This window comes from Falco peregrinus, chromosome 2, assembly GCF_023634155.1.
Source record: "Falco peregrinus isolate bFalPer1 chromosome 2, bFalPer1.pri, whole genome shotgun sequence".
Lineage (NCBI taxonomy): Eukaryota > Metazoa > Chordata > Aves > Falconiformes > Falconidae > Falco > Falco peregrinus.
Window position 1 is genome coordinate 82,655,978 of NC_073722.1, and position 288,358 is coordinate 82,944,335.

Here is a 288,358-nt window from a genome sequence, read left to right on the forward strand (position 1 = left end):
ACTTCAGACACCCAGACTGTAACATCCTGAGCATGAAATACATTGCTCTCCCACCTTTCTGTAGAACTAAATGTGATGAAATCAACCATTAGACCCTTTCAAAGTTTTCAAGTCAAAGTTTTTTAAATAAGAAATTAATCAGACTATCTGGCTTAGGGAATTTAAATTACTTCCCTCTCACATTTGGTATTTACCTCTAACTAGATCAATACAGCTGAAACTTCACTAGATCGACAAAAATACCATTACCCCCTTTGTCCTGCATTTCTGTCCTTGCATACTACTGTGCAGTCCCAAAAGTATAGCTCTGCCATTCCCTTGTTGTCCATAGTATATTTTCACAAGAAGTTGGAAATCTGGAAAGATAAGTATTTTCTAAACCTGCTATTGGCTCCAAAGAGAAGACGGATCAAGCTTCCCATGCAGTGCAGCCCCATCTCCCTGCAGAAGAGTAGCATATAAGAAGCCTACGGGACAGCTGAGCGCACAGCTGTGGGGACACATGCTGCCCACGGACTCCAGAAGTGGCATGTAATCAGAAATGTGGATCATTTTTTTATTTGATTTTACAGCTCAGCTACCTTGCCACTGCAGGAATGAATATGACCCTCCTGTAATGGATATTCATTGCTTCTCTGTGTATATAGATTTTAGACACCGCACAGACTTGTTTGCCAGTAACTTCATGACAGGGCATTTCCAAATTAACAGAGACTAAGTGATTTTTTAAGCTCTTTTTAGGCCCCTTCCCACATATTTTACAGCAATTCAGGTGTAAAAATGTGAGAACTTTCTAATTATTAGGTGTTTACTGGATTAGCTAGACTTCTTTTTCTTACATTTGACAGGCAAATCAGCTTATCAAGGCTGCGAAGTCTCCAGTGATAAAATGCTCCTCTTTGTGTTGTCATTAATTTGTCATTCTCTTGACTGCAAAGCAAATGGAAGTTCCTTAGACCCATCAGTGTTTGTGGTTTTTTTTTCCCAGGATGGTAAAAAATTAAGAAATTTGGTCTTAATATGAGTCCAATGGCAACTCATCAACCATGGGGGAGACTAAGCTCAAGACTGGCATTAAAAAATCCCACGGTGAAGGAATCTGACCTTAGAGCAAACACAACCTGCAGCACTTACAAGGAACTTTGTCTGGTACAGCCTGCAATGTTTAGGTAATAAAGCAAGACTAAATTTTCCTCAGGACAGATTCTTCAGTTCTTTCTCAAACAAAAATACTGCTTACCAGGTGACAAGGAATTATTTGCAAATTGTGTAAAGGCTTCTGCATTTTGCTTCTGAACCACAAAAATTTACAGAGAATAGGTAAAAAAATCTGGCATCCCATAAATCATTCTTTTCATTGGAAATAATACAAACAGAGTTTCTTTTATCCTTAAGCTGCCACATCACATTGTAACTACAGGCTTAATCAGAGCTCTCGCAGCGTGCTGCCAGTCTGTCTCAGTCCCTGCTGTCACCAACAAACACGGCTGTTTCTGTCAGGAGTGTGGAGCTACTCAAACCCTGCTTCTCTTTATTGCTTAGCCACAATAACCTTTCTTTCCTGACAGCTAACATACAATAAATATGTAAGGTACGTAATAAAGACAGATGGCACACACATCAAACAAACAAAAAAGTGAAGATTTCTCTAGTGTTTTCCTTCACATTGGCTAAGAACATGCTATAGAGAGTTCCCGTGTCAAAGAAACAGGGAGAGGATTGCTCCCTCCTGTCACTGGGCTTCCCAGTGACATCTGCTTCCATATTGCCAGGTGAAATCCGAAATTCTTTTCTAAGTAGCCCAATGGACCTACAGCTATCTGTTCCTGAATAGTGAAAGAATATGAAGCTTTTAATCCCAAATTCATTTTAAGGTCAGATCTGTAGTTAAATAAACCAAGTAGCAGGAGAAAGAAGCAGACAGCTAAAACCATTAGGAGGCAGGATGCGCAGACACAAAACACAGTGACATGGAACACTTTGCAGTGAGTTTCAGATATGGAAATGGTATAAAACCCCAACCACTTTCTAAAAGAAGAAAAAGCCACATCAACAAGAAGTATCAACATAGTAACAATTATGATTTTGAATAAAGTTTTATTGGACAGTAGTGATGCAGGGATTGTAGTAACCCTTGACACGTGCAGCAGTTTGCTTGTATTTTTGAGTTAAGAATCGTAAATGTCATGTGCTATACAGAACAGTTCTGGGTTTGGGGGAGGGAAGTCTTGTGAGTTTCCGTATACCAACTTTTGGCCTACTAATTCTCTCAAACTTCCTTCTGGGACTCCCCTATCTCCCCTGTATCCCCTGTTTCTACCAAAAAAAAAAAAAAAAAAAAAAAGTCCCCCAAATGTAATGAAAACAATGCAACTCGTACTGATGTCTCCTCATCCAGGTCTTATACATTACTCAGGAGCACAGTCAGTATACGCTCACAGCATTTAGAACACGTCTTCTCTTTTAATGACATTGTGTAAAAGCCACAGCAGTCCTGAGCTGACAATCCCATCCACATGAACTACTTAGTAGGCTATTTGCCAACTTCCATTTTTCTTGTTACACCATTCTTCTTTTAAAAAATATAAACCCATTGAATTATAATCCATAGCTCAGCCTTCAAAAACTTGTGTCTATCTAGCTGTTGGCATTTCCTAATTGGAAGAATCTGTTTATTAATTCCTAATAGATGTTACTCTCTGGAATTCACCAAGGGCAGGGCAGAAGTTCACAGCAAATAGCAACACACGTCTGCTTTACATATGAAACAGTTGGTTATTCTCATTTGTGTCACAGCCACACATAGATTCCCCACAAAGATCTCGGCTACATTTCTGTAAGTGGTAATTAAATAATGTGGTCCCTGAATAATGCATGCTGTCTTCTAGTACTCTCTAAGAGGAAACAGACGAGGAAGAAGGGTTGGCGTGTGCTAAACCCTATCTAAGATCAATGATGGACAGTGGATAGGAAATGGCTTTGTGATTCCTGTTTCACAGAATCACAGGATGGCTGAGGTTGGAAGAGACCTCTGGAGGTCATCTGGTCCAACGCTCTGCTCAAGCAGTATCACCTAGAACAGGGTGCCCAGGACCATGTCCAGCTGGCGTCTGAATGTCTCCAAGGATGGAGATATTACCACCTCTCTGGGTTCATTTCAGAGCTCTATTCTCCAGCTACATTATGAAACTCACTTTAAAAAAAAATGAAAAAGGAAAATTAATCCCGATTTTTAAAATTTCTAACAAAAACTAAACCTAAAAAAATTCCCAAATAGTTTTGCTGTGATTTTAAAACTGCTTTTAGGGCATTCACTAATTGTCAAGGTTTTAACAAGAGTAGTGTTCTCTATGATCAGCAGCAGAACTCAAATACAAATAGAACATTGATAAGTTCTTCCAAGCTATTGCACAGCACATGTTTAGTATTTAATACAGAAACACTTAGGCAGTATTTTGCACATGTTAAAAGCAAAATGGGCAATTACACAACTATGACATTTTACCATATTCCAGAACATATGCTACATAATAAAAAACTTTAATTACCACAATTATTGCTTTCTATGTATTTCTTTGTGTAGAAACAAGGCCTTCCTCCTTGTGTATTGCAAAGGAGAATTTACAATCACTTTTTTTTCCTGAGGAAAAGAAGCTAAAATTTATCTTCTGGGCAGTAAACACATGCATGTAATATTCTGCCTGTTCTGTCATCTAGTACTTATCCAAGAGTAGACATGACCACTGCCTTTCTGGAATCACCTCCTCATAGAATAAATCCCATTCTGAAGTTAGTAATCATGGCGTTACCCTTGTCTACTGAAAATGTTCATTAGACACTGCCTTCACAGATAGTATTATTCATAAACCCGGTCCTACCCCCACAAACTCAAATAAAATTTAAAAATGAATGGAATTACCTTTTAATTACATTGAAAAGTTTCATACTTTGCCCTCAAAAATGAATATGATAAATTTTGGTGTCCCAGAAATACTACAATCAATATACCTAAATCTTCAGAGTGCATTTTTAAAAATGGAAGTATGAGATATAAATTTTTCTATGTATATATTTTGACCTCTAGGAAAAAAAAAAAGTGGGAGAAAGAAAAAGTAATAAAATCTCTTGGAATTGCTTTAGTTAAAAAGGCATTAATTACTTTTTTTCCCAGTAATAAAAAAGCCAAAAGCATTTATCTCAAAGAAACTTTTAGCATTTAACCAAGACTGAAATAAAAATCCAGGTTGTAACTGGAGCGGGGTATTAAATAATTTCTCATGAAAAAATAACATTACATTTGAACTGCTATAAAGGTCTTTTTCCTCACAAGAATGTTAAAGTAAATTATCAGTGACTCCTTTATGCCAGTCAAATACTATTAATATCAAAAAGCTTGGTGAAAAGAAAGCTTACTATTTCTACATACATTGTTTAATACTACCGGATGAGATCCTTAAGCAAGATGTTACACGTACCAATTCCAGCCAATAGGTCATGCAATATTTTTTTTCCTGAGGATCCAGATGTGGCTTTCCCAGTATACTATTCAACCAATAAAAGTGAAGGGCAATAGGCCCCACAGGAACACTTGCCTTAACACTAGGTCTCCCTTTCAAGAATTTACAATGAAAGTCAACAATGGCAAGGTGTATGTCCCGATTATTTGGACTTTTTATAAAGCATTTGACAAATTTCCACTAGGCAAGCCTTCTTTCAAGGAACAAACATGAGAGAGAGGAAAGGGTGGTGTAAGAAGGAAAATAATAGAGCGTGAAGTGCTTGTAAAAACATTTATTTTCTGAGTCAACTGCTAGTTCCCAAGGAGTATGAAGTTGGCCATCTGCTGCTGCTCAAATCGTATGTGAAGGGTCTTTGCTGAAAGAGATCTGAAAGACTGAGACCAAGAGCAACCTTGGAGCTCCCTGGCTGCTCTAGTAATTCTTAGAAGACTGGAATTATTTAGTGGCAAAATAGATGCAATGAAGGTGGAAAATATATCCAGATGCATGGAGAACTGACTTGGGCAGCAGCCAGACATTAGCTGTGATCATTTTCAATAGTTAACAGCCTAAGAGAGCAGAAGGACAGTGAACAGGCTTTTATAATGAAAAAGTCTGCCCACTGAAGTCATGTTTGAAAAAGGAAACAATATATTACAGTTTGGCATAGTTAAAGCAGGTGTAATTGAAAGTCATACCTGTTCCCTCTGTAGTCAAGATCATGCCTTCAGAGGATGTGTTGATTTCTTCATGAGCCTGTTGAGAAGACACCACTTGAAGAGTGACTCCTAGGACAGGAAGGATGTGTAGAAGTTCTGTTTTGGTTCTCTCCAACAGCTTCAGGGAGGAAAGGCAGGATCTGCTATATACTTCCATAGCTCGAAGAACACTGGAAGCCATTTTCTGGAGAAAGACACTTGAGCAATGGCTAGAAGGCTAACTAGGAATTTATTTTCTGCAAAAAGAGGCACTTATTAATGTCCTTAATGGCTGTCGTTTTGCGCATGTGTAGTCCACATATTGACCTTTTGAATTTACTTCAGTGAAGAAATGATAGAATCTCATCTAAAAATAGTATCTGGTCTAATAGGATTTGGAGGGAAGGGCTCAGATTACCACTACAATTAGATCATACGCTGAAGAACATATTGTTGCACTGCACAAACAGAGGAAGTAACTATTCTCACAACCATTCATTTTCATCCATTTCCTTCTTTATCATATGTCAGGTAGCGTCTGCTAGACAGCACTGCTTAGGCATAGTGCTTTTTACTAAATGGCAGCTGTTATGGTCTTCCACGAGGTCAAGGTAAAGCCCAGTGGACACTGGTGCTTTTGGTTCAGTGTGTCCCATCTTAGGTGATTTGGTATTCTTAATACTGAGTTGATGAATATCTTTAGTAGCACATGAAATTGCTCCTCCCGAACTCAAGGGGATTTGAAAAACTGGTATTTGCTTCCTCTAAGGTACCTATAATTTTATCATAGCCTATCATATCCCCAAGTTATCATCTTTACTCCAGGACTCAGCATCCCAAACTGTTTATCTTCTTCATATGAACCAGTCTTAACTTTGATGATCCTCATCATCCTTTCCTTTTATGGCCTTTGGAAACAGGAAAGACACAGAGATCAGGACAGAGAAGGAGCAGCAAGGGTTTATACAATGACATAAATTATGTTGTTTGGGTTTTGCTCTCTATTTCTTTCCATTCACAACAAAATAATTCCTGATATAATTGGCTTTCTTTGACTGCCATTGAGCATCCAAGTGATATTTTTTTTAAAAACTTTGTGCATAAATCTATTCTAAGTCACTATCCATTTCTGAACTGGTAATATTTAATTTGGACCTTCCCATGTGCCAGTGCCTAAACACTGTTTTGTATTTCCAATATGGGAAAAAAAATAATTCAGCTCACACCTTCCAAACATGTATTGTTGAGTGGAAAATTGTAAAGCTACAAGCAGCCTGTGAGGTGGACTATGAATACCTGGAAAGGACTCCAGCTCTGACAAATAACTTAAGCCAGGATGAAACATAATATTGGATAACGTATCTGCCTATCTGTAGCTGATATTCTTACTTAAGTTTGGTAGAAAAACTTAGAAAATTTTCTTAACTTTCAGTTGGTATGATTTCAAATTTAAGGATGCCTGGAAACTGCATAATTTAGCTCATTTCTTAGCAACATAGCTTTAAAAAAGAAGTCAGGGAGCTCTAGAAATTTCACTGAAGCATTCTGATGCAGTAATCATTTGATGACACCAAGGTGAGTGGTGTAGTTGACATGGCCAAGGGACAGGATGCCATTCAGAAGGGCCTGGACAAGCTTGAGAAGGGACCCCACGTGAACCTCATGAGGTCCAACAAGGCCGAGTGCAAGGCCCTGCACCTGGGTCAGGGCATCCCTGGTATCTATACAGGCTGGCGGTCAATGAACTGAGCAGCCCTGTGGAGGACTTGGGGGTGCTGGTGGATGAAAAGCTGGGTGTTAGCTGGCAATGTGTGCTTGCTGCCCGGAAGGCTAACTGTATCCTGGGCTACATCAAAAGAAGTGTGGCTAGCAGGTGATGCTGCCCCTTCTACTCCTCTCTGGTGAGACCACACCTGAAGCACTGCACCCGGCTCCGAGGTCCTCAGTATAAGGTGGTCATGGACCTGCTGGAGTCCAGAGGAGGCCACAAAGCTGACCAGACGGCCAGAGCACACTCTCCTACGAGGCCAGGCTGAGAGAGCTGGCTTTCCAGCCTGGAGAAGAGAAGGCTCTGGGCAGACCTGGCTTCAGCCTTTCAGTACTTAAAGGGGGCTTCTAAGAAAGATGGAGACAGACTTTTTAGTAGGGCGTGTTGTGATAGGAGAAGGGGTAATGGTTTTAAACTGAAAGAGGGTAGATTCAGGCTAAATATAAGGAAGAAATTTTTCACAATAAGGGTGGTGAAGCACTGGAACAGGTTGCCCTGAGAGGTGTTGAATGCCCCATCTCTGGAAACATTCATGGCCAAGCTGGATGGGGCTCTAAGAAGCCTAATCTAGTTGAAGATGTCTCTGCTCATTGCAAGGGGCTTGGATAGATGGCCTGATGACCTTTAAAGGCCCCTTCCAACCCAAACCATTCCACGATTCTATGATTATTTCAAAAATCAATGTTTTTGGTTCCTGGATTCAACTAAAGGAAATTATTGGAAGCCATTGCTTTCTAGGTGAAGTACCTGACCTGCTGTAATGTCAGCATTCTTAATAGGAAAAAAAAAAAAAAAGTTATAATTAGGTTTAAGAGAGTAATTACAATGCGTAACTTTCAATGTGGTTTTTTAAAGTGTTTTTATTACAAACATGCTATGCTGAAGGAAAACTGCAACTTCTGGCTTTTTTTCTGTAGATAGGCTACAGTATCATTTCTTCCATCCCAAAGGAGAGGGATTGGAATCTCTCCCCGTGTGAAAAACATAGGCTTGACAATTTAAAGATGTTTGCTCCATGAGCAGGTATAATCCCAGAAGGATGGGATAAAGTGTTGGCTACAGACTGAGACATAACGATCACAAGACTAACAGCCTTTAGAAAAAGCGGTGGGGACCAAGATCATTGTGGGGCTTTCTCACTAGGTTACTATTCTGAACTCTGCCTTAGTAGTGTACTATTTTTTAGACTTCTGCCTTGTTTTTTCTCCCCTTTGCTATAATTTCTCTTTTTTTTCTAACAATAGTTGGACCAAGAACACTTTAAGAAAGTGAAGTTAAGAAGAAAAATTGGGAACAAACCTCAGAAGCACAATACCTGTTTCTTTTTGAGATAGATAAAATGGTAGGGAGAAGCAGCTAGCTATTCTGTTCTCATAGTCCAGCCTGGAGAAATGGTAAGTTGACACACCTGACTGAGCAAATGTCTTTTATGAAGTACAGAGCCCAGAGAGGCCACTGTTGTGGGACTATCCAGTTTGCATAACCTCACTATGCAAAAAGAGAAAAATCTTTCCCTTTCTTCCATCACGCTCAGGCAAACAGCAGCACTACCATAAAGCCCTTAGGCTTTCCCCTTCAACAGATCATTACTCTGTGGCAGAGCTGATCCCTCTGTGCTCAGGTCTCAAAGTAACTACACCAGCTGCAGAGGAGCATGGAGAAGGGTAACACAGAGATGAGATGTGCCAGGCAGGAGAGGCTTCCGAACCCCTGCGCTGCTCGCCATAGCTACATTCCTCTGCTGCGTCAAAGGAGATGGGGGCTGCATGGCAAGGTTCCTGCCGGAATGTAGGAAGGAAAAGACCTGTCCCTGTAGAGTAGCAAATAATGGGAATTTTATTCCTGCTGTTGAAGATTAAAAGGCTTTTTTTCCTATTGTCATGTAGTGGCATTCAAGGAGCAGTGGAGTGGCAGATAATTTAAAACAAATTGACCTCTAATTAACAGTAAAAGATGACATGTATTACAGATTTGAAAGGGGAGGGGGGGGGGGGGAAGACCTTTTTTTCACTCAGGTTCTCATAATAATTGAAATCTAAATATGGCCAGAGAACAGTTAACCAGGCACCTAGTGCTTAAGGTGTAAGTCAGATCTATGAATCATAGAAGTGAACTGTAAATTAGAGGATCTACTTATTACCTGTTTGGCCTTAAGAGGTACCTTGTGCCAGCACTGTCCTTTCTTTTATCTTTGCAAAACAGATATAGGAAATTTGCTTAGATGGCAATGCTTTTTCTGCTGATATTGCCAATTCAAATAAAAGTTAATATGCAGAGAGATAAAATAGCAATGCAATTTCTACTACCTAAGAATCGAGCTACCTTAATGGACAAGATAATACAATTTTCGATAGCATAATTCCCCTTTTATATCAGAATCTAAGTAAATTAACGTTTACATAAACATACAACTCTGGACAATTCCCTGCACTGAGTCAGGCAAGCATTTGTAGTGGATGTACTAGATTACATCTGGGCAAACACCTGCTATAAACTACTACTTCTGAGGAACTCCTTAATGTGCCAGTAACACGTCCTCAGCTCCTAGGCTGGTCAATGGTGCAATTCCTACAGATGCTCTGTGCCATGATGCCACTATGGGAGCAGAAATTGTCTCAGCACTCGTGTAATTTCTGATGTGAATAATATCCTCTAAAGCTACATAGTCTAACAAAAACATGTGTGTGTGTGGAAATTATGAGGGGAAAGAGCAACATGAGCAATGAACTTAGAAGCCTCAGTCTTTTATTCAGTGAGAAGATCAGTCAGCTACTCAAATACATAAATGCCCCAACACTGTCTTATTCTAATTTTTCTCCTGCCTTCCTTTCCTTTGAGCTGGCTTTAATTACAGTCTTACTTCTTTTTTTTATTATTATTATTTTTCTTTAGCTAATAAAATTGTATTCCCATGAGTAATGATTATACTGAGGTACATTTTCAAGGCATAAATTAAATCTGTTGGTAGGTTTTCTTTACAAAAAGAGTAAAAGTAATCAGTTTTAGACCATGCATTTTAAGCTGTTGTGCCTTCAAAGAAGCATCCTTCCTATGTTCTGGCAAGATTTCCCAGGAGAGATCCTAGAGCTCTTGCTGCTGAAGGAAGCTGCCCTACTCAACATTTGATTTCCTCCTTTAATTGGAAACTATGCTTCCAAGCATATGGGGGAATTAAGGGAAGCGAGATCACTTGCACATGAAGAAACATGGACTGGTATCATCAACCCATGATGTTATAGTGTGATTTCACATGGTGTATCCTCTCATTCGAATTACACTAACATATAAACTTGTCATCCACTTGGTCACAATTAATTACAACAAAGACAGTCTAGTGATGTTAGCTTTGCACAAATATTTTTATCACGTTGAGCAAACATGAAAACTTCCCAACACAAAACAAATACATAAACCTCCATATAGATAATAACTGTACTTTTCAGGTAGCTGTGACAGATGTTAGAACGGTAAGAATTCTTAAGACAGTTTTAACCACTTCAACCTCAATTTCAAAATGTATGCCTCATATGAACCAAGCACATTTTTATATTAATTTTTCACTTTGGGGGATTTGGCTTGCATTTATACTGGTAACATCTTTAAAATACTCTCTAGATTTTGTTTTCTTCATAAATGAATATTTACACTATAAAACAGATAAGCAACTTCACTCAACAGATTTTGAATTAGTGTGTTTTTCATTCAGTTCCTTAACACTAATGCAGCATAATGGAATACACAGAAGTGTGGTAAAACTGAGCAAGCACTGAAGAAGTTTTGCATAATGCTCAAAATCAATTGATTCTGAATTACAGTATGCTTTTAAATAACTGCATTACTCTTGAGAAGTAAGGAAAAAGAATCACAGCATTAAGGCTGCAAATTTGGACTCTTACTATAGATTGCTATTGCTGGGTTGCTGTATTTTATTTTTTTTTGAAAGAGGAAACCTCTGTAATATTTGCTAGCTTTCAAACAAAACCAACAAAGTATTTTGTTAATCACCACTCTGTTCTAACACCTCAGACTTTCAGACTTTGTAAAACCTGGTGTGGCTTTCCAGCCCCCTCAGGCACATGGAAATCAATCAGAAGCATTACAGTTACAGTAGAAAAGATCCAAACCCCCTTCTTCACAGGGACTGAAGTCCATCAGAGAACAATCTCCCCAAAACATGTTGGTATGTAACCCTGTGAAGTAAATAAATATGAAAAGGGAAAGGAATTTGAGAGTATTCCTCCAAAACGGGTACCTGATATTAATACCAAGATCTATAGAGCACACGCTCGGTGCCCTGTGTTGGGTATAGCCAGCTCTTTCACCACTGCACTTGCCTGATGAGCAGTACAATGACCCAAGTTGGATGAATGTGTATTCATAATATATATTTTTACTTATTTATTAATTCACCAGACTGCAGAATGTTCTAGGAGTTTACAAAGCAGCTGTGAATGCTATGGACAGACAGGGACAACAGGCCACCTCTGTCCATCTTGATTTTAGCTGATAAATTTCAACCATCTTGGCAAACATGGTAACACACATGAGCAGGGAGTTTGTGGATACCCTCGTCTGAAGTTTCAATCAAATTTTTCTGTGGGATCATGTGGAACACTGGTAAAGAGATGTACAATTTTCTATGTTATTATTAACATTATTTATATGTATATATAAACATTAACAGAATTACTAACCTTATAGCATGGAAACTCTTTTTTAAAATAGGCATGTACATTTCACTTGTAAAACTCACCTTCAAGCAGACAGACAGATATTGTGCAGTAGTCTCTTGTTTTCAGGATTGGGTTCAATTAGCATCTGAAACACAACAAAAAATGCAAAGCGATGTCATCTTTCAGGCTAGGCAACTCTTTCCCATGGTTACTCTGGCTCCTTAACTTCCAAGAATAATTTCTACTAGCACGTCACATGAATTAACAAATTAGTAAACTGCACCCACCTTGTATTAGGAGTACAATGACACTGTGTTAGTAGAGATCTACTCACGACAAAGGGTTACCGTATTGCATCAGCATGTCCAATATGGTACTTGCCGTCAGGAGTGGGTTGGTTTTTAAAAAAACTTTTGATATTTTAATTACTTACCTAGTGATAACTGGTGAAGTTGGAGACCTTCCAATCCATTATATTGTTCTTCATGTTTATCCCAATCTGTTTCATCAAATAGAAACTTGGTGACAAACTACTTCGTGTCCACTCAACTAGCTGAAATAAAATTGTGGATGATTTGCTACTATATATTTAGATTAGTAGAAAAACTAAAAAGGATTACTGTGTTTCAAATAAATTTGTGCTGCCATGGCTTTATTTCAATCAAGTTCTTAAAAGCTTTTAGCAATTAGAAATATATATGCTGTTCTAATGAAGAAACCCTGTAAATACAGGTATTTTAAAATTTCCTATAGATCACAGAATCTACTTACTGTTAAACGTTACTTATTCTACCTGGGCACTGTATTCTTTAATAATAATGAAAGAAAACCAGTTACTGTCCATGTGCACAAAAGAAGTAAAAAAAAAAAGTAAATCATTACAGTCGACCCATTCTCAATCTTGTACAATAATCCAATTTTTGCCCAAGCAAACTAATGTTGCTAATTGACTTGCTTTTAAACTAAGTGTATCTATCTGTGTGGCTTGACCTGAAATACTCTGTTGAAAGACTATACAATAATCTATTTCACTGAACTCGGTATTCCTTACTTTTCAATGAATCAGAATTATAATTCCACACATTCTCAGAAGAGAACAAGGATTAATCAATCACTGTTTCTGAAAACCTCCACAATTTTATCAGTATTCTTTGCATATTTATAAGCACATATATATGTGCACAATTATAAGATACAGAAAAATCAACAATAACACTGTAAAAATAATGAAGTTTTAAAATCAAGGGATCCCTACAGTTTTCTGCTTGACTGTACTCATGAGGACATACCTCTGTGCAGATTTATGGATATGATGGAAAGAAGGAAAAAGATTCTGAATGGTTTAGTTATTTAGTGATTTTATATTACCAACCTTTGCCTTTATTTGTTCTACCTGCTCCTGATTTCATGTGTTTCTTCAATACTGCAGTGGCTTCCAGTTCATTTGGTGTCATGAAAGCAAATCAGCACCATAATATTAATCCACACACAAACGATCCTTTAATTTTTAAAGGGATGTTTTCAAAGAAGTCTCACACTATCAGCCTCTTTGACTTTTCCTCATGAATGAGAAACAAGTAAACTGTTTGTTATTGCTGGTTTAGTTTTGGATGAAAAAAAATCTGCAAAATTACCCTGAATCTCCACTGTCACAGTTCTTTAGTAAATTTAGCTATCTTGTCTTATTTCTGACTTTACGATAGGTAGCTTTGATACTCAGGAACTAACATCCATGCATATTCCCTCCTTTTCCAGTTCAGTAGGGAGTTTTCAGGGAAGAAATATAACCTCCTTTTGTGCTCTTCTGCATGACAGTTCATTTTAGAATGGTCTTCATATTGTAATCCCATTAGGCTAAACACATTATGAATGATCTTTCCACACTAATTCTTCTAATATCACAAGTTCTAATGAAACCTACTTTTAGTTTGTCATCTAATGACCATTTGTCACATCAGAAAAAAAAAAAACAAACGCAACAGTACTTGCTACATCAGCCAATAATGACAACATTTTTTCTTTAGCTTCTTTATTTAAAATCAATTTATATATCAGTTAATTTCAGCCATAAGAAATTGTTCGCTGATAAAATCCCACTAAATTGGAATGGTACACTCTTAACTACTTTTATTTAAGAAAATAATACAACTATGCCCCACAAATTATGACAGTTTGAAAAGAAACCTCTTTCTTTACTATGCAATGAAGACAATGTCATAAAAGTACATAAGAAAGCTCTTGAAATTTCAGGGAAAAATACAGAATATTAAAAGCTCCCTATGGGTTTTGCCTTAGTCAAAAATTCTTTACTGGAAATAAAACATTAATAAATGGCTTTATACAAATAAATACATATTTTAATAGGTGAAATGTATCTGAAACATGAATTCTTCTTGTTTCACCATTTCAAACTATGCAAAAAGTCAAAATGATGGGCTATACTGGCCAAAGGTTGGTTACAAGAATCTTTATTTTGCAAACTATACAGAAACGGTAAAAAGAAAATGCATTATACTTTTCAATACCACATAGGATAAACACTAAATTTAGTATTTAATGTGTAGAAATTAATTCAAATTAGAAACTGATTTTACTTGTAATTAATGATGGGAAACTAGTGATCCAATTTTGAAATTATACAACCTGTAGTATTACAGTATACAGGTCACGTCAATTCTATTGTGGGCAAAAAGAAATAGATATGATATGAACGAAGATGGTGGAGTCCCAAAATGTCTACACAATTAATTAACATGCTAACATAAATACAGTGATTAAAGTAATTTTCTCTACAGTCAAATCTTAAGTGCTACTCTACACAATAATTATAATCTAGTCCACATGGTAATTACATAACAATAGGAAAAAAATTGAAATAACCCATTTTCTTCATTCCAGCAGCAGTACCTATACTGGTATTAATTTGGTAATTGGGTGTGCTTAGCTATTGCCTAACATCCTATACTGGTATGCATGCTAAAACCTCTCTATTTTGCTATTTTGCAAGGCACCTTTACAAAACATTCTCTAAGTTTCTGCACTAGTAACAGAAAACAACATGAATTAAGATGAAGATGCAAAACTATTTTCTGAATTGAGAAAATAAAAAGTATCATTATACATTTATTAAAATCTACCTTGGGGCAAGTGGCAATACTCTGAAATACAGTCATGTATAAAGGTAATATAATTTTAAGCATTTTTTCCCCCATGTAAAATATTTTACGCTAATCTGATTAGAGAGAAATACAGGGAAGCAACGAAGGGTAAAGCAATGTTTGAGTAAATAATGATAAAGCCTATATGATCTTGACATGAAATTAAAAAAAATAAGGACAAGAAAACTTTAGATTACAGAACTGGTGCTTGTCCATGCTACTGCTTTTAAAAAATCCTTTCAATAACCTAGCCATTTCCTAATAAAAAATGTAACTACAAATGCAAACACAAAGGAGGATTTTGCTTTATTTTTCCCTCCTGATAAATTTTCTCCATACCTTTGGTTAATTAAAGGCTGGCGAGATGCTACTCATGCACCAATGTTTTTCTACTGTAATACATTTTTGATTTATTAAATGGACAATTTGCAAAGCCCGCAGGGCCTAAAACACTGACAGAACTAAAGTTAAGTTACAGTATGTGTTCTGAAGAGGACATGCACATTTCCAAGTAAGGGCAAATATATTTTCACCGGAGTTTTAAAAAGACTGTTTGTCTTTATAGTGTGTTTTGCACATTTATATTTTCAGTAGCACATAACATCTCTTTCTTCAGGCTAGACTTCCAATGTGTTTTCTTCAGCGCAAAGGCATTTAAAAACTCAAAAGCACATAATATAATTATTCTTATTTAAACAAAAGAAGTCTATGACTCCAGCTGCAACTTTTGAAATAATTATACAAAATATACATGTTATTTAGAATCCTTTTGATCTCGGAGAGCAAAGGGATTTTATGAAATGTTGTCTTGTGAATTTTAGAAAGGTATGATTCATGGACCCCTTAACATCATCAGATATATCCATCATGATCATCATCATCATCGACATCATCATCTCCTTCATCTTCATCATCATCTTCAATTTCGTCTTCATCATTCATTATTTCATCTTCATCATCTTCATCATCTGTCCATTCATGGAAATCACCAGAGGCAAAATCACCTGAAGTCTCTAAATCGATAGCTAAAAAGGTATCATAGTTATAGAAAAGATACACAAGATACACTACATATTTATAGTATAACATACATACGCATACAAAAGGCACACCAGTATATCTTGTTTCAGGACCATTACTCATTTTAAACTACCTAGTGTGACACAGAAATAAAACATAAACAATAGGAAAATTCTTTTGTCTTAGAAGAAAACCACTTCAACAGGGTTAAGTTTCTCAACGTTGACAAAAGGAGACAAATTTTATGGATCTGTAGAACTGTAATAAGTGCCAGAACAACTTAAAGGGATTTAAGTCCAACTTACAGATTACAATAAATACTGCTGATAACATACACTGTCTATTGTTCAGTTCTTACATATTGCCCTGAACTGCCCATCCATCTAGAAAGGATTCTGGATTAGATGGACAATAGGATTGAGGTTGTACTTCACATACTGTGTTACATTTACCCTTTGTTTCAGGCTGTGTTCTTTTGTTGCAAAAGAAGTGGAAAGGAGTAATGTAAAACGTTTGTTTGGTTTTTTTAAAAAGGAAAATATTTTTTTGCCATTTTTTCTATCTATGACATCAAATGAAGGTGACATGGGAATTCTTGGAAGAAGTTGCACAGTGCTGCAGGGAAGGGAAAAATAAGGGAAGATTTAGTGCGCTAGGAACTTCTGGCAATTCCCTCAAACAAAATGAAAAGAATGTCAAATTGAATTCACTAGCATGCTGATTACCCAAAGGGATTTCATCAAGCACTTTGGGGCTTGTGTAATGCTGCTTTAGATAATTAACTTTCCCTAGGTTTATATATACCATGCCAAGCACATAGAAAAGGTCTACCAATAGCTGACACAGTGATAGGAGTTGCAAAAACTAATGAAGTAATAATAATAACAACAAATTATAATTTGTTATTTTTTGTTTCAAAATCCATGCAGTTAGGTCCCATGTCTGTTCTCACTGATGAAATTTAATCTGGTTGGTAATCAAAGGGAACAACACCTCTAAACTAAATTCCACAAACGGTTCTTAACTTACCGCATTCTGCGGCACCATTTGTCCTGGATCCTGTTACCTCATTGCCGTATCTGTCAACACACCAGCACTGCCCTACACTTCCATGGCACTGGCTTGGTTTGTAATATCCATCTTCATCACATAAGGGGATGTACTGCCCTGTGATATATAAATATTGAGTAAGAATATTAAAAACTGCCTGTTGGCCAATGTAACAATTATAGCAGAAAGTAAAACCTTTTGCTGTTTCCTCCCTGTTCCAGACTCTACACTGAAGAGTTTACTGTTACTAAATTCAGGTCAGCTGAAAGTGACTGGATGAATCAAATGTCGGAGGGAAAATAACATGTATCGGTCTTGGCAGTGATTTCAAGAAATAAAATGACCAGTCTTCCTTTAAATTTTTCACTGATCCTGTGATACATCTTCCCTACTCCCTGAACATCTTGGTCAAGATCTTTGCTGTATTCTGGAGAACAGGCTCAAAGGTAATACCCAAGCCTGAATGGGATTTTCTATGATCTGTGGAGTAGAAGCGAGTCAGAATAAGAACGGCCAAGCTTCATGGACTAACAAACTATCTGCTATAAGGCTTTGGAGCTATTTTTATTTAATATACATTTTACAATCCATTGAGTTACATAGTATTTAATTATCCCACAGAAGACAAATGCAGTGTAACAAACCAATTTTATCAACTACAAATGTAAAAAAAAGAATGTTACATTTGCACTTACATGCAGATTACCTATGCAAATTAGGTTCTAAGCCAAAAGGGTTCCCCACCAAAAGTACAAGAAACACAGTCAGGGACTTATTTTGTGAGGCAGTGACTTCCTTAAAGCTGAATAATCCACTGTTTTTAATTTGGAATGAACAGAGACTTTTTGAAAGAAACACAAAATGTAGACAAACCACAATGAACAAAACACTCATATGAAAGCATTTCGAAGCGTATAGTTGTTGTTAGAGACCATCCTTTAGCAGAAATAAAGTGTTGACTACTTTGGGCCAAGCCTTTTATTGCAGCTTTTATAGAGTGGCTAACAGTAAAATGAAGATTTTACATTTCAGTAATATTGATACAGTATAAACTGATTCACAACAAAGATTTCAATTACTTAATATTACAGGTAAAGGATCAGCAGAGATACTAATTTAGGAGTGCCTTAGACTGTCCCCTCTATAATGGTAAAAACGTACCTTATATTAGGGTAATAAAACAGATGTAATATCTTTTGGTAGGTAAGGTAATAAAACTAAGTTTAATAGCTTTCAAAAATTTCATAAATTTTGTTGCTGGAATTTACTGCAGTCTATCTTTGTTGGATTAATATTGATTTTATGTTTCTGTTTCACTAGGGTTATTTATGTAAGCAATAAAACCTTCAAAAGAATGATCTGTGGCTCACCTAGGAGCTTCTTTCCTCCTTGCTGCTTCTGAATGTTGCTGACTTCTGTCTGGCAAGGTGGGTCTAAAACGACATTACAAAAGTTAAATAGATTATACCGTATATTTGAAAAAACCCATATGACTAAGTTTTCACAGTTTGCTACATTCTAAGATCACTTTAATTACTGATCTTAAGAAATACATCCATCCTGCATTAGTAGTCAAGTTCTAAGCTCTGAAATAAAAGAATTACTGCACCTTGCCACAGCTCCAGAATGATGAATTAGAGCATCATCATGGATTTGTGCAGAAGGCCACTCCCAGTTAACCCAGCTGTAAATGAGCACCTAGTCACTAATCTGGAGGATTGAGGAATGCTAGACCAAACTACTAACTCTATCACACCCTGTTTTATTGGTCTATAGAAATCAAGAGTGTGATGATGAAGCTTGCCTCATGTATTGGTTAAAAACATTATGGCTCTTTTAATTCTTTCCCTTTTGTCCTTGTTAGAAATCATGTTCAAGATTTGTATTTCACATACTACACTAAGAAAATAAGAATTTTCTCCACTGAAGTCTGCAAGATTGTGATTCCATTGCAACAATTTAAGACTGAATCCCATAGGTACAAAGCCCCATGTTCAGCAAACTAAGTTAAAAACAGCGGTAAACTTTAGATGGCTTGAAGAGGCAGAATAGGTATTAACAATCAGTCTTCCATTTTTCAGCTATAGCTTACTCCAGTTCTGAATCACTTAATTTTCTACTGTCTACAAAAGCAAGTCACAGTACGCTGCATGAATGGGAAGGAAATAAGACATGAATGTGTATGCATCAGTTGTGAATAGTGAAAGGATCAAGGACGGCAAAGTACTAATCTCTTAACGCTGATACTGCATACTACATTAGACTGTGAGCACAAAGCCATTTCTCATTCTGAATTAGTAGTAATATTACTGAGTTTACTCACATGTTTAGCTTATACTGTTCTCAGACAATATTCTGGTAACACCTCACTAAAGTCTCCAATTCTATGACTATTAAATGCATTTGCCATTTTAGCAGACTAATTATTTAGAATACATCTTTGCCATGCAAACAATTCAAGGCTCCCTTCTGAAATATAGTGAAACTACTTTTTTTTCAATGCAAACGGAAAAAAATCTGAGCTAGTTTAAAGATGAGTGAGATTGTCCTAGCTTATTGATGAAGCACACACTTTGACCAGAATCCAGCCACTGTGTAAGGCAACAGGTAGGCAAAAATCACTTGAGTGGTGATAGTCCAAAGCAGCCTTTCCTAAATCGCTCCTAAAGGAAAACAAGAGTGCTCACCTTTAGCCAGCTGAGAGTAGCACAGGATGCACAAAGGAGTGCAGGAATGGTAAGAATACATTATAATACACGGACGTGCCTTTTTTGTGGAAATGCTCAAACTCTGGTGACAAATGCCTAGATGAACTGGGGATCAAAAATGTATTTCTGGTGAACACAGAACCTCTTGGCTGGCACAGCCTAGATGTACCAACAGGCCTTTGGTATTATTCATGAGCTCTTCTCTAACAGAGTAGATACTGGAAAACAATAATAACTCCTTAATGACAGCAGGCTGTTAATCTCTCTTGGGTTTACATTTTAAATACTATTTGCATATCCCATACGTTTAAAGCAGTTTATAAACATTTAGAATGGCCTCGACTCTGGTAGACCAGGTTTTCACACTAAGTCTGTAATGACTCTTTTAGAGTGAAGGCCTTAAAAGTAGGCTCTGCTTTTAAAACACTGTTCACAGGAGTCTTAGCGCCAGAACAAATTTTCAAGATACGCGTTTCCAGACAACCAAGCAATTTTCTGTGTGTGCTCTTGAAAACCACTGGGACTTGACATCTTTGGGTAGGTACTAGGTTTTAAGTATTTAGTCTTTTGAATATTTGCTAAGGCTATTTAAAGTTATTTTTGTGTTGTAAGAAGTGCTTTGATGATGATCATGCTCACTATTATGCCAGGCAAGTTAATTACCTTTCAAAACTAAGGCTTCTGTCTTTCCCGATACGTAAAGTGTTAAGCTCTTAATTGTACAATATTCTGAGCACTGATTATTTCTTAAATCAAAGGTATTTTCAATTAATTATTAATTTAAAAATTATAGTGATTTATGCACACAAGTACCACAGGCTAGAAGAATCTAGGATTGTCGTGGACTTGACAGTATTAGGTTAAAGATTGGGCTCCGTGATCTTAAAGGTCCTTTGCAATCTAAATGACTCTATTCCATTCTATCTTTCAAAGAACATGGGAAATATGCTGAAGAAGAACTAGTCAAATAGGAAAAATACATGTATTTTGTTCTATGGAAAAAAAAAAAATCCTAAATTAGAAACAGAGTTGCACACATGAGCACTAACGTGGAAATGTAAAAACGATGGACAATGCCTAAATCAAAAATAATCTTCATTTACAACTATAAAGCTTAGGTGGTATAATTACAAAAGGAATACCACTAACCAAAATGTAACAAGGCAATATGAGAAAGTTACTTACCCAAAACTCTCATCTTCTCAGAAGCTAAGTCTTCAAGATTCACACTTAAGCTCTGCTTCTCAGGACAAAAGCAGCAAAAACTCTTAACTAAATCACTCTGGTACTTAAAACTCTCAAAAAGAATGGCAGGCTAGAAGTTCAACCAATTCCTATTGGTCCACAGCATATCCTTTTTCCTCTCTTTCCAAATTATAATGCTTTCCTCTTTATTTTCCAGTTAGTTCCTGAGACTGGAAAAGCTTTCTTTTGCATTTCTAAACTTCTATAAAAAAGCAGTGTCATTTGACAATTTTTGGGATTCTCGAGCCAAGGAGAAAAAATTCCTTTACAAAAATCAGTATGGAGGCTTCCTTTGAAATAGAAATTAATCTGACATGAGTCTTTCTAATAATCTGAATACAAATAAGAGATCTAATCATCGTCATCCTTAATCTACTTGCACAGATGTGGCAGGAACTTCCTTTCTGACAATATCACTGCATTGTTATGAGCGATTCATGAACCACTTAACAGCATCCATCCACAGTTCTTCAGTGCTTGAAGTACTGATGTACACCTGAGTATCCCACGTTATTAATACTGGCCCTTGAGACATCAGTATCCCGTTGCGTCAAGAAATGCTGCAAGGCTAGTATAATTAAGCTTTGATTTACCAAAAGAAGGCACGTTTAACAGAGCAATGGGAGTGAAAGTAGTAGATTTGACAAAGAATGTCTAGGATTTTTAACAGACATGTCTCAAGCAGCTGCTACCCACACGGTAAGCCTCCAGCTTTCACAGGTTCTCCATCTTATTTAATTACAAAACAGTGATATTACATCTATTTGGTCAATAATATCTGGCAGAGCCCATAGCTTCTGGCACATGGACCACTGCAGATTAGGCTGCCAGGCTGTGCCTTGACTGTGCTTGGGGTCAATTATTATAATTGTTCTTGAACAAGGACAACATCTGACAAACATGAACTTTAAGGATTTAAAGCATCAACACTGCAGTTCAAGAAATCTTTCTGGGGACTGCAGTTATGTGTTAAGGCATGTTACATCCTTCCTTTAGAACCATCTGTAAACATATCTGAAGTCCTGTAATTTGAAAAGACTGATGTAACGAATATGAATCAAGATAATTATAATTTTTCTGTAAGATGGACTAATTTTAAAGTCATAAAGATGTCTTCCAACACTGACAGACAGAAAAGCCTGTAAAAGGCATCTATAGAAGTGCTGGACTAATAGATCCATACAGAGCCCTGTGGTAACGAAATACTTGGCTGCTAAGCATTAATATTCCCAGCAAAATCAGGTAATCTCCCACTCGGAAGCAGTGATGCAACAAAAACAAGGCCGTAATAATGATAAAGTACTGGCAGAAAGAAATTTAGCCTATAAAAAGGCCAACACTGCCAGTGCCTCAGCATTTCGATAAGGACTAAATTGTTAAGCTACTGTCAAACAACTAAGAAAATAAGTTCTGAAGATGGACACTGAAGCACTTGCATGAACTGCAGTTGAAACTACAGGGCAACAGCAACCAAAGCATACAGAAAGACTTGCAAAGAGCACTGGCAAAATGCAGATTTCAAAGTCTTGCAGAAACACATTATAGTGTCTTGGAGGTATCTCAGAAATACTAAACTACACTTAAAACAGAATAAGGCCAAGAAAAAAATGCAATAAACACCACTGAGCCATACATAAGTGTTCAAGCATTAGTCAAGGCAGGACAGCTACTACAAGAAGATCTTTTCCTGAGGAAGAAAGATCTGACTTAAGTATTCATAAGAAGTTGCTTATATCAACTAGAAGTTGTGAGTAACGTGCAGTAATGGGTCTAGTGTACTGTAATGCGTCATGAAAGACCTCAAGCAGAAAGAAAGAATGAAAAAGAGTTGCAAGTGCTTGTCTGATCCTGACAGTCTTGAATTGTGAAGCTAAGATCAAAGGGCAAGAGGGCTTCTCAGATAATGACTCAAGCAAATACTATTTATTTTTAAAAAGCACAATGCAATTTCTATCTCAGTGTGATACATACTGTTGACTTAATTTTGTATTCACTTTGAACATTATTAATCAAAAGTGGTGCTGTAAAACTGCAGATCTGCCCAGAAAGCACCTACTAAGCTCAATGAATACAGGGAACTGTCTACATGGCTTGAAGCATTCTGTGAATATCAACTTAGTTTAGTAAACATCAGAAGAAGCCAATGAATTCCTCTACCTAGCTATCTCTCTCCTATTAATAGCACAGGTCTAGGTAAAGGTCTTATTTAGATTGTTCAATCAAGTAAAATATAACCAAACATGAACATACTACAAGGTTTAGCATTAACAATGTAAATTATGAATAGAGAATTCAGTGGGTCACTAATACAGTAGATAGGACTGAAATAGTTGTGCAAGAGCTAATAGTAAGATGTGACAAAAGATTACTATAAGCTTTTTCTTCTCCTTATACCTTCAAGAATACAGGTTTTGTTGACAGTGTTAACTTGGAAAGATGAAGTGCATGTTTAATGTGCAAGGATTGCCAAAACTGAGATTCCATCTCATTTACAATGTTGAGGATACATCTTTTTTACCGTATGCTCAAACACACTGTGGTATCAAAAGCTATCTAATCTGTTTTAAACCAGCACCTTATCACCTTAATACCATGGTCGAGACAGTGAGGAAACTGGTAAAAAGGGAAGAAAATCTTGATAATGTTAGATTTTGAAATGGGGAGAATCAGTGTAATCGAAAGTCAGATCCCAGATGTTTAGCCTTTGGGGTACCATTAATATAATTCAGGAGTGTCCAGATCAGTCTTTATGATACCATCCTTGGGTTTCCGCAGTATACTGAACAAATGTTTTAGATAATAAGTATTTATAGGCTATAGAATGCAAAACTACTTGAAACTAATCTGTGGGAGTGCTTTCTTAATGCCCTGGCTATGCTGTACATGAAAAGCCAAGTGGTAGAAAAGCCTTGGACCATACTAGGCCACACGTCATGGCTGTACTTCCTCTGACAACTGAAAAGTATTACATTGCCCTTCAAAAAATAAGGGTATTTACAGATTAACCTGAAATGGTTGTGATGGTGGGGTTTTTTTTATTTATTTTAAAGACAACTAACAAAAATGTGTTATGTTCTTTACTTTAAGAACAACTTTACTTCTGGGATGGGTTATTTTTAATTTAGTAATATTGTTAGCGACACATAGATGCTTATAAAAGAAAAATATTGTTCTACTACAAAACAATCAGGGTATTTTGAAAGACTGAATGTTAAATTTTTAACTACAAAGTTACCAAAGTTAACCAAAGCAGACCAAAGTCTGCTATTTAGTACTTATCAGCAGAAGTGCAGCTTTATTTTTGTTCAGATTTACAACTGGCAGATGTGCATGATAAAAATCTTTATTTCCACAGAAATCAGAGTCAAACCACAGATGCTGAGTGCTAATGGGAATTTATTGCAAGAGTTTTAAGGGCACAAGTGAGATTTAAAACCTGATATTAAAATTTTCAAGATCGATGAACTGACTTTGAAAATTTCCCACCAAATCAATCTTATCTTCTCTGCTGGCAGTAGAAATTTGGACCCTTGCTGCTATTTACCTCTTTGAAAATCTCCCTCATGTTCCTAAGAAAAATGAAGGGGCAATTCTGTCCAGTTTCAGCCAATATTTAATGAGTAAATTATTTGATTCATTACAAGTAGTTTGATTATACAATCTGTGTGATGTCTCATCTTGATCTAAAATTCTTATATGATTCTCAGGAAACTAATGCTCATAGGTTGTGTTTATTTGTTTAATGAAATCACATCAGGACATTAATAAGAGATTCATCTAGGCAGTAAAAATCAATTGGGTTTACGTCCAAATGACTGGAAAGAATGTTATCCGTAATGTTCATTCAGTTATTTTAATAGGCTCACAAAATAGAACATTAAGAATCCCTACTTTAGCAATAAAAAAGTTTATTTTATAATGTAGGCAAAGTAGATTGGGAAAGAAATAATTGAAGTAATTTTGTTCTTTATTTTGATGTCTTCCCTCTGCATACTTACTGGAATTTGGCATGACAACCAATATTGCTCTAAAAGCACTAGCTGCTGTTCTGCACTTTATTTAGAACCCTTGAATTTCTGGCAAGCCTCTCCATTTAGTTGGGTTGGATGGTTGGGTTTTGTTACTTCGCTTTAGGTATTCAAAGCAGGTCAAAAACCTTAACACAAATTATGGTACAGGATTTAAGAGCTTGTAGTTCACTGTAATCTTCTTAATACATTAAAAAAAGATAAAGCACTACAAATAGGTCAATCATATACATACGCAGATTGTTCTCATCTTTTACCTTGCTGTCTTTGGAAGCAGTAGCACCACTCATTGTTAGATATCAAACTGTCCTTGTATGTGTCACAAGAATTGAAGAACGCCCTGGTACATGGCTCATTCTTGTCAAGGTAAATGCTTCCAAGTTCTGACTGGTCCAACAATAGGTCATAGTTCGTATCAAGCCTGTTAAACATCCAGCCAAGGGAGTCTTTACAAATTGGCAAAATGCTGGTATCAAATCCTAAGAGGCAAAAAAAAATTTAAAAAATAAAATCATACAGCAGGAAAGATACAGCAGCTGCTGAGCTCAGCACCACAAAAGAATACTGCATCACGGAAACTGCTCCAGTGGTACATAGATACAGGACATAAGCAGTGTATGCAATTGAAATACTACGTATAAATTATATGTCAGCTTCGCATTAAAAATCATTAATCTGCTAAAAAAAATAATCTCACCATCAGTCTCAAAGCATTCAGAAATATGAGTTTTCTTGTAAAACATTATATATATAGCACACACATAATGTATAATTATAAATGATCTATAGTGATTTCCTGGAAAATAATTCTGCTGAGGAATTTCAGTGATATTATAAATCAGAAGAGTGAAGCTTAATTGGTTTGCAATGTTTACAGAACTAAGAGAATAAATAACAGGTAAGTTGTTGGAGTCCATCTTTTTCTTCATATAACTTATATTCAAATATATGAAAAAGGAACATGACACTCAGCCTCAACTATGCCTTGAAAGTTATTATATTTTACCTTTATCTGATATGCTTTACATCCTGGAGGAGGCAATGGAAAAGATGATTGCCAAGAGCAGCTGGCTGCCAGTATCAGACCTACTAAAATGGCTTGCATCTTCCTAAAAATTATTGCTTGGAAAAAGGGCCATCAGGACCAGGCTAAGTTAATTATTCCTGTAGCCAGAGCTCAGACCTCATGTTTGTTTTTCCTGCACCACCAGTAAAGTACATACAAGACTTCCATATGGACATGGATGAGAAATTCAGAAACTACCAGGCTTCTTGCCTATGTAGGTGTGGGTTGCATGGGATATACACACACTCGTTTTCCTGTTCATGCGCTATGGGTTGTACCACAGGCTTATTGTGCAAGTGGCCAGGCAGTTGAGTATACATCTTAATATAGAACGAGATTTAATGCTACTAAATACTATTCTTCTGAAAGGTTTTCAGCTAAAACTAAGCACTGAAAAACTGAGATTGGTGAATATGGCCATAGAAAAGTTGACATGAGAGCACACAGGAATTCCCAGTTTCTACTGCTGTTATAATCAAACCTGCCTCCCTTAGTTGTTGTTCTGAAAACAATGAAAAATATCTGAAAAGTGTTTCTAAACTGCTAAAACAGGTCAACTTGGATAACTCTATCATCAGATTTAGAAATCAATAGATTTTCTGTCAGACATATATGTATATGTAGAAATGTCCCTACTGTGGTAGAAGAACCATTTCAGAAAGGAAAAGAAGAAAGGTGAAAGCACCAAAAACTCCCTGGGGAAGTCAGACAACCACATAAACTTCCTTCCCCAGAAATTCTAAGTTAACTATGACTTTTTTTCAGGGCAGCCTCACTTTTTCTTCCTCCCTGTTGATCTGTCGTATTCATTATTATTTCTGCTTGAACAGAAGGAAAAGAAGAAAGAAAAAAAATATGGCAAGCCATTTTATATTTATGACGTATTTAACACAATTTAAAAACATAGCAAAGCATTCAGCCAGTGGTCTCTCCCTTCCTTCCTCTCCAGCTCGTGATAAAAAAACAAGACAAAACAACTTATTTTTTGTGGATTTGGAAGAACAGAGAGAGACAGAACCTGAATGAATGAATAAGGATATACAGTTGAAGCGTTATTCAACTTTACCTGTAAAAGTTATCAAAATTATTTAACAGATGTTTCTGATTTGAAAAATTCTGGAAGGTTCCTCCATCTTAAAACATTTTGTCTAAGGATGAATGTTCAGTATAACATATTTACATCTAAGGCTCTCTTCATGAAGGCCTCTTAACACTTCCCAAATATTTCTCTTTTCTCTGCTAGTCCTACTTTAGCTAGAGATCCTCCTCAAGACCCTGGATTCACAAAGGGCTCGATGTAAAACCTACCATTTCCTATCCTGCCTTTTGTGTACTTGCATGAAGGAAGGAATTATTGTGCTCACAAAATTTTTCTGCATTTGGCATTCTGGCCAGCTCACCAAAATGTAAGAGAAGTTGCAGGAAAAGAGCAACCATGAGGAGATAGATTTTAATGAATAAGATGCCAGCCAGAAGTGAATATTAGATAAAAGCCAGTTTTAAGGTGTATTCAAGAATGAATCTTGTGGGCCAAATGAGATAATTGTAGAAAATACATCTGCATGTAGAATTATAAGTGTAAGTTTATTGAAAGAGGTATCACTTTCAAGCTCCAGAAAAAGTATTTTTAAATTAGCATTTATGCTCCATGCTAGAAAAGCTCACATCATTAAGTACTTTGTATTTTAGGACACTAGAACCTAGTGCTATGTATTTAATAAACTCTACTAAGGGGGAAAAACCCCAAACACTTGCTTATTTTATTTCTCTCAGTCAGTTTCCAATTTTACTCTAAAAAGAAACAGATTTGTCTGAAGAATAATGAAAGACCACTGAACATTTCAAAGGTTTTACACATCACTAAATTAAGGTTGGAATGATACTATATATCTGCAGAATATTTTATCCCTACTTTTTTCCTGATTCCCTTAACTAGCAGTAGCCTGTAAATAGAGTTAATCCTCTATTCCCATTCCTCATTTTTTTCTCACTTCTTTCTATATAGCTTTTAAACTTTTTTAAAAGTGTGTCTAACAGTGATGTCCTACTGGATGTTTATCTATCATATTTATCATAGCTGACAGAGCTTGTAATTAAAACATTTGCACTGGAGTCATAATTAAAAACCAGATGATTTTGTTAAAATCACTGATATCAACAGTAAAGCACCACCAAAATGTCATTATGTTCTAATAATTTCTATAAATCTAGCTAAAATTCAACTTAACTACAGTTCAATATTTAAATATAGAGTCTGAAGTCTGATATTGGCGATATACACTCCCTAACAAACACAAATATATTACAACTGGCACTTCAGAATTAATAAAACTACTTCAAACAATAATATTTCATATTGGAAACTTATTTTGCTATTGTCAAGCCTGAAAAATAAACTTTACACATATTAAAGCTGTCATAAACTATCTATTAAATAGAATCATATACTAGAGAAAAAACACTATGGGTCATGGGGCCTCCACTGAATAACTGCTTGATATAATAATTTCAAAAACTAATCATGCTTTACCTTGAAAGTAGCTTATGTTTCTTTTTTTCAGAACTTGATTATAAAGTGATTTGCATTATTATTTATAGCCCCAGTATATTTTTTGTTGATGTTACTACTTTTTTTAATTCTTTCTCTTCTCTGGTACTTTTAAACAGAGAAAATCACATCCCTTCTTAGCTTTCATTTGGCTTGTTTCACCAAGCCAAACTTTCACGACCATCAGTCCCTGCACTACAGCATAGAAATGTCTGAAATCTAGGTCAAATAAAAAAAAATGGCTAATGTATTTCAGAGGTAAGCCAGGCACATGTTGACAGAGACAGAAGCAGCTTTGTTTGATCTAAAACAGAGTAGTGCTCCTCCTCCAGAACTGCTGCACCACGTAAAGATCATCACCTCAGTTCCATGTTCACGTTATAAACCTTTAAGAAACTGCTGTGGTAAAGTAAAACGCTTGGTTCAATTTTGAAGAACCTTTAAGGAACTGTCTCAGTTTAAGATTATCAAAAGTGCTTTTTCTCTGCAATTACCTTCTTCCTCTACTATAATGTTGGTAAAATAATACAGCTGTCACTCCTGAAGGTGATATACTTGAGAAAAAGTGTACAGGAAAGCACTTAAGGACATACCTAGCGTTTAACATCTGCTAACATGGTTTGACACAAGGGGGTCAGGTGATACAGAACTAAGAATCACAAAATCGCCAGGTGACCTTGAACTAGGAAATTAATTGCCCAAATCACAGTCTACATATATTATCACTCTGAGCACCAACCAGAATGCCGTTCTGACACATTATTCACAGTTGTGACATAAAACAAAAAGCAGAAACTGAAGGGGAAAAAATTAGTATAGTGAAGAACAGTAATTTATTCTTGATGATTAAGTACCAGGACATTACACTGAGGAGAACAGAAATGGCTGCCTAGAAGTCTAGATTATGAAAGAAGATTTTCTCTCATTTGAACCACTTATTTGAAATCTATTTCTATATACCATAACGAAATGAGCTTTAATGCAGCTATTTCTGAACACTGCCTAGAAAAATGTGAAGTACTAGCTTAGGCTTTTTTCCTCAGCTAAGACAATCCCAAGGGAAATATTCTTGAGAAATATACCTCTCCTCCATGGCTTACACACTTGCATTCAAAACATTTCCTCAAAAGGAACCAACAGAAAGGCTCCTGTGCTTCTGATTATTTCTCAGGGGAGAATTTAAACTTTTAGTAAATATAATCTACTTTTCAAGGTAAAACTATTGTTTGCCTGCTTATTAAGCTCATAAGCAATAAATTCTTGTGTACAATGAAGAAGATAGCTTTTGACATTCTGTGGAAATCAAACCAGCATACATACATACGGCTCACGTATTGAATTACAGAAAAACTGTTTATCTAATATACCAAAAAAAGTAAACTCTGTGATTCTTTTCAATACCAGTACTGTCTGGTACAATAAAAGACAGTGATAAATCATACATGTGAATAAACACACATGCACTCCGCTAGAGTCCTGACTGCCATCTAGGCCACATCTTTGTGCATCTAGGCCATAGCTTTGACTTTTTCAGTGTACAAGCTGCATAGCAAGAAGGTTTTCACTTGTGATGGATTTGTCTAATATTTTGACTACCAGAAAATCTTCAGTTAGCAGCATCTCACAGCTGAGACCTACTACGCACAATCTGGGAACAAGTTTTCCTTCCTAATGTAGTTTTATCAGGACAGATCTGAGCAGGAAAGACTACACTGAAGAAAGAACTAAGCAGACATGAATGCTTTCTGTTGCATTTGCTGTTCACAAAAGTGCTGATGTAGCTGAGACTCATCTGGCTCCATACTAGGCCAGAAAGGAGGTTGCATTAAGCACGACATTCCCTGTCACATATCTAAAGCTGTAATGTATTCCTGCACACGGTGATTACACAGCTGGGAGCAGAACCTGGCTTAGGGCAAGACGTGGGTCAAGTACTAAGGGTCTTACAATAAACCCATGATAACTGACACTTGTCGTACAAAAAAAAACAGATAGAAGGGAAAGAAATAAAGCACAGCTGCAATGTACCTTAAACACCCGTGAAAGTTTGCGTCCTGAAGCCTCTCCTTCGCCAGAAAGTGTTTTAGAGAATTTTATGGCTGGGGGGGGGGTGCGATGTGGGAGGGGGAAGCAGAATCAAGATGAATCCTATTGCTGGAGGCTACCAGTTTGCTAATAGATCAATAGTTCAGATGAAATGTATTCTGTGGGACACCAGACTTAGCATTTTATTAATAGGAGTGACTGTTAAGGAAGAGAGAGAAATAAAATAAAATGCTACAATAAACATCTACATTTGTTTCATTGTGTGTAAGGATAATTCTTTACAAAAGATTGAGTCAAAACAAGCTTCAGTCAATAATACTGATTTAGTTAATTGAAAATATTAATTTTACGTAAAGATGAATTAATTTAAAATTCATGCTCAGAATTACTTCTAGGTTGATTCTTCTTCTAGACTGTTGCTCTAAGGGTGCCTGGGCCTATGCTAACCCAACACATGCAGAAAATCATTAGAAGAACCTTTTCTTTCTAGGAAATTAGAACCATGGTTCAGGTTGCCAGCCTGTACAACTTCGCAGTACAGCTTATGGGACATTTTCTGAGATAAACTCAGGAAGTAGCCAAATTATCAGGTAGTTAGCATATTCAAGATGTCAAAAATGATGTTTAAAACTGCAGTTCTTTTTATCTCTTCTAACTCTAGAATAACTGAATGTAAGAGTACTGACAGAAGTAAGCAAAAACGTATTGTTCTGCTTACAAGTTCTGTCTGTACATCAGGCTTTTGACGTATTATTCAGCGATAAAGATCAGGGAAATTTAATTATCTCTGCATAATGTCAGCTGTGTCACTTCATCAATAAGGAATTAGGATAGTCAGAATGAAGTAAAAACCTCCAATCAAAGAACTTAAGTTGTTAATTTTATTTACACTTTTCTGTATGAAATTGGTCTTTTCTTGATGCAAGCTTGTAAGGGTAATTGGCAATTTTATTCTAATAATACCTGACTATGTTTGTTCTAGACAAGCCAATTACAGGTAATTTTTTTCAGACTTCTCATATTTTCCTGTTATTTTCAAAATTGTTAGTGTATTAGACTCCAAAGAATCATATATTCCCGAGCCATAAGTAGATTCTCTTTTACCTTTGGGCTCTGGTCTTTCATATTCTAACATGACAAGGCACACAAGTATTCTTCAGAAACAGACTGCCTGCTAGCAGAAATATTTGTGGGACTATGATAATTTCTGTGCTTTGCATTTGATGCATTAATTCCCTAGAATTTTATCACACAAAGTTAATACAGAAACAATACAAATTATTTCTAAAGACTTTAAATTGGTACGTAAAATCACAATTTTTCAACTTGTTATTTCCCCATCCACAAGGGAATAATAGTGGGGGTTTTACTGTAGTATGGTGGTAAAGTACCCTTTTCCCCTTTGTGTCATCTATTTAGACCACAAATGACCTGAGGACGTGATTTAAGTGTTTATATAGCATACATAGTAATGATACTTATAGTTACATGCAATCTGAATACATCTGGACACAAAAGGGATTTTGGAAATAAACCCCTATCAATTATTTGAAATATTCTAGTGCGCGTTGCTAAGAAGAGTCAGCTTTGGGAAAAAATAAGTGTCAGTTAAAGAAAATTATGTAAGTCCTGTAAAAACACAACCATGTAGGCACTTTACAATTTTTAACTTGTCAGCACATTGATGGCTGTAGCAGAACAACTTAAAACACTGTTGTTTGGTTTGTTTACAAATAATATTAATGATTGTACAGATCAATGTGGACTATTTAAAGCTGGAAAAAACCTCTGAAAAGCACCAGCAAGGCACTATAAACTTGCACCACATCTACCTTGGTCAGAAGGACTGTGCACAAGCCTTTTAATAAATTTGGTCCCAAGGGCCACCTGAGAGAATGAGATGTGAAAAATCCGAAATGCAAACAGAGAACCAGAAAGGATGTCACAAATTACTTTTTTAAATACAGGATCGTTTACTATCCAAAAGTAATGAACAACTCCAGGGATCTACTAGAATAATCAGGACTCTGAAAGAGGGAGTTGTGTTCCGGTGGCTTTTTGTCATAGCCGTTGTTCTGTACAGATTACTGCACCTCGTGTGCTAAGTAAAAGGTCATTACACATAAGTTATTTCCAAGATCTATTTCCATGCGTAGCTCTCAAATATCCCCAAAATAAGGGCTGGACTCCCTGGCATATTTAAAAACTAATGCTCCTGATGTCTTGGACCTACAATGGCTTTGGAGACCAACTTTGAGGAATTTCATTAATACTTGAAAGCTTAGCTCTTGAAGACAGTTTTAAGAATTTCTTAATGGTATTAGAAAGAAAATTACTGTGTTGCATGGTTATCATTATTTTTGTTTCTTTGTGTTTATAGTGACATAGTGACCTAGTATTTTCTTCTAAACCACAGACATGTTAATTTCTCATAAGATGCAATATCTTTTGCTGCCTCAAATGAGGAATTTTGAAGATCAGAAATGTACATACCAGAAAAATCATATAGTTGCATTAATGAAATCAGTTTTTAAACAATTTTTACATCCCCAAATCCACAAATGAAAGAAAACTACTACTGACTGTGCGTTCATTCGATCACTTTCAGTCTACAGACGGACTGCCTTTTTGCGGTACCCTGTCAAATTAAATCAATCAGGTAAATATTGGCTATTTATAAAACCTAGTAAATAAGATCTTTTATAATTGAAAGCATTTTTTTTTGCACAAATAGATATATGCAATTTGAGTAACTAACCACAGTACTGCACCACTAGCCTCTAAGCAGTTATTGTTCAAATGTTTTTGTGAAACCCTGTGGGTTTTGTCGAAAAAACTCTATTTGAAAGAAGAAAAGAAGAAAAGATAGGACAAACTCAATGTTTTACATGTAACCAGTTTCTAAAATTTGATTGGCTTTAGTAAAGAGAAAATAAACATGCCAGGGCCTTGTTTACATCTTAGCATTCCTACAAGAAATAGCAAACTCTTCAAGACTCTTGTAACAACACCACCTCTGTTGTTAAGATTAATGAGTTACAACTCTTTGAAGCAGAAAAAACTAATTTTAAATCAGTATAGTAATCAATTAATATTTTGCACAACATTCTAGCTGTTTAGGATTAATTTCAGGTACCAAGTTACAAGTGTAAATCAAATATTTCTGACAGCACCACATTTAAAGGGAATTTAAAGTCACAATGAAAACAATGGTTTTTTTCCACACAGATTATATTTCCTTACCTCTTGAAGAAAAAGAGACCTGAAGAGACTATTCTTAGCCGTCTAAATCAACACTTGATTCTGTCGCTTGAAAAACTGGTAGGGTAGGATCCAGTCTGACTTATGCCTAAAATTTCAGATGCCTCCTAAAGTACATGTTAATACTTCATACTGTCAAAGGAAAGAACTTCATGACTTCGAAGGCTTCCAAAAGGAAATTCTGAAAACTGGGCCAGAAACTCTTTTTTTACCCCTCAATTGGAACAATTGTATGTTTGAGGCAAATATATCTCTCTACCTGCCTTAGAATGAGTCCTCCACTAGCTCAGCTTAGGTGGAAAAGATCCCACAGACCCTAAACCTTTGGAAGAAGCTAATCAGAATGGGACCACAACCTTTTCTGCAGAAGAGCTCGTCATGCTCACAGACCAAAGTGCTTCATGCAATTGAACAATCTGTTCTAAAAATACCCATGTAACTCACAACTGCTTTGGTCTACATAATCTAAGCAGATGGTCATTATGTTCTGCATTGAACATGAAGTGCCATAACATGAACGCTTAGGATGTACTAGATGTAAAATCAACATTAGGTAGACACCACTCAATCTTATGCTGATTGAAGTCAGAAACCAACCAAGCAGTTTGGATCACATAACATATTTCTAGGTCCAAAAATTGACAAGATCCAAAAATCCCCAAGACTTGCATTTTCAGTCACATATATTAAAATCTTAGATCTTAAGTCTAAATACAGTCTTTGATTGCTATTATTGAGTAAAAATTTGCAAACATACAAGTGATAAAATATATGCGAGTAAAATATATTCACATACACACCGTGATACAAATACCTGTTTCAAGTACAGATACTAGGTCTTACCAATGCAACCTATGTGTCTAAGGAAAAAAGACCAAGGAAAATGTCTATGGGAAAAATCTCACACTCTTAAGAATTTTGTGCTTGCACTACATTTCAGTATATTCAAAGTATTGATTATGAACTTCACATTCCTATATTACATAGGACCCAATTACTTGAAACAGTGACTTTTTATTTATGTATGCTGTAGTACTTAATAGCTGTACAGTCATTTCTTTTATCATTGCCTGAATTTTATTGAACTTTTACTGCATTATCAGGTTTCTAAACAGCTGTGCTGCATTTCTGACCTTACCTATTCAGTGTTACCCCCAACAAAGTGAGTATTCAGCAAGAAACAGGACCCTATGCAATGGTTCAGCTGACCTTTAACTGAGTGATGTGCTAACACAAGCTGTATTATTAGATACATTTTATTTATTACTATCCAATAAATGCTTACGTAGGAGGTGCAAACTTTGTATTTCTGTTGTTTTCATTACTGGATGAGAAGCAGATCATGTGCCAGTTATGGGCACCAACCAGAATGTAAATTGGAAATACATATTTTTAAATGTGTTTTTTTCAATACTGATAAAAAGTGGCATGATGGTATTACTACCTTACCTCAGAGACATTTTTTCTCAATATTAAGAGAAGTATTCCCAGATAACACAGAATCATCTTTAAATCATTGTTTTACCAAATTATTTGTATTTCTTTTAGCATGAAAAATCACACAAAGAAATGACATTTCCAATTAAATTAAATAAATGGATTTCTTAAAAAAAGTAATGCTACAAATAGCAATCAAAGAAAAGGCAAAAAAAAAAAAAAAAAAAAAGAAAGAAATCCCAAATACTTAAAACGTTAATAATGAATGACTAAGTAAGCAGCCAGTGCTGGCCAAGTTCTGTGAAACATACTTTGGAGGAATTCATAGTTTGCTTTTCATATCAATGAAAGGTAGAGTTTTATGGCCTATGAAATCTAATTTGACCCTCCTTCACAGTAGGACATCAGTCTTGAAACTATTATTGCACATTTATAAGCCCTTTGATAATTCCATTTTAAAACTTTACTACTTTCCACAAGGAAACACCTATTTAAATATCTGAGGAAGTTAAAAACAAATTACGCTCCCTACTGTTTCCACTTCATTAGTACGCCTGAGTCCTCCCATTTGAAGTACATCCTTGAAAGTTCGTTTTTGCTTACAAGCTTCTTTTCCTTATGTTCTTCTGTACCAGTACCTACAGTGGCATCAACTAGTAGTGATGGGTCACAGGTAATTATATCTCCTGTACATTATTTCTTAGGGCTAGCCATTTCACAACTCACTTTTCTCTATGGAAAAGCTGCTCAAAAATCCCTACTTGTTTCTTCTGTTTAGTCTCCTTATACAGCAGCTAATTATCAATCAAATAGACAATTTAATAACATTCACAAATGAAAGCATTGTGAATTGTAGCTGCCATACATTCTTACCAGAGTCCTGCAAAACAACACTGAAAGTTTGAAATGAATATTTTATATCAGTACTAAACCATAAATAAGAAATTAACTTTAGTAAAGCACAAAGTTATGGTTTGTACGCACGCCTATTTAAAGCACATAAGAATAAGGCTAGTCTTAGCAATGGAGATATAGAAGTACAAAAAACTATCAAAGAGAACATGAAATAAGACAAGCAGAAATCTCTTACGGGTTCTTTCAGGCCTTTGAACAATCCTAGTCTTCTTATTGTGAATTCCACTTTCATGAAGTGCCTTAAACCAGTCTCTCAATCTGTTTGCAACCTCCCTGAATTCCAGGTCACTGCACACTGAAAAACAAAACATAGACTTGTTTAATGTTTTTCTCCTGAGTGCTAAATAGAACTTTTCAAACTATGCAAAAAAACCCCCACAAAACACAAAAAACCATAAAATATAAACGTATATGTTCCACAGCTTTCTTTAATTCATAAACTTCAGTTTCATTACTTCATGCCTTCAAAACCCAATTAAGATCCTCAGAAATAAATGACTGATGTATGAAGCAATTATGAAAATATATATAACTAGAAATTAAAATTATCCTATGCAAACTACCGCCAACTGCAAACAGTTCTAGCACAGGTATTATCCCATCTTACTGTAGATGAGGCTGTATGGCAGAGACACCCATGACGGTCTTTTGGAGTTTCATTTTTATGTTCATTAAGGCAATAGTAATGGAAGCCCTACCAGAACAGGCGGGGGATGTGATTTAGGCAGATAATGCAGGAACACCCAACTTGCTTTCCTATGCTGAAATGTGAAAAGAGGAAGTAGGGTTGGCAGAGAAACTGCTTCAGGGAGTGTCCTGGAAGCTTATCTGATTGAATGTGGTTTTACAAGCCAACATTCATGAGCACGTAACTGCAAACAGGCAGCCATACAGCTGCTTGGTGATGGAAAGGATGGTTTCTTTGACTAGAAACAGCAAGGGTAGAAAAAGCATGCAGGACCAAGGACAGCATCTGTAGCATCAAGAACAGCTGATTAGGAGCAGACTGGCTGAAGTGTTGTACAGTACTGGTAGTACTGAAACCAGCAGCAGAAGCAGATAATAGATAGCAGCGAGGAGACCTATCCACTATTGAGCTGCTGGAGAAGACGAAGAAAAGGTGTGCTTGGAGCAAGCAGATATCCCTTCCAGAACTCTGCTTTCATGTATTGGAGAGAAGCTGGGAGAAGACAAGAAATAATAGGATCTGGAAGATGACAAAAGCAGGAAAGGCACTGAAGATATGCTTCCCTAGGTAACAGAATACCTTCCAGTGCCCTTATCAACAGTTACCACTTCCAAATCACGTTTTCCAGGTCTACCAGTAAATGACTAAGCTACAATCTGAAGAGCTCACACCTAAGTTAGCAGAGCTTCACAGTGACACTCTTGCAAATAATTCTCCAGTTCAGCTTACTTTTCCTTTATTATGTAGCAAACCATAATATTTGGAGACCTAGCCTTCAGCACACCTTATTAAATTGAACAACACTGTGAAACACCTATTTGTACTTCACAGTTGGACTGAAACATGTCAATACATCAACAACTATCAATGCCTGTACAACTGCAGGCATCGAAGCTTTTGTTTATTCATTCTTTGCTGAAGTCTCTCCTGAGACTTTGTTTTTTTCCTTGAAAGAGTTAGGTTCAAACTATACATACATTTGCACATATTATGAATTGACATTTTTATAAAACTTGTATTCTGCTTTTCTGTTGTGTAATGGATTTTTTTTTCCCCTGATAATTTGATAGCGAACTGGGGAAAGAAATTTTTATGATATGCAGGCATGCATGCTCAAAACCATATCGCAACAACTAGATGGAAATATTCCCCTGAGCCAAGACTACACATCAGATTTAAAACTTGTGGGATTTCTATGTTTGCTATGATGACGCCTTCCATTACCAACCTTTGCACCACCTGACAGGTCAGTATAAGAAATCAGACATGAACTTTGGACACCTTGCTCATCTTTAATTTCACCTCCCGTTACAGGTGAAATAGATTACAGGTGAAATAGATTACAGGTGAAATGGAATAATATTGTTCCCTCCTCCAACTACCTTCCCTTGGTTTAAGAGAAAGACTTCTAGAATGGAATCAAAGGGCATGGAGCACAGCACAATCATTAGGGGTACCTGACCTGCAATCTAACCACTTTGATTTATCTACCCTGCACAATACTGTGTACTGTTGCCACAGGTCCCAGAAATAACATAGCTACATTAATATATACATACACTGACCTGGCTATTTTCATCTACCTCTAATTTGCCTATTTGCAGCTCAACACCAATTAACCTCTGATGCTGAGCTGACCTACTCAGAGCCAGTATATAAACTCATTTACAGGCACAGACACACACGTATATCCATATATATTTATTTATTACATATATAAAACTGAGAGCATGAGGAAGTGTCAGTTTCAAGTAAAAGCTTAGCTTTAATAACATGAACAAAGAGATGCACATGACAGATGCATGACAGAGAATGTAGGAATTCCTCCTTTCTGTAGAAGCAGTGAAATAGATACACTGAAGCTAATCATCTATTAAACTCATTAAGGTGTAAAATCAAAGCATTAAGAAAAAGAGATAGTGCCTCTTTGATTATTAGGTATAAGAATAAAATAGATTTTGCTGTTTCAGCATGTGGTACTAGCCACTGTCATGCATGATATGACATAAAATGGCATTTTCTGTGCTCCTGTGAATTGCATTCCTTTCAAAATGGAGCGTATATATGGCACATTTGGGGAATCTGACGCATCCCCTAAGAGATCGCAGATTAGGGGCATTCTTCCAAATTCAACTTCTTACAATCCTTTTCCCAAGCTTTACTTGACAATTTAAGTTACGGGTTTTTATCTCAAAACCAAGAATTAGAAAATTGTCATAATTTTTGGTTCATTGTAATGATTTTGATAAGTTTTGATAATATCTATAACCAATGCAAAACAAACTGATTAAAACTGTCATTTGCTTATTTTCCACCAGCTAGCTATTCAAGTGCTGGAGTCAGCTCTCAAACATGGCATGTAATGACATTTACTGTATTACTGATTTAAATGCACAGTGAAATTCTGGTTCATGACATTTCTAACATGTCAAGTAAAAGTAGATGTCTTCTATATATGAAATATACACGAGAGATGCAAAACTATACTACTCTACACATTTAATAATTTACATGGCTAAACTGTGTTCTCCATAAGTATTTAAAGCATGGGTTTATAACAAAGTCTCGCATTTCAGTATTTCAATATCACAGAATATTTAGTTTATATACCAGCACCTCAGGAAAAGATTTAAAAGGTAGAACCAGACAGCAAATTAGAATTATTGCCATAAACCTTTCTATCAATTATGTCATTTCCACAGGATGCCTAAAATTTGTTAAAATTATGAGTTGGTTAAATAACAAGTAATAATGCACTTCATTTTGACTGCTGGAAACTAAAATACACTGGGGTCTTCTTTTTGTTTCTGTTTCCCACTCCCCCACCCCTCCACTTTTAAATTTCTCAATGGAAAATTCCAACATAGAGAAGAAATTTCAGGTTTTAGTATACTTACTATTTTCCAGAGTGCTTTTCCAGATCTAGCTATCCTAACATTAAACCAGCAGAATAAGAAGCATTGCACCTTAATTCACATGGATTAACATGAATAAATATTGTATTCTTTAACAGAGAGAGTATCAGCCTAACACTCCATTCACTAGAATGCTACTTGCCATTAAAACGTGCTTGCTCAGGTTTATGCTATATGATGAAAAATTATATTAATTAATGGTTTGGTGCATTCTAGAATATGTTTAGGGACTTCTCATCCTGGTGATCAGCTTCTAAAGATACACGTTGGTGAAATTATTGTACGCATTGGTCTGTACTGATTTAAAATAGGTCAAGATGAGGTAATTCAGATCTATTCAGACTATTATTTCATCTGATAGACTGGGAGATGAATCTTTAATGGCAAAAGACAGACAGTAAAGGTTGTAGAAGGTTAGACAGTAATAAAAAAATGCATATTAAATGACATGAATCCACTCGGGAACCTGCCAAAAAGTACTTCTGTTTTTGTCTAATGCCAATGCAAGGCATTCCTGCTATTACAATCAATTCTAGTAGCCATTAAAAGCATTAGTATGGGGTAAAGTGAAGTCACTAGCTCAAAGGTTACTGGAGTCTCCTGTCATTAGATGTAATAAAAACTGACTATCTTTTAAAACCAATGTATATGAATATGCAAAAAATGAAGGGATCTGAAAACTTAATAGGTACTCAATCCAGAAATATTTTTATGGAAGTATTATTTAAATGTTAGGTGGAACTAAGTGTTCAATTTGTTTTCACATGCAGTAAATGTTACAATTTGTGTTGGTATTTGAATAGAATTTACTGATTGGAAGTAGAATATTTGAAAATGCTAATCAATATGTGTTCGTTCAGTGACTTTCAACTCAATCTAATTGATGAAGTAAAACCAGTGCTATTGAAAGCTATAAAGACATGCAGAACATATTTGGAACTAGCATAATGGATTGAATTCCCTATTATATGTAAATAAGTCTTGGCTTTCTTACATAACAGAAAATAAGTTAACAATATATACTTTTTATATAAACACAGCGACATATATACATATAATTATGTGTAGTTTAAAAAATGTAAATCATTACCATATTGACATAGTAAGCACACTGAAATACTGTTGTTTTAAGGAGTAGCTTTCATTACATGAAGGGTCAAAAAGTGATTTAGGAAAAAAAAAAACCAAACCACACTCACATTGTGGAGCATCACACACAATAACATACGGGATCACAAGGCTGTAGATAGAAACTGTGTCTCTGTTTACTTCAGGAGAAGATAGTTTCATCTACTTTTTCAGCAGCAGACCTCAGTTAAATATTCACTTCTAAGAGTAAAGGCCTGACAATTGTGAAAGAAGCTCTACAGACCTAAAGAAATTATCAACACAGTTTAACAGTAATTTAAGTGTAGAACTCACCAATTCATCTGTTTTCTTTTCTGCCCTGCAGCCAGAATATTCCTAAAGTCTTTTTATAATTTAACAACATGACACTTCCATTTCTAAATCCACTAACAGCCAGTTCCCCTGAAAACTATGATTTACTGACGATATGGCCCGTGGGATTAAGTTGTAGGAGAAAGATTAAGGCTTTGTTTCAGAGTCAGATATGAAGTACCTTGCCCTGCCAGAAGGGACACATCCAAGTCACGATGTGGTCTGCACTATCCCATTGTGTGGTTGTGCTTGCTGCACAACTCTATCCTGTTTCAAGACACACAGTCCTTATAACCAGAACTTCAGAAGATCATCCCCAGCAGACAATCTCAAGCAATAATGTAGAACTATATTCATAAATTCATGTGTATAATAAAACAATAAGTAAATATACAGACAGCATATGGACAATATGAAGACCATAGAATCATAGAATCATTTAGGTTGGAAAAGACCTTTAAGATCATCAAGTCCAAACGTCCACCCGGGACTGCCAAGTCATAAACTTGCCACTAAACCATGTCCCTAAGCAGCACATGTAAGTGTTTTTTTAAACACTTCCAGGGATGGTGATTCCACCACCTCCCTGGGCAGCCTGTTCCAATGACTGACCACCCTTGCAGTGAAGAAATTCTTCCTAACGTCCACTATAAACCTCTCCTGGCAAAACTTGAAGACATTTCCTCCTCTCTTATTGCTGGTTACCTGGGAGAAGAGAGCAACCCCCACCTGTATACAACCTTCTCTCAGGCAGTTGTGGAGAGCAATAAATTCTCCTGAGTCTCCTTTTCTCCAGGCTGAACACCCCGGTTCCCTCAGCCGCCCCTGACAAGACTTGTGCTCCAGACCCCCCACCAGCCTCGCTGCCCGTCCCTGGACACGCTCCAGCACCTCCCTGTCCCTCTTGCAGCGAGGGGCCCAAACCTGAACTCGGTACCTGAGGTGCGGCCTCACCAGTGCCGAGCGCAGGGGGACGGTCACTGCCCTTGCCCCACTGGCCACACCGTTTCAGCCACCAGCCAGGACGCTGCCGGCCTTCCTGGCCACCTGGGCACCCTGCTGGCTCCTGCCCAGCCGGCTGCCAGCCAGCACCCCCAGGCCCTTTCCCCCCAGGCCCTGCCCAGCCGCTCTCCCCCAGCCTGGAGCGCTGCGGGGGGTTGCTGTGACCCAAGGGCAGGGCCCGGCACTGAGCCTGGTGGAACCTCGTACAGTGGCCTCGGCCCAGCCTGCCCAGACCCTCTGCAGAGCCTCCTGCCCTCAGGCCGACCAACACTCCCGCCCAGCTGGGGGCCATCTGCAAACTGGCTGAGGGTGCGCTCCATCCCCTCAGCCAGGCCCTCCATAAAGACTGAACGGGCCCCAGCATGGAGCCCTGGGGACACCGCGTGTGACCGGCCACCAGCTGGGTGTAACCCCACTCACCACCACTCTGGGCTCAGCCATCCAGCCAGCTTTTTACCCAGCACAGAGCCCACCTGCCCCAGCCGCGAGCAGCCAGTTTCTCCAGGACAATGCTGTGGGAAATGGTGTAAAAGGTTTTACTTAGTCCAGGTGGACAATACCCACAGCCTTTCCATTCATCCACTAGGTGGGTCATCTTCTAGAAGGAGACCAGGTTCATCCAGCAGGACCTGCCTTTCATCAGCCCAGGCTGGCTGGGCCCGATCCCCCAGCTGTGCTGCACGTGCTGTGTGATGGCGCTCGGGGTGACCTGCTCCATCGCCTTCCCTGCATTGAGGTCAGGCTGACAGCCCTGGAGTTCCCTGGATCCTCCTTCTTGCCCTTCTTGTAGATGGGCATCACACTGGCTAACTTCCAGTCTTCTGGGACCTTCCGGGTTAGCCAGGACTGCTGATAAACGATGGAGAACGGCTTGGGAAGCCACATCAACCACCTCCTACAGAAAACTAGGAATTACTTCATGTGAGATGGATAACTTAAACAATCAGTTTGTGCTAAAGCAATACTTCTAATCATCCTAATGTTTTCTATGTGGTGGAATCACTGTATGTGTTCACAAAGTCACAGAATAATTTATGTTTGAAAGGATGTCCAGAAATCATTCAGCCTTACCCTCTGTAAAAAACAGGTCTAATTACATCTGGTTGCTCAGGACAGTGTCCAGTCATACATGTCCTGTGATCATCCTGCCATTCACATGAAGGTTCCTCACTATGTGAAAGACCAGTCTTCCTTAAGAGGAACAATATACTACTATCTACTGTCTTGAACTCTACTGTTTACCCTGGAAAGCACAAGAGCATTTTCTCATGCTGTAACTTGAGGATTGAACCCATGTCTCCAGGATTCCTAAGTATCCAGAAACTTGATTACAGCAGCAATTCCAGCTCAGTTGTGAGAAGGATTATTTAGAGCAGTTCACACTGATGCTTATGTAGTCCAACACCCTTTCAATGCATTGCCTACCTTTCATGTACTACTGTATGGCTGTACAGTTAATCTTACGCATCTGAGCTGCACTGATTAACTGGCATATCCATGTGTGCATTTAAACATATTATTTTTCAGAGGGCCCTATGTAAAATTACTGTAGCCCTAATGTCGCCATTACAATTCAATGCTGCCTTTAAAGACAGCATCTATTAAAGTAAACGGGAACATTATATGAACCGTACCTACTCAATGTCAGTATTCTGCAAGGTTGCCATTCCGCACACCTTTATGAATTTAGCCCAGAGGAACTGATTGCTTGAACTGAAAATTCCTGGCCCCAGACTAAGGGCTAGGTCCCCATTTGGCTAAATCTATATGTCTAAGAAAACCAGAAGCAAAACTGTATGGAAATGGCATGATTCCTGCAATATACATCAGCATTTCTAGGTCTGTATCATATCTGTCACAAATGGGAATAACAACATACGGCAAAAAGTAATGTGGTCACAAAGCCCAATAAATTTGGCAGAAGGACAAAAAGCCTTTCAAAATTGTAAATAAAGGATGGGACAGTCATTTCAGTCATCTTTTTACAGTCCCACACAACTTTTTTTTTTATATAAAAAAGTTTGTAAATTGGAAAACATAATATGTATATTTCTAGTTATATAAGCTTATGAAGTTTATTAGCCATCTGTTACCTCTATGGCCAATGATTTTAGGAAGATACCTGGAAATTAACAAATAAAAGCATTCTGATCTTACTATTTCACTAAACATAATGAATTTTCTACTTCAGTTAGTCTATGTTACGAGATAATTAATATAAATGCTGCAGACACCATATCAGGGAACTGCAGCTGCTTATTCTTACTGCCTCAAATTAATGTTCCATACAAACATTCTGCTCATGATTAATGTTTCATAAAATCTAAAATTATTTCAATTAAATTCTATTTTCATAAAATAAATCTCATCTTTTTGTGTCCTCACAGTTTTAAAGACTTCACATTTAAATATAATGACCATTTCTGAGTGCAGGAAAAATAGCAGTAACCACAACATACAGAATTTGTGTCCAAAAATATTATCTTCAACTTAAAATACATAAACTTACTAAAACATTGCAACCTGCAATTAAATAAGACAAAAGTAATTCTTTAATCTGTCAGAAGTATCACAGACCTGTTGTGTTATTTGTTAATTTTCTGGAGGACAGTCAATATATATGGCTTCCTTTTCTAACTGCTGCTAGCCTTTAGTGTCAGTTATTTCCTATCACGCTCTGTTATTCTGAACTACTAATTACTGAGGATGAAAATGATGTCATTAATGTGTACATTGCACACTTATGAAGCTAGGTAATCGGCAAAAAATGTTAGCTAGCAAGGAAATGCTCTACTGTAACATGGTATAGTCCAAGATCTTTTCATTCCCAAATATTTTTATATATTCAATTGAATACGGTATTTCACATAATAGAATATATGAAAACTATCAAATGGGGACAGAACAGCAATTTTCTTAGTGGTGAAAGCTTTCCAGACAAATAAAGGTGAGGTAGTTTTCTGAATTTAGTTTCAAGGATTCCTGAAAGCAGTACACAGCTCTGGTACAAAGTCAGGATATTTCCCTCCTTTCAAGGACAAGATCAACAGGGTCCTGCAAAGACTTTTTTGCATTTGACATAAAATCCCGTGAAACCTAGACAAGGTTAAGGACAAGACTGAGACAAGGAAAAGTAGAAAAGGATAAAAAGACCACTGAACAATGCTCTTTATAAAGAGAAATAATAATAATAATAATTTCCAGTATTTTAAATTAGACATTTTTTGAAAACAGAAATGTTTTTGTGCTGATAAGAGGCTTCAAAGGTCTACCACACCAGGTAATTCTGTGCACAGAACCTGGAAGGGACTAATGGAGTTTCTTTCTATTGTGAGAGAAAATTATCATTGTGCCTAGGTAGGACTGTCCACTGTTTTGCACCTTTTCCCTTGCAGAGAAGGACAGCAGAATTGAACATTGGGCTGAACAATCACCAACGTATAGAAATCAACTAAATGCTGTTCTGCAAGTGGCTGGCGTAAAGGTATTTTATATCACATCTGGATCCCACTAAAGCCTGACAGATTTAAGGCTGGCATTGCAGCAGTTTCCTCCTTTTTGTATTTAGATTGTGATCTGATGCTTTAAAACACATTGTACTTCCCTAACCATTTCCTTGTGTGTCCTTCTTGAATGCTTAATCCCTAACATTGCTCTTAATCACCTAGAAATGTGCATTAAAGAGCCTGTACACCTCTCAGTGAGGACTGAGAGGCCGGAATCTCTCTAATTTAGCTAATTATTTGTGGTTTTCCTAAAGTGAGGCCATCAGAGGTAGTAAAGCTCTTCCTCCAATACTGAAGAAAACTATAGCAGCCGATCCATTATATCAGTAATATAACTGCAGGACCCTCTCCCCCTGGCACAAATCACATGCACTGAGATGCAAACTCTGCTACACTGTACCACCACCTGATTGAAATCAGAACTCTAGTTAAGTAAATGTAATCTGCAGCTGTGTCTCCACACAAACTCATTAATCAAAAGCTGAAGGAGAAATGAAGAAAGTAATGATTTTTAAAAGATATGATTAGGGTACAAATCTGAAATGTTTACACATGCATATATGAAGTATGTTATCAAAGTGCAATTATGTTTTGCTAGTCTACGCACTGAACACCGAATGGATTGTTCATGAATGTATGACGTAGATCAGACAATTTTTATGAGATGTATATGAATATTCATAGGGATAAGAATTTATTTAGCATTGGTAATTCCTAATACATCTTTTAAATCCAAAACTGCTGTGTTACCAACAGTGACCCAACTGAATTACAATTACTATTTTTGGAGAGGAAGGGGAAACTTGTTCAAAGTGCTGTTTTATAAATAAGTAAGAAGGATACAAGAAGCATATACTGGTGAAGCATGTGGGGGTAAATGAAAATGTTGGAGGGTACAGTGTCCAACAGGATACCATTTGCAAGTTAAAGGACTATAAATCTGTTGTTTTTTCATTCATAAAGTCTGCAGGAAGTTGTCCATGGAGAAAACTATTCCCAGAGGTACATCTGAAAAGGGAACCACTACTTTACCTGAGCAGAGAGTCTGGCAGTGATATGTGTGGATAACCACGGACAAGAGCCAAGGAGCAAACCAAGAAGCTACATTATTTGACAGTGCAAATATACCCTTATGTATTCTCCCATATTTCTTCACCCCAAGTTTGCGGCTCAGAAACGGAGACCATGTCATGATCAACACAAGAAGAAATGGCTGCAGAGCAAGTTCATGGTCACTGAACTACTCCACAAGGCACAACAACATTCAGAAAAGGGATACATTTTAGGTGCTCTCTTAGTGTAAGGGACAGCTTTTAACACCTTTCTTCAGGGGAAATACTGCACTGCAATGCTGAAGACTAACTGAGTATCCTAATAAACTGCTTCATCATAAAGCAGTTATTAAATAAATATGGCTAAGTTAGCAAAGCTTTCAACTTTCTACAGAAGAGAAAATAAGACTTCCAGAGGTTAGCACCCTTCTTTCAAAATAAAATTGTTAAGACAGAATTAATGAAAAAGGGAAAAGTTTCCACCAAGAAAACTTCCTTTTTTCATCAAAATAATTCAATCTTTTCAACTTGTTATACCGACTGATGTACTCAGATAATACAGGTTTTGTCTGAGCAGACTGTATTCTAACCCCAGGGTTGCCGTTTTCCCATTACAGATAAGGGTCCATGCATGTAGACACAATACAGATACCCAGTTAAACCTAGCAACAGCATGTGCTTTTTGGAAAGCTTAAACTATGCTTTTCTGCCCTAACATATCATGTCAGTGAGCAACAAAACAGAAAGTTCCTCATCTATATAACCTTTCCATTTAAACTGAACAAAGACTACAAAGGAAGAAATAGAAGACATTTGCCATTTAACCAGCTGTATTGAATGACTCTCCTGAACTCTTTAAAAAAACTCGCCTTAAACACAGTGATAAAAAACTGTCACCTGAGACATTAAAACTAGAAACTAAGTTATCTGAATTGGCAGCTGAAGACCCTGTATAACTTTAACAAAATCAAAGCACTCCATGAATTTAATGTGCAAGGCCATCAGAGACTTTGTAGCTTTTGTCACTCACAGTAATACCAAATACAATGCTGAGGAAATCCACAGTTATACCACTGCCATCTAAGATTTCTGAAATCTATAAACTTTCTCCAGAAGAATTGATGGCATTTCTTTTGTTAAGATGAACACTTGGTCTCCAAATGTCTCCGTGCATTCTTTTGTTATATATATAACTTATGGCAACTAGGAAATGCAGTGTTTCTTGGGAACAGCGGTGGCTGCACAAGATCTATGGTATGTGTTACAATTCAAGCCCATCACAGAGGAAAAGCAGGCTTCAGTCAGAAAATCTGCCAGAGGAAGAAAAACTAAGGAAAGGACTGTAAAACTGCCAGTGATGGTACTCCATTAACTTCCTCTGCAGGGGGAATAAGCTTGCTAGGCAAGAAAAGGAGATGGAATACAATTTTGACTACAGCAAATGCAGGAAAATGGTAACATCCCATCATTAAGAATGACAATTCAGTGGCTGCAGAGCCATGCCTAAGAATGGCTGCTTATGGTCAGCCCAAACTCTATCAAGCCTCATGTCTTGTCTCCAAGAGCAGCTATTCATACAGAGATGCTGTGGAAAAAAAAGTGATATTTTCATGGTATGCCTTCTCCCCTTGATCCATGGCTCAGAGGTGTCTTGCGTTCACATAATTTAAATGGGTAATGCACAATCTCATAGTTTCTGACTATCTACATATTTCACATTCCAAGGAAACACAGACTTTATTTTTATGGAAGAAGGAGAGAAAATCTACTTGATCAAGATCCTCCTGAAATCTATTCACAATTTCTTTGTTATCCATAAGGGTAAACTTGCAAAGCACCAATTGCAAACCCTATTAAGAAATCTCTCTGCAGCAAACACAACAGGATAGTGATATAATTCTGTATCGCCATTTATGAGACTCTCCTGCTTACTTAGCCAGCTAAACAGCCAGTGTCTCCAATCATTTTCTTTTTGTAAAATGGGTATGGCCTACAAATACTGGAAGCAACTTCTCAAAACAGCCCTTGACAAGACGTCATCTGTGTGGGTCATGGAAGAACGAAAGTGTGACAACAGTATGTCAGATCGAAGGCTCGTCTAGCCCAGTACTCAGGTCTCCAAGAATGGGAAAAAGTGGATGCATAGTGAGGTACAGAAACACTGAAAAAGCATTTGCCTGGTCTCCAACCACCTATGCACAAAAGATTTCTAAAGACAGATATGAACCTATAAGAGTAATCTGGCTTCTCTCTTGGTAGCCTCAACCCAAAGCACATGTAATAAAAAACTCCACAAATTTTAAAATAAAATTTCAGGTCATGCTTTCAGATATAAAACTAGGAAAAGAAGAGTACAAATACACCGAGTACAAAATACAATGCTAGTTTAACATTAACCAGCTGTTCTTAAGTCCTGAAAATGCATCCAAGTCTTCACTGAGACGCCCAACTCTCTTTCTCTCAGCTGAGAGATGTCAGTGTTACCTGTACAGCCATTAACTCATCTGGAGCAAACCACAGAAAAGAAATGGTCATTGTCAGAGGGACTCAGCTCCACCATCAAAGAAAACCATCAAGTCATCTTCATATGTGTGCAATTCTCATATAAGATGGGTGTGTTACAGACAATCTTTAATACACAAGTGTTCTGTGACATCAAACAACTCCAGATTCAAACCAAGCACCATGAGGGATCAGTCTTGGTATCATGATGTATTTTAGGAAACCTTTTCAAGCTGTAGTCTATGCGCATGGGACTGCTGTCTACCTGCATGCAGTTTATCTGCATGGCTATGTTGCAAGTACCAAAGTTTTTGAAAGGAGCTACTTAGAGCAGGCACAGATCAGCACCATTTGTACGCAGAACAGAGCAAAGCCAATACTGATAACAAAGACCACTGTCTCTTTAAGCAAACTTCTTATAACATTAGATTCTATCAAGGATCCTGGCATATTTTCTGACATTTAGAGAAATTCTCATCATATTGAACTCAGTAGTAAAATGCTTGCTGATTTCAGAACAGCCAGAATTTCACCCCCCCCTTTGCTGCTGTCTAGAGCAGCTACTTGGCCCTTTGAAGAGGAAAGGAAATCTAACACTGATCAAGAGACATCTTGGCTATCGATTAAAAAATTTTTTTGACACTTTATAAGTTACAAATGAAAGAAAATAAAAAATATAAACTTTTTGCTTAAAGAAATATGATGTTCTTTTTTTGAAAAAATATATCTACGCAATAAAATGTATTGTATTATAGACAAAATGTATACAATAAGAAAGTACATTGCTTTTCTATATGGTAATTAAGGACCTTTCAAGACAAAAAGACTATGGACAATTAGAGATGCCAGGCAGTAATCTATTCAGTTATAATTCTGCTTGTTAATCATAAAGCATGAAAGGTATTTCAACTAACTGGATGTGCTGATTATCAGCACCGTTGCCTACAGCTAAAAAGAACTGTCAAATGTCATCAACTGTGAATCTTCACCACTGCATCTGTGACTTTGAAACAACTATTACCCCTAAAAACAGCATCATGGTTCTGTACTGCTTGTAAAATTCATGAAAATGTTTAAACTGCCAGTGACATCAAGACAACGAAAATAATGCAACAGTAGCTGAGGCTTTAAAAGTAAAAACCAAAAGTGGCATGTAATTATTTTAAGAAATAATCAAATGCCTACTGATAATAGTTTTGAAAATCTAGTAAGAGCAGTAAGAAATAGTTATAGTGTGAAATTATGTCAATTTTTAACAGACTCTTCTGTTCTCTGTCAAAAGATTTTTAACACAATTTTTTAGTTATTATTCAGATAGCGCTATATTTTATGTTATTGAACTTCAATTTCATACATGTTTTTCTTTTGCCCTTTGTAGGCTATGCTCTTAAAGTTCTGAACACGCATCATTAACTACAGAGAAACTTGCAGAAATATATGAGTGATATCTGAATTTTGGTGGCCACACAAAAGTAGTACAAATGATACTCAGGTCTTCCTTCAACAGTGATCACTGTTAAGATCAACACGGCATTACGGTGTCCTGAGAAACTATTATATCCTACCAGGCCAGGTGGATCACGAGGCTATTCAGGTAATTTTTAAAGACACAGGCAATGTGGTCAAAAAACCATGTGGTTTTATCATCACTGCGCTGAGCTCAGAATACCATTGCTTTCCTGCTGCATGGATCATTGCCTCGGTTTCAAGATGCTGATATCGCACCTCAATGACTTGCAGACTACAGCAGGCTCCTCTTCAGCAAGGTGAAGCTGAGGCAAGGTGCAAGGGTGCAGACAAATTAGAGGATTCAATAGCAGGTGCCACCACCATGAAAATTTACTTGCAGAGTAGCAGCTCCAAGTTTAAGACTTTCTCCCCTTACAGCTCTTATGTCATCAAACCCCAGAAATCCTGGTTCAGTGCAGTGGGAGTTTTGTCCCTGATTTTGGTAAGGCTAGTCTTCCCTCCTGTGAATATGAACCACCTCATCACTCTATTGCACAAAGCCCACCCTTCGTCCTCGTTTCACAGCTGTAATTTGAAGTCAATACTGTGCCTATTGCTTGAATATCTGACTGGACTCGACATTTTATTCAGTTGCTGTCTGTATGTATTACAAACGGACATCATCAACATATGTTTCTACTTTAACAGACAAGATTGCTATTATTTCTTAATAGGAAAGCTACTTACATTTAAAAATGCTGATTTAGTCCCATTTTATATTGAATCCCTGTTTTAGCAACAGAATAATTTCTATGGCTGCTTGTGGATTAATATGAGTTGGTAGCTGTGAGGAAGAATAAATATAGCATCATACTGTACACAACACAGAGTACTTTTGTTATAATGTAAAGTCAATCCTGGAAGACTAATTTGTGGGTTTATTGTTTTAAGTAGGACTGGATGTAGTTATGTTGAAAAGGTCATTTTAAATAAAATTATTCTCTATACTTAATAATAATATACAGTAATTACTGAATTACACCATTAGGTCAGCAGGAAATTGCTAGAAGCAATATTTGACAACTAAAATGTGACCACTGTGGAGCTTTTTTTGATTTAACTTGATTTAACATCTCCGCAAACTTGACTTATAAGCTTCACTGTTTCCTATAATGTTAAGACACTTGCAGGTTTGGTTTTCAGATGTTGTGATGTGTTTTTTTAACAGTTCCTACTGCAGCCCCTAGAATACAAATCCAAAATGGATTAAGGATTTAATTTTTATCACAGACAGGGACAGAGAACAGCAGGTTCTACACCTGCTCTTTTGCCACAGTGCCACAGACCAGCACCTCAGCACACCTGACAAAACAGGCTATGAGTGTTCCCAATCATCTTCAATGGAAAACCTAGTTAGTTTGATTTATTGATAATTTATGTTTAAATCTTGTTAAATTAAAGGATGTGACTTTGTGCAGAACCAGTTGAAAAGCACAGCATTCATTCTGTTGGCTTAGTCCTGACAGCAGCATCAGAGAGCAGACACATTCAAAGCATCACCACTAATTCTGCAGTGTATGCCGAAAGGTTATAATCACTTTTAAGCTTTTGCCATAGTTGACTAAAAACCTGTTAAAAAGTCAGACAGCTGAGAGTGTTGTCTACTGATAATCACACATAAGCAAGTGAAAAATGAGAATGTAAGAAGACTAAATAAATTCTTTTGCAAGACATAATGTAGCATGGCCAGGAGCTGCCATTATGGTAATCTCATTTAACTTTTCATGTCAAAAAATTCAGCACAACTTCAACTAGTATTTTCTAAAGTTAGCCAGTAACTTGAGCTGTGGAAAGAATTCTTTAAAAAAAAAATAATACAATGAACCCCATCATTTCCACTTTGATACAAGAAGTTACAATCTGAACAGACATCCCACCAAACCCAAAGGCACTTATTTTGCAATTTAAAATTGTAAACATCATTGTTTAAGGAAGATGCATATTTTTCCTTTACTATATTTACTCAATATTGACTGCTAAATTCCTGCCAATGTTGACAACCTTCTTCAACAAGCTAAAAGAAATCAGTCCCATAGCATCACTCACGTTAATGAATTCCCATCAATCCCCCATGCTATATGTTAAGAACGTCCTGACAGTCTGGCTGAATAGGTAAGAGTGATCACTGCACCCTACATGACAACATTGCTTCCCCACAAATGAACACAACAGAGGTGCTTGCTGTAACCGGTGCAGACTGCTAATCCTTACAGTCAGCGACAGCTCTCGCTAATAAGTAAATGACTATCTGGATCCAGTATGGACCTGGTAAGTCAGTGCTTGCATTACAAAATCTACCCTTGACCCTAGAGAATGAAATTCTAGAGATGTGAAGAAATAAACACATCTACACAATAAGCAACTGAATTGCTGACTTTTTTTTTTTTTTTTATAATAGCAAACTCATAGATGCTGATCTCTGACAACTGCCTGCATTCTTTAGCCTTGACACACTTCATACTTTCAGCTTTTGACTCAGAAAAAGTATTTCTATATGATCTCTCAGTAGACTTTAGAACTGGTGGATAGCTCTTCTGAATTCAAGGAAGCCAAATGATACCAATCTATAATAATTTTCTTTTTAACTTGCTTTCCTAATATTATGTATCCTTTTTTCTATAAAGTCTAGTTCTGATCCAATGACCAATTAAACTGTCAGCAGCATCCCAAATGCCTTGGATATACTTGTACTAACTCTGTTTTCTTCTCTTGGATAGATTCAAATAGGGTGCAAGACAGTAACTAAGATCCTAATGTTATTATCCTTTTTCCTATTACTTGATTTGAGAGGTGGTAAGAGCAATGTCCATTGGTCCTTCTTGAATTAACCATGAACAAAATTTTATTATCAACAAGTTGTCCCTGTTTCATATTATTGAAACATCACACTCTCGCATTTTTCCATTGCTTTATTCATCTCAAAAGAAAAGAGCAGAAAAACTAATTGCATTTTCCTTGTTTTTCTGGGCTGCAGAAGTACTCCATTCACTTTAAAACAAGATGCTTTTTGTACTCCAGCTTCTGAAGTTAAACCTTCAGAAAGGAGATAACTAAATAATACAGTGCATTAGTGGCCTCTGAGGTATCTTTTAATCCTATTAAACTGTGCATACAGAAATACTACAGAGGGTGATCAACTTAAAATACTGACCTTAAAAGAAAACTAGACAAAAATAATCAGATTCCTATGAGACACAGTAAACTGTGTTATAAACCTGCTTAAAACTTTCATCTACACCTAAACTCAGATGAGACAATTCTGCTGAAAAGACAAACAAAACCATCTTAATTACTTAGTTTCCCCTAAAGCTGGGTTTGTAACTCTCTTTTTAAATGTTTCATGCTCTCCTGCTATGAAGAATCTCTGGAATTTATAGCAGACCTCTATTATAAACAGGATAAATAATGTGAACAGTTTTGACAAGAATTATTATTCAATATATATCAATCCATGATTTCTTCTGACTCACCTGGCACTCTTATAAATGGCAAAGATAAGATTATTTTTTCTTTCTACAAAACCACCATTTTAGTACTAGTAAATCACAATACAAACCTGTTTTTCAAAGCCATTTAATTTTAGCGGGTAGTTATGTTTTAACGCTGAATGCTTTTCACTTAGCATTCAGACTATTATAAAGGTGCCACCATGCTAATGAGCCAACGCTTACAATTTGATACAACTGAACAACTGCTGATGCTTGCATGCAAGGTGACTATAGCACTTGATCTTGCAGTATCAGCAGGAACAACAGTTAAAACAGATGCCACAGTTAATTTCATAGATCTTGGTGCCTTCAGGGAAGAAGCTGCAGTTTTCATTTTCCATGAAGACTTTAATGTTTTATTTAGAGGATTTCTGACATGTCAAGTAGCCTGCATCTGGGATATAAAATTAAGATAACAAGAAAAAAAAAAAATTAATATCGTATTTTGTGAAGCAGATAAAAAGCAACACATTTGGGTAATTACGATAATTGGAGCCACAGAATATCTATCTAATCATTTTACTAATATGTATTTTCATAATGCAGATTCATCAAGAGTACACCAAAAAAATCTATGTTTTTTATTTACAAATAGAAAATCTGCCTTCTTGGTAGCTAAATATCTTGGTAGTGGAGATACAAAAATGTATCAGCTAAAACAGATTTAGAACATGCTGATACTCTGCATATTTGTTTAATTTTTCTTATCAAGACTCTGGGTAAAGCTATAGTAAACTGCATGAAGACTCAAAGCTATCAGAACTTGGAGAAAATTGCAAAATGACACTTAGACATAAGAAAGACTTATTTTCAAAGACTTACACTCAGAAGCACGTAAGGGTTGCCCAGGAGAGGAGGCACATTGTTAAATCTCTTTTTAGCATTGCATCATCTTTTCAAACTCTTTGCAATATTCACAGCTTGAAATTAGTGAGATAATCAGATGATATGAACATGGCATAAGTGCCATCATACTTTCACTGCACTGATAACAATTTTCAGTGCATCAGTGAATATACACTAGCCACAAAAACTGTTCCGTTAATGCCTCAAAACATAACACCACCCAAAAGAACAGTGGCTCTCAACTGTGAAAGAGTTTAAGTATTTGTGCAAAGAAAATAAAAATTAAACAGTAAATCAATATTGCTCTCTCTGTATGCTCAGGAGAGGTGAGCAAGTCTTTTTAGTGAAAATTTTTACTTTTGTGTGTGAGAACTGGTTATATTTTAATTGTTGGAAAAAGAGGAAATTATGTAACCAAGTAAGGACATGCTGATATCAAGTGAAATTATTTTCTTGCATAGTAAGTTATTCACATTTTTTTAAAGTTAACTTAAGTAGCAATAAATTTTCATGACAGAGGTCAGCTTCAAAAAATAGATGTTTAAACTTTTGCCTGAGTTCCAACATACAACTTTTTAGAAAAAAATTACCAAAAAAAATTCAGAAAGTGACATGATATCACTAGGATATTAACTTGGTAATTAGTGCGTTTTATTTCTGTCATTTTCAGTGCATGAACTATAGAAACATTAAAAAGTGTGTCTTTGGCAGCTATTATTAATCTCTGGCTTTTAAAGGACTTTGATACTTCAAAGAAAATATCAAAATTCTACCAGCTATTAAAATTCACTTCAGAAAAGTGGTACTGCAACTATTCAATAGGGAACACAGCATAGTTGAAGCTGTGAAGTAAACAAAAAATTAAACTACTGAAGATTCAACTAGTGTTTGTAATTGAGAACTGGTCGCAAAAGGGTATCACAGTTTCCTTAAATACCACTGGGTTTACATCCTACTAGAAGATAACACAGTGAAAGTCACTGATCCAACATTCCTTCAGAACACTGCTGAGCCACCACGAGTCCATTCCCGAGTTTCTTAAGGATCTCAAGTCGCTTCACTATCCAATAAGCTCCAACATAATTACAGGTCAAAATAACTTGGCCATATATTATGCAATTGAGGTCGTACGTTTTACCTTCCAAAAATAAGCAGGATGGGCAAATAAACTAGTTTAAAATCATTGCCTGATATACAAAGTATTTTTCTAGCGGTTAGCTCCCATTGATGAGCAATTAAACACTTTTAAATTTAACTGCATATTGATGGTACAAAAATAGTATCAGTAAAAAATATTACCATCACATCTGTAATTGAGACACAAACATAGCAGCATCCTGTTAGCTTATGCATACATTGCATGAACAGAAAGATAATGCTGATCCAGATACTTTGCATATGATCTGCATCTCTTTGGCTATTTATTCTCAATACAACTACTGTGACACACTTCTAAAGGCTTCTAAAGCCTTTAATGTCTCCTAAGATTGGCAAGGTCCCTTCATTTACATAATTAAGGCAATTATAGCCATTATAATCGAATGCAACACCATTTTAATGGTCTGGGCTACATTTAAGCTTCCAGCTTTAGAATCCATAAAATCTGGTTGACAGAGAGCAAAAGAAGATAATGAACATATCCTAAAAAAAGCATGCTCTCACGACTACCTAAAATAGTTTAATAGAGTTTGTTGTGCTACACAGATTAAACTTTCCTAACAATTTGGATGTTTTGGGGACTCTAGGACTGAACTTGTTCATGAATTATTTAACCACTTAGGTTAAAATGAATGATTATCAAACATAAAATTTAACAGCATTAATGATCTTCTTTCATCATAATGGATCGTCTAACTGTTAAAATTGCAGCAGCACACACAAAACCACAGAAGGTAACCATTTTGCCTGTGAAGACATATTTGCCATGAGATTTTGGTGGGGTTTTTTCCCCTACTAAAAAAACAAGGGAAAAGGGAAATGTAATCAACCAGCCCTATGAATGCTTTAAACTGATTCATTATGAGAATTATCTCTTCAAGAGAAGTCTTTTCCTTTGTGAAAAGTAACACTTTAGAGTAGTAAGAAAAAAACTCCAAATGAGTAATTAATCATTTTGTGTATATTGAGTCTTTACCTAAAAGAACTAGAGTGTCTAAATAGCCCTGAGTGTCACGAACAGTCCCACAGAAATCATCCTAAGTCTGAAGCGTCCATCCCTGGTACGTAACCTCACCCCCAGGTACTGGTCTGTAGCTAACCAGCCAGTTCTGCCTGAGATGACGTTGGGCAAGTTCACCCCGAAACTGCTCCCTACACACAGGATGGATGAGGCCATGGTGGAACCCGGCTGTGCTTGTGTCCTCAAGCAGGCACGCCTGCTTTCAAAGTCGCAGGGGACACAGGGGACACATGCCCTTGGTGTCCTGTGGTAGAAATAGTCACACAATGTGCAGAGATGCAGCACTCACATTATTTTAGATACTTAGAAATTAAAAACTGTATCATCCAAACACCTTAGATGCCCATTTGCTGGTAACAGAACAAACATGAGAAGCAACTTCTCAAAGCGCGGCCCACCACAGCAGGCTAGAACTGCATTCCACAGCCTTGACACTTGAGGATTTTCCCATTTAAATGTATGTTTGGGGATCTAATACACCTGGATTTGACAAAGCTGTGTAGATTTGAGTAGCCAAGGCTGCCAAAAGCAGCCATAAAAGTGGAAAGACTTGGAAGTGACAAAGCGGCCCAAAAGAAAACCAAAGCCGAGTAGGTTCTGGAGAAGACCGCTGTCGCAAAGATGCTTGGAACTGCGAGCAAGGAGCCGTTTCCAGTGGCAGGTGTGTAATACTCCAGCTTTCCCTTTAGTGTTACAGGGCTCTGCAACATTGACGAGCACTTAGCTAACAATCCTGTCTAAAGATTTCACTTAATCCTGGCAACAATAAAATAGGTTTTTTTACAGCATTATAACACATATCTTCTGCAGTGTTATAAGGGTTATTTTTCATAAACACAGCATAAACATTTTCTTGCATTCTAGCCTTTTTCATATAAACCACAATATTATGGAATGGACAGTCTCTCCTTAATCCTTCACTTCTTCCTTCTAACATTCAAGTTCAATGGAATTTTAATCTGTTCTGCAATTATGACTTCATTGTAGAGAATTAAAAAAATATAAATCACTGCTCAAACACACACTACCTTCTTCCCCCACCCCCATCAGCTCCATTCTGTTTCCAACTCATAGTTTTTACTACAATGTCTCTGCCTTGTTGCTTTACTCGCATTTGTGGTATCGCCTCTCTTCTGTGAGACATATTTCTATCCCTTGTTCCCAAATATTTTAACCCCTGTAAGAGCAGAAAGCAACAGCAAAAATTTATTTTTAGCCAAAACGATCACCTATTAATGACTAACCAATTTTGTTCTCCTTCATCAATTGTAAAGGTGTTAAAAACAAATGAACACACCCTGTTCCATGCAAGAGAAGAGAAATTACAGGAGAAACTCATGCATTTGTAGCAAAAATGACGAATGGAGTCACCTCTACAGCCTAACAACAGGTAACACAGCTACATCTCCATTTCCCCCGTCTTTCAAACACAGCCACAGGCCCTTCATCTTTCTCACACATTTTACCGTTCAGTCTCAGCCATCTGACTGAACTTTGGGGTCTTCAAATCTTCTCATCTGCCAAGTTCGGGCGTGCTTTTCTGGCAAGCAGCATACCCCCCTCCTCTTCAACCTTCCCCTGGGTGCCGGGCGAAGGAAGCCCAAGCACTTGGTGTGCTTTGGCTAAGCCCCAGGCTAAATGGCAAGGGGACCCGGGGACTGTGGGCACACAGGTCACAGACACCTTCTCATTCCAAACACACTCTCTGTCATTCTACATCCTGTTAGATTGCTACTAATCACGCTACATTAGATTACTATTAATGATGATGGAGCAGTCTCTTTTTGGAAAGTCTTAACATGGAGTTTGATTAATGAAAGAAGATACTGCTGACAATTTTACTTGGTTCAGCATCACTCAAGCAAAAAAACATACTCCACTTAAGAATCTAAAAAAGATTAATGCAGAAAATTTATCTTAATATTGAAGGAATAAACACTAAAATTGGCTCCATTAAGTTTCTGTTATTACACAAACACAGTAATTAATATTAAATAAATGTCTTCTACAAGTAAAGTAATACAGAATTTTTGTGCTAGAAAATTCCCTTTTCATCATATCAGATATGAAAATCATTTACAGATACTAATGAATTCTTGCTAAGATTACTAGTCTGCTATCTTAGAAAAAATCTAACATTTATAAATATGAAACTACTAAAGTAATACATCTGATTGAACAATAGTACTTCCTATTAAAGACTGAGTAAAAAATGGTCTATAATCTACCTTATATCCAACAGAGAGAAAAAAATATATTCTTAATCAGCCTGACCAAATTTCAAAGCATCAATATCTACAATGTATCAGTTTTCACTTTAACTTCAAAAAGCTTCTATTTATACATAATATATCCTTACAGCTCAACATCACTGTAAATGCATATAATGAAGTAAAAGTGAAACCCAGCATTTTAGATTGCATGCCTGGACAAATATAGGTCTAAGATGAACAGGTTTGAGATTTAAATGTGAATACCATGTATTATACTATAAAAAGCAATAAAAGCAAAATGGACATTTACTGGTAAGTCAATACCATCTAAAGAACTAAAATGGATATACAACAACACATTTTAGTTTTGTAACGTCTTTAAAATCACAAAAGGTTTGTAGAGTTCAGAAACATTTAGTAGAGTGAGAAAGCTTACTTACAGATAATTTCTTTTCTTCTAACAAGGAAACTGAGTCAGTGTGTTACAACTGATTTATATGGAAATCAATGGCAAGATTCATGCTGATGCCAGTAATACATGCAAGAGCAGAAATACTAGCCCAGATCTGATTTTTCTGGTCAGCCCAAAGTGACATTAATCTCAAACAGTACAAGCCAAAAGAGATGAGACAAATGCCTGGTTTTGAGTGCTTCCACTGATAGTTGTGCACAAGCACTTCAGGATTTGTCTAAAGACTATTTTGAGAAAAACCAGCAACATTTGCTAATGAAAATTAAGCCACTGGAAAAGCACAGAGGTTTTCCTTTAATGTTGCACTCTATAGAATTGCAGTAACACTTATGTAAGAAAAATATTTTATTTAATCATAAATATAAGGCTAAGAAAAGCAGTAGACTAGAAAGCTGACAATTACCTAATGCAATTTTAACTCGCATGTATAAAATGTTGCTACCGTCTACACTCCCAAACTACTGAGACTGTCTCCTTCCTTTTACTATGCATGTTCTTCAGAGAAAGTTAACAACAGAGTAGTTTCTCCGTGATGAAAATCAGCATGCTTTTCTTTGTACTTGTTTTTATAGGCAAGTCACTTATTTTCTGCAACAAGCATGGCAGCGTAAAATCAGATGCTATAATTAGATCTTTTGGGAAATATTTTAAAACATACTAAAATATTTGTAAATAAACTCTGAACAGCACTATAACAGTCATTTTCTTTGGTGAGTTAATTTTGTCTTATTTGAGGTTTGAAAGTTAAATTTTATCCTTGATCACTGAGCATGAACTTCTTCATCTTATAGATGGGAAATTTGTTTATTCCTCTATAAATGGCTTCTCCTGGCTACCCCATAACTGATCACTGATAACATCAGGCCTAATTGCTCTAGTATACATTGTTTTGCATACAGATTTTATTCTGCTGATGTCCTGGGGTTAATCTTGCAGAAGAGAAGAGAATTGCAAAATAGTACTATCTGTCCTTGAAAGGTAATAATACAAAGTAGAGATTAAGGAGTTAGCAGAAATGTTATTTTTGGCCCTAAATCTCTTTATTTGTGAAGCCTGGAAACCATTCAGTGCTCCCTTTGAACACAAACAAAAGAAAATCTGGGGTTTGGCATCTATACCTGTACTGTATGAAGAGTGGCTGAGGTCATGTGTTGAGAAGATACTGCTATGTAAATAAAATAAGAGGATTTGGGAGAGTGCTATTTCGCTGTTTGTTTAAAAAGAGTCCCTTTATTTGTTTTTCAAGTACTGATGCACACAGAGCGAAACAGAATCCCTAGTCTTTAATCCTGCTGTTACTTATCCTCATCTCTCCACAGCAATTAACAGTTAGGCAGTACTCAGTATAAAATAGGATGCAGCTGAGAGCAGCTATATTCTGTGATTAAATTTGTCAGGTATGCTCACTGAAAATACTTTCAGCATGCAATGTTGCCTTTTCACTTCCTTCTGGCAAAAGCTTAGACTCAAAAGAGTATGCCCTTTACAGCAGCTTCCTATGTTACCTATATAGCCCTCCTCAGATGATCAGATGAAAAGCCCTGTGGTTTTTTTTCATGAATGTAAGTTTATCTCTGTTATTTTAGTGAAAATGTCAAGTGAGCTCTTACTACAGGATTTATTAGAAATTAACTCAAAAATTGTTGAAAGCAAATTCTTCTATTTCAGTGCTAATGAAAATGAGTATTTAATGTTTCACCCACACTGTCACAGCATTTTCCATCTCAGCTGCAGAACCTTCCACTGATTCTGAGCTTTGGGGTGTGACTGCATGTCCCAGCTGCATCCTATCTTTGTATCAGAGCAATATTCCAACCTTGTTTCCATGAAGAACATATCCAAAGACATCATCTGGGAGGATGCTGTAGCACACATCACCCAAATCTTTGAAATAGACTGGGAGACCAGGCTTCTGGGCACATCACAGCACACATTGATCACAGTGTTAGCACAGCTTGACAGAGATATAAAACACAGGCACTTTGTCAAGCTTTTTGGATTTAAGAACAGTTAAATTTCCCCAATGTATGAACTCTAGAGTACAGCAAATTAAGCCAACTGACAACGGATGCTTTTCTTAAATATCTCTAGAAGGTATTTGACCAAGTTAAGAGTTGTCAGCCATACAATCGCCCGCTGTCCTAGCATTCAAATCATGTTTAATGAGGATCTTCCTGTAAATGCAGAAATGCCACATATGTCTTCATTAAGCATATTCCTTTGACCGACATACCCAGTGGGATGTTATCTGCATTTTGTCTCCTATTAGGGTGCTGTGATAATGAAGAGAGTCATACCCCGGGTATTTGGTCCAGGCAACAAAAAGCCCAACTAAAACAGTCCAGCAACACCATTTTGTGTCTTGAAGGTTTTAATTGGTATTAATATCTTATACTTTTTTCATTTATACTTTTTCATTTTTTTTCATTATTTAGTCAATAAATTTCTCTGTATAACCTACACAACAAGTAAAGGAGAAACAGAAGGAAATGTTTGCAATGATGCAATAAATGTGGTATCATTTCAGGCATAATGAATGATGTCTTTATATCTCAGTTTCTGAATGGATGTGAAACAATTTTATTTCAGAGACTGATATATTCCTTCCTCTACATCATTCTGTGGCTTTTGAGAGATGTTAAATGCACAGAGAAGGCTGTTATCTGTCAGTTCTGATTTTATTTTCTGGAAGGTGGGGTGTGAAAAGTCCATCAACCCCGACTTTCCTAAGAAATACTTACCAATCTAGAATCACTAGTTTTCTGTATCTCGACTAGTAATAGAAGTACGATGCTAGTAAAAAAGAAATCCAACGAAATATTTAGACTGGAAACAAAGTAAACTTCATACAGAAGGAGATTATAGATTAATCCAGATCCTGGCTTATGACAGTCCTACCCTGACTCCTCAACCAGTATCCAATGTAAGCCAGAACTGCTCTTTCAGTCAGCTAGAAAATGTAAGGTATTATACCATAAATATATATATATATATAAGTTCATATACACTATATTAAATGATACATAAGAAATAAACAGTTAAAATTTTATGTCCTTATTTCTAAGATGTGTATTCCACAGACCTCTGTAATCCTTTTTGTAGAAAAAACAGACAACATGAGTCTTGAGCTACACCATGAGAACTAAACAACCGCACAAAATGACTTTCACTTGTCCATCTTTTTTTTTTGGTAATGTCTTGAACTAATATTTTTTGGTTATTAAAGACTGAAGATTTTGCTATTGGCATTCATTCCTCTTTCTGAATTAACAAAACCTTTTATTTTAAGTTAATTATTAATCTTTTGTAGAATTTAACAGAAGACTACAGTTAGTAGTACTGACAGGTTAACAGGGTGCAAGACTATACAGTGGGTCAGACACGTTTTCAGAATCATTTCATTACAATTAGAATAGCCAAAGTCACCGAACAAAGTTAAACTATCCCCAAAGTAGACAGGTTATTGTAACTTTTACAATAGCTTTTATTTTTGCCTGCTGTTTTCATTCATACTGAAAGAGCAAGAAGAAAAAGTGAACTTTCCATTATACAGCTACAGGTTTTTGTTAAAACCATATTGATAAGCATATCCTTATTCATTAAAGGTTTTCATCACAACTTTTGCGTCACATCACATTTGCATCTCCTGAATGAGGACCATTTCAATATATATTTTAAAAAGATAAAATGTAACAGGTTTCAAGTCAATCTGTCATGTTCAATAAATGGACTGTAAACACTTACTTGAGAATATGAGTAGTCTGCTATAGAAAGATACATTTAACATTTTGTTAAAAATTCAAAATAGAAAAAGCAACACTAAATACACTAAAAAGCAGATGATATTTTTGGGATCATGTCAAGGTATCACTGAGTTTGTCAGGCAATTGCAACGTCATTACTGATATTAACATCAAAAGAAGCTAATGCACCTGAGAAAAGTACTTTGAAGATAACAACCTGCAAAATAAAACATTATTGTGAAGTAGAAAGTTCAGTTGTGACTACATTTTGTCCAACTTCTTATTGATGTTTTCCACCCATTATTAACTATTAAGATTACAAAATGAAATATTTCTTTTTTCTAACAGGATAGTAAAATTCCTGTACCAAAGCCTTGAAATCAGTTAAGAACTTGAAAGAACTCTGCCACAACCTCACTCTTTCAGATTTTAAAACTTAATTTTTTTATTTTCTTAAGGAATGTCAGCAATATGTACTTATGTTACACACATTTGTCCATTTGAGCTTCTATTCATCAGTTTCAAATCGATTCAGTACAAATCAAACATGAATCAGTACTGGACTAGAAAACTGGAAAAACTGAAATAAAATTTCCTGTTACTTAAATACATACTGAGAAAAGACACAACTGAAAAAAAAGAGTAAGTTAAAATTCGAAAAAAAGTGACAAATGACAGAAGAGCACTCAATAAAACTATTTTCTTCTAAAACCCACACTTTTTAAAGGAAAAACTACATGAAGAAAAATGAAAATCTGTTAATGAGACAAGAAAACATTCTGCTAGAAAAGCCTTATCTTCATCACCTCTACTTCTCTATTATCGTCACCTAATTTCTCCCAAAGAAATTCTGCTGTTAATGTTTTAATCTCAAGCTGGCTGAAAGGAAACATGATTTAAATAAAGTCACAATCGCTAACTGCCGAAAGCTTTGTAATACACTTTAAATTACTGAAAGAGTACGTTGGTGAATTGTACATTACTAAATTAATGTAACAAACTTCAAATAAATGTGCTAGTGCAGTAGGTGAAAAAATAGTTTAAAACGTGAACACTAAAACATAGCAAGTAAGTCTGTATGTCTGTGAAGGTCTAAAACTGAACTTTTGAACACTTCAAGCACAAGACTGCTACTTGCTAGCTGTGATTGGTATGGGCTGCTGTAAATTTTGATAAAACAGAAGTGGCATTTCCCAAATCCTCCATTAAATTATGAGACATGGGACAGAACTAATTAAGAGGCTGGTTACACATCGTGCCTCTGCACATAGGTGATTTAGTCTGGAAAAACTGGGGCAGGGGTGGTGGGGTGATAGCAACTGAAAAAGCAGGTCCTGGAAAAATTGCTTTCTGGAGAGAAGGCGTCCCTGAAAGACGACAGTTAAGATCCTGGCTGGTGGAAAGACGCTGGAAACAAGGAGAGATCCTGGAGATGAGCGAGACACATTGAGGACGAACACTGGGGGAGTCCCAGGGAGCACGGCCAGCAACACCCGAAGGTTTCTGCATGCAGCGGCACAGCAGAGGCCAAGGTAATTCTCTGCCTCACTGTCCCAGGTCAGCTGTGCCCTCCTGCCTGGAAGGCAGCTGGGTGGGAGGGTGAATGGAGTGTGAGAGATGAAGTCAGGTTGAGTAAAAGCTCTAATCTCACCAGTGCTTAAACAAATCCCACTATCCAGATGCACTACAGGTTCTCCTTTACTCTGTGATCGTAACGGAACAGACTAAACTTCATTACAGACGGTAGGCCTACAAGTTCCGACTGATTCTTTTTAGATAGCTAAATATGGAAGATAAGGATGCTTCAGACCAAAAGGGAATGAAAAAAGGATTGATCTAGTGCTTGTTTTCTGGGCACTTGGGGATGGGTGGGAGGATGGGTGATCTGAATTGCCAGAAGGGAAAGCAGACAAGGTGTGCAGAGGGAAGTGTTAAAGGTGAACAGGGCTTTGTACATCCCTAAAAATGAGTGCAGCTTCTGCATCTAACCCATCGACTGGTCTCATCTTCTTATCCCAGTGATGCAGTTGGTAAGCCTACACTTCACATCATGCATATTTGTTATCCATCAGACTAAAGAGCAGGACTATCAAAAACATTATCCTCTAAGACAGGCAAGGGACAGGGCTCAGTATGTCTCACTGCAAAAGGATCATAGAGTAGAGGGATTTTTAAAGGACCGAGGACATACGTTACCATTGTCTGGGTTGGACACCCAGGCCTGTTAGTTGAAGCTGCAGAGCAGTTTTAATTAGTCCTGGGAACAAGCAGTGGGAGAAGGAAAACAGGCTACGCACAAACAAGAAGCCAGGTGAGAGCAAGTCCTGGGAACCGCGAAATCAGCACACTCTCATCGGCACACTCCGATAAGGCACCTGCAGCATGCCCACCAATCAGAGACACGGACCCCCACGTGGCCCAGAAACTTTTATCCAGTCACCTGTGTGTAAAGTCAAGTGAGCGGTCGGTTTAAGTTATAAATATAACCTGTTTGTTTAATAAAGTGAGCACGGCATGTAGCCATATTGGTGTGATTGTCGTGACTTGGCCGACTCTCCATGGGGGACCCTCTTCGTCATAACTACTCTTTGGAGCAAAAAATGATGCCCAGACAGTGCCAAGAACAGAAGTCTCCCCAAGCTTGTAAAATGTGCAGTGCACAGAAGCCTTCCTCATTACTGGTTCCACATAACCACTGGAAAAAAAGACTCAGAAAAGCTTACGAAAATAAAGACCTGCAAACTCCAGCTCAGTGAAATCCCTACATTCACAACTGTGCAAGCCAGTATGACCTGGATATCCCAAATCCTGGCACATACTTGAAAAGCAGATTAGGGCGAAAATAGGATACAAGGCAATGGGTATGCCTGGAAAATAAGATAGGGTCCTAGAAGTGCTTCCTCACTTGTCTCTTTATTAGCACCTGTCACTAGTGGTGGTGCCCCCCATTCACTCAGGTTTACCCTTCTTTCTCATTCCGCTTCTAAACAACTCCCTAAGCCACTCTTCTCTTCCATACTGCCCATCTTCATTTACTTCTAACTTTGTGTGATCCTTCCCTCTGACACTGCCTGCAGTGTTTTTCAGATCTTTCCTCTCTTTTATGGCAGTACACCAAGTTTTCTTTTGTTTTCTTCTTAAAAATTATTGGAACACCTGATGTAAGTTCATAGTTTATATGACACCCACTGCTTTCACTAAACTGAAACCAAGATATGAAAGACCTTTATTTTATTATGCCTTTTTTTGCTTGTTTTGTTAGCAGTTTATAAATCTTAGTTCTAGATCAACTTCTTAGCCCTTTCATTTTTGGATTCGAGCTAACAGACTATACGCATAGGTCAGGTTCAATGTTATTAAATGTATCACTAAAATGAGCCAGCTTTCAAAAAACACAGAGATGGATTAGATTAACTTCAGAGTTTATTTTCAACTAAGAGTTTCCTATGATTTTATGATTAGGTTCACATCCGTTTTAAGAGGCAATTATGTTTCTCTAAATACTTCTTTAATTTTGCTTCCCAAAGGAGTATGGAGTTCCACACAAAGACTATTTTGGGAAAGTTCCAGGCATACTTTGCTCCCTAGATATACCAAAAATTCACAAGAGTTTTGTCTTAGATAGGGGATGCATTTTAGGAAACCTTCATTTAAGTTATCTCTGAAACTGGAGCACTAATCTTACTTTGCCTCTTTAGTTTTGTCAATTTCTAAGCAACTGACGTGTGCGTATACAGCTTACAACATTTAATGGAGTTACATTTAAAGAAAATAATTGATTGCATTTTTACAACAAAATTGTAACGAATTTCATATTCTGCTACAAGAATGGCTGAAATTTCAGCAGTGATACTCAGCTCACTTTCACATTTCTCATGTCTCCTGGTCTTTGGCCTTGTAAAGAAATTATATTCAGATTTCAATGTTGCAGTAAAATGTACCAGTTAGAAAAGCCCTGTATTTTGCTTGCCCTGACAATCTGTCAGGACAGGATTAGTGTTAAGTCCCATACTCGTATAGGATCTTTTTTCTTTCTCTTTTACATAACTAAGCGCAAGTAATCTTGATCTCTTGGCAGTATAAATCTTCAAGAAGAATTTAATCCTAGGAGTTAATTCCTAATTAAAAACAATTCCATTTTGTTGAAGCCAATAAAATTTGTCTATAGATTGTTTTCAGTGTTTAAGTACAGCAGTTCCAAAAATAGAATATGCTTGAAAGAACACACAGAAAGACAAAAATCACCACACCAGGTGAAACAGCTTCCAGCAAAGAAAATGCTAATTTTATTTTGGTAAAAACTGAGGGCAATGTTACCATATTAAAAAAAAAATTATCACTGGAGAATGGTAGATCTACTACGCACAGAGAGTTGCTTCTTGGCTCATAATCTTGATTTCACTTCATGCCCACTGCTAAAGAAATATCCCCATATCTATGCTGGGGTTGCAGACTGTGCTGCTAGTGAGAACTGCGTCAGACTGCACTGCACGTCTTACCCACGTAAGGCTGCCTCTGCCAGTGGTTCCCATTCAGGCTGGCAATGTGAGCAGATGACAGGTTTATCTATTTATTTACAGTTACCACATGAAATTGTAAATTAATGCTTTATAAAACCTCAAGGCTGTATTGCTTTGCAGAGGTTTTATAGCATAGGGAGCATTTAATTACACATATTCGATTAATATGTAATTCCAAAATCAATGACAATGCCAAAGACCAAAAAAACAGCCTTCAGGAGTGCTTCAGAGCAGTTTTTAAATTGAATTGTAATCCTGCCCAAAGCTCGGTGTTTGCAGCGGTCATCTATATTCACTGTTAAAAGAACATTAATTCATTTTTTAAACTAAGAAAAAACCCCAAAGTTTTGGCAGTACTACAGCTTATCACACAAATGATAAGATTCTCTTGCAAAATAAATTTGGAATAGCATATTAAACCATAACGAAATACCAGTATTAACAAAATCCAGGAATGTAACGCTGGTTTATTCTTGCAAGGGTGCTACACAAAAAACCCTATGATCTTCAAAAACTAATTTTGGTGTATTTCCAATGAGGATACAGGATATTTGTGCACAAAGATTTTAGCTTACTCATAAAAATTGTGACTAGACAGAAAGAAGAAAAATTAAATCTAACAGAGATCAGTCTGAAGAAATACAAAAATGCAGACCTCCAGTCAAGCTGTTCTTGGATTTCAGGTCCATGGTGGCCTAAAACTTTACACTACCAAGGCTCTCCATTCAGGAATTATATCCTCTTTTGTATAACAACCGCCTTTCAAAGTCAGCTGGGAATCACTGAAATACAAATACACTTAGCCACATTTTTTTTTCTCCAGTTTCACCGATGGTTAAGAAGCAGTGCAAAGCAACTGCATTTTCCAGCAGCCTAATGTCATGCATGGTCCAAAAGGAGGCAGATTTATTCCTATCAAACACTTTTCAAACAAAGAACCCACTTTTAAATGACAGCCTTTAGTAATAGTTCCACAGTTTAAGTGCAACTGCTTGCTCCCATGACAGTAATAAGGACTTTTAATTTTTCCTTTTTTCTATTAAACTTCATTTTCTTGAATAGTCAGTTGAAAACAGTGATGAACAAGGAACGAATTTTTCTTTGTCTTAAGTACAGCCATAAGCATTTTGAGGAATATTAAAGAGTGAAAAAAGAACAACAACTCATAGTACAATAGCTTCATTTGAAAAATACAGCGGTATTTTACTGTAGGCACAATTTCAAAAACTACAGCAAAGAAAAAAAACCTTGAATAAAATAAAGCTGGTTTTATTCAATAATAATCATTGTCTGTGATCACTGTACTCTTCAGTGAACAAAATATTATTTCCTTCTAGAAACAAGCTGTTAAAAATATCACACAAATTACTATCACTCACCTCTCCTATCATTTTTGCCTGCATTTGTGGATTTGTCAGAAGGGCAAGGGCAACGTCCTTCGCATTTCACTGAGATTTGTTTTCCTGAGACACAGGCTTGATAGTCTAATTTGCACTGTAAGGAGAGAGAATGACTGTCATTAATATAAACATCTTTTATAATAAAAATTATAGCTCTAAGTATTTTGAAGCAATCTTTCATGAAGTGCTTAAATCTCTGCAGACATAGGTGCTAGGAAAAAACTTCTGCAGTATATGCTACCTTTGTACTAAGAATTAGATTAGATGGGAGGTAGAAAGTTTTTGTTCTTGTTCCCTAACCTGGCTACAGTTTCAGGCTCAATTCAAGCATAAATGCACTCATGGTGTTAGACTGATTTGTATATGCATACTAAATGGCAGTAGACTTCATTGATTTTGTTTGTATTATATGAACAAATAAACAATGTAACAATATTAATTATTGATAGGAAGTGATTAATAAATTCTGTAATAATTCACTGTTAATTTTCTACCTTTAAGGTGACAGTATTCTAGTAAAAAGCAATAAAAAATGAAACTGAAAGCTGTGCCTGATGCAATTCTGCACAATGAGTCTTTCCCAATATAGAAACAGTTTGTGTGGTTCTGATCTGTAGACTTAGATCTCCAATCCAGAAACCATACAAAAATTAACTAAATCTAACCAAGAAATGGTGTTTCAAGCATATAAAAGTAACATAGTTAAAGACCATATACATAGTAAATACCATTATTGTAAACATTGTCATTCTTACTGAAAAGCTGAACTTGTATTCCAACAGAAAAGTTCTTGACCTACAGATCTTTCTGCAGGATATTTTGCCAACGTAGTATCAGAAAAAAACAAACCAAAACAAAGGAAAAAAAAAAAAGCAGTTAAGAGCTTTTTCAGAAAAGGAAAGGAAAGGAGTAAGACTGTTACGGAGAACACTTCATCCTTGAGCAAAGGATGGACGATATCTCATTGGTCAGGTAAGAGAAATATAACTTAAAAGTGTAGGAGTCAGAAAACCAGTTCAAGTAACAAAAATATGAAGGGTTTTCTATGTATCACAACACTTCAGAAGTACAGTCTCACCAGAAATTGTGCCTTATATTCCTTGATTGTCTTCTGTTTGGGTATCTAACTTCAGTTTAATGCAATTCCATTATACAATTACCAGGATTTCTGACAAACCCTGAAGTTGACGTCTCTCACACACCCAAAAATGGATAAGGGGTGGGAGCCCTGTAGCTGTGTAAGAATAAAGGAGCCTCCCGAAAAACTGCACTCGAGGTTTTCACTAGTATGCAGATGTAAGTACTGTGAATTTACAGAACTTTATCTACGTTTTATGCAGGCTTCTAACCCTGTCACACTCCCATGCATTTCCCTACCTAGCACAAGATGAACTGCATCACTGTATTGAAATAATATCTTTTTGCACCACTGCCAATACCAAAAAGACAGAAGAGAGGAAATAATACATCAAAATTGCGTATTTAAGTAAAATCATCATCATAGTTCAGTTTTGAATGTGCTACCTTTGGCCAAAAAGGCATGGTTAAAGGACACTGGGGCTAAAAGAATCTTTTAATTCTAATGAAAAAGAACAACAGATCTGCTCCAGCTGAAAGCTATACAAATAGCATTAGTGTCTCACAAAGGACCATAAAAGCACAGCAAAGCAAACTGCTCTGTGCACGTTGACTATGAAACAACTGAATAGCTTTTTTATCCTTGCACAATTATCCTGGCTGCATAGCAAGGGTGCTTGCATTAGCCACGATGCCTGCCAGACCTCCTTTCAGACAGTGTGTGAACTAATTCATATTTTAATACTTGAAACAATCTTCAGAGCTAGTAGAACGGATCATAGCCCAAATATAATACATGTTTCTATTGAAAAGAGATACCTTCCTTTACTTAAGATCTGAGAATTGTTATTGTTCATTCTTAGTAGCTTAAGGAATCAAAGCTACACGTATCTGTGCTTTAGGCTTTCATTACTCATGCTGGTGACTGAACGTAATCAGACGACCACTTAAAATTGGACATATAATCCCATTTCAGGTTTGTTTTATGGAGAATCACAATACGATGAGTGCAAAATAAATACTTTTTTTGAATATTTCTTTAATTCTGTTCTTGAGATATTATTTTTTACAAACTCCAATGCTTCTATATTGTTCCACTTGAAGGTTGCTGAAGGAATGAGTAAATACTTCAAAGCTGCTCCAGCTAACATAGTATGTTGAGTTTAATCCTTTTGATTCATTTTTATTTAAAGTTGTCTATCTGGTCCTATTTGCAAACAATACTGTTCTTTTAAATGTGAAGAAAAACTTAATGCCCAACCCCTGCCACAGTCACTGCCACCTGTGTCAGTGAGTGCAAGGTCACTAACACTTCCCAAGCAGTACTCCCATTCACAGGCATGCCAACCCTTACACTCACTGAACTAATTTTATGGACAGGCAGGCAGCAGAGACAGGTATCTTGTCTCCAGAAACAAAACAAAATCATGGTGCTTGTGTAAGTCAGAAATGAATCAATAGGCTGTTCCGACAATATTCTGTGAGCTAATGACAGCAGGAACATAATTGGTTAAAACCTCTTGTCCTTGTTCCCTAAACAAACAGTGCACTGGGATACTGCCAAGGCAGCTCAGCTAAATAACGGCGGGTCAGGCTCCCCTCAGCGTCACTTTCAAACTCATAAAAAAAAGCAAGCAACATACCTGGGATAAAAACTATAGAAAAAGAAACGTGGCATAAAGAATATGCGGACACAAATGAGAAGCAGTGGTACAAAGGAAAGGTAGTGCTGGAAAGAGTGATGAATTTTATTATTTTTTTTTTGTGGGGAAAATATCTGAATAGTTTAAACAGCAGAAAAATACATGAACTATAATGTTATAGTACTAAAATGATTCCCGTGTATTTGGCTTTATTAGTGACTTTTCTATATGGAGAAAATATGTCATGCTGCTTGTTCTGCTTTCATCACAATCCCTCATATGCATGAAAAAATATCATTTTACTTCTGAATATATCTAGCATTTTACTTCTGATCTAGATTCCCCTTTCCTCTTAGCATATCAGTTTTCTACACTGGAGTTTCACTTTGTCTCATTTGTATGTTTGATTCTAAATATGCTTCCACTGTTTGAATTTTCACACATTTTGCTTCAAGACAAAAGAACAGGTATTTCTGACTTCAGAGCAATATGCTGCATAGTGCTAAAAAAAAAAAAAAAACCAAAACAAAACCAAAACAAAACACAACCCCCTTTCAATACAAAAAATATGTACCATGTCAAGGTCTCTTGGCAACATATTTCATAATGAAAAATTCCTAATTTCTGTACTGTCAAGTGCCCCACAGAAAAACACAATTTGTTTACTCATATTCTGCTTGTTTAAAAACCTGTTCAGTCTTAAATGGACTCAACATTCTTCAACATTTGCTCACAGCAGTTGTTTAGTGAACTACAGACAAGCAATTAAAATCTGTGGGAAGAACATCAAAGAATATATGTCATATTTAGACATGACTCAGGCAGCTTTACTGTTACTACAGTAAAGATGAGAACAGTTATATTTCTGGAACAACTACTACAGTGTACGTTGTTTTGATATACCTGAGCTCTGCTCTTAGAACTACTGTCACAGAGTTAGGAAGATTAAATGACAGTAATATATTTCATTAAGTTCTGCCACTTTCCATTCCAAAGCAGCTACCTGCCAAAGACTGCGAAACAGACTTCTGTATACTGTACATAAAAAGAGTCTAGTTTTGCCCCAAAATGCAAAAAAAACCCCAAACAATCTACTTTTCCATGGCAAAATAATGAAAAAATGAAAATACAAGGGAAAAACCCTATTATTTGTATGTGCATTTGACTGGCGTAAATACAAGGACAGGATACACTTACTACAGTAAGTTCCAAAGAAGCCCAAATTCCCTTGTACTTGTAAACCAAGTTCAAGGTAAATATCATACGTTTCTATATATACACATTTGTCTTTAGAAACCCCCCAAACCATCCTCCTGTGCCCAACTGACCTAATTTTTCAAGTGTGAATGACAGTATGCAATTCATTAATATACGGGGAGGCCACTGATAAAACCTGTGACTTTGGAAAACGTGGTAAACTTCAAATACATAGGAAACCTCCAGGGAAAGCACTAACACGTCAGCACAAATGTCACGTATACACAGGTAAAATCTCTATGTGACGTGAAAAAGAGTATTTGGATAATAATTATACAGTCTAGAAGTTTTCAAATTAGTTGAATTTGATAGTTGCACCTGAACACTTGAACTGGCTGAGCAATCTTGTAGCCATTGAGAAACCGTGAAGGAAAGAAAATGTACTATTAGACTGTAAATGAATGAAAGATGAAGAAAATAAATAATGAGGGGAAATATTACCTCAGAAATCCTAGAAAAAAAAGCAGATTTGAAGCTTGGTTTCTGGGCAACTAGAAGAAAGGAGATGGACCATGCTATAGGGTTTTATCAGGCAAATAGTTTCATTCGATGGAGGAATGTCTAGAAAACAGAGATATAGCAGATTGCAAGTACCCTGATTTTACTAAGGCTTGTCACACTTTTTTGTATTGCAACATGGTAAGCCATACTGGGAAGTATGCTATTTGTGTGCTTATGTTGTAAGATGAGTACAAAACTAGTGGGAAGCGGCCCTCAGAGAGCAGGGATCAATGGCTCACTTAAAAGGGAAGGCTGCACTGAGTGGACTTTTGCAAGGCTGAGTCACAACCCTGGAATTATTCCGCCTTATCATTAATGGCTTGGAAGATAAAATAAAAGATATCCTATTAAATATGCAAGACTCTGGAATAACTGTTAAAGATAGTAAGATAATAACTATACTCATATTATTGAAATAGGCTATAAATATAACGCTATTCAATATAGAAAACTGCTATATTGTACTCAGGTAGACATAATAATCATGTTTAAAATAAAACCTATGAAACAACTGGCTAGACATCCATTCCAAAGGAAAAATAAAAATTAGTGATCATTATGAACAATTGAATGGTATTTAACACCATTACTGTAACAGGATATATAAAGAGGATTGCAACCTACAAAATATGTAAAATAATCCCGCACAGCTCTGGCATTGCTTACAATAGAGCACCCTGCTCAGCTTTGTGACAAGGTTTCAAACAAGATAGGAATTAATTGGAAAATGTAAACAAACAAAAAAAAGTAACAGAAATTATCAAAAGCCTAGCAAACAGTCACTAAGAAACCAAGGAAGAGACTCAAGCAGTGGGGAAGTTCAATGTTGAGAAATGAGGATTCACGTAAAAGCTGTCAAACAGGTAAAAGGCATCTGAAAGATCCCTGAAAAGAATCCCATGACAAATGTTACAAGAAATAATTGGCTTAAATGGCTACAGAAAAGTTTCAGATTAGATACTAAGAAGACTTGCTAATAATAAGGGTGGTGAAGTATTAAAATAAATTGCTGGAGAAGTTTATTGAATCTTAATCACTGTCTTTAGAATCAGGATTAGCTAAACCTGTCAGGAATGACACCTGTGTGGTTTATCTTGCTTTGAGGAAATGAGTGGGCAGGATGGCATCAGGCCTACTCAGCGGGGAAGTACAGGGCAGCCCTGCTCTGGGCACGAACCAGCGTCAAGAGACTATTACTTGCATGAATCTTGTTTATTTGCTGGGGAGATTGAAAGACGTGTAATGAATGAACTAGAGAAAATGCACGAAAGAAAAGGAAAATAACACTTATGCTGGTCGATGGATCTTAGATAACTCCAGCAAAATTCTGTTTGATACTGAGTGTATTTGTGCTCTCCTGAGCTCCTGACACCTGAGATTTGATTTGGGAACATGTTAAGTATTTTTCAATAAACTAAAATAAAATTGAGTTGAACATATAAATCCTTTGTCATGTGAAATACGAAAATAGAAGTCTTTCAATTGGATACCAAAATCTCAGAAATAACTGGTTTTGCTTCCATTTATCTGCAGAACCATCTTCGATTTGTAAAACAAGACACTCATATCACACAGAGGGACTGTGTGTGAGACTGTAAATTAGTTACTATTTGCAGACTTCTCAGAATATACAGGGAATAAAGACATATTAAAGCAGATGAGGAATTTAGTTTAACTGTGTGGCTACTGTATAATAAAAGACATAAGACTGTACTGAACAGTGCAGAGAAAATAAATTACTGATTAGATACAAGAGAGGAATGTCTGTTTTGTGTGTTAAGTGAATCGAGAGCCCTGTGGAAGAAATGACAACAGAGTTAAGACTGCATCGCACGTCTACCCAAAAAGACAGACAAACAGCGCTTGTGCAATGTTAACTTGGCATTTCCCAGTATTTTATCAATTAGCTTTTTCTCACAGGCTAATTTCCGTTCCTTTTTGAGAATGCTACTACCTCAGAGGTAAGATAACATTTCTCCACCATATTTTTGTCTTGTCAGGACTATCTAGCAGCTTTTAAAATAACTACCTAAAGCTAAGTAATTCTCTCATCTAAGCTAAGCAATTTCTCTGGCAAGCAAGGAACAGAAGCTCACGCACTAGTGCCTTCAGATGCCATCTCAGATGCTCCCTCCAGCTCCTCCTTGCCTTCCCCCCATACAGACCATGCAGCTGGAAGCAGAGCTGGTACACCCTACAGATAAAGATGGAGGTCGGCTGCCAGGGCGATCACCTGGCCTCCCAACGCGTACCCCATCCATCACGTGCTTCAAGCCCTTAATATTGAAAGACTGAAGTTTGGAGAGATACATCAACACACACTTTTCTACCATATAACTTTGCAGCATCAATGAAGTGCAAATTCGATGTGAATTACAGTCTTTTAGAAATTTTCACCTGGTGAGGTATATGACACTTACAGAAATGCTTTCTAGAACACCATCATATTTAATGCTGAGCATTTAGTAAATGACTTTTTAGACAACCAATAACTACTACTTATGCAACTGTAGAAAGTGTTTAATCTTTGAAAGGTAACTGTCACTTTTAATTGTACCTTGTCTCAATAATGACAGCTCTGTAAATGTCCAGGACTTTCCTGTGCATTTAAAATTAAATAGGGGATGCCATCTAATTCTAAGAAAAAAATGAGCTGATGGATAATTAACTTCAGAGTCACCTAATAATTATTAGGTCATATGCTACAAATACTTAATTTGAACACATACTTCCATATAGGGACAAAGTTAATAGGTTTTTTTTCTTATTGTTACCAACTGTGGTCATGACAATGGTTCTGACACCAACCAGTGAGAGGGGAGAGAGTAAGAGGCCCTACTTCTGACTCCTCAGCTCTTCCACACCCTTGTTCACCCGGCTCCAACCAACCTTCCAGGGTATGGAAGAGGAGAATAAGTGATCTAGTGGAGGTGAAAATGGGGATATCGGTAAGCATTGGAGAATTCCAAAATCTTACCACCGTATTTGAAAAGTTGTCCACCACAGCCTTCTGCACTGCTACCTACCAACTGAATGTTCACAGGTCAAGCAGAGAAACCTAGCTGTTATAGTATAAATAAATAAACTGAATGGCTGAGAGAATTTGGAATATCCTCTCAAATTTACATGTTCCTACCAAAAATGCTCACAATTCTTCCCTGTTTTCTAGATGATCAACAATGGGTGGTTAGAAGACTTTTGTAGGATAAGAAAAGAGCTCTTTGCTAGAGTACCACAAAGATAAATGCTGAAGAAGAGAATGAAGTGCTTCTTCCAGCATAATCATGTGTCTTATTGGTAGAAATCTCTCCTGTAGAGCTCCCCATTCATGCATCAATACACATCCCTGCTTTCTCTCCGTTTTTAGAACCTGGTATATGACACTGAAAAGATAAACTCTGATTACCAGTACTCAGTACCGTGTGCTTTCAGCTTCATTTCATGCTATTTTGCTTAACCATGTTCCCCATTTTCTCACTTTATACCTGTTTCACAAAGCTTACATACGGTCCCCTGGTCCAAATTTGCTTCTGCTGTTTTTTGTGCAAATTGCTATGTGAAATAATGGCCTCAGATTTGAGCCCTCTAAAGTAAAATATGTAAGAAATTCTGATATGTTTTAACTGGGTTGGTGATTCTTGTCACTAATTATGGGGGCAAGGTGGGCAGAGTGAATGCTGCTCAGGTGATGTTCCAGGTGGAAATCCTTTCAAGGATCCACCTGATTTTCAAATCAGCCATCTGAATTTTCAGGCACCCAACCACTCTGGTAAATATATACATCACCATCTTATTCTATACATTTTGCAAACAGGTAAACTAATATTTTATACCATCAAATCAGCACGTAAAGCTTAATAAATGCGAAGTGACAAAACCCTGAACTACTTGAAAAATACTATTTCCAGTGAATTAAGAAGTATTAATAATAATGCTTCTAGTAATTTTTGTGTAAAAAAACCTTACTATATTACCTCATATCTGAATTAATGTTTCAATATTCCTTAGAGAAAATAAATTCTATAAAAAACAAAGTATTTCAAATATATATTAAAAAAAACCCAAAAAATATTTACGAGTGTGTTTTAAAAAAACGGATTAACAAAAGGGATGAAAATATATAACCATATTACTCTTACTATATTATTCCTTCTGATCTTGGCTTATTCAAACATTATAAACACTAACACAGTTTTAAAATATACTAATAGCTTCTTGTAAGTGTGCTTAATAAAAAATATCCTTCTGACATACACACACATATATTTCAAGTCTATAAATTCTGGCTCTTATTCAGAGCTCTTGTCCATATAGTCTAAATTTCAGCACTTCATCAGGCTCCTTGTTTCAAATTTCAACATATTTAGCAGACCAAAGCTACAGATGCACCGAATGTTCCCTCAACACCATATGTACATGAGATCCTTGGTGTATCTCATTCCTGGCATTCACAATTTTGTAGTTTGGAGAAAATTTCTAGAGAGATAGAAAAAGGAATACTGCTCAGACAAAACCAACAACATTTTTCAATTTCCCACTTCAAATTTAAAAATTAATATTCAAAGAAAAATTTAAAATGTGAGCAAAACCATTGAATTCTGCTAAAACATCATCTTCATAACACTATATTGGCTCAAAATCAGCCAAAAAAGTTCTTCACTGATTTTCATCTGACACGCAAATTTCTGAGTAATGGCAATGGAAAATGAAAGTAATGGCAAAACTACAAAGCCTTATAAAATATGACACAAATAGCTTGCAAAAGCACGGAATTTTTTGTTAAAAGAATCTGCTTATTGCTTATTAACATGCATTATCACTGTATTTTTAATGTGATAAGGCTTCCTAAGCCATGCTCGCTGATTGCATTAGTAAGTAAACAAGTTCAATTTATGTAATTATCTCTAAGTTGAAATATTTATAAAGTGATATGTGAGCTAAAATAGCATCTAAAGGGCGTGCTCATTAGTCCTCAATTACAGGAAAAATAATGAAAGTAATGAAAGTTATGTGCATGGACATATAGCTAGTCCATGCTGGGTTATCCCATCCAAGATTCTAAGATATTTAAACTATACTATGTCAATTGCGGGGGAAAAAGGGGAAAACAAAAAAATTAATTCTGTATAGCTACTTACATTTAAGTGAAACCTTCATCTGTTTGGCTTGGAAATTTGACATACCACACCTAAGCCCTCAGTGTTCTTACCACCACATTGCCTCTACAGCTCTTAACTCTGTTTTTTCACCCACCTAAGAATGAGTTAAAATAAATTTTAGCATACAAAGAACCGAATTTTATTTATTAAACAGACCCAGACAGAAGGCTCCATGTGCTATCAAGTGAAGGAAATGTTTATGAAATTCCACATTCATAACGGTTTTCACCCTGTGAGGCAATAAACGTGTTGTTGCACAAGTGGGAGTTAATATTCCAAAGTACGGCTGGTTTTCCCTGGATTACATGTATCTCTTCTTGAACTTAAAAGAGATATATCTTGTGTAGAGATGCTCAAAACTTTCTTAGGTTCTTAAGTTCTTAAGCCTAAATCTTCCTACTTTTTGCTGTTAGTACTTAATTTCTAAAATGTACAAAAGATTTCCCTGTTCTGTCGCAAACATACGTGGATTAAAAACTGGACAAAACAAAGCCAAGGCTCCACATGTAATTTTCTGAATGAAGAGCTAGAGCGGCAAATGTTGCCACAAACCCTAATTTTTATCTTCCACTTAGCCCATGGTGGCCTATGATGTTCTTTTTTTTTTTTTTTCCTCTGAAACTTTGCTATGATTCAGAGGACCCACCTCTGATACTCAGTCATATTTTTCAGTTCGCTGTCTGTCTCTCTCAATTCTCATCACTGTCTAGATCTGTTCTTTCAGGACTTAAGTTATTCCTTCAGACTTTTTTTTCTTGTTTACTCAAGATCTCATGGAAGAGTACATCTGTTTGTTCAGAAATACTCAGTTTCACTTTGATCTCATGATTGATGTAAAAACCCAAGCAAGCAGAGCATGCAGCATTGTCTTAACTTGTGGAAGAGAGGTCTATTGTTACTTGCTTCTTGCAAATTTAGCAGAGGTCAGACAGCTCAGAAGTCATCGGGCATGTAAATAAACACTTCAGACAAGAAATGACCGCAGCTGGGATAGATCACAACCACACCCCTGAAGAAAACTGATGAAGGTAGAATAAAGGCATATTTCCTGAAGGACTCCGTATTCTCAGGAGAACCTTAAGAATTTAGTTGAGGCTAAAACATTCTGAACATCAACAATTCGTTTCTTCAAGGTTTCTTCTTCTTCTTTGGGTTTTCTTAGGGTTTTTCCCCCCAAGAGGGAGGATGGCACGTGTACATTAACATTTCAAAGGCTCCTGAAGTGAAGAGGAACTTCACAGCAACAGCCAGTGTTGTGAAATTCACAAAACCCAGAAACTTCTGGATGTGTGTTTCCATATGTGGCTTTGGATATTTTAAAGTGAAATCATTTTGGGAGGGAAGTGAATGCAGTTACCAGGCAGCCCATGAGAAAACCTGAATCCCAGACAGCTTTCTGTGGTCTGATTGAAGAACTGTTTTATTTGAGAGCCATAAACGTAATATGCCTGAGCTCTGATAACATGTATTTGTCTAGTATCACAATGTTGAATGCCAAGTATGTCTTATTAAAGCCCACTAAATAAGATCAATATGCATATAACTGAACACCACACAAACATCATCCCCCTTTCGATAATAATTTTAGAATTCTAAATTACAGATGTATTATAAGCAGAAAATCTTAATTATATAAAATCATAGTATACCGGCATCAGAACGTCAGAAATACTGAAAATGTGAAGGAATATTCAAACAATCCTGATATGTCTGAATTTGTTTTCAGTCAAGTATCTACACGGTAATTGGTTCATGTTACAATATTTCATTGTGAGCTTCTCAAAACTGGAAATAATTAGAAAAAAAAAGGCTTAGTCTTGGAAGATGATTCTTTAATGTTACAGATGTTATACCTCACTGACATCTGCTAAATTACTAGAACTGAACATTTTTGTTTTCTCTGGGAGAGTATTAGCTTATAGCACTGCTGGTCTAAATTTCCATTACGGTGTCTGATGTTACTACTTGAAATTTCACAGTATTTCAGTTTCTTGCTAAGTGCAAGCATGACCTACATCGACAGTGTGTAAAAATATCTGTTTAGAAGCTGAACACTTTGTCCTGTTTGATTAAGAAATTTAATTGCAAGTTCTAAAAAAAATTAATTTGAATAATTACATTTTTTTCTAGTAATTTTCATTTCATTTGCTGTTCTGTAGCTGTTCAAATGCTTCCTGTTCTGTTAATTGCTGAAGAAACTGAAAAGGCTAAGTAATGTTAAGGACATCTTTTCTGCCTGCTACATCTAAGTTGTTCCAAAACCCTTCTTAAAAAGAAAAATAGAACTGATTTTTAAGTAAATTAAAGATGCAGAAAACGGGAACAGGCTCTGTTTTAAAGCAACAAAATGATCCATGGGTTCACTGCTACTTGATAAGCATACATTTACATTCCACTGTGATTAAGAGGAGACAAGGAGACATATTCAAGGAAAAAAACCCTCAAGGTTCCAAGGTTTAGTGCACTGGATGTCTGATTTAAATATGCTGTAAAAACAAATGGTGCATTGGAATTCAGAAAAAAATATAGAAGAAAAAAAGACAGCCAGCATTTAAGTTAAATTTTTGGGTGGGTTTTTGGTTTTTTTTTTTGTTGTTGTTCTTTGTTTGTTTTAAGGTACCATTGTGTAGCTACATGTTTTATCCTACAGGATATTTAGGAAAATGGCCCCCTTTAAGGATCCAAACTTACTGACTTCCATGGCACACTGGTGATAGGGAGAGAGAGGGAAACTGCTTTCTGGGGGGGGGGGGGGGGGGGGGGGGGAGTATAATCCTCCCATTCATACACCTATAGTAAAATGAGAAATGTCTTTTTGGTATATTTTCTTCCATTTCCTCACATATCTGGAGTGCCGCCTTGAGTACAAGGACAATGTAGATGGCCATGGCTCTCCCTTGCCCTTGGGACAGGAAAAAGAACATTCCAAGGAGAACAGGATGAGATGTCCGGGGTGGGATATAAGGCTTTCAGAGACACGAGAACAGAAATACACCACGCACCACTAAACTTCCTCCTTTACAGGAAGTGCTTACATGCGTTTTCCATACTACCTCCTACATCAGCACACTTTAGTGTCTTCTTTCAGAGCATTATTACTGTAATATTTTAATATTTTCGCTGGGCCAAGACCTGAGCCAGTTTTCTTGTTTGCCATTTGCCACTTTCAATCTCATCTTCTTTAATCCCGTTCTTATAATAGATTGTCTGCTACAAACTCTCAAAATTTGTTTTGAAACATCTCAAAATAGGTTGACATCATCTTGTTTCATGCCCACCATCTTTAACTGCTCTCATTCTTCCCTTACAAAAAAGTTCTTTTAGATTTGTTTTGGAAAAAATGCCCAAACAAAAGCCTCCAAGATCATAAAAACCCTCTTACTCCACAATTTCTACCCTCTTTATCCTCCTCTCCACCGAAATCATGCTCACTAATGAGCTTCTGCTTGGTAAAAGTGAGATAATCTTCTCTTTTCGGCCCCTGCCTGCAACCAGCACAGCTCACCAACATCTTCTCCACTGTTTTCTCAGGTGCCTTAATGTTTCAGACAGGTACACCAACTTAAGAACATTATTTATTGTCTCCTAATGCTGCAGAGACACCTTTCTATTTGTTTCTTTTCAGAACTGCTTTCTGCTCCCCACTACCACCCCACAAGCATATACGCCCGTGTTCAGCTCCTATGTATTTCTGCCTGTATACGATGTGGATACATTCTCCTGGAAAAGAATTCTTGTGCCAAAATTATTCTGATTACTTTAACTGTTAGTTCTAGTTACATTTTGAATACTATTTTCAAAAGATTAACATTTGCTGGTTAACGTTACCATTCAGGGAAAGACCGTTCTCCAGGTAAGTATGGGTGTCTCTAATGCAACCCAAAAGTTTAAGAAATCTGAATCCTTATCCTCCCAACTTCACTCCAAGCAATTTGATTTTTCTTGTTTTACTGGTTGTCCTGTTTGACAGTGAAGACACAAATTTAGATTTTCATGAACAGGTTCTGAATGTGAGCTCTTTCTACATACATTATTTTGTACCAGTATACTGCTGCTGTGATATGAGAGTTATTTAATGAACAGTGACACTTGTTCACTTTCCCCTACTTGTCCTATTCTTTTATTGGTTTGTCCTTCTAGCCTAGATTGTTTGTATTCTAGAGAAAACTCAATACTGTCTTAAAAATCAACGTGAAGGCATTACATACATGAAGGCTTAAGAAAATGTTTTATAGATCATAAAGCAGTGATTTTTAACTTTTATTGAAGTATTAAAGTTTATGTATATTTTAATGTAAATCCAATATATAATTCCATATTAAACAAACACAGCATTCTGAAAAAGAAAAAAGGGAACCAAATTCAATTCTTGCTAGTATAAATACGTCATCCTAGTCTAGGAAATACTGAGCTGCTCAGAATTTCAAAATATTGAAGATTCCATAAAGTAATTTGTCATCTAAAGTACCATCTCCATTCTCTACAGCTTTAGCAGCTATTTTGAATGCAGTTGATAAAAAAAGATATCAGTTACATATCATTTGGAATTTTTAGTACATCAGCCTATTTGGAAAACTGGATTAATTAAAGTGAGTCACTGTTCTGACATTTCTCTGCCTGCTTTTGAGTCCCACATCGTATCAATTTACAGGTTCCAGACAAAATTTCAGGCATTGCTGGCAAAACCCATTGATGGCAGATGCTGGAAAACCAATCTTTATTTCCTGATTTTTGTTATTGTTAACCTTTTTTTAAGCATTTAAACAATAAACAAGGAGTCTCCACCACTTCTGTAAAGATCCGTTTATCCTGATCATGCACACTCCATGAATCACTAAGACAGACACATTTTATCTCACTGACTACTGGTCAGTCTCAGTCAAGAAAGTTTGCTGCCAGGTTGGGGGGTTTTGGTGGGGGGTTTTTGGGTGGTGGTGGAAGGAGGGCTGGTTGTGGATTTTTGGTTGATGGTTTTTTTTTTTTTTTTATTATTTGGTAAATAAACCTGTTTTTTGGCAATGTACCTCAGCCATAAGCCCTTCGTCATAACAGTCCAATGCAGATTTGGTCTGTAGAAGGCTTTAAAGTTATCCACTTGAACAGGGTGATGTTGGCTGGGGGTTGTGCTTGGGAACTGGACAGAGACATGAATCTTTATACAGAGACCCATTTTAACAAAAGCTGCTTTTATGAGAAAAACAGATCCGTGCTGGCAGAGCACCTGGAAAAAGCTGCTGCTTCCAGCTGCAAAAATATGGACCAGCATGCTGTCAAATAATTTGTTTCAGAGAGATTACATTATTTTATTACTAAAGATGGCAGGCAATGATTTAACCTTATTATTTTTGGCTACATTTCAACTGACAGTAAAGTCTACAGCAGATTGCTTAGTAACAAGGCAGATAAACACTGAAAGGCATAATGGAGTAGCCCAATTTAAAAAGTAAGACTGACATACATTGGATCAGGTTTGTGAAAATTACTTTCATTTCCTATTAGTAAATAGTAGATATATTTCTATAAATCTTTTCTGAAGTAGAAAGGAGATGTCAACAGCTCAGGCATGTGGCCTGAAAACTCACAATAACCTAATAAATAATTTTAAATCAATTAAAATTTCATAACAGGACCACATTTAAAATAACAAAGATTAAAAATGTTGATGCTTATTTTTTATGCTTCCTCCACACAAGCTGTCTTATGCCAAACACACTGCTAAGAGATACAAATTATCAAGTAAAAGTCTTAAGAATACCTAAAAGGCATAAAGGCAGCAATACTTTTAAAAAGAAAAATGTTAAAATAAGGATAACCTGAGAACAAAAAACTAGGAATTTAGGTTCATGTAAAATTATAAACAGAATTTGGATAAACAACCAGTACCAAACTTCCTCCTTCACACAGTGATTCTATGTACTGCCTCTCTTTTCACCCTTTAATGAGAAAGAAATCATAACTTGGGAGATTGAAGAAAACATTTGAATATTGAAGAAATCTAAATCCACATATCTATCTTTAAATATCTGACTGTTTGCTTTTCTGTACCTTTTCCATCTTTGAGAAACTAGTTTAGAAAAATCCATTATTTTTGCTATTTACACCTAATAGGGATGCCATGAATCACATGAAGTTTTCATAGGTAGGAGAAAAAATATTTCATAAAAAAAATCAGTGTCAATATGAAACCAAATCGAGCAAATTGTTGCTAACAATAGAACTGATCTAGGACTTACTGCCAAGATGATTCTGGAACAAGATCATGAGGCAATGAGCATATTCTAAAGATTAATTGATTTCTGTGGTACTTTCCATTCAAAATACTCAAAACATTGCTCATTGATTGTATTTAAGGTTAGATTTTGTTACAGCGGGACTACTTGTTGACCATGTTCAGCCTAAGAAAACTTCAGCCTATGATACCAGACAGCAGAGCTGTAATGAAAATATGCAAAAACCACTCAAAAGACAATTTATCTGATGCATGACCATACATTTTTTCCCTTGAGGCCATCTTTCAGAAGGCCCAGTTATAAAAAAAGTACAATATGTGAGAACTGTTCCAGCAGAAGCATCCAAGCCTGAGCAGCAGCATCTCATCCACAGTTACACCAGCTTTACTGTATGCATGCTGGAGAGCAGAGAGTTGCATCCCTAGGTAAAGTAACAGCAGGAGGTGTGTTGCTGCCACAAAACACCCCATCCAAGCTGCACTCTGTGTCCTTTTCCCCCCACCTACTAATCCCAGGAAAGACGAAGCTAAACACAGGGTGCAAAAGCTGTCCTGGTATCAGAGGCCACGTTTTTCCTGGAGAATGGATGGGGTGCAAAATATATAGGGGTACCAAAGCCCTATGCTACAGCACTGTTTGAGAATTCCTAGGGTTAAAATGAATAACCTTCAAGGTATAACTTTCAAGTGCCAAAGTTTAGAGAAGCGCAGAAGGTAAAACTAGGATAATGAAGTGTAACACACACGCAGTATTATTTAAAGGCTATTAGATAAAAGTTGTTTGTAACACCACCCTGGTAAAGAAATGGCAGGATCTCTTTATACTGAATTTCTTCTCGCATAATAATTAATGTTCACTTTGATTACTCAACATCTCAGCACGTCATATTTTTACTTCAATATTCTTGCAATGCTAATAATGAATATCTTTTCCTGTACACCGCATGTGACCAATTGTGGGCTGAGATCACAGTAAACCTGACCTGGCTTCCTAGAACGAATAGGAAACAAAACATCCTTACCTGACTGTGGATAAACTTAATTTAGAAGTTAACCTTTCTTTCTACACTGTGTACCTGTTGTATCTTTTTTTTTTCCCAAAAAAGCAAAAAAAATGTATGCAATATTTATAGCTACATAATTTAATACACACATTTGCATGGGCTTGGCCTGAAAATGGAGGGCATTCTCCCAAAGTAGTATCCATCCTGTAACTGCCAGCTGCCTGGCTTTGTCCTATAATACCATTACTATTTACAGAGTTTTCAGAAAATTTATTCTACAATTTCCCATAGTCATTGACAAATGCATTCTAAATACAAGAAAATTGCTATATAAACTCCAACTGGAGCTTGACGATACAAAGAAACTAAACTTGCCTGGAGTAAAGGAACACAAATATTCATCTTTATGTCAATTTTTAAAACGACTGTTCCTGAAATAACCTTGCAAATACTTTCCTTAAAATGCTATATGGAATTTTGTTATATATATATATAAGCAACAAACACAGAACTTATCCATCTCTATCAATTTAATCTAGAAGAATCTGCATCATTAGTATTATTACTGTATTTGTCTTGAAGATACTATCTACTATTAGAAACACTTCCTTAGGGGAACGACATGATGTCAGAATGACAGAATACAGCAGCTCCTCTTGCGCTACTGAACTGCATGCTATTTCTGACAAAAACAGGTTCATCAAGAGTACACATTTGTTTCTCCTAGAGAGGATTCCATTGTTAATATTGGCCGAACATTCTTCCACTGCAAGTTTTAAGACATTGCTAAACAATTTCATTTGTTTTCAGCATTATGAAGTCTCCCCTACCTCGTAAGTTTCACCTGAGCGCTGTACTAATGCAGTCCCACGTTTTTTGGGCTTCAGCACATTATCTTTTCTTCAAAAAAGGTTAGGTAAACCAACAGTAACATTTTTTTAATTACTATTCTGTCTCCAAATAAGTATGACAGAAAAGACAGGAGGGTTCAGGAATACAGAAAGATTTGATTACGATCTCAAAATACACAAAATGCTGCTCAAGAAGGAAAGATATGAAACAATTACTTACACGACTACATTTTTCACCTGGGTCTGTTGCATCTATACCTAGGTGCTTGGAATGTGAAGTATCCCCTCAACAGTTAACTGGAAAATATGATTTAACGTGTTTATCCTACCCCTAACTGGCCACATGCAACACGTCTTCTTTACCCAACACCCTGTCTTGGTTTCTGTGGCAGACGGTCTTAACCTGGAACTCCTCCGACTGGGGAGCACTCGTACGCTGGCAGTCTTTGGGTGCTACTCTTTCAAGCTGCTTAGGATTTGCTACCATTCTACTTTTTTTGTCTTATGATATACTAGAATTGCTGTAAGTTGCAGTCTGTAATATATTTTTTTAGTCAAAACAAATAAATGGTGATTCGTGTTACAATACAGTATTTTACTTTCCAAGAGCTGGAATTGACTGGTACAATGAAATAATAATTTAGTTCTTTATTTAATTCTTACCTGAGAAGAATATGTGTGACCATCTGATCCACAAACAGGATTGGTATAAACTACTGGACACTGCTTGCAGTTTGATGAAATGGGACCACCCCTCCACTGTTTATGGCCTAAACCAGCCTCTTTCATACTGTAAGTAAACAAAAAGTATGTAATTCTGATAAGCAGTAGTAAAAATAGAACATATTCAGGGTATTTTAAAGAGCTTTTATAAACAGTAAGCCATACATAATTTCAGCTGTAAAGTTTTCTTCTAAGTAAAGAGCTCCCAGTCTTTGGTATGCACTCGCTCACCTTTGTACGTTACGCACTACCGTGATACTTGATACCTGTGTATTATTTCACTTTCTAAGACATCCTGGTAGAAAAAGACGATTAAGATGATGCTCTGGTGACTGTTAAACTGAAATATGTCTGATTTGTATGATATTTAGGTTTTGTTTTGTTGTTATTAAATATTATTAATGGAGCTGTTGTATTGATACTGGTGTTTAAGGAAGTAACATTTAGGTATCAGAAAATTGTATCGTAAATACTTACATTGGAACAGGTATGTGGTCATTCAGAATACTGTTTGCCCACCTTTGATCACTGCCTTTCACAGCTTACATTTCATAAAATTCAGACTCTAGCACCCAATGTAAAATTCAAGAGAAAAAAAAAAGCCAATCCACAGCAGCACAGAATTGATCTGCAAAAGCATGTGTATATGCTTATGCAAACAGACAGATATAGCTAGATGGATCAGTTTAACCCAGGAAAAAAGCTACGCTGGGTCAGATTAAAAGTCTAAAATAAGTTACTGACACTTCCTCAGACTGCTCTGAGTCCTCAGACTAGTACCACCAGCATTCAGTCATTTGTGATACATGGCCATTCTCAGATAAACATGTTTCCTCTCTGTAGCTTTGAATTAATGTTTATTCATGATTTTTTCCAATAGCTTTTTGCAACTATGAAAGCATTTAGCAGCCACTATATCCTGAAACAGATGTTTTATGAAAGCCGCCTGATCCATAGGCTGACCTGCAATATGTTTTATATATTAACAACTTCCATATAAATAGGAAAATAGAACAATAATGCATGATTTTTATATTGTGTTTTCTGCTTGGGATCTTATGGAGAAATCTACAAATTATTATGCTCAGAATACAGCAATGATTTATCAGGACACACTCAAGTAGTGAAACAAAATCAAACAATGAGGCAGAACTCTTTCAGCTTGGCTCACGTACCGATAATCAAGAACTGTTTTGCTAATTAACCATGAATCACTGTTTGAGAAGAATTTGTCTGGAGTAATAACAAGAAATGAAACCAGAGAAAATAAACTCCTCATCCTCTGCTTTTACGATGTGCAGAGTAAAAGGCCCAAAGCATACACCTAACAGTAAACCGAAGATGATCAGAACCAAAACCCCACTTCTCAGCAATACTAATGCTTTAATGCTCTTCGTAATTTTGGGTGTAAAATTGTTTTTTAAGAAGAAAAAAAACACAAACATGTAAGTTATAGAAATTTACATTCAGATTGTGTTTTATGGTGAAATTTTGAACTGCGCAGATATTTTCACAGTGTAAACAGGAACCTGGAATATGTTGTACACAGAAATTATCAGTTATTGCTGAAAAAGCCAGTAATAGCTTTAATTACATGTAGCATAATGAGCAGTAAAATATTTGTACAGGAAGTTTTCACATCCATCAGGAAGTATAAAAAGAGGAGACAATTCAGACATAACCACACTAATTCATAACAAATAACAATCCCTTCTGTCGAGTTGTATCATTTGAAGACTAAAGTATAAACCCTTTAACTTCTATTAAAGAAAAGCAAATTTGAACTGTATCTTTGCTTATGTATAATATATAGCAATAATTTGACTATTATTGCTCCTCTCACTTGAGAGATTTCCCATCATCCACATGAGCTCCAGCGTAATTCGATTATTTAGATGGCTGCATCTTTCTCTTACTTCTTGTTACTTTTATAGCTCACAATTTTCCAGAAGTGCCCTAGTAGCCTGAGTTTACCTACAGGATCAGAGTCCTAACTACCAACCCAATGCAATTTCTATTTATCTGAGATACAGTAACTTTAAAACACTGCATAAATCAATTGCAAAAGTTCCAGACATCAACAGGGAGAGCCCTACTGATATCAGGGGGAAAATAAAATAAATAAATAAATAAATAAAATTGGAAGCAGGATTTGTGAGACATGCAGGGGCTGTTGGGTGAAAGACAGGCTAGTGGTGATTACTGGGGTTTAGCATCCTGCACCCTTGTACTTGCTCTCAATGAAGTTTAAAGACAAGAAAAGAGAGGGACCTGGGGGTGGCGTGTGGGTGATGATGAAGAAAAAAGCCCTTTAAATTGAGGAAAACAGGTAAGTACAATCACCTAAAGGAAGGAAAAGAGAACAGTATGTTTCAGGAAGGACCACAAGGCAGGTGGACGCTAGAACAAGTTCAGGACAGGGAAACTGCAGGTCTGTGACAGCCAGTGGAGACGTATAAAAAAAATGGAAAATATTTTAGTAGGTCAGAGAGCTTCCCTTCTCTCAACTAACCTCTGCTTTGCTAGGCTCTTCAGTGCAGGCCTTCCCAGGGCACCCACTTAGGGTGAAGAGAGTCAGGTTTCCTGTTACATACAGAACCCACCTGAGACCTTCAGCAGATCACTTCTCAAAATCTTGGTTTCTATATAACGAATAATAATTTTTGACAAAACAGAAATATCTGTATTTTTCCAAATTCAGAATGGAAGTTGTAATGATAAATAAATGATAAATAATATTACTTTGAAGGCAGCAATACAGAAATACATGGTCATGGAAACGCTTTGTATGGACATATGTCCAGAAGCTTAAGTACAATAATGCAGAAACTAGATTTCTGTATTACCAGAGCTGCCAAACAGCTAATTATTGATTGTCAGTCACTGAAGTGACAGGCAAATATGAAAAGTCAATTAAAAACATTTTTAATACTAATTATGGTAGATGCACGTACTTCATAAACTATATTAATAATGCCTTTTACTTCTATATCCAAAAATTTCCTTTCACCGTTATTATCTAATTGCATTCGACTTGTTCCTGTTGACTAGTTCTTTGTTACCAGGCAGTGTGGGTGCTTTTTTTTTTTGGAAACTAGGCGATGAGGATACATAGAAACTATTGACATGGAAGTGAGAAACTATTTTGGTGATATAAATCACCTTGAACTAACATCATTGCTGTATGTCCACAATGTCATGAAATAAGATACAGAAAGACTGCTTAACTACAAAATAAATAATTGGTTACTGTTTGTTTAAGATATCCATATAAAGAAATATATTTTTATATTTTTAAATGATAGGAAAAGAAATAGTAAACAAAGAAATCTGTTACTTTACTGGAAAAATCACTTTCCCTTTTCTTTTCCTTTTATTTATTATTTTTCAATACAATAATCAAGAAAAAAACTCAGATCACTGCAACTTGCAATTACTAAAATTCTGCTATTTAGTTTTGTGATTTGTGATTATTTTGCCAAAATAAATATACGATGTCATGTAAAAGCCAACCTCTTCCACTGACAAATTTTATACTTCTAAATTTCCTGAAAAAGGCTTTGGAAACCATGTAATAATAAAATACCTACTACTGAATACACAGGCTCTGCCTTAACTTACACCTAAAGGGTAAAATCAAATATATGGGTTTAATTTAACAGGAAAGTTGTGATTGCATTAATTTGCATACACCAAATTGTGCATATGCTTTTATACTGCGTATGCAACAGCATGCCTAGAAACATAATTAGCCAATCTGCCCAATTACCCTAGCCTATGTACCTGTTTGCATACATAAACTTACCTTTCTGTATACAGAGTGATTGGGCCTGCAAATACTTTGAGAATGCTTAATGTAACCCAAGGAAAATTTAGCTGCAAGCAACTCTTTGGCAACGTGACTTATTTAATGATACCTATAAATGCACAAGTGCCCAATTCACTTGAAAAATATTAAATTATATACCAGATTTGAGAATATTCAAAGACAGGTCTACAAATACAGACTGACAGAAACAAATCTGACTTATTTAAACCCTAATCTTTCAAAGAACTCTTGTAACTCTTCTCTGATAACTACATTTGCACTTTTTAGAGCTTTTAGAATTATCCCAACTTAGAGACTGACTGATTATGTTTTACCATGGCCTTTGAGGGACACAATCAGACTTTGTCAGAATAACTTAGTAAGGAAATACACTTCTAGCACAAAGTCTAATTTGCTTTCATTAGAGAAACCTGGATTACCTTCAAAGTTCCCTTTTCATATGGAAGCATCCTGGAAGAAAACTACAGCTGTCAATACATTGTGGAGATGTTTCTTTCAAATGTCAAAGGAAACCAAGATCATAGTGCCAATCTCTGTGTGTCTATGTTTATATTATTTTGACATGCTTCCTTATTTTGCACTATTCCTAACAAATACAAGAAAAATCTGTATTAAGAAACTAAAAATAATGAGAAGATGAGACAAAAAGTTAACAAAGTTAATATGGGAATCAAAATACATTGTAGCAACTTTAAATTAACAGTGTTGGCAAGATGTTTGTGTTTATTGATGGACCATCATAATGTATACCAGGTAGATGTAGGATTATAGAAATTCAGCTATTATTTATCCCCAGCATCTGCACTGAATACATTAGATTAGAAAATTATGCATGATCTGTCATTTTTGTAAGGATCATAAAGCATACATACTCAGTATGTAATACAGAATTTAGAAAAATATTTCTTTCTGTGCATGTAGAGAGAAAGTACTATTTACTTATTTGCACCAGAGAAGAAAAAGAAATAGATATCTTAAAGATATCTAATTCTTACTACCCCCCTTCCCCTACTACATGTATTATTAAAAAAGATATAAACTTTTTAAAAAAAATTATGGTACTTTCTTACCTTACTGTCACACAGCTCTAATATTTTCAGTAAAATTCTGCTTAATTTTGCCAAGTAAAAAACCAGTATTTCATTCCAAATGTGCACATAATAAACTAAAATCAAAACAAAACAGCCTTATGTATTTTAAAGGAAAACGGTTTTAAGTAATGCTGCTGGAATTTCCTGGAATAGTATTTGCTTCATTTTGACTGAGTGAATGAGGTGCTATAGTATTTTAATGAAACAGAAAAAACAAAGAATGCACAACATCAATCACAGTATCATTGAATGGTTTGGGTTGAAAGGGAGCTTGAAAATCATCTCCTTCCAACCCCCCCACCACAGGCAGGGACCCCTCCCTCCAGCCCAGGCTGCCCCCAGCCATGTCCAGCCTGGCCCTGAGCCCTGCCAGGGATGGGGCACCCACAGCTGCTCTGGGCAGCCTGGGCCAGCGCCTCACCACCCTCACGGGGAAGGATTTCTTCCTAGTAAGTAACCAAAATCCACCATCTTACCATCTGTCAGCTGAAAGCCATTCCCCCTTGTCCTATCACTGCAGGCCCCTGTAAAAAGTCCCTCTCCAGCTTCCTTACTACCCTCCTTTTTGGTACTGGGAGGCTGCTGTAAGGTCTCCCCGGAGCCTTCTCTTCTCCAGGCTGAACACCCCCAACTCTCTCAGCCCGTCTTCACAGGAGAGGTGTTCCAGCCTCTGATCAGCTTCCCGGACCTCCTCTGGGCTTGCTCCAACAGGTCCATGTCCCTCTTTTGTCGGGGGTTCCAGAGCTGAATGCAGTACTCCAGAGGTGGGGTCTCACGAGAGTCAAGTAGAGGGGGAGAATCACCTCCTTTGACCTGCAGACAACGCGTCTTCTGATGCAGCTCAGGATACGATTGGCTTTCTGGGCTGCAAGTGCACATTGCTGGGTCACACTGAGTTTCTTGTCCACAAGCACTCCTAAGCCTTTCTCCTCAGGGCTGCTCTCAATCCATTCTCCAGCCAGCCTGTATCTGTGCAGGGACTGCCCCGCCCCAACCCACGGGCAGGATCCTTGGACTTGGCCTTGATCAAATTCCTGAAGTTCACATGGACCTACCTCTCAAGCCTGTCAAGGTCCCTCTGGATGGCATCCCTTCCCTCCAGCATGTTGGCTGTCCCACACAGCTTGGTGCCGTTGGCAGACTTGATGAGGGTGCACTCAATCCCACTGGTCCATGTTGCCAACAAAGATGTCAAACAGCGCTGGTCCCAATATTGACCCCCGAGGAATGCCACTCGTCAATGGTCTCCACTTGGACATCGAGCAGCTCTTTGGGTGTGACCATGCAGCCATTTCCTCACCCACCGACCAGTGCCCCTGTCAAATCCCTGTCTCTCCAGTTTAGGGACAAGGACGTCATACAGGACAGTATCAAATGCTTTGCACAAGTCCTAGTAGATGACATCACTCACCCCGCAGCCTACAACACGGAAACTCCATGACAGAATGTGACCAGATTTGTCAGGCACGATTTGGCCTTAGTGAAGCCATATTGGCTATCACCAATTACCTCCTTGTTTTCCATGTGCCTTAGCATTGTTCCCAGAAATATCTGCTCCATGATCTTGCCAGGCACAGAGGTGAAACTCTCTGGCCTGCAGCTACCCAGATATTCCTTATTTCCCTTTTTACAAACAAGGCTTACCTCTCCCCTTTTCCAGTCAGCGGGAACTTCACTCGACTGCCACAGCTTCTCAAATAGGATGGACAGTGCCTTAGCAACTTCATCCACCAGCACCCTCAGGACCTGCAGATGCACCTCATCAAGTCCCATGGGCTTCTACATCTTCATGTTCCTTAGATGGTCTCAAACCTGATCTTCTCCTACGCTAGGTGATTCTTCATTCTCCCAGCCCCTGTCTCTGCCTTCTGAGGCTTGGGCTGGAGCACTTTGCCAGTAACGACTGAGGCAATAATAGTATCACTGAGTACCTCAGCCTTTTCCGCATGCTGGGCAACCAGGTTTCCTGTTTCCTTCCAGAGAGGGTCCACGTTTTCCCCAGTCTTCCTTTTATCACTGACATACCTATGGAAGCTTTTCTTGCTGCCCTTGACATCCCTGGCCAGGTTTAATTCTATCAGGGCTTTAGCTTTCCTAACCTCATCCCTGGCCGCTCAGACAATTTCTCTGTGTTCTTCCCAGGCTACCTGGTCTTGCTTCCACCCTGTCGGTTTCCTTTTTGTGTTTGAGTTTCTCCAGGAGCTCTCTGTTCATCCATGCAGGATTCCTGGTGGTTTTGCCTGACATCTGCTTTGTTGCAACGCATCGCTCCTGAGCTTGGAGGAGGTGATCCTTGAGTATTAACTGGCTTTCTTGGGAATATCTTCCCTCCAGGGCTTTATCCCATAGTACTCATTTCTCATCATTTAACTCTTCTGGAGTTGCCCGAGAGGTGAAAGGAAGGTAATATATGAACAGTTGAATGCAGTGCTCACTGCAACCTTTTTTTCCGTTAGGCTGGCAAATGATGGAGGCTTTTCAAGGACTAATTTTTCAGAAATGACTGTGTAAATCACTAGAGGAGGGTGTGTGTGTGAAGATTTGAGATGTAAAAGTATAAAAAGTGCCTATTAGAGATATCAATATTCTATGATTATATTTTTTTAAGAAAAGTTATCAGCATAAAGTAGATTGGAGTTTTTTCTTAGGACCTGTCAAATTGCTACACTTGTAATTTACATAGGCTCTGTTTAGCACACATTTTTCTAACAAACTTAAAATACAACTCACAAAGAAGGAACAACAGTAAAAAAAGCTTGCATAAAATCATTACATGTTATCATAGTTTTCTGGTCGTAATTGCTACATGATAAGTCAAATCTTTAGGAGGCCTACAGCTACAAAAAAATTATAAAGAAAATCCAAGTTACCTAAATGAAGAAGAAAAATTAAAAAAAAAAAAATGGGTAGGTAATTGGCAGATAATGGGAAAATAAAGGGCAAGAAAACCTGGCTTAGAGACTTTGACTTAAAAAAACAAAAACAACAACAACAAAAAAAAAACAAACACCAAAACCCCAAAACCACCTAAAAATATATTCAGAGATGTTTTTACCAAGGTCCCTAACTTCCAGATGGTAGTCAATTATGTCTATGTGGTGTTAAAAAAAAACCAAACAAAACAAACTAGTCCATGGTAAGAGAACTCTATTGAAATATGAAGGAAAAGTAGAAAAAAAATCCCAAATATCCTTTCAAAATTGTAAAAGACAGTAGCTCTTTTGAGTTCAACACCTCAGAGTCACCCCTCCCAGTTGTCACTATTCCTTAAAAAGTTCTGATGAAAGTCTTTTGTTTTAGTTAACAAAGACAGAAGGATGTTCAAGTATTGTCTGAGACAATGACAGAACATAGACATGTTAAAGGATGAAGATGGTTGTACTAGCAGAGATAGCAAAGAACTTCATCAACATCCTTCTCTCTTTCCTCCATAAATACAAATTTCCTTCCTTCCTAGTTAACACTATTCCTAAACACCTGAAGAAAATGAGTGAAATATAGATGGCAAAAATGAGCACATTCTTCACACTCCTTCCAGTATAGACCCGAGACTACTGAGATAGCACTCTCTTCAGTCTCAGTTCTACAGAGCACAATTTTGTCCGTTATTATCTAACACAGGTGTCTATATACTTCATAAAGTGAGAAATGTAATACATTCCCACTGAAGTCCAACATTATTTATGGATATGCCTACTGCATTCCTATGAAATGATCTGACAGTTCCATGCATTTCCTAGATATTTGCCTAGATGTGGTCACACACACATATCTGAAGTGGAGTTTGCTTGGCAAATACTGGAGACGTGGAAAGCATTCACATGGATCACAGACTTCATTGTCTGTCCATGATCACTGCACTCAGACTGTTCTAAAGACAGAGATCTAAGTTGATCCTTAATAGGAGTAACTAATAACACTATTACATTCTCTGTTTAAACTAGCAGATATGTAACATCAATAAAAAAGACTGAGGCACTTGAACACAAACAATATTTAAATTATGAGACTATTAAACAAATGAGTATTTACCATTTTGAACACTTCATACTTTGAATATAATGAACAAATGTTTGGGGGTTTCGGGTTTTTTTTATTTGTACGAATTGGTATAAAGTACTGTTGAACGTAAGAAACAAAACTGCATCTTCCCATAGAATATCAGCATTATTAGATGTTACAATATTTCAATACCAGAAATGTTGAATTCCTTGAAATCTGTATAAGATCAAAACCATATTCTCACCCCAGGATACTGCTGACATCCTTGATCCTTATTTTTATTGCTTCACATTATATACTTAAATTCTTAGTGGATAATCAGGTCAGATGAGAGCAGAGTCCAGGGGTTTGTTTCTTTTAATAAGAAAGCCACAGACTGAAGTAATTTTCTGTATGACTTCTGTAAACTTTTGATAACTCTTCACCTTTTACTCCTGCCTACTCTACAAATCCCCTTAGAGGTCCTGAGCCACAGAAGCTGTCAAAATCTTAGATTTACCCACTAAGGGTGACAGTTGCACATAAACCATCTTCTCACTGTCTCTAAGAAGGAAATCTGGACATGCAGGTCAATGGAGCACCAAGCACACATCATCACTCCATCAGTATCTGCAGTTCGGACCATCAGAATAAGGGAGAACAGCACCTATTTCACACAGTTAACTCACAGCTAACTTCCCTCCTAAGGACTGAGGTTTTGATATGGCATAGCTGAATAACCTTGGCTTAAACTTCTGAAGGAACTACTAAATTGTGGGAAAGTTATGGGAAATTACGTAGAGTTGAACCATGCAATACAAGCATAGCAAAACTGCAGAAAGATCTAAGATTGTTGAGATAAGCTCAGTCAGGAGTTGGGGGAAAACAAGCCCAGAGTATGAAAGTTGTAAAATCATTAAAGGAAAAAACAGAGTCAGAAATTTAATCTGATCCTCAGTTTAAACAACCCTGAGTATCAGCATTTTCAAGGAGCGACGGAAGGCAATCTTTGATATACTTGCTTGAACTGCCTGGCCAGCAAGGACTCATTGGGTATCTTGCAAGAGGTGGAGAGCATCCTCACGTTTAGTCTGACAGCAAATTAGTCCTAGCTATATACTGTGTGTATCTGGCAATAAAAAGTCTTCTACTTTCAGGTAGTACATACCCTGCTTACAGAGCCTTTGTGCACTGTAGAAATTGCTTGAACAAAGCAGTCCAGAGAGAAAAGATTGTAACTATAGGTTCAGAAGTAAAGAACACAGTGGAAGAAAAACTTGGACAAAGCAGGCATTTGCACATGGCAGAGCTATTCAGCTGTCACAGAAAATCTCATTTGGCTCTTCAACATAGTTACTTTGGGCTCCAACATGAAATATGACAAATTCTGCTTTAATGTATAGAAACAACCCTACCTCTAGAAGACAAGTTAAATTATATATTGGTTGATCTCTAGTATATTAATGTATTTTCCAGTTATTTTAGTTTTGTTTTATCTGTAATATTTCTCAACAAAACCATATGAAACACCAGATTATTTCATTTAACTGCTTTTACAGTAAAGGATCTCATTTCCCTAGAGTGTTTTCTATGCAGGCATTCATTTGACATCATATCAATGTACAGGATGTCCAAATCACTGTACCATCTGGAGGCCACACTGAGAAATCCTCATTAGTTAGCAAAGTTCATTACTTAATAGATATATGCAATATAATAAGGTAAAAAAAACAATATAGCCTGTGAGACAAGCTAATTTCCTACATCCTTCAAAGCTGGTATCATCAAATACAAACCTCACATTTTATAACTTCTACAATACATTGATCAGTGAATTCTCATTGAGCAAAGCTAAGATGTAACATGTTTAATTTTTATCAGTTGTGCATAGGTTAGGATTTAAAGATCATAAATTAAATCCTGGTCCTGTCAAATTCAATAAGGAAACTCCCACTGACTTCCACTGGGCAATAGTTGTTGTCTGTTGCATCAGGCTCTACACTGGGCAATAGTTGTTGTCTGTTGCATCAGGCTCTACACTGGGCAATAGTTGTTGTCTGTTGCATCAGGCTCTACACTGGGCAATAGTTGTTGTCTGTTGCATCAGGCTCTACACTGGGCAATAGTTGTTGTCTGTTGCATCAGGCTCTACACTGGGCAATAGTTGTTGTCTGTTGCATCAGGCTCTACACTGGGCAATAGTTGTTGTCTGTTGCATCAGGCTCTACACTGGGCAATAGTTGTTGTCTGTTGCATCAGGCTCTACACTGGGCAATAGTTGTTGTCTGTTGCATCAGGCTCTACACTGGGCAATAGTTGTTGTCTGTTGCATCAGGCTCTACACTGGGCAATAGTTGTTGTCTGTTGCATCAGGCTCTACACTGGGCAATAGTTGTTGTCTGTTGCATCAGGCTCTACACTGGGCAATAGTTGTTGTCTGTTGCATCAGGCTCTACACTGGGCAATAGTTGTTGTCTGTTGCATCAGGCTCTACACTGGGCAATAGTTGTTGTCTGTTGCATCAGGCTCTACACTGGGCAATAGTTGTTGTCTGTTGCATCAGGCTCTACACTGGGCAATAGTTGTTGTCTGTTGCATCAGGCTCTACACTGGGCAATAGTTGTTGTCTGTTGCATCAGGCTCTACACTGGGCAATAGTTGTTGTCTGTTGCATCAGGCTCTACACTGGGCAATAGTTGTTGTCTGTTGCATCAGGCTCTACACTGGGCAATAGTTGTTGTCTGTTGCATCAGGCTCTACACTGGGCAATAGTTGTTGTCTGTTGCATCAGGCTCTACACTGGGCAATAGTTGTTGTCTGTTGCATCAGGCTCTACACTGGGCAATAGTTGTTGTCTGTTGCATCAGGCTCTACACTGGGCAATAGTTGTTGTCTGTTGCATCAGGCTCTACACATCACAACTACAGCTCAGGATGCTATATAGGTCTCTATAGCAGCAACAGAATGCTTCCCGAAGACTATAAAGGTCTTTGGGGCCAATTCAACAGTGTTAGACAGAGACCTTGGATGACAGAGTAACACAGAACTCTGCCAATGAACACAGCCAGTGCATCAACATTAGCAAACAGGTACCACAGAATTATACATACAGAGTGAAACACCTGGTGCTAAGAACCTAGTGCCCATGCTTCTGGAGGAAAGGGGGCGATGGGCTGGTTTTCTCTGTAGGTTTGTTTTTTTTTTTTAACTCTGATCTTGCTCTAGTTTGGCATGCATTAGGTATGACCCTGGAGCACATCTCTGTTATTTTCATGGGAAGTTAATCCATTTCATACACTCTGAGAGCCACTCCACCGTTAAAACCAAAACAAGTTAAGTGAGATGATCGGATTTTCACACAGTAGCACACTCCCAACTGAATCAAAACAGTAATGTAGACATACAGGGGGGTTTGCTGCCTTGGTTTTAAGCTTCAGTTTTTTCCTTCTCCTCTTCCTTTTTTAAGTATATGTTTTTTGAGGAAGAAAAACATTTCCTTCCAAAAGAACATTACGTTACCCTTTTTATTAGCTTCATCACACCCAAAATCAAAGAAGAGCTCACTGAAATACAGAAGACCAGGAAAATTATGCCCTTTTTTCCTTCACACACACACACACACACACCCCCCAAGTACAACAATTTGTCAAGTTTCTGTCTTTGCAAATTACAGCATCACTGTCAGAACTCTGTTTCTTCTAAGGACCAAATTGCCCTCCCCACAACACGAAAGATACCACCAGCTAATTTGCGCCAGCGTGTCCTACACTCTCTTGTCCCTCCCTTTTTCTCCAGGCTCCATGGAGACTGAAGAAGTGTCCATGAAACTACAAAGGAAGCAAGAGCTGCATGGCAGACACACAGAAACCTACTAAGACCCAACACACACACATCCACCCATACTCAACAGCAACTCCTACAGGTTATGCAGACAAAGAGGGGTCCTCACTTCTGCTTCCACCCTTTTCACAACGAAAATTATTTCTTCACCGAATTCCCAGGTGCAGACGGAGCCAAAAGGGCTATGCTAATACAATTCTCCAAAAAAACAAGGCATTGACAAGTAAAATCAAACTGAAGGAATACAAATTGCTACAGAATCCCAGGCTTTGAATCCAGACTCTGCAATATCCACATAGTTTGAGGAAAATTCTTTTTCTCTTTCAGATATCTTAAACAACAATGCAGAACGCAATCTCTCTAACAATTACTTGCTCAACCTAAATTGTTAGTTCTGTGCAGAACAGAACTAAAACCAATACAATGATCTGAGTTGACCTCTAGTGTTGCAATCGTGATTAAAATCTGCTGGGTCTAATACAGATAAATTACCACAGGAAATAATTTCTGACAAAATACATCACAAAATGATACAGCAAAGCTGAGGCCAAAAGAGTTACTAATGATTCATATAATAGTAGGAGCAACTAATGTTAGAAATTTTCAAGGATTACTGTTTTCAGAAACAGTACAAAACATAAAAAGACCCTTGCATATGAAAGAAATTTAATATAATCAAAGCTCTGTGTATATTCAGTATGCAAAGCAAAATGTCACTCAAGGGCTGATTTTTTTCTTCTCTAATGCCACATTTTGAAGGATATATTTTCTAGAGATATAAAGGTAAAAGAAAATCAGATCAGGTGGGAAAAGAACAGTGAAGTTACAGAAGAAGGTATTTCAATTGTTTTGAAATTATATGAAACCATTTTGTCATTTAAATGAGAAAGATGCTTCCTTTGCTAGATATTATTTTCACACATGGTGTAAAATTACCTTGGTAATACTGACTTCACAATTTTTAAGCTTACCAACTCACCTACTATTTGTCCTAATTCATGTTGTTTACAGAGTTTCTTCCATTTCATAAAAATATTGAATTAAAAATTACTTATATCCTTTCAATGAACAGATGTGTTTTTACTCCCCTGAACAGACAGTGAGAAACTCAGGATCTCCAACTTACACATAGTCATTTCAGTGGTATTTAAAAAAATGGCTTTATAACTCTTTTAAACTGTACAATATTAGGAATTCCATGGTCTCTCTCAGTAATAATCAATGGTTAAATCTTTCCCAAGCACTGCAGAAATTGACAGTAATAGAAGTTGAGCAGGTTTAAATAGCTCCAGTGACTACACAGGATGCTCACAATTTTAACTGATTCCAGAACTGAGGCCTCAAATAATTTTATATTTCCCACTTTGATAAAGCAAAGCCATATTATTTTAGAAAGCTCTTTAATAGTGTACATTAACTTATGAACTTATAACTCACCCTTTGATCCCTCGCCAAGATATGCAAATGTCTTTCATAAGTGCTTTATATGCTAATCTAAGTGTTTGACCTTGTCATAATGCAATTTTTTAATCATTTCTCTTAGAGTTATCACCTTTTCTCAAAACTGTTTTCATTTTATAAAGCTGAAAGAATTATTAAACAGCTCCCAAACCCATCATTTTCTATTTTACAAAGACAGAGCATTACATAGATTTTGTGTCAGCCTTGCAGTTTACCTCTTTGAATATAAATATACTCATTATCTATTAGTGTTATTGGAAAAAACTTAACATAGACATCAATTTTTATTTCAAAAGAAAGCAGAGATTCTTCAACATGTTTTCCAACACAGATAACACAGAAAGTGAAATAATTTTATTTTACTTTTATACATTGTTTAGTAAAGCAGAATACTTTTTTTTTAAAGACAGAAGCCAGTTCTTTTCAGTAAATGAAAATAATGTTAAAAACTAGGTATAATAACCAGAAGATCCTGTCAAGTCTTACATTCTTGTAGTTGTTAAACAGAAATCTAATAAGTCCCTAATAATAAGCAAAGTGCAATAATCAGATTTGGTTACTGTCACTTAAATGTAGGTCCTATTTATCAGTGTGTTTTGTATTTGCAAAATTGCAAGGTTGGATATTGGTTTAACTTTTTTAATGATTACAGCTTCTCGCTACACAACAGACACAAAGTTATTAATTCAGAGCCTATTTTGTTTAATTTGATGTTTTTTGTTACCTGCATTTGATAGTCCAATTACAGACTATAGTTCTCATCACAAAGCATGTTGGGTCCTATGATTTATAAAAAAAATTACTGAGTGGAGAAAAATAACTGAAACATAAAAAAGAAATTAAAAAATAAGTGAAAATAAATGAAACAAATAGCTAATAATCACTTCTACAGCCCAAAGAGGACAAATAGTGACAATATTTTGAGTAATATTACTATCAGAAACGCTGCTCCTACAAGATTTACTATTTTATGTTGAGTATAATTACAGAACAGTTTTCACTTGACAATAGCTGATTTTCCTATTGGCTCAAAAGACTGTCTGCCACGAAAAATGTTCTTTTGCCATTAAAAAAGTAGATTGATATTCCACTCATCACATTCAGAACCCTGCAGACAAAGCAATTCTCACGCAATCTATCAGTCTCATTGCTCTGCAAGCGCAAGTTGCACTGCTGCTGCCCATGCTCCCAGCTTTCTTCCTTCACATGGGATCAGTCACAGTGTCTGCTTGAAAATGAAGACAGGAAACAAGGAAGACAAGCCCATTTATTGGTATCACAGTAATCGATACCTGAAAGAAAGATTTCCATTTTCTCCCTTTAATATCATCATCATACATGTCTGCTGTGTCAATCACTTGACTTCAAGAGCCAGCAGGCAGCCTAAAACATTTATTTGAGTACTTAAAATGTTAATTTGCACTCTTCAAAACTTTATATTCAACTCTTTAGGTAGGCTTATAGTAGAAGATATCAATTAATAATCAAATCAAAAAGAACATGCCTTTTTCCCTTCTGAATATTAAGTATATAAGATAATTAAAGAAACGCTATTTCTGCAAAGCAACTGATATAGTGTAGGAGTTAAAATAATGTACAGCTCGACCATTTAAGCTTTTCATTCTTTCTGTATTTGCTCATTTTGCCAGAAAAACTCATCCATTTGTTTACTTTTTTAAAAAGATCCGTTTCATGTAGTAAATTAATACCTTATCTACTGGAAGACATTCTCATATTCATATACCAATGCTGAAATTACTGCATGGTGATGGTACACTCATGAGCAGCATTCCTAACATTCTGGAAAACACATCATCCTAGATGGTGCAACTCCCTTCAGGAGAAGAAACAAACCGACTCCAAAAAACCACCAAACACCACCCAACAACAAAAAAAATCCTTTTACATTGTTTTTTATATAGTCATATGATGTATCTGATCAACCCTTCCTTTTTACTCTAGAAATCCAGTACTATCCTCTATTCATCTTCCTCCAAAGATTTTAGTACTGCTTTTAATACCTTTTTGTTTTTTCTTACGAGTTAAATAAAGGGATTTGGCCTTTTTTTTGCCAGAAAGGTTATTCCCCACCCCCACCCCCCCCAACCCAAGGAAACATCTTTGGATTTGTCTTCACTTATCTTGTTATCCTAAGGCAGATGTTTCCAAATCTGCCTCCTCTGTTCTGTGAGAAATCAGAATACACAATACAGCTACAAGATTCAAATTACATTTAAATAAAGTGACAAACAGTGATAAAATTTGTACAAGTTCTGCATGATTGAAGATTCCTTTTTCCAGTGCTTTATGTACGCTACAAATGAACTGTATATTCAAAAATCAACGCAAGATATTCTCCTAAGTCTTTTTCCTATGAATTTTTATGGAATTATTAACACAAATTATTCTTTTTATTATTATTTTCTCCCCCACAAACACCAATGATTGAAAAATTCTCAATCAACTTTCAAGTTGTTATGAATATTTATATGCTTTTACCATATATTACATATTATAACACTAATCACATCTTTAACTTAAGCTTAAAACTGAGATTGTGTAGCCAGAGCAGGTAATATTTGGAAGTGCCTACTGACTGCAGCATGATCTTAGATCTGCTTTATTTTCAGGTCATGGAATAAGAGTCCAAGATCATCTTATTTAAACTCTGTAGTAAATTCAGCTTTTTACAACAAGAAAGAGGGTTTTAAGTGTTGAGTGTTATACATTATTATGACACAGCAGTCAGTGAAAGAATAAAATGGTAAACACTAAACCCCTGAGGAAATAACGTTTTAGCCTCCTCTTAGGATTTTTATTTCACATTTGTTAATTCTCTTAGACAAATATATTTGCCATTCTTGACTTTATAAGGTCAGCCCAATCTGTTTTAAAAAAAAACTTCCAATTTCTTTAAAATCTGCTTCACTTGTCAGCACTAGAAGTCGTCAAATGTATTCTGGTATGACCAGGACACTTATCAGTGAAGATGTGTAAAGAAGTAAGTCTTTACAAAATCAAACTAATGCTTTTCAGACTGAAGTGGACTGGAGTAGGGAGAAGAAAAATAAGCTGCTTTTTTTTTTTTTTTTTAAACTTAAAATGAGCAAATATAGTTCAGAAATAGTACCATTACATATCAGAATGGTTACTCATACTTTCCTACAATGTTGTGATACCAAGGCAGACAAATGAGACAACGATGTCATAAATTTTAATAAGATCATCTTTTGTTATTTTGAATAACATTGATAATTTCTGTATCCTCACTGTTCATCAGGAATATGAAATGTATGTACTAATATTGTCTCAGTCCTGTAATACCACTTCCCACACAGAAGCACTTGTAAGAATAAAGGCTGCTGGCGAGGACTGTGAACATATATTTTCCATTTACACAAAACTTATATGAAGCTGTCTTCACATCTCACAATTTATATTCAGTAACTAATTTACCACCCCACTCATTTCCAAATTGTGTATTTAAAAATGCCTCTACAGCTTTTGCAAGAGCTGACCTACAACAACTACAAAACAAAGAACGTTTTTTCCCCACTTTCATAATACAAACATTGGTACATGCACTTTTTGCAAACAAGATTTAATATTAATAATAAATTCTAGTTTTTGAACTTGGTTATTTCTGGACTTGCTAAAGGAACTGAAATTCTTTTCTTGAATCTTTTACCCCTTCTTAAGAAAGGCTTAAAACAATAATAGAGGCCTAATGGTCTGGTCAGCATTGCTGCTAAATTCATGTATATGTTATTGAACTTACTTTTACTACACAGCTTTGTGTGAAAAGAATATCAACAGCACCAAAGATGTAAGAATCACCATCACACTCACAGACCAAAGCTTAGCTCTCAATGAAAAATGCTACAGTTAATGATAATTAAATAAATCACAGCAATGTATCATCACAAGGAGCTTGCTGACCACATTCAAAGAGTTTGGCTGACCATCCTCCTGCACAGTAGACCTTGTGGTCATGAATTTATTGCAAACCTCAAAGCACACTTGGACACTTCTCAAGCATTTGGACTTGAGATATCACCATCACCGATGAAAATCAGGTGTAAACAACTGAATACAATATACAAATAAATCCGCACATCTAGTGATGAAGGATAAGGCCCTTTAAGTACTTTTATGATCTTGACTTCCATTTCACTGGGTTCATTCTAGAAAAAATTTATTATGGTCACAGACATTATTTTTTTGGTTGCTGGCTTTTTTTTTTTTTCCTATTTGCAAGGCTTTTCAGGAGGGTTTGGGGTCATTTGCAGTTGTGTTCAGTTCTATTAAAAAGAAGACCAAACCACATGTGTCTTGCTCAGCCAAATCTACATAAGCAGGTATGATTGCATGTTTCTTCTGATTTTACTGTTATCAACATGTGCTGTCCACATGGTATTTGAGCTACATACACACCTGTCCAAAAGAAAGCTTAAAATAAATATATACTGAATAAACAATCATATGGCATTATTTTTTTATAGTTCATGATTAATGTATGTATGTCTCATACGATATATAAAAACTTGTTGATAAGTATAGCAACATACACTGTTCAAAGAAAGTACAGGGAAAAAAATGGTACAACACTATTTACAGAAGACTACGTCATGTCTGACTGAACTGATACCAATTCTGCTGTCATCACTTCCTTTGTAACAAGAACAGGCTTTGCATACGACACGAGGAAACGGGTATATTATGAAGTTAGAAGGTACCCTTAGACTTTTTAATTTGGATTCTTCTGTGAAATCCTAACACATCTTTGGTACTTTGGGAAGCCTGTTAAAAAACTTCTGTCTCCAAATAAGTATTCGGACAGAAACCGCACTGCCACCTTCTTCAGTTCCATTGCAAACAAGTAGAGGTGATGTCCCTGTTGTCTTTCACGATCGGATGTTTTCGGCTATTCTTGTGGCTCTTTTCTGAATACCATCTAACTCTCAATATTCTTCCTGAATTATGGGCATTCAAATGGCACAGTACTGTGGGAGCAGTTCCACAAGAATAGCTAGAGATATTACAACTGTTCTACACCTAACTCAAGGTTACATTGGTTGTATTTACGAGTATGTTCCACAGACCCTGCAAGATTGTTCAAAGGAGCTTTGGACATTGCATTCCAAATGCCTTAAAAGATCCAGCCCAGTGCCTGCTCCATACTATCAACATTACTCCCATGCTGTCTAGTGACTGTAAAGCATGGAGGAATAGAAAGCACAACATTTGCATGTGCCTCCTAAGCCACATTTTATCATCCAGGGCTGGAGGCTGACTACTGCATCCGCCCACTACCTAGTAGTCTTTAAGGTCATAGCCAACTCAATGCCACCTGTAGCACTTTAAGCACTGTTTCACATATAACAAGGTTATTATGCTGGTCCTAAAGTCCTTCACGGAGTGTTGGGGTGGGGATGGAATCAAATGCACAGCTGCTTTCCCTTGAGTAGGAGCTCTAAAGCACCCAGGTGCTACAACACTACAACATGACACATTAGTGTAGCAATTTATTACTATAGATTTTTACTAGTGTTCACAAATCCCTAACTCATTCCAATAATGTATTTGACACTATCATTTCAGATCCAAATGGCATACTACAGGTTTATTTCAGTAGTTTTTCAACATGGTGGTTTGTCACTGATATAGCATGCTTATTTTCACATTTTGATACATAAAATGTATATTGAGATATACAACATTCTGATATAGCATGCTTCTTTCTTATCTTCATATTTTGATACATAAAATGTATATTGAGGTATACACACATGGATGCACATGTATTGCATATCCACTTCAGTTCTGTGGTCTTGATTCCTGACTGCACAGCTCATGATAATTTTTGCAATTAGAAGCAGTACACACACTATCTCTGTTCATCTACCTTGCTTAAATTAGCAAGTCAGTCACTTAGAATGAGCAAAGCAAAAGTTGACTCTTCTCCATCACATCCCATGTTTAACTGAGAAAATCATGAAAACTACACATGAAAGCACATTAGAACAAATACAGTATAGTTGATCTTAATGCATGCAGCTTGTACAAACTTTCTCTTTCTGTTCCCTTGCCAGAAACTACCAAAAAAAATCCTGTTGCCTTTTTCTTTCCCTTCATTCATGAAGAGAAGATGAAGCATGTATTTTAATAATTGTTCAACTGGCAAACTGATTTGCTGCACCACTTATCTTTGAATGTTTTACTGCATTGATATATTTGCATATGTTTTATTGTTTTTAATTATATAAGCTTTCATTTTAGCACTTCAACAGAAAAAAGGGTACGGAACAATATAACTTCCAGAAGTATCCTAAAATCAGCATGTTCCAATTTGAGTCTCTTGCCTCCGAATTAAAAAAAAACCAACAAATTCTATTGCATTCACTACAGTTGCTATTTGTTTCTGCTCTTCCACCTTATTTATAATGATGACATTTCCACCATCATCATGTCTTTGCTCACACCAACTAAATAAGACATGGGGTGAAGAACAGACACTAGTCCATTTTTTAGAGGGCAAAATTTACCTAACGCTGTCCTCTAACACTACATACAGCAGTGTCTTTCAAGCTTAGTAGCTTGTTTTCCTATTATATGTATGTAACATGGAACTATTTTGAGTCAAAATTGTGAAATTCAAGGAGAGACATAAGGAAAATATTTGCCTTTCCAGATTGTATTTAGCAAATCCAAGCTCCTCATTATACCTGTGAGGAGAAATAAGGCACTTTTACAAAGAATACAGACTATTCATGTTCAGGTATCTGAGTAACCCTTAATTGCATAAGTGAACCAGGGTTCCTTCAGAGTCTTTTTATGGCACACAGCTTTGCAGCCATACATTTTAATAAATGTTCTTTGCTCTGTATCACAGCTTTACAGCGAGCATCGCTTCCCCACACGCCTTGCCATTTTGGCTTTCATTCTACAGTACTTAACTCCATCTATCAGCGTGTTCCTCTACATGGCTGATGCTGCTCCCACCACAGCTTAACTTCCTAAACCTGCCAGTTTTAATTTACTGTTGTCCCCAACTCCTGAAGTACTGTTTCGCTTAAACAGTAAAATATTATTTTTACATCAATCTTTTATATTACAGGTACTGTGCAATATAATTCTATTTACCCTGGACACCTGTTTTAGTTAAACAGTTTTGAACAAGTCTAGATCAAGAATAATTCTGCTAAAGAAGAAAACCATGTAAAAGATGGAAACAAGCCTCTATCTACTGTCTAGTGCTGAAGAGCAATAGGGCTTGAAATGGGCCAGCTGTCTTGATAATTCTAGTGCCAGTATTACTTGCTCTTTATTCTATAGCCAAAACATATTATCTTCCTAAAATCATCTCAAAAGCATCACAGTACCAAGTCTGTAGTTACAGAATCTAAGGCACAGCACATACTTGGACAGATAACTGTCTTATGCTGTGGTGCTAAGGATTACAAGTAATCTCTATACTGTATGTAAATTAAAAATGACACAGTATTAACTTGAACTGGTTTTGCTGCTGTGATGACGCTAATTCACTTGTGACAAAGGCCGCAATGCTTTTAGATGATGGCGCTAATCAGGTGTTAGAAGAGCATGTGCAAGCTGCAAACAATATTGCTTTAAGGCTCATGAGTTTTTGAGAGAATGAAGTATACATGTATCAGTGCCGCACAGAAGTACAGTTCTGTATTCTGGCACTGCTTAACAGCTATGGCATTTCTAGGAAAACAGAATCCCTTTAGATCACTGAGCCAGCTGTCAGCTTACCATACTGCAATCCTCCAAGTGCTCTTTAGATAGATGGACGAGCACATGTCAGCACCACTTCTCACACTCCCAGAGGGAGGGGTCAAAAAGAAAGAAAGAAACAAACGAGACAGAAAAGATTTCAACTTGGTATTATCTTTTCTGTCAGTATCATACCTTCTGAATTTATGAATGGTGTCTGATAACATGAGAAAATGGGAAGATAAAACTGGTAAGCTGACACCCAGGTCTGCTGATAAAAAAATACATAGCAACAAGTGTATTGTAAGATGACAGACAAGCAAAAATGGGTGGTTAAACTATTCATGGAGTTTCATCTGCTGGGTTATACTACATTATTCTCTTGATGTTCTTGTACAGTAAAAAAATCCTCAAGATTTTTTTTTCCTTCTGTTTATTACTAAAGACAGGCTAAATTTCTCAGAGGTCAGGAAAGTTTCTCCTTAAATCTCAGATATCTAATTCATCTCAGTCTGCCCGCACAACGAAATCCAGGCACATGCAGAGCAAGCCCCAAGCATCATAAAGTACCACTTCTGTCACACATTCGCTGTCCAACAGGCTTGCACACTGTGGTCAGCCATATTGCCAAACATGCAGTCCCTGAACAAATATCAAAATTTATGCTGACAAACTTCAGAGGAGAGGGGAAAAGTGATAAATATCAAACCCAATTCAAAACACTGCAACAACTAAACTTACTGAAAGAAACTAACACTTGCATAGAATTCATTTTGGCCCTATACTGCTTGTGTTTGTCCTTATTCTTTGAAATGTAATCCTATTTTGCAACAACACTGATGTTCTCCAAAAGCTAGTTTTAATTTATAATACTCTTTTTTCCTCTCTGATCAAATCCAAGGATCTTCAACAGTAAGGCTCATATAAGGGGGAAAAAAAAATATTCCATTCATACTCAGGAAATAAATTAGCACTTTTTATGTACTGTACATGTTGAATTTTACAGCTTGAGAAGGTTACAATTAAAATTAATTCATAGTTAGTTTTATTTATTGGCCTGCTTTTCTCACAGATACATTAAACCCACAGAGACAGATAGGAATATTGTATTGGAATAAATCAAACAGTTTAAAAAAAAAAACCTTGCTATTTTCATTAGCATCTATAAACGAAGCTATTTTTAAAACAAAGTATTATTTGTGCTGTTTCATGAGGCAAGAAAATTAAATAATATTAAAAGTGTGAGGTTTTCTTGGCTGCTAATTCACACATATAAATAAAATAGATCATTTTAAAGATAAAAATTTGATATAAAACTGAGATATCCATGATAATATATCTGTGCCAGGATATGAAAGAGACGAAATTGTAAATAAGACTGTCAAAAAAAGTTTTACTAACTTCTGTAATGTTGTCTCACGTTATTTAGGCTAGAATGATGGAAGTTCTCTTTTGTATGTCATCATTATATTCCCCTTTAGGTCTCAAAAAAAAAAAAAAAGACGTCAACTTGATTCTACAAAATAACTTGGTAGCCAAAAAGCTAGATACAACTTGTTCTTCTGTCATTAGGGAAGTCACTAAGGTTCCTATTTTAATTTGATCTTTTTTTCTATTAATGTACATAAGCATCCTCAGCCTAGCCTCTTCCCTCCTTTTTCCTTCTTCCTAATTACCCTAACGTGGGTTCCATAAAATGGTACCTACAGGATAATACATAATCTATCCCTTCTCCATTCAAGCTCTCATAAAGTGTCTCTTTCCAGGGTTTACTTCAGGTTTGCAGGCACGACTGCATAAACATTAAGCCACACTGAGTGAAAACATCAAGTACTTTGAAAGAGCAAAGTAGTACATAAAAATGGAGAAGAGTCATTTGATGAGAGAGAACAGTAAAAAAAAAAAAAAACTACAAGAAAAATGTCAAGGGATCAAATCCTAAAGAAACAAAAAGATACTATAAAAGGTAAAATAGCAATAATAAATATGTATATGATGGTAACACAGAATTGTGGTCCAGCTTTTAGGGTTTTGTTTAAACACTTAAAAAATTATTTCCAACTGTTCAGAAAAACTGAAAAATAAGATACTTGAGGCCTTAGCTTTTGCTCTGCTCTGTTGCTCCTAGAAAGACTCCATCTTCATACAACAGGGGCGCTTCCTGTGCCCCAGCTAGGCACCCCTGGTATCTGCACACCAAAATGTAACATTTATCATAATCTCAAGTCATGCCTCTGCAAAACGACAAATTCATCACTCTTAGCCTCAGAGTTGAACATATTCCCAAATAATTTGCTTTAAAAGACCAACCACAAATCCAGCTTTTAAAGTCCCAAAATTGTAATGTAGTTGAGTAACAAAAGGGACATGGTTTCACGGGGGACAGAAAAAAGTAATCTATTGAGAGATAACATAAATGGAAACAGATATTTTCTGCCCCTACCGTGGGGCACAAAAAGCATTTCACAATTTGCTTCGGAAGCATGTGTTTGCACAAAAGCATGATTTTTTTTGCTTTTAAAATTCCTAAGAGTAGACAGTGTTACTTCTTCCAGTGGTATTTTTCCCTCTGTAGTTCACAATTTAGTTCAATATTTTTTATTTTTTTTTATTGCAGTCTTTACAGGTCCAAGTACATATAAACAACTGTATCTTTTGGTATCTGAGTCGCTTTGTTAAGAAAATTGTGGTGTCTAATTGGACTAGTCCCAGTGTGCTGGCCAAATACAGCACCTCCTTTTAAGCAGTAGTTGTGCTAAAAACTTAACAAGAAAGTGACCACAGGCAAAACTTAGACCTCTGACAAGAACAGGTTTTGCCACATGTCAGAAAAACTAGTTATCCTACCTATATGCTAGCTTAGAGGATGCTTCTAGCTCTCCACACACATTTCTAAACCTTCCTTTTAACCACAGTGCTGACCAAAAGCTCTGTTGCAGTAGTGTCATGTCAAAACGAAACAGGTTCCTGAAATACCATTTGGATTTGCTGCCTTGTACTCTCCCTGTTCCTTCATTATTAGAGGGTAAATGAAATTCAGCAATGACTTCAGAAATACAATCCTGTCATATCTTCCTTACTAAGTTAGCTTTAATCTAAGTGCCCATTTTTCAGTGTCTTTTTACCCAGAAGACTCTGTAGTTCTTTGATAATATTTTTAACAGCTCTGCAGTGTTTCTGTTTCTGCCATGTTGTTTATCATGGTGGCCAGAGATAACAGGGCTAACACAAATAAATTGTGATACTTCACTCATGAAAATATTTCTTAACACAGGCTATTCTCTTTACAAATCTCAATGTTTTGTTTGCTTTTGTAACTACTGCATCTGCATACCTTTTCCAAGTTCTTCATAATGGCACTTTGTGCTCACTTCTCAGTAGAACATACAGACAATATTCAATCTAACATGCATTACCTTATTTTACATTTTGAGTATAGGAGAGGGGAATTGGAGCATGACAAAAGTCTTGCAGTGTAGGTAAAACAAACCCTCCAGCATTTGTACTTCGAAGTACGTGGCTGCATTATGCCAGCATACTTCTAGAATATGAAAGGAAATTCCGTTTTACAGAAGCCTCAAATCTGTGAGATACAGGGCTGAAGTCACCCTCGAAGCGTTGTTATTGTTAGTAACCTACAAAAGAGAATTTTATGGACAGAAGGGTGGAAAGTACATGGGTCTCTGTCTCCAGACAGAGTAATGAACAAGGGCACAGCAAGCCTTCAGATCCTACTTCATAACATGGAAGTTTGCTTTATGACATTTACAAGCAAGGGATTTAATTCTGATCCAGATCATCTTGGCTGTGCATTCACACCTTGTACAGGCTCCAGCAGCATGCCCCAAAGATGAAAAATCAATAATTCATATCCTCAGGACATGTTTCCTGTAGCCGTGTGTTTATTGTGCTACTCCCCAGCTTAAATGTCCTCTCAGATAATCTTTCCCCTTACTTGCCTCTTCCTCGCACAAATTACTTTGGGATTGGAGAGGAGACGTTTGGTGTTGTCTTTAAAAAGAAAGCCCAACAGCAAAAGCTTAGAACATGACTAGTGTTGAATTTAGAGATCCAAACATCAAATTATCTTTCACAAGTATGCAAATCTTGGTACTACAAACACTCATTGGAAAAGAATGCGCAAGTGGTGAAAGCAAAGTCAAGGGGAACTCATTCCTCAAAACTTTCAAATTTTTCATAAATATTTATATGCCCAGATCTTCAGTTGATCCAGAAATTAAGTAAACCCTGAATTACAATAAAGTTAACTATTTTCAATTCTGACATATATGACACTGACAAGAAAAAGCCCAGCTAGGTATATTCCTCAGTGAAACATCTTTTTCAGTGGCATTACTTCTAAAATTCCAATGGTTGTATTTTACAACTTTTTTTTACTTTAGTCTCTGCATTAAAATAATCTAAAATAAAAAAGTTAAGGTAGAAAGAATAATAATTAGAAAGCAGAATACACAAATGATGTCACCGTGTATAGTCATGCTTGAAAACATGAAGAATTAAATTACCTTAAATCACAGGAAAAAAATTAAGTGTTCATTACTGTATATTCTCTAAGATGGTAACTTCGGATGGCTTGATCCATAGATGCTACAAGCTAGTTCAGCAGTCAGTTACTCTCTGTTCCTATAGACAGTGGAGAAAAGTTGCCCTGACGAGAGGACAGAATTGAGACTTTTTTCTGTATTGCTTTATGGAACAGGCTTGGAATTGAAAGTCTATGTCTATTGGTAAAGTATTTATAGCATAACTATTAACCTACTGCTATTATAACTGCAACATCAGGTAACAGTCAATCTCTAAAATTATGATATATTCTGTATTCTGTGCACTTTACAGTCCTATAAAAACAACACCCTACTACTATAAAATGCTTATATAAATGTTACCCCCAAAATTTTACCTGCCCTTGGACATTCAAACAGATCACTGAAGGTCTTTAACTTAAAGAAATCTCCCTCAAAGGAACTGAACCAGAGCATGCTGGAGTCATGGCTACTGTGAGTGCAGGTTTCCTTGGGTACAACTTCTTTTCCTCACGCAGAAATTTTGTCTAGACAGAACCTGAGCATTTGCCTGAGATTTCCGGACACAGAATCTACAGTGCCGTGCATCTTGCAAATAGTCTGCCAATAAACCCAAAGCATTCCTGAAACAACTGCACAAATATTGCCTGAATTAAGGTAGTGGATCCCAGATTCAGGAAACTTTAAATTCAGCCTTAACAGTACTCTTGTTATAAAAATTATTATTATTGTCATCATCATTATTATTACTACTACTACTACCACCACCACTACTAATACAGAAGTTGCAGATGGCTTTAGGAAAAGTATTTGTATGGCATAAGTGTTCTAATATTTAGGTTAAACCATAAAATAGCAAAAAAAAGTATTATTTGTTTTAGGAAACAAGGATCTGATATAGAATATATAGTAGTCTGTGGAAGAAGCCATACCTGTAATTAAAATATTACTGTTCTCGTGTGGCAGACTACAGCATTTTATATAGTGAACTTGCTTTTGACAATCTGGACACATAAAAATGGATTTGGTGTTTGATTTTAAATGAAAAAGAAATACAAAAATACTACCAGACACAAAAACCCCTTCTATAACTGACCATGTAACAAAGATGAACATTTAATGATTCCTGACATGCCTTTACTGTCACACAAGTATGCTATTTGCTTGCCAATAGCAGTAGCACAGTTTACTGTAAAGTACCAATATATGTGCATACTTCACTCTACGATAACAAACTTCTCCAGCTGCTACAATTTATGTACTTTTCACCATTGGAGACCTCAAATGTATTGTCTTACACAAATGGAAATTACTAGACTGATTTCTGTTCCCTGAACACTACTCCTACTCAACTTCACACACTTAACAGTTTTCTCACCACTGGTACATAAGCAAAACAACAGATGTATTTAAGCCTATAAACACAACCTATGAAGCAAGACCTTCATATAAAAAGAAATGCATTAAAATTGATGCTAGCTAGTAATAAAAACATCTAATTATAATGAGATCCAAATTTTAAAACCTGTAAAAGAACCCCTCACATACAAGTTTTGTTATTTCAGTAACACTGAAAGACACACACAAAAAAAACCCCAAAACATACAACCCACCAACAAATTCCAAATTAAGCACTAATTGATTACAAATGTTTGCATCACCTATTTTACAATTGATAACATATTCCAATAAAGTATGCTGAAAACTGATACTGACAACTAATTTTTAAAGCACTACAAAAAAAACCCTGCAAGGTTTACTTTAGACAGGTATTTGTAAGAAGGGGTATTGAACTGTTCCTGAACACATTTTGCATAATTTTTCTGGTAAAGGAATATTCAAAGATTTTAGTCTTATTATTTTGGATTATTTCAATGCTTATATAATAGTCCACAGTTAATTTTATTGCTATGGACTAAAAACATAACTTTATAGTTAAGGACAGATAATTCATTTATAAAGCACCATCTTCATCATTCTTAATTTTGTTATCAAAAAGGAAATCTTTTTAAGTAGCAGATTCTAAAGAATACTGTGAGAGAAAATACTGTTTTAAAACAACAACAACAAAATAAAAGCTCACAAATCATGTTTTATTAATGGGACCGTACATTAACACCCTCCAGGGTTAGTCAAAAGTTGTACACTCTAATAGGAACGCTTTCCTAGATCAGACGCTGCATTTCTTAATTCTTTCCTTTATTCTAGTTTTGAACAGAAGTGTCCTAACTTACTGCCTTTGGGGAGGTCGTACAACTGAGTGTGCCTTCAATCTCTGTCAGCAAGACTGACAGAAATATAGCAAGCGGAGATCCATGTTCCTAGGGGGAAAAAAAAAAATTAAAAAAAAAAATCCCAGTCCTAATTTATAATTTCATTGCAGAAGTGGAAAGTAGGACACTCATGATCACTGAAAAACCCATCATGCCAACCAATTATCCAGTGTACTCTTTTCCTCTACAGGCCACTCAGAATCAGAACAAGATTACTGGAGCCAGTAAAACATGAATGAGACCAGAAGTTACTAAATTAACTGAAGTACATCTGCATTAGTCTAGAGTAGGACTCCATATTTTCCTTTAAACATAGGTGTATCATGGATTTTGAATGGGAAAAATATAGTGGAAAATACCTGTTCTACTAATAAATAGAATACGGAAGTTCTGTTTAGGTCCTCTTTAAGGTTGCTTTGATCTCCTACAAAACATATATTACATGCCAAGGGAAAAAAAAACAACACACACACACAAAACAAAACACACCACACCCGAAAAAAACCCCGTAATATATTTTCAATTCCTACAGACACAGTTGCAGGTAGGGGTGGTGTTCATTTTTTTTTTCTCTAAGCATGGTAATTTTTGAGTTTTGAAGTTTGGCTGCAAAACCTATAAATGTTGTATAGCTAAGTCACAACCTTAATAAATAGTAAGGCTGACATGGACAACATTGGTAACTGCAACATACATTGTTGCAGCCTACGTATGTATCTTCTGCTAGTGCTACCATTCCATTAGAGGATCCTGCTTCCCTCTTGCTGTGTATCTGTAAATCCCACTAAAACAAACGCAACAAGCACATGCACACCAAGGAAAGCATAAGCCTTGACAACATATGCAAATGTATGATTCATGGTGTAGGTCACCTTTTTTCCTTCCTAATGCAATGAAACAGCCAGTAAAAAAGAAGCTTCACTTTTTCCCTTTAATAAATTAAATTACACAGCATATAAATATCTCCAAAATTTTCATATTTTCACCTCTTTTAAGCACATAACATTTTAAATCATTTTCTCAGCAAGTTCAATGAAACTATGGCTAAGCAAATTTCTTTTTCAGTGCTTTGTAGAGTGTAAGTACGATCACAATGGCATAGTTATACAATAATTGGACTAATCAAAGCTATATAATGTTAGTATTGTGGATGAAGTGAAGTTGCTCATTAGCCTATTACAAAAGAATTACTGTAAATTCAGCCTACGTGCAGCATCACTTCCTGTGCAAACACACACAGACAATACAACAAGCTTGAAACACTGCCAGGCTGGCAGACTGGCAGCACAAATTATGCAAAGAACCAGAAAGCCTTCAGTAGATTCAATAGAGCTTGGAGCATAAGAGTGATTAAGTGTTTCTCTGTACAACTACAAATCACAGTAATGAATCAGACTACAATTTCCAATAAGGGACTTAACTGCACCAGCTGGCCTTCTTCAGCAGCATTATAATGTGAAACGATGACATCCTGAAGAGCGGTGTTTGCAACTTTCACACAATCTCCCCAAAGCAAATCCTTTGTTTTGCATCAGTTTTTTGGAAACCTTTTTTTTGAAATAATACTAAAATGCTGCAACACCTGAAGATAAAGAAAAGCTACAAAGCTATACTGTTCTTTGTTCTCTGCTTCGTTTCCTTTTTTCTAATCAAATGAGAGCAAGGCTCTATTTGACTCTAATCAAATAAAGCATCTTCCACATGAGTTCTAACAAATCTCTTTCAAAACTGCTCAGATTACTTAATACAACTACAGAACTGCAATTACAGCTTTTCTTTTTTTGTTTTAAAATAAAAAAACTTAGTGGTAGCAAGTCTAAATAGAAAACCCTCTTTCATTTATTGTAAAATGAGAGTGACAGTAAAATACCTCAAATTCCGAAGTATGATGTTTTGGAAATCCAGGATATGTGTGTCCATTGTGATATGAACAGAAAAACACATATACAAGTGTAACTATTTACTTATATGCATGTGCACATGTATGTGCGTGCGCACATTTTTCTTATCAAACGAGCCTCTCACATACTTGGACTTGGTCACTTGATATGCCTGGGGACATCATCTCAGCCATGCAGTACCACAGAATGGAAACAGAAGAGGTTTCCATTTGTTTTGCAGTGGAATCACTGTTCAGAGTTCGACAGCACTTGAAATTTGCTCTGGGATTCTGTCACATCATTGTAAAAGGAAAAGGTTAATCCATCTCACGCTTCAGGGCCCAACACTCATCACTTCAAAGCTGAGATGGAATGTGTTCCTCATGTTATAATACTAAAGTGAACGCACCCAGGGAAGAACTCCTGATAATCTAGTTTCTATAAAAAAAATATTTAGTCTGGTTTTCTGCATTCTTTGAAAGCACTGTAAGAGGGCAGGGGTCCAAGGAATGACAATGGACTAGATGATCAACGATTTGAACCAAATCAGCACTTGGAAGTGTCATTTATCTCAAAAGCCTAAAGGCAGTTGTAACAAGATGAAGTGCTAGGACAAAATCTTTCAAACTATCCAACTACCCTATACTTTAGTAAATTAGATTAAGTGATATAACATTTTTACCACTATCAGCTTCTGTGAGTCTATAATAAAGTGATGTTCTTTAACATGCTTTAATAGTGAAATCGTGGTAACTTGAAGACTGCGCCCACAGACAGAAATATTAGAAAATTTTTTGTTAATCCCTAAAAGTCCTACTTCACACAAGCTTAGGGACAGGGAAGAATTCTCACTAAACCTACCTTAATTTTCATAGGACTTTTAAGAAACATCAGAGGAAATATTTTACCCAGGTAGCACCCACTATTATTTGCTTAATTCTTAAAACAATCAATTCTTTGTCAGTAGGCTCTCTATACTGCTCACCTCCCATGCAGCTTCGCATTTTATAGAGGTGCAGCCTGCACACTTCTCTGGAATCTGCCTTGTGGTTCTCCAATACAAAAAGAGCAATCATAACTTTTTGTTCCTTTGTTTTAAGTTAGTTAGATGCTTACTTCTTATGACTCTCTATCCACGAGTAGTGAATTCTTCTCATTCTCTGGTTCATAATCATGATCTGTAAGTGAAATGCTTTTACCACAATTAAGTCACGTCTCCTACCTTAACCTTACTTTAACAAAATGGGTTAATTATTTTAGAATTGCTAGTATCATCAGAATCTATTGCTTAGTTAATATTTACTGGGAATCGGTTACTCGTAACAAAGATAAAAAAAGCTGCGTGCCCCTATGACAAGGCAATTCTATTCCTCTTATGAACACCTTCCCTATGTCATTAAAATTACCTAAGTATAGGAAATGTTTGAAGAGGATGAGAAAATCCAACAGAAAGAAAAAGGAAGTTCAAGGTTTTTACACAAGTAATAAGAGGTCCTTATACAAGTTATCACATTCAGTCTTAAAACATTTCCATTCCATCTTAACACACTGTGGATATGACATGGCTGACACAAGTGCAATCTGTTTCTCCTCTAGAAGGGAACTGTCATGTTGTTCTGCACATTCTAGATAAACAAACCCATAGAAAGCATAGCAGGAGCTTCACAACGGGGACAGAGGGCATTATGTATGGTGGGGAACTCATGAAAGACACAGATCTACATTTACCTAGTATAATTGCACATGCATTTAGTGCACTGAATAATGCATCCACGCACTGATTGATTTAATGCATCCAATCAATTTTATGCAATACATTTATTTTACTTATGGAACATAAGTTTTATCATATTCCACTAGGGTCAAAAAGTAAGTACAAGGTTAGTCACTAGGTTCTAATATACCAGATACACTCAGATGTACTTGGAACATGATTTCTGGCCCAACACTCTTCCCATCTCCTCATTTTCAGAACTTATACACAAAACACATTTCTAAATATTACTGGGCAAGTCATCACTTCACCAGTTTCTTACAGTAAGCAGTCAAATCTTGGAATGGACTGTGTAATACCTGGGTCTCAACTGAATTAATCTCACTTGTAGATTGCCTCCTGCAGCAGGTTTGAGATAAAAGCAAAGAGAAGCGTTTGAAGCACATAGGTGCTTTCCCCTTCCCTCGCCTCACCTTTCCTTCACCTTTAAGCATTAGGCTTAAATATTTTTGTTCTGACAAACATGCAGTACCAAAAAAGAATTCCAGTAGAAGTAATCCAACTGAAGCCACAGGCGCTATCCCATGTTTGCTATTATGCTTACATTAAAATTGTCTGCTGGGTGGCAACACTGCCCCATTTTTTCAAGTTTTCTAGACTCATCCTCTTCACCTACAGGTAACCTACTTGCTTAAACTTCACCAATACACTGGTTAGTACAGTAGCCTATGATTCACAGCATGTTACTCTTAAAGCAAATTACATGATATGTCTCTTCATATTAGAATTGTCTATTTCAAGCCTAAGATAAAGTTAGCATTATTAATCAGGATCTGCAAATCTACAATAACTCGTTGCTGGACTATTCAACTTTTGTGAGCCTGGTTACCAGCTTTCCATGGCCTTAATGAGCTCATATGTGTTGCGATGTCACCACAAATTCTTTCTTTGCTCAAAGTGGCAACCACAAGTATATTAAGACTTAAGGATTTCTCTTATATCACCTGCTGTTCTGCATATACAAAGAGCACACATTCCATTGCAGGTATTCCAAAATATCCATTACCACCTACAACTTTCCTCCTTTTACTCATCCCTTTTTATTTACTGTCCAATTCTCTTCTGGCTGCACATTCACATAACTTTTCCTTTTCCCCAAGCTCACAGGGGTGAACTCATAGTTCCCAGAGATCCTCAGCACCACAGATTCTAATAATTATATCTCCTGAAAGTGGTTGAAAACTAAAACAAGTAGATAAATTTCTATTAGCATGATATCTTGCTTGTCAACATAGCATTCACCTCACTGTATCACAGTGTCAGCAGTACTGTATTCCAATATTCTACAAGTTGTATTTAACTGCACAAGGTATACTCCAAAGCATTCCATATTAGTGCATGTACAGACACTTTACTGGGTTTTCTTTCCCCCATAAAGCATATCACTTAACCAACAAAGATAAACTGGAAAGCACAGAGGAATGTTAAAGCACCATTTAGGTAAAAGGGAAAGTTACTGTCAATCCTCAGAGGTTCAAAGAACCAATGAAAAATTCTGTTTTACACCAGACTTGGAATTTTTCATTTTATCATGCATTCTAGTGCAGGCAGCTATACCCTTCCCACAGCAATCCACATGGAAGTATCTGGATAAATAACATTAATATATATCTTATGTGTTTTCCCCTTTTAAAGTATTTCCTCTTCTTTTCACAGCACACAGCTAAGAGCAGTGTCCAATGCAGTTATAGCCAGCAGAGATGCAAATGCAATTACCTGCTACCAGCAAAAACCTGTCCCCTCTAACCATGCCCCCATACTTTCTAAAGCTCTGGTACTCCAGACTGCTCTCATGACCAATGATACACAGAATTTCACCTTGTTATCAAATACTGTTCAGTCTTTCCAAGACAGTACTTAAAGGAGGCCCTTGCATCAGGATGCTGTGGCACCACAGAAGCGTGCTAGAAGACAACATGCCATCGTGGCAGTCTCCCAGAAAAGGAACTGAGCATTGCGTAGTGCCTCCAGACTAAGGGGAAACCATGATCTCTGCTGCCATGGAAACTGAAGAAATAGCAAAACCATAGGCTTGCCTGACCCACAACACCATCAAAAGGACAGTAACATGCAGTAGCTGGTTTTGAAACCATGCAAAGGCAAGCACAGTGCAGCAAGAGCATAGTGCTGAAGTCCCAAAGTTAATACAAATGTTCATACTTCTGAAAGCACGGGTAGAATCACCACATCAGCAGAGTGCACTCTCAAGTTAATTAATCCTGTTGGGATCATGTCATATTGTGTCACTAACAGCACTGCAGATGGCTGGGGTATCCACCCATCCCATGCTTCATTGTGTGGTACTGAGGTTCCCTCTAATCCATACAGGGCTACAACAGCTTGGAAACTGCACTCTACAGATAAGAACAGGACAGCTTAGAATGAACAACAGAGCATCCCAGGCCCTGGTGGTTTTTTTTCTGCAAGTCCATTTCTAACAAAACAACAAAAGAAATTACTAATGTGATTTCTCCATTTGAGACAATTACTAACCTTCGCTGATTAGCAACCTCTCTGTCTATGCTATTACCTCAAAGAGTGACATAATTTATGTACAGAAATTTATGAACAAGTTAATAGGGCTGCTTGGAAATGCTGCTTACAACAGAAGAGAATTTAACTGTAAATCTGAGAATTTCAACATGACACTACAGAATAATCTATTCAGATACAACGCTGTCTCATGTTTCTTGTGCTAGGGTAGCTCAAAGGTGCCCATAAAACATTTAATTTGCCTTGGAGGTATGCAGAATCTCCTGTCCTCTGTGTCTCTCTTGAGGATAGTCTTTGCCACTGCATCAGTTCACATGCTCAAAACTACTTTTCCTGTGCATTAATCTTGGCAATAATCTCTGGAACATTTATGGATCTATACTGCAAACATGGCCAAATGGAAATCTATGGGTAAGTTCTTTATGAAGAGTTTCCAGTAATCCAGGAAAAAGGTCTCAACCGTTTTTCCAGAAGACATCCCCAACTGTCTTTCCTTTTTAAAAAAAATAAATGTTCAAATTATCCAATCTTTGAACACCACCACATGCACACAAACACAGATGACGCGGAAAGGGAAAATTACTCGGATGAAATTTTGTAAAGATTTATTCTCAATAGATTGAATACTCCCAACTGATATATCAGAAATGGATACAGGTAAATAACACAGACAGTCAATGATACAACTTTTCTCATCTAATTTTTACCGAGACTTATAAATGAGTGGACAAGCCCTCTGGGAACTTGGAAAAACAGATGGCTCTGTTGAAAATCAATATGCAAATTGTAGATACCAGTGAAGGAATAAAATCTTGAGCTGAAGAAATTCATAGTGGGAAAAAGACCAGCAGTCATGACTGCTTGTGAATATTCTATTCATACCCTTATCCCACCACACTACAGAAAGGTCAGAGACTGCATGAAGAAAACCTCTAGAAAGAAAGCACAAAACAGCTGATTCCTCCTTGAACCTGGTAACCTGGGGGATCCGGGAGATCTAAGCTTGGGAAGTCCCCGTCCTGGCTCAGGACACGTAGGTAGGGAACTGCTTCATGGAGCTTACCAGGCTACACTTGCAGTGCTTATTATAACCACCAAATTGCTGGCATTCCAAAGTTTCCCATTATGAGATTGTATTATATTCAGACAGGCTTTGCCTCTTAAAATACTACCTTTCTAAAAGGGTGCCAGGGACTGTGGGAGGAATAATACAGGTATTGAAGGCAGATGTCAACACGTTTATTAACTCAGCCACTGCATGCAGCTTCGTCTATACAGCTGCACGTATACTTAACTTGGAAATACCATTTTTTCACTGTTTTCAATAGCATGTGTAATACCTCTCAGAAATTTCAAATTATTGCAGTCTTTTCACAGCTGACACTGACATACTCCCCTGACAGTTCACATGCAGTTGAAATAAGGCTACCTAGCTTTTGTCTGATAATTCTAGCACCTTATATAGTTATCAAACCAAAATGTCTAGCTCTACAGAGATTGTTTGATATAAACAGTTTAGCTTTACAAGCAACGTAGAGCTTTTTTGTTAATTAACTGCAGCTTCAGATCAAGAATAGTTTGAGCTTTTCTTTTCACTATGTACTACCTTGCTTGTTTAAAAAGCTACAGATGGGTGCATTTAACATAACCAGACAATCAAGAACAACATTCTATATATAATTCGTAAAACTGTACTGGCTCTCTAAAAAGCTTGAAATGATCCTCTTACATCAGATAAGAAAGTCTCTTCATTTCCTTAGCTTTTTTCAGCCCCTATTGAGCAAAACACTTGAACACACACTTCAATCAAGTTATTGAAGTTTAAACCTTCTACTACGCTGTTTCCCACAATGAAGTGCAAAAAAAAAATTAACAATCCCAAGTCAAATATGCAACTTGACTCCATCTCCTCAGCAAACAATAATCTTGTTACTCAACTAAGTGTACAGTTCAGGCCCCTACATATTCACTTTCTGCCCTAGATAAAGCCGCACAAGAACATTAATATTTGCCACTGTTAAGACCTACATAAATAGAGCATCTGGAACTGTTCTCCAAAAAAAAAAAAAAAAGGTAAGCATAAAAAACCATCTTCATTTGGATGCTGGAATAACTTTATCATACATTTTTTACTTATATTTAACCAGTCCAGAATGCAAAGAAAACTAGAATGCATAAAGAAAACAAAAAAAAGAAAGGGGGTGGGGGAGATGTGTAGAAATACACATAAAACCCAACTTACACTATAACAGGCCATTACCTACACTGTAATGGACAGTTTTGTTTTCTCTAGCTTCATATAAGAAGTGATGAAGTCAAAGTAATGTACAGCAACAGGACATTATCATAATTCTATTCATTCGGTACTGGCACAGTATGTATTTCCTTAAATGTCTTTGTATCAGCAGCTTGTGATGTTTAAATATGCACACCCTCTCGTTTACCAGCCTAACAAAAAATTCAAATATTGAACATTCTAACAATTTTTGCATATATAATTGGTTTGAAATCCACTCCTACTCTGCTCATATGTTGTTAAATAACTAATTATAGTGTAGTTACGTTTTACAGTCAGTCATGAACACTAGGAAAAATGTCTATAGGATAACTTTTAAAGTATTTACCTGTGCGTAAGCCTTCGGTGACTAATGCAAACCGCAGTTTGTTGATCCTGTGCAACACAGACCTTATGGCGACTACATTTCATCTTTAAACATGGATCTTTAGCCGGATCTAAAGCTAAAAATAATTTTGGAAAATTGTTAACAATTATCTAGACACGTGCAATTAAGTAAAGAAATACACCACACATAAAACCCACCAAGTATGTGGAGGTGGGGGTGGCCAGCTGCTTGTACAGCACGCCGCACTGAAAGGCACTGATTGTCACCAGGATAAAATGCAGCACACTCAATGATAATGTAAAATGAAGCAGTGCAGAATTCCTTTACCAAGGAAAATGGATTTTCATGAAACATGGATATTTCTGTATATTCGCATACAATACCACACTATTTTTGTAAATAAAAGCGAAGTACCCTATCCAACTCTCCTGGTCAACATTTGTAACAAAGGCAAAGACTGCTTTTTTTTTACTGTAGGTGAAAACACTTTTTTAATATTAGAATTTGCTTAGGACTTTTAGGAAACTTGCATACCCATTATGTCATTCAGAGCACCAAATTCCCTAATAAATCAATTTTGAAGCAGATTCTGCTGTCTACAGTTCTCCATTTCAGTCATGTCACTTCTAAACAGAATTAGGTCTGCGATATGAATATCTCAGAAGCCACCACATATCTGAAATCACAATAAAACTGTGCGCCAAAAAGTAATGAAGAAGTAGTCAGAAAGGAAAATGACATTTGATCAGGAGTTTGGAACTTTATGTTCATCCAGATGTTGGCTGCCACATCTGTCACATACAAGATATTTTTTAAAAGCTGTAAGCCAGAATGCTAATAATAATAAAAAAAGTACTTCCACTCAATCCATTTCTTGCCATTCTTACTATGAAATAATAACACCTTCTCAGCTACATTGCACAGAAATAATTCAGTAAGACATAAACAGTGATGTGCTGGTCCATAAACTTATTAACCCAGAGAAGAGGAAAATCATCAGTTCACTAAATTCCACTGTTGTGTAGCTAAGATACTACTTACCAACAATATCTGCAATATTCTAGGTCTCTTATTTCTGCTTAGTGGCTTTTTTTGTAGCTGGTCCTTAAGTTGTTAATCTATACTCATCTTTGAGCTACACTTAGAATTACAAATACTAATTTCTGGCTATAATACCAGAGAGGCCAAATAATCTTGTTTGCTACTTACTATTAAATTTGCATCGCATATTTCTTGAATAATCATGCCTATAAGCCAGTACAGAAAAGTTTACGATAATTTATGCTCTCACAATAAATAATCAATTTTTCCCTTCTCTTGAGCTCCATGGTGTCTTTCAGGTAGATCCAAGTACTCTAAAACTGATTCTTTTATTCATATAGATATTCTTTTTTAAAAAATAAAAGATAAAAATATAACACCCCTCAGAAAAAGAAAACCAAAACCCCAGAAAACAAACCCTAGTAAGTTAAACACCAATGCCTAGCTTAAAGAGACACTACTGAAAATCCTAAATCACAAAATCAAGCAAGAAAGCTATGAAAAATTAGAATTCAGTTTTCCTGTGTTCTTCACTTTAGCACGTTACTGTCCAGTCTTCATTCATATTTCAGAAATGCTTTCCCCATTTTTCATGTTTGCTTATAATATATATGTATACATATTTTCTGAAAGTTATGTTTCTTGTGTTCTTCACAATCAAAAGTAAAATTTTAATCACACCTCTACTTGAACTGCCACATGATATTAACATAAGGCTGATTAACCATGTACCCAGGAAACAAGAACCAGACTGATCATTAATTGCATTTTTGACACATAACTTTGTGGTGCTAAGTATGATTAAATACAGTCTAAGCAGTGACTTTCTCATTTTTATTTCCTTCTTAACAATATATTCAGTTGTGCATAATATATACATTATATTACCAGCAAAGCATAAAATTGATAGAATCATTAATATAATAATAAATCAATGCAGTCAGAAAAGAAATATTTTGTTAATTACTGCATAAGACATATGCAAAGGTGCATTCCTCTTCCAGGTATTTTTATTTCTACAGAAAACCAGCCATAAAACCACAAGGAGTCATCCAGAATAAGTCTGATTACAACAACCCTAAACAAGGTGAAAGCAAATGCAGCAAAAAAATGACTGAAGTAGGATAACAGAATTTAAAATTAATGAGAGCACATTCAGTACCCTTCTCCAATATACTTTAGATCTTCGACTCCATATCAAGTACTTTCTGTGTTTAAAGTCAGGCAGAACATAATGTCAGCCCCCAGTAAACATGAGCATATTATCACTTAATCATAGAATCACAGAATGGTTCGGGTGAAAAGGGACCTTAAAGATCACCCAGTTCCAGCCCCCCCACCACAGGCAGGGACACCCTCCACTAGACCAGGTCACTCAAAGCCCCATCCAGCCTGGTCCTGAGCCCTGCCAGGGATGGGGCACCCACAGTTGCTCTGGGCAGCCTGGGTGTTACGGTCCACTCAGTGGACTCGTGATGGTTCGTCAACTATGATCTCGAAGCGCAAAAAATCATGGCAACCACGCCAAGGGGTTATGCTTCAATCAAACAGCACAATTTTATTGTTTGCCCGTAAAGCGGCATGCAATAGGTAGAAAGACAGAAAGTAAAGAAAAGATAAAGTAAAAAGAATTGGAAAGAGGATTATAGCTACCACCACGGGTCCAAAGCGTCTCTATGGTCCCAGGTACAGGCAACGCCCCGCCGGTCCTTCCGATCGTCATGATCCTTGGTGGGGAAGATCTCCAAAGTTCAGTTGCTAAGAAGGCATCTTTTTATGCCAAGCAATACACCTTGCTCCTCCTCTGGTCCATGGACTTCTGCCAGTTCTCCGCCTTCTCAAGCCAGGTTATCTTGCCCCAGAGGCGGGTAGCTTCAGACCAGGAGGCGTGTTCTTGTATTGTTTTCTGGTTCGTCGTTATGACCACAGTTGTGATCCATCTTCTGGACAGCTGTTATGTGGCCTTATTCAATCCCAGGTTGCAGGGAGCGGCATAGTACTCCTCGTACCGTGCGGTTCTCTTTCCCGGGGTCTTTGTGTCTTGGTGTCCATGAGCACCACATTCCATCTCCAACAGGTCTCTGTTGGCAATGCTGAGACAATATTGTTCTCTTTAGACAGACTCTTACACTGGGCCAGCGCCTCACCGCCCTCACGGGGAAAGATTTCTTCCTAGTAAGTAACCAAAATCCACCATCTTACCATCTGTCAGCTGAAAGCCATTCCCCCTTGTCCTATCACTGCAGGCCCCTGTGAAATGTCCCTCTCCAGCTTCCTTACTACCCTCCTTTTTGGTACTGGGAGGCTGCTGTAAGGTCTCCCTGGAGCCTTCTCTTCTCCAGGCTGAACACCCCCAACTCTCTCAGCCCGTCTTCACAGGAGAGGTGCTCCAGCCTCTGATCAAGCCTCCCGGACCTCCTCTGGGCTTGCTCCAACAGGTCCATGTCCCTCTTTTGTCAGGGGTTCCAGAGCTGAACGCAGTACTCCAGAGGTGGGGTCTCACGAGAGTCAAGTAGAGGGGGAGAATCACCTCCTTTGACCACAGGCCACGCTTCTTCTGATGCAGCTCAGGATACGATTGGCTTTCTGGGCTGCAAGTGCACATTGCTGGGTCACACTGAGTTTCTTGTCCACAAGCACTCCTAAGCCTTTCTCCTCAGGGCTGCTCTCAATCCGTACTGGTGCAAGCACTTCTTCCCAGAATGCTCCCTGATGGAGACACTTAAGGTAGCAATACCAGAATATAATATTGGCATATCTTCAGGTAACTGTTTTTCAAAACTGAATAGGGTAATGGAATAAAAATACATGAGCGAGAGAAACCTGGAATCACATAAGGATGCTGTGTTCAGTATCAAGCAGAAAATGTATTTCAGAAAAAGGGGTGATGGGAGGATATCACGTAACTTTCCATTCCCATTGAAATGTTTCTTTCTTTTCCCTGGTTCATGGGACTCTGAAGGTGTGTTTTGACAATTCCACCAAAATTTGACAAAAAGGTGTTATGCTCACTAATGTTACAGACAGAAGCCAACTTTACAACTGAGAGATGGTATTATCACACTTTGACTTTATAAAAATATAAAGATGGGTATCAAACTAGGGAAGACATCTAGTTATTGCTGGAATCAGAATGACTTTACCCCTAGAACACCAGGGGCCAGAGTTGAAGAGTTCATTTAAGACAAACACACACACACACAAAAAAAAAAAAAAAAACCCACCAAACAATCAATGAAACTCCAAGAGATATAACTAGGAAATCAAATAAATTGGCTTTGAACACATAAGTGATGACAGAAAGAAGTGCTGGATTTTGGCAGCACTCTCTAAAAGAAAACCATTGGGAAGAAAAAGAGACTGTGAGAATTGTATTGAGTATTGATGCTTCATTAGGTTCCTTATGTATTTAACAGGCTTTTGCCACCAAAGATAAACCAGATTGTTTAGAATTCTCTGTTAAAACACTTATTTCTTTGCAGCACTCATTCACAAGTTGCACCTTTTAAATGAAAGGTAATGACTGATGTTCATTGGTGAGAACCTAACGTTAGAAATGAGTTGTGCAAGAGAACAGAATATCTGCAAGGCAACCCTTTCCTGGCCCTGTGCTGTATCAGACCCAGCTTGTTCCCTCCATTTTTCTCTTCCAAGAATTTTCTGTGAAGCAAATCTAACAGCTTAAGAAAAGGAAATCCTTAATCATAAACGTAGCTAACTGTTCCAGAGTATATCCAAACCTTACAGTACCAATGTAACCTTCCATGGTTTGCTGACTCGGTGGCTATCATGCCATGCATGATCACCTCAGATGTATGTCACATACATTTGTTGCACAGCAAGAATGGCTATGGGATTGCACTAGTACAGTGGCTACTATGTAAGCAGAGTGAGTAAGCCAGCAGAGCTGTGGTTGCCAAAATTAAAAAAACCATCTTTAAATTCAAAGGCATATTCAACGCTCATGGTCTTGCCATCGACATTAATGCCCATTATCACTCAGTGACCTGCTGGACTATTCTGTCACCTAGGAACCCCCTACAGAAGTCTTTTTTCTGTAATACTATGCTTCTGTTAGGTCCGTTTTCTCTAATTCCCTGCCCCACCACCCCCCCCACCACCACCCCCCCCCAGCAATTGTCCCACATGAGTCAACTACCTGAAGGGTCAAAGTCTGCCTGGACTGACACTGTAGTTTAGCAAGCCAGATGATAAAATACAGAAAGAAATTAAGTAGAAACTGAAATGCAGTGCAAGTCTTTCTCTTTTTTCTTTCAATATCACATGCTGTAAACAACCCTCTACTACGAAGCACGCAGGATCTAAATTTTATTAAACTATTTTGCACAATCTCACATTTTTTTTATTTTTAACCTGCCGTTTGACAACGGTAAGCTTACAGATTGCATCAGTGATTTTCCCAGCTTTGAAAGGACTAAAAAAATTTAGGTATTTATGAAAGCGTGGAAACAGCTCGTCTTTTTTTTTTTTTAATCCTGTTTTACTTCATACATAAATCACACAAATGGACAATGCTCATGGAAAATGAAGACTAAGCCACAATAAAAACATTTTCCAAAACCATAGTCTGAAGTTTTTCATGCTGAGTGAGAACTGGATTCCCTTACAATGCAGGGACACCTCTGACTATGTCCAGTCTCTACATGGAGTAATCCTAAATATCTTAAACTACTATGAAAATGCATAGATTTATTCCAGAAAAAGTACCATTGATTTCTTATAAGCATATAGCTCGTTAACTCAGAAAATATATGGCATTGAGTCTTCAGTTCTTCACTGCATCTTCTAGCAACCCCTAGCAAAACATGCCTCCTTTACCCCAGCTCACTTAGAGTATGTAGACTCGCACTGACAACACCACATACCCTTTTCCATTTCTGCTAAAATAAGCAGCTATGAAACAGTGCAATGTTGACACCAAAAACATCACAAGTGTCAAAATCCCACTGTGGAGCCACTTATATACCCCTCAGAGCTATTTTCCTCAGCATGAAAGAGATATCAATTTGATTTTTACTCAATTCACATTTAATAAAATATCTTTACAATTATCAAAGGCTGGAGGCTTTTTCGTTTCCATAACTGCAGTGAAAAATGTAGATTTTACAGCATAATTATATTGTCATTAAAAATAGGTGACAGTTTCCACTCTGGTGAGGAAACTTTAGATAAGCAATGTGTTTATTTAAGGCTTGCCAGGAATCATTTATTAGTGGCTATAATGTATCAGCTGACTTCCTAGGAAGTCAGATAAAACCAGCTTCTAAAGACGCAGATCTGATTTTAGCTTTGTTAACTTGATAATATTCAGCTTTATTTAGCTCCTAATATTCAGAACAGTGTGCTTGCTATAGGTTATTTGCCTACATGCCTGCTTTACATCTGTCCACACCTCTGCCTAAAACAATATCAAATGCATTCATTAAATTTCAACAAGCAGAAAAATATCATTGTCACAAAAAGCATTACAAAAATATAAAGTACTTTGTAACATCTGCTATTTCTCTAAGAACTTATATTGTAAGCGAAAAATAATTTGCTCTCTGCTGAGAAATTATGGAACAGAATCAGGATCACCTGGTGAATTTTACAGATAGATCTGGGTTTGTTACTCTCACATGCTAAGGAAGCAATCAATATTCAAAAATGTATTCAATTATTACTAATCGATCTATTTATTTATAATTCAAATTTAGAAAAGCAATTTAACAAAGCTTCCCATCATCTCGTCTGTAAATTATTTTACAATTGGCACTCCTGGAAACTGACAGTAGCCAGAACATCATTTTTATTGGGAATATAATAGGAAATCAATATTAGCAAGCCATAACACAGGAACCCTGTTAACAGGAGCTCTGTGGCAGAATAACAGTAGATTACCATTATTTCCCAATCTTCTGAGTGCATTCTGACAATTTTCCATTCCCAGTAAAATGAAAGGGGGGAAAGGTTAAGGATGAAGTTTTCAGACTTAAATTCTCCTCCTCTAAAGTTTGTGATTCATTTCTGATGGGCAAAATAAGAAGCGGCTAGACATTTTGCTTTACTACACTTACCAAAACTTAAGCTATGTTTTGAGTATCCCATGAGTGGTTTAATAACTCTAGTCTAAAAGGCAGGTCTGACTTCTTTGCCTACAAAGGTTTCACATTTGAGAATGGGGGAGAAAATATAAATTTTCTAAAAAGTTTTAACTAAAATAATAATTAGGTCATATGCCTAGGTTACAACGCTAGGCAAACAGACAGCTAGAAGGGAATGACTCATATTGCCTGCTTTGATAGACCACACAATTCCTGAAGATACCTAAAGAGCATTAGTGCCTTTCCTTTTTTTCTCCATTTTGAAAGACTGTGATCTCTCACCTCCTAAAGCAGAACTTCTTACTGAGTAATGTGCTATGTCTAGAAGGACAAGCAGAATCCCAGCACCAGTTTCCAGAAACAGTAGGGTGAAGCACATAAATGCTCAGCTGATATTGCCAGCTAACATAGAATCCAGACAAATGTTTAATTACAGTTAACAGTGATAGTGGTTATTTTTTGCCTAAATTGTAGTGATTGACATCCAAAATTTGCATCCATACATACAGACCCTCTTCAGCCGTAGATGACTTGCATCCACATTGCTGTGGATTCACAGCAAGACATCCATGCCCTGCTATGCAACATGCCTACTGAGAATAAACACCTTGTAACTTCAACAAGGAAATGAATCATTGTGCACCTAACAGTCTGAGATTCATGAATAAAAATGAGAGAATAAACAAGAAACAGCCTACCTCAGTAACATGATGCATATGTTCCGAAAAAGAAGAATCTCAAATTTTTGGTTCTTCTCCAAGGGACTGTATATGTGATTTAAGATTAGCTATATAATATGAAAAACAGAATGGGTAGCTACAGCTGGACATTCACAAGGGGAATCTTCTTGTATATTTGTTCCATCAGGCCACATGGATCTACAGCTTCAGTAAGAAGGGTGGAGAGAGGGTTTTTCTGTAGGTGGCCAAGCAAGTAATTAGGAGTTTCGATTCAAACCCCTGAATGTTGTGGGTGGTCTAGAAGTCTGGCTTCTAACTTGTGAGCAAATGCTTCAACAATTAAGTGGCTCTGTGCATGGAAGTTGCTTCTACCCAAGAAATACCTACTCTTACATGTGCTCAGAAGTCTCCATACTGATGGATCAGGAACAATTACGTAAAGCCTCTTATCAGGTTTTTGTTCAGATGCATCACTGTTCCTAGCATTTTATGTTACTAAGCTCTGGTACATTAGCACTGAGTGTCAAGTTGCCCTGCGATGGTTGCAGTTATACTAGATAAAGTTCTTATAAGCAGAGAAGTACCTAACACTGTTAGAACCATCAGACACACAAAATAAAGTACTGCCATATTTCTCTTTTGCTCACTGATGCAATTACAGTTTCAAAAAAAATGTACATAAAAATGCATTTATACTTACTCATAATATGTACCTACTATTCTGGGTACATATTAACATTAACATATTACATTAACATACATGTTAATGTAAGTTCAAGTAATTACTCAAAAAAATAAAAGCTAGTAGTCTCTATTCTTCCTCTGTGGGTGCCTGTACCTGCATGACTAAATGTATGTAAAACAGCTAGTAAGCATCTGCGTCCCACTTGTATTTTTTTTAAACAGAACTGTTTACTGCTGACTGCCAAATAACCAGTATATCATTTAAGGACCTCGTAATTTTCTTCTAAATTTTTATTTTCTACATCTCTAAAATCACCAAAAATGCAATCGCTTGGGACAACTTATGCCCAGGTTCCACCTTTCTGGCCTACACACTTCATCTCAAATTCAAACTGCATGCCTAGCAACATCCAGTGATGCACTCCACCATCTTCCAGCACTGCAGTAAGCAACGGGCTTTAGATTCCTCATGTACGAAACAAAGATGTTGCAACTCTTCATATACTAATGCTTATTAAATGTTTTGATATATTTACTATTAAACTCTCATTTGAAATCTTTAAAAAATAACAGATATTACACTACCATAGGCTGTAGCTTACCTATCAAGAGTTTTTACCTGAACAAAGGTTATATTTAATTCTATTTATTTCCTCGGGTTTCCAGCAAGAGTGTGAATGTGGCTGAGTGAGCAGGGGAAATATGTAATCTAACACTTTCATATGAAGATATTAAGAGCAGTTACCAACTGCATATTTCTCAAACATTGAGTGATTACCTTCAGACTTTCAAAAGACATTTGAGCAGCCTACACCTATGATTAGTAGTATGATTTAAAACACAAATCAAAAAGACACCAACCAAAAATAAAACCAAATCAAAGGAAAACCTCTTTTGGTTCTCAAGAGGTATGGCACTCCAAAATCCCTAGTTACTTTTGACAGTCTTCCCAGACCCACAGCCTCAAGTGACTGCATTTTTCTTTAATCAATGTCTAGGAGTAATGGGTTTTTAATTTCTAAATTTTAAGAAAAATCTCCCTCAAAAAAATCTGTGAGCTCTGCTTCAAAAACATTCCCCTAATTTTGTGTTCTCTCTTTTGGCTATTCCTTGAAAGTTTATGCAAGAATAGCTTACTCATAAGTCAAAAGTTGATGTAAATAAGAAAGTCCACAAAGTAAAAGTCAAATGCCATGTTTACTTATAACTTTACAAATTTGGAAAAGATCCTGTTTATTTAAAATGCCAAAGAACAGAGCCACTTTGGACTTAAACAGGTGGAACTGACAACAAAATTAATACAATTATATCCAGTTTCTTTTATATGTAATAAGAAATTCTCAAATATTCTGCAAAAACATACAAAACAGTTATGACTAGTAGAAATACACATGCATACTTGGCTGGCATCCTTTAAGATTCCAGCAGCTTAATGAAGCACTTTTAAAAAAAGAAATCACAACATCCACTTCCTTAATTTAGCAGAAAGAAATAACACCTAAAGACTACCTCAAACTTCACAGTAGTAATGTATCACTAGCAAACAGTTAAGCATTATTATCTTTTCCTAAACACATTAAATCGTAACTTTGAGACATTCTGGCTGCGTCAGACTTCTTGACTCTCCAACTCAGACAACTGGGGCATACCTGTAACTGCAGAAAGGCATCTTCTTGAAACTTCTTCCACCCATTATCTCACATGCCAAGACCAACGTTGCAAAACAACATGCTATATGAAGTATTTTAATTATTCCAGTCTCTGGGAGAACTGGTCAATTTCTGTATTTAATTATGTATTTTTATGTGAAATTAAAGAGAGCATTTTAATCAGATTTTTTTTTACTGTAATTCACTTCAGCTTTTAAATTTTTTAAACCAGCTGAAACAGAATCCAATAGACTACTCATATAGAGTATGCAATACATCATAAATATACATATACATGTATTTTGAAAAAGCCTAGCAGAACAGAAACAATCAGGAAATATATCTGTGATAAAACTGAATTAAGACGTCCACATAAAATACATTCTGTAAAGAAGTCATAGAAGTTGAAATCACATCTTGCGTAACAATCTACAGAGCACATTAATTTGAGTCAGTTAAGCTTCTGTATACATCCTGGCTCAGACAAACCACCTATGAAAAGTTCTTTGAGCTTAAAATACTGAAATTAAAGGCAAACCTCAAATGCCTCAGTTTTGTAATACTTAAAAGATAATTCCACTGTTATGACCTAGCAACCACAAATATTCTACCTGTAAAAGTTCCAAGTAGATTTAAGTGGCCATTAGCAAAAAAAGCAAAATCAAACCATACGAATTTATCCTCTGTAAGACTATAAATGAAAGAAATTGGACCTCCTCTATTAAAAATTCACTTTGTAATGTTCTTTCCACGGTTTCTCTTGAATTGCTAGGGGTTTTTTTGCATTAAGCACTTCTCCAGACTGAGAGGACCCTGTAGTTTGGAAATACAGGCAAAACTACAGGTGTTCTGCAGCTACTACCTTGTAATAAATTCAGAATTTCAGTCACTTTTGAGTAAGCCTCTGTGTCCTGACTCATAGCTATCAAAACCTGGCATAGCACAGAGAAGGAAGAAGTTGTTTATTCCCTGTATGTGGCCAAGATGGAAAGAACACTGGCGCTAAGAAGCCAAGTGATGTGAAAACAGAGCGGCAGGGCATGTAATACTTCAGGGCGGGCATTCCACAGGCAAACTGGCCTTTCCTCCAAAAGGCACCTTGACTCAATAGAACAATTTGACAGCTTAGACTTACTTTTTGTATTAGCAGACAAATACAGAAAAGTGTTTAGTAAGTACCAGCAAACATTTTACTAACAACCTGGGTTTATTACTACCACAATATTTTTATACTACTAGTATTATTTTTTTTATCTGACCTAAAAATATTTTTTGCAGTCTTGGCTAAGTCCTGCTTTGAAATTTTTATGGCTGTACCTATACATCTCACAGTCTATGTTTCAATACATGAGGCAATCTATTTGTTTCCATGCATGAACACATTTTTATGAATGAAATGTGAAGTTTAATATCTGTGACTTGAAGATGACTTACAGGGAGAAAGTTTAATTTAAGATAAGACCTAGCTATATAAAAACCAAAGCCTGAATATATTTAACTGCATATTACATAGTATATAAAAGCAGAGTAAAGGTTCTAAAAGTGTATGCATCCTTTCTTTTCTATTCTTATTTAAAACATTTAAAGTTCTCTCTCTGGTTGGAAAAAAAAAAAACAAAACACCAAAAAAAACCCAACAAAACACACACACAAACACAACAACCAAACAAAAAACCCCACAAACTTCTGGATCTGTCCTTTAGTCCATCTCACTGGTTCTAAAATCTAATATATTCAAGGTCCAAATATTTTATTTTTTTTTTTCTGCTGGCCATGTACATTCTGGCATGTGAGGTCAAGTGTATTTTTAAGTTTCAAAAATGATAAATAAGAGCACAATTTATGTTAATTACATAAGAACTTCAGGCATAATCCTGAAATCCTATCATTCTCTCACAGTCCTATCCATCAAAATACAAGAACAGCACAGAGGTTACTAAAAGGAATTTTACATGCCAATGCCATACTGCAACTTATTTGTCCTGGGATGTATGTTCTTTACACGCTGTAAATTAAAAATTAAGAAGGAGTTATGTATATGTCAACTAGAGATAAACAGGAATACAGAAACAAACAAGAAACATTTTGGTTAAGAAAACAAATTAAATAAGGAAACAGTTTTTTAAATATGAGGAGGTCAGATAAAAATGGGTCAAAAAGGCAACTTTTAAGATGTAAAGTGTACTTTAAGAACTGTCATTCTTCTAGTCAAGTTCATGAAAAACTACGTATGTCTTTTTTTGTTCTTTGCATTCTTTCTTTGGTTAGTGTTTGTAAAAAGATTTATTAAGCAATTTCTTTTTCCCTCACCACTAAACAATAACGCGTGATTTCAGACTTCATATTCTTAATAACTCCTCTATTAGCTATTTTACGAGCTTTCTTATTAAATTCCTGTGGCAAACATAAGAAAGCTCACTAGGCCGTTCATTAGGTGAGCCTGTAAAGAAGCAGCAGTCATAGCACATGCCACAACTTCGTCGGGCACATATTCCTCAGGAACTGATGGCCCCCATGACTCAAAACAGTTAGCTGGGACATCCCAGCACAGTAGACAGAAGTAGGAAGACTTAAAGACATTTGCAGCACTAAACTGTAGCAGGTTTGTGAAGTGAAAAGAAACAGTCCCCCACACACTTCGCTCAGCATCGCCAGCTTTAGCAGCTCTGGTGCGCGGCCTCTAGCCCGTCACTGTAGCCCTGTGCTACATTCCTACTTTTCTGACATAACTACTTGCTGGTTTGAATGGCTACCTGAATCCATGGTCTAGCCAGGTTAAAACAAACAAACAAAAAAATAATATTTTTCATTTATCTTATGATAATTCAAGATTTGGTAACTCTACAGACCTTACATCAGGGCATAAAGCAAGGATGGCAGGGGAGCAGGAACAAGGGGTTAACCTGCTACTGAAGGCAAGCAAAATCTCATGTTACGGGCTAGGTTTAGCCCCAGTAAAAATCCTTTATACAGTCTTTCTTAACATAGCTCTAAGAATTTAGAATCCGTTCAATTATTCTGCATAAATAAATACTGAAACAATTTGAGATCCACAACTAGAAAAGCAGATATGTACTACCCAATGAACCTGAGTTAGGAGCCAGGACTGTGAACTGTAAAGGACAAGGGACTTTCATGGTGTTACCACAGCAGAAAATAGTATGAAAGAGAAATAATAAAATAGCCACTAAAGCACAGCACCAGATAATGAAGAAAAGGCACCATTAAAGTGTTCCTCAGAAATCTACGAAAGATCTTTTCAGGCAAGGCTGAAACTAAAAACAGTGGGAATCTGTTTCACACAAGATGTAGTGAATTTTCTTGGGGAACAGAATCCCTAAACATACCTAAAGACCTGAAGCTGGTTAAACTGTTCACCAGATTAAAATGTTGGCTCAGATAAAGGCATGGTGCCTTTGTAGGACACTATGCATTTCAAAAAGAACAGAACTGCCGAGCTGTTAAAAATATTTTGTGCTTATTTACTATCAAGACTAAACTATGTTTAAAGTGATACATTTTAATTGCACAGTACTGCAATTTATCTTGAAAGTGATGGATATATATTTCTAGTTTAAAAACATCAATAGTTTTGCTATAAAAACGAGATCATGAGCATACATATCAAATGTGGCAAAGTTAAGTCTACATGACTGTTTTAACAGTCTTCAGCTAATGGATCTTCATTAAAATTCCTTTATGACTTCCCAGGGCTTGCAAATGAGTGAATCAAATGATTTTATTGAATATGCCTCTAAATGGTTTCAGTTCACAGTACAGAAATATATTCACAAATTATAGAGATGTGTTTGCATGTATTTGCATATCCTTATTTACCCAGATTATTACAGAACTAGGTAGATGAAACATAAAAAGGTAAAAGACAGACTCAATTAAAATGTGTTTGAAATTGTTTCAAAATCTATTTCTGCTGTAAAATGGTATCTACAATATTTGTACCGTAAACAGACATCTAATATAACCCAATGCTATAAAAGCGAAAAACAGTCCAGTGGAATGGTCTACAAGAAATGTTAAAAATATATCTACAAACCCAACTATACCTTCAGGGTGTTCACCCTCCATGGAAATGTCATTTCATATTTTTTCCATTACATGAAAATACTCCACTGTTCCTCCAAGGTATTTCTATTGAGCAAAGGAAAACATCCTTTCCGCTTTAAAAAATTACACCAGTGTTTTTGTGTATGCAATTTTATTTAATAGCTACACACTCCAAGCTCTGCTATCATCTTAATCTAAAGATAAAATGTACCAAAAGTATCCTGTATATTTTTATCTGATGTGAAAGTGGTATGTGAAGAAAAAGTGTAAGTTGGGTTTTTTGCTTTTTTTTTGTTTGGTTGGGGTTTTTTTTATATAATTTGAGGAAACAATGATAAAACATACACTAAAGCTACTAAAATATTCAACTTGGAACAGTCCAAGACACAAAACAGGTTGTTTCTAAAACTACTGTAAGATCAAAACCTGCCTTTTAGCAGTAACTAATTACAACAGAACATTCACATTTATTCCAACATCTGCCCCACGTGATTGTTCATTAAGAACTTCCATTGTGATATTTATGGAACTACATGAACATTTATATGTGTATGTATATCTAGGTATCATATACAGTCAAAACATTTATTTAAATATGTTTTTCTATCTTAGATGCATATAAGCAAACAATTTCCATGGCAACAAGCACTCTTTGGACAAATGTCAGATGTTGCTTTAAGGAATGGCGTTGGCAGATTGCAATGGAAACCATAGTATTTTTCCATCTTTTGGAAATCATAGTGTTTTTCCATCTTTTAAAGTAACTTAGACTCTGCAGCCCAGAAGTAAGTATCAGCATACTTTTTTATGGTAAGGGTTAACCTCCTGGAATGTTTGGACCTGTAAGTCCATACAACCACTCTTACTAATATACCAGTGGAATTACACAGATGTATCTGAGCAATTTTGACATACTTTATCATATCACCATAAGAATGCCTTTCAAAATTCATCAAAGTATAGAAGAGTGAATTTAAGACACTATTAAGACATTCATTTTATTATCATACGCAAGACTATTGATTTGCTGGACCACTGACTTTTCAAATATTATCAAATACCAGCATTAAGATTCGGATTCAGATTATAGATGCATTTTGAAAAATATATTATCCATAAACAGTAAATCTATGACAATCTTAGAAAAGGCTTTAAAACTCATAAATCTTTCAAAAATAGTAACTATGTGTAGACCTCAAAGATATGCCTACATGGCAAGCACTGGTTCCTCAAAAATGCTACCTGCAAATAAATACGGGTGTTGGCTGAAAATAATTTGAAAAATGTCCCCATATATTACTGATTTTGAGCAGAATATGGACACACAAAATAATAAACTTAAATAATGAGAATATATTTGCCTGACTACTAGTGGTATCAACAAGGAGTTACATGTGTACCACATACCTATACCACAGCCTAAAAGACAAAGGGGTGTAATAGAGATTGAGGTTTGTTTTTTTTTTTTTTTTAAATGGCAAGTAACAATTTGAAAACACAGGCATAAAGCTAAATTTTCCACCACCACTTCTATTTCATGTAGTTAGCTGGGGTTTATGCAGTTTAAAGGTCTTCATATTTTGTTCATATATAGATTTTAAAGCTTCCAAATAAATATCTATTTATAAATTCACCACGTAAAGTTGCTGTAATTTAAATCAGCAAAGGAAAAAAAATATCTGTAAAAGCACTGGTGATTCCTATAATCCATTGTTTTCATAATAAACAGAAAAAAATAATCTGTCTAGTATACTTGGACTTCGAATCTTTTAATGCCAAGAAGATTCTTTGCTTATTCCATACTTTCACAGATTTATAGGTAAGTTTCTGAGAAGCCAAATATTGATAAAACCAATAAAATGAAATGTAACACAGACAGAGGTAAGTTAAGGATATTATTTATTTATGTCTTCAAAGAACTTATCTGCCTGTCCTTTCAGCAGTGTTATTACAAACATTGCCACAACAGACATGGAAAGTTGTTACTGCTCCTGTCTAAACACCATCTTTATTGAGCAATCTTAGTCCCTTACTGCAAGTTTATCTCTATATTTTAAAAATCTGTACTTCACTTAGGAGTTTCGCATTTTCATTTGGGAGAATGTTTTTAATGGAATGCTCTCACTTGAGAGAGTAGCTGCTGCATAAACCAGAATGGCAGTAACAGAAGATTGAAGGGGAAACCCTCGTAAACATTCCCTAACACAGCCAGCTTGGCTTGCAACAAGCCCCAACAAATCACAGGGCTCCACAGTCAGCAATTCATGATGTCCCTATTTATTGTTTTGAATAGTTCACTTTAGTTAAAGAAAAAAAAAAAAAAAGAGATGAAAAATACATCAGCCTACACATATGGTTACTGAGAGTAAAAAGCTAATTAATATCTAAACCTTGTTTTAAACTTAGTAGTGAAGCGGTACGCAACTGGAGTGGAATGGCACTGATGCAGCACTTACTTATGGCACAGCTTTGGAAAAACACTTCCTGAGACTATCAAAATCTACACCTGAAACTTAAGCTTTTATATTCTACCAACTCTCACTTTTTTCCTATCCTATTAAATAATAAAAGGGGGGGGGGGGGGGGGGGGTGTGTGCAGACATTGTCACTGCCGTATGTCTGTTATTGGCAAACACAGGAAATCATAAAAGACCTGATTTCAGTAAATCACAAACATCACATTCACTCCTAAGGAACTGTCATTTGCAAGGCTGCCACACTTCAGAGTATGAATGGTCTTCCCACAAAGCATCACCCATGATCACCTTTCCATTCTGATGAGAGAGGCCTGAATGTATGAACAACTATATTGTTCTTCCATAGTACTATTTTATTCTCAGGAATATTTTGCTATGTTTCAAAAAATCATTTCCCATTATACCCAAAAGTAAAAGGAAGCCAATACTGCCAATATGGAGACCAAGATACTGACTGGGAAACTTATCTTTTAGCTTATCTCCCAGACCTAGTCAGTAATGTCATTTACAGACTTTCAAAGAAGTAACAGCATACAAGTTTCTGATAAAGAATACTGCATGTCAGTCAGAGTCCAGAAAGCATCTAATTCTTGGGAAGCTGTAAATTTTTGACATACTGCTCAATTAAATAACATTGCTAAATTCAATACAAAGACTGTAGCAGTTATTGCAGGAAAAAAGAAAAGCAGTGCACTGGCAGGTAAAAGTACCTGATATTCTTTAAATAGCATACTAACAAATTAAGACACTGGGAACATTTTTTAAAAATAGAAATTCAGGTACCTTTTATTATTTAAAAGTGTTTTCAACTAGCATTATTTGTTTTTCAGTTATAAATGACACAGTAAAATGTAGATAAAACTAATCAGCAAATACATTTCACTTTTCAACGTTAATTCTCAGTAAACAAGGTTACGAAAATAGAAAGTTGAACACTGTAGGCATGCTTTTAAAATATTCACTACCCAATACACAATGATTTTGCAAACAATGTAGGATAGATAACTTTAACATGTTTTCATAGTTTGGTGGTTTGCAAATTCAGAAAATTATTCTACAAACGTTAGCATCAGGATCCCCAGAGAATTCAGAGTAATGCAACAAGCTAGAGCATGTAAAAGTGTGAATCTGGTGGAAAAAAAATCGGGGAAAAAAACCCCAAACAAAAAAAACCAAAATCTATCAAGTATGTGATAAGAAGAAAAGAAAAACCACCCACGACCAAAGTTTACAGCATGTTCAATTCAATGTCTTCTCATAAAAGATTTTGCCACCAATAAATCGTTAAAGCATTACCTATTTCAGTTCTCATACTAAAAACATATGTGCAGACCCTGCCCCTCTATCGAAAAACAAAGAAGAAAATGAATGGACTAAAGGTATTTTCTAGTGAAGTGATAAGCCTGTTTCTTAGATGACATACTTCACCAAAAGAAAGTAACCTTTTGTAAAGTCAAGTGCTTTTTCATATTGTACTAGCATATAATGAGGAGAGAATCATGGTCTGAGAAACTGGCAGGTTGTAAAACACTCAGGCTGCCATGGATCTAAATCAACATTTACAAATTTTCACCAAACCAGAGGAAAATCACCACAATTCACAGAGTAGTGATAACATAAATGTGACTTTTTCCCCTCCTCCTAACTCTCTTCCATTTTTTGGGAGAGAAAAAAAAAAGCCAGGTGCCTTCATTTAAGAAACTAAGGCATTGCCTTTAACAGGCTTACTACCTGAATTAAATTAAATCATGAATTAAAGTGACAAAGACATAGAACATGGTGGAAAATTCATCTCTAAGAGATGTGGTGACAATAAACTACAATTAATTATAAATTTCCCTTAAAAGTCTGTATCCACTATGGAGAAAATTCTTTAAACATTATTTTTGCAACATATTTTTATCTTGGTCTCTTGTGCACAGGCCCCTACACTGTTTCTTCATTGCATTTGTACCATTGGTATTATCAGAAAAGACGAAGCCTCTGAAGTGCATCTTGTAGCAATTAAAAAAAAAATTCTTCTGTCAAGATTCTTAGTAGCTTGATAATAGTTGTCACACACTTTGAAACAACATGCATGAAGTGGATTATATTGACAGTAAATATTAAGTTCCAGTGCCTGGGGAGGGAATGTTTAATATGAAAAATTGCTGCATTTGCCTAAATTATTCTAAGGCTGAAATAGTTGTACTTCAGCATTCTCAAAGCTCCATCTATATTTTGCCTCAAGACAGATCACTTGAACATGACAGACTTCCAAAACTGTTTTTCTAGATCTTTTATCAGCCAGATATAAAGAGACTTTCAACGTTTTAATGACAGGGTTTTTTAACTGCAAAAGACAAATATCAAATTGCACGCCTGGCAGGTTTTTTCGAATGTCCTACTGAAAACACAACATTGCTTAAGCTTCACTTAAATATATAAATAAAACAAAACCTCCCAAACCCCATGAACTTGTTTGTATGAGCGGAAACTTCAAGCTACTTTGGAGGTTCCTATTGCTCCCATCTCTGCCTCTGATCAATAAAAGTTTGCAAAAATCACAGATATAAAATTATGATTAGGCTGAATTTGTGGCCCTCTTTAAATGACTTATTCAAAGAGGGAGAAAATGATACAAATTCAATGAATTCTGTAGGTTCTCTAGAGCAGGAATAATTAAAATACTTAAATTTTACCCATACAAATAACTAGTAGCAGAATCTTACCTTGATCAAATGGTTTACTTGGACTCCATGTACGAAAATAATCATCCTGGAGAGGGAGAAACAACCTACATTTAGTAAAATATAAGGAATCAATGTACACATGAAAAACTCACAGAATCATGAAAGACAGAAGATGTATACCAACCTCTACTTCCTAGAAAAGGCAAGCAGTAAAAAACAAATAAGAAAAAGATTACAGTCATCATAATGGGACAAATCACTTTATATAGAATAAAACTGCATAATTCAGAGGCCATTTGTACTCATTTAGTAAAAATGTTATTCAGTGTTACTTACTAGCATTTAGAATAGTAAAAGTACTTTTCACATTACTTACATAGGTAATGTTTCTAAAATTGCTTTTAAAATGTTACAGTATTTTTCCTGTACTTTAAGTTCTAACATACTGTAAAACTTAAAATTACATTTTCCATTCAAAGCTCCAAAGTCACCATCAATGAAACATAACTACATTTTAAAGAATGATACATGCATTTTAGAAAAGTACATATTAAGCTATGTAGTTTTCAACTGCACCACTTAAGAACTGTCATTAAATAAGTCTAATTAGCTCTATTTTCTACAAATCGTCTTCCTAAACATAAAATACCCCAATTATGTCATCAGCTGTATTATGCTGCAATTGCAAGAAGGAAAACCAAATAAATTGCTTTCAAGATTTTAAGAAATTTGACAATAAATTACAAACTCATAGCTGAGATTAAATAAATTTATCTGCACACCTCAGATAATAGATGGAGCAGAAAAAATACTAGAAATATTTATTATGTGTTACTTAACTTGTCTTCTCTAGAACAAAACATTAAAAGACTGTACCCAACAATTTAACGTCTGCATAAATTAAGGTTCACAAACTGCAGACTTGCAGCATAAAGCAGTTCCGTAGCACTTGCTAAAAGACGACCAAGACCACCATAAAGAAACTTAAATTTATAAAAACTGAACTACTGGGAAAATATGAGTCCTGCACAGTTGCCAAATTCACATAAGTACAACTTCAAAATGCACATCTTTAAAGGAAAGGGTACACTCTGGGTTTTAATACTTCAACAGTTTTACTGCAAAGGGAAAAAAAAAAAAAAAAAGGGAAAAAAAATGGTTACAGCCTAAACCGCATTTCACTGATAATGTTTTATTTGTAAAATCGTTATGGGAATGTGTGCTTTGAACAAGGAAGAACGAAATCAGCAGAATCAGAAAGTGCAGAACAGAACCATAGTTCTGTACCAATACTTATGTATTCCTTTCCTCCAATGCTGCTCAGATTAACAATCTATGAATCAGTTTATGTTATTTCCCTCTAATTACTATTTTTTGAAATTAAATACTGAAAGGCATATAAAATATTTTTTTTTATAAATCATTCAAGAGACAAGCAGAAATTATTATAGTCTTTTCCAATTATATCCCTCCTAATTGTAACTATGGAGATGTTATTCCTGCCATGATGTTCAGGTCTGAGCCAGCTTTAATGCAACACTGTTCCATGAATCAAACCACACTGGCAAAACTTTCAATTCATGAAAAAACATGAAAGTAGTAGATTCTCTTTCTATTCCTACTAAATCAGTAATGTTTACCCACCATAAACCTATTCACAAAATATATTTATGTCCTGGCTTTGTCCAGGATAGAACTAATTTTCTTCTTAGTAGCTGGTACAGTGCTTTGTTTTGGATTTAGCATGAGAACAATGTTGATAACACACTGATGTTCCCATTGCTGCTGAGCAGGGCTTACTCTGTATCAAGGGCTTTTCCCTTTCCCGTGCCCTGCCAGTGAGGAGGGACATGAGAAGCCGGGAGGGAGCAGAGCCGGGACAGCTGACCCGGACCAGCCAAAGTCACGTTCCGTGCCACAGACCGTCGTGCTCAGTGTATAAACTGGGGGGGTTTCACCAGGGCCAGCCAATCACTGCCTGGGGAGGGCCTGGGCATCAGTCAGCGGGTCGTAAGCAACTGTATTTTGCAATAATTTTTTTTTTTCTTTTGGGTTTTATTCCCCTCTCCCTGTCTCTCCATTCCATTACAATTCTTACTTTTATTTTCTTGTATTTCAATTATTATACTTATATATATGGGTTCTTACTGCAACCCATAAGTTTTACCTTTTTTCCCAGTTCTCTTCCCCATACCACCCCCACCCCAGTGTTATGGGTAAGCAAGCAGCTGCATGGTACTTAGTTGCCAGCTGGGATTAAATCACAGCAATTTATTATTAAAATGAAGAAAAGTTAGAATAACTAGAACATAAGGCTAATGAAGAAAAGTTAGAATAACTAGAACATAAGGCTAATGACTAGAAGAGTAGTCATCCTGCTAGACAAAAATCCCTTCTAAGGCAAAGCACCTTGCATTATGTAAAGAAGAAAGTAGAAGTAGGGTTTGTATAAATTACAATGTTCCCAATTTGGCCTTAAACCAACCAGAAGATACATCAATTCTTGTTCATGGCCATACTGCTGACAACTTCACAGATCCCAAATATAACATCCCTCAGGCATTTCTAGAAGAGTCTTAGTTGACTGACTTCTGTCTACAAAGCCACTCCATACCTTTCTTGTTACCCTTCTCTGAATCTTCTCCAAGTCTACTTCTTAGATAGGGTATGACAAGAATTGCTCGGAGCATTCAAGATGAATCAGCACTACGCATCTATACACAACACAGTAACAACTACTTTGTTCTGTATTCTTCTCCCCATCATGCCCACTCTTCCATTTTCTTTTTAGGCTGAGAAAGCAGTTTTGTTTTTTTCGAATTGCACTATGGTTTAAATGGATTATAGTTTGCATGGAACTTTCTGTCTTAAATCCAAAATACATGTACCCAATATACCATATATATCTATACTGATTTTCCTGAAAATTTAATTTCTCATTCACTTGTTACTTAAAGTCCGTTACTGGATATTGTAAACAAAACCTTTAAGTGCCTGTAAAACCAAAATAAAATAGTTAATTGGTTCTCAGATTAAGTAAGGAAATTGCTTCAACAAATTGCAGTTCCACAATTTTACAAGTATTTCTAAAGCTATCTAACTTATCATATGTATAAGGACCTGGCTTCCTGTTACATTCAGACCTTTCCTGATCTTCAGTCAATAAGAGTTTGATTACTGTAATGTTCTTCAGAATATCATCAAGATGATTCAATAAATTGCAAAGCCTCGTTTTTCATGATTTTAATTTAAAATTAAAACCAGAATGAACAAATACAGGGTTTACAGTGAAGGCTGAGCTGCATCACAGCATCTCTAGCCAAATTATCCTTTAACAATCTATAAATGCAAAAGGTAATGCCTCAGGACAGAACTATGACTTCTGATTTTCTTCAGAGGCTTCACTGCTTTAGTCCTGAGCATATTAAAGGGCAGGTTGCAAAAGCATAGAGAATAAAGTCACAATTTTTTTTACGGTAACCATACCATTTTTCAAACACTTTCTAGCTAAAGGTATCCAGGCATTTTAAATAGAAACATCCTTACTGCTCTACTTGAAACTACGTGAAATGTCAGTAACTCTTTCAAGTTTTTCTCTGAAAGACACATAAAACACTTCTAATACCTATGTATCATGGAGTTTAATATCCATGCCTTAAAATTATGCGTGTTTAAGCATTATGGTCAGTAAGGGTCATTCATAGTGATGAAGTATTTCTAAGAACTGAAGTTACACTTACTACAATTACATAAGCACTTTGAGACTAATAAATATTTTTTCCTGAAAATGGATTACCTTAAAAAAATATCACGTATGTACTGTGAAAATCTAACAGCCTTAAGAAAGGATTCAAAATGACCACAAGCAGCTTAATCAGAAAAGCTTTTCAAAACAAGGTGGGGGAAGTATTTTGCCTTGAACACTTTCATTGGTTCTTTTCAGACTTCTATATTCTGCTATGTTCTTCTACCTTCATTCTTAAAAAAGCAGGTCTTATATGAGTTTTAAGAAATACACATTTAAGTACAGTAAAAGAAAAAGACTAACTGGAAAAAATCGTATCTGACAATGTAGCTATGCAACAAAAGTTTTCAGCTTTCAATACAGATACCAAAATATGATCCTATTAATTTTCTTTACTTGTGTACAGCATTTGTTACAGCATTTCATTGATAGTTCCTCTCCAACTGTTTCTGAAGACGCTGCCACATACCGCTGACATCACTTGAATTATTATCCAACAGAAATTTATGTTGCTAAAGAACAGAATGGTACATGGTAGATATAATGAGCTTGACTCAGAGAACATCAGGCGTCCTACAGCAAGAAACACAGTTTCCAAACAAGTATTTTCAGACCAAGGTACACCTTAAAAAAAAAATGAATAAAGCAAATCCAGCCCTTGTTTCATGTATTATTTCATGTATTACGGGCTACACAATAAAAGCCAACATATTAGAATCAAAGTTGATTTACGTCAGAGAATGCACTTAAATGGAAGCAGTTTCCTGAATTCATAATTATTTTTATACTTCACCCAAGTATAACTTCACTACTAAAGCAAAGGCTGTATAACAGAAATATTAATTGTGCCACTTACAAAGTACCAACTCAGGCAAAAGTTGTTCAGCGTGAGATACTGCTTCATATATACTGCCCTTGCAAGAAACAATACTTCTAACAGTCACCAAGGCAGGAAAGAGACAAGGTTCCCTGAACTATATTGACCACCAAACTAAATTCTGCCCATACAAAATTGCAAATCTTATACAGTTTATCAAAATTTAAAAAATACATTTTACTACTGGCCTCCCTATTCCTACACCCAGGGGTTAGTTTGTTTTTATCAAAGAGGAGCTTCATACTCCACTCTGCAGACAGACTTGAAATCATATTTTGACAAGGCATCTCATAAGGTCTATAAGGATTTTGTGAGGTTATGCATGCAAGGATGGAGATTAGAGAGGTGAAAGCTCAGCTAGAACTCAGGCTGGCCACTGCTGTAGAAGATAACAAAAAATGTTTTTACGAATATATTAGAAGCAAAAGGAGGGCCAAGGATAATCTGCATCCTTTATTGGATGCACGGAGAACATTGCCACAAAGGATGAGGAAAAAGCTGAGGTACTTAATGCTTTCTTTACCTCAGTCTTTAATAGCAAGACCAGTTGTTCCTTGAGAGTACTCAGCCCCCTGAGCTGGAAGACAGGTATGAGGAGCAGAATGAAGTCCCTACAGTCCAGGAGGAAATGGTTAGTGACCTGCTGCTCTGCTTGGACACACACAAATCTATGGGGCCAGATGGGATCCACCCGAGGGCATTGAGGGAGCTGATAGAGGAACTCTCCAAGCCACTCTCCATCATTTATCAACAGCTCTGGCAAACTGGGGAGGTCCCAGAAGACTGGAAGTTAGCCAGTGTGACCCCCATCTACAAAAAGGGCAAGAAGGAGGATCCAGGGAACTCCAGGGCTGTCAGCCTGACCTAAGTGCCGGGGAAGGTGATGGAGCAGGTCACCCCAAGCGCCATCACACAGCACGTGCAGCACAGCTGGGGGGTCGGGCCCAGCCAGCCTGGGCTGATGAAAGGCAGGTCCTGCTGGATGAACCTGGTCTTGTAAGACAAGGTGACCAATCCAGTGGATGAGAAAAAGTGGGAAAGGCTGTGGATGTTGACTGCCTGGATCTTACTAAAGCCTCTGACACCATGTCCTACAGCATTCTTCTGGAGAAACTAGCTGCTCATGGCTTAGACAGGTGTAATTTACGCTGGGTTAAAAACTGGCTGGATGGCTGAGCTCAAAGAGTGGTGGTGACTGGAGTTACACCCAGCTGGCAGCCAGTGCTCCCCAGGGCTCCATGCTGGGGCCAGGCCTGTTGAATACCTTTATTGACAATCTCAATAAAGGGATGGAGCACACCCTCAGCCAGTTTGCAGATGGCCCCCAGCTGGGTGGGAGTGTTGGTCGGCCTGAGGGCAGGAGGCTCTGCAGAGGGTCTGGGCAGGCTGCACCGATGGGCCAAGGCCACTGTACGAGGTTCCACCAGGCTCAGTGCCGGGCCCTGCCCTTGGGTCACAGCAACCCCCCACAGCGCTCCAGGCTGGGGGAGAGCGGCTGGGCAGGGCCTGGGGGGAAAGGGCCTGGGGGTGCTGGCTGGCAGCCGGCTGGGCAGGAGCCAGCAGGGTGCCCAGGTGGCCAGGAAGGCCGGCAGCGTCCTGGCTGGTGGCTGAAACGGTGTGGCCAGCGGGGCAAGGGCAGTGACCGTCCCCCTGCGCTCGGCACTGGTGAGGCTGCACCTCAGGTACCGAGTTCAGGTTTGGGCCCCTCGCTGCAAGAGGGACAGGGAGGTGCTGGAGCGTGTCCAGGGACGGGCAGCGAGGCTGGTGGGGGGTCTGGAGCACAAGTCTTGTCAGGGGCGGCTGAGGGAACCGGGGTGTTCAGCCTGGAGAAAAAGGAGGCTCGGGGGGGCCTCATTGCTGCCTACAGCTGCCCGAGAGGGGGTTGTAGGTCTCTTCTTCCAGACAGCAAGTGACAGGACAGGAGGAAATGGCCTCAAGTTGTGCCAGGGAAGGTTTATATTGGATATTAGGAAAAATGTTTTCAACTGAAAGGGCTGTCATACACTGTAGCAGGCTGCCCAGTGAGGTAGTGGAGTCACCATCCCTGGAAGTGTTTAAAAAAATGCATATATGCAGTGCTTCAGTTTAGTGGAGGACTTGGCAGTCCTAGGTTAATAGTTGGACTTCATGATCTTAAAGATCTTTCCTAACCTAAATGATTCTATAATTCTATTCTATGATTCTATGAATCTCAGAAACATAAGCCTTTCAGGCTGCACATGCTTCCTGATACAACTAAAAACCTACAGTATTAGATTTAGATTTTTTCCTTGCTGCTATTAACCGTGAAACTATTCTCTTGTTTATAACTGCAAGGACTTCTTAATGGGTTTTCTATTCCATTTCTTGTATATTCATGTCAAGTACATACATCTGCTTCTCATCTGATCTGGAATCTCCTTACTTCTTTTAGGCTCGGTCTTTGCTGTTTGATAGCTATGTTATTTTCAGACTCCACCTCAACAAATCAACTGAATCGAGCCAACAATTCCACACCATAGCCCTCCACTTGCTTCAAGCTCACTTCTGCACCAGACAAGCCCATGAGGTATCTCCCCTTCACATCTTTGCATGTCTCAAATAGCAGAGGGTTTGACTCATCTGCACCAAACCTTCCTAGTGACCCTTAAATGTATTTACATTCTAAGTCTCTCTGAAAGAGCTGTAGTAGGCTTCTCAGCTGATACTTCTGTCCCAACCTCCTTCCAGTGCTGGAAAAAGAAAGTTAGCACCAACAGTGGGCAGATTTTTTTTTCCCCACTTAGATCTTGCTCCAGAACCTTCAGCCTAATGTCAGCAAGATTGCCATTACCCTGTAGAGCCTTTAAATTGCTGGTTACCTGGAGAAGTGTTACAGCAATAAAAAGAAGAGACACCGTCAACATTTCCATCATATGGGAAATCTACCACTCCTAAACACTGCAGTTTCCACAAACAAACGAGGGCCACAGGCAGCACACACAAAATAACTGAGATACTCCAACCACATCTAACAAGAGTACTACCCCAAAACATAAACCATAGTTGGGGAAGTCTAAGTTACACCATGAAAATGCATCATGCTTGTGTACTGGGAAATTCAACCTGAAATTTGATACTGCTAGAATCCTCATCCAGAATACAGACATGTTCTTCAGCAGCATGTGGATACCTATCTGCTTATCAGCTATTTTCATCTCTGATGAAAGATCAGGTGTCTGCCCAAACATCTGATCTATTATAAGCCACATGAGCACTCTGTCCTATACATGTGGAGCATTAGTTTAGCCAGTTAACTGCAGGATAGTGCATTCAAAGCAATAAGATAGCTACCACACTCCCCAACACCGTAATTACTATCACAGCATTTTATGTGTCTCAGAACATCTGTGAGGGAAAGAAGCCTGGATGGACCATGTGCTCCTGCACACATTTTTTTACTAATTGTCCCAGATGCATTCAATAGGTTGCTTCATCTGTAGGACAATATGCACATACCTTACATGATGGATGGAACTAAGAACCTGCAGTAGAACTAGGAGCAGAACTAGCTCAAAGAGGGCAGGGACTGCTTACCTAGACAATTTTTTGGCTCTCTACTCTTTTTAACATGATCCACCTGGCCTCATCAGCTGAGATACCTCTTATGCTTCCCACGAAGCCACCTTTAAGGATTCTTTTCTAACACTCCAAAGCAGCACAGAGGAAAAACCCTTCTTTAGTGAAAAAAAAAGGTTTAATTAAAAAAAAAAAAGCCAGATTTATTACTTGGACTTGAGAAATAAGAAAAAACAAAGTCTAGAAGATTTGCACAAGCTCACATAGAAAGGTGAATACAGCCAGATTTGACTCCTTTTCCCCAGATTAATTTTCCCATTAGAAATATAATTAGTTTAGCCAAAACGAGCAGAAGTAGTTCAGTGCATGAAATATGTCAGACACAGATAAAGGCAGTGCAACTTCACATCCAGTACTTCTGGGAATTAGATAAACTTAAAGATCAGTTTAGGAAGTCAAAGAATCAATACAAGAAGAACTCCAGAATAATGAACCACCACAGACATACCAGCATTGCTTCTCTGGTAGTGAAGAACCTAAACACCTGTAGCTAGACTGAGCCTTGCAAACTCCTTCCCTACTTGTTTGACACCTAGCCTGCCTGAGTGGGATGCTGGAGTGTCAGGTGGAAGGATGCTAGTTTGCTGTTCAATGCAAGTCTCCAGGGAGGCTGATGCCAGCCTCCTCTGCTGTTCCAGACTCCTGGACCATGCCACCCCTGAGGCCTATATTCACAGGGCTGGCAAAGAACAATTAGAATCAATAGCTGCTTCCAACAATTCTGGCACTCAACTCCCCACATCAATGTTTATCCCACTCCCTTTCTTTGCCTCAAGCTTCTAGCACCATTGATGAGGTTGGGCTAAGAGCCACCACTTTTCAGCCCTCTCTCTCCGTGTTTCACAGACCTCATTCACTAAGATTTCTGTGGAGGCTGTCTATTTGGTACCAGCAGCATTACTAACAGCAGGGTTGAATAGCACAGTATTGAAACAATTTGCCAAGAAATACCAAATGCTCACTAAAGCTTATATTCAGAAACACTGAGAAAATGCTGGAAAATGTTTTGAAAAGGAAGGAATTAGTATCAAAGCATGAACACTTTAAGCTTCTAATCTAATCCCTAATTAATTTCTCACTGTGAATAACAACAACAAAAAAAGAACAAAACACAAAACACAACAATGAACCATCTTTTCACTGCAAACACACACAATAAGTTTTGGCCACGCTCCTCCTATTATGCTGTCAAGATTCAACTTGTGAGGATGGCCTTAAAACAGGTTTCTTAGCCTACAGAAATTACAGCCTAGACTGTTAGACTATAAAATCTGTGGTCTTAACAGGTGAGAGGAGTCAAAAACAGATGACATATGAGGTAGGTGGCCATCTCTGGGACTTTCACATGCTTGCTCATAAGGGTCGTTACCCAATTTCCTCAGGTGACTCTTCACTAATGCACAAGCCGTCGGCAACAAGGGCAAAACTTACTCCCTGACCTTTGCATACAATGGCACAGTGGAGAAGGACAACTAACCATGGCAGAACAGTAGTAGACTATACAGAGAGATTGGATCACATCTATGGGGCTGGGCAAAATTTACCCAAGTGTGTTGAAAGAGATGGCCGATACAATCGTGACACTATGGTTTATATCTATGAAAAATGGTAGACCGTATCAGGGAACTAGTAAAAAAGCTAGCATCTTAAAAAATAAAATGTAAAAAAGTAGATGGAGGGAACTACAGGCCAGGCAGCCTCACCTCAGTTCCTGTATGATCAATGGAAAAATGTCCTCTTTGAGTCCTTTACCATGCACATGACAGATAAGAATACTCAGTGCAGACCCACCAAGGATTTACAGTGCTTGACCAGCCACAATGCCTCCTATAATGAAAAAAGCTTTGTCAACAAGGGGAGAGTGGTAGGTGTAGCAAACCTTCACTTTACTAAGGCTTTTCATAATAGTGTCCCATAGGGCATTCAATTGGAAGCTGAGGAAGTAATGGCTGGACAGTTAAGTGGGTTGAAATTTGATTACATTGGTGGTCAAAAGCTTTGCATCCAGCCGGTGTCCCACTAATGGCCAAAGCACCCCAGAGTCAATTCTAGGGATCATCTTGTTTAACATCTTCAGTAACAACCTGGATGGTAACACAAAGCATGCCATAAACAACTGAACTAGCTGAAGCAGATGACAATGAACAGCAAAGGCTTAATCCAGAGAGAACACTAACTTGAGGGTTTGTCCAGCTGAAAAATGAGTTTCAATAAGAATTCAAAAGTTCTGAATCTAAGAAGGAATAACTAGGAAGGAATGTGTGGTACAGGCTGCAAAACAACTGACTGTTGAAAATGGCCTGGGAGGTATAGTGGACAGCAGGAGAACTTGAGAACGCTGGATTTATTTAGTCTCAAAATGAGAAGCCTAATGGCTGGCTGCCTGCAACCATTTGAAGAGCAATTACCATCTCTTGTCAGCAGTGCCAAATGATTGGCTCAAGGTGCAAAGGTCACACACATTGCAGCTTGAGAAGTTCAGGCTGCATAAGAGGGAAAATTTATTTACTAGGAGTGTAGTGCAGCAGCACAACAAGCTGTTCATCAAGATCGTGGCAATTTTGTTCTTGGGGGATTTCAAGATTTGACTGTAAAAAAATCCACGGCTGACCTGATCAATCCAGTGTTGCAACAATCCCAACTCTGAGTGGAAGGCTAGATTATAGGTCCCTCAGGGGTACCTTCCAACTAGAATTTATCTGAGTCATTGACTATTTACAGTATGTCAATATTCTTAACTCCAAATATTTAAAGAAAAGGAACAATTTTTTTCTAATGTCCTTTTGCAATGTATTATTTTCTTCATTCACCTATTTTTCCTGCTTGGATAGCTGAACTGGCCTGTGTATATGATAGTTTATAACACTGGGATGCTAGGAAAAACAAAATAGAAGTAACTGATGACTGGGGACAAAAGCAGTAAGTAGATCAGGTGAGAAGCTTGGAGCAAACCAAACAAGAAGTGGCATTTGGAATAAGGTAAGCAAGCAGAGTAGTCATAAATTAGTTTCTGGTAACCAAGCTCTGGCAACACAGTCATTAAGAGACTAATGGGTAGAATGGGACCAATAACTGGGCAGGAGAAAAGATGTAAGCAAGGAGACAGAAGGGTGGAACTGCCACATGAAGGAAAATAAGGAGAAGGAAGTCATCATTAGCAACTGATTTTTTCAGCAGTGAACTGGAATGACATGCTATAAGAAGAAAGTGGAAATCAGCTGAAAAAAATAAATAAAGAATTTGGAAGTGTTTCACAAACTGACTGCATAAGACTGGTGTTAAGCCTAGGCAAGCAAAGGAAGGATAAGAAATCACAAACAGTAAAGATAGAACTGGTACAGGAAGAGGTCTGAGGAAATTTAAAGAAATAATTAAGTTGTAGAGGAAACAGGACTGCAAAAAAACCATAAGCAAACACACAACCTGCAAAGCAAACCTTTACAGTCTGAAAAGCAATCCTAAATCTCTAGGTCTCAATTACTCAATTCATACTGAAGAAAAGCACTGTCAAACTATTTCACCCACATCTTCCAAACAGAGAATGGCAACCTCTACAACCTAAACTGCAGGGGTCAGCATAAAGCTGGCTAAGAATTTCCATGGACTTTTTTCTTGTTTAGGTTTTTGTTAGCAAATTGCTATTTTCCAAAACAGACATTTTCTAGAAATATACCAAGTTTGATTAATTTAGACTGTTACACATACAGGTTCTTTTTACTGAAAAAAATGCCTTGCTTAACTTGATCGGCAGCTTCCCCTTATTATTTCAAGGTCATTGTGTACTACTGAAACTTCTTTGTATGGAACATTATGCATACCTAGCACCCAAAATTCCAACGGGACTTCTACTATTCATACAGAGCTTTCTCTGATTAGAATTTCTCTCTAAAACACTAAGAGCCACATGAAATTTTGATTTTTTAAAAGAAATTGAAATAAAAGAAGCTGTTTAATATATTTCTTGACAAAGAAAGTTTCAAATGTCTACCTTAAATTCCATTTTGAAATTAAAAAAAAATTATAAACATCAAAAATATCATTACAAGTTTGGTTTTAATCACATCTCAGCTTTCAAATGACCAAGAAGTACAAGTTCAGTAAAACTAATAATGTCAACACTACATTAAATACAAATTCCTAGAATTTTCTCAGTCTGCTTTTTAAAAAAAAAAATAGAAAAATTTACATACAAATGCATGACTGATTAATATCATTAAAATCAACCCCAGAATCCAATTAGATCGAGGGTTATATCCAGTGCTCCAGTTCTACAGAGGTAATGGAGGCCATCCTTTGAGTATGTCAAGTGATAAAAATGCTGGATAGGCTGCTAAATGCTCAGATCAAAGGTTATGACTCTAAAGAGCATACACTTACAATCTTTATCTCAGGTCTCCCGCTACTAAAGAGGAGAATGGCATCTCATTTTCTTTACCTTTCTTCTTATTCTGAACATGAGTATTTTTTAAAGCATTTTGTGTTCTGGAGATCATTTTAAAAATTCCAGAGGAAATTGTCATTGTGTTCAGAATGGTCTGAGAGACACAAGATCAAAAACTAGGGTCACAAACTGAACAAGCTGGACAGAACAAAATAATGGAAAGTGTTTCATTCTATTATATGCAGTGAATGGTACAGGGGCCTTATGTATAAACAATGCATGAACATTCATTAAAGACTGTCATTAATTATTATAGAGCATGCACGACAAACTAAACCTAGGCAGCTTTAGTTTTGGCACTTCCAAACTTTTAAAAGCAAGACCATATGGTAGTTACGTTCTTTCATTAAGGTATCTGCAGACTACATGATATAAAATTCATAATTTAAAATTGGGAAATAGATGCATTTACTGATTAGCACATATACTAATTCCAAAACTGAAGACACTAAAACAAGAGTAAGAAACATATCAAAAACACTTTTCAGTATTTTAAAAAGGGAAAACTTACAGTTTTCCGGAGGGGGGGGGGGGGGGGGGGGGGGGGGGAAGTGCGATTCAAATTCTGTGTAACGGGAAGCAACACGCTGATCAAGAAAAAACCATTTAGTGGTTTTTAGCATATTCCATAACATATTTAGAAGCAAAGTCAAAGAGGGTTTTTTTGCTGTATTGCACCAGATAATGACACTTTTACCTTGCGCTGTAAGGCAGCAGGGTGGCTCTGTCAAGGGAGTCAAACCTTTTATTTTGCTCTGACACACTTCATTACAAGAACCCTCTAGAACAGTATCAGATACAGAAAAATACCAACTTCAGCAGTTTATTCAACTTACTGTATTAATTAAATCTACTGTAGCAACAATATACAGCTTAGGGAACAGTCTTTTTTCAAACTACTAGCAAGTCTACTAACAATAACCCAAAACAGGCGAGGGGTGGGGATGTGAGAAGGGCAGAGGGCACAGACATAGCACTAAAAATCCTAGATATAAGGGAACTCCAGAAATATAGGGTCACTTTGACAGACATGCAGAACCATAAAAAGAAAATTCAGAGACCAGACAGAATTTGCCATTGCTAAGTCTCTTTCATGACAGTCTCCACAGTGGGACACAGCAAGTGATGTATCTTTCAGTAGAAGGAAGCCCCTTCCCACAGCAGTAAAACCATGGCTGACCTACATTGCCATTGTACTCCATAATATGCGGGCCTTGCAAAGAAGATCACCATCGCTTCGTTTCCTCATTTAAGACTGAGTGAGGAATGCTCATTCTTCCCTTACAACCTGAAGACACCTATCATCTTTTTAGTCTCACAATTCCTGATGCTGTGCTCTTGTTGAGTGAAGAGTAAACCAAAAGAATGTGAGATAAATCACCAGTAATAATCAGAACAGTCACTGGAGGTACCAATTTTGATGGTACTTGAAGCACTTCCGGCTAAAAAAAATAAATAAATGGTGTATAGTATACTGGCTTAGCAGCCTACTAGGACCAAATGTGATGAATAAAAATTTGAAGAAAAATGTCCTTCTGCTTCAAATGTTGTACTGTTACACAAATGACAGAAGCTCATGTAACTTGTCTGCCTTTTTCTTCCCCCTCCTCTCCACACACCACCCCCCCCCCCTATTTTTTATTTCCTGGTCTAATACAGCTATGAAAATTATTGTATTGTGTTCAGGATAGAAGACCTGAAAGACATGAAGGACATACAGGGCACAAAGACAGAAACAGTCTAGCTTTTAAGGGTCTACTTACTGCCTAAGAAAGGTATTTGCAAAGGCCTTGGCCCATACTTAATTTCTAGAAAACAATTTTTGAAACATATCTGAGAACAGCAAGAGGAAAGAAAAGTGCTTCTTGTCAGCTTTCTTTCAGGAAGCTGAAAGTTTTTGTATTTCTAGCACGCCAAAGAGAAAAATCTGAAATCAGTTACAAAACAGATACTATACTTTTCCTTCCATTGTTTTTGTTTATTTTTCAGTCGGGGAAAAAAATCTTTACAAAGATAATCATGAGGCCTGCCACATCATGCCAGTAACATGGACAGGATTTTGCTGTTTCTCCTGACAAGTACTCTTTTATGCCAAGGTTCAGAACAATGTTCTGGTCTACCTCTCATTGCCATGGAGACACGGAACACCCTAGTGTGAAAACAGTCCAAAATGGAAGAAATACAGGAATAAAAAAAATTATGAGAGGCATTACAGTATAATTAACATTACAAAGCAAATAAGAACAGATGTGGCAACGGAAAACAGAATAGAAGGAAAACCCCAGGTCTACTAAGGACAATATATTTGCAGCATAATAAAAGGAAGCAGTTAAAATTACTGGTCTCAGCTTAAAAAGAGTGCTGCATAGATTTTAAGTAGTCGTCCAAAGTTTTGCTGAAAGAATTAGGACCTATTTTTATATCATCTGTAGAATTTTTTATTTTGTAATTTTTTTTGTGAGAAAAATTTCTCTTTTAAACAAGCTGAAGGCTTCCATTTAAATAATCAACAAATACCTGAACTTAGAATCTTCGAAGATGTAAGCTGCACTTCAGAATCTGTAATTAAACCAGTGATAGAGATATTCATTCAATATTCTTTTTGAATATTAACACTGGGTGGTTATTTTTCTATATATTTATTATAGTCAAGCCTATGTAGCTTGTACCAGATGGGGGAGGGGGAATATGTCAAACTGAGTAGATCCACAGAGAGTGAAAACAAAAATGCGTATTGTTAAAATAGTATGAAACAAATCTATATGCATATATATCAATTTGTTCAAAAATTCAATCATTATACAACTACAACCTACTAGACGCTATGCTTGCTAAAGCTATTCACAATATAAGCGGACTACTCTGATTCAAGATAGGATTCAAGATTTCTCAAGTTATGACCTATTTTTATCAGTAAAGAGCATCACATTCAATGCATTTTTATGCCCTTTTGCTCCTAGTGGCCCTATTGCAATTATGGAACTTACAGATATGCTCAGTAATATAGAAACTTAAAAATACCATGCGAATCAACAGACCTCATTAATATATAATGGCAAGTTAAACAAAAATAAAGAAATCTAGAAAAAGCAGTCACTACAATAGCCTATGAAAAACAGCATGGACATTTTTAACACACACTGTATTTTTATTGCCGTTGTATTTCACCATTTTTATACATTCAAACAATAATGAACAAAGAAATGCTGATCTTCTGACACACACCATTAACATGTTTTACTGATGCTGTCAGGCAAGAGTAAGTTTGTAAGACGTACAAGGGAACATAATTAAACGCTCATGGCATTTCCTAGATAAAAGCTTAGGAAGGTAGGTTTTTAATGAACTTGAAAAGACAAAGACAAAAAAGGCAGTATGTTCAAGTGTACTGTGAATTTTAGCGAGATAACTAAACTCATTTTAGCAAGATCATCAATTATCTGACAATAAATTTTGTTCACTGATGTACTGGGTTAACATACCTTGCATTACCTTTATAATCCTTAAATTATCCCATTCCAGTTACTGAGAAATGTTACCTTAGGTATCTCCTACAGGCCGTGACTCTGGTATACCTTGTTTAAATGTCAAATACCTTCTCCAAGCTTTTAGGAAAAGCATTTTTGTCTTCTGGCAAATAACTAGTAAGAAATTACCCAATAACTCTAGCAGATAATGAGATAACTGATCCAACTCGTTATATTTTTTAACTTTTACCACCATACTTGCTCAGGTCCCAGTGCTTCCATTGAGGGAGTGGGGGGTGGGGGGGAGGGGAAACAACTGAAAAAACACCCACCACAAAAAAAAAAAAAAAACAAAAAAAAAACAACAAAAAAAAACCCACAAAAAAAAAACCCCACCAAGCAAGTATTGTTTGACATTTTCTTGTTTACAATGTTTTTACACCTTTTCACAGAATTTTCCAAGCAAAGGCTAGTGTTTCCCGCATCCTGTTTGGCATCTATGAAACCTGAGGTGAAACTGTGCAGCCCTGTCTGCAGAGCACTGCATGTCCTTAGATGCTAGGGCAGAGGTCACATCCTTACTCAAGTGCCATAATGAGTGAATACCTTTTCAATATTCCAGAAGTTGATACATGCATGCAAAAGGTAACTCCATAGTATTAATTTATCTGGATAAGTACATACTTAGACTGTAAGCCATGTCCAAGTCCTACATGAAATAAGCTCCCATACTTAAGGACAAACTAAGTTTTATCATCATCTTTTATATTGTTTCTTCCCCTTTTAACAGAGCTTAGAAATCACAAGTCACAAATCTGACTACGTAACATGAAAACAATGCAGTCACATATGTGCAGCTTTACAGTTTTCCAGAAAATGAACATTTCCTACACTGTCCACAAATGCTTTTTCATAAAATGAAAGGTATGAACACTGAGAGGACTAAATAAATAGCTGTGATTCAAAATGCAGAAGGAAACTCGTTTTAATAATGTTCACTTAGGATATTATTGTTACCTTTGCCCTCTAAGGAAAAGGCTCGTTTACTTATATAATACTTATATATACTTATAACGCAGCAGTTTTTAGCTCATGAATTTACGTAGCCTGCCACTAAGTTGAGGAATTTATGAATCTAGTAGTAAAGTGTACAAAATACATTACAAGTCTGGATGAATGACCTGAGTAGGTTACTGCATCTACCTTTGGTCAGTCTCTCGTAGAAACACAGGTAGACATGCAAAGTTTCCTAACAACTGGCTACAGACAAAATAACAAAGCATAGACTGAAAATATTATTAGTACACATAAAACCATTAGATACTTTAAAATGGGAAATATTACTAATATAAGGAAGCATTCAAAACTTCACCACAACACCAAGCAAAGATGTTAAGAACTACCTTTTATGCTGCTGGCACACAAAGCATTTGTCAACGTAAGCCATTATTTAGCCACAAATGCTGTAACTGGAAAAAGATCCTGCAAGTTTCTTTGGGATGTGCTTCAAAAGGCTTAACCCAATTTCCAGTATCTCTGTGACTCCCTTCTACAGCCATCCCGTATCTTACTAAAATCTTTTGCTCTACCAGTCTGGCAAAAAACCAGAAGTCAACAGCAGATAACACATGAAATAATGGGATGGGAAATGTACTTTTCTCTTTGTTGGTCTTATATGTACGTGTGTGTGTTTGTATATCTATTCTATGTACATGTAAGATAGATGCTTACATATTTTTATATATTAAATATAGGCATTTAATTATATATTGGTGGTACATATGTATTTTCCCCAGCTCAGACCTAATTATATATAGCTCCGTTGGTACAGACTTTTTTCAAAACAGGCTATTAACCGTCATCTCATAACCCCTGATCTATTCATAGATGAGTATTATTATTTTTACCTCTAACTTTTTTTCTATTTCTAGTACTCCTTAACTGTATTTTCATGTACATCAAACTACGGCACATAAAAGTTTGATGGTATGTTTTAGAAGTGATGTCTTAATTTCCAACAAAACTACTACAGTGTAGTGTTTAACAACAAAGCAAGAATGATTATATACGTACTAAAACTTTAGCTTGTATTTCAGATTTAGACAAAATAAAAATACTGAAACAGGAACATTTTTCAATTGAATTGTATTACCTGTCATACAAGATGAAACATGCTATCATCCCTACCTTGTAAAAAATACTAATGAAAATTTAAAAGGTCCCTCAAAACTGTTTTGTCAGTATCTATTCATAAGGAGCAACATGTTTTCCTTGATGCAACGTAATCTGTGTTTCCTGTTGGGTTAATCTATGGATTATATGAAATAAAGCATTCCCAGAATGAGAAACAGTCTAGACCAAACAGTCTTCAGTCTCGTTCTGTACATGAAAAAAGATACAGCATCCTCCAAAAAAAAGGAAAAAGTCATCAGATAAACATACTGAACATACTGACAACCATAGAACAGAATGAAAAAGCCTATCTCCTTGGCTCTAATCAATTACTAAGAGTCCAGACTGAAGGGAAATCAAAGCTAGTTTTGCTGGAATTGCACACCTGCAATCGCTAGTCAGCTGCACCTTGTCAACAGTTTTCAAGGTTGAGCGCTACAGTCCGATAGAAACAGGGGCACAGAGAAAAATTTAAAAGATGAACTGAAATGTTCTAGTCTTTAGAAACTGAAATTTATTTTACTGCTGCAGCACCCAAACCAAGGCCATATACCATTATATTAGGTATTTCTCAAATACCAGAAGACCTTGGCTCTGTGTCTCAAAGTACTGCCTTGAGGGCTGTTTCGAGTTTTTTGTCTGCCTTAGCCTGACTGAGGAAATTTGACAGACAAAAAAAAATATGCAGCACCTGAACAATGAAATTACAAAAAAAGTAACACTTGGCAATAATTCAACTATTTTTAAAAAAAAAATAAAAGAGCTTTGCAGGCAGTAAAGTGTCAGCTTTGCTGTTTTAACTCTCAAAAACGTTTTGTGCGTTCGTGCTTACATAAGCTCCTCATGCCTCACTAGTGAATGGGACAAAGCCCCACCAGAAATGACCAAGACTTATCTGGGGCTGTGAGGCTCAAGTGAGCTAGCAGATCTTGTACTCTGCGCATGAAGGTGAAAAAATGACATACACACTTTTTCTCTTCCAAAACTGAGCCACTCAGTCATATGTATTTCATTAGCACAGGACTAAATTCTGAGTGGTCACTGAACAACTGTTTCCTTTGGGGCTGAAACATATTTTTTTCTCTGAGAAGCAGAAGTGTTAACAGAAACAGGCCAGACCAGGGAGGAATAGATCCCATGTAGTGAGTCATGAAACAAGGATTAACAACAAACGTTGAATAATGGCTACTGCTCCTGAAGATTAAACACATCAAGGGGAAGGAATGCCCTAAATGGGCTAAAGCCTGTATCTAATGTCAATAATTGGAGTCAGCATTAAGATCTCCCTAAAGCCTATTTATTTCAATCATTTACATTATCAAGTCCATCACCTCCGATCCTGGGGTCCTTTGAATTCTCAGTAGGAGGGCAAGGTGGCCGCTCAAGCACACAGCCCTGCACTGTACTTCAGAAATGACCTCGACACCCAGATCACAAGCATAAAGCTCCTGGGTTATTATTTGTTTGGTTTTACTGCAAAAGAGTAAACACAAGCAGACAACAAATAAAACTCTTTTGCTTCCTTCCCTCTGCAAACATACTCTTATGGTTTCTCTGAAACCCAACTCAATACAGCGTTTTTCCAACACTCGGAGGAGTCAGTTCTATAACAAAAGTAGATAACACTGGAGCCAACTTTGTGTCTTCGACATTCTGATTTACGTATATCACAGAAAACTGTAAGACAGTACCATAGGCCATTATTTTATACTCAAGGAAATTCACTAGCAAAAGCCAAGCACATTTATATGCTTAAGACAAAGTGAAAAAGTATCACACAGCCAACTAAATAGTGAAAAAGACTGCAATTATTTTATAAACAAAAGTCCACAAAAGCTGAAAATAATTCAAGTTGCCATTTGTTCAGCAATTCTAATAATGCGTCAGTGATATCACCATAATTTTAAAAAGTCTTTACTAAAGCACTGCATCTGTAACATCAACATATTGATATGTCTTCTAATAGAGTATTATTTTATAGAGTAAAATAATAACTGATCCTAGAATAAGGCTACATATGTGACTAGGCTGTGCTAACAAACACTAGCTCTGTTATCAGAAAACCACAACTTGAAGGCTGTTAAGAAAAACAGGAGATTGCAACAGGGTCCCCAAACGGACAGGAAGATAATACAAGATGCTTTCAAAGTACATATAATCAAATAAAAAATGACCAGTTACTGATCACTAAAGAAACTCAAAGCAAGAGATGGGTAGAACTGGTTTTATAAGGGAAGCTGAACATGCATAGAATTACCCATGATTGACACAGGCTGAGATGTCTTTGACAGCAAGTAACAACTAGTTGCACTGTCACCAGACTTCAGAACTGGGAATGCAAAAGTCATCATGGTTGTGTAGCAGTACACTGTAGAGTATTATTAAAGTGAAATATATATCCCAACTGCTTATAACTGTATCCTATTCTTGAGGCTTCGTTGCAATCTGGATGCAACACATTAAAATATTATCATATTTCTCCTCCATTTTTAATTATAGCCTTTACAGTTAGCATTGCGCATCCTGACTATTTAGACAGTTGTACGGAATGTTCTTATCGCAATTTCTAAATTATACCTAGCAAGCTAAGAACTTGCACAATTAAATATTTAAAATAACGTACACCTGTAACACACGAAACTGTATCACTTTATCAAGAACAATAAAATACATTCAAACCTCTGATATGTTCTTATTCAGAATTCTTTTATAGATATGATTAATCTGCAGAAGAGAGATACTATCTTGCTTTAAAGCTCTGTTTAACCGTACCACTGAAACAACAGCAGTTACATCTACATCAAAAGAAAACAAAGAAAAAAATAACCAGCTGAGATACTGTGATACAAAACTGTGCAGCAATTAAAAGTATTTGATATGGATTACAGTTTTGCATATACTGGTAATGTAAAAAAAAAAATCCAAGAGAAATCTTAACAAGCTTACATGAAGTAACAAAAGAAAAAAAAAATCAAAATGGTAATAAAGGTTTCAAGATAGCACGTGTGATTCCAAAGCCCGACACTAAATGTGTGAGACTGTGTGTGTGCATGTGTGTGTATATTCCTGAACTATTATGTTGGGTTTTTTTTAATACAGTACCTCCTGTGAGGGTGCAGGTTACTATCAGTTTAGTATTTGTATCACTTAATTTGAAAGCATAGGCAAACACTGAGTCTCGATGACGGGGGAGCTCTCTCTGCACCACTGGCTTGGTAAAATCATATAGGATCGAACTAGAGTGCAGGGGAGGTCAGGGGAGAGCGTCATCAGTTTTTACTATAAACACAACTGTCAGACAATAAAAAGGTACATGCTTTCTATATCTAATAGCGGTGAGTTATCAGGCTGGCACCTTCTTGCAGATTGTACTCTTAAAATGGTGCTCAGAAAAAGAGTGGGGGTTTGACTCAAGTGAGGGTGGCGGGCGAGACTTCCGAGTTTTCTTCGGTCTCTGCCACTTCTAATATCAAGTTAATGGCTAGCACGTGATTTGCTTATTGGAGCCAGGAAAAGGATGATTAGCTTCTAGAAGCCTGTGTCTTAGACACTTTGTTTGAATCTGGACTACATGAAGTAATTCTACTACTTAAGGGTAGTTGTAAGAGTCATGATACTATGGGCTACCAAGTGTCAGAGGCAAAAGAATATTTTTTTTTTTTTTTTGTAAGGTGGGATTTCTTTGGGACCAAATAGGTTTTCAGCTGACTTTTCAGCAGCATTAACTTCTTTCAAGATAGTGTTTGCTAGATTCTGCTACTTGGGAGTTCCTGAGCCACCTGTAGCGGTGGGTAAACCAGAGAAGCTAGAGTGAGGGTCAGTCTTCAAATGAAGACTGTATGGGAGCAAGTTGGTAAACATGGAATTGTGGCAAAGGACTGCTTTGGCAGGACAAAATGATGAGTGACAGATTAGTAAACTGAAATTTGGAGAGAACAGGGTAACACCTCAGACCTGTGTAAACGTAGGGGTGTTCCTCATAATCCCAAGACAGAATGACTTTTTTTTCCCCTCATTAAAATCTACGGTAGCTTGTACTTACTTATGAAACACTAGAATTCCTTTTAGTATTATTTTATCCATATATGTATATGTGTGTTTATACACACAATTTAGTTATATATAAAGCTAACTGTCATTCAGTCACACTTCAATTTTGATGTTTTTAACTAGTAGATACCGTTAGCAGCCTTTTCCTTAAGAGTGGGTTCATCACCTAGGTGACTTTTTTCCTCCCTCTTTCCAAAGCTTCACTTTGCTCACCTTCCCAATACTCCCTGCTGCTGCAATAAGATAACCTTCAAATATTAGATAAAAACCATTTACTTTATCCAAACAAGAACATAAGCATTTTAAAGTTTAAAAGTAGCAAAACATCACTTTTTATTTTGATACCTTCTAGGCAGGATCCTAACATAATCAAAGGTACTTGCAAGAATGATATAACTGGTCTCAAGTATTCCATCACTTGTAATTTTTTATGTATATTTAGCATTATATTAATTACTTTTTAAATTGTACTGTACTGTACATGTACTATAGACATAATGCTGGTTGAGGTATTACGATAGTTGAGTTGTTTTCATTTCTAAAAATAGTAGCAATCTCAGTAGATTTCACAGCACTGAAAATACAATCATAATTGTGTATATACAATTAAGGAACATAAATAAGGTGTCATACAGTTTAAACTCAATAATGTAACAAGTATACACATGCAAAAATAACATAGGTAAGAAGAAAAGGACTATGTTCTAAGTAAGTCAGCCATCCCTTTTGATTTGTGGGATGCGAAGAATTTCCCACACTTTTTGCCAACATCAGAGAAGTACAAATTTAGCAAACTGGAGAACACAATAGATAAAGCACACACAGATTTCAGGGTGATATGTTATATAGCGAAGTGATAGTAATGTATCATGTTGCTTGGGAAACAAAAAAAAAAAATTCAGCAAGTAATACGTACTTGAATTGAGTTCCATTATTAAATATATTTGAAAAAGATCAGCTGCCTCACAGCAAAGAAATAGTTACTTCACAGATGAAAGGAATTTCACAGGTATGTCTTAAGTCTGTTTAAAGCAAATGAAGTCAGGGTTCTTTTCTTCGAAAAATATTTGTAAGCTTATGTCCCCTGTCCTTAACAAGAAATTTAGGCTTTAGATAATCTCCTTAGGATATGTACTTCACAACTACAAACTTTTTTTCCAAGAAAGTGTCAGTCTCTGTAACAAAAACTGGCAAGATTTGGGCTCATTCAACCTATATTGAAAGTGAAAATAAAATCTAAAATTCATAATACCAGTAATTATTTCGCCTACCCTGAACTTTACCTAATCAAAAGTAAAGTTTTCTTTCCAAGGAAAGTTCTGTGTTCATTATCAAAGATTAATATAGCACTATGATACTTTTGAGATAAATCAGAAGAGGTTTGCATCTCAAAAAGATTTCTGATGTTCCAATTTCTCAAACACTATTTCTAGCATGACCTTAAATTTCATTGCTTTTTATTCATCACTTAAGATTAAAAAAAAATATCTTGTGACATTTTTCCTTTATCCTACTTGTAAATACTAAATAATAAAAAATTGCTGACAGCACTGTACATTTTAATCACGTTTTCCTTAACAAAAGCTATGGCAAAATGGAGTTAATATGAAACAGTTTCAACAGTTTTAAACAGTTTTACAAAAAATTCATTGGGGTGATACCAGGTATATAAACATGACAAGACATTTAGGCTGAATCTTACTGACACCAAAGTGACCAAAGCTTTATGAAACCTTGATACCCTGAATAAAAGTAAATTAATTTTAAAGAAACTGCAGATTTTTTTTCTTCCCTAACTTCACCCACCATGACAATATTGTGGAAAGTTTAGGTTGTCTGGATATCCTAACCATCTGTAGGAAATTCCTATTTATATATGATAAACATTACTAAAAAGAAAATAAGAAATTCCAACATGAAGTAAATACTGCCTATGATACATTGTATCCTAAACTAAATGCATTAAAAATCTCTTATTAAACATTAACCTTCATATATACTTGGTATAGTGTTTTATGTTTAAAAATATATAAAAGTATAGACTTTAGCAAGAAAATCAGCATCTGTTACAATGAAACATGAAGGGGTAAAAACACCCTCCCTACATCAGCACAAGCCACAAAATAGTTAAGACAGTGGCTTTCCTCTGTATTTCGAATGGCAGGTGTAGGTTTACTCACAGCAGAAGCAGCAGCAGCAGCCAGGGCTCAGACAGGTTCAGCTTTGACTATTAACATTCCCAGGTGCAGCATGCAATCTTTGTTACATGACACACTTGTTTTCCCCTCCTGCCCATTCATTTCCAGAACAGCTGAATTGACCCCAATCCTAGTCCAAATCCTTGGGAACAGCACTGAGTAAATTTCCGTAAGTCAGCCACTACAGTGATTTTCTCTTAGGCATGCCAATGTGCTAGACATCCTTTCTGCACTTCCATTCTCCTGTCTTTTATATATATATATATATACACACACATATATGTATCTCTTGCCTTCGTTTTCTTTTCCTAACTGGTTCAGCTGTCTCTTTCTCCTGCATGTATATACAGATCCTGACCTTATCGTCATCCTTAAACTCTCTATTGAGCAGAGGTGATATGTACAAAACCGCAATTTGGTACCATATATATTTTACAACTGTTTTTAATCACTAAATGTTATACGTCAAATCTGCTGCATAAGAACAGATTTCTTCAGGGAAATTAATAAAGAATTGTTCTCCTCCCAAATGGCCATCTTCCATTGTTTCTAAAGAAAATAGAGACATTAGTCATTTTTGTTAAGAGCAAAGACTGGCTTCATTCTCATTTTGAATAATAGCAGCTATTCAGAAAAACAACACTTCAACATGTAGGTCTCTGTAATAGAGAGCATTATTTATCAGCCCCTGAAGGAGTTACTTTTACTGAAACAAAAAGGAAAAAGAAATAAAAGTGTTCAAAGGCAGCTCATAAAAGAATCTGGTGAATTTTAAGGACAAAAGAAAGTTTGAAATACCTGCATTATTCTTTTATCAGACTCATCTAGGATAATGAACCAGTATGTCACCAAGTACCAAATTTCTTAAAGGAATTATTCTTACATGTGATTTAACTTTAACTCCAGATAATTGACTCCATTTCTTGTAGATCATTAGTAACTGCATTATTCTGAAATAATATCTGACATCTTCATATGCAGTATAACATGGAGTTCCTGCTTATAGAAAAAAATTCCCATCAACTTTGGCCAGCGGTTGATGTAAGATTCTAAAGCTGTAAGATGCTTTAGAATGTATCCCTTGCAAAATCCCAAACAAGTAACAAGCAGCCGCCCATTCCTAAACAGTTCCCTGAACATTGGTACAGATCTTCCCCAACTACAGACATGCTGAACACTTAACAGGTCAAAGTTCTACAGCGAGAACATCAGCAAAGACTGAGCATGAGTAAAGCCTCCTTCCCTGTGTCGGGATAAGACTGATGGTGGAATAATGACCCTAAATTTGAGACTAGGATCTATAATCTTCTGAAAGAAAAGAGTTTATTGGCTAGTATCCCTGCTTCACCTGCATCTTGCAATCTGCACTAATGGACACTATCCTATTTTCCAAATTTCATTTCCTAATCACCTACACTCTACCCTAACTTACTCTATCTTTTTTTTCCTTAATGTTTTTCAGCTTTTTTTTTTTAAAAGTACATTTTGCTTGTTTCAGTCTTCTGACATAGTATCCCATTCTTTTTTGTATTGGGTTCGCGTGGCAAGGGTTTGGTAGCGGGGGGGCTACAAGGGTGGCCTGTGTGAGAAGCTGCCAGAAGCCCCTGTGCCCCATGGAGCCCCTGCCAGTCGGCTCTGTGATGGACTCACCACTGGTCAAGGCTGTCCGTGACAGTGGTAGCACCGCTGGGATAACATATTTAAGAAAGGGGGGAAAGAACTGCACACCTGCAGCCGGAGAGAGGAATGAGAATGTGTGAGAGGAGCAGCCCTGCAGCCCCCCAGGCCAGTGCAGGGAGAGAGGCAGGGGGTGCTCCAGGGCCAGAGCAGAGGCTCCCCTGCAGCCCCAGGGGAAGCCCATGGGGAGGCCAGCTGTGCCCTCAGCCTGCAGAGATGCCCACCTGCAGCCTGTGGAGGACCCCAAACCAGAGCAGGCATACGCCCCGAAGGAAGCTGTGACCCCATGGGAAGCCCACACAAGCAGCTCCTGGCAGGACCTGGGGAGAGAGGGGCCCATGCTGGAGCAGGTTTGCTGGCAGGACTTGCATCCCCACTGGGGACACATGCTGGAGCAGTTTCTGACAACTGTAGCCCATGGGAAGGACTCACATTGGAGAAGTCTGTGGAGAACTGTTTCCCATGGGAGGGACCACAAGCTGCAGCAGGGAAGAATGTGATAAGTTCTCCCCCATGAGGAGGAAAGAACAGCAGAGACAACGTGTGATGAACTGACCGGAACCCCCATTCCCCGTCCCCCCGCACTGCTGGGCAGGAAGGAGGTAGAGAAAATGATGAGTGAAGTTGAGTCTGAGAAGAAGGGAGGAGTGGGGGGCCAGTGTTTTTAAGTTTTGATTTTATTTCTCATTATCCTACTCTGATTGGAATGGTAATACATTAAATTTCCCCAAGTCGAGCCTGTTCTGCCTGTGGCTGTAATTGTATTCTCTCTCCCCTGTCCAGCTGAGGATGGAAGTTATTGAGCAGCTGTGGTGGGTGCCTGGCATCCAGCCAGGGTCAACTCATCACATTTGCTTTTCAGAATCTTTCCTTATGTTTCTTCCCCATATTCTTTGCTCCTCTGCTTATTTTTTACGTAAGAGCTGCAATCTTATGCTGGTTATCTAAAACCAGATACCTGGGAACCGTGGTGTCCACCCACGACCACTGTAGATCCAAAGATCCCACAGCTTACTGGCATCAGGAAATTTTCTGAAATACCAATTTTTCTGGCATAATTTTCAGACAGTTTAGCACAGCACTACAATCTAGCGAATTTTGTTCCAATGAAATGCAATTGTTTCTACTTGGAACAGTAGAACACCACAGTACCTACTGTCTACTAGTCTCACAGCCAAGCCTCACACAAAAACCTGATCTATTTAATGTTTGTAGTTAACTCTATAGGTCCTATGTATGAACAGAAAACTACACACACCCCATAATAGAAACAATGTTAATTTAAGTGGAGTTGAAGATGAGAAACATGGAGGTATCTTGTTCTCTTCAAATGAAGAGGTGCATAGTGGAAGCAGAAATACAAGATGGGGGCTAGATAGGGGGAGAATCCAGTGAGCATCCTGGCCTAATCAGTAGGTGGTCCCTTGGGTATTACTCTGACAAAATAATTACAGACTAAATCAGTAAAAAGTATTTGTCTAATCCTAGTGTTTTCAGGGTTTCTCCATACCTCAAGGACATCAGCAGGAATATTTTTACTGACTTCAGCGAGACATGGTAAATTTTGAAATGCCTAGCTCTCATTCATTGTTTCTACTAAAGGATTAGGCTTACTCACATGAAAATGAAAAGCTAGGTTTAGCACAAAGGTTAGTTCTTACCTGCAAACGGCCAATACCAAATTTCAGACTATTATAATAAAACACCAGAATCAACACAAATGGTTAATGTCTTCCTACTCTCACAACCTTATTGCACCCCTAATGTCATCCTCCTTTCCCATCCACAAGAGCATTCTGTTATCTCAGTCCCTCAGGTCCTATGTCAGGTTATTGGCTTGAATCTCAAACAGAGTAGATTCGTACCTTGCCGGGATGACTGACAAAGGATAATCCCAGCCGCTGCAAGAAACCCTGCTGATGCTTCAGTACATGACACACAAAGTAAGCACTGAACTCGTAAAGTAGCAGTATATCAGAAAGGACTGTGCTGCTCAGAAGCATTTTCTTCTATGAGACTTAATACTGAAGACCTGACTATTTTACTTCGGCTAAATTCCTGGCAGCTATAATTACAACTGGCATGACTCTTTCAACACACACACAAAGATTAGCCTTTTTACTATCCAATTAGGAAATTACATTCTGCATTTCTAAGTTTCCTTATGCTTCAAAAACAGTGAGAGCCTTCAACTTGCCTTAAAATAGAATTATATTGCTAAGCACTAAAATCTGCTACATCCTGCCCCAGAATGAGATTATTTTCAGTGCTACCAAATGTTAATCGTTTGTACAGCATACAGTGCAATAATGTATTTTGGGATCTTTCCAAATAGAAGGGAATTTGCAAACTTCAGCCTCTTCCTACTCTTTCTTTTGCTCTCTTAGTTTCTGAATTAAGCCCTAATGCAGTGCTCTACACTAAGAATGAAAAAAACCACAACTGTCTACTCTGCCTCACCAAACAGTGCTCTCTTTTCTGTTCAGAAGTTTTCTGTAGTCCTTGAATGAAGTTGCCTTTCTTAAAAGCCTAAACTGAGCTAAAAGGATGTAAAATCAAATTCAATGTACTTTTTCTGTTATCTGTAAGCCCCCATCTATATACCTATTCTATCCTACTCCTGTAACAACCTCCACAGCATTATGCTGAAAACCACCTCACCCTATTTTTCGTTTTACTCTGTCAGGTTTCTAAGCCTAGCTTTCAGGAACACATCCTAGTAGACTTGACCCAAAATCCACATAAGCCAATAAAAGATTTTTCCAAAGATTTTCCTCACCTTGGGACCTGGCTTCACTATTAGTTTGATCACTACTGGGGGAGGGCGCTGGGTGGGGAAGAGTGGAGAGTCACACTTAATGTATGAAGGAAAAGAAAAAAGTTACATTTTTCACACTATCCCAACCTGTAACACAAGAAAGCACAACTGATCTTTTAATAGCAGAAATAAGGTGGGTACTATGTACCACTACTTTTTACTACAGACAGACAATTTTTATTCAGAGTTTACTTCATTAGGAAATACCAAGTAGCAAGATCTGTCTTTTTAGAAGACGACTGGCAATAAATTATATCAGTAAACACATTCTTTTCTTTCCATTTTACAGTGATGTCACTACAGAAATGAAGAATTTTTCTAACCAAGATTTATTAAATATGGCATACCAAATTCAACAAGATACTATATGTGTCTGCCAGTACAAACCTAGACTCCCTGTGCAAGTAAAGCTTGGCACAGAGGAGACTACTCTAGTAGAAAACAGCTGTGACCCTCCATTTCCAATAGGGAAACTGGAGATTGCAAAGAAAATCATCATGGATAATTCATTATACTACTTAATTCTACTTTCATTCTAAACGAGATACATTATATAAGTGGAAGGAGAATCAGACTCTCAGTCTGTGTCTCCTCCTTACCTGACCTTTCCTTGAAACATTGACATTAATATTTGATTCTGATTAACCCTGTAAAAAGCACAGGTTTTGCAGCTATCAAGTAGACCGAAAGAACATAACAAGTAAGAACAGAAGGACTTCAGCATTAAAAACTGCTATACTTATAGAGAATGATGGCTCAATACAGCAGATGCAAAGATCTACCATAAAACTAACCTCTAAAATACTGCGTACACCATTTCTTTTCTCTATCACTGAAATTCTGCAATAAAAAAAAGGTTCATATCAAGACTGGGAATCAAATCCTTAGTGCCTTTACTGTGCACATCTACTTACAAGCTCTATGTGTCAGGTTGTCTTAGTTAGGGTGACAAACAACCAGTAGCGGAATGTCACAGCTGCCGATGTACTAGTTCCAAATGAAAACAAAACAACACACCAAATCTTTGCAGTGAATTCAATGCTAACAAGGACTACAGTTAACATTTAAGACTACATTCCAACCCCCTTCTTCAGTCTAGTGGAAATGTTCAGTAATAATGCACTTTATATATAAAATTGCAATCATAGCTGAAGACTGTCATTTATTATCCCTAATGCCCTATATGTGCCACCTTCCTTCTGCTGAGAAGAAAAACAACAGCCTGAAAGGGCACTTGAGTACATTAACATTTTAGTTCATTTCTTCTCCGTGATACTTTAAAGATAGATCCAGTTCCTGTTTTCGACTACTCATATTTTGGCAGGATCAGCTGTAGTTCAGTACAGTGATAAAAGCAAAAAAAAAGAAAATGTTTTCAGGTCTACAGTTACGACTTACCGCACTGGCACAACAATCTTCTCCATGAAATACTTCAGAGAACCTGTCTGCTTTCAACTGTGAGGTCAGTTAGGACCTGAAGCCTTACTCCAAGCCTCTGCATTCAAACTCCTGTTTTCTCTATAGTCCTTAAAGTACTGCAGGAAAATCATGGTGTCTACGAACACAATACATTGGCCCAAATCCTCTATCGCAGGATTTCTCTCAGGTTTTAGGAGAGATGCTTCAACAACGCTGTTAGATCCAAAAGTAGGGTGACACTCCACCAGCCCTGCTCCAAAAAAATCTTTGACCTGAGATTGTGTTTTCCTTCTCTCCCATGTCACTGTGAAGTGAAATAAAATAATAAAAAAGAAACCAAAAAACACACACAAAAACACACCACACCACAAAACAACCACACACACAGAGCTGCCTTAGCAGCAGCAGCAAAGATAAAAGTTAAAAGGCTCAGACAAAAAGTATGCCTCTAAGCTGCCCTGCTGGAAAAGCCCTAACAAAAATGTACTGATAGAAGAAAAGAGGTAGAAATAGTCTACCTTTTGCTATTATGATCAACACACAGAGATCTCATTACTCTCACAAGATTGGAAAATTACTATACCAAAACTACTGTGCATACATATCAGGAAACTTGAGCCAAAATGCCCTGAACAAAAATTAAAACAGAAACCAAGCAGTGAAAAAAATTGTTTTCAATGCATGCTTGTTGTTAGTCATATTTAAAATCAAGAAAAAACTCTGATTTAATAAAATTATAGGTTTTCCACAAAACTTTTAACTAACAAGTTACTGCTGCCAAATGGCATGAACAGAAAACTACCTTTGTAAGAGGTAACCATTTGTCTACCCTATACTCTATTATTTTTTACTAGACACTGAAAACAAGTTTCCTAGATTGACAGTGAACTTAGCAACATTTCTGAATTTGCAAAACAGTGCTCATATGTTTTTAATGTACACATAAATCCACATGATTTTTTCTAAAAAAAGAAGTTCTGCAACCTAACTTCTATAACTATGTATCATTTGTGTTACATCTAAAAAGCAAATTAAACGAGTCATTTATTGTATCTTTCTCCCTCAAATATCTCCTATACTCTTCTGGTCAAACAAGCTAGGAAATAATAGATATTACAACACTCATTTTGAATTAGGGAAGCATGGAACATCCTGTAAATTTCCTCAGCAGAACAGTACCAGATCTAATACTTCAAGCTTTCAATTTACATTCACAAATTCCACAAATTATTTTCACTTTATAAAATATATATTATAAAATAATTCAAATTATTAAATAAGTCTTAATATTTTCCTTATAAGTTATACTTCCTAAGTATAACAAAATCTCCTATTTTACACTGATTTTCCTTGTAATCATAAAATAATCTAGGTTGGAAATGGCCTCTGGAAGTCATCTTGCCTAGCCGTTGCTGAAAGCATGTCCAATTAAAGCAGGCTGATCAGAGTCATGCCCAGTCAAGCTTTGAGTATCTCTAGGAATGGAGATTCCAGCTCCTGGTCTGGGCAACCCATTCTCGTATTTAAGATTTTTTTCCCATTTATTTAATTAGGATTTCCCATGTTGTAACATGTCCTTTACCTCTAATCCCGTCCTTTTTCAAGTACATTATAAACACTTCTTAATAGGCAAAAATAAGACTGGACATTCGGTATTACAATGGATTTACAAGTTTGGGTTTAAAAAATACACATGGCACATAAAGGCAGATCACGATCTATCTGTTTGTTATCTGCTGGCTATAATTTACAGATTACAAAAAAATATATATGCAGATCTGTTTTCTGCCTGTCAGACCCTAGAATATATTCAAGCCACTATTCTTCTGCAGAAGAGACTGAATACTGAAGCTGAGCCCATGGATATCCTGCCAGTTTCTGAGCTGTTACAGTCTATCAGCATTGACAAGCCTAATTTCCAGCCACACATAACATTTTCAAGAAGATCATTATTCAAGACTTTTTTTTTTTTTAGTACTTTCATGTGTGATGTTTTTGTATGACAGATACTGAGTGTTCCTGCTTAGCTAACAATAAAATGACCTATGAAAAAAAACAGAAGCACAACCTTTTAGCAGCCTTCCAGTATTTAAAGGGGGCCTACAAGCTGGAGGGGGACTTTTTACAAAGGTACATAGCCGTAGGACAAGGGATAATTGTTTTAAACTAAAAGAAGGTAGATTCAGACTAGATATAAGGAATAATTTTTTTACAATGAGGCTAGTGAAACACAAACAAGTTGCCCAGAGACTCTCTGTAGATGCCCCATCCCTGGAGACATTCAAGGTCAGGTTGGACAGGGCTTTGAGCAGCCTGGTCTGGATGATGTCCCTCGTTGGGGGATTGTACTAGATGACCTTTAAAGGTACCTTCAAACCAACCCATTCTATGATTGTCTGAAATACATTCCAACAGCTTAATGCTTTTTCTTATTTTCCAAAATTCATTGGGTAAAACTGCCCATCTGTCTTAGTCCAATAATAACAACTGAAAGAGCAAGACCAAGAAGAGAACTGTTCTGTGATGCTAACTACATCTTTATTACAGGTTTCTACTCAACACATGGAAAGGTCTTGTTTGCTTTTTAAGATGAAATCTGTTCAATAAAGGAACGCACGCATTTCCTTGTCCATTCTGGCTTGGCAGCACTGCTTGCAGCTATGTAAGGACCAAGGGCTGCACCATTTGCAAGCTTCAGTTCTCTTGTCACCTTCCAGACACCATTTCTGTGTTTCCTCTGAAACAGGACAGCAACAAATTTGAACTAAACCTAGGTACCCCGTTGAGGAGACTCCCTTATTGCTAACATTCCTTTGGCTTTTTCCCCAAGCCCTTTAAGTCATCTTGTAAGTTTCCAGATGACAACAGAGAGAACAAGAGAGACTGGACCTTGTTTGATTTGGCTTACAACGAAGAAGGAAGAAACAATACTGCCGCCGCCATTTGTATGCTATCTGCATACAGATTGAGTATCTGAACAGCTTTGGCTGATATTAAGGAATTTATTTTTCCTAAGCTAGAGCACTCAGTTTCCAATTCTGAAGTACATACAGGGGAAGAGTGCTTTTCAGTTCCTACCTTCCCACTACCCATATCATTAGCCTCACTGCAGCCTTCTTACTTCTACTGAAATAGTAAGACTACTTCTGGAATATTTACAGATATCTCAACTTGGACAAGTACTTGTCACAGAGTTTTCCAAATTCACACACGCAGACCCCCCAAAAAAAAAAATCTAATATTGAGGAAATCCTCTCTATACTATTGCCAACCGCAAGAAACAAATCTTGACTAAAGCATTGTAGTACTTAAGATTACAACTAACATTTTAGAATAGTATTTCACATGATTGTTATAATGGCACGGGTTTTTTTGGTTTTCACTAGGAAGTAAAGACTGTCTAAAACAGCCAATGAAAATTACTGGTACTTGCTAAACAGTCTGATGGCTTAACGTGCTGTGGTGGTGCACTCGCTCCTCCCCCAGCTCCTTCCCCCCCACTTACGCCATAACCACCAGTGGGCATTGTGGTGCCTGCATCCATCCTACTCTGCACTTTGGGGGACAGATGGAAAAAAGGTATACAAGGCCTGCCTGGAGCCAGGATGCAGATGCTTTGCTAGTATGCAACTATAAGTCAGTCATCTTACTTTATAAACGGTGTACAGCCCCAGGGTCCATTGATCTCTCCTGCACAGCAGTGGGCTGCACACCAGAAGGTCCTCTTGAGTAGGGACACCTCTCAAGGTTACCCTCAAGGCCGAGGGATCCCTCACTGTAAAAGATCTTCGGTAAGTGATTAACAGCATGTTAAACTGACATCTTGGCAAAGTGATAGAAAGGACTGATTGTGCACATGTTGTAATCCTTTAGACAAAAACTGCTGACCAAGTCTGGGTCTAGGAGTGGACCCAGCTGCACCTAGACTCCTCTGGGAGAAGGAGCATGAAAAGCAAGGGGATCCTTTCTGAGCCTCATGACTCAGCAGGAGCATCTCCCTGACAGTTTTGTCTGACCTTATCCTCTATGCATTAAATAACCAAAGCATACTTTCCCATGAAATCCCGTTAAACCACTGTGGCATTTATCATTAAATTTTGTTAACTCACTGTTTTATATCAGTAAAATATCTAGTTTCTTCTCTCATGAGTAAAACATGTGACTCCATCCACAACAGGGGAACAACATACAAAGCTTGGAAACAGCTCAAAGAATAACACAAAATAGGAAATAAAGAACTTTCTTTGTGACCTAAGCAATGTCTGGATTGCCCGAAATGGATCCAGATTATCAGCAGTACCCAAACCACCACTTAAGCACAAGGAATAATCAGAGCATGCCACCACTCTCAACGCTGAAATGCTTTCAATGAACTGAGAGAAGAGAAACACTTGATAGGCATTGTGCGTGCTGTGCTTGGGGGGCAGAGCACAGCAGGTTAAAATACAACGCCAAGATAAATGTGGATTTCCTGATCTCTTCAGATGAGTTAGTGTTCTTGTTACAGGGACAGAAGTTTCAGGCTCAAGGAAAAACATGCAGTATTACAATCTCAATTAAGTTCTTCCAACAGATTTGTTTTATATTTTTTTTCCTTTTCTCTCATTTTGAGAAGACTGGAACATAATGGCAAGGGCAATACTGTGGATCCAGAATGCTTCCTGGATAGATCCATTGGCCCTTTTTTTGGAAACACAGCAATTCTATACAAGAATCAGAACTTGTCCATAGTTTAGTTATTATATCATTATCAAAACTGTTTGAATGTATGTTGCCTGTTCTGTAGCCTCTACATCCTGTATTGGTGTCTGTATAGAAGTTCAGTTTTCAACTGCAGAAGCTGTAGATCGCAGCCTTACTTTGATCTTACGTGTGCAGAAATCTTGATATTAACCTCTCTACATATATAAAAAAATAATGTATTATTGAATAGACAATACACTTCAATCCACTGTGCTCACTGGAGCTACTTTTCTGAATTGCAGTTCAACTCTCACCTATAAGCTGCTAAACATTATATTTATATATATATACATATATATACATATATATATGATAAACACACCTACTGGCATAAATCAGTACAGTGTACTCAATTCTACCTTACCAAGAAACCAAGATATGAAACAATTACTAGCAGGTTTGGTAATACCTAGGAGCAGGACATTCATCGTGGAATTTCACAACAATTTTTTTTCGGTTCTGTAAAATCTGCTCATATTTATTCCATGTTCAAACCGAGTTTTTATTTGAGAAGGAAATACACATTAGGAACTACAGGTATCATGGAGTAGAAGTTCAGAAGAAGGAAAGTAATGAAAGTACTAAAATAGTCTCTAAAAGAAAATATTTTTATCTCGTAGCAGTTTTGCCCAATCTCTATTTTACAATTTGGTTTTGGTGGTATACAGCTTCTTTATGCTTTTTTGACTTAACATTCACTGGTTTTATAGAACTGGTCACCTTGACTGAGCTATTGGCTACCAAAACACCATATAAATACAGTATGTTGTTGCTTCTCTTCTCTAAGTGAAGTACATGACTGCATCTGGGACACACGTACATGCACACACACACTTAAGAAATTGCTCTCTTATCTGCCTGCTTATAAAGTATAAAGCCAGTTATTTTCCAGAAGTATACTGAAACCTCTGAAGTCCTGTATAAGAATTATGTACTGAAATCCATACACATCTTCATTACACTTACACAAAGAAACTTTTCTTTCAATCTGTTTACTTAATCCCACAGCAAAACATGCCAGATCAGGCAGTTTTCTTACGAGATACACACAGATGTAGTAGTAACATTACTAATAGGAATGCAACAAACATTTTCTATCTCCCTTTACACAGATCATGTTATGTTTTATTTGTTTTAAATAAGCTGCATGTTATTTTGTAAGCATTATACTAATCTAGAAAAATATTTCTCTAGAAAACTTGAGGAATACGAACATGAAAGAATAAACAAGGCTCACATTAAATCATACGCAACTGTCACCATCTAAAAGAAAGTAATTTTAAACTTAAAGAGCAAATGCTTCTTTGCAGGTAAGGTTAATCATCTATTTTAAAACCTCACTTCGGAAAACACCACATTCGTACTAGTGTCCTGGTTTTGGCTGGGATGGAGTTAATTTTCTTATTAGTAGCTGGTGCAGTGCTGTGCTTTGGATTTGGTGTAAGAACAATGTTGATAGGACACTGATTAGTGTTTTTAGTTGTTGCTAGATGATGCTTATGCTAAATCAAGGTGGTCAGCTTCTCAGACCTTGCCAGCGAGATGACTGGAGGGGCACAAGAAATTGGGAAGGGGATATAGCCAGGTCAGCTGCCCTGAACCAGCCAAAGAGGCATTCCATACAATGGGATATCATGGTTGGTATAGAAACTGGGGGGTTGGCCAGGGCCTGGGATTGTTGCTCGGGGACTGGGTGGGCATCAGTCAGTGGGCAGTGAGCAATTGTATTGTGCATCACTTGTTTTCTTTTCCCTTTCCTTTGGACTTCGTATCTCTCCCCTTCTACATCCTTTTCATTATAACCCTTATTACTGTCTTTATTTTATTTCAATTATTAAATCATTCTTATCTCAACCTTTGAGTTTTACATTCCTTTCCGATTCTCCTCCCCATCTCTCTAGGCAGGGGAGGGCAGGGAAGTGAGGGAGCAGCTGCATTGTTACCTAGCTGGGGTTAAACCATGACTACTTGAAACTCAAAGTATTTTTAAACTGGTGCATTAGTACCACCAAACACCTATTTCTAGTCATATAATAATGTACAGTTTAATCAATATAGACTGTTGCATGCTGTTTTACCAGAAGTATAAATTGATGCTATACGGATAACAAAAAATATGTTAGAAATCAACTTTGTGCTTGCCACAACTTGAATTGCATTGTTACACAACATATACAGAGCATATTTTCAGCTATACAAAAAATTCTGCTAAACACAGAGAAACAGAATGGCTAGAACAAATACAAAGACAAGGCAATGAAGAAACACAACATTAAAGTTCTCCTGAGACAAAAAAAACAAACCACCATGGGAACCAAAATATCCGAATATAATCCTGAGGATGACATTACTTTATCTTGAACAATCCAAGTCTGCAAGAATGAAACATTGGACAGAACCCAAAGGTTTATCTTAGTCTTTACAAACAAAACCCTTTGTCGGACAACATAAAATACTAAGTTTTAAGAGCTGTATCATTTAATTTTTATATGTGTGTGTGTACACATAACGTACACTTGCACTACTGTCACGAGTTGCAGTTAAACACTTTATCAAAACATAAGTTGCATGCTGTCCCTGTAGCTGGGCCATACCAAAATGCCATTGCAAAAAAAAAAAAAGCCACCATACCACACACAAGCTACCAAAAACCTAGACACAGAAGACATCTAAGGTTTTATCAACAACCTACTGTAAGATCTGAACCTGGAAGTAATGATTGATAGTTCCCTAAATGAAAAGATGAAGCTATCAGAATCTGCATTTTGCTGAATCAGAGACAAAATAAAGTTAAAAGTTGGTAAAAGCCGCTGAAGACTGTCTGCTTCCACCCATGCTTCAAAGCAGGGTCAACCAGAGCATGTTGCTCAGGGCCATGTTCAGTTGGGTTTTTAATTTTTTAATTCACTATAACAACTTGCATGGAAGAAACTGTATTGAAACTTTACGTTTATGCTCTGCAGTTTAGGCTCTACAGTCTATTCTGCAGTAAAATGTGCCAGATTTATCAGTTGCCTTCAATTTTCAAGTAGCATCAGATTTAAGAAATTAAACCAACTTACAGATGTACTCACTCTGGTGATATGCAGTCTTTCTCTGACTTTCACAAACACAAAGCCCATTTCACACCACCCTCAAAAAAGTCTTTGAGATTAGAGTCAGGCTTCTAAGTGTAACATTCTTTTCAGGTATGAGAACCAAGTGTATGTTCTGTTAGACAGGACAATGCTACAGTATCGATCCATCACTTCTGTTTCAGGAAACACTGAATAGCTGCTTTTGTGTAAAACATTAACTGACTTAAACTTTAAGTTACACTCAGAAAAACACTACTTCCTTCAAGTTAGACAGCTTGAATATTCAAAAAGTGGGGCACTTACATCAGGTCATGTACTGAAACGTAATCTCTCCTTTCCATGTTTATTTCTTAGTATCAGCTGCCTTTGCCAGAAGTCATTCCTTTTTCTTCTGGCAGTCCTGTGCCTTATTTGGTACCTGTGAAACGTGACTGAAACATGAACAAGATGACTCAAAGTCCTTCAAAAGACAAGCGTGGTTTACCTCCAGTTCATAGAAAAAACCCTTTCACTTAAAAGGCAAGAGGTACAAGCGTGCAGTTACAGCCTGTCATCATACCACATATCAACAAAAGGACCAGTTCTGGTATCAGGTCAAAAGTTTAAGCAATTAACAATTCCTGAATGCTTGACTTTATAACTTTCATATTCTAAGGAGCAGACTGATATTTGAAAATCACACAGAGTATTATGGAATTATTTACTTTTTCAGGCATTAGTAGTGAAATAACTTGACTTATGTATGAAAGGAAGTCAGAATAAGTAAACACTGATTATGGGGTTGTTTTTTTTTTCTGGCCTTAAAATTATGCATCAAGAACACTGCTTCCCATTCCTTGAACATTCTCTGTGGGTCTACTTGTCATATTTCAGGAACAGCATATGAAAAATTATAGACTCTCAAGCTTTAAAAAAAGTTAGACTATTAGAAATATTCAAGAAAGCAAAATTTGGACAGATATTCCAAAGTGAATCACAAGTTACCTATATTCACTGCAGAGAACTAGGGCCAAAAATATTAGCAGATTTAGACATCTCAGGATGAAAAAATACATCAGGAAGAATTTTTTTACAAATCAGCAGTATCAAACTTGTACTCCAAGGAGTCAAACTAACATTGCTAGGGGCACTACTAATGCAGAGCCCACTGCAAAATTCCTTTATATACCATGCACAGCTCCTACCACATAAGGCAAACCAGCTTTTTCATTCAATTGAAATAAGGAAAAAAAAATTCCTAGTGTATTTAGCAAAGATCTGTTTGACTAATTTCAGTTACGTCAATGTACCATTCACTACATGGAGGAAGTCATCCTGTTCTGCTACCCAAGATCTCCTTACTTTTGGCACGATTTTTTTAAATTCATCAGCTTTTTTCTAACCTTAAGACACTTTACTGCTACCAAAGTTTTTCTCTTTTTCAGTACTCATCTTTGTTTACCCATCAGGTTTTTTCTAACCTAAGACAATTTGTAAACCACATGGATCACAATATGCAAGTTCAAAAGAAAGTAAGCCTTTATAAAAATGATGTTGCTTATTCACACTGTGTTTAAAGGGCATTATCTTTGCACGTACCATAAAAATGCATACTTAAAATTCCACTGAGCTGAGTCAGAACTGCTTTAGTCCAGCTGCATCGCAGAAGAATCAGGATAATGCAAGAGTAATACTTCTGTGGTAGGACTACATGATCTTTAGGACTTTTCCCAACCTAAATGATTCTATGATTGTAAATAAGACATCTAACATGGTCTTAAAACACTCCACATCCACCCCACCTCCATTATGAGGTGGCAACAAAACAAAGAGATACAAAACTACTTTAAAAAAATATGCAAGTAACCCCCTCAAAAAAAACAACAGAAAGCAGAAAATCCAAAGGAAAAAAAAATAATCAAATAAAACAACAAAACATTACTTATTGCAGAATTGTCACAACCACAAACATGGTTAGGACATATTTGGTATCACTGAAATGACTGCCAAACAAAACAGTCATAACATTCCAAGTGTCGCCTCATCTCTGCCAGCCAACTTCTCTTTTGGGAATTGAGTTTACTGTCACATCTGAAAGTTTCAAGCATTTTAAAACTTGGTTAAAATTTCTTCCAAATCTGGCTATAGTACTCGTACAAGCACAAAATGCACATGCTTTGACTGACACAGCCAATTACTTACTGAGTTATTGCATTTATTTCTAACAAGCGTACCAGGAGGAAACTAATTCTTCAGGCAACTTATATAATTTTTGCCATGTACCAGTCCTTCCATCCCTCTGCAATGAGCTTCAATGCTCATTGAATGTTTTTGTATATCAAACAATCAACAACAGCAATAGGATTTAATGGACCACACTTCAAAGGCATCACTGCTTGCCTTTCCAAAATGCAATGTCCACTCCACTGGTCACACCTTCCCCAAAAAAAGAAAATCATCCTCAGAAACTAAGAAAAATAAATACAGCATAAAGAGTTTAAAGACTCTCTTACTAAAAGAAAAAAAAAACATGTCCAACCCTACTGATGCCATATTATGAAAGTCCTGAAAGACTGAGATCTCAACGATAAGGACAAAGCAATGCGAAATCATAGAAATCCTCACTCATATCAGTCACCAGGTGGTTTCTTCAGCAGCTCCCCAAATAACACTACATTTAACATTGCAGCAGTGATATTCCATACTTAAGATGCCACTCCTTCTCAATTACCAAAACCTACAACTGTTCTATTCATAGAAAGTACAGTGATAAACACGGGAGACTGAAACTTGTCAGAACGGGGCTAATGAATCATTATTGGCAGTGATGGTTGTGCTTACTGATCTGCAAGTTTTGGGATTTTTTCCTAAACCTAAACAAAAATAGGAAAAACACATTAAGAGGAACTGAAGACAATAAAAGCTAACAAAAAACTCTTACGATTTTTCTTTTATCTTTGACTGCTGGCTTTTTGTTGGTTTGTTTTGTTTTTTAATTGCCATCTTGTTTTTCACCAAGTAGCAAGGAAAACTACACTATGAACTACACATGAATTTTGTGTTTAATGCACTGGAAATAGATAATGTTTCCACAGAGGGTACCTGTTGTTATAAAATAATGACTTTAGCAATACACTTCAAAAACATGTCATAATATCGCCACCTGTTTTTCAGAATTCTTTTTGATTTCCAGTATTGGCATTGAAATTGCATTAAATAAAATATTCACACAGCTTGTATGTTTGCTAGGGCTGGCATAAGCCATGGAAAATAATTTTTTCAGTGTCCCTGTGACCCTAAGGGTTTCTCCTGTGAAACTGAGCACATATTCAATGAAAAGTACCTCTTTCCTCAAAATGCATGGTCCCTGTCAACACTGAGAACCCACTAACATTGACATTACTTATCCCACCAGACCTTTCCTATTTTCTTTGTCAGAACTATTCTACTGTCTTCCCTTCTAAATTCCAAGTGAATCCATCTTGTATTCATTCGATTCGATTTCATGCACGTATAAACACTTACTTCCATTTACATACATGTTTGTTTTTAAAATATATACCATTGTATTTAGGCAAGTAACCCCTGCCCCATGGAGCCATCTACCTCAGGTTCCACCTCCCACTGGTGCCAAGAACAGACAGCTACACAGTACTGAACAGATACAGACTGATACACAGAGAGACAACCAGACAGAGATCTTCAGAGGAAAAAAAAGCAAGGCGATATCCCTTTGGCACCATTCCTTCTCCGTATCACGGACTCCTAAAATATTAAGTAACTTTTTATGAGAAACTGCTGGTTTTCATACTGCTTATCACTTCTTTTGTTCTTTTTAATATATCTTACAATTCTACTATATCTTCAGGGTCAGCTGAAGGGGAATGACAATATACCCACTGTGCCCCATAGAGTTATACAGGAAGATAATTATAACTTCTGACTTGTTTTCTGTTGGGTTTGATAGTTGCTAACATATAATTTGACTTTTTTTTTTTTTTGGGGGGGGGGGGGGGTCAGCTGGCTCCTATTGGTGATGATAAGGTTCTGTAACGCAGCATCTGAATTTTGGATGCATACTAACTGGACTACTTGCATAAAAACCACTACTCAACAAAAGAAGAAATTTTATTCATAGGAATAAGTGGTTCCACTGTTTTGCGCTCTCTCCTTTATTCCACGGAATTATCCCGTAAGTTTACAACCAAGAGAAAGGAGAGAGTAAATGCAAGCAAATGCTTAAATGTACCTTCAACAGCACTGTGTTGTAATGACCATCACGAACAAAAGCCTTAGCCCTTCAGTGTTTTCAGGTCATTGTCAAACAGCAATTAAAAAAATATAATGTAATCAATAGTGACACAAGAAATATAGCTAACAATGAAAAAGGATGAAGTCTTCAATATTGCAGTCTTAGAAGGATCCTTGGCAAAAAAACAGGTATGTAGTACCCTTAATACATAAACGTGTTGTAAGGATGAATTCCTTGAGCTGGTCAGGCACATGACTCCGCAACACAGCATCCATTAATTACAGCAAAAGTTTCATAGCACAATTTCCATAACAAAATTTATTGTAAAGAAAGAATTTCCCAAGCATGCCAAAAAAAGTCCCCTCCTATTCCCTGATGCGCAGTAATGCATGTGAACATCTGATGGCATGCATGCTGATACATGTTCCTTAAAAAAAAAAAATAACAAACCTAACTTAATAATCATCATGCATACCTTATCCAACGGCATCATTTCAAAACCCTGTGTTAAGTTTAGTCAACCATTCTCATTTCACAAAAAGTCAGCAAGTTTCCATACAGAAATAGCATATTTGGTAGCATTTCTTAGATAGTTTGGCTCATTAGGACTCTAAAATGTCTGAGTCATCCTTTGTTTTGTCTGTTTGCCAAATCAAAGTGCTTATTTTGCATTAGGGAAAGGACAATAATAATTTTAAAAGATGAAACTATAATTAAGTTCATCAAAAACAAGTTTTATACATGTATTTAAGCACATACAAAATGAAATAAGCTGTCTGCCTTGACTCCAGCTGTTTTGGTCAAAAAGAGGGACAACACATAGCAAAAGAATTTAAAAAATAAAAAACACTAATGCAAACTGAGTGGGCCAGAAAACTAAAAGTACTCAACTCAGTCAACAGTGATGAAGTGGGTAATTGTCCTTTTAAGAGAGGAATACACGTGGCGGAGTAATTCAGCACTAATTCATCCCATAATGCTTCTAAATTAGAAGCTAAATTGGAGTCTGGGAGAAGCAGCTACCTCTGACTTCAACCATTTATGAGTAATGTATGATTACAGCACCAACTCAAAGTTTGAAAAGTGTTCTTATAGATAGAAGGAAGGCAAATTATGTGAAGATCTTGTCTCATCAGGCTTCATAGCAGGACAGTAGCAGGGGCAAACACGGAAGAATCAAGGAAGAGGCAGAACTCTGGCAAGGCAGAAAAAAAGGACTCAGAGCTTCAGAAATCTGACTTAATTTTGACAGAAGCCATGCAAGAGTGAACTGGAAACACAGAGCACCAAGTCTGGCTGGGATGGTGCTCCTTTTCATCATAGCAGCATGGTGTTTGGGCTTGCAGCCACTCCATGTTGGTAACACACAAATGTTTTAGCTATTGCTGAACAGTGCTCACTCAGCACCAGTCAGTCCCAAAATTAACCCAAAACTAACGCCTTCCCTGTTTCTCACCCTGCCCTCCCAGCAAGTGGGCTAAAGGTAGGCAACAGGATAGGAGGGGGGACAGCTACACCAAACTGGCCAAAGCATATTTCATGCCACAGACCACCATGGGCAACAGTAAAAACTGGGAGAGTCTCTTTCCAAGGTGGCTGCTGCTCAGACTGGCTGGGCACCAGGCTACTTTGTGGGAGGTGGCGAGTGATTGCCTTTGCATCACTTTGTTATTTTGTGGTTTGTTGTGGTTTGTTTGTTTTTTACTTCAATTACTGAACTGTCTTTATCTTGACACATGAGTTGTTCCTTGCTTTCGCTCTTCCTCGTCTCTTCCAAATCCCTCCCAAAGAGGAAAAGAGGGAAAGAAGAGCCCACACAGGAGTGAGCAAGCAGCCGGTAGAGTCTTAGTTGCTAGCCGAGGTCAACCCACCACGAAGGCACACCAGTAAAGTGGCTAAAGCTGTTAAACATTTCCTTCCAGACTTAAAAATACTGTTTACCTTTTTTTTTTTTTTTTTTTTTTTGAGGGGGGCATTATTTAACTTGACACTAAAGAAAAAAATAAAGTTATTAGCATGCATAACGCCATTCTCCATGTTTGGAAGGTACAAGTGTAAGTATCTGTGTGGTGCTATCACTGCACACCATCAGCGTGCCCATTACAAACACAGGTAACTATCGCATGGGTACATACAGTATGCATCTTCTTCCCAAGAATATTTATGAAAATTATTTTGTTCAAATCTAAAATCACATGTTTCTGTAGACTATGGAATGCATCTAAATTTAAACATTCATTATCCCAAATCTAGCATATATCTTAAAGGAAGAGGGAATCATAAACTGAATTCTTCCTGTTGTAAAACTTTTTTTGATGTTACAGTGCTATCATACACAGGTTATTATACCACAACCTAACAACCTACACAGTCTCTATGGTCCTTTACACAAACTCAGGGAGCTGGGATGAGGAAAAAGACAATTAAGATATGAAGACACCTTTGCCCCACAACCATTTGTCTCCTATATATCAATAGGTGAATGTAGTAAGAACGCAAAAAGAGAGGGAAAAAATTTTTAAAAAAAAGAAACAACATGCCTGTTGGAGGTAAAGACCTACGCTTACAGTTGAGAGAAAAAACAATTAATCTTCTGTCTACGACCGCAAAGAAATCTTGAAATTGGAAGATGCAGTAACTAGTTGCAACATTCAAGCCCAAGAAGAAAAACTCGTTCTTGGTGAACTTTTAGGGATGTAAGGTTTAAGTAATGAAGAATATTTGATGCTTCCTGTAAAGATTCCTCACAGACAGGAGACATAAGCTCTGTAGACCTCAAAGAAACTCAAATATGCTATACATAGTATACGACAAGTAGCAGTTTACTACAATGACTGAATTTTCAGATTACCTCACTCTTTACTATGAATGTAACTTTACAATTTAAATATAGATACAGAAAGCAAACATTTTTGTACTAGATGATAAAGCTGTAATATAATATTATTAACCTACAAATATGCAGATGCTTAAGAAAAATGGCAAAGCTCTGGCACATGCCTACACATTCTCTTTTGCCATCACTGACTGCCAAATGCTATCCTCTACTTTTTTTCCTTGGTATCTATGAGACAGCTCCATAATGTCAGCTTCAATTATCTCCACAGCAAACCTAAATTAGATATAAATTCATAATTATTGGATATGACATTCCAAAAAAATACTTTGTGTACTAATCCTATGAATTATAGTGGAGTTACTGAAAAATGTACATTGCCTTTTGCTTCATTTAAAGAAGACAGAAAGACCGACAGACAGAGCAAAAGTGTGGAATACCGATTTCGTAAACTTGCAGGTGATCTGCACAATCTTAAAATTGTTTGTCTCTTATTTGAAGCCTGTGTGTTCCAGAATTGAAGACACCAGGCACCATTACAAAGTTTAAGACTTGTTATCCACATTTCACAAGCTTGCTGTTTTGTACCATATGGCCACTGAGGGCCCACTATATCTACTGAAGTTTTGTCAATGGCCTCATTATTTTAGATTCCCCTACAATGAATTTAATAGGCCATTTAGCTTAGCATGCTTCTAGTCTATGACAAGCAATTTTGCCATTTTCCCTCCTTTCTTTCTTTACTGACTGTTCCCTACAATATTAGAAAATTTCATATTACTTTATGTTAATTGTTTGAAGATCAGTGATCTGTGAAGAGAACAAATACTTAGCCAGTGAACTCTGCTTAAAAATGTAGATCACTGTATAAAATTATTCCAATTCAAATTCTTGTGATAAAAGATTGAAATTTGCCTTTGAACACAATGGACCAGTCCATTTCAGAATGTATTTCTAGAAATACTCATTAGTCTTTCTAACCTCAGTTGCTGCACGCCTCTCCTGTTCATTGTAGAAGCAATACACGAGTTCACTCCAATAAATTCGATGCCAGGAGAAAATACAAAACAGCCTATCTTATAAAAAGTGCCTAAATATAGCCAGCAAACTAAATTCAGTCATGACTACCACAATCCACAGTTTTTTGTTTCTTTGGGAAGAGATTTCCACAAAAAAAAAAAAAAAAAAGGACAATTAAAGTATCTCAATGGTACCTAATGAGACCCAAGTTCAACATGCTATAAAATCCACCCTGAAAATACGCACCATAATATTACTCATTACTGAAAGCCAATGATTAGTGGATAGAATACATGAGAATGATAAGAGGGGAGGATAGAGAGCACTTTGGTACTCACTTAAATTCTCTGGTAAATTGTTTTTATCCTTTTTCTTATCTGATAATCTCATATGAAAACACAGCACCGCTGTAATTAAAACACCTTCAGAAAGTATTGCAGATGAGACATTCCTAATTTGAAAACCCTGCATCTAACAAACTAAAACAGTTGTAACCTAGACGTAAAGAAAAAAAATACAGAATTGATTGTAGCTTGATGAGAACTGTCAGAACTGTTTTACTGGAACACAACAAAACCCAAACAAGCAATGTAAGTGAGAACTGAGATTTCGGTAAGAAAACACCGATTTCCAAAGAGTGATAACCCTATAGCTATTTGTAATAGTTTAAAACCCCTTTAGCTTAAATGGAAAATATGACTAACTAACTTAAGTTTTCAAAAGCAGGAAAAGGGATCCCTGACAGCCACTGATACAAATCAAGTGCTAGGAAACCAAAACTAACTAATGAAGAGGAAAACAGGAGAAATACATGGTCAAACTTAAGGAAAGCAGGAGTAATCTTTAAAGTAATTTAAGATCAAAATATAACCCTAAATATGTTTTTCCTCTATTATCAGATGGAAATGTATGTTGATTTACTGTTGAAAGTTCAAAGTCAAAAGTATCCAATATATTTTTTGTTCCTTGTTTAGGTAAAAGCCAAATCATGCAGTCACGGTTGGCAAAATCCCTTCTATTCAAAAGTAACAAGTAACTGGTCTATTCTAAGCAAAAGGTCAAGTCAGCCTCTGGTTAAATTCTATGAACTATGGATTAGATATGGTTCGTTGTAATTGAGTTACGTGGAATGTAGTTCTTAAATTTTAAAACATCTGCATGGGATAAAGTCTGGAATATGAAATAAAAACATTATCCCACCAACAGGCTAGCAAATTGTATTCAAGGCTACAACCTCAGCCATGAAAGGCAAAATGGAACATAAGGGCACAGCTATATCACTACAGAAACATAGAAAGATACCATAGCAATATGGATTTTCAGAAAATAAATGAATGTTTTTAAGATGATGGAAAAGAATTTGAGGAAGGATCTTTAACTACTTCTCTGCTTTTATCTGCTGTTTTACATGCCTGTTATTGGCAACTATCTGACATAGGCTGCTGGGCTAGATGGACATTATGATACTCCCACACTTCTCTCATACAAGTTAGTAGTATTATGTATGAAATTTATTTCTTGTAGGATGTTATGAGCATTAGGTTCCTATATTTTTTATCTTTTCAATATTTCTATGCTACGGGGGGGGGTAAGTGGGGCCACAACAACACAACATGGGACAAACACACACACGACAATATAGCCCAAATAAGAATACTGCCAAAGGTAAGCCAACAGGTAGCTAAACATTTCTATAGCTGTGCATCACGGGCTTGACTTTTGCAAGCAAACAGTCTACGTTTCAAACAAGTTTCATACAAAGCTATACATTTATGAACAAGAAATACAGTTCAATTCAATAGGATAGCTACCCCCAAATATATTAAAAAGGGAAACTTTAAATGGGAAGATAGGAGTCACAAAACACACTTGTTCATCTGTGGTGTGTGCACCCGGACTAGGCACACTATTCTAAAAGCAATCTTGACAGCAAGAGTTGATTGGTAAAACAGGGTAATTTTAATAGACAAGACAAATCAATAACCTGAGATTTATGATTTGCTTCATACCATGGATACCATTTTGGTGTGTAAGTGAAACTCCTGATTGCTAGTTAGTAAGTGCTTATGTAAACTTTATAACTGGCCAATGAAGGTTACAAGCTGGTTCAAATACTTGCAAATACTATTTATGACTCAACAGTGTCCTCAAATCAGTCAGAATGTGTCAAGGAAAAGGTACTGAAGACTATGTAGAGCTAACACAATCTCTGTTTAATATTGCATCCAGAAGCACAAACAATACTCAGATTCACACTGCAAATAAAAAATTGCTCTTCATACTTCTCATCTGTTGCTTAACTTTTTCATAAATTCATATTAGGACTTGGGGTGGGATGCAGCTGCCTAAACATTGCATTACCTGGGAGAGTCTACACATCTGCCTGGGTTTGCTGTATATGACAACATTTAAAGCAGGGGTCCTCAAACTATGGCCCGCGGGCTGGATAGGGCCCCCCAGGGTCCTCAATCTGACCCTCGGTATTTACAGAACCCCCCCACCCAGGGTTGGGGGGGAAAACCGAGCAGCCGCAGATGACCTCCGGCCACATAGTCTGCACGCCGGCCCCCTGGCTAAAAAGTTTGAGGACCCCCAATTTAAAGGAAATCTGTACCCCTGGTGGAGAGCAGACAACAATTTACACCCTCTAAACTGAACCTAAACCTCTGTGCTTAGGTAACTTGGTTGTACTCACTCTTAGTTTTGGTCAACTGTTGTCTGCCTAACATACCTTTCCCTTAAAATACGCAGCTTTACATCACAAACATCATCTCAAAGCCATTTTCCAACCTTGATGTCTTGTACTGCTATTGTTTCAGAGCCCTTCAACATCATCCACACACTTTACCTACTCTTTAAAGTTTCTTACTTGATTGAGAGCAGTACTGAAGAAGAAAACTGAAATAATAGAAATCTGTATGCAATCTTATCAGCATCTAAATGTAACATATGTATCTAATGTTTGATATATGGATTTAACATCTGTTTCAAACAACCTTATTTTTGCATAACTTAAGGAAAAATTGATCTTACTTCTTTTCTCAACTACACTACATTTATAGAAAATACTCCAGACATTGATATAGTTACTTCAGATACTATTCTGCAGAAGGATCAGGCCCAATTATGTTTTATTATAAGCTAAGATGATTGCTAAGTGACTACTGAAAACCTCCAGATTCAATTCAAACGTGGAAGGATTACAAAACAGACTGCTAATACCAGCATTGTAAAAAAGCAATAGGCAACCTTATACATGTGTGGGTTTGTCCATCAATGAAGGAATTGGTTTTTTTCTCTAGAAGACCTTAAACTTTAAATCCCCAAAGTATTTACAAGATCAAATAGACCACCTGGTTTATTTATAGAACAATCCACTTAAAAGATCCTAGAGAAGAAACAGAAAAAGTTGAATGGGTGTAACTACAAATGTGATTGCATTAACCAGCAAAAGACAATTACAAAGTGGATGTAGACTCTTCTTCCCACAATAATTACTTCAGTATGGTGCAGTCTATAATTCACTACAATCATAATAAAAATCCTGAAAGACAGTCTGTTAAACAAACAAGCAAAGTTACTTTCAAAAAATGCTGTATCACACAGCTACATGTACAACCTGTGTTCATAGCGATAGAAGAATAAATTGTTTAGGCTTATGTGAAAATACGAGGGTTTTAAAAAAACTCTACCACAGAGAGAAAACATACATCCTAAGTCATTAAGGTTCAACTTGTCAACACCATATCTGACGCAGTTTTGACTTTAGAGAAACTACAGCAGTTATAAGGAGTACAATTACTGAAAAGCCATTTCTTCTTTCCAATGTTCCATGCTTGAACTGTCACTTACTTATCTCACACAGAGGCAGCAAGACCTTCTATCTGGAACAGAAAAGGCAGAGAAAGGAAAGCCATCTATGTCAGTTTTTCTGATGCATCTGGAAATCCCTCAATTGATGTGTGAACTGAACATTTTTGGGGAGGTCATTCATCTCAATAATTCAGTTGATACATTATGAATTTCCTCCCTTAAGAGTTGTTCACTACACCGTTCATAAAACACAAGTAATACACTACAAAATACATCAAGTGCCTACTTTGCAGTTATCTTCATAAATACTTCTCCTCTCTATGAGTCATTTGGAGTAGATATTCCTACATCTGTTCAAGAACAACATGAACAGGTAGACCAAGTCTCTTTGAGGGAAAAGAAAGGACAAGGAAAAGAAATGCTTACTATTAATACAGATGGGAGTTAAAAAGGACAGGAGTTGGTAGTACACTATAGAAACAACAAATTCTAAATGAATTTAAAATATGTTTCAATATTCATACAGGAAAGAATCTCGTGTAATACCACAGGTATGCCTCCTTCAGTTGTCCATGCCAAAACCACCATTTCATTTTAAAAAAATGAAACACTAGTAAAACAGGAGTGAATATTTTTTCCTTAAAATTGCCATGGTATTAAGGCATTATAAAATTACCTCCTGCATTACTGTTATAAAGGCATAAAAATTAATGCAGACCGTTGTTCCAATTGTAACATAGTCAATTCTTTCTTATAATGCAAGGCTTCATGCTACGAAAGAGCTACGGGGGACTTTATGGCAATTTAGTAGAAATTATGAAATAACACTGCCAAATATTCCTATTAAAATAAGATGTTCAAAGTTTACAAAAAAATTATACATTAACTACAGAATATTTTCATGTGCTCATCTGCTTTGACAGAAAAAAGGATCAAAATGTACATAGTTTTACAAACAGTATGCATCATCTTTAGAGTGATTTGCCAAAATAAGACAGGTATTTGACTTTTCATGCTTACAGTGTTCTAATTCAAAAGGAAAAATTGAAGTCAGACAAATAGCAGCCATTATATGCTACTGTGTATCAGTAACAGAAAAAATTACTTCCATTTCCTACTAACTTGAGAGCTTTTACTAGAGGTTTTTTTACTTTAGGGATTTTTGGGTAGTTTTAGTTCTGTTTTGTTTTTTAAAATTGGACTATATGAGAACATGCAAATATAAATCAGTTAATTCTGGATTATGTTTATGTGAATTTCCTTCAAATACAACCAAATTTTGTTCTGAGATAACAAACTTCTGTTGAAAAAGAAAAAAAGCATGGAATGTTACCAAATGAGTCTGTAAGCTGTCTGATCCACCACCGAGACGAGACACGAGCAAGTATTTTACAAAAGCCCTTGGAAAGTAAAAGGTAGAAAATGTCATTATGTAGGAATCTATTCGGAAAAGCTTAGATTTCCAAGCAAAAATTTCCCTTCATTCATCTTTCTAACTTCCAGCCCCACCTGTTGAAAACTGGAGCCACCAATAAATGAGGAGTCTATCTGCTTATAGGCTGTTCTTTCCCTTCGGAACAGTCACAGTCACACTTTCTCACTTACATACAGTTTAACACACACACTTTCTCTAAAGCTGTTAAGTGGAATAAATGTAGATGAAGAATTAGTATTTTTAACAGATTAACTAAATCCTGAATAACAACACTGGACATTTTTATTTCCAACTTATATGGTGCAATGCAATTTCTAAAGTATTTTGCCATTATGATCACTTTTTCTGTGCTTGCTGACTTCACTGACCTCCTCCCCTCCCCCAGACATTGGAGAGATAATTCCTTCCACCAGCACTGAATCGCACAGCTCCACAGTAACAGCCAGCCTCTGGAGCCACATGATAAAAAGGAAATACAAAAACCTGTGTCTGAAACAGCCTTATAATCAAGTATGTATGTATGTATATATGTATGAGAATGCCTGGATTTTCTTCATGAAACAAATGTACAAAGATTGCCAGTTTTCTGTTTTAAGACAGCTTCCTGTCTTTTGTTTTCTGGGGGTTTGTAATGACTGGGGGACACACCTCAATACAATGACATGTTCATCTTGCCCACTCACTCTTTCAAAAGAAAAGCTGTGTGAAGTGTAATAGATATGGTCAAGATGCTGTGGAAAATACACAAATTGCCACTAAATAAAATTCTGTAATTCATTTTAGTAGGTATGTGTATACAGATGTAGAAGTTCAAAGTCTCCCTCTAGCAAAAAAAAAACCAAACCATAATTATTTTATAACATACTGTCTACAAAAGACATCCACTTACAAGTTGTCAAATACTTAATTTACTCTGTCAGGATCATTTTCCAACTGTTAAGTGTTCTCATTATGAAATGAGCAATTATAAATGAACCCAATCCAAAATTTCTACAAGGTCATATGCATCCCAAAGAAGAAATACAAGAGAGATTTAAAAATGTTGACAAAGAATTACATAAATTTTATGATAAACATATTGGCCATGTTAATCATTGTCTTGCAAAGAGAGCTAAAATTCACAAGGCTTAGTAAGTCCAAAATTTCTGCAAATCAAAGTTACTCAACAGAGAGTCTGTTCAAAGCATTTTCTATCCCACAATACCTCATCTACCTTCACAGTGGTTTTATCCAGACCATACTGAAGTTTTGATGAATTAAAATTAACCATGGCCAAGAAGCCTGAATTCAAACAGAAACATACTTAATCATAGCTTGGTATCGATAAACACTGGGAAGAAAGCGCTCTCTCCTATATTCTAGAGTAAGCATGTAAACTAACACCAAAGTCATTGTATCATTCCATTCCAACAAGAAGGCCATTTCATTCCATGTATTATTTCATCTGACAGCCATAAGATTATGTCAAATAGAAAAGATATTCTTTCAAGGAAAGCCAAATTAAAATATAGCTATCAGTACACAATGACAGAAGATAATCTTCAATTTAAGCTACTAAATTTAGTGACTATAATAAATTCCCTTCTTGTTAAACAATTAAAATGTGATTTCAGAATGTGTTTAATCCTTATACATTTTGTTTGTACATAATTCTTTAAAGAAATACATTCCATCTCTATTTCTACTGACCTAAAAACACATAAACATTGAGATTTGTCATCTTTCATAAGTAAACTGAGAACCAATTCAGTACAAGCGTCAGCCAAAACTTTCCTGAAACACTGTCTAGTAAACTGGTTTGACTTAAAGGAAACGTAAATAAAAATGTTCTATTAAAGTGTAAAAGGAAACCTCTGCAACTATTTTGAATTACAGAACAACAAAATTTTATTCTGTTGCAAACACACCAGAACTTCTCTTTGAGTGCTACTGTTTGCATTATCAGGGAAATGGACTTCAGAATAGTTTATTCCAACATTATACAACTAAAAACTTCCTACTGCGTACAGAATAGCCTCCTTGAGAGCCTCATACTGACTAATGCCCTTTCAAATAGCGAGGGGAAGCAAAAGGCTCACAGAGGTCATCAAAAGTCATCTAGCAGTAAGATGTATGACTAGTTTGTTCATGTTTTATGTAATTCCTAACGAACAGCTAATTTCTGTTTCAGAGCTCGTCTTTTAGGTTATTGCTGCCACAGAGTAAGCCAAGAAAATATGACCTCTGCAGTAAAAAAAAAAAAAAAAAAAAAAACTTTCTTGAAGAAATATTTACAGTGACTGTAGAGAAAAAGCAAATTATACTGACTCGAACAATTGTAGCTGATTTTCAAGAACATGTTCATTTGGTTTGCCCTCTGGTGGCCAGCACCAGCCCTGGCCGGCTTAGGGGAGAGAAGGCACGCGGGGATCAGGGCAATTAAAAGGCAACAGGTATGTTACTAGTACCCTTTCAGTTCTTCACCTAACCCCTCACACATGTTTTAGCACACAACGTAGCTGTTAACTTGACATTCCTCCTGCAGTTTCCAGCTACGTACCTTTGAGTGTCTATCAAACCACTGGTACAGATCCAGACTTTGGACAGATTTAAGATCTTCCTAGAACTAAAAGCATGTAACTTCTTCAATCTCCTGGAAAAAGCAGCAGAAGGGAGGTACAGTTTTGGAGGACAGAAATAACAGGCTGATGTATGCCACTAGACTTCAAATCAGAGGACAGAAACAGAACTCCAGAGAAAATCACTGGAGTTTCCCAAAAGCACTTGTAAAACTGTCTGTACAGAAGTGACAACTACCGCTCAGAACTAGGTTGCTGCCACTATACACTTCTAAGTGTAGAGAATCTGATTCAGTAGTGCCTTTGGGAACATTTCTTGGTAGAGGTTGATGAAGAAACTTACAGCACGACAGAACAAACCTGAAATAAACAATGGCTACTGAACTGTCAAATGAGAATCATATTTGTAGGTGATCAGGTCTGACTGTGCTGCACAGAAATACCACACTAAAAATTTCACAATTTTCAGTTCTAGACACTTAGTCAGATAAGCATTATTTCAGAGTACGCGATTCAATGTGGTTCTGAACAGCAACACATGAAGTTGACTAGCATGCAACAGGACACCAGGCTGTTAAAAAAAAAACACACACACAAAAAAGCCCCCCCCCAAAAAAAGCCCCCCCCCCCAAAAAAAGCCCCCCCCCCCCAAAAAAAAGGCCCCCCCCCAAAAAAAAAGCCCCCCACACACTCATTCCTTTCCATTTTCTTCTCCCAAATTGCAACACCCTGAAACAATTATACGCATCAACTGTATACTTCCCATCAAATCCAGGACTATTGTCACCCCCTTTTAAAACCAATTTTGAAAACAATTCGTAGATTCTCGAAGGGGCTTCCTTTTGCACAGACTTTCAAGTACAGAAAAATTAAAAAGGACTCAAGACTTCAAGAGTTGGCAAGTAAAGCCTGTATTTATGTCAATGACATTGACATTAACAGTTTGTCCCAATGAAGATGCTTGACATGCCCCCATCTCCATTATTGCCACAGCCAACAAAAGTATTCCAATCGCAAACATTCTCCAACTCTACCTCACACACTAAGTAAATGCACAGAGGCAGCTGCCCGAGTTTTTGGAAAAAATCAAAAGCAAGATGATAATGTCTGTTAACCACTAATGACTGCCTACCAGCTAAAGCAACAATTCTAAATATTTGCTTGTTGTAATCTGTACAATATAGCCAAGGAAAGGGACTTTTATGTGCAAATAAGTGGAAAAAAATAACAAGATTTCCAGTGACTTGTGCATAATAAGACATATTATTGCACCTGAACCAACCACTTAGTTTAAAAGAGCCTGCAACAAGCATAGCACCAAAATTACAAAGTCTTTCTGAGTATGTTTTATAGATGAATTAGGGAATTGTGGATGGAATGATGAAATCTCCCTTGGTTGTAGTCACTTTAACCATACTGGAGATTATTAGCATCTTTTGCCTTGTTATCACTTTAATCAAATACCCAATTATTGTGATTTGTACAGTAAAGGGAGTTTACAGAGGAAACAACTGATGCAATGCTGATAAAGTCTGTAATATTATTGGCTGCTCTGATGCACCTTTGTATCATTTTGAAACGACAGCATTATACCTTTGTGGCTTTTGCATTTCTATCTTAAGTAGTTTTGATACTTGAGTATATGGTGGAGTAAATGGACAGCCTTTTGTCATAGAAGAACAGATTTTGGCATACAGAAGTTACACAAGGCCCTCCACTTCCAGGCACGCTTTATTACATGCAAGCCAGACACTTGCCAGCAATATAAGCTACCAAAAAGAAAAAGAGGAGAAAAACACACCTATGGTTTCTCTTCACACAATTCAGCAATACAAAGATCGAACTGTTTATCAATGGAGAAGCAATTTTACTAGTCCTGACTCAAGGTTTCTTTACCAGTAACATTAATTCTGACATCAGAATAACTTGTTTTTTAAACTACCTTCTGAAATAGTCCATACATTATTCTCCTTTCAGGAGAAATTCAGCATTGTTTTCCTTCCTTTCTATAGGACTTCATGATGTTCTTCAAAAAAAAAAAAAAAATCACATCATCTTCTTGAAAAGTTACACACTTTTTAAGAAAAAGATACCTACGCACATAGTCAAAAGCAATCTTTTCTTTAGAATTCAGATTCATCTATGATTACCTAAAATAAGAAACAGTCCCTGACATGAGATACAAAAGTAGTACTGGAGCTCACCATAACAATACTGATTCTATTTTAAAGACCAGTGCAATTTCCTATAAATTTGCTAAAAATGGGTAGAAGGCTGGTAAGCATGCCATGTATTTAGTTCATAAATTTCAGAAGGTGGTGTGGGGTTTTTTTTCCAGAAAATTTCTTCACAGTGTTGTAAGACAGTATTAAGAAAAATAATAATTATACACTCATGGTCAGACCACTCTTAATTCTATTATCTAAGCGTAAACACAGTAAAATCATGAATAAATAAAGCCACTACTGCCAGCAAGCTCTACCTTCAAATGGTAAGCCACTGTGTCAATACCAGGAATATGTTCATAACATAAATTTCAATACAATGAAATGCAACTGTAAATAAGAAAGATGCATGCATTACCTCCTTAATTGTTAAATTTATAATTTGTCAGTAACATTGAAAGTAATTCTTGTTTCTAGACTTTTGGAATGTCTTTGTCCTTTACAAGCAACAACAACTAAAAACATTTAGTTAAAAGATAAATAAATACTGTACTTATGAAAGAATAATTATGTCTGAAATAATTAGGGTATTATTCCTGTTTATTATCATTTAGAAATTTAAGGCTGTCCTATAATAGTTTCGTAACACCCTAGTCATTAGCATACTTTTTGTATGTTGTCTTAAGTTAACAAGAGAAAGGCTGCAATCTAGAAAGGCAAAAAGAAAGCAGAACAGTATTAGGGGGCTTAATTTCAATAAAATTTCAAAGACCAGTGACTCTTGGCTCTAAGGACAAGTCTGAGTTTTAAAGAGGATACATGATAAACCCTGAAATCCGTGGAAACACAAAACAAGACCTCCAAAAGACAGTTAGGTACCATTCAGCATGCCACGAGAGGTGGAGGCTTCCTGTCTCAGGTGAGTGAGCTTTCTTTGCCAGGTTACTGTTAAGAGGACAAGAGCATTCTAAATAAAAAAGGATTGTCAGGGTTCTTCAGAACAACAGTATTTAATTACTTTCAAAGGGATTAGAGACTATTTACGTTCAGTGGACAAAGCATACTTCCAGAAGGAGAAATAAAACATCTACCACCAGATGGTCACAGCTCTGAGTGACAAAAACTGCAAAAAGATCTCAGGGCTTGCCAAAAACTAGAGAACTCGTCTTCAGGCACCCCCATATAGGTGAAGTCACACGCCTGAGGATACATTCACTTTGAGTAAAAAGGAGTCAGACTTAAAAATACTTTGCAGTAAAACTACTTTGCCATGTGACATTAGAACAATGTATACACACAAGAACCATTTCCTTATTAGGGCAGATTTGCAGTTGTCCTTACAGAGAATAGTTACTTTAATTATTTTAAATTACTGCTATGAAACTACACTGTTGATTTTAAACAAAATACAATTTCTGAAAAATATCCCATACAAATACCACATGTTTTTCCAGTTTCACTTCCTATCCCAGTAAGCTTTTTTGTTTAAAAAAAAAGGTTGCTGTAACACTGAAAAAATAAAAGATATCTAGTATCATGAAGGAACACTGAAGAAAAAAAAAGTAAACACTAATCTTTTCTTCCAGTGTACAGTACCAGTCACCCTTTGCTTTTAAACACAGAAGCAGTGATGATCATGTTACTATCTTAACTCCTCTGCACAACACAGACCAGCATTCTTAAGTCTCAAAAATTCTTAAAGGCATTACTCTGTATTCAAAATGAGCACTTACTCCGAGCTGCTCACAATTCCTTTGCTTACTTTATACCATTAAATAAAGCTTACATCTAATACACTGAAATGACTTTTTTAATTTACATAGCCCGTTCATATAAAACAATCTACTTTTAAGTCTTCTTTCCAGAATGTTTTCCTGACTATAACCTGTTGCCCAAAACCAATTTAACTTTATAACCCAGAGACAAGAATTCTCACAGTCCATAATAAAACACTTTTTGGCTAGCTAGAAAAACAAATTCAATCAGTGAATGTTTTTAAAAGAACTACTTGCAAACACCTGTTGACAGAGCTTCCTCTTCTCTTTTGGCTGAAGGAAAATGCCTTTAGTCAGTATGTTTCAGGTGTTAATGAGCCACCAAAATCCTTTTTTAGCCCTCAGCCCTTCTCAAACAATGTTCCTTAATTAAGACCCTACATTAAGAATATTTTTCCTTTGAACTCATTGCTTCTTATGCAAAGGCTATGTAGGACAAAAAAAAAGTTTAGAATAAAGCTGTTTAATTTCAGGAAACGTGCTGAACATAAGTCATCACATCCATTTTTTCAGTGTTTTGGGAATTTTAGGGTAAAATCCCAAGCTTTTATCTCTGCATAGGTAATTTAATACAATGTGCAATTCTCTTTTTTTACTTCAGGTTCAAAGATCAACAGTTGCAGTGCAAAGTTCCCAGGTTTCACAATTTTTCTTTGTATGTACAGTAGCAACTTCATAAATACTATATATGCATCCCTAGATAACCAGAGTATGACATCTAGTACACACAAAGCTGTTTTGTTTGCTTCATTTCTTGTTTTCAGATTTGTCCCCTTTTTTGCTGAACATCTTTTCCTATGCATGGATGTATCTGCATTATTTTACCTCACATTGGTGTCATTTTTGCTTCATTTATGAAGTTGTTTTTTTTAAACATTGACCTAATCTGCTTTGTTTCCCTTTTTTCTACAGAATTTACTGCTGATCCTTCAATTTGTTACTCAGGTCAGCAGCTTCTGAAGGTTCTCCCTGAAGCTACTGAAAGTAAATGGATGTGGTTAGTTGCATGACAGAAGAGCAATTCACAGCTATACAGCTACACTTCCTTAACAAACTATACCACAGGTCAGAATATGTTTCCTGTATGTCCCTGAAGAAAGCAACACCTGCTCTGCAGACTGCAGCAGTACTGCAAAAACAGAATTCTTGACAAAATACATATGCCTACACCTACTCCGTAGAAAGTACATTACCACTGTCATGTGGGGCAGAGCATGTTATGAGACATTCATATCCTCAGAGTCCATTAATCAGCACTTTGTCTTCAAGGTCCAGCCCACAGTGCACTGAAGTACTCTAAAAATTCCCAAGAATTTTAGGTCATGGTCTTTATCAGCCCTGCACCATACAGAAAATATACTGCAATATTTCACATTTAAACAAGATAATCTGAAAATCAGCCACTTTTTGAAATAGCTGACAAATAATTATTTAAAAGTATGTAATGTATCTTCTCTAACATCGGTGTAGTCAAAAAAGGGTATCTACTGTTCATAAAAGGGCACCTATTCATCAACAATTTTACTGAAATTAAGATGGAAAAGAAATAAAAATCCTGAAAAGACTTTGTAGGGAATAACTGAAAATCTGTCTTATTCTTAAGGAATAACCTTAGACCTGATTGGAAGTGAAAGGCTGTTGAAACCAAATAATTAATTTTATGTTTCAGTAGATGTTTGGAACAAACAGGTTTTAGAGAAAGGTCAACTAACTACATAATAGCTATAGAGATGAGGGCTAAAATTTTAAATTTTTTTTAGCAGTATAATGCTTCACTAAAAAAACCAAAATAGTCTATGTATAAAGTAACTCTTAGCATGCAGGTTCTATACTTTATTTATTACAGACTGCATTTAGAGAAGAAAAAAAAATCCTTTCTATCCACTTTTAGAAAACACCTGTAATTTCGGCCTTGGTCTAACACAGATTAACTATATCTAATATTAGTCAGTTCAATACTAGCTGTTTCACCTCTACAGAGCACCTAGGATAACTAACCTTCCTGACAGAAAGAGGTGACCACTTTGCAAGAGTGATGCATCAGACATAATTAAAACAAAAACCTGTAAAGCAGACATCTGCCTCCAGTTATTCCAGAGGAAGGCTACAGAAAATGAGCTTACACCAAGCTGCCAACCTGGTGTGGTCCGGCCCAATGGATCCCAGCTCGACCTTCCAAACGCCGCCGTTCCGCTCCCCAGCAGGTACGCAGTTAAGCAAGGAAACCCCGATTAACACAAGATACAATAATCCAGTATTGCTTACCTAGGATAAGGAAATAAAGTTTTCTTTGTTTTGCAAAATTTACCCAAAGATATCTGAACTTTTCCAAATGCACCTGTTTCGGGGATGGAACCTTTTCCTTGAAACTTTTTTTCTCTTCCAGATGCAACACTGAAGCGTTCCAAATCTACACAGTAGTTCTAGACCATAACATTAACCCCACTCCAAACAAAAAGCAATACATTACTGTAACAGTTAATTCAACCTCCATTAGAATTAGCTTTCTGCAAGTTAGCAAAACCAGATCATTTACATTTGTTATTTTTCCCCTGAAACAAAACTTTTGAAGTATTTTTAATGCTGATACCATTTTTCTCAGCAAAAGGAATCAATATTTCCACTCATAATATGGCAATATCTAATTTACTTTCTCTGCTGCACCTAAGGAAAGACAATTTACATGTCTAGCCTCAAGTCTTGGTGAAAACAACCTTCATAATTTGGAAGACTTGAAGAAAAATAGCAAAAATGTCATGACAGAAATTAGGTAAGGGAAATAAGGGGAAAAACTTCTGATTGTTTAAGGAACCATGTTAAGTGTCCTGGCACTAAACAGCCCCACTAGTCCAATACAAGCCATGGAAGTCATATTCTAAGTTTATTTCTTGCCCAGTAAGATTTTTAACAGAAAAATGAATACATGAAGATATATGAACTATATAAATCAGGTCTCTCCTTGAAGTTTTTCCACTACTAGCTACCCAATTTTCAGGTTCACAGATGTATCTAGCTGTGAGGAACAGCATGGGATCCTGACACCCTTGAGAAACAGCATTCTTCTTATAACTTTTTATGACCTGGTTCTTTTAGTTTTTTCACGTTCTAAGAATTTGTATCTACTGGCAAAGATACAAATTATGACAAAATTTGAGCTTAGAAGGAGATATGATGGGTTGCAGAAAATACCAGCTTTTTTTCTTCATTTATATTTCTACTACTAAAACAGTTCTGAAATAAAAATTAAAATACCCTCTTGCCTTATCACAGGACACTTTTTCCCTCCTAGCACAGAGAAATGCAATGAAGTTTTGAGTTACTTGGCATTTGGATTAAAGCAAAATTCCTCCATGAAGACTATGTTCGTAACTACAAAGAATGGCAACAAACACTAGTAGTACAGTAACTATCTACAGTGGAACTGATCCCGAGCAATTCTAACGAGAATTATTCAGCAGTGTAAAATTTAATACACGACGTATTTCTGCCAACTGACTGTTGCCATACGTGATCAAGAAAATGACAAGAAAACACACAGCACGCAAGAGATGGAAGAACAGGAAAGAAATACAAAAGTGGGAAAGACAGCAGTATTGGTGAAATCATTCCCTAGTGAATTCCATGTATTGGTACAGCAAAAGCAAGTCAAGTATTTACTGTTTGTGGCTGCCACAATGTGCAGTTACCACACCAGGATACTGGGATTAGTGATGCACCAGTAGAGAGCACAGCCGTTGCACACACCAGACCTTTTGATCTAAGGCAGAGATGGTAACAGCAAGTCAGCAAACCCGGCATGGTCATCTACAGAGCTTGAAGGCTTTTCATTCCTCTGATGATCACGTCAACAATTTACCCGTGCCTGGGCTGTATTCTTAATGATTGGGATGGAGGGAAAAAGAAACTTACGTAAGGTTTAAAAGGCTCATACAGGGGTAAAAAGGGAGAAAGAACTCTTGAGAAGGAAACCCAGGCACTTGGGAAGCAGAATTTGTACTGATAGCAGATTTGCCCTTTTAATCAAGTGTAGTATCCATTAAGCTCACTCCCCTTTTAACCAACTCTTGCTTTTAATTACAACTCAAATTATGTGAAAGAGGGATGACCTTTCAGGAAATGGAAACTTTTGAAAAATTTCTCCCTCTCCCAACTGTCACACTAATCAAAGCTGAAAGGCTTAAAGGATAAATGTCTTACTAATTCCTCCATTTCCAGATAGTCTCACAATGAAAAACAGAAACCAGGGTCTAATGTACAGGAACATAGTTAACAAAGTAGAAAGGTTACTGTAATATTAACTAGTAACTCCTAATATCAATTCTGTCAAGACTATTAGAAACACACTTAAAAGTCTTCAATACTCTCATAATCATAAAGCTGTCATGGAATGGTGACAACAATATCCAAGATCAATCACGTGTTTTCCTACATGAGTGCAATCTTTCAGTACTTTGGGGTCAAGCTCCTAATCTGTCTTTACAGGAAAAGGGAAGATGCAATAGCCTAAAGTAAATTAAATTACATCTCTAGAAGTTACTTGAACACGTATCTTTATTTCCCAGAGGCTAGTTTATTTTTGAGAACCTTGAAGGAACACACCAACAGGAAGAGGCTTCTCTCATTTTGCTGCTAAACAGGCAAATCACTGAATTATGTGCATACATAGCAAAGGATACAAACATCTCAAACAATGCTTTCACTCCCTGTTTGACATTTTCTCCTCTTTTCAATCAGTCAGAAAGACAAGGGAAAAACCCACCTCTCCCTTCTATTCTAGAATTTTCAGTGTGCATACTATATTTTCCTCTCTCAATTTACTCTTTCTCTTTGCTCTTACTCCTTTAGTTAAGAGCTAAGGTTAACCATGACTGAAAAAATGCCTAAAGAGCTTCCCCTGTAGATTAAGGGCTCTCTCTTCCTCTCATACCTACTGCAGTTGCTATAACAAAAGGAATCAAAGAAAGTATGTACTCTGAAAATGAAAAAATAGTCACTTCTAAACCTTGAGGGTTCTGAATTGAGTCTCAGCTGAAACGTCAGAAATGCTATAGCAGTGGAGCTGATTTACTAATAGCATTTGTAAAAAGAGCCACTGATCTTCATGGGGTCTTTCTCTGGTACTCGTAAGCATTTGGACAGCTCTGAACTATTACTGAAAGAGAAAGCAAAATTTTCTTAAATGTGTCAACAATTCTTTTTTAGAAAAATAGTATTTTGTCTTCTTCATGTGAATTGAAGTTTATTTACCAATTCAAGAAATTAGGCACACCAACAACTAAAATATTTTTTTAAGTTTCAGGTTTAACAATTCAGAAGCTATTATTTTTAGAACCTTTTTGATAAAAGCAGTGATTTTCAGTTGCCTCCAAATCACTGCACATCAGCAATCTACTTTTACAGCACTGCCACTGACATTTTTTTTGTTCCAGAAAGCAACAGTAATACACACCCTGCTACCCACAATATGTAATTTTTTTCAGTGGCTGTTGTTCAAAAATAAGCTCAATTAACTAACTGATGTGCACACACAAGCCATCTAACCATACTGCAATAACTTTGCAACTGGAGTTAGTGAAAATGAATTTTATATATTAAGCTACTGCATACAAACCCACTGAAGTACTTGGTTGTAAAACCATACATTTTGTTCAAGGTACGACACAGATATATCCAAGCCACCTTTGTACACAGAATTCAAATACCTAAATCAATAAAAAGCATGAGCATATATTGCTTTTTGTAGGCTTTGCTCAGAAACAAGATAAATTTGCTTGCTTAATGCCCTGCATTACTAGAGCTATAGTATTTCCATATTATTACTTCACTATCCTCACTCATTACACATCTCTCGAGAACATTTTGCCATGTAGATGCATCTTAAGTCTCTCTACAGGGAGATATCAGAAGGAACAGCTAAAGCATTGTAGTTTGCTCTCCATCCCTACTTATTCTAACACTAATGTCCATATAATATTGGTTGTCAATACCAATTTTGTAATTAGGACTCAATTCAGCAGATTATTTGTGACTTCAGCAAAGTATTACCTGAATCAGTAGCTTGTATCACTCTTCAAAATAAAACTCAAAGACATTTCCATCACTGATAGAAAAAATTCTCAATAGAAATTAATATCAATCACAGGAGTGATTGATGCTCCGGCGACAAATACTTTTTTGAGCAAATGACAAAGAATTGTAGTAAGATCTTCCATTTTAATTTGGGGAGAAACATAATTCCAAACTTTTCTCTGTACCACTAGATTTGAGATGGCACAGATGACATACTGTCTATTTATCACAAACTGATTTAAGATTTCCTAACCTTACGAACTTAAATGAAAAGCTTTTGTATGAGGCCAAAGGTTTAATTGTACACAGGACAAATTTGACAAGTCTGTATTTTTGCAAGAGTCTTTATAAAGTAAAATTATGACAAATAATAAAAAAAAACCTTTTAATTTTCATACACACTTAATTATGCCAAACCATATATGGCAAGGCATCCAGTAAAAAGTACCTAGAACATCCTTTACTCAAGCTTAGCTCTGTAATTAGTATTAAAGATAAAGTAAAATGAACATCTGGTCTCATCTGCAGGTTTTTTCTTGCAGTATAAAAATATAAGAATATTAATGTGTCAGTCCTATAGTTAATAAAGGACTTCTATGACAAAAAATTCTACCATGTACATATTATGCACACAAAAAAAAACTGTTACTGCTGCAAACAGCCACATATTTGCCCTGCTTCTTGCTCCTAAATAAATCTAACACACATAATACTGACTGTAAAATCCAGTTATTAAGAAAATACCATACAGTTGCTATATTTTTTGACATCAGTGAGAAGATCCTTCTAGTACTTAGGTTGTACATTTATCAACATATTTATTTTGTTGTTTACCCTAGAGAACCTCTCAGCTTCCTTTGTTCCATTAGTTACCTAATAAAGCAACATGAAAGTAATCACAAAATGCAACAATATGAAAAATGCGGTAATAAAGCAATAAAAACAAATGGGGAAGTATACAAAAACGTAAAGCACATGAAATTACTCCTTAAAAACAGAAAGCAAATATTAAGGGTACTTTGTCCCTTCAATTAGAATATGTATGCTAAAACTATTCACCAGACAACCAAATTCATTAATACTAACTCAATAACCACAAAATTGAATTATATGCAGTAAGTTGTTTCTTTTTCAGTTATTTTGTTGTTTGGGTGTTGCAGGTCTTTTTAAATACACCTGTAAGAACTACATATACCTCTACCTATAGTCAATCACCAAAATCCATTAAGAAATATAATTCCTGTTGTGAAACCACACTGCAGTATCATGTTGTGTGCATTCCACACTACATCAGTGATACAGGGGGCAGTGAAAGAAGTATACATACTGACAGAAACAAGCCCAGAAACGCATAGACTACAAATAAATTTTAGCATTGCTAAAAATCTGTAAGGTTTGGGAGTGCATAATACCACTGCACTGTAAAGAGCAATATATCACCACACATATAGTTTTCATTCAAGAGTTCTCATCATGCATTTTACAGCATTTTTTCAATAGTCTGATAGTGTACATAACTTTCATTCCTAGGTCAGAGGTCTACCTTGAATTTACCACAACCCATGAGAAGCTTTCACATAAAAGCAGGACATCTTGTCATTATTTTTTTCTAGATGGTGTTGTGTAACACTTTATACTACAAGTCTTTGAGCATGTAGCTTTCTATACCAAGTCTCTCAAATAAATGTCACTTTGTTTCATCAAAAAAAAGTATTAATGATAACATATTGAGTGTTTACACTTTCAAACATTTCAGTGGAAGTCATCAGATCTGATGAAAATAACCGATTTCACACAAAAAAAGCCCAAATTGTTTTTTTGTAATAAAAACTATACAAAAATCCCACTGCATGAAGTTATTTCCATCTAAAAACCAACTGCTTTCTAGACATCTTCAATTTAAAGTTACTTCACCCTCTGCTGATTCATCAATAGTCCTACAGAACCTGAAACAATTTTTTAGCAACACAAAACTCTCCCTGGAAAGTCAAAAAACATACAAATGTAGTTCAGAACAGTGTCTTCAGAGTAGCAGCTCTAGCTGTAATGAAAGCACAAAAACTGTGGGATTTGGTTGTAAAGGAAACCTGGCCCACAATTCATAGTATTTACATTATACTTCATATAAGTGCTCCCTCAGGATAAAAACTATTGAGGTCATGCCATTGATCGCTGCTGGACTTGATTAGTCATTGCTTATTCTTCAGTAAGTTATTTTGAAAGATCTACAACAAATACACATTTACAGAAGAACAAGCAGGTATACAAATAAGGCAAGCTTCTAAAATCTATGTCTTGCAAGGCAGGGTGCAAAATAAACTAACTGCCAAATTGTGTATTACAGAAGTGTTTAACTTTAGAAGCAGTAGGTCATTGGCAGGGGTGGGTGGGATGTGTCCAGACATTAAAGGTAATGTCACGGAATTTTCAGGCACAGAAAAGTACACTAAAAAGATGGGATACATAGCTGAAGTTACACAGACAGAGTGACATCTTAAGTTGTAACATATTCTTCCTTTAAGCTTTACTGCTAAACACCAAAATTTCAAAGCTGTCTCAATTATGTGAACTACTGAAAAGACTTTGGGCTTCTTTAAACTCTTTAATAAAGTTTAAAATACTGAGAAGAACAGTGTTTACTCAGGATAGTCATACCTGCAAATAATTATCTTGACATTCATCTACAGGTTTCTATACACTTGATCTGATATTAACTGCCACCAGTATTATTTGCTCCTGGCACAGCAGATCCTTCCACCAATTCTCTGATTTGGATTCTTATATTGCATAGCAATGAGAAAATTAATTTAGAGTAAGTTTGCAAGTTTCACTGGTCCACAAAAGCGGCTATATTACCATTATCTAATAAAATAACCCAAAAATTCAGTCACTACATTTCAAGTGGTTTGATAGTTTATAGTATTTCCTTTTTTTGTGTTAAAACATGAACTGGGCTGTCAAAGAAACTGGTGCTACAATTAATCTTTCCAAAGCAGTACAATTTTACTTTCTGAAGTGGCAAAAGTAATCTTGTGCCGAGATTGTTTTATACAGCAAAAAATACTACACACAGACACACAAACTCCAGGTAGTACATAAAAACATAAGTCGTCTCAGGATCAGAATAAAAAACTTAATTCTGAACACTGGTGTTGGTTCCATTAAATTAAACATCTAATTTCCCATGCAACTAACATGGATAAAATTTGTTGGTTTTCCAAGAGAAACATCTGTTAATGTCAAAAGAAAAAATGCAAACATTTCTTATAAATGATAGGAAAAAGAAGCTGGTCTCAGAAAAGTGGATTCAAAAATCATGTAGATCACATCATAATAGTAGCATTAATTACACCGGTAGAGCAGAGCAACATATCCATCTTTTCTCCCACCAAAATAAAATGGCACAGCTTGTTTGACCACCACAGCCTGCAACTTTTGTTTTCTTTCTGCTCTAAACTTAGCAGAGAGAGATTTCTGTTTTACTCTAAGAAATTTATCAAACAAAATACGAATAATCCAACCAAATTCCTCCAATTTTAATATTTAAAGGAATGTAAGGCATAGATTATTTCACTCTCCACATTACTTCTTTCTGAACTTAATAAATTAAGTCATTACATGCTCCAGAGAGGTCTAATAATTATTAGCCAAATCAAGAGGTACACTTTTTATCTGATTTTTTAAACATGGGACTTTAGTCAACATAGAAAAAAGTTTCAAAACTTTATATACCTTACTTTAAATGGTAGTGGCACCAAAACTCATTTTTGGTAGTTAGTAAAAGACATAATAGAAGAGCCTTTGTAAGGAAAAAATACCTTCTAAACTTAGGGAAAAGCAACAAAAACCTCAAATTAGCAGCAGGAAAACCAAAAGTTTCATCCCTGGTAGCCTCTGCAGTATTACCGTCACCCTTGCTTTCAATTTCAGATTTCACAATCGAGGTCTTACAAGAAAGTGTTCAGCAAAGGAACAAAGCTCCTAATAACACTGTGGCATGTGTTTCTCCAGTAAGATATACAGTGAGTCACAAATTCTCATACAACTTTCCCACTGGTAGACAGTGCCCAAAACTTTTTTCACTGGAAGTGTCATGTATTTTAAACTAAGGTCATTTTATTAAAAAACTTTATGGGGCCCAACAACAACAGCATTATCTATACCAAAAGCAAACTCAACAATTATATCAATTAAAAAAAAACTATTGGCATGAACAGCAGAAAAAGAAACTGCCCAGACAGGAGTGATCTTAACACAAACTAGCAGTCTCACTTAATCAAAACGTAGCATGTGATTTCAAAGTAAGCCTACTCCTCAGGCCTACATTACACCACAGGCCTAAACCCTTTCCTGGATAAGAGAGCACAGAGCACTCAGGCCATGAGAAATTCAAATTTATCATATCGAAATATCTACAATCCCAGCAGCAAGTAACTAAGCAGTCAGTTCAGTTTAACTTAGAAACCCAGCATCAGAACCCCTCTAAGATTGATGTCAGTCATATTGATCAATGGCACTGGACTAAAAATGAATCTTTATGTTTAAATGCTGTATTAACAGAACAGTCTATCAGACCATCTCACCACTCATAGTTAAGGGTGCAATAAACTTGTGTTTTCAAACATTAATGATCATCGTGAAAACTAAGACTTGGCACTCAGTCTTGGTTTTGTCACATTCCTAAGAATTTATAGGAAACAAGCAAGTTATTTTTCTAGTGCAGTAAAGACAGACTCCTAGAAATAAACTAGAATATAGATAAAAGAATCAGATAAATTCCACTTCTCCATATAAGTACATATAGCAAGTCATCTCGCTAGGGTAACTAGACACCAATGGATAAGAACTCTGAGTACCCAGGTGCCTTTGGATAAGTACACTCTCACAAATTTTGCTGTTCCGTTGTCACAACAAGAAATCATGAAACAATACTCTGTCTTTTCATGTCATCATAAAACCATGATTTTTAAGAACCCTCTAAAGTATTCTTAAGCTTTTTCCCCCGAGTACCAATTTAATTGCTATGTGTAAGAAAGGGAGAGGAAACAACAAACTGAATATGGACTAGGAGAGAAACAGTAAATCAGAGGACAACATGGAATAATTCTTTCCTATCTGTGTTACCTATTTTAAATTTTAAAGCAAAGGTTACTAGGGTGGGATAATACTATATATTTAACAAATGAAATGCTTACAATATCCTGTTGCTCCCTAAGATTTCACATATTTTCCTCTAACTTTTCTCAGAAACCTAATACAGAGTATTTGAAGATTTCAAGATTCTCCCGTCCCAGAAATCTACTTGGCAGCAGAGATACCAGCCAGTCATCACGAACTAGTCATCGCAACTACTTGTTCCTAAGGGCTCAAGCCAAAAAAACAGCAATGCACAGCTAAATTACAGTATCAGGTCCTTAACTAATTCCATGCCATTGGAGTGAAGCCTTTAACAACCTCTTAATTGCATATAACTAGATCGTTTATTAAACCTTTTTCCCAGTGAACAAGCCACACTACCTTCAGGATGTTTTCCCTGCCAAATTGCTTTGGTCTGTAATAGAAGTTAGGCACATTGTAACTCCTAAGTGAAAGGCAGAAACATTCAACAGTAACTGTTTTGAGAAGCAGAAAGTGTTAATCTAATCCCTAATCAAATTCCACAGAAAACACACATAAATAAAACCTATTTTTGTTATAAGTAATTAACTTAAGCAAGCACACCATTCATTCAAATCCTTCTTTAAGAAACTTAACCTCACAGTAGGCAACAAGGAAGACTTACAGATTCAGTCTACTGTCAGAAAGGACAAAAACACTCCAACTCCTGAACTCTCACTCAAAGTTTAAATCTCAAGCAGACAATAAAAAATTCTTCAAAATTCATGGGGTAAGTGATGATAAGATCTGGAATTCTGGTATGAATTGATACTCACGTTTTGTCACATTAATATAGTTGTGTTATATCAGAAATAGAACTTCTTATCTAAGCAGCTTTCTATTAACCTGTGTTCAAAGAGGGCAGGGAGTTACATATCTACTAAAACCACACCCAAAGTGTTCAACAGTTGGTGCTGTAGGCCTTCAGTTTCAGAGTTTGTAGTTTCATATATTTAACTGATTAATACAGAATAGATCTTAAATATCTAGATCCAGGCTGAAAGAGAAAGAGGTTATTTCTTCACCCCTTGTTTTCCAGCTCCTTCATACCAAATACATAAAAATAATTTCAACTGGTGTAAAGACATCATAAAATTACTGGTTCTTGTCTGGAGTTTCTGAGCAAGGACACTGCCATCAAAATGTTTATGGGAATGACCGGAGACTTCAACCTGGTCTACAGGTCAGATAGACAAGAATGTTTATCAGCATGACCAGTATCAAAGAAACCTCCACACAAAGAATGTAAATGCTGCAAAACCCTATAGTTGACATTAACAGCAATATGATTTTCATTTTGTTTCTTCTGGTGAAGTTCATAAAAGAAAAGGCATGTAAAATGTTTGCGTTTAAAGAAAACATTTGAACATATACAATGCAATCTCTGTGTTGCCTAGGCAGAGGAGGGATGTAATTAATAGTTTAACAGATTTCTGAATAAAGATGAGGAAAAATACAAATATTGGAAACGTCAAGTGACCCAGTAACCTCCTAAGAAAAAACTGAGACAGGTGTAACAGAACTTCAGAACTCTTAAGACAAGTGTAGTAAGCAGGATATACCATAATAAGAACTGAGAATAAACTACACACTTCAAAAAGTTACCATGAATTTTACTATGATATATCTTACTTAAACCAGATTTTTATTTGCACTAGATGCCTGGTTTGTTAGTACACTGCAGTTGCTCATGTGAGATTTCTGACACAAAAAGAAACACCATATACTTGTAAAATCAAGACAAAGCATTGCCTACAGATTTGTGCCTTACTTTGGACATCTAATTACTACACTAGATGATCAATCTGCTCATCAGATGGAGGGGAGGGGGGAATAAAATCCTGTTTCAGATAAAAGAAACAAATACTAGGTAACTCCATCCTAACGATCAGCTTTACCATAAACTCTTATTTCCCACAGAACTATGGCATGAAGCAAATGTTTTAACAAGTCTCACAAAATAGGTTACTCAGTTTTAGGTTTTAATAGTATTATTATGTATAGAAATGCCCTTTCTGATAAACGATGAAAATCTTGCTTCAGTAATATTGTCTTGTATGCACTGTACAGCTTTTTCATGCTTGTCTGATTTTCTTTCTTTCTACTTAATAATTGCCACCCTCCCATTTAATTGAATCTCTGCACTGTTTTGCACAGTGCAACATGGGATTCAGCTGGAGGGGAAAGCAGAGTGCATCATACAATATGCAATTCATCGTAGAAGCCTGGCATGTAAGGCAGCACAGAGGCACCCACCTACAACTCCATGAAGCAATGCAGCAAATTAATCAGACACAGACGATAAATGCACAAACAGAAATCCTCTCAGATGAATTAACCAAAATGAAATATTTTGATTCAGGTCAGTGAAACTGAAAGATTGTTTTCTACCCTCACCTCACAAGGGGGGAGGGCAGCAGAGGGAGCAGAATAAAAAACAAGTAACAAGTTACTCAGGAAAATAATTCATTTAGAATGAGAAATAAAATCTCCAATCAAATCCAGTAGCTTAAAAGAAATAAAGAAACCATGTTTCCATTGTGCTCCAAGAAGTAACAATGAATTAAGAATCCCCTTATACATAATAATGAAAAAATAAAATAAAAAAACAAAACTGCACAACCATCTTGATATGTATTCTATTTTAGAACACTTGATAGGATTTTCTAATGAAAAGAAGTTACCATTGCATCAATGACTTAGTTTGTTCTCCAGTTCAAGTTTGCTTTCTTTCCATTTTTCAAAGATGAAAAACATATTCAGAAGTCTGTTTTGTAGACTTAATGTTCAAGTAATGGTTATAAATAAGCAGACTGACATAATTAAAGATTTACTTCACCTCTCACAAAATCGGTGAGCATATTATACTCTCAGTGAACTCAGACAAGGAAAGACTCCACACAAACTGGATTGAGAACCAGTCTGATACAACATTATCCCAGTTGAAACCCACAATAAGGGTTTGACAAGGGGGGTGGAGGGGGAACCAAACCTTCAGCAGAAGCGCTTCACTTCGAGCAAAACTCCTTAAAAACACAATATTTGAAAGAATACCTATAACAATTCAGGCATTACAGGGTTAGTTGGCTACACATCACTGAGGTTTTTCAAATTTTATCATGGCAATTAATTCAGCAGATTTTTTTTTATTTTTTCCTTCTTTTTCCTTCAGTCAGGCACTTTTCTTGATAAACACCAAGCATAAAATGGTAAATCACAATGTCTTTTGTTTCATCCCTATGCTTGATTACTCTTGGCAGGTTTTTTGCTCTAATGAGCAAGCTGTTTGGCTAAAGCTACTTAAGTAAAACAACTGAAAAATTCAGTTGTGAAATCTGAAAATACATCTACTTGAATTTCAAGCTTAATTTTGTTTTAATGTGGTGTAAGTAAATGCTGAACATTGATATATTTTTAATCAGATGTACAAATAATGTTTATAATTTTACAGCTATAGGAATTTTTGCTTCAACTAGTACATTTATCCATTTATCCAGTAAACAATTTTCTTTCTGACAAAACCAAGCAAAAGTAGAATCTGTGTATATGGGAATTAAACATGCAAATTACTATATCTTTATCTGCATTGGAATAAAGTTTTTAAAGCAGAAATATCTGTGAAAAAAACAGATATATACAGATATGTATTAATAATGAAAAGTTCAGCTTATTAATAATGTTTGACAGCAACTTCCAACATTTTAAGAAAAAAGTTTCTTGACATTCATGCTTTTAAATAATCCAACTACACTCAAACTGAGCTGCAGAGACACAGTCCAACTCTTCGTAAAAAAAAAAAAACTAAAGATTCCCTTACTCTGAACTAAAGCGAAATCAGTTTGACAAGACTTTTTTTTTTTTAAATGGAGTGTAAGACACCATCACATTTTACAATCAGATAAGCACTGTTAGATTCTAACCTCAGTTTCACTTCACAGAATAATTTCATGAATTTTATTAAAATATTTTTGATATCTTCTACCTTACTTGAGAAAACCGGAGTTCTACATATGTTCTTAAAATTCTCCAGACCTTTGTAGCAATACCTGTCTTGTTCTTATGTGATACCTAAATGCATGTAAAAAATCAGGTATTTCTTCCAGCCAATAAAATGAAACTGTTGTCAACAACTACCTAGTGTATTTGAGACATGAATCCAGAATTCTTTTATTCTGCACATCACAAACGTTGTTAAAACCATGTCACTCAGTATATATATCCAAAAACAATCTACAATCAATGGGATATCAAAATCTGGTGGTTAAGGTAAGATCTGCAGACATGATGAAGTTGGACCTATGAAATACTTCTAATATTCTGTGAGGTATTTTGCTCCCTGGAATGAGGGATAGACAGAATAAAAACTCTTATAAACTGTTATTGATCTGAGATACCAGTTAGTCTGTGCACGCGTGTGCATGCGCTCACGCAGGCATGCGAGATGCATGTATATTTATTATAAAACACACAAGAGCTCGACTTTTCAATATGCTGAACATCAAATACTCCATAACATTAGTATTTTAAAACCTTCTGGGGAAAAAATTCAACATATGTAAGAAGTAAGCAAAGCCAGAAAGCTATGGTAGCTTTTGTCAAAACCAGGCAACAGAGGTTCCTGGAGATTAAGGCTGTGTAGAATCCAGTTTATAAATACACATTCAGTCCCAGTGAAGAACACTTAAATGCTTTGAGGTTTTATACGTTTATATTAAACTACAGTACAAAACTACATAGTTAACTCTACTTCTGCATATGCTCCCTCCTCCGCCTTTATGAGACTACACAGGCAGATCTCAAGAGCAAAATCCCATGATTCATCATCCTGTTACACCTTACTTCGTTAAGGTGTCCTTAGAGTAACTCCAATGCAGTTCTGGCCATACATCCCTGCATTCTTTGAGAGGATATTTTCTTTTAAGGAGACCGTGAATATCACATCGCAGGTGGAACCAACTGCCTGTTTTCCTAACATAACTGAGTATTTTCTTTATTAGTGTAAAGAAATTCTGTGCATTCATGCCCCAAGTACCAGAGTTCACCAAAACAGGACCTTGTAACTGCCTACCAAGAATTCCTAATTACAGTTAGATACATGCAACTTTAAAATAAACTATTCACAGGGATGAAAAATTATACAGCTTAACAGTTCAGGAAAGAAATGTTATCTTTATTGATATTTAGAACAATAAGATATGCACTTAGTGTGCTTTAATCCAGTTCATGTAAGAAATATTGCACATTATTTGCAGTACACTGCGCAACCTGATAGCCCTTTCCCGGCTTTGGAATTTATGAACATTAAGAACTCAGTAGGTTCATGCTTTTCATTCCTGGGTGTTGGAAACAAGACTGCCTACCCAATCCTCGGTACATTTAAACATTTACACTCCAGATTAAGACATCAAATATGTATCTCTGTGAATATCTTAATGGAAATTCGGAAGCTATTTCTCCACCTTTCTTAGGATTTGAACTGGCTTGTATTCCAACATAATTTGTGATATTTTGTGTAAAAGTAATTGACCACAATTACTAACAATACACACAAGAAAAAGTTATGAAGGTGTCAGAATAGAATTCCTTTTAAACAGCAAATTAGTATCAGAAGATTAATCAAGCACCAATCCTAGTTACTGTCATATTTGGGCCAAAGAATGAAACACTCATAGATTAGTATGAACTTAAATGGTATTCTTCCTTATTCTTCTGCAAAACACCACAGATTTACTGCCTAGATCATCCAGGAGTACTGCAGTTAATTCCCTCACACTGCAGGCCTTTAGAGATCAAATATTTATCTTAATCTGTGCCAGTAGCACACAGTACAGCCTCCCAAAAATGCTTTTGCCCAACTAGAACTTTTGGGTTTAATAAAATCTGTCAGGATGAAAGTTAATGAGCCGCTATATACAGGTAAGCATATTACCAATTCCAGTGGTCTATTTTGGCTCTAAACGTTATGAATACAAAGAGTTGTCAGTTTCACACGGGCTTACTAAATCTGACCAAACTGGTTAACTTTTTCTTCTGCAAAAGGCTAGGAGGGCACTTTATGCAATGGCTTCCTGGTATTGCTGCTTTACGTATCAACAACTGATTCTGCTTAAAAAAATCATTTTGGGGGTTTTCTACTAAAGTGATGTTTCAGTTCCCATTACAACCACCATCAAATCCTTACAGATACATACATCATTATATATATATGCCACAGTCTTAATATTAATAACTTCCCATTGTTTTAATAAATCGATCTGCATTTTAACAGCTTTTTCCATACTCAGAAGCCTGTATTGAGGAGTAAGTTCTGTACTTCTCATTGCTATGCTGCACATAACTGGAATGAGTTTCATCATCGATGCAAGCTCAAAAATGTCAAAGGAGTTTGTTTTCAGCTGTATGCAGGCCCTAGTGTAAATGCACTACATGAAATTATTTGATGACTTGCAGACTTTTTTAGAGATGCCGAACAAGCTGCGAACTGACAATCTCCTTTGAGGATTACATATCACTTGAGAAAATAAAAAACTAGTTCACATGAATTCTCTGCAGAAAGATGTCAAGCACTGGTTAGTCTTTAATAACAAAATATTAAGATAATACTCTCTGGAAGTGGCAAAATACTAAGAAGTCTGGATGATTTACATCTTTTAAACCTATTCTCTTACTGTGTTCTCTTAAAGCAGCCACTTGTGAAGATAGTAACAGAGCAGTGAAATCACATCCTCATTAACTTTGTCATGGGTTATCATTTCATACCAGTACTCCTTGTGTCCTGTCCAAGGTTGCTACCTTAAACTGCACCACCTTTCTTCAGCAAATCATTAATTCCAACAGTAATCTTCACTACTGTAATCTCTCAGTGTGAAATGAGATGACATAGGAAAGCAAAAGTGACAAATCATTGGGGGGTCGGGGGGGAGGAATCTAACAAATAACTACAGATCATTCACATTAGGTAAGAATGCCCAGTGAAGCTTTGAACGCTAGTACTACTAGCCACAAGCTTCTCTCTTTCAGAAATTAAACTTCAAAAATATGAAAGTTACATGAATTTTTAATACAATATAGCATTTACTACCATTGCCTCCATATTTGTTTCTAAGGCAAACAAGGCAGATTTTCAGCACTGAGCACAGCCAAAGACTTACCACCTGATGCAGAAAAATAAGCTGTTCATCTGTGGTTACTAATATACTCAAATATGTCAAATTAAGAGAAATACACATTGTCACAACTTTTAAGAAGGTCTACATTAGAAAAATATTCACACAGCAAAACTGAAGCCATTTTACTAACAGGTACTTCTCCTGTACTGATAGGAAAAAAGATAGAAATACCTTGATTATAATAAAACTTTCCCTACGTTTGAAAACTTCAGAGACACTCTAAACCTAGGTACCAAAAAAATAACCACCTGTTCAAAGGTTTTATTTTGTTCAGCATATGTTGGGATGGGGCAAGGGAACATGACATGACATGGGAAAACACAGAAACAACTATTTAAACTTAAGTACCTATTTAAAGGGAAGACTTACACTTGAAAACTGGCCAACACTTGCAAACATATGAAGCCAAGCTATTATTTCTCCTTTCTGTATCTAGTTACTTCAAATGCTTCAATGATTATGAAGTAACAGAGCTGGAGGAGGTGAAAAGAAAGAATTGATGGTGTTAGTCTAGAAACACAGGTATTGTAATATGCTCATATTCCATCGTTTTCTACATTCAGCTTCCTTTCAGAATATTCCCTCTCCTCTAGACCTTTCCCTTCTGATTGTATAAACCTGACAGCCTATTGCATTTTCTGTTCCTGCTACCATCTACTAGTGCATTACAAAGCTATTTATACTACACTATAATAAGCACAGATGGCTAGAGTCAATCCCAATAAGATTTAATGGTAAGACAAGAGAAGACTGGGTATCCATATCCATTAAACAACGTACCGCAAATAAAGATTATTCTTCAGAGAAAGGAGATAAAGATAAGATGAAACAATGTTATCAGCTTTACTTTAGATTACGAGGGCAATCTAAGGAAAAGCACATTACAGTCTACTTAAATCCTAAACATTAGCTATATAGAGCTTCCAAGCTAATGCCTTCCAAGAGACAGTTAAGAGTTCAATGTTAACAATAGTTTGAGATTAGTAGACTCCGCCTTTACAGACAAAAAAAATACTAGTCACTAGAAACAAGCAACAAAAACAGACCAGAGGAAAAGTAATCAGGTGAAAGAAAAAAGGAATCCATACTTCAGAACAAACTAGAAGCATACATTCAAAAAACAGAAGCCTTTTTCTACAATAGAGAAATTAAAACTTAAGCTTTCCATTACACCTTCCCATTATAATTTGCCATGTTCAGTCTAGAAGTGCTGAACAAACAACTGCTTAAATTTCCTTAATTAAAATCAACTCAAATTCCAAACATTTTCCTGCATTTCACAGTTCAAAAGACAGTGGTTAAGTATTTATTATTTTCATTTCAAAAGCATTAACTATAGGTGTAGGTACAAAATACTCATACTTTCTGCCAGATCTCCTAGCTTTCAAAATTTTTCTTCCTTCACCATATTAATAAAACTAAGATCATACAAAATAAGTAATTATTAAAAAAAAAAAAAAAAGGAGAGAGAAAGACTGAAAGACTGGTACCACTTTAGACTAGCCAGTAACAAGCTTCAAGTAACAAACTGGCATGTGGAAAACAAATTCAATGCCCTAACTGAAAAAATAACTTTAACTTATTAGCAAATTCTTGCTTTAACTTAGGCCTAGGACAACGTAATGATGAAGTTCATACTTCCTGTTCTGTAATTTCTTTTTTTTCCTGATACTGTAATTATAACTTTCTATCACAACATCATGTATGCAGTAAAAGAGCTGCCCTAGCCACTAATAAGAAAAGAGATATGGTTTATTTACCCTGAACCATAAGAGGTACTGGGCAAATAAGCCTACCGGACCTATTTTCACAGCTGATGAGTTCACATTAGTGCAAAAAGACTGACGAGTGCTGTACTATTCAATCCTAAATACTGACCTCCTCTCAAGTACATTCACGATCTTCCATAACCTAGAAGGGATTCTAGCCCAGTGCAAAAAAATTGTTGAACAGAAGTCCTTCTCCTCCTCAAATAAGGTTATCAGCACTTGATTCTGGAAACACGATAACTTTCCAAATATTTACATGGTGACGACACAATAAAGTGCAAAAAACTTGTGATGACTAATCCTTTTTAAAACAGCCTTTGGCTTCCTCTTAGTTGTACAGAGATGCAGTTGTGTAGATGTACAGCTGGACAGAGGTGTTCTGCTCACAACAGTAAAGAAACACCAGGTGTACAGTTGGTGGAGAGTTTAGCAGTGGTGCAGGGAGGTGCTTGTTTTTGAGAAGCCTTAAACCTCCAAACAGACAAGAGAATTACTAATATTGGCAAATATTAAATTGGTATGGAGACCTAGTATTTGATTCATCTCCTTTCCAAACACAGAGATTTAGATTTCACTAATGTTGAAAACACACATTCTTCAAGTATCTCCAAAAGACTCATTTGGGAGGCCAACATAAGCGGCCCAAACTTGCCAAATGTTTTAGAAAGCAGTACACTTTATGGTCAATGGGAAAACACTTCGTAGTGAAGCACAGCAAAAAGTGGTATTACCAGTGCAAACTCCCCCTTCACAGCTGATAGGTTTTAAGATCTTTGCTTGATTTTTGTTCTACCTTGTTTACCTTTGACAACTTTATTAATATGGTAGGATGATGGTAACACTGTGATATGATGCAACTGTTGACACTGATCAACTGACCATATCATTTCATAACAATGCTATGCCATAGTTGAATCGTGCAGAGTTTATTTATATAGTACTGCAAGTATTTTCCACTACAAAGTTCCTGATGCATCTTAAGTTTGCTCAGGAATTGCTTAAATTAAGAATTCTTTGAAAAGAACAAGTAAAAGTCACGAACAAGCAAGTTCGGTCACAAATAACTCTCCTCAAGCAGCAAGTAAAATTTACCATATAAAATACATTTATTATAGTGTCCTTTTAATGAACACAAATGGACAGGACACAATTTGCAAACGTCAATAACTAAAATGAGTTACTCCAAAGAATGCTGCTTCATGGAATTTTACAAAATAAAACTTAAAGTTTCTGAAAGGCTTTCAGATAACAATACAACAGACAGTTTTGTGAAATTTTGTACAACTGGCTGTAAAGACCACATAAAAAGGCAAAGTGATTATAAATAACAAAGCCATTATGTTCCATTCTAGGATCAAAACCAATATCATTATTTGAAAACAAGTCATAAAGAGAATAAAGAATTATTCCCTTTCTTTTTTTCTCCACATATTTACAGCATTATGAGGAATGCAGGTTTGATACATAAGATCTAGGATATTCTATGTAGGAAAGTATAAATGTAATGCTGTTATCCAATTTTTTTAAAAGAATAACCTTCATTTCAGACAAGCTCCAGTTTATTTATAGATCTTCATCAAATGTCTGGTGCAGCCATTGTAGACAAGACCATTAGCACAAAACACTATAAATATAATAAAATATGAATGAAGAAGATTCCCCTAATTTAGTATCTACTAAAGAACCTCGGTTCCCAAGCATGAAATAAATAAAGGATATGTACTCATGGGCTAGGACATCCCAGGAGCGTGACACCACTGGCTGCTGAAGCAGGCTAACCAAGCAGCTTGAAAAACCTTAACACACACATCAACCCTGAGACTTATTTTAGTGACAGACGTAAGAGCTGCAGCTACCCAGCAACTGGACTGCAGCAGCACTAAGACTGGCTTGAAAACCCTTCCTCCCCAGCTACTACAGGCAAAAAGTAAACATATCCATGTAGGTAACCCAGAATGTTTGATTCACACATACAAGTTGACAGAGTTGGTAATTGACATATGAAGAATACACTTCCCCCCACACCCTCATCTTTAAGATGGGAAGTCTCCTATTCAAGAACAGCCCATTTTCAATTTTTACACAAGGAAAAGATGGGAGAGGATAGTCTCTAACAGAGCACCTAGCTTCCCACTGTTCCACTTTAAGGCACAGTTCTTGCCTAGGTATTTTTCATTATTTTCAACAGATTTGCCAGAACGATGAAGATCTTCCAAAAGAACTGAGGAGTCAGTTACGTTTTTGCATGTACAAAGTACTGAAAAGATCTTAGCTAATACTATCACATTGATAACAGTCTTTACTGACAAATTTGACAATTTAGAGGACATTAAGCCAGTTAGATTTTGGGGGGGGGTGTGTGTGTGTAGGTTTGTTTCAGGTTGTTTTTTTTAATAAAATATCGTATCCTGGTTTATTAGGTTTTGTAAGGGTTCCCTTTCTGAATGACTGACTACCTTCTTCCTCTCTGTGATCTAAAACTCTTAAGAAACAGCCAATGAGGCAGAAGTCAGGGTCATTATCTTGCACATTAATCAGTCCTGTCAGTTAAGTCTTAAGTTAAGCCTTTAAATACTTCTTTTCACACCAGAATTCCATCTCACCCTTACATCTGTAGGGTATTTAAAGCCTGCAAAAAGTATGCTACTCTCTGACCAGCGAATTAAGTTACAAACACAGGTCTTGCATACCTTTATTTTGATTTTAGCTCCACAAGACAACTTACCCATACATATGTTTAAAATGCAGTTGTGCTGTTCCTTAACAGCAGGCAACGTTTGAATAATTAATTAAACTGCTAATCACAATTTCAAAACCAACAAATTACAGTCATACAAGTAAATTTACTCGTTATATAAAACTGTAGGATGTTAACAAAACTTATTCACCTTGTTATATTTATCTCCTAATGCATTCTTGTGCAGGTAGATTAACTCATAATTTTTATTTTTTTACAAGTATATCTTATGAATTACTGAAAACCATTCACACTTTAAAAGGAGTGCCTTCTAAAGTATTAGGACCATCCATAAATATTCCATATCAAGTACCAATCCATAGGATATAAGCTTTTTGCACAAGAAATACGAGCATATTCCTCACTGAGGTACCAGCTTTATAAAACTTAAACAGTGTAAAAATAAGCCATCATATTTATAAATTGCCTCGGAAAAATCAGTATGCAGTACTTCCTCAAAGCAGTCACTCTTAAAACCCTTGGGGACACCTACTTGTCACAGAATAAATTATCTGGCTAATATCCAACATTACAGTATATGTCAGCGGACACCCAGGAGACAGGCATTAGAGAGCACTTAGCTTCTTCAGCCTTGCAGGGTAGTCCTTACATATATGACTTTGCCCAATTATAAAACATAACTGATGTACTTATTTTGGAGTTTTCTAGCTGCACCCTGTCATCCTAAAACATTTATACAGTGCTGTGTATTTATTTTTTTTCAGAATCACAGGTCCCAAAGTACAGTACCTCAAACAAAGTTGGGGTTTTTTTTTTACATGAACATAGATTTTTAAGATATTCAAAGCAAATAAAAACATCCGCATACTAATCTGAATGTTCTCAAACACTTAAATTATGCTGTTTAATAGAAACTAAGGGGGAAATAAGTTCCTCTGCAACTCTAACTGCAGCTCTTCTTTCCTAGTTGCTTAACATAAATAGCCAAGTCTGCATCCAACAAACAACATATACACGAAGTTAGAAAATACATGCATCACAGGTACACTACGGCTCTCAAAACACTGGAGATTTTTACTTCAGTTTGCCATAGCAAACCATGGTCTCTAGCAAGCTGCAGCACAAGAAACCTGTTGACTTGGAAGTTACAAACCAAATAAATGCTTTACACCAAATCAAAGAAATCCAGTAAGCAATATAATAAAGCTAAATAGAAAATTGTTTTGCATGCTTAGAACTCCGATTTTTAAAAGCAACACTAAAAAATGCAACACATTGCAATGGCAAGGAAAATGCTTTTCGTTGAATAAAATGTGAAAGACTTTTTTAAATCGATTGGGTTTCACTCAACTTGCGACAGAGCACAAACCAAGTGCAAAAGCACGGCACTCCGGAGCACGAGAGCCACCTCACAGCAGCAGGTTTCGTAACTGACGAGATTCGGGTCAGACCGGCGCTGGCGCTCACGCACCCGGTGCGCGGCAGCCCGGCCGCACCGCCGGCACAACTCGCCGCCTCGCTGGGCGGACTGGCCCCCTCCGCCCCCGGGCCGTGCCCGCTGCCTACCTGTCCCCCCGCCGCCCCCGGGCCGTGCCCACAGCCCCCCTGTCTCCCGCCGCCCCCGGGCCGTGCCCGCCGCCCCCTCGCCCCCCAGCCCGCCCTCCCCGCACCTCCGACATCGGCAAGGTGAGAGCGGGCGGCCTCGCCCGGCGCACGCTCCCAGGTGGCAAGGGCCCTGCCCCGGGCGGCGCTTGCACAGCGGCGCCGGCCGAGCCCCCTGCCCCCCGCCCCGGGCCCGCCTCGCCCCGCTCCGGCGGGGAAGGGAGCCCAGCGGCCGCGGCGCGCCCCCACCGCAGCCCTTCCCGCAGCCACCGCCGCTCCCGCTGCAGGGCGGGGAGCCAGGGCAGGGCGGGGCGGGGGGTGAGGAGGACAACCGCAACTCCCCCTCCGCCAACCGCCCCCTCGTAACGGCTGGCGACCCGCAGGGCGGGAAGCGGCTCCCGCGGCCCGGCTCGCTGGGCACTGGGGGTGCGAGCCGGTCGGTCCCCGCCGCTCAGCGGCGGCAGCGCACCAGGAGCTGCCCGGTGAGACCTCCCTCCTCCCGGCGAGGCGCCGCCGGGAATTAAAATACGAATTAAAATTCGGGGAGAAGGGGCGGGGGGGGGGGCGGGAAGCTGAGGCTGCACTCCAGCACCGGCTGCCCGCAAGGGTGCCCTCCGCGAGCGGCACCAACCCGCCAGCCGCCACGGGAGCGGGCCGGGCGCGGCTGCCGGCCGGCGGCGTGGAAAGGTTGAACTTACGTCTCGGAATTTGTTCCACTGCCCGACCTCCTTGTCGTACTGGGAGATGGTCGTGAGCCATTGTTTATCGTCCATAAAATTGCCGCTGTCCGGCCTGCCCCCAGCCGCCGCCGCCAGCGCCGGGCTGCACCAGGCTGCCGCGCACACGCACACGAAGGCTGCTACCTTGAGCATCTGGGCGAGAGAAGAGACGGAGAAGGGGGTCACCCACAGCAGCGCCGAACCCCAGCCGGGGGCTGCCGACAGGGGCCCGGGACAACCGCCTGCAGCGGGCCCCTCGGGCAAGGGGCACGGGGGTCAGGGAAAAGGGAGGCTGCCCAGCCCCTCACCTTTGCTGCAAGCCCCCCAACCCCGCTCCTGGCCGCGGGCCGCTCCCTCCCCGCACGCGCCGCCGTCTGCAGCCGGCCGCTCCGCGCCGCGCGCTCCGCCCGCCCTTCGCCCCGCCCCGCCCCGCCCCGCCCCCGTGCCGCTCCGCGCGCTGCCGGCGGCGACGCTGCGCCGAGGCTAGCGGCCCGCGGGCGGGCGGCGCGAGCCGCGACCTCCGCCGGAGCGCCCTGTCTCGAGGTGAGCCCCGCCGGGCGGTGCTTGGCCTCGGCCTCGACCCTCCATCTCCGCCGCCGCCACGGCAGCGGGACCGGTCGCACGGGCCGCCCTCGTCGCGCCCCTCGTAGCCCCGCCAGAGCCGCGCCGTGCCGCCGGCACCTCCAGGTGGGGGTGGAAGCCGCTAGAACTTTTCTACCGCCGTGTTGGCACCCCGTACCCCAAGTTAAGTCTGCGAAAATCCCTTGCAGGATACAGGCTTTCACGACTCCCAGTAATTTCAAGATAAAACTTCCTGTACCTTAGGGAAAAGGCGACACGCCAGCTCCCATCGCCCCTGAATGCTGATTTAGGTACACGCCTTCATTGTAATGCCGCCTGTGATATTCCCTCTTGTAGGAATCATGTGCTTTTCCCCCTTTCTGGCTTTTTGTCTTTTAAACTGCAGCTGTGTGTTAACTCAAGTCATTCAGTGACATCCAGTTTCTTTCCCAAATTAGTTAAATTTAATACAGAAATGAGCAAGGTGCATAAATAGTTCAATTACCTTTCCAGCATAGCTGATTCCGTATTTAATTTCAAACTCCATCTGCCATCCAGTTGACCTAATTCATCTAATTTTGTAATGTTAACTTTATTCCCTGGACTTGAGTAACACTCTGCTCTTTAGGTTTCTACTGGCTGCATGCTGCAAGGTAGCACATGGTAGCGGGAGGGAGACGGGGACTGCAAGGGTGGCCTCTGTGGGAAGAGGTATGGGGCTGCCCCGTGTTGGGGACAGCTGGTTCCTGCCAGCTACACAGTGCAGGCACTGCAGTCGCCGCTGAGCACATCAGCAAAGCTGGTGGTATCTATGAAAGCATAGCTAAGAAAGGGCAGAAAATGCTGTGAGAGAGGAGGTGGGAACAAAAGCAGTAAGAAACAAGAGGAAGCACCAGGGTCAGAAAGAGAGGATGAGATGCCCAATGGTAGAGCACTGCAGCACCTGGAAGACCCACACCAGAGCAAATGGATATGCCCAAAGGAACTGTGGTGAGCACACCCCGGGGCACATTTTCCTGGACTACAGCCATGGAGAAGCCATGAAGGAGCAGTGAAAAAAAAAAAAAAACATTACATACTGACTGTACCTTCCCTCAATTCCCCCTGTGCTGGTCAGGGAGAGGAGTCTGGAATGAAGTTGAGCCTGGGAAGGGGGAGACAAAAGGTGCTGTTTTAACATGTATCTTCTTGTTTCCCACTATAAAAATCTGCAATTACATTTTAATTTTCACTAACAAATTAATCTTCTCCAAGTCAAGTCTGTTTTGTCAGCAACAGTAATTGGTAAGCAATATCCCTGCTTTTATCTTAACCCATGAGCTTTCTCATTCCCCCTGACCTACTGGTGGGGAGGTGGCAAGCTGCTGGGTGGAAGCTTGGCTGTTAACTAAGGCTAATGCATCACAAGGTTGCTAAATATGTTAAGAGAAAACAACACTCCTAGGGTAGTATCCAAAAGAATTGTCCATGGTAAAAACTGAGATCTACTTTCAGACATGAAACTACTGCCAAGTCCATCAAGAGATTCTAAGATCCGATAAGCAGAAAAATGCCACTAATACAAAAAGAGAAGTGAATATGAAGTTGTGACTGATCTTAGCAAGTTTTCAGTTTGGTTATAAATTTTATCTACAGAGAGATAGTAAAGTATGAATTAAATCCACTAACCTGCACCTTACACTGCATAATACATGCCATTTTGTTCCTAAACCTGTATCACTAAAATCAATGAGAATCTTGTCACCAGTCTGACAGATACAGAGGGTGATTGCCAGATTAGGATTTATGTGCCCAACTCTGAAAATGCTACCTATCCAGAATGATATTATATTCTGTAATAAATGAATCTCAGCATTCAAAGCAAAGGGATGGAGGGACTGCACAGAGGCTAAATCAGAATCAATAAAAATCACGTTATTCTCAGGACAGGTTATAAAGTCAGTCCCTTATACAATCATTTTCTGACAATCCAGTTTGTATTTGTCAGTCTTAATGTTAATTTCCTATAAATCACTTTGCCCTTTGGCAAAGAAGAAATTTCTCTATAAAGCTAATGATATTTTAATATATTTTTTTTAGAATCACTTATTTAAACCTTTTTAAAAACATCCACATCCCTGAATTTGTGGTTTGACTTACCTAGCAATCAAGGTAATCTATTATGATTTTGCTTCATCTGTGTTTCACATTTTCATCCAGATAATATCATTCAGTACTTTTAACTTACGGTGTGTCGTGGTTTAACCCCATCCAGCAGCCAAGCCCCACGCAGCCACTTGCTCACTCCCTCCCACCTAAACGGATGGCAAGGAGGATCGGAATGTAAAACTCAAGGGTTGAGATAAGAACAATTTAATAGGTAAAGCAAAAGCTGCACAGGCAAGCAAAGCAAAGCAGGGAATTCATTCCCCACTTCCCATGGGCAGGCAGGTGTTCGGCCACCCCCAGGAAAGCCGGGCTCCATCACGCGTAACGGTTACTCGGGAAGACAGTCGCCGTAACGCCAAATGTCTCCCCCTTCCTCCTCCTTCCCCCAGCTTATATACTCAGCATGACGTCCCATGGTATGGAATACCTCTTTGGCTAGCTTGGGTCACCTGTCCCTGCTGTGTCCCCTCCCGGTGTCCTGTGGCCCCCCAGCCCTCTGGCTGGCAGGGCCCAAGGAACTGAAAAGTCCAGCAACACCTAAAAACATCAGTGCGGTTATCAACATTGTTCTCACATCACAGCCAAAATGCAGCACTGCACTAACTACTAAAAAGAAAAATATCCCAGCTGAAACCAAGACACGGTGTATGTTCCCATACTTAGAGAAGAGGAATAAAATTGCCTGGGATTTGCGTTCAGTAAAAATCCTTAGAAAAGGGAGCCTGTGGTATGGCTTGGGGTTTAGAAAAGTTTCACTGTGATTTATCTAAAAAGTGATCTTCCACACCTATGACTGCAGTTCCTACTGACAACACATACTAAATGATCAATTATATGTAATTTTGCCTGAACCAAGCTATTTGAAGCCTTTAATAATTCTAAATGTATTTCTTATAATTTTAAGCACTCTGATCTCCACATAATTGGTTTAAGAGCCTCATTCTGATCAAGGACTTTACACAAGTTGGTAATTCCATTTATTCAAGCACACAAAAAATGATACTTGATTGAAATGGCATTTTGAAGATAGAAAACTAAGAAGTTTTCTTTTTTTCCCCTCAATAATTTCACTGTTCTTCGAAGATTAAATTTATGTATCTTGAGAATTTTTCTTTCCTTTATTTTAAATTTACATACATTTCTCATAGAAAATATAACTGTATTGTTACATACTGATGTGCCTAAGAATAGTATCTTTAAGATGTGACAGGGAATCCAGTACTGGAATGGTGGTAAGAGAATAATACTAATGGTAACAGGTACATAGTGTTAAACTGAGAATTTAGAAACTTTGACTAGTAGCTCTTTTCATCATTGTCCAGTTAAGAAACATTGCTGTTACTAATAAAACATTGTCTTTCTTCTCAGTTTCAAAATATGATATATTTTCCAGGTTTTCAGTAATATAGATTTTTCAAATATTAACACTTACTAGTTTAAAATCATAACTATTCTAGGTTGCTTTACTTCTCACTAGCTGATGGAGCCCACAGGAAGAGAGCAAAGAAGATGGTGCAGCTGGTAGTATACTTGTAGAAGGTTACAAGATTGTCAAAACCAATATGGATGTTGCATAAGGAAAAGGATGGAGAGATGAAAAAAGTGGGAGTATACATGTAATGTATTTTGTATACACATCCATATGTTCAATGAACGGATGTTAGGCTTATGTGAATAGGTGCACCAAGGTACATATTGGAGGAAAAGTCTGTATGTATAGACTAATGAAACAGAAGGGGCATGATGAGAAATTACTAGGAAATACAAATAAATTCATGCCCTAAACAGTCTCAAAAGCGCTTTACCCACTTCCTGCAAATGAAGAATGTGTTTATTTAAGGCACTAAAGCACGGAGTTAAGTTTATTCAAATGTAACAATATAGCCCTTTCAGTTAAAATCATTTTTTAAAATTATGCTTAAGGAAATCCCAAGGAAACATTTTGCTGTCCCACTGCCCACAAGCAAAACCAGATATATCTTGTCAATCCTGGCAGATGTTGATCTAAATCTAATTTTAGACCACAGAGTCACCATCAGTGGACTCTGTGTCAGTAATGGAAACTCTATGCTACTCTATGTCAGTGACTTTTACTAGTCTAACTTCAGAAGAGGTTTCCAATACCTGAAACAAGTTTTCTTGTTGCAATTTAAGACCAAAAACAAGAAGAACAAATTACTGTCTTCCTCTGTTCAGCAGTCTCTTCTAGACTGCAAACTATTGTAACCCCATTCCATATTTCTTCCCTGTGATATGTTTATTACCATATTTTTACCCTATTCTTTTAATCTTACACCACGGTTCTGAGACCTCTGATCACTTTATTATCCTGTTGAATCATTCAAACCAGGCTATCTGGGGTTTTTTTGTCATCAGTGCCTAGAACACTAGAATACCTTGTTTATGCCTTCCCACTGTTGAACAGAGCAGAAGGATTACTTCATAAACAAATTATTTTGGATTGATACGATTTGTTGTGTCAAATACATGCCAACTGCTATGCATCTTTCTGGTATCTTCCAGACCCTTAGAAGCAGTGTCCTGAATTACCTGTCCCTGAGAAATCGAGAGTAGGGCAGCAGAAGTTTCATGTTCTGACCCTTTTTCAACCCACTCTTTTGAAGGTTCCTTTTTTAGAAAAAAAACTTTTCATTTGCTTTTTTACAGTCATCTGGTACCCCACTTGTTCTCTACAGTATCTCAAAAGCAACTGCTAACAATTCTGAGATTCTTTCAACATTTTTGTAAATATTCAGAGGCAGAGTTCATATGGTGATTAAAACAATCATATTTTTACAAAAATTGCAAAATGGTAGTGTTAGAGTTGTTACAGACAAATTCTTATCTAAGGCCTTTCTTTTTTCTTGTCATTGCTGTGACAGCTGAGCTAACCACCTACATGCCACTGACATTTGGTACGTAGGTTTTAAATCATTGTTTCTTCCATTCGCTGCTTACTACATTCTTCCTCCACAACAGGGTACTTTCCCCTTCTTTTACTCTCTTTGTACTAATACATAGTATGTTCATAATGATTTCTCATTAACCTTGATGTCTTTTGCTAGCTGCTCCTCAGCTTCCCCTTGGTTTTTCATACATGTGTCTTGAACTGCTTTGAAATACTCATTTCTCAATCTTCCTTGACTTTCATCTTCTGCTTCAGGCTGCTGCAGACTTCAAGATATATTTGGTCTTCTATGAGTTTCCCTATTCTTCTGCTATTATAACAATTTAATCCTTAATATTTTTCCTGTGGGGTATATGCTCCAAGGTGCTCATAGTTCTGATTCTTCATGAATATGAGTAGATTGCTAAACATCTATGGATCTCTGCTGGCATGACGACTGTCAAAAAGCCAACAACCACAAAGAAAGATCCAGAGAGCATGGATGCTCAGGTGATCAGCATTAACCACATATCTGTCTGTGCTTATTGGAAGCTGATAGACCCTCAGAATAAGTCATTGATGAATAAGCTTGTCCAAGTTCAGAGGCAGACAACCAGCTCAAACCAGACAGGTTTGAGGAAAGTCCTCTCACAGGCTTAGAATGGAAAAAGATAATACTTTTCTGGTGTGACACCTCTGCCTGACATCTAATCTAACCTTCCTGCCCTTCTATATAGCCCCAACAACCACACCATATGCAATAGGAGTTCATATAGATAAATCCTGGAACTCAAGCTCCAGCCTTCAAAACCATAAGAATGTCATGGTTTTTGAGTAGTTCTTCATTCAAAACTTTTAAACACAGAAGGATCTCACTTTTCATATAACACAAGCTGCAGAACTTTAACTTCCATACCAACCTCAGCAGCTCGTATTTGACCTATTTTATTCAAGAAAAATACCTTGTCTAGGTATGAAATCTTAATTTTTCACTTTGACTACTGGATATTCTCAGTTATCATTGTCAAAGTTAAGGTTATATCTCTAGGAAAGCACACAATACAATTTTGTATTTCCTGATACTCAAAAATTGAAAAATCTCTTCATATCCAGTGAACTATTTAAACTGTATGTTAAAATTTAGAACACAATAATATGCAGTGTCTTGATGCCAAGGATAATCTTCTGTGTCTGCATGTCAATTCTTTTAGATGCAGTTTATTCATTATAAACTGAAAAGTCTTCTCATCTGACTGTCCTCGGAAGCTCCATAAAAAAATCAGAAACTTTTGCTACCCAAGAGTTTCATCTGCACACATCACAGCTTCCGGAAAAAGGCAAATATCTCTCTGGGCCCTAGTCCCAGACACACCCTTTCAAAACAGACGTTTTATGCCACAGATATTCTGTGAACAAAACAGTCCTATCGTCATAAGATGGACGGACCCTTTAACTGAAGTCATGTTAAAGCAATGCCTATTAAAACCTTAATGTGTTATTCACAATCTCCTTGAAAAAACCACCTTCCTAGTTTAGGCATCTATTAGCTGTTGTATATGTGCCTTATACAGAAGTAGTCAGCTTCCATAGCTGAGGTTGGATTTTCAGACTTTATTCCATTTAAGCACCAAAAATGTTGGGCATCTAGTAAGGCTTTGTGTGTTGGATGTTGGCATGTTTTAACTATTGAAATCTCAATAGAAGCAATTCAGAAGTTGGGAAGGACACAGGTACTTTGTGAGATTTGACTTCCTTAAATTTCTTTCTTATTAATAACATAAGAACATTTGTGAGTTCAGGTTCCCTTTTCAGCAGTGGATTCAACTTTCACTGTATTCCCACAATTTTGTTGCTTATCATTCAAGAAATACTTTGGAAATTCATATTTTTTGCTTTAGTGAACTTCATCATTAGAAGCGTACATATTACAAGCTGGATGATGTTTTTGTTCAGTTGTGTGGTTTTGTTCCTTCAGGTCCAAAGAGGAGAAAAACTTCACAATTTTCTATCATTAAGTATCCTAGAAGTTTAAGGAGTAGGCCAGCAGTTCTCAATTTATACCCCCTATAGTTTCTGCTTTCAAAAGTACATGACTGCAGAAGGTCTTCCACACATTGTTCACCCTCAGGCAAACATGAGAAATAAGGATAAGCAAAAAGAATTAGCTACTTCGGCTACTTTTACCCACTGAAAGTTTCCTGTTAGCCCAAATTTATCGGTCAGAAATACAGGGGTACAATTTGAGTTATATTCAGCAAAAGGTACTGTGAATGATACTGTAATGTGAAAAGGATATTGTTCCTGAGTGATCTTATTTTGTTATGGAATTTCAGGTCTGAAATACGTTATAAGAATCATTTTGCCTATCTACTTGTATAACTTATCTGACTAAGTGTTTCTAGTGCAGACAGAGGATGAAGTATGCAATGAAACTGAAGTTTACAAATCCCAGCCCAGATAGTTGCTATGCAGGTTAGGTCTTCATTCTTTTGAATAAGAATGAAAATAACATGAAAAAAAAATACATCTTGCATATCTGAAGAAAACTTTAGGGTTTTATTTTCTCTCTGACACAAGCTCTTGTGTTTTTCCTTACTGTGGAGATCACCAGCATCTCTTAAGAAATGTCTCTTCATCATACAATTTGAAAAATCCATGAATTATTCTAATCATTGTGGTTGATTGAACAAGTAGGGGTCCTTTTTGATTCTTCAGTTACCACTTTTTCCTCCTTCCTGATAGTTCTGCACAGCTGGAGATTTTCAGCCCCACTGTAGCCTCCTCATATTACTAAAGTTCTTTTGACATGCTAATTAATCTCCTTTCTAATATTTACTCTCCCTGACCACAAGCCATTGTCGGCTTTTACATCTTCTTTTGGAGAGACAGGGTTCTTAAAATTCTTGAATGTCTCTCTTAACAATAGCTCTAGCCTATACATAATGTAGCAAGCAAGAACATTATTTAACGACAAACAAAATTCTAACATTAAGACATTTTTCATTTTTTTCAACATTATAGATGGCTCTGCGGCTTTTTTTAATTATTTTTGTGCAAAACTCTGTTTAGTTTTTCCCATTTTACCAACACAATAATCAAAATGGCAAAGTTTACTCAAATAATAGATCCATTTTAATCACCTTTCTCAAATAAATAAATATTCTGCTTTATATCAGTTCACATTTTAGACTTTTGTGGTCTCATTTATTGAGAAATGGATGCTTTCCTGTAAAATGTTTTATGTGTAATATCCAATACTGGATATAATACAACATATTTAATTATTGTATGTTGGACACTGCTATCTATCAAGCTATATCTTCTGAATATAACACACTTCTGAATATAACAACCACTTCTAATATATTCATTGACGTATTATCAAGACTGTTACAGAGGATTTCACCAAATCTGAAGAATTTTGATTATGTCTAAAAATCTGCATAATGTCTAAAAAACTTCATAATGAAGTGTTATTTATAAAAGATGTTATTCTTTATCAAAATGTTTTATGTGAGAAATAAAAGAAACAAGGCATGGTTTTGGAAAGCAAAGATGGGTAGCTGAAAAGTACTAATAGTTACTAAGTTGGCATAAACTTATGTTTCTGGAAGATGAAAATCTTTCCAAATTCAGATAGCACAACTGTTTAAGGGAACCGAAACCAAAGTCTTCACAAAATCAAAAGCTAATCTTATTAAGCATAAGAACCTTCTTGCTCCTTTCTTCTGTCAGCAACTGGACAAAGGCCTTCTGCCATAAGTATCCTGTCTCTTATAGTGATTTTGACTAACTGTAGGCTGATGAGTTAACCTATAGAATTAACTAGTCACAGCGATGCAATTATTAGTTTGATTGAACCCACCCACTGTGCATCAATCATCCACATAAAATAACTCTTAACGTTACAATCATAGAATCATTTAGGTTGGAAAAGACCCTTAAAATCATTCAGTCCAATTGTTAACCCAAATGTCAAGTCTGACACTAAACTATGTCCCTAAGCACCCCGTCTACACATCTTTTTAAATACTTCCAGGGACAGTGACACACCACTTCCCTGGGCAGCCTCTTCCAAGGCCTGACCACCCTTGCAGTGAAGAATTTTTTTTCCTAATATCCAATATAAACCTCCCCTGCCTTAGCTTAAGTCCTTTTCTTCTTGTCCTGTCGCTGGTTACCTGGGAGGAGAGACCGACCCCCACGTGCCTACAACCCCCTCTCAGGCAGCTGTAGGCAGCAATGAGCCCCCCCAGTCTCCTTTTCTCCAGGCTGAACACCCCGGTTCCCTCAGCCGCCCCTGACAAGACTTGTGCTCCAGACCCCCCACCAGCCTCGCTGCCCGTCCCTGGACACGCTCCAGCACCTCCCTGTCCCTCTTGCAGCGAGGGGCCCAAACCTGAACTCGGTACCTGAGGTGCGGCCTCACCAGTGCCGAGCGCAGGGGGACGGTCACTGCCCTTGCCCCGCTGGCCACACCGTTTCAGCCACCAGCCAGGACGCTGCCGGCCTTCCTGGCCACCTGGGCACCCTGCTGGCTCCTGCCCAGCTGGCTGCCAGCCAGCACCCCCAGGCCCTTTCCCCCCAGGCCCTGCCCAGCCGCTCTCCCCCAGCCTGGAGCGCTGTGGGGGGTTGCTGTGACCCAAGGGCAGGGCCCGGCACTGAGCCTGGTGGAACCTCGTACAGTGGCCTCGGCCGACCAACACTTCCATCCAACTTGGCTTATATCTAGAGGAATGCAGATATTCAAGAAAATTTTGCTCTGGAAGTCAGTGGCATTTGGGGAGTATCAGTTTGAAGATTTATTGATACTACCAAATTAAAAAGCAAATTATGACTTTGCTCAGTTATCATGTTAGATTTTGGAGCAAAGTATAAGCATTAAAGGAATCTGTATTACAGCAGGAGAAGAGGAATCTCACCCACTTTTACAGTCAGATCACAAACCACATCTATTCTTCAGCTCTGTTTCTATACCTACGTAAGACATTTCAGAATTACATGGTTTTATTTTACTGGCATATTTTTCTTCTTCAAACTCATCTTCTGTTGAGGCCAAGTCCATTTTTAGTCAAATTCGTAATTTGACAAGAGTACGCATTTTTGCCCATTACATTAATTTGTTTTGGGCCTGTAGGTACTATTATACATGCCGAATGTCTTACCTTTTTACCAAATCACTTTAGAGGCAAGAGGAGGCTATACAATTTCCTACAATTTCTTTACAAGTAACTGACATATAGTCTAGGTCTCTGAAACTCTGTTTTTTTTTTTTTTTTTTAAATTTGTGCTGCAATCATTAAACTTTCTGTAAAATTTAGAAGTAAATTAAATTCATCATAAATCTTGCAAAAAATAAGGTCGGATTGTTGTGATATACTCAGAAGAGGCTCTACACATTTCTAGCCGATTTTGAAATATGAAAATATGAAATTTGCTGCAGGACTAAAGCTTTCAATGACACATTGCTCTACGGGTCCTGTTTATAGAAGTTTCATTTATTAAAACCACTTATACCTTTCTCATCTTTGTGTCACTTGCTGTCTTTCAAAATCACTTCCTTCCAATTAATTTCCTTTTCTATGATCTTCAGAACACAAATACCTAGTTTCTCTTCCACTTACTCCTTTCCATCTTTTTCTTCTCTACCTCATCCTCTCACTTTCTTCAGTTGACTGCTTTGGCTGTATTTTTAACAATAATCACATACATGGTTTATTTCAGCGGTGGAAAATTGATGTGGAACAAGAACACAAACAACACTGCCGCAAAGTACAGTTGGCCTTCCAGGTTACCGGGGATGATGAAGTTGTTGGGGGTAAATTGGTATGCATTTATAAATTTTTGCAATGTCCAGCCAAATCCCTCTGGTCAGCTTGTCTTGATCAGGGCATCTAGAAACTAAATATTTTGCTATATGATCATTCTTGTTTCTGTTGGGTTTCTTTTTTTTAGCACCTTTGATACATCAAAAATCAGAACAAGGTTCCAAAGGAAGTGGGGGGTGGGTGCGTGGGGTGGGGGTGGGGGAGTGGGAGGGGAGTGGGGAAGAGAGACAGAAAGTAGATTTAAGGAACTGAAGAAAGGAACTCCAGTTCCATGGTACTCCAGTTAACATATAATCCAATTAAAGAAGTAAAATGTGTTACTGCAAAATATTTTTTTCTTGTGGGATGCTAATTCTGCTTATAAAGTGGGCATTTTCACATAGCAAAATTAGTCACTTTACTCAACAAATTGAAAGACTTCATTTTATCAAAATGTAAGAGAACACTAAGTTTCCAGGTTGGTCAGAGTTAATTGGCTGCAATTTGTAGTTGCTGTATTTCAAAAAATAAGTTCCTCAGAGACCCAGTCTCTGTGGGCCAGATGTGTCTAAACCTCAAAGGAGACCATGATGAATTGCAGAAGATGTAGTTTTGCCACAGAGCCTGGTCAGGGACATGGAAATTTCTAACCGTCTGGCTTCTTAGGTAGACCATAGGAGAGAATCAGAACACAAAGTTTTTAGACAAGAGGTAATTTAGAGATACCAGTAGATGCAACTGGACAGGCTCAAATTCTGAATATTCAGCTTAAATTAAATTTAAATTAACATTTCAATTCAGGGCAATCAGAACACTGAAATTAAAAGAAAAAGGCATTTTTAAAGTTTGGATTCCACAGAAAGTTTTAGGACGTTGACTTTTCATCTACATTTGACATAGAAGAAAATGTGAAAGTAATGACATTTTTTACATATAGTGAGCATTCTCTACAGCATTTTATGAATCTTGCATACTTGCATACCCTTTACATAATGATGTTTCTCTTTTCAGGCTCAAAGGGCACAGGATACCACTGGGAGAGTTACCATAAAACCAATCTCAATCTAAATCCCTCCAAGATGGCAGTTTTTCCACGCTCTTTGCAAACAATTTCCTCATAACATAGACCCATACTATACCAAATAGCTGTGCGTATGGGTGGAGGAAGACATTGCTCAACCTGTTGTTTGCCCCTTCACACAGGCTGATGAGCACAGACTGTTAAAAGGCTGTAATTTATCCACACCTTAATCCAGCTAGGTTTGACTAGATCAGTCAGGTCACAGGTTTAACATTTCTGCTGAAGTTTTCTGGTCTTGAATAGGGATCACATGTTTTTTAGTATTCCATGGTGCCTCTACAAACAGCAGTGAAGATGCTAGCGTCAGGCTGATGGTAACCCACTGAGCTACACTCTAGATTCAGCAGATGGAACCTCACCAGTAGACCTCATTTCCTCCAGAGACTCCTGTAGAGATCAACAAAAATGCAGATATTTATTGACCTAGTGGATGAAACTACCTTCTTTCCTTTCTCTTTTGTCACATGTGGCTAGGCTGTGTGCTAGACTGTAAGTTGACCTTCAATTAATAGCTCATCAAAGGGTCCTTGTTTGGATATTTTATTAGTTTAAAATACCAGGTGCCCAATAGCTTCCCAATCTATTAGAGTAAAATAATAGTATGTTAATACAGAACATAGCACTTCCCACACTTTTTTAAGATCTTAAAGATCATGATTTTTCTATATCTGTTACCATAATCAATTATTATCATGTATCCTTTGATTATACTAGTATACATCACACCCATCTTAACTATACCAAACCATCAGAGTACAACAGCAAATAATTCTCAGCTCTCACTATTATGTGGGGTTTGGGGCGGGTGACTGTTTGTTTTGGGTTTTTTTTGTTTGTTTGGGGGTGGGTTTCGGGTTTTTTTGATTTGTTTTTTCTCCCCCCCCCCCTCTACTTCAGGTCATCATGATAAATACTAAGGATCTCAGACTTCCTTTTACCTTCAAAATTGTGCAAGCCACGTGACTTGCCTATATCATAAATTAAACTCAATAACCTAAAGTGCTTCTTCCAAGCTCCAGCATACATCTCAAGGAAGCTGTTTGTGTTGCAAAGTAACCTCTTATACCCAGCGTAGTCTCTCCAAATACCAATAATACAGTGGCTGGGCATGCAGACAGTGGAGTCTGACCAATAGTAAAGCTTTTAGCTGTGCGCGTACAGAGTAGGAACTTATAAAAGCTGTAACTAATAATAAATGCCTTTGCTTCACCACTCTTGCAAAGTCTGTGCCTCAATCACCACGTTTCAGTAGCATGAAAATTAGCTCTATGATTTTTGATTAGATATTAGTTCTCAGACCAAAACAGAAGCCATGGTGATAGGTAATATTTTGACGGACATGGCACACACATTTTTTTAGACAGCGTCATAGAACTTGTGCATATGAAATTTTCATTTTGATGCCTCCTCAGAAATTGTTCTGAAAATGCTGCAGAGAATTACAATGACAGAAGCACATTATGTCTTTCACATAGAACATGAAATGAAAACACTGCATGGATTGATATATACTAGGTCACGTTATGTACGCCAGAAGTCTGTACTAATCACTAAAGACTTGAAATTATGTTTGAATCTGATTATCCCTGATCCTAGGCCGTGTACACAGATAATATAAAAAGACAGGCAGTTAGAGAGCATGCAATTTATGCTTTTGTCTTAATAATAAACTTGGTGTTTAAAATATAGCTGTCCTTTCCATAACTTGTTCATTACATTTTTCTCAACCTGAAAAAGTGTGTGTACATATTGATTAAAGTGCCTGCTTTTGTAATAATTTATTATATTTTGGAGTGAGGTTTTTTGAAGAGTTTATAGCAAACTAAACTGAAAAGTAAATACTGAAATCAATGACATTTGAGTTAGAATATTGTTTCATGTTTTATAGTGCCATTATTCCCTTTTTTATAAGGTGGGGTTTTTTGGTGGTTTTTTTGAATGGCAGATCTTCTCCTTTTTCATTTCTCCATTTCTCTGGTCCTACTCAGATGTACTCACTTACAAACTGCTTTATGCCGCTGGAAACGAAGCTGTTTTGTCCTACATAGTGCAATGTACTCACAGGGACTCAAATACACAGTTGGGTTAAAGGCCTGAAGAATACTAACAGTTAACAATTTGCATACATTGAACATATGGGAAGCCTTTATCTTTTGTTCCTTTAAGTCAAAGGTTATTAAGTTATGCATCTCTTCAAAAGTAGATGGATAATGAATAGGGCAGTATTAACTAATGCTAAGCTAATGATTACAAACTGGCAATGAAGATTAAGAACGTGACGGTCTTATGAGAGTGTCTTTGAGTTCTAAGCAGGAATAAGATATTTAATAATAATATTCATGAACTGACACAAGTCAAGGAGAAAACATTAAACAACCCAGTTCCTCAAGACACAGTCATCTTTACAATATAGAAACCAATGTTTCTAAACTAATTTTTAAATTGAATTTAGTCAAAAATTCGCAAAGATTCAGGGAACGTGACAAAAGGTTAATTACCAACGTATTCTTACCTTTTAGCATTTACTTCTAGAAACACAGAAAACTCTTTAAACAGGCCCACATGCATGTTCTTAACGTCTGTCTCCCCGAGGAAACGCGTTCATGGGAATGCCGTGTGCCTCAGCCCAATGCGTTAGGAGAGGAGTGCCCCCTAGCGGTCACCTAAAATCTCGGTTTTTTTTTTAAACATCAGTCACGATGTCGTTCAGAGATGTAAGCTATTACAGTTCCTGTACTTGCACATCGTTCTAGCAATATTTTTTTCTATTCCTTATTTTATTTTTAAACTCCGATATTTTATTTCCCTTTTTAGTTTTTTATTTAGATAAAAATGGATATTACTTGACAACAGGTATGTCTCTGTTTGTGCCTTACGCGGTAACTAGTTATACCTATAAAAATTCTTGATCCTGGAGACTTTGCCTGCAGATACTAGAACTCATGCCTTTGCAGTTATCCTAATCTTTTCTGGCACCCCAGCATAATTGCACATGTGTTTTAGGACTGCTCTTCTTTGAGAAGCTGATGCAAAGATGTCAGTAAGAACCATGCACCCTTACCATTCTAATAGTGACTAGCATTTTGATGTCAATAGAAGTTATTTGTGTAGATCTTTCTTTAGAATAATTTGTATTTCCTCTCAGCATATCATTTCCTTGCTACAGCACTGCAGCGAGCAGTCAAGTAGTGCTATGGCATTGCACTAACACTATGCTAGACATGCCAGTCCCATAGCCTTCATTGCAAATGCATGCTTCCTTCGGAGGCAACAGAAGCTGGAATTAAAATAGTATGACAGGACTAGCTTATCATCTTCTTAGGGCACTTGAAAAACATCTACAATTTTTCTATGGATATCAAGGAAATCTGACAATTTTTCAAAGTGTAAGCCTGTCACAAATTAATAAAATCTATATACATGTGCATAGTAAATCAGATGATTTGGCAAGGGGAAGGCCACCTCTTGTTAATGGAGAAAATATGTGGGTCATATAGTCAGACACAACTACTGATGCTGGCAATTTCATGGCTGAAGATTTTTTACTACTATTTCCTATAGATAATATTTTGTGCAAAAGATTTAAGCAAAACCAAATTCATTCTTCATCATAAATCTACAAATCCACTTTCAGAAAACAAAAGGCCAATTCACGTACAGGTAATAATTCTGACATAGCAAAGGAGGCAAGATCAAAATAAATGCTTCCTGGAGAAAATAGCCCATCCCAGAAGTGCAATGAGAAATGCAACAGGATAGTATGTCACTTTCAGGCAGCTAACACAAATGCTGCAAAAATACCTACAAAACCTCCGTATCTGCGGAAATGTTTACACTGAGCTACCTAGGATGTACATTTCAAAACAGCAAAGCCAGCCACCCAAGCTGAGTCAACAGTCATATAACTATCTCTGCCATTTAGAAAACGGTGCTAAAGTTCAGATACAGTAAAAGGTTAAGTGGAAAGCTTGCACTCAACCTTATTAAAATATGAAATTTAATTATAAGTAGCTTTTATAAGCTTTGAATGTTATAGTTAGTGTGTTTGGGTCTTGTTAAGCTGTTCTAACTTAAGTCTAATAGTACACTGCATCAGAGCCCTAATTTAAAATGGGCTTTTGCAGATCATTTGCTGTGTGTACTTGAGCCAACTACAGCAGTTCAATAATTACTCATTTTTGACTCTGCTAGAACTCCATCAGAATATATGATGAATGCCTGGCCCTCTAAGGCATTCTTTTAAGTCTCCGTTGGCCAAGCACACCAAATAAAAGGCTTTTGTAAGTGCTTCTCTCTGTTGAAGGAACAACTTGCTTTCAACTTTTTTCTTTCCATCTTTGTATTTATTCTTTCCACTTAACATTTTTTTTTTCCTAAATTGTGTCACATTCCAAAGTTGGGGAGCTGCAGACTTATTTCACAAAACCAGCATTATGATTAGAGAAATCTGCCGGTGAGTCACCAAGTCACTAGTACTCCCAAAGATACTTTGTGCACACAAACAACATTAGGGAACATATGTTGAGGCTATCCATCAACAAAGTTCTGCTATCTTGGGATGTGTTATCTCATGTTTTCTGCATTGTTTAGAACCACCTTTCTGTAAGATTCAGTATCTCCATCTGCATAACTGTCATCCCTGTTGTAAACCATTTGTGCACTGATGCATATCAGTAAGGAGCTGCATGTTTCCTTTACACTTTCAAAGAAGCTTTCATACTTGGTGCTTCCATGCTGAGAGCCTCAGATGAGGCAAGCTCGCTACATGGAAGTTTTGTGCATACACAGTTAATTATATTGTATCTACATCATAATACAGCCAAGCTGTTTTTCCACAAGTTTAGAAGCATCAGTTCACAGGGTGTAGAACTAGTTGGCAAGTGTTTGATCCTGAAACAATCATGTGTTTTCATTACCTTCAGGTTTCTCATTGTCTAGGTAACACACGGTGTTTTAGTAGCTGAAATGCTATAGAAACCATACATGCTGTTTCTAAAACAGAGATGGGAACACCGTTAGCTGCACAGGATCTACCTTTGAGGGAAGAGTGAGAGCAAAGAGCAGCCTTGGAGAACTGTGGAATTGTGGAGGAAGTTCTAGATGATATGGGAAAAAATCGTAAGAAAAGGAACTGCAACACCTTGGATTTGAGCACCCTGAATATTCGAAGCAAAGTGTTTCTACTCTATAGCAAGCTAGGCAAAGGTATGGGAGGCATAGGAGTTATCTAGCCACCTGCTGACGGAATTTCTCTTGAGAAGGACATTTTTAACAAGACGAGAAATCAAATATAGTATTTAGATCAGCACATACTGTTGCTACCTGTTTACTCGCAAAATTCCCCAGTATAGACATGGATGTAAAAAAAGAAATTTTAGAACCTGGAGGATCTTTCCAGATTCCTGTTTGCTTTTCCCTGGCTGAAGCACATAGGTTGTGACAGAGATAATAGCAAGCTTGCGTGTACTGTGTTCTGTTGCACTGCGTGTGTGTTGGGTCATTTTTTTTATATATATAATATGGACTTTATAGGACAAGAAGCACTTAGTATAACAGATTTTCCTTAAATGTGAAATAGCAGTCTAAAGCACTTTCTATTCATTCTCCTTGTATTACCACTTTACTCCATCCTTCAGGCTGCCAGAAGAGTGTAAGACTTTTAAAAGTGTATCTCAATGGCAGAAAGAATCCTACCTGTCCATCAGTTCCCTTACACTAGATAAAGTCATACCTCTTCCAACTATTCAGTGACCTTATTATCAGGGCACACTTTTCTCAAGCGCCATTAGACAGTAGTAGGGTGCAAAAAGAGGTAACATGTCTTTGCTCCCCAACCCTATTCTTTGCCTCAAGTGTAGTATGCTTCACAGAGTCTCTAAGATTGTAATAAAACATTCAAACAGTTTGAATGGTCCTCAGGAAACAACTCTTCCTTCAAAGCATTCACAAAATGCAGAACGTTTACTACAAGTGTGCAATTTATTTTTCTTACATCAAGTATTCTAAATTTTGCCTTTGGAGATGTATATAACATTTTCAAGAAGCTCCGCCAAATTGTTTATAAAATAGACTGATTCTACAAACACAATACTATTTTAAAATATGTTATTTTCAAGTCTATATGTTTTTCTTTCGTGCCAGTAAAAAACACCAACATACAACCCAGACCCAAGAGTTCAAATGGGCAATGCTAAATTTAGCTGCTGCATGTTCTGGGTGCAGTATTAAGCACACGAATAACAAGGCCCATCCCCCTGGAACACGATAAACCTTCTGGAAACAGTCCATAACAGACTGAGCTTATCAGGTAGAAAGCCACTTGTAATGCCATCAGATTGAGTGGACCTGGGTTTCCCCAGTGAGGCGCAGCACAGTGTTGGTCTCCTGTTGAGCTGCTGTCTGCAGCTATTGGTCTCAAGCAACTTCTGGAGACTGGAAAAATTACACCTGCAGTACAAAGCTGCTTTTTGTTTCCCAGAGAAGCTGTGCTCTACAGACTCCTCTCTGCTCCCCTAATCCCTTCAGTGTCCTCCCTGATGAAGTCTTCGTAGACTGAACTTTATCGACAATCCTTGCAAATGAACATCAGCAAAACTATGCAGGGCATAGTCATCTGTGAGCGATAAGACCCTGCGTCAGTCAGCTTCCCTGAAGCAAAAGTAGGTGAATTAAGGACTTCTGCAGAAATGTTATTAAAGTGTGCTTGTGCCAAAGTGCCAGATCTTCAAAACTTTCCACAAATCAAGATGTACGGTTTAACTGATGGTTCTGAATTAAACTGAACTGAAAAGCAGCAGGCCTTCTTTACATTAGCCTTCCTATAAGATCAATTTCAGCACCCAAAGACTTGGTCTTCAGTAGTTTCTTGCCTCTGACTGTTAAATAAGATGTGCCACATCAAGACTGTGAGAAAGGGAAAGAAAGATACCTTGCAAAATGATGTCAACATAGAGAAAGGCTTTACTGTTTAAAAGATTACTCACTTCATCTTTCACCATTCTTTCTCTCTTCTTTGCTAGTGGCTTGCTTACTTTTTCCTTCCTCTGAGAAACTCATTTTAAGATGAAGGAATGCCATTTCTACCATCCAATTAAGGAGGAGTGATCTTTCCTTTCACAGGCAGTCTATGCATGTCATTGCTTGAGATAATTGAGTCATCTGTAAGGCAAGAACAACTTAAGTTACTTTCTTTAAGAGACAGCAGGGCAGAGACAGAAGAAGGGAAGTCTGCAAGTTGTCAGTAGAAACACGTTGGTTCTGTCTTTTTCTTACTGTAACTGGAAAAAATGTATTTAGTCAAATGGTGAGAGATATTGAAAGAGCATTACACTTTACGGTGACTATTATTTAAATTTAATGACAATTTTCATTACCTGTGTTTTTCTGTACAGTGTTTGGTAAAGGCTTAAAGCTAGTATAACATGGTTAACCAATTTGATTTCCTAGTTTTGTTAAATTTCCTCCTTCAATGTCAGTATTTCATATTTCAAAATGTGTTGACAACTATATTAAAATTATATAAACTTATCCCATAGTCAAAGTACACATTTAGATGCTTCAAATTTGTAACTTACTATGAAGCCAGTAATGTACATATAAAATATGCATATTATAAAAAAGATGCTCATGTTTTCCAGATGACAACAAAGCTGCTAAAATGCATGCTGCATGCTTTTCCTTGTCAAAACAGACTTAAAAAAACAAGTGCTGAGCATAAATTCAGTGGGATGTCACAATACACTAATTAATCTTTTTCATTTTTTTCATATCACCATAACACTTAATCTTTTTAATCTAGTATTTACATATCTGTTTCACTGAATTTTATCACATCAGGTAGAACTAAAAAAACCTCTAACTTACAGTTGAGAACTAGGTGTAAATTTTCTTATTCACATACTGGTAAAGTGTATGGTAAAGTCTGGAAAATGTAGCTATATGGTTTGGCCATTCATTCAACCTGTTGGATGATTAAAGGACGCCTCATGAACACTGCTAGGTCAGTTACTCTCTTTAGGTTTTTTTTGTTGTTTCAGTTCTAGGGGTATGTTTATATGAAGAGTTACTTTTATATGTACAGCACCTGGAAAATTGAGAGTTCATTTCCATGGTAACAACCACCATTTCATTTGAAATATCAGTTAGTGTGAAAAGCCACTTATATCTATTTTCTCCTTCAGCAATTTTCCACATACATGTAATTAAGATGAAGGTATGAAAGCACATAACATTGTTCTGTTATAATTAATATAGGGTGATATTACACTAGTATGGAATTAATATACAATGATATTTTGAAAGACAATTGGTAAGCAAGAGTAGCAGTTATTAAATTTAAATCCTATTACCAAGGCTATTTAATTTCCAACTCAATAAGATAATTATTACTAGAGGATGCTTTCATGGCAATTGTCTTTTTCTGATTATTATTTCTTCTGGAAAGACTGGTTAGTTACCCTATTTAGTACTGGGAAAATGAATCAAATTTCTCCAATTATTGGGAATATATTGATGGATAATTCATGCGCAGACTATCAGAATGGTATATTTTATTTGCTCTTCTCTTGAGTTTCTTTAGCACTTAGGTTTTAAAATTAAAAATTCCTTATAAAATAATTCTAAAGGCTACATTAATCTCCAAATGTATATTAACCCTGGTGCTGAGCTCCTGTTTTTAGTAGAACATTCTGTTATTTTTTCTTCTGTGTCATATTTTCTTATTAGCCACAGTATTTCATTTCCTTCTCTGTCATGTCATTTCAAGTTTTGCACAGGCAGGAGCTGGCAGCAGGCAGCACAACATCCCTTCCTGGACGGTGAAACTCAGTCGTGAGGTTCAGTTCTCTATCCACTGTGTATACATCATCTCTCATTCAAGTTACAACTTTTCATTGTGACTTTAGTGGCCATCGTCTGGAAACTGATTATCTGCAAGTTAAAAGATATTCATGCAAGACAGTTTGTTCAGCTAATTCTTTAAATGGCATTCAATACATTTATTTTGCGTTCTGCTATTCAATCTTGCAATTTTTCAGTAATCTTACAATAGGTTAAAGTTGCCAAGCAACCTCCTGCCCTTAATATACTTTGTAAATTCTGTCATTTTTAAAAGTGAAAAGCAAAACAGTTCCAATCTTCAATCTGTCTTTCAGACTATTTTTTTGGTAAAAACAGTTTAGTGCTAACAAATTTTAATTTTTCCTTTAAAAAACTGTAGAAAAAATATCAGTCTCTAAATGACGGTCTTTTCCACTGACTTCAGTCATCTCTGGCTATGACCTTGCATTCCTGTAAAAGATATGTGTAAAACTACTAGTCAGTTCCAAATTAAAATGCTTATTTAGCATTAATTTCACCTGTATTTTTTCATAAAATATAGGTCTGTTACTCCATGTATACATATGCTCTATATCTATACAAAACAAAAGGGACTTACAAAAGCTTATGAAAGCCAAAATACGGATTATCCTAGGATCCTCTATCAACTCAGAGGAGATGATGAAAGAGAAAGGCAGGACATAACCCAGAGTTCAAACTTATTTCAGTCATTAAAATGACAGAAACTCAATTAGAATGACAAAAAAACCAATCACCACCACAAGACCAACTGGAAGGACTCCAAGCAGTCAGAACTACTGTGAGAAAGTACTTTGTCAGTCTTAAAATATGATTTGTTAGCAAAAGTGAATCTATAAAATATTAGTGCAAGAGAATCACCAAAGCAAGTAGGAAATGCATTATTCGGAATTCAAGAAGAAATAAACAGAAGTTTAATCAATATATTTTCTTGTGCAATAGGTTCTTTGAAAAAGTTTATTGCTTGTCGAGTATTTGAAGTACCTAATGAAACACTCAGAATGTGCACAATATCAAAGGAGGTAGCCTTCCCTACAACAAAACCAAACTGGACAGAGAAGTGATGATTTCTGTGTAAATGAACTCTTAAGACGAAAAATGGGACAGATGTGTAAAGAAATAGCACCACTTTGGAGAGAATCAGAATATTCTGAGAAATTTAAAAAAAAAAAGCTTCAGCATACTGTCTTACAGTGAGAGTTTTACACTCTTAGATTTTTCCCCCAAGTTGTGGGGAATATAGGTCAGATTTTAATTTGTGCTGCTAGGTGAACATTTCATTTTATTGTTACTCAGGTTGTAATGATATCCCACAGTCAAATCAATTCCAGCGTTGCTCTATGCCATATTTCTTTCTGCAGCTGAATGGCTATTACCTCAACTCAAAATGGATTTTTCAGAGCAGAGGCTGTGCATGGCAAATGATGAACACTGTTATCTGATGCACAACTGGAAAACACATTTTGAGATAGTTCTTGGAATACCTAGTGAGTAGGTTATAGCCCCTGAAAGTCTGAAGAAGAAAGCATGTGGAATTTTTCACCAAGGCAAACAGACATAAAGTTTAGCCAAACAGAACAAACCAGCAGTTAGATCAGTAAATCACTCTGAATTGGTCCATTCAAATTGTGGAGGCAGGCTAGATCCAAAGCAATTTACTTTCCTTCCGGGAACTCGAAGGCAGCTGAGGAAATAACTATGATTTGCAGAGCATATAGTCTCATCTTTCTCCATTCATAATAGAATTTAAACTAACAATTTGATCCTAAAGGTTTTGTTTAATAAATAGTTGTGGAGTGATGCTCTATACAGGGATGTTTATCACAAGGTTTGGAGATATAGTACTGAAAAGAGATGTTCTGTACCACTTTCCAATACGTACAGCTACCCAGTTATGTGCACCTTCTCTTTATAAGATATGACATTCTGACTTTATTTGCTTTCTCCTTTTTTACAGCTTATTATTAGTTAGTTTAGTCCCTTTCTTACAATAGAGCAATAGGAAGATAATAGTGCATAGTGTTTAATATGATTTTATATTTACTACTTCTCTTTTTACTTTGTCTTGCTGCACTTGTGACTTCTTTTCATTTCCTTCAGTTAAAAAATAAGCAACCCTCCCAGAAGTGTAAAAGGCAACATATAACTCACAAGTCTAATTTCCATACACTACTGTAAATCTAAGCAGAAGTGACTCCAACTGAATCAGTGAACCTACAAATGCTTTAGACTGACATATCTGAAGGATAAGTCACATCTACTGTTCCATCTCATTCTTGTCCTAGTTCTCCATTTTAAGTACCTGCAATTAGCAAATCCTTCTCTTAGCCCATGATCTAACAGCATATAACACACAACACTGATGACAAAGGTCTGCAATCATAATTTACCCATAGAGTTAACATCCATGTTTTAAGCCACTAAAACATCTTTTTCTTACAAATCTTCAATGGAAGACTACACTGATGGGGGGGGGGGGGGAGGTTACTTTTGAGAAGAAAAAACCTCACCAACCAGTCGGTATTTAATATAGTGATATTAAACTTCTAAATGACTGTTCATAAACTCAAGCATAGCCAATTAGATATAGCTGAACATTTAATGTTCCCCCCTGACATAACAATTACCTATAAAAATGCTACAGCAGTGACCTTGCTTGTGTGAGCTAATGTATTTTTAAATGTTCTTAAGACACTGATAATTCTAAAATTAAATTAATATAGATTTTATCTGAAGTCTCTAACAGATGTTCACTAACTTATTAAATAACTGTATACAAATGAGATACATACCAGTGAATCAGGCAGGACAGTGAAAAAATTATGACACTCATTAGGCTTATGCAGTTTTTTCTGCCCTTTTGACTGGGACATTAGTTGCACAGACTTTGTTGTTTAGTGTAATTTTCTGCTATTTTGGAGGGTTTTTATGGTCTTTCCCTGTTTGTAAAGAGAATTCATATTCCTCATTTATTCTACAATTGAAACACTTTTTTTTTCTTTCTTCTTCTTTAAATGATCAGCAAAAGCAGCACAGGTCCTTTGAATAGGAACTGTGCTGGTATTTCCCTGTTCTGGTGTCTGATCTTTTTCTTTGGTTGTCTGTTTTTTTCCTCCTCTCTCTGTGGCAAAACTGGCTTTTTCTGATCTCTGCTGGCTTCTGTGACTCACTGGTGTTAACTGCACCTTTGCGCAGAACAGAGCGTGCATAAGACATTGACGATCCTATTTAGTCTTCTACACCAAGTGAGTCAGATTTCTTGCTATTGTGCATGTTAGAAGGAAATAATGGATGAATTGGAGACAAGATATAGAAGTTTTTACTGTTGTTAGATGTTTCAGGAGGTGGCAAGGAAATCAGAGAGAAGTTTAAAGTCATCACGTATAGCTGGATGATTCCTGAGTAAATGCCATACATGTAATTACAAGATAATTCAAGGGGGGGGGGGGGGGGGGAAGGGGGGGGGGGAAGAGAGTGTTTTACCCATTAGACTATGCCATGACTAAAGAAAATACCCAATTTGAAACCTGAAACTTGTGGCTTACCTAGCCTCACTGACAACATGGAAGGAAGCCTTTTCCTTTCCTCTGTGCATCTAGAAGAAACTTAAAAGAACACGAAAGTTGTATGTGCACCTACACAAAATACCTGTTAGCTCACAGATGCTCCAGTGGCAGTGTCACTGGGGGCACTGGCCCTTAACACTGATCACCATCAGAATAATCTCAAAATTATTGTCCTGACTGTTCTGATTCCCTTTGCTGGAAAGGAAAACATCTAAGAAATTTGTATGCAGCCAGTAACAATCAGTATCTGTTAAAATAAAAGGGTTTATCTATTCCCATCCAAATATCAGGTTAAGAGGCAGTGGCATATGTATGTACTCAATGCTAAAGGTCTTGTGGTGCCATTTCAGAGAAGTATCTGATTCCCAATAAATACTAACCGACTGCCAAAAAGACAAGTTGTTAGAAGGGAAGATAAAAAAAAAAAAGAAGATGAACAGGCAGCCCATTTTGAAAATGTAATCCTAAATTTTAACTTACACCTTTCTCAGATACTTGCCCACAAGTTTCAAAGCAGCAGTTTGAGCATAGAAAAACTGTATTAGAATGGATTGAGATGTTTCAGAGATATTAAATTCAGACCAACAGATCATCTGAAACGTATCTTCCAAGTGGAAATTGTTCACAATGCTTCCTTGTATTTGAGTAATTTAATCTTTTCTATTTGCTTTACCAAGCCTGTTGTGGAGAAAAAAGATTGTGGATGAGGGGGAGAATTGCACACAATTGCTCTGGTTTTGGACTGTTTAGTCTCAAATGAAATAAATCCATAAACCTATGAATTTTCCATTAATTTTAGAGAATATCTTAGAAATGACACTATGGTTGAGGTAATGAAAGGAAACTGAAAAAATTAGCACATTTAAGGATGAGCTCAGAATGGGCAGGTAACAAATTCCTGTTCAAGTTCTTTGAAGATGTAGCTGTTAATATAGATAAGGGGAACTAAGAAAAATAGGTCTTTGAAATATTCAGATAGCCTTTCACCACCTCCTTCTACATCAAAAGGAAAAATAGTTGTAAAGTCACTGTGAGTAAAATGTAACAGTCATTGGGAAGAAAGATGAGCCAAAGTTGCAAAGGTGAATTTCTGGTAGTTCCACAGTTATAGTTGTACCCTGAAATGTTTCTATACTTATCTAAGCACTAACCAAGGTTTTTGGTTTGTTTTTGTTTATTGGTGTTGGTTTTTTTTTAATCACACTTGTAAGTTTGGATCAAAATATAGCATGAAGTTTGTTAACCAGTTATTTCCCTTGAAATAGCTAAACTGGTAGACAGTGATCCTGTTGCTCTGTGTCCTGAAGAGGTATGTCATTGGATTATATCCCATTAGCAAAGGGCCTATGAGTATGGGGCAGTTCACCATATTTTTCACCAGGACATTGGTGTTGCTAGTCCTGGGTCAGTGCAAATCAAAAAGCCCTGCTTTTCTATTTAAATCCAGTTAATGTCTCACACGGTTCTGATACCAAAGCTTTACACAGCTCTGCTCAAAAGAACCTGTTCAGGGTCAGTATCTGATATTGTTAGGCACTTCTCATCATAACATGATAGTGTTGTAATGTTGCACACTGCTTCTCTCACTCTGTTGAGGTAGGTGGCTCATCCCAACATTTAATACATCGAAGGCACTGATGCATTTGTTTAATTAAATTGCATATGGCTCTTGATTATCTGCAAAGAATTTATCCCAGAAGATGCCACAAAATTTTCTTTATCTTGCTTGCAGTTTTCCACCTCTAAAAAGGAAAGGTTCGGAACCTTAATCCTGAAATATGAGTTTCTCCTCATTTCCCTAGGAGTTTTGTATTTTATTTAATGCTCCAATTACTTTAAGTTTTAATTCAAAAATCTTTAATAATTTACTTGATAAGTGGTTGTTCTACTCAAATTACCCAAATGATTTTTCCTTTTTTGATTTATTTTTACATAGTTAGAGAGTGATTTGGTGTTTACAACATGAATTAATCGCATAGATTAAGAGATTCTTCTATTTTTCCAGTGATTATCAGGCATTCAGGGACAGATGAAATATTAGATTGGATTACATTGGATTAGATTAAGTTCTGAATTTCTAAATTGTACAAAAATATTTGGACCTCTGGTTTTATTCTAAACATTAGTAATTCAAAGACATGAAAGGTTACCTATAACATATGCAGGCTACAAGATCTCTTTAAGTAATATTCACCATCTCCCAAATGCTGGAGGAAAAATGAGTGCCTACCTGTCATCCTCACCTTCATCCGTACACACGCACACCAACCTTACATCTCTCTTACATGTTGAAAATGCTTATCTTGCTTTTTTCCCCCACTTTCTCTGAAGAAACTTAATGCCTTTATTCAGGGGTGGGGTGGTGGGCGGGAAGGAGTTATCTATTTTTATTGGTCAGATAAGTTAAAGAAGCTCCATTGGCCCTCATACACAAAACCAGCTAGCTTCAAGTCTCCTCACTTTTCCAGCTTCCATATGCTAATCACTTATGTCAAGTACTTACCTACCCTAGTTCCTTGGGGAGCAGTTCATACATCATCCACTCCCATTCTGCAATACATAAGTCTACAGGGAAAGACCCCTTCCCATTTAATCCTGTTGTGGAGCAAAAAGATTGTGGATGAGGGGGAGAATTGCACACAATTTAATCCCATTTAATTGCACCCATTTAATCCGGCCCACTAACCGAACAGGCTGGAAAACACTGTATAACTCTTGTGAAGGTTATACGGTGGAAAGACCTACTGTTTAATACAACACAATATCCTGACATACTAAAGCAGCTAAAAGGAAATAGGAGAAAGGAATATAAATGGATGGAGAAGACATGAAGCTCTCCCTTATCTACTTCCTGCAGGCATTAGGAATAGGAAAAGATAGTCTTTCACTTTTTATTGCTGAATTTGGAAGACATGGTTCTAAATGAGCTGCTCTTGCTCCCTGTTGCTTTATGTAATAGATGGGGAAGTTTTAATGTACTTACTGATGATGTCCCAAATTCATTTAGTGTCCTAGCAATCCAGCGGAATGTATTTCCAAACTGTCGAGATAGCTTAAAAATCAATTTTGATATCTCTCTAAGCTCTAGCAGTGTTTGATGAGTCCTTATTTGCTCTCCCAAACCAGCTGGGAAACAGGTAGGACAGCAACCTCTCTCCCACCTGGGTAGGGAGGGGGAAATTTCTAACCAAAATGCTTTCATTTGTGGATTTATTCTTCTTTATCTCCTGTAGCATCTGGCTGGAATTAAGTGCCACCATTTAAAAAGCATAGGGCACTGTTCATGGAACAAATGCATTCAGAAATCAAATACATATCTTCTCAACTTCTTTTCTCTCAAAAGATATTATTATGCCCTTGGTAAGTACACCCAACACGGTGGCAGATGAACACTGCCAGCAGTGTGGCAGCATCAGATGCATCACTTGCAGCTATTTTATGAGTCATGAACAGTAGTAAGATGACGAAGGAAAAAATAATAATCATGTTACCTTAAAGCAAAACTACTGGTACCTCAAATGCTGAATATAATTATGAAAAAATATCACAGAGCAATATGGACATCTCTGCAAAATGGGGTTCTAAAGACAAAGCAAAAATGAGTTCTTAAGAATCCAAAGAGTAATAAAATGGCAAAAGCTTAATCTTTCTACCCTCTTCCTATACAGTTTTGCAGGACCAAAGGAGGTTTCGCTTTGCCTTTACTTAAAACTACATTCTAATATAAATTTGTAACATTGTCAAATACATTGGTGATAAATCAGATTGCCTATAGTATACAGGGGATGCTCTTCTCTAGGTATATGCTTCTCAAATCCAATAGCAAAATCTGGCTTCAAATAAATATTTAAAAAAACACCAAACAACTAAAAGATATTTCCGCTTAGTCCAGATATTTCTAATCCTAAATCTGTAGCTGACTTGTTTTATGAACCACCTTAATAATATACCACAGGAACCTACAGAGAGCAGAATTACAGAGCTGTCACACTCCTTTGATGATCAGTACTCTCAGAGAGCTCTAAACTCTTAGATTACAATTCCAGAGGCCTTCCTACATGAAATTTCAGTATAAATAGCTGGTTTCTTCAAAATTATTTGCTGGATTCTTTAGGGATGTGTTATCACATCAGATTTAAGTCACTGTATAATGCTCGAGACCTCTCTGAAGAAGGAAACTTACTCTGTTTTTAGAAAAGTGCCCTTGAAATATAAAACAGGGTGGGTTACGATGGTTATACTAACATTTAAATACACCAGTCATCAGAACTCTTTTCATCTATAACTGCTTACATTTCATATCTGACAATAAAAAAGGAAGTAGAAAAAAGGATCCCATTCTGCATCTTCTATGTTTTTATAGAGTTGAACAAAACCAAGAACTTACAGCAAAGTTTGGCAACATTTAACCCACAAGACATTTCTTTTCCTGTATATTAAAAGTTATCAAATACAAAAAATCTCCTGCCATGAATGTTACATCGCACTGTTGATAAGTTTCCTTGCTGAGCAAAGAAATCTTTATCAGGCTTGATGAAAAGTACATAGACATTATTCTGAACTGCATTTATCATCATCTTCATTTTAAACTTCCTGTTTTTCTTTGCTGCGGCCTGTTTTTCTTTAAAGCCCCCTGTTGCTGCTCATTTCTTCACTCTGCTGCAGAACTCCATTTCTAGGTAGGGAACATAGCAGTTATAAAAACCTCAAGAGACTGATGAATCACCAAGCTTCCCCTTTTGCAAGGCAAAATCCTGACATCAGTACGTCTAAAGCAAAGCAGGCAGTCTCTTTTCAGTTCCAGACCACATGTGCTGCTCCCATTGTGCACAGACCAAATTCAAGGAGATCATTCCAGGGCAAAACAATCTATTAATTTTCTTTGTATTTCCGAGAGGAATGCTATGAAAACAACTTACTGACTCTTCTCCTATATTTAGTTCGGATCATACAATGAGAAATCTGCTTTGCAGAACATTGAGAAAATACAAACCAACAAAAGAAAGAAAAGACAAAACCAAAAAAGCAGAGTGCAAACCCTAGTCCTGACTGTATTCTTGCAAAGGCTGGATATGTCCCCATGTAATGAATTTACATTTACACTTTCTTCCTGTACTATACATAGTTTTTAGACATATCTCAAGTGACTCAGTCACTCACTGTCACTAACCAAGATGCCATCAGTAAATGGGGATACCACAAGATATCAAGGTACCACCAGAGGAGAATGGATCACAAAGATGCTCACTGGGAGGAGCTGGCATGCAAGGTAAGGTCAGAGCCAAGCGGCTGTGCCCGACCCCAGCCCAGCAGCCAGGAGCTCTCCGTGTTCTCTCCGCGTTCCCTCCTGGCCAGGCGCACACCTCTGAAGTCTGTCCCAGAATATCTCGCTTCATACGACTCACCTGTTTCTCCAGATAACGTAATAGGGACACATCTTGGCTGGTATGAAAATGCCAGTTAAAAATGTGAAAACGAAAAATCTGTTGTTAATAAAGTTTTCATTGATTAGCTGATTTTTACTGGTTGATTTGGTTTACTCGGTTTGTGATTTGGGTGGGGTTTTTTTGTTTGTTTGCTTTTAAAGCAATGGACTGATACTGTTAAAAAGTAATTTGATAGTTGTTATTGCAAATCAGAATTTAAAATCATGATGGATTTTAGTATGTATGTGAGTTCTGGCCCAAATTCAGACTTCACTTCCATGACTACCAATACGGAACAAATCTGATTTAACAAATTAGCCCAGAGTTACACTAATGACAGAACAGAATCTCATCGTCCACAGCCGAAAGGTTCTTTTATATGCCACATCATACTTGCTCCAGCAGCATTGCCACAAAAATCTTAAAATAGTTCCTAACTAAATCAAATTAGGTATTATGCAACAGTTAACTATAATAACTTTTTTTTGTTTTTCCAACTTCCCATACAGTACTCTTATTGTTAAATTCTCCATTTCCATCAGCAGAAAAAACCAAGGCATTTTAAAAGCTTTGCATGTAATTGTCTTTCTACAGCATTCTGCATGCTTTGCCTAAACAGTGTAATATTTTTTTTCTTGATCTACTCTAAACCCCATGAAATGAAAGAAATTGTAAAACATGATTTCCCATATGAATTATCACATTTCTCGTGATTAAATTCTGGGTAGTTATAATGTTATCTGTTTCTTTTGACAAGCATAATTATTGCTGGCATGTGTACCCAAACTGTATTTCATTTTCTGAAGCAGCAGCTCATTATGACCAGTGAAGTCTCTAGTAAAAGGAAGGCATAGAAGAAGTACTTTATAAATATTGACTTGCTCTTAGTACCTGTCAGCCAAAATGCAAATGGCCACAAATCACAGCTGCAATGGAAATACAATAAAACCAAGAAACAGGTATTATATATACTGGAAAGGGTAAAGTGATTTCCAGATTCCCATATGTCTGAACTGGAAACACTTGGGCTAAACAAAACAAAAATGCTCCAGATGGACATTTTGGTCCATAATTAATGTTATATCTATATGCATTCTGTATCATTATAGGGTACAATAGTTTATGTTCATGTTAGTTTTATGAGATAGCTCAAAACCAATATATGGTTCATAGCTGTCCTATTTTCATCCTTGCCTGGCCTATGGTATGTTTGATTTAACACATTTGAACACAGTAATGCATCTTACATTGTCTTGTGTGGTCCAGGCTTTGGTTGTGGTCAAATGATAAGGACTAACCCGCATCCTTATTATTCAAGTCACATTAACTGCACCCGTACCATATATTGTCTGGAGTACACAGTGACACCATAATTATTCTGTAGAGTTTGTTCCTTCAGCATATACATAGCTGTGGGATACAGCAACCAGTAGGCTCACAACCCTTCTACCTTGGGCAGCTAATACATGTTTTATTAGTGTGGACACACTATGTATGAGTCAGCCTTTTTAAATCACTCATGAGCTAAGGATGCAGCCTGATTTCTGATCTGAATCCTGCTGTCGCTGCTTGTCAAGAAGAAAAACTTTGCAGGGATGACACTGAGCAGTTAGTTAGCAAGTGGATCCTGCCCTCTTGGAGAAACAGTGTTCCTGGCACTTCAGAGGATCTCTGTACCAAGTATCTTGCTTTCCTAAAGCCTTAGAAATGAACTTACTGTTTCAGCAATAAGACTGTGAGTGAGGAACAAAATTTCTCTGAGGCTACTGTGGAAGTGAGTTCTTTTTAAACACAGAATTTGAGCTGATTTACCACTATAGTATCCGTATGGTCACTACAAAAGACAGTTTGTCTACATATATGATATCCATTCACTGTTGCATTCCCTTCCTACACAGTAAACTGATTTCTTGAATGTTTGTTGTGATCACTATGTGACATAAGTTGCAGTATCTGAGCACAGTTGGTATCAAATGCCCCACTCTTAGCTCTGTGCATGCACCCAGGACAATTAGGAATGGCTTCTGGCTCCTCAAGGAAAACCCCTGCTCTCTTGACATCAGTGGAGGTTTAGCACTTTACTAGGACCACAGGTTTTCCATCCCTGTTGAGGCTTTACTTTATACATTTTGCACTTGTGTAGCTGATGAGTCAAAGCAAGCCAGAGTGCCGTGGTTTAACCACAGCCAGCAGCTAAGTGCTGCACAGCCACTCACTCACTCCCCCCAACCCAGTGGGATGGGGAGGAGAGTCAGAGTAAGGCACACTCATGGGCTGAGATATGAACAGTTTAATAACTGAGATAAATTTAATAGAATAATAACAACAAAAATTGTAATAAAGAGGAGAGGGGGAGAGAGAGAAATAAAACCCAAGGGGGAAAAAAACAAGTGATGCACAACACAGTTGCTGACCACCCACTGACCGATGCCCAGGCAGCCCCCAGCCAATTTCCCCCCATTGATGTACTGAGCATGACATCATACAGCACGGAACGTGCCTTTGGCTGGGCCGGGTCAGCTGTCCCGGCTCTGCTCCCTCCCGGCTTCTCATGTCCCTCCTCACTGGCAGGGCACGGAAAGGGAAAAGCCCTTGATACAGAGTAAGCCCTGCTCAGCAGCAATGGGAACATCAGTGTGTTATCAACATTGTTCTCATGCTAAATCCAAAACACATCACTGCACCAGAAAGTTAATTCTATCCCATCCCAAACAAGGACGCAGAAGAAGATAGACTCTCAAGTATATATAATGGTAATTTCCATAGAAATCACTGAATTATTCTATGATTGAAGTCCCAAGTTGGTTTATTGTTTTGTTTCTGTTATGTGGTTTGTTTGTTTTTTCAAACCCACACTTGATACAGAATTAAGTGGTTCATAGACATGCCATGTAGAAAAGAAAAATAATTTAAACTACTACTTGATTCTCTTGCCTTCTGCCTCTAGGTTTTTTTTTTCCTCTCCTGAACACAGAAGCCAACTTCCTATACATTGCTGACACTTGTTTCTCCTTCCCAATCGTGGCTTTTTGTTAGAGGACAGAAAATAAAATGGTTCAATTCCATTTTTGTTTTATTCATGGCAGTTTCAGGCTTTTACTGTGGCCACCATTGTAGAAGCATAGCCATTAAAAACAGACCTCAGATTTTATTTAATGAAGTAATTTTTGCTCTGTCTACAGATATAAGCCTTGATATGCAACAGTTACACAGATCGCAAAGACTGGCTTGCCTTTTTATCTCCATGAAGACATTTAGAAAACACTGATTATTTAAAAAAAAAGTAAAATCACACGTACACTTCTCCACATATCCTATCCCCTCAAATATATCAAAGGTTGACTGAAGGACAAACATCAGATGGAGCTAAAAATACCAGAATGTATATTTTATCAAACGGATAGCAAAAAGCAATGCAGGACCAGGGTCAATAGTAAAAAATGATAGATGGTAACAAATACAGGAAATATATCTAGATGTTCACTTTGCCTGTCAGATGAATCTTGTATGCTGCTATACATCTGTAGAACAGCCGGAAAGGTTTCATGAGACCTGTGAAAAATGCAGAGGTATTTTTTGGGAGAGGAACTGCAGCTCTGGAATGTGGAGACTTTGCTAGGGACATCTACAAGAACTCACCATCCTCCTCCTAGGTAAATCAGAAGGAATTCTACCATTGGTTTTACAAGGGAATGGGATTCATCCTTTTGGCTTGCTGACGAGGCAATGTGGAAGAAGGCCAAATGAGAAAAAGCGAAGCAGGTGAATTTGATATGATGTAACACAGCTAAGGCACTGTCATTCAATGTAAACACCCAGGAGTTTTAAATATTATCACAAAAACCAAAGCTATTCTCTTTTAATATAAGTAGCTTTGAAAGAATGTAAAATGCTTTAAGGAAACACAATCAGAATTCTACAGCGTAAAAGAAATCTAGCAAAGAAGAGTGCAAAAGGAATAGAAGACAACTGAAATTGGTTCAGGGGCTGAAGCTAAAAGGAAATAGGACAGCAGAGCCCAATTTTATCAAGTAAAACTGAGTAATCAAGAACAATAGAAGCAACGAAAATATTTTTTAAAATTGAATTATGTGAAAAATGGAAAGGAATCTGAGATCCTTAGGTGAATCAGAATCAAAATGAAGAGTAAGAAAGAGGCTGTTCCTCTGTAACAGGAGAGGAGAGAAGGGAGATACACCCACAGCCATGTCGCTACACTGAGATCTTTAATTACAGAGTGCATGTATACTTCTCTAAAAGACAGCAAATAAACTGGAAGCAGCTATCCCACCTTTCAGGCAGCAATTCTGTCATGAGTCTGGATTAAGTGTTCTTGTAACTACTTGAGATTTACTGTCCTAGAATCTGCTCTGTATGGAATACATTTCCCTCTCTTGCTGTGCTTGTTTGTCAACATTAAAATATTTTCTTTAAACATCCAAGGTAGCCTCCCCCCCTTGTATCCAGCTTGTATTGGCCCACATGTCACAGGAAGCCTGATCTGTGTCACGTACGTGCTATTGGGTCCATTTTATGTCTGAAAAAAAGATCATGCTATGAGATTCCATGAATAAATATTTATTGAGCTTAACTACGAAAGCTTTTCTCATTTTATTTTTCCCATTATTTTGAAAAAGTAAAAGTTAAAGTAGCAATTCTTCCAGTGTGTGCTCCCCTATGTACCTCTACTCCTCTAGAAATAAAATCTTCTCGGAGGTTCCCTAAAGCATAAGACTGGAGCTGTGTCATACCATTGTGCTTGCTGTCTCAAAATTACTTATTCCTCTTGCTTTGGCACTCAATTGCAAATAAATGAAGGATTTTATATTACTCTTGGATTTTGATGTAGATTATAACAGTAGCAAGCAGCAGTACATTTGAACAGTGATATGGACAGTCCTCCACAGGTTGCTTTTAATACTTCCTGGGTGTTTATTTAAGTAAAATCATAACTATCAGCCATGTGATTTGATTTATTATCAATCTCTCAGGAACACAGGCAATGAATGTCTTGATTTGGTGGCTTTTCTAGTTTGCTTTTTAGTTTTTTCTGCCTATTGCTATGTATTTATTCTAGCAAGGGCATAGTTTAAGGAGAGGAAAAGCCTGCAAGATTTGTGTTTGTCCAAAGTCCCCATTCAGTCCATGGTCTCAAGCACAGCCTTAAGAGTTTTACCATCATCAGAAATCAGATTTAATCCTACATAGGAAGGTGCATCATGCCAGTTTTCTGAAACAGGTTTTACACTGCAGTTTCTTAAGATCTTTTACATTTCTGAGGACTCATGCCATGGAGTTCCCCCAAGATGAAGACAGGGATCTTGAACTTGCTTTGACATTTTCACTTAAACCTGAGGAGTAGTAGGGGTAGGATGCATCAAATATATTCACAGAAGGCTGTCTTTCTGATGAGATATTCTTCAGGAGTCTGCAGTAGTTCATGCTTCCTAAATGCTGAAAATTTTCACTATCAGATCTGAAGATCTGACTCAATAGAAACTCCAGTTCAGAGATGGTAGGAAGTACAGTTAAGCAAGACCAGCAATAATTGCTTTCTTGCAAATCCGCCCTATCACACAGCTCAGACAGGAAGTTCAGAAGGCAAATAACACATGGAAAATGAAACTTCGGTAAGGTAATGGAGTATTCTTATGCTTCTTTAATGCAGCACAGAATAAGGTGTAAAACAAAAGTGTGATTAACAAATAAGCTGAAAGCCTTTGTGTTTTCCCTTTGTTTTTCTTAGCTAGAACTTTTAAAGTTCTTCATGGCAAATGATTGATGTCAGTATACATAAATAAGTGGAATCACTAATAGTTTTAGCTGCTTTCAGATCCTCTGCTAACATTAATATCTCTATTACCATAGCAGAAATGTAAGATGACACCAGGTGAACCTGTCATTGCTTGGCAGGAAATCAAACAGAAATTCCTGTACCAATAATATACCACTAATGTGTCATTAAAAATACAGTAATCCTTTTTACAAAAAAAGAGTTGCTGAAGAACATAGGAAAAGCTGATCTTACTGGAATTTAGCCCTGAATTTGTTGCCATATTCTTTGTGTTGAAATACAGAAAACTTCCTTGGGTTACAGCCCTGAGGCAAATGGAGAGAACGCTATCCATCCCAGGTGCCCAAGACAAGTTCTGCAGGAGTTGGAGCTATGCATGACATCAACAATTCCATCAAGATATAGTACCCATTATTAATACAAAAATAAAAAAAATATTAAGAATCCTATTGCTTTCTTTACTATAAAAGCCAGCTATCATCCTGTCTTGGTTAGATGACCAGCCAGCCCTAAAGATAAAACTACTAAAAATGCAAATGGGAAATTGGAGACTGAGATAAAGAAATGGCAGATTTATTAAGCAATTACTGTATATTTTCTGCCTTTAGATGAAGAAAGAGGATTGATGGACTACTGCATACCATATTCCATGGTATAATACACTTAGAAATTGTAGTGCACAGATAGCAATGGAAATGGGTCTGAAAAGATTAGTCATATATTAAAATAGACAAAGTACTACATCTAACAATACATTGCTAAGAGACTAAAAGGAAATGAAGATGGAAATGAAGAAAGTTTTTTGTCACACTAGTCAAAGACTGACAAATACTAGAACATTACAACTATTTAGAAAAGAGCCATCAAAAAGACTCCAGTCACCTTACCCAGTCTGACACAAACCTATCATGACAAACTCTCAATTCGCAGCCATGAAAAAGAAAAAGCTTTTTGAAGAACAAGCCTCCTAGCACTGCCCGCGATAGCACAACAGACGTGCATTTGCAATATACCTGATAGAAGAGTGCAAAAATGAGAACCTTCTGTGCTGTCACAGCACAGGCTAACTTACCCCACTACCCAGGCAGGTTTTGGTGCGCCCACTGATCTCTAGCCTGTGGTAACAAATGCCTGGCTTCTGAAAGTCTTATGACTGCAGAGCAGACGCATACAAACCATAGTCTGGCTTAAAACAAAAGCAGAACAAGGAAAGCTCTGTAGCTAGATTTTCTTTTGCCTTGAACCATCGTCATTGATTTCTCCATACTATTACTTGGACTGTGAAGTAGATTGAGGTTTGGGGCATTTAACAGTGCAAGCTCACATCATGTAAGTTAATATTCTCTTTGGACAAAAGAGAATGCCTCTCTCCCATAAACGGTAAAAGATACAGTTTTAAAGAAGTGTCACTTAAGGATAATGCCATTTTTGCTGTATCAAAACGGGTTAGTATTTACTACTGGAAGAGGGTAGACAGAGTTATGGACAAGTTAATTTAATGTCAACTTTCAGCACAGAAGATCTATTACGAACATTTCACAGTGAACAAGGGTCATGGAAAATGTGTTTTGACAGAGACCCAACACACATTGAACAGATAAAGGTCATACCTAGCTTACTAGTATCGTTTAAGATCTTATCATTATGGCAGGCATGTGGAAAGATTGTATAATTTGATTTTTCAGAAGTAACTGGAAAGAGTGTATCCTGAAGATGACCTAACAAAAATTAAGGCAAGAAGCAAGCACAGCAACTGAGCCCAGCAAAAGTGCACATCTGTGGGGTCAGAGCTGAAGCAGACAGAAGCGGGTGAGTGGGTTGCAGCCTGAACCGCACACTTCCTCGTGAGGAAGCAAAGACGTTGTGCTGATCTCCTGAACCCCTCTGAGCAGGGAATGCCAGATTCGCTGTCTGTGAAGCAAAGGACTTCTGCAATAGACAGTATCACTTTTGCTCCCAGGCAGGGAGATGAAGGATGAGCTGATGTGAATTAAGAAGGGAGAAGAAAGATACCCCATGAATAAGAATGATTGAATTTATTTCCCCTCTGATGCCAAGCAATAACCAGGTTGTAATTCAGAGTCCCAGTCTGATGCCTGCTGGTGTCAGGGTTGTGCATTGTTCTCCCAGGGCTCAATGGGTTGTCAAGAGTTCTGACTAGAGCTGCACCAGACTTGCCAAAGATAGGTTTATAGAATCAAATACATTTCTTGGAGGGAAAAAACCAAACAAGCCAAATACAACACCAAAACACAGCTTGACGTTTGTGATATAATTATTTTTAAAGTACAGTACTTTTAGCTTAAATGATTGTCAAAGTAGGGAAATTTGTATTTCAAAATGCATTGGAAATGTGAACATGTGATACTAATGCAAATCTTCTGGTCTTTAATTAAGCAAGCGGAGATATAATCATACAACAAAGCAGTAATGTGAAATGTAATAGAATCATAGCACCGTTTAGCTTGGAGAAGACCTTTAGGGTCATTAAGTCCAACCATTAATCTAGCACTGCCAAGCCCACCACTAAACCACTTCCCTAAGTGCCACACCTACAGTCTTTTAAATTACCTCCAGGGATGGTGACTCAACTGCTTCTCTGGGCAGCCTGTTTCAGTGCTTGTCCACTCTTTCAGTGAAGAAATTTTTCCTAATATCCAATCTAAACCTCTCCTGCCTTAGCTTAAAGTCCATTTCTTCTTGTCCTGTCGCTTCTTACTTGGGAGACCGACCCCCACGTGCCTACAACCCCCTCTCAGGCAGCTGTAGGCAGCAATGAGGCCCCCCCGAGCCTCCTTTTCTCCAGGCTGAACACCCCGGTTCCCTCAGCCGCCCCTGACAAGACTTGTGCTCCAGACCCCCCACCAGCCTCGCTGCCCGTCCCTGGACACTCTCCAGCACCGCCCTGTCCCTCTTGCAGCGAGGGGCCCAAACCTGAACACGGTATTCAAGGTGCAGCCTCACCACTGAGGGATGATCACTTCCCTAGTCCTGCTGGCCACACCGTTTCAGACACATCCTGATGTGTTGTTAGAACAGTCATTGAAATTAAACTCCACAGTTGGCTACCAATATATATTCTACTTATAAACACCTTTTAACTGTGGAATTTGAGTCATGAAAGAATCACAACTGCTTCTAAAGCTGTCTAGAATTGTGCTTTCAAAACATGAGATTTGCAGTGCTAGCTATTGCAAAGAAGAAAGCCAGAAGCTGCTCCAGTATGGATGCTATTTGGTGTCCCAGATCTTGTATCTGGGAAATGGAACCAATGGAAAAGTATTCCTTTTCTCAATCTCACGTAAATTATTTTAAGCACTTGGGTAGGACAATGGAGATTTACAGAAAAGCCAATGGGGGAATTTCTTTTATATTTGTAGTAGAGTTAGAGCAACGAACAGTAGATAGTGTTGAGTGACATATACTGAACAATAAGATTTAAAGGCAGTAAATAATGGATGTGAGCATTGCACATTTTGTATGTTGACTAAGCCAGGGGTCTGGCTAGGGTAAGAGCAGCGTGTGACCATGTTAAGGTGGTTACAACTCACATGCTCAAAATGGCAGTGTTGAAATGATCCCGGCTTTAACCATTTCTGAGTTCTTGACTTTGCAGTCCTAACAATGCTGTCAAATTCTTGACAAATGCTCTAAGATAGGCCTTAACTAATGCAAAGAAGCCAGTCTGCTTCCTTATACATTTTTACGATTCTTTTTTCCTCATCCTCTACCCTTTCACTTTCCAAATGGGCAGAGATTTATTTCCCCTCAAGTCCAAAATATCAAAGTAACCCAAATGCAATATTATCAACTTCCAGTCATACAAAGGTCTAAGAAAATGCATCACAGGGTCAATGCAGTGGCAGATCTATGGCTGGCAGGAAGGGACAGCAAAGCTGATACAAGATGGGTGCACAGATCATCTTATTTCAGGGTGTTTTGTTGTTTGGGTTTTTTCCTTTTCTCCACCCAACCCCAATGCAAAAATAAATAAGTAAATCTACTGTTGCTCATGGTGATAATAGAACATATCATTAGCAGTCTGCTCTCTGCTCCTCACACCACTGCTACAGGCTCCCCCTTGTAGTCAAAGCCATGGAGAAAGAGGCTCTGATGTTATGTCAGATCCAGCTTGCACGTGGATCAGCCTTGAGGTGGTTTTACCACAATTGCTTGAAAAACCAGTCGTGTTAGTACAGCCACGGCATGTACATGCTTGGGAGCATGTTAAAGAGACAAATAAATTTCTACCAAAGTTGCAGTCCAACAGATTCTTATTATGAACAGATAACAATGCAATTATACTGTGACAATCAGAGGAGTTTATAACCATCACTCAATTATAATGTAAGGCTACCCTTACTCACAAACAGATGACACTGCTTTTACAATCAGTTTAATCACAAGAAAATTATAATCTCATCACCCATTAGTATCAATTGTGCATGGTGTGTCACATCAGTTTGAAGAAATAATTAGTTTCTGTACGGGAATTCCCCAGGTAGAGCGTATTAACACACATATACATAGTTTTCATTTAAACACAAGCCGTGTTAAATCATAAACATATGGGAGCAGAACTAAAGCGCACAAGATCCAGAAATAATTCAGTAGCTTTATATATCCAGATATTTTCATTACCCTCTTGGCAATCTATCACAGAAAACACACATTTTCTTCTCATTATTTCATAGGAAGATTACCAAAGAGAAAAAACACAAATATTATTTTCTTTTTTTTTTTTTTTCAGGGGAAGTGTCTATACTAACTGCTAAACTTTATTTCAGGATATGAAAACTGTAGATTTGTGTGTGTTCTTTGTGAGAACACAGGCAAAGCTGCAAGTTAGCCTCCTAGGCACGACTCCAGATACACAGGAAAACCATCTTTTCATGTTGCAGGATGTTAATGATCTTCCTAGTCCTCCATTTAAAAGCTCAAAATGATGCCTTAGCAAATAAATAGCTTTTCAGCACACTAACATACTGGTTTGAGCCCTTAAATGTAAGATTTAGATGTGCTGTTAATGAACTTATATTTATCCCTAAACACTTACTTTCTCACTGCAATGCTAAAGAGATGAGGCATTTAAAAACACCTTAAAAAGTTCAGGTCAAGTCCTTTGCTGGTACAAATTAATGAAGTGATGTAATTGATGTAAATGAATGATTTTTTTCTCTTTTTGATGAAGGAATAGGTTCCCGTATTGTGAACTGACACCAAATAATAGGTTTAATTTTCTACATTTTCTTTTTTGGACCCTTGAGAAAGGGTTCAGAGATCTGAAGGGCCCATAGATGGCAGGTTTTAAGCCACTGCTGTAGCATCCTCCCTTTGTTCCTTCATCATTACAAGCCAGAGAAAGTATCTGAAGCTTGTAGCCTGAGGTGCTCACTCCTAAAGGCAGCTCAGCTGTCTGACGGGGGTGGGGGCAGGGGTGGGTGGCATCTCTTACCTTCTACATAAAAATGTTTCTGCACTTAAAAAAAAAAAAAAGATAAAATGCAAGGCTGTTACACATAGCCAGTGTTTCAGTGCATAAAGGGGAGACATGGCTTATAAGAGCTTGTCCAAGAGCACAGACATTCTTTGTAGGGAAGTGTGTGGGCTCCACAATTCAGTAGACTTTAGGGAAAAAAAATATTATTAATATACTTGCTGGAAAAAAAAGCTGTACCATAGATTTAAGAGAGAGTGAGTTTGTCATTGGTCCATCTAGGTAAAATTTTCCAACAATCTTTTCAAGATGTAAATTCTAAATCCTATTTCCAAGAGAGTTACATCTAATACAGGGTTTCAGCTGTGCTCAGCCTCTAGGTGAAGGCTTGTTAGACAAAGAATCCAGATGGAGGTATCCATCCAGGTCCCCACAAGAGTATCCTGTTATCCGGGTGACTGCTCTGACCATGGGAGTATGATGTAAGCAGGAAGCAACACCACCATCTTTTTATCTGCATACTGGAACATACGGAGAAGTGAGAAGGGCCCCCATGGTTGACATTTTGAGGGGCATCCCTAGAGCAGAAGGGCCACAAAGGTCCTCTGCAGACTTAAGCATCACTTGACATAATTTCTAGATCTTTGCAAAGCTTAGGTAAGAGTCAGCTGGTCAGCCTGGGCCAGCTGTGTGGCTACATCAAGCAAGAACCTATGGAAACACCAGATCAGGTAAGGAGTAGACAGATACTGGTCAATTTAGACAGTTTTAGGGGAAGGTGACTGCTGAATGAGCCTTTTTAAACACAAGTATGCGCTTGAAATCTATTTAAATTAAATTTAATGTTCAGTGTCCTTCTGTATGACTTGATAAGACTTTTAAAAGACACCTGTGTATTATTGAATGTCAATGAGAAGGAAGTCCAGAGTCACTGAAGTACTTTTTTCTTTAGGGTTCTTTCCATTAGTCAGTGCAACGTAATTATTTATGTCAAATACCAGAGAGATTTTTACAGCAGAGAGATCCAAGACTTTCATATTGACAGTATAAGAGTAAAAATACAATGTTACATGAGTTTTCTAATCCTAGCAGAAAGAAGAATTAAGTATTCTTCTGGACCCTTGCAGCCATCTAAGCTAAATGAGAATATTAAATTCAATGATTAGTCTGCAATGGCTCTTACTTTTTCTCTGTGTACATAATTACTTTTTGAAAGCAACAGAAGTTATTTTTTAATTATTTTTTGCTACGCATCTTTTGTTCATTATTATTTGGCTGTACTTAGGAAAAAAGGATTTGTAAGCCACAATTGTTCTTTGAAGTACATCCAAGTTAATTACACAAGCGGCAATATAAAAATAACATAATTCAAATAATTTTAACACACACATTCTTTTTCTTTATAGCAACTTTCTCATTTGTATTCTGAGGGCATAATAGCAATCTCTTTTCTCCTACAGACTTTATTGTAAATTGTATGCAAGTGTTGGTAGTACACATTTGGGAATGCAAACCAAGATGTGCACCTGGGAACTGACAATGCACAGAGTGACTCCTGTTCTGTGCGTTCTCCTCTGCTAGTTAGAGATGCCACTGAAGTGCTACAGCCCTGATATTGCTAACTGCAGGAGTGCAGTGCAGACCGTTAAGCTTAGAGACACTTAATTTTTTTTTTCTTTCTTACTCCAATTTGCTACTGGAGAACAGCTGCAGCTTTGCATTGCTAACTCTAAAGCAGCGGAGAAAAAGTAAAACACACACTGTGATAAGTATCAAACATTTTCTAGTTTTATGGCTAATGGTACAACTTCTGGAACAAAAGAAGAATTTTCAGACCCTCTTCTTGAAACTGAATCAACAACAAAAGGCAAGCTATACTCTGCAATCAACCATGGTCTTTGAAAGTCATCAAGCAAGAGGTTCAGCTGCAGAATCAGGAAACAGAGAAGACCCAACACAGTAAGTTTTTTAGCATGATGCAGAAACTGAATGAGGTCTGCTCAGGGAAATTTAGTATATATGAAAAGAGTGCATGGGGAGGGATAACAGGAAAGAGAGAAAGAAAAAGTGGCCGGGTGACTTGCCCAATTCAAGTATCTTGATCTATGCCTCTGCCTGAACCCAGCCAGCGCATGTACGGTTTACTACTCATTTTCCATTCTGCACAGGAGCAGATATCCTGCTTTTCCACCACAAGTACTTCATGATCCATAAGCTCAGTTGCCTCAGAATACAGTCCCTTCTAAGGTGATGCCACCACCCTAATTTACAGAAGGACACCCACTTGGAAGCAGCTTCCTTGGAGGTGCTTTTCCTCAGGAGCAACCTTCTGCCAAAACCACACAAGCTGTAGGCACACCAGTCCAACACATCTGCTGCCTTGCTCTCGGGTCCTGAAACCTGACATGACATCAAAGCCTCCTATGTCAGCATTAAGGTAAGCTGAGCAGTCTGGCAGGGACAGAGGTCTCCTAACAGCACTTTATTCAGCTCTCCAATACACCGGCAAAGGCTCAGCCTAACAAAAGCAGAAATGAATGGATGAGCTGTGTTCTCACATTTGCAGAGTGATCAGCGCTGCCTTAGTCATTAACACATATGTTCTTTGCTAATTTTGTTGTAGCTTCTATTAAGTAAACGGTATGAAGTATCTCCCTTTGCCCTTATCAGTAAAAAACATCAGAAGTAATCACAAATTAATATCGTTTCAAGTAGAGGAAATCCCATTCGATGCATTTCTGCAGCACCAAAAAGGAGACAATACGACAGGTAGCATTTGTAAAGCATCCGTGGAGATACAGGTCTAGCTAGGAAATCAAGATGGCTTGGACATACAGAAAGATCTGTCAGACCTTTCACGTGTTCAAATGTATCCCAGTGCTGACCTGCAGAAACAAAGCTATCACTGTTCCACAGTCACACAGCCACGGCTTCCCATCGCAGTGGCAGCTGACAGCATAATGGGCTAGTCAAACTGAGAGATGAAGAGCAGTACATCCTCCACTAATGCATTAAGTATAGCCTGAGGCCTAATGCACTCAATTTAGAGATGTTACAGGTGCTCCAGCACCTACCACAGCTGCCAGGCAATCACAAAAATTGCCAAGTAGCTCTTCCACCACAGATGTGCTAGATGTCAAGGGGAGGAACTTCCATTTCTTCAGCTTCTATCAATTCTTTGAGCAAAGTCCACTCTAGCTTGGAAAAAGGGAAGCAATTTCACTTTCCAATTGCAGGGCACAGTTTAAATGCATATCTCCCACTGAGAATAAATTATCTTTAAAAGTGCCTGGAGGTCATTAGGTTTATTCTGGTTATAATTACTTATTTTTGTCCTATATCACAGATTTTAAAGCTTTTGCTTTATTTCTTCTGTTGAAGAGATTTTTGTTTGCATCTGGTCTTGAATCTTTGCTGCTGTTGTCCTTGTTACATAATCTATATACTTCAATAATTTAGAGCCTGAAACCAGAAAACAAAGCACTTCAAAACAGAGCAGGTTACCTTTCAATACTGTGTATCATATACACATTCAAGTTCAAAGACTAGCATGTCCAGTTAAGCATCTAATTATGCTGAACAACGCCCTTGTTCAGTTAAATACATGCGTCCAGAGTAAGGCCTGTTTCTGCAGTCTTTTATTTAGGTACACAATTATTGATTATTAAACAAAACAAAACAAAACCAACAACAAAAAACCCAAAAACCTGCATGACCATGAACTGCATGTGATACTTATTTCCACTTCCCTATTTTCTTAAGTACCGCTATTAATACCTCTGCTTTCTCATGTATCAGGTATTTAGATCATTTAAATACAGAGAATAATTGAGTGCTTAGTTAAGTGCACGGTAACCCAGGCAAATTCCAGATATCTTTTACAATTTGTATTTCTAAGTAGCAGGCATTATGTTTATAAATTACTGGTCTGATAAAAAATACTTTTTTGGTATACATTTACCTCTGCGATTTCAGTAATTTCTAGCAGGCTTTTAGGAAGAAATGGATGACTAAGGCATGACAAACTCCAAAAAGCACAGATGTGTATAAATCAAGAAGAAAGCAAAACTACCACTGTTGCATCTTAATTTTGTAAAAGGACAGCAAATTATGGCAAGTAACTTCTATTCTGATGAGGTTTCCATAGCCTGCTTTTATGTTGAAGGCTTAGGTTTTCTTATAAGTGCTTTCATCTGAATCCATAGACACTTCGATAATTGATATTTGTTAGATACAACCTTCAAAAGAGAACCTCATTTTATTTATTTAAAAGCATAAAAATCTGCTAACCAAAATTGTTCCTAAATGCTTAGACCTCCTGAAGTGAGGTATCTTACATACAGGGGATAACACTAGGTTATATGCATCTGAATACACTTACTACTTTTCCTGCAGCTTAACAGTTTCAGAAAGCATCCATTCTATATGTTTTGCATGTAAAAATTACATTTTGTATCACTCAAGACAAAATATAGGAACAATTCACTCCATGGTTAAACTCTACTAAATTCCTCAGCAGTTTTATGGGTTCCTAATAACATAAATAAAAGAAAACCATGTGTTGTGAGAAGCTCAAGCAAATATTGAGTTAACAATATTGAATTACATTGTAAGTCAGTTACTTAGGAAGTGTCTCCTAGCATGATCTTCATATGAATTGTTGCATGACAGACTTAAGGATTCATTTTTAATCTGATAAAACTACATATTTTGTGGGAAAAGTATTTCACTACAGTCAACAGGTTGTGTTGATGTGTAAAAAATACCGATTCAAACCTTTGCTTGGCATAGTAATCCTCAGGAAAAATCTGCATTGTTAAATCCCTACAAGAAACATGTATACATATACTAATAGGAAGCCACTTATACATGTTGGATCCTAACTCTATGGAATACCATCTGTATGCACTAGATGATAATATACAACAGGGTAATGGATGAGAAACAAAGCCAGTCATTCATTTAAAAAGAAATAGTTCAACAGAGCCTTCTCTCATGACATCACATTAAATATGATAGGCAGAAGTGGCAGGGTGCTAATTACTCTAGTGATGTGATCCATTTTCTAAGTAGTGAAAACATCAATAATTCATTAGAAGTGTCTGTTAAAAAAATTTAATGTTTGACAATCCAAGCCTGGCAAATAGGAAGATAATCTTTCGTGTCTACTAGTTGGCATTCAAAGGCTTTCTTTTCATTATAAAATATAAATGTATTGTTCCTACTTGAGGCAGTTAAGATTATGAAAGATGACAGATGTATAATGCGTCTAGTTTTGATTGTTTCGGGTAAGAAGGCAGAACCCAGCAGACAGAAATGCAGATGTCACATATTTGATGAAAATTAGTTTTACAAATATGTTTAATAAAGTCTGAATGGTTTCTGCTAATAGTAGCACCCCAATTACATGGAAGCGACTATAGCTACATAAACATAAAAATATGGAGTAATCAGGTGGTTCCACTTTCTGAATATTGCACTTTCAGTTAAGAAAAGTCCCCACTTATTCAGAAGAGCTTAATTTAGCTGTTAATGTCAGCATCAACATTTCATGAAGAGACCGTTAATGACCACAAAGTCCAAGTATATTGCAGAAATGGACTGGTAAAGCATTATCTTTGCTTATGTGAATTTCTAGCTTCTGTATTTCTGAAGCAAAGTAGGCAAAACTAATAAATGATAAAAGCCTTTGTGTTTAGCCTTGGCAGAGTAATTTGAAAATGCGTGTTGTTTGAATAAGAAAGGTTAGAAGGGTGCTGCTGTGTCTCCCAAAAAAATTAGAACATAAGTACCTGTATAAACCACCGCTTCAAAGAAAAGCACTGTGGCTCAGCTATTCAAAAGTATTTAGGCACTTAACTACCATTCTGGCAAGTACATTCTCTCGAAATCGGTGACAATTAGGTGTTCAAATAAGAATGAGGTTCTCAAATGGCTACAGGCCTATGTCCCAGACTGAAACAGGTTAAAAGCTTCAATTAGAATATAAGTGGATCATAATCCAGTAGTTCAACTACAAGAAAACGGGTTTAGCGGTGCTGCTATTCTCCTTAACTGCTCAAACAAAATTTTAATGAAGGTCTTCTAAAACAATCTCACCATACACAAACTGCTTAAACCCTCAAATCCTTGAATCATCAATATTTCAGTCCTCATGATTTTTCTCACCATAGACCAACAGAGAACGTTTTACGTTGTTTTGTAAGTCCCAAATGTAATCCTTCATTAAAATTTAGATTGATTCTTAAAGAAGATACTTCACACATTCTTGCCTCTGAGAACTGATAATTGAATTTTATCACTTATACGAGTAAGGTAGATGCCCAGAGTATGCTCAAACTATTTGCCACATAATGGGATACACCTGGCATTTTTGCTTGCTTTCTAAAATTTCTGTGACAGTAGCTTCAACTCTTGGTTTCCGATAACTCAAAGTAATGCATTTCATCTTAGCATCAGATCAGTTCCTCTCACAGGAGCAAGCTTCTCATAAGCAAAAAGTGCATTAGCCCAGGACCAACTAGTACCTACAGAGACCAATGGTCTTAAATGATTCTGGTTCAGGCTCTTAAAAGGGAACTTATTTTGTCTTATTTACTCACCCAAACCACTCCCAGAGCAGCTCAAGCTGAAATTCAAGATATTCAAGCAACAAATAGCCGCTTCTCAAAACTTTGGGAAAAAGGGAAATTATCTGTTATTCTGAGAATGGATCCATGCAAATGCAGAAGTATTTTCTCAAAACTTAACTCAGAACAGCTTATGTTAGAAGATGGGTGATCTTGTAACATATCTCCATTGTAAATCCAAGATCTAAATGGGCTGCATGCACATCAGAAAAATTGTATCTGTGAACTCTGATGGAAGAACAGCTCTCAAGGAACTGTAAACTGGCACAAAATCATGCCAGGAAAACTGTAGAAAAGATAATTTCAAACAGCTTGTATAATGAGGTAGGAAAAAGCCCACAAAAAAACCTACAAAAGACCCACTAAAATTAATCTACCTAAATTAGTCTAAGCAAACCATTCTCAGTCTTACAGCATATCTGAAATATTAAAAGAAATTAATCCACACCATTTGTAGAGAGATGATACTTTGCATGACCCCCTACCAGAAATACCCAGCCTCTATAATTAGAGGCAGACTTTAATGCTTTATCTTCTGTCTGGATCATTTAAGGTTTATTAACTACTGTGGTTAACAGCCAACCAACTTCCGTAATTGCTTTTCTCTAAAAAAAAATAATATCAATTTTACTTTTTTCAGTCTCTAAATCAATGTCTGGGGAAAATAAAGATATATTTTCATGCCTTTAGTTTTATTAATTTTTATTCTTGACAGTTACGGGCATCCTGCCCACATGCTGTTTTGCTGTCCAGTCCCTGAGTGTTAGAGATTACTGTGTGAAGACCAAATCTTTACGCCAATGGCAGGGCTGGGGAGCACAGAAACTCTAGAGATTGTTGCATCTCTTCACTAGGGAATCAGTCACATTTGGATGGGAAATAAAGATGAGAAAAAAAAATTACAGAGAAAGATATCCATGAGCCACGTGCTGTCATCCCATCACTTCTGATGATATAAGCTAGGTACCAAAAGGAGAGGTCACCTGAAAATGCTGGTATTTCAGCATGTGGTACCTTTTGAGTCTTTATTTATGGCTCATCATGTTTTCAAGACAAAAATCAATCAATTTCCCCAACAAGTGCTGGGAGAAATGCATTTCTGGAGGTACAAACTTTTTCACTGAACAAAATCCCATGAGTTCTGATTGCAGCTGGTTTGAGTGCTGGATTTCTAGGAAGTCCAGCACTTTGGAAGTCAAAGATGAAAAACAATTAAAAGTGTAATTCAGTAGTAAAATAGTATTAAATTTCACAATAAAATGGATTATTCCAGTATGACAGATTTGTACTGCATTGTATGTGTATATATTATGTGGAATCATGTTGATATGTCTGCATAATATTACCTATGTCTAAATGTAACTGAATTTTAATAGAAAATATAACATCCTTAAAATTAATTCACACACACATCTTGAAAATTGATACCAGTATAGACCCAAAGCTTAGTAATCTACTGTTCTGAATATTACAAATTCCAAACTCTATTCTGTACTGTAATTTATGGAAGACTTCTGTAAACATGGCTTCCCATTCTGACTTAACCTAGAAAATTTTTCAAAACACATTTGCTGGTTTGCATCAGCCTACATCACCATCAACTAGTATACTTCCAGCTGCTGCCCTGAGGCTACTTTAGCACAGAATCCTTGTGGCTATACACAAGGATATATAATGCAGTCATTACTTTGCGCTACTTACCAAAGTCTTAGTAACTTTTGCTTTACAATTTAATAAAGTTTTCTTTAATATTATTTTTTCAATTAGCAGAAGCAACACTGTGTGCCTGTTGGCATTTGTTGAGGTATTCCTTGTGTTATTACCTACTGAATAGGAATATAAAATGTAACAGTTAACTTTTAACAAGTTCCTAGTATCCAATTCCCAACTATCATATTATTTGAAGACCTACCTAAAGCATTTTTTAAATTATTTTTCCTTGCAGTAGTTAAAATGTTTACTGTGTAAATATCCACCTTTTATTTCTCAGTGGGTGGTTAAAACTTCACTATTGTGGTAACTCTAAAGGTCATCATCATGCAGCATTAAATTAAATCATCTTTCACAGATGTTTTTCCATAGTAGACTACAGAGAAGCCATCAGAATGTTACTGTGATTTTTTACCTTTGGGGAGTGTTTATTATTTAGCTGTCACCATTAAAAATTCAAATCAGTGGATTGGTGAGACAAGCTTAAATAGGGTTCTCCCCCCACCCACATTTATAGCTAAACAATTGTGAAAAGAGGGATAAAAGAAAAAGTGAAGACGGGATAGGTTGCCCTTAGAAACAGTAGCTTTAGGCACTCTTAACAGCTGGAAAATTTGATTTTAAAAAGCCAGAGATTATAGTAATTTTGTTTCCAGAAACTTTACCCAATATAAACCTAGGTAATTACAAGCAATGACACAGAGGCAGTGATTTGAACAGCATATTAATCTGAACAGCAGCACTGAAATTTGGGGATGACTAAACCCTCTTGTTTTTTCAATATTTATTTTTTTTTAAAGAAAAGGTTCTGCATTGTGTACCATTAAGCCACCCTCAAACTCTTTGCATTGGTGTTTCTCTTCAGTGTGGGACCAGATGACACATTTGGCAAGACCAAACCTTTTACTTCGGCTACATAAGTCCTGTAGGAATGGGTTAAGAAATTCATAGTCATTTCATTGGTTTGAAACCAAGAGTATGTTCTTGAGATACACAGAATACAACCTGCTATATCTGTCCTTGTGCCAATATCCACAGCTGCTCAAAGAGGCTGAGAAAACAAGGCAACTCAACTGCTTTTCCATTGTTGTCATATTTCCAGAAGGAACTCTACAGGTCTGTGCGTGAGCTCCATCTAGGGTGCTCTTTAAGATTTGTTTGGTTTGGGTTTTGTTGTTGGTTTGTTTTTTTTTTTACTCAAAACTGAATTTACAATTAATTTCCTACACCCTACAAATTTTTAGTAGGAAGCTGCCTGAAGTGGCTAGTGAAAGACACTAAGAGACTAGAAAGAGGAGTATACCTGAAATCTTACCCTTTCCCAAGTTTAGACACTGATTTATAGGATACAGAGATAGCTCCTCTGTGAGATCAGGCTCATTAGCACACATATTTTGACTAAGCTACCTAACAGTATTCCATGTTAAGAAAAAAATAATATAAAGCAAACAAGGCAAAACATAAACAGGTTTCTCCACCTACCTCACTGCTTTATGCTCGGTGGTTAAAGAACTCATAGAAAAAAAACCCAAGAAACCTGCAAGTCAGAAGGCTGAAATCTGCTGCTGTTACCCCAGCACAAATCATCACTCCTCCTACTGAAGAGTAGGGGCACTCCTACTGAAACCATGACAAGACACAGGAAAGAATTTAAAGCCTGTATATTTAAATTAGTCATACCTATCAAACAATTAGTGTTTAGCTAATAGTTCCCCATCCACGCCCAATTAAGTCTCTCAAACTGAGTGTATGCACCCAGAGTCCCTCCATCACCAAAGGAGCAAAACCAGCACCTGCCCCTGCAGCAGTGCTCCCAGAGGCCCTCCCTCTGCGTCACCATGGCGTGCAGAGGGCAATTTCTCCCTCGGCTTATACATCGCCATTAGATATCTGAAGTTTGTATGGAAGAAACTGAGCTATAGGATCAGTAAGCATAGGGAAAGACAAGATTTTGTTGGGTTGGGAGCCAATGTCACCATTTGTCTCACGTTATCCAGAAACATGCCTACATGGCAGGCTGAGTTATACCCCTTCCCGAGGAACGTGATGGCGCAAGTGGATTTCCCTGTCAGAAAATTCATTTAGTCAGCCACCCAGTGAAAACTACTGAATGACCTAATGTATATGCATAGGACATAAATCTTTCATTGGCTTACTTCTGTAATCTACTTGCCAATCATGTACAGTACATTATAAACCTCAGACATCTCAAAATCAAATATCTGTTCTTCATCTGAACAGGAAAGGACACCACCACAACCTACATCTGCCTTGGAGTTTATCAGGAAACATGAAACATATAAAACCTCCTTGCCTAAATTTGAGGATAAAATCAATTCCCAGGTCATTGAGAGAGAAATTAACGTATTCTGCGTATTCAAAGGAGAAGTGTGATGTTTGAAGGCTTGAAGGTTTTTTGGTTCTGCCTGGATTATACTGTTAAAATCTTAGAGTTGCTAATTAGCAAATTCTACTGCAGGGCCAGGAAATGATCCCTCTTAGACTGTGACAAAATAGAAGAGACTGAATGTTACTTTTTCCATTTCAAATGGAAACCCAATGGTCAGCTTGATCGGTAGAAAATAAGGCTTCTTTTGCAGACTGTATCATGTGCTCTACTTCTAAAAAGTTGTTCTGTTTTTCACAACGTTATTGAATGCCCTGATATGTGATCTTTCTCAATTCAGCAGTCATGAGTGAAGCACATGAAGCACTGAAGGTCCCTAACTAATGCTGCTTTCCACCTATAAAGTGTGAGTCCCCTTCCCCTTTCATTCTGCAATCAGCTCTGCTGTGGGTGCACGCAGAGATGCTCTGAAGTCACGGCAGTTTCACGCTGGTCTCCCAACCGGCAGCAATAACACATATTACTGAACGTGTGGACATTTGTAAGCATGTGAGGCAGCGGTGCAATTGTGTGGCTGAAGCCTTACACATTTAACATTAATGCCTCTCATTATAACAGAGTCTTTAATTTCTCCTTCCCACTCCTAGGTTCCTGACAACTTCATCTCAGTTTGGAGGCAGTTCATGGCTCCTATCATCTGCCAAGGGAAAGGCTGCGAAGGAAGCAACGCGGTTTGCCTAGGATCAAAAATACCCTCTGAAGGTGCTTGTTTTTCTCTCTTTTCTCTTCTAGATACAGAGGATAGAGCAACTCCAATTTTAGGCAACCCAGACAACTGCTTAACATTAGCTCCATGGCATCAATTATCCCCTTTGCTTTTCAGATTGTTATGAACTATAACCACATGCATTTGCTGAGGAGCAGTGGTTGTACCTGACAGATTGCCCCAAAACCAAAAAATGTCCAAAGTAATAGCTCTACAGAGTACAGCTATTTGAGATAATAGTATTGTTTAATTCCAGTAGTGGTATTTTTAGATAAATACCGAAACACCAGTTGAAAAGTATTTGTATTTTTCTGTTCCTTCTTCTGGCTGCCCATGTTGTAGTCACTGCCTGGTACTATCTTCAATAAACTACAAAGCACTAGAAAAAATAAGTATTATTGTCTGACAAGTTGTGGTAAGGGAAAACTCACCTTTTGCTAGAAACACACAATTTCTGACCTTGTGACTTTGTATATGAAATATGCAAAAGAAAATAACACAGTTAACATCTAATTTAACTCCTCTTTTATTGCTAAGAATCATCCTGGAAAGAATTTTCAAACACATGAAGCGCAAGAAAGTGGTTGGGAATAGTCAGCATGGATTCAAGAAGAGGAAATCATGCTTGACCAACCTGGTAGCCTTCTACAATGAGGGGGCTACCTTGGTGGATGAAGGAAGAGATGTGGGTGGTATTTACCTCAACTTTAGTAAGGCCTTTGACAGTGTCTCCCATGTGATCAGTGACACAAGGGCCAGCTGGAGGCAAGTCATGAGTCCTGTATCCCAGGGCTCATTACTGGGCCCAAGACTGTTCAACATCTTCATTAATGACCCGGACAGTGGGACCGAATGCATCCTCAGCAAGTTCACAGATGATACAAAACAGGGAGGAGTAGCTGATACATTAGACGTGCCATCTTTCAGAAGGACCTGGACAAGCTGGAGAATGGCTGGCAGTAACCTTATGCAGTTCAACAAGGGGAAGTACAAAGTTGTGCACCTGGGGAGGAATAACCTGAAGCACCAGCACATGCTGGGGGATGACCTGCTGGAAAGGAGCTTTGCTGAGAAAGGCCTTAGGGTCCTGGGTGACAAGAAGATGACCATGACCCACCAATGCATTCTTGAAGCACAAATAGGCCAACAGTATCCCCAGCTGCATAAGGAAGATCTTATGCAGCAGGTGGATGCAGGTGATTCTTCCTTTCCACTCGGCACTGATGAGGCCACATCTGGAGTCATGGGTCCAGTTCTGGGCTTCTCAGTGCAAGCAAGACAACAAGACTTGGACATATTTGTGTGAGTCCAACACAGGGTTGCAAAGGTGATTAAGAGACTGGAGCATCTCTCATATGGACTGAGAAAGCTGGGACTGTTCAGCCTGGAGAGGAGAAGGCTCATGGGGGATCTTGCCAATGCATATAGTGCCTGATGAAGAAAATGAAGAAGAGGGAGCCAGACTCTTACCAGTAGTGTCCAGTGATGAGACATGAAGCAATGGGCAAAAATTTAAACACATGAGATGCCATCTAAAAATAAGAAAACACTTTTTTGCTCTGAGGGTGATCAAAAGCTGGCACAGGTTGCCCAGAGGGTTGTGGAGTCTCCACCCATAGAGACATGCAAAACTCAGCTGGACACAATCCTGGAAAACCTGCTCTGGCTGAGCCTGCTTGAGCAGGGAAGTTGGGGTAGGTGATCTCAGGAGGCCTCTTCCAACCTAAATGACTCTGCATTTCTACGAAAAATTAGAGTCAAGAAATCTCTGACTACTGTTGTTACAGAAGCCATTCCTGCTAAGATACAAACCTTTTATTTCAAACATTAAAAAATGGGTTACAGATACCAGATTTACTACAAATCTCCCTTGTGATTGCACAAATGTTTATTCTTTCTTCAGTTAATATCTGTATAACTATCTAATCTATTTATATGGTTTTAACTAATGAAATATATTAATAATAGATGTTTAACTAACTATTGTCATATGGATTTTTTTTTTTCTGAAGAGCTAAATAGAACATAAATCTCTAGATGAAATTCAACAGACAAAACTTAAACGCTTCCCAGGCAAGTAGATGAAGTGGAGCGGGAAGACGGAATCAGCTGAGCAACAGTAATTCAGACTAGCTCAGGATCTTGTTACCTTATCTTAAACAACTTAAAGTCTTCTTTTGCGGATATGTATAGAAGAGTTAATACAGTTCATATAGGTAAAGAGGAAAAAGATAAGGTAAGAAAGTAAGCCAAATTCTATCACTAAATGGCAAAAAATATTTACATGGATCACCAAAATTCCCCAGAGCCAGTAATGCAGGGTCAGAACGGGGGCTTTTGCCAGTGTAGTTCAAAAGGGAAAGATAAAAATAGCAGGAATACACAGCTGATAAATGGGATAAATTCCCTTAAGTCAGAATGCTTCTTCTAAGCTGTCTAGCAAATCAGTATATTTCTGAAAATTTTGCATTCAAACAATATAAGACCTGTTGCCTCCAGAAACTCAAAAAAAAAGTTCCTTTACCTTATATTCTCATCCTTGTAAGAGTCTACTTGATCCATTCTCTACCAACTTCAGTGCTACACCTGGAATTCACGTTTCTCTCCTCCTATAGGGCTCCCCCTTTCTCTGCCTTAGTTTCTTATTTTTTTCATGGGAAAATGCAGATTTTCAAACTTGACAGGAATGTTGCTACTACAGTGTATTAAAGGATAAAGTTTTTAGATATAATATTGATACATACTGCAAATCTGATAAGTAGTTCTATCATTTGTATTTATAAACACAGTAATGGAAATAATCATACAGTTATCTTTGAATTCCACTTTCAGAAAACCATGGTGGTTTGTAATTTGTATATTTTATCCCCATAGAAAAACATGGCAGCTGTAATGTAAACTACAAGAAACTAAACTAAACTTATCCTTCCTGTAGCACACTCTTTCCTCTCTGCTCATACGCTGTATTTTCAAATTCCTTTCATCCTATTTGCATTCCTTTGAATTCATCTTCATCCTGCCAGGTTCTCCAGTACCATTCTTTTATTTTTAAATAAATAATGGAAAAAGAGACATTTTGAGGTTAGGGGTACTGGGGGGGTTCTGCCCACTAGCTGATATCATTGTTCTGTATTAGCACGTGTTCTCAGAAATGTGGAAGCATGACTGAAGAACGCAAAAAAGTACTCTTAAAAAATTGTAACAAACCTAAAGCTGCAGCCATCTGGAGCAAGAGCAATGCCTGCCATGAACTTACATACCTCAAACTGAAAGATTTTCAAGCTGAATGAATTTGCATCTGTCAGAGAAACAGGCAGACTTTTATGCAGTGGAATGCAACATGGCAATTAGATGCAATTAAAATTATAATTAGAGAGCCATAGCTAGTGTGCTCACAGTAATGTGGGATGATTTTTTTTCTGGTACAGACAGAAACAAAGGCCCAGTCTAGAATGGAGATTGATCTAATGTCTGCTGGTAGCTTCTCCTGAGGAACTCACCCCTTCCTCAGGAATGGCTCTCACTGCCTGGCATGACCCCAAGCGTGCCCAGCTGCTGTTGCTCCCAGAAAGCTTTTTATGTTTGTGAGCAATCATTTCGGGTTCTTGGATATATACCTTTACCAGATAAGGTTACTTGCTTTCCAGCCTAAATTTCCTCTTGATATATAGGCTACATAAAAGGCAAGACACGTGCTGTTTATGAATGACAATACCTACTGGAAATCCAGATCAGCCCCCAACTCCACACCTGCTCTGTTTGATTCTGAGCATGGGCGGGCACTGCAGGCAGCGTAACCCAGGCGTCAGCACCGAGATCTCGGGAGTGAGGCAAAGCCACCCCACGCACGCCTGTCTAGCACGCAGACAACCGGGCACGGGAGGGATGGAGGAGACTCTAGTGTCCCCCAGGCAGCCCCAGCTGCAGGTGGCCACTCGGCGAGGAGAGGACGGCCTGGCCAACGCTGTTATGGGTGTCGCGCACCCCACACACTAGCTCCATGCTCAAACACCTTCCACAAGGAATTACATTACTTTTAGTATATTTTAGCATTTATGATACTGTCTCTTCTTTCTCAGAATTATGATTTTCTGTGTTAAATCTTTAGATTTAAGATATATATGAAAATAAACACCAAATAAAGTTCAAAGACTAAAAGGCAGTGAAAAGGGCCTATTTTATGCACTGTCTTTTCACAGTAAGGAAAATGGGTGTTTATTTATGCCAGTCTAAAAGAAAGTAACAGGTAGAGTATTCAACTATTTTCTTTAGGGGGTTTTAGAAATAATAATAATTGTGTTTCTAGAGTTTAGATATTTAAGGAGTGATTTTAACTATTTCAAAGAACCTGTTTAAATATGTCTGCCTGAAAGAGACCTAACATCTTTATGAAAACTTCGGCTTTAAAGATATGAATGCCATTACAGAAGAGCATGGCACAGCCTTACTCAACAAGCTCAAAGCAATGATAGATGATTTCTGAGAGAAAAGTCTGTCTTTTTTGTAGTTTGTGTAGTACTAAAGGGAAGTGCCAGTAAATAAGCCACTGAGGAAGTGTTGAGAAACTGGTATTGTTTGCATGTGTTACATAAAATAATTTTTAATAACTGTCATTAAAGAGCACTGAGCTCCTCATCTGTCGTAACAGAATGACAATGTATTACGCACAAAGCTATAGTCTTATAATTTTAAAACTGAGTCTTCGGTAGGAGAAAAGGCAGGAAATTAAAAGCAAACATATCTTCTGAATTCCCTTTTTGTTCTCAGGCAGACCTGCATGAGATAATTGCATGGCAATACAACCAGGATTCAATATAATATTTCTAACAGTTCTGCAAGAAACTAATCCATTACCACTATGTTTAAATGGCTTTCTAAGTGTTACAGGCAATGATCTACTACTATATTTATTTGATAAGGAAGACTCAGATTCTCTTGTGGAAGGCAAATCTGAGGGAACAGAGCTGGCACAAAATATATACTCTCCGACTATGCTTTTTCATGTTAACAGAAGGCTGCCAGAATTGTCCACCGGCATGAGGAACAAATGCTCCCAAGCTCAGTGGAAGTATTGGTCTATGCCCTCTGAGCTTCTCCTCTAGCCTGCAAACTGGGAAATAAAGGATGATAGCTGAGATTTCCTTAACTTGAGTTTCAGACAGCTTGCTTCACTCTGCAACTGAGATAGGCTAAGAAGGTACGTGCTAACTGCTCCTATAGCCCAGCTGACAGACAGGACCTTGTCAGGCAGCAGTAACACACCTGAGATCTGCCACAGGCTCGTACTCTGCATCTCGCACAGATTTGCTTTTAGCTCACGTATCCCGTCTGCGGCAGTCAGAGAGTCCAAAACTCACCCACGGCAAGTGTGAATTAACTGACAACTGTGTCCTTTGACTGGGGTCAGAGAAAGTTACAGCTTACTTTGAAACCCATAATTTTTTTCATTCAAGGATGACCTTGTACAATACCATAAGCAGTTTATTCTTTTTAATGAACACATGGCAAATTAAGGTGTTCAGAATGGTTATTGTTTTATGAAAAATGTGCTTGAATGCATAGCTGCTATGCAACTGTCATCATGAAGAAGAGCAGGATTTTCAAGAGCATCCTTGGAAGTGACTCCATTAAGAACATGTGATGCTTTTAATCCATTACCTCCTTCCTTCTGACATGAATTCCTGACTGCTTGAAGCTGGTGGCAGAAACTCCAGACACTTCAGAGGAGCCATGATTTCACTCCTCACATGAGTAAGCTTTTCTGGTTTTAGTAACAATGCAAACATTTACTATTTCCATACTGTACGTTTCTGCACTTCTCTCCTTGTGTTATCACTAAGTTTAAAGAAATTAGTATACAGTGGATGTGGAGTTTGCATCTCTGTTTTAAGATTATCATCTTTCAGTCAAGCATTTTGCCCATGGCAAAAAAACCTAGTACCAATTTGAACTACATACGTACAAGTGCAAAGAGAATGATCTCAGAGCTGGAAGAGATACTGAAAAGCTGAAAAATGTATTGAAAAAGACATTGACTTAATGATAAATATAATTCACCATAAATGATACTTTTTCAAAAGTCACAGATTGATTTACAAGATAGGCCTAATGATGACACCTCAAATCAAAGATAATTAACAGATCAAATTTAGAGTAGCTGAAAAGCATATTTTAGAATGCAATGTCCAACTTGCCATAATAAAGCGTTAAAATGGTTCTTTTCACTGATGTGCAGCTAAACCAGCATACAATTCCAATTCTGCTTTGAGCAAGTCTCCCCAGGTGCATCAGAGAGTTTGCACTAAAGCTGTTCAGTTACGTCTCTTTACTGCTATTTGTGCATGTTATCATTTAAATAAGCCACAATATTTTGTGGTCTTGAAAAACTTTAAAAATTGAGTCCAGTTGCATACATCCCCTTCCTCAGAATACTTCTCAAGCCATCTGTTACTCATCTCCCAAAAGCTACAGGTACCAGTGCCATGTCGTTTTGCTAAATTGTATAATGGGAGTGGCTGGGGCACAGCCATCTTAGGCCTCTGGAAGAAAAGTTTGGAAATACACCTTCTGCGTTGTTTTATTGAATATCACAGTATGCTCTTCTGACACATGCTAATGGCCACAATAAACCCCACAAACACGTTAGGAAAAAAATGATCTATTACTCTGCTATTAGCCAAACCCTCACTAACAGGCATATATGCGTTTTCATATCTAGTTCATGCAAATTTAATGACCAAAGTTTGTCTTCTGTATAAGCAAGGGATAATTTGGCCAAAGGATATAAAATCAGTATGCTAGCAATAAAAACGTGCCTATTGAGTCTTTGTTATGTTTCTGCAACATGGGGAATATAGTACCAGCTGAACAGAAAACAATCATCAGAAAGAGATTAGAAAATTGCATGGGAAAAATATTAGTATTGCTGAAAAGGAACCTACATATAAACAGTTTTTTGAAACTACTATACAGATTTACTTTAAATGTATAATATACATTTATACATTTATATACACACATATATAGTAACCATATACAAAAGGGAAGTGTGGTAAACGCTGCACATGTACTAGAATCAGGTACATGGGGTATCTGCATTCATTGAAGT

General features: G+C 37.1%; 1 protein-coding gene across 2 annotated transcripts; it reads right to left on the reverse strand.

The window, feature by feature from the left end:
* Positions 1–15,467: 15,467 nt before the first annotated feature.
* Positions 15,468–228,639, reverse strand: SPOCK3 (SPARC (osteonectin), cwcv and kazal like domains proteoglycan 3). Of its 2 annotated transcripts, XM_055797782.1 has the most exons (11): positions 228,544–228,639; positions 228,215–228,388; positions 144,978–145,023; positions 125,567–125,681; positions 87,980–88,106; positions 69,575–69,689; positions 36,296–36,415; positions 25,105–25,326; positions 18,237–18,299; positions 16,846–16,983; positions 15,468–15,821 (listed from the first exon to the last, which is right to left on the reverse strand). In XM_055797782.1, the coding sequence occupies exons 2-11, from the start codon at positions 228,386–228,388 to the stop codon at positions 15,649–15,651; spliced, it is 1,293 nt and encodes a 430-aa protein (XP_055653757.1). In that variant the 5' UTR covers positions 228,544–228,639; the 3' UTR covers positions 15,468–15,648. The 2 variants fall into 2 exon arrangements, with proteins under 2 accessions (XP_055653757.1, XP_055653758.1); XM_055797783.1 differs by lacking the exons at positions 87,980–88,106; positions 125,567–125,681; positions 144,978–145,023.
* Between the last annotated feature and the right edge of the window lie 59,719 nt (positions 228,640–288,358).

Excerpts from the sequence above, each read along its gene's own strand:
- SPOCK3 (XM_055797782.1), bottom strand. The coding sequence starts at position 228,388 with ATGCTCAAGGTAGCAGCCTTCGTGTGCGTGTGCGCGGCAGCCTGGTGC. Across the intron at positions 125,682-144,977 it reads AAGTAAACCATTTGATCAAG|CTTTAGATCCGGCTAAAGAT; the intron begins GTAAGATTCTGC and ends AATTATTTTTAG. Across the intron at positions 15,822-16,845 it reads AAATGGTGCCGCAGAATGCG|CTATCGATTTAGAGACTTCA; the intron begins GTAAGTTAAGAA and ends ATACCTTTTTAG.